The sequence below is a fragment of the Buteo buteo genome, chromosome 1, assembly GCF_964188355.1.
Source record: "Buteo buteo chromosome 1, bButBut1.hap1.1, whole genome shotgun sequence".
Lineage (NCBI taxonomy): Eukaryota > Metazoa > Chordata > Aves > Accipitriformes > Accipitridae > Buteo > Buteo buteo.
Genome location: NC_134171.1, coordinates 31,383,989 through 31,617,512, shown reverse-complemented (window position 1 = coordinate 31,617,512; position 233,524 = coordinate 31,383,989). Strand labels below are relative to the sequence as shown.

Here is a 233,524-nt window from a genome sequence, read left to right as displayed (position 1 = left end):
TTTCCAATCCAAATAGAAATTCTCTGGAGCTTGCCATCTTAAACTGTTTAATTACATTATCTATTTGTGTAAGTATTGGTTCCTTGCATTCAAGAGCTTTCTGGTCTGTCAGCTAGGGATGTTATCAGCGTGAAGAGCTATACAAGGTGCTTGGCAAAGTGGGCTGGCTTCTCCCTGACACTGCTGTAAGGTGGTGGTGGTGGTTGTTTGGGGGTTTTCTTTTTTTCCCTTTTCTTCCTTTTTCTTTATTTTTATTTTTTTTCTACCCTCCCCTCTTGCATCAGACCTTACTTAGTTCTGGCTGAGGGCTACCTGCTGGGGCTGCCCCAGCTCATCCCACCTCTTCCCTAAGCGCATTTATTGGATCTGTTTATTGGGCGTTTCAGCCAATTGTCCCCTGCTGGATGAAACCCCAGTGTTGTGGGAGCTCCTAGCTCCCGTGAAAGACAAGCTGTTCTTTCCCGTGGAAAGCTCCGGCCTTGCACACTTGAACTCCATGCTTGATATTCTCAAGCGTCTGTTGAGCTTTTGGCAGCTTGTTCGCTGTGCTGTTTTTCTATCAAGATATCCTCCTGTTATCAGGAGGAGGGGAGAGAGAGAAAAGCTGTTATAGCTAATTCTTTTACCAAGTTCCATGCAAATACATCTTAATTCCTTCCTCAAGAAGTTTTGAATTTTGCCTTCCATTGGGAGCAACAAATCTTCTGTCTTCTCCAAGTCTAAGATCTTCTTTACACTCTTGAGGAAGTAAGTTCTTCAGAAAGCTCCCAGTCTAGTTGAACTGATATTTCATAGTCATAATCATTTCCATACCAAAGAAAGGCAACAGGATCTGTCTAAGGCCTGCTACAAGACTCCCGAGGCAGAAACCCAAAGCTCTAGAGGCAGCTGCAGCATTGCTGTGCTCCAACCCCTGTTGCAGTTATTTAAGGAAACAAATTGAAGCAGTAGGGGGAAAAAAGGCGAAATTAAGATCTTCCCTTCCTACAGATCTCTGCATGTCTCTGGTGGTTGAAGTAGCAAGGGAGAAATTACGTTTTGTCCCTTTCCCCCAGTAAAGAGGGGATGAGATTGTTTATAACCTGGCTGACTGCTCTAACCCATAGAGCGTGTATTATGTTTTGAGTGAATATTATGCTTTGAGATCCTAGCTGGAGCACTGACTTTGTGTATCCTGATGGGGCTTTGATGAGTAAGAGGCTGTTCTGCCCTGTCAAGATCCAAAATGCTTCTGCAAATGCACAACAGCAGCTGCTTAAATGGCTTTGGGTCCTTCTCACTCAAGTAGCCATGGCACAGCAACTCTGATGAGTTCTGAATGCAGATGCTTAAAATCTGAAATGGAATAGGAGTTTGGGAACTGGAAACCCAATTCCAGAGGTACTTAAGCTCTGCAGGAAATTTGGGGTTTGTGTTTTGGAGTGGGTTTTTTGGTTTGTTTGTTTGTTGTTGTTTTTTTTTAAAATCAACCCTCTATGTAAAGTTCTCCTCTTGTACATACCTTGAAACAAGTCTTGATCGTTCAGGCAACCTTTACACCTTATTTTTGTCTGAGCCCAGAGATCGAGCATTCTTGTGTGTAAGCTTTTGGAAGTTTTGAACAGGGAAGCGTGCTCTGAAAATGCATATGACATGCCTGCTGCAATGTGATCCAAACACAGTGCAACAGGCACTTCTGATTTTATTTTAAAACATGGCTCAAGATTTCTAACACTATTTCACAGTTAAGTTGCATTGCTTAAAGAAATTTACTGGGGCTGTGAGAAAAGGTTCAAATGCCCACTCTAGTGAGGCAACAGTCATCATTTTTATTTGGGTACGAATTACTTTTAATAGCTTTCAAAAAGAAAGGCTTCAAAAACAGGGAGTGCCTTAATGCCACCCCCAAGAAGTCTAGATAGATCACATCCTCTCTGAGGCCTTTAGTTCACTTCTTACAGCTCTCCACAGGCAGAGGATATTAAAACCATACCTTCAGCGTCCTGGATAGGTGCTTTAACCTTTGAACTGTGGATGGAGGATAAATCAGTGGGAGCAATGACTAGTTTTCCCCTCATTTTTACAGAATGGGTTTTTTGAGTTTGAGGTTGGCTTTTTTTGGAAACGATGTTATAAAAGCTGAACGCCAGGTGCCACTCACCTGTACCTGAAGCAGTATAGGATGTAAAACAAGCCCTGCCCTGAGCACTTCCCTCTGCTAAATCTAAACAGCTTCTTGCTGGTATCTTTAAAGAACATAAATTGTTAAGCAGGTAGCTCTGCTAATTAGGACATGATCTAATTCAGGTTCCTATGTTCCACAGCAGGTGCTTAAAAATTAGATTTTCATTACAGGTATTCCAGCTCAATTTAGAAAGTGCAAATAAATTTCAGTAACCTCTCTATGTAGTAGTTTTTGTGAAGATAATAGCACTTTTTAAGAATTTGTTGGGATAGTTTTTAAAATTGGACAAAATAAGCAAGTGCTACAAGAACAATTTCTGGCTGAAAAAATTATCAGGTTATTGCATCAATGTAATGGTTGGAGTGCTGAACCACAGGGAAGTATTTTCATTTCACAGCAAAATCTTTGTGAAGAACTTCCAGCAAAACACCTAAGCAGCCAATATGCAGCACTTCAGCCTTTGCAACAACTATATAAAGTCCTTGCAGATATGATAGACTTTGCAGGTTTTATCTGCTGATCACAGCAACACGCTGTTAATGCTAGCTGCTGTGTCTTAGTACTTCTTTGCAAGGCAACTGCTCAAGCAAGGGTTTGCTTCTGAGTTCAGTACAGACAGCACAAAAAGAACCCCCAAACAACTCGCCCCATCCAAAAGCTGAAGAATGACCATCTCCATGGCAACTAAAGCACTTAGCATGCTCGTGCCCAATGTAAATTGGCACAGTTTTACAAGTGAAGTTAGTATAATCAGGGTGCAAGTAATTTGAGAAAAGTAACTAGAGACAGTACAGAGTATTCTAGGTGTAACACTCGGACCATTGTCTTACTAATTTTTATTGCATGGGTGAAGACTCTACAGAGACAGCAATATAACACAGCTATGCAGGTGGAAAAAGAGGCATAAATGGGTGGCTGCAGTTGTCTGTCTCACCATGGTGCTAGGGTAGTCAGGTGACTAATAAGCTTGTCATGTTGATTACCCATCAGAGCTAACACCAACTGTAGTGTTGGGTAGGGAGGGGAAGAATAGGAAATGACACCTTCACCTCTTGTGTAACTTCACCCTCAGGTTATGCATTGTTATACAGCTGAGCTAGCAGACTGCTGCCACCAGGAGAAATAAGTGCTGCACTCAACAGGCGGTGGCTCTGGTTCTTGTCTGATTACAAGATATGATCTAATTCACTCACCCAAGCAAACAAAGAACATGCACTCATCTCTTTTCACCCATTAATTTTTCCTGCTAGTTGAAGTAAGTTCATACCACTATCCTGTTAGGAGAGCTAGCTGACCACAGGCTTTCAGATGTGCTAGCATTAAGCATGCAAGTGAGTACAACCTTGGTAAATAGCTTGCTTGCTAAAAACCAGCATCTGGAGGATCTTTACTTTTAAGTCAGTGCTTCCACAGAGATGGTATGCCACCAAGGAATTTCAACCTCTTTGTCAGCACTAGCCCTCACTATTATTGATACTTCATGTAGAAATTCGTTAGAAAAGCAACCACCCCCCAGACTAAGTAAAGAGTTCTAGTTATTTTGCTTTAGTGTAAACTTTGACCAATTAAACACCCCCTGCACCTAACTCCACAAGACAGCACTGCTGAGAGCACTGCTTAGAGCTCTTCCATACAACTACACATAAGATGTGGTCCCTTTCTGTGAATGAGAAGGCCAGCAGCAGCATCATTTAATCCAGTTACTCACACTAAGGGGTAAGCCTGACCTACCACACAACCATAAAGCAGAACATTAGAAACAAAACAACACAGCTTCCTTTAACAGTGGGACACTCAATCAAGGAGTAGAGTATCTTCCAGAAGACTGTCACCTAATACTGTTCTATGCAGGCTTTAGTGCATAACCTTTTTACAAGATTATTACCTAACTTAAGGTCCTGAAGTTGTGTACCACAGCTGATGGCTAGTTGAGTGTAATTATTCAATAAATCTCCAGGACAAAGCTTTGAATTCAATAGTTTATTTATAATTGTAAAAGCATAAATGTTACATACATTGAGTAGTTGCATATTTGTTAGAATCGTACCTACTTAGAAGATTGGTGTGTGCAAAGACAAGACAGCCATGCTTAGATTTCCCCCCAGTAGTTTGTTGCTTTACTATTTATTCCCCCTTCAGTTCAGTAAAATTTCCATAGAAACAGTGAGGAAATATAGATATATAATAGAGTTATTGAAGTGTATGAAGACAGTTTGACAACATCACACAGGCCCTTTAGAACTACTGAAGGTAGAGATCTGCCTAGTATTTAAAAGACTGGACTAGGCAAGAGTTACAGCAAACAGGCAATGAGCCTAGTTACAGTTCACTCAAACCATTTGTATTTATAGCTTGTTATGAACAAGAAAATTGGTGTCAACTTCTATCACATCATTCCAGAAGATATCAATGGGGTATGTATACACACACATATTTAAAAAAAATACATGTATGTATATACATTTTTTAAATAAGGCAGGTATTTATTTCAGGCTCTTAAGACATTTTTTTCCAGCCCCTTTTCCTATTAATACAGCATATGTTGCCATTTTATTGCTAAAGAAAGCATACCATCATTGCAAGCAGAACAGCATCAGCACTGACTTTAGTTAGCAGTCCAGTTGAATTAATAAGGTTCAAGACATACATCATTACTATGGAAGAATATTACTGTTACAGAAATACAGAAGACTAGTTGAATTCTATTTAGATCACACCAAATCATTCTCTTGACATAGTCTGTAGTTAACAGTATACACTAAAAAGCAGAAGAGCACCATTTTGGAGCAACAGAAAGAGATATCTAAAATACTACTTCCCCATCTTTTACTAAGTATTAAAAAAATACACAAGGGAAGGATGAGGACACAGACCTCATCTGCTGCTCTAATAATGCTTTCTTCTGTAAAAAAGGATGCAGGACTTTTGAACTCATCCAGATGTAAATCCTAATATGAATGAATATGCACGCCATTATCTTTGCATAACTAATAAAAGTTACTTGTTAGTACAATTTACAAGGTGCACTCTCGAAGTTTTTTGTCAGCCTGCTTCAAGGAGATCCAGGTGTTTAACATATTTGATCGCAGTTTGGCCCACACCAAATGGTTGTTTAACCCAAATATCTGGGCAGCAAACTGGGCAGCTCCTTCAGGTGACAGAGTAGTAGGACAGCCAAGACCTGCAGAGAAGAGTGTCACTTACCAAAGCATATTTTAACAGTCAGACAAAACACTGCCTCTGAGGAACAACTTAAGATAATGTTTGTCTCAGCCTCCAGGAACCACATGATCTAGTTTTAGAGCTACTGAAGTGTCATGTGTTCCTCTACTTCTAACATGACTGCTTCATGGCATTTTAAACCCAAAGCCAGCATACCAGATGACTCTCCTTATACAGAGGGAACAGACTTCTGGTTGCCAAGCATCCATTCAAGTCACTAACAAAGTTAAAAATCATACAGGTAGCAGTGCCCTGAAGGAACAGAGTTAAGCTCTTACCTACACCGATTGTGGAGAAAGGTATTTTTTGATCTTTGATCATAAGGAAAATGCAGCTCTATAACTGAACAAAATTCAGTTATTTAAATCCCCAATAATACTGACTCAAATTTCAAACTGGAATGCTTAGCAAGGATAAGCCAAGGTTTCTATTTCTCTAAACATTACTCCTATGTAATCTTTGCTCTGTCTGTTGGGCTTTTTGCCATCGAGAAGTCAAAGACTGTATTCATGATATTTCCAAAGACTTTGTTCAGTACTGAACCAGCTATTTTTCCAGTTTTTTGCCATGTGTGTTTGTACACGTATGTACACTAGAACAACAACAAAAATAGAGCTAGGTCAGAACAAGAGCATAAGTGGAAGATCATCTTACCGCTGGGTAGTCTGAGAGAGGACCACACATCCTGAGTACCCCAGTCAGCTGAGAGTGGAGGACAGTTGACAACTGGGTAAGCAGTGTTACCAGACATCACTGGCCCCAAACCGTTGCTTCTGCCAGCTACTGCAACAAACACTGTTGGGATTCCATCTCCTGGTGGGGAGGAAGACGTGCAGAAATAAGCAATCCACCTTCACCTTGTTCTTTACCACTTGCTTTTGTGGAAACTTTGAGTCCACAATTCTCTTTGCAGTTATTTTGTCAAGTCCATTACATAGCACTTGTGTCCAAATTCCCTCTTTACAGAAATATCTTCTAAATCTTGCAGCCTTAAATCCCAGCTACTGTTTACCACAACTGAAGTTAGCATGTCTTACTCTGCCTCTGAGGAGAAGTCTCAGTATCTGAGGAATAGGTGCTGCTTAGCTTTGTAGAGAACATAACCATTAAACCTCTGGCATTTTTAAGTGTTCCTCTCCTTAAATCTTACACAGTTCACCTCAGAATAAGTGTTTCTCAACTATGGTTACCACATCTGTAGTTTCATTGAGTAGAAAGTATACTCCCACAGAACAAATAGTTCTTATCTCTCCTCTGCTAGGCTATAAGCACTTTTGAAGAGATGTCAAGTTTTCTTGGTAAAGATCAGAATTTAAATGAAGTATCTTTTTCTGCTGGCATCTAAAATAACAAGCAAGAATGTTTTTATGAAACAGACAGGAAAGCATGATGGGAGCAACATCTTCCTTGTAAATAACACATAAGGATATTCAGAGTCAGCTAGAGAAACTATCATTCCTCCTTGTTTCAGGCAGGCCAGCATCACCAGCAAGATGCTACAATAAATGTATTAACATGATCAAGGCTTGGGCAAAGTAGTTCTGGTACTGGAATAAAAGCAGAGGTTAGACTTTTAGAAGTTGTGGCTGGGCAGTAGGACAATACATTACTCTGTTTAGTGCAGTCTATAACCTGTCATTATGTAATTAGCAAGTGTAGAACAGCTTGGTGTTCTGTTTAACAAAAAAAAAACGGAAGAATCCCACACAAATCCTTAAGTTGCCAAGTCATTCTTGAACATGATACTGTTTGAATTCAAATCGGTAGTTCTTTGTAATTTACCTTCATATTCTGCTTTGATCCTCAGGGTTTCATCTGGCCCTTTGTGAGCAGAGGTCACTCTTAACTCACAAGGAATTCCAAAGGTCGCACATGCCTTTTTTATTTTTTCACAGTGACTGAGGTCAGAAGGAGATCCCATCAACACCACAACTCTACCTTGGCTCTTTGTTTTCAGAAGCAACTAGGGAAAAGAGTGAAGGGGGGGGGGGCAAGGGAAAGAAAAGCAGTCAACAGGACTGAAGATATGCAGTTATTGAAGTCTAGATAAGTTGTTCATAAAAACAGATACCTCCACTCTTTCTGCAACCCATTCGAAGTTTCTCTTAACCATTTGCAGTGCTTCAGGAGTCACTTCTTTCAGGTCCCGGTAGGACTGAAAAGAGTAAAAAAATAAATACTGAAGTTACTGTGTTTTGGGTACCCAAAGCACTCGTTTTGCTACCATAATTGGTAAGAATATCCCAACTGAAGTATTTATGCAGTTTCTAGCAATTCCACAGGAAGGAGACCAGACATTGGTACAGCTATAGGAAAGAGTGGATATGGAAGCAAGGAAGGGCTATTTAATGAAGAACCATCTCAGTAGGTGTAAACAACCTTCTCCATTATAGTTCATGGCCATTTGCAACATGAAAGGCTTTTAGCCACGTGGCTATCAAGGTTGTGGAGGCTCCCCAAAGGGAAAATTTGGGAAAGACATAAAACTTCTTTAAAATTGGATTTGTAATGATGTGATTGCCTGCAGTAGCACTGCACTAGCCAACCTAGGTTCTGCATGATGTTATCACATACCTTATTTTAAGATGAGCAAAAGCACTGTCAGAGCAATTCACTCAAGCATGCTACTACATAATTCAGGTAAAGTAAGCAGTAGAGCAGTTGTGCTTCCTAATTTAAAAGTAATACCCACCCACCCCACCCCCACCCCCCTTTGAAATCTTCCCCTGTGGCTTACAGCCACTTTCTCTCACAGGGTCTCCATTACTAGTCTCAACAACTGTCACAGAAGCTCCATGACAGCAGTATTCCCAAACTAGTTCTTTCATAACTATTCATCTGGTAATTCAGAGATATTTGACAAGCGTAATTGCTACAAGTTTAAATATAGGACAAGTTTTATTTCAAACTTATGTTTGCAGCCCTCATATGTGGGCACAGTATGTTAGTAACACTTGGAGACAACTGAACACTGAATTCAAGCTTAACCAAAATAAGTAATGAAGGAAAGCGTCCTCCCTGCAGATCCCTCTTATGTATCACCAGACCTCTGCCAGTAGAGAATACCACTGAACAAACAGAGAAACCTGGGAGGCAGACTTGGGAACCAAAGCTTCTATTGTTCCCACTGATTTGTTGTCCAACTATTTTATTATCTGCACAACAAGTCAGAAATTCTTATTACCCCTGGAAGCTCCACACTTCATTATAATAGCTCCAATCAATAGTGCTGTTGGGCTTTCCTACTGAAGATACACAGGCAGAGGATTTTTTTTCTACCATAAACCAGATACTCAACTATTTAATGAGAACAGGATTGGACATTAGGTAACCTATCAGCTACTCTGTAACAAGATAAGACTATCTGGAAAAAGCCACTTCAAAAGCAGATGTTTAACTGTAGGGTGTACTTTTTTCATTCCCCTTCCCAACTGACTTAGAAGGTAAAGACTGAAACACTACCTGTTTGTCCTTCTGTTGGCTTCTGTCTCCTGATGGCCACAGTCTCCATGAATCATTATCAATAACATCGGCAAGAACAATTTCCTTTGTCAGAATATTAACACCAAATTCAATCTAAAAAGACAATAAGAACCCTATCTTAGGAACTATACAGTGGTGTATTTCCTGTCAGAACCAGGATCGTGAGAAATCAGGTTCTTATACCTTCAGGTCTACCAGAGTGCAGTTTTGGGGCTGCCATGATTTTTCCAGGATCTCAAAGATAGCTTGAGTAGAACGAGCCATAATATCCACTTCAGTCTGGCCAATAGTAAGCCCAGCAAAGCAGAATTTTGCTTCAATTAGCTGCTCCTCAGACCACTGTGGATCATTATTAGCATCATCCTGTTGAGAAAACCAAAACATATACACATCATGTAATTTAAGCTTGCTATAAGAGAATAGCCATCAGAAGATAATACTAGGTTTTGTTTGCTTGTTTTTCAAAAAACCAAATACAGGCTTCAAACTAGTATTTTATGATTAGCACTAAAAAAAATGCAACAGCATCACTGAGAACACTTGCTGTAACACCTGAACATCTTTAAAAGCACCTCAAGTTTGGACAGTGCCACAAGAGTGACAGGGTACACTACAAACAACACTTTAGGTCACAGTTCACAAGACACTTCTTTCAGGATACATTCCCAGAGAAGTTCAGAATCCTAAACAACTAGCTAGCTGCTTACCCTTACCATGCAAGTACTGTTTAATTTCTTCAAATATATCAACATATCCATTTCAACTGATATGTTAGGCTTATATGTAAAAAGTCCTTATGCCTTATAGCTAAAACATTTTTCTATTTTATGTATAGTTTGGCTTGTTACTCTTTGATGGCCCTGTAAGCCAGTGTTACATTATATGCACTTTAGACAAAACAGCTGTTGGACAAGAATGCAAGAAAACATTAGGATGGCAAAAACTGCCAATCCTAAGAGGACTGGTCAGCCACTAGCACTACTTGCTTTATTTCTCAGCATTTTAAAGGAGATAATACAGAGTTCTAGCTCTGTTTAAGTTTGATTATCATCACAGGAAAGGAAAGGAAACTTACCTTGTAAAACATCTCAATTTTGGGTGGGTAAAACTTATATCCTTCTTTGACACCAGGGTTTCTTTTGAGGAAGGAGCCAGTAGCAATTCTTCTGCACACCCATTCAATTGGGATCATTTCACAGTGAGCTGCTATGAATGCTGTGTCACTCTGTTTCCTGACAAAAGCTGTTTTGATTCCTAAATATAAAGATGGCAGCTTAGTTCCATTATTAGGCACAGTCCACAGTTGAAACAATAGTCACAAATGTCTTTAAGTACAACTGAATCTTGTTCTTCTCTGGACTTAAGGGACACACTGAATCTCTTCAGGGTATTGTAAGCCCATTCTAGCCTTGCAAAAGGCAATGAACGTGGTTATCTTCCACAACTTGTTAGTTTTGCCATTTTTCTCATAAAACACTCGTAGCTCACAATCTTATGTTCTGATCAGAAAACCTATTCTTGCAAATAAATTTTTTTCACAGAGCTTTTAAAAAAAAACCTATCCCTCACAACGGGTTGTTTTTAAACAAAAGTTAGCAGCAACCAAATACGCAGCCATGCTCTCTGGTGGAAGATCCATCACATGTGGAACAGTAACTGGAGGCTTTCAAAGGAGTTAGGGAGCACAGTAGTCTTTACTACTTTGTTTAATAAAGGAGAATGGAGCAGCGAACAGAACAACTTAGTCCTCCCTTCCATTACAAACTAACATTTAGGCCACTAGATCTTAGTGATTTGTTAGGCAAAAGACATTAAGACTCAGAGAAGCGCGTGCACAGACACAAGCCTTCTGCTGCAAGTCAACCTTCTCACATAGCTCTAACATGATCCCGTCTTAAACGGGATAGCCAACACATGCAGATAGGCACTGTAAGTGCCAAATGACTCTTTTTTTCAATTTCACTCTTGAGGAAAGTCCCACCTTTCTCCCCCCAGGGTAAGACAACTGCCAAGCCTAATTGGCATCTACCAGAAACAGAAGACAAAGGAGCTGCATCCAGTCAAACCAAGAAGTAGCTCTATTCCATTCCGGTTCCAGAGCCATAAAGGAAAAATTGAAGTCTTAAAATATAGTATTGACATTGACCCTTCAGATTTTGTTGCACTGCCCTTAAGGGCCAAATTATTTAAATAATCAACTGCACATTAAGTCACTTCTAAATGCAGGCATTAAGGCCCCTGCATGGTTTACTACTACATTTTTCATCAGTGCAGATGCGTGCTTTCGAAGGGCTGACATTAGCTCTATTATAAAAGGGAGAGAAACTTTAACAGAACTTTGTAAATCATCACTTTTGAAGAAGTAGGTTAAGAAGAGTTGCGCAAAGCAAACAAACTACTTCTATGATAAGGCATTCGCATTATCTGCGATTTACACCAGGCAAATAAGCAAACTGAAGAAGAACGCTGAAAGTTCTTTTGTTGCTTTAAAACGGAGCTGCAGTTTACTCTGCATATTTTTCCACAGCACCTGAAGTTACTGAGTACAAGCCATTTAAGGATCTTTGAGAGGTCTACAGCATGGCTTCTTCAAACTTAAAGTTCGTATCTGTAGGATATTAAGTATTTTGATTGTTAACTATTGCCATTTAAGAATTAGGCAAAACATCTCATTGAAACTGGTAGTTTTAATCAACTGCAAATATAGGTTTCCCAAGAAAGCCAGTGACTGAGGATTATACTGAATGACTTCATGTATCTTTGTCTCAGCCCATATTTTAAGAACTACTTGCACAAAAATTAAGGTAGATACAACTCTACAGAAACCATTTTCTTCTTCCCCACATGTGAAACATGCTAGGACTCTACTGTTTGACTGTCTGAGAACTATTACTACACCTTGTAACAGATAATACAACTTCCAGAGTAACTCAGCTAGTACTTCAAGCAATCTTTGTGCGAATGCTTCAAAGTGCACTGAGCATGCAGCTGTAAGCGGTCTTAATGAAGTTTACTGGTGCCTGTGTTACAGTACTGTTTGCGGACTCAAGTTAGAAACCCACCAGCACGAATTCCTCTTTGCAACTTGCAAGCTTCTCAGTCGAAGACACTTCAAAATGCTTTCTCAAAGCAAATATACTGGCTCCATTTCTGGAAGTGTGGTGCAAAACTTACTGGAAGTGACTCAAGTTAGTTACGTGCTGCATGAAAGCTCGCTTCTAGCATCAGAAATATTTTGAGTCTTTTAAAATAAACATTAAGTTCCTGATACATTCAATACAGACCAATACATGCATTTGCAATATAGTCCTCATAAGTGTTTAAGTACAAAGCATACAGAAACTTTATATTAATATAGCACACTGAGAGGGGAAAAGAAAAAAAAAGATACTCCAATTTTATCTTTTAACATTTATACACAAATTTCACACAGCTTAGACATAGTCTGGTAGTGCTACTAGCTAGCAGTGTCTTCTCTGCAGGCAGATGTAGTAAGAAAGACGAGATGCATCCAGTCTGGTACTACAGGCAAGTGGGTGTGGCGGTAGGGAAGAACTGACAAAAGTAGAGGGCAGGATCAGAGGTGTGTCCAAATAAGCAGCGTTATCTGCGGTTAGAAGATTACTTCAGGTAGTCTCATGTTCCAAATGAACAAGTCACCCACCCAGCTCTGTAGTACCAGAGAGAAAAGTGTAACTGAAAACTAATAGAAAAGACACTCAAAAACCCCATCAGAGCTTCAAGGCAGGATAAACCAGCGTATACATAAACAATACTGTTTAGTAACAACATCTGTAACACACAGGGATGTATTCTACCTTTGAAATACTTACCAGCTTCCTGAAGCAACTGAAACACACAGCTAGTTGTTGTATTGGAAATGGCAGCCTTCCCTTCCATTCGGTCCTTCCTGGCTGCATTTCCAGCTGTTATTTGGTCTTTTGACTGCATGAGAACACATCCCGGCATATCTGGCAGCTCGTACACTTCTTTTGTTTTACCTTCATTAACTTTTTTACCAAGTTTCAGGTCTAGAGAAATAAATTAAAAAAACCAAAACCACAAAACCACAACAGTTTCAGTTTGAAAGGAATTTTTTACTTCTACATGTAAGCCCACCGGGTTTGCACACTTTATCAGCTGGCGGCCAAGCGAGACCCAGCGGGACCCCACGCTGCAGTCGGTGACCACGAAGAGCAGGCTAATCCCCCAATCTACAGGGTAACTCGGTCAGGTTTCCCCCCGAGCAGCGAGGGCAAAAGCAACCGCTCAAAGCTCCTGCCCACGGCGCTCCGGCCCCAGGAGGGACGGCGCATCCCTCCCCCGTTCAAGGCGGGCGGGCGGCTGCTGGCGGGGAGCGGCGGTGCGCCCGCTGCTTCGGCGACGCTCTCTCCACCCCAGCGCGGGGTTCGGAAGTGCCCTCTGAGGCGGTGCCGGCGGGAGCCGTGCCGATTTCACCCATTCGTTGCTTTTTTTAGTTGTTTAACTTCGGGACAAACCCGAAGCTCAGAGAGCCAAGCGGCAGCCGCCCGGAGCATCCTCCTCCGCCCGCAGCGGGTGAGGCTCGAAGCTTCGGCTCGAAGCGTTCACCTGCCCCTCGCCGCCTCTCCCGCGGGGCGGGGGGGGGGGGGGGGGGCACAGCCGTGCCTGCCCCGGGCTGGAGCGCGGCCACCCCCCACAAAAACCCAACAAAATTAAAAACTTTGCGGGGAACAAAAAAAAGTTCGCTCCCAAGCGCCGACACCCCGAGCCCGGCTGAGCGGGCACCGGCCCCTCGGGAGCGGCGTGTGTCGTCGCCCCCCCCCCGCCCGCCGTTACCGGCTCCCAACGGCCGCGGCGCGCGGGCCGCCCCCTCGCGGCTTGCCCTGCCGGTGGGGGGGGGGGGGGGGGGGTACGCAGGCGGTTACCTGATGCTGCGGGGGCCATGGCTACGGCGGCGGGAGCGGGAGCAGGCACCTAGGGCACAGAAGAGAAGCTTCAGCGCACGCCGCCGGGCCCCGCCGCCGGGGTAAGAAGGGGTCGGCGGAAGGGGCGGGCAGGCGGGGCAGCGGGCAGCGGCGCCGCCCGCCAATCGCCGCCCAACGCGGCGGGGACGGCCCGCGCCCCTCTCCGCCCCGCCAAGCCCCCCCCCCGAGCGAACCCCGGCCGGCCGTCGTCCCTCCCTTCCCCGCCACCCCCCGTGCAAACACGGCCCCGGCCCCACTCCCCGGCCAATGCCGGCGCCGCGCCGCGCCCGGCCCCCCACCCCACGGGCAAACACCACCCCCCTCCCCCCGGGGGGGCGGGGGGCAGCGGGGCCGGGGTCGCGGGCCGGACTGGCAGCGGGCGGGGAGGGGGCGTGTGAGGCGGCGGTGTGGGGGCCGGGGGCGCCCCCCCGTATGTAAATGAGGGAGGCCGCGCCGGCAGGCTACCGGCGGCCCCGCGCGGCGCGGCGCTGTTGGCTGCGCGCGGCGCCGGCAGTGAGCGCGCGGGAGCCGCCACAGCGGGACCGGGGACGGGACCGGGACCGGGACCGGGGCCGCCCGCGCCATGGAGCTGGAGGAGCTGGGCATCCGGGAGGAGTGCGGCGTGTTCGGCTGCATCGCCTCCGGCGTGTGGCCCACGGAGCTGGACGTGCCCCATGTGATCACGCTGGGGCTGGTGGGGCTGCAGCACAGGTAAGGGGGCGGGGGGCACGCCGGTCGGGGTCGGGCTGGACGGGGCCGCCGTCCGAGACCGGACTCTCCGGGCCGCGGCGGCTGCTCCGGCGGTGGTCGCGGCCCTGCGCCGGCACGTGCAGCCGGGAGGTCCCCGGCTCGCCGGCGGAGGCGGAGGGAGGAGCGGGCTGGGAGGGGAGGGGAGGGGAGCGGCACGGCCGGGGCGGGGGGGGGCTGCCCGCTCGGGCGCGTCCCGTCCCTTTCTCCCGCTCCGCGCCGGCGGAGCATCCCGCTGGCGAAACGCAAGGAACGCCCCGCAGCCTCCCGCCCTCCCGGGCCGGTCCCGCCGAAAGAGCAGCGCCCGGACGCGCTGTGCGCCTCGGCTGCATCTCCCTTAAGGCGCGTCCGCCCCCGGCGCCGCCCGCCGCCGGGGTCCGCGCCGCCGACCCCGGCCGTGCGAAGGGCCCCGCGCTGCCCGCCGGCCTCCGTGCGCGGAGCCCGCGGCGCGGCCGCGCAGGCGGGCGTTGGGTATGCGCCCCGCCGCCTCGTCCCGGGCACCCAGCCCCGCCGCCGCGGTGTCAGACGGGCGCTGACCTCCCGCCGGCGTCGCGGCGAGGCCCGGCCGTCATTCTCGGCGTTACTCGAGATGCTGATGTTAAAGGGTAAGGCGCACGCATCGGGACTGCCGAAAAGGAGCGGTCCTGAAGCGGTTTTAGGCTCCTGCTAGGCACGGCCGGTTAGATTCCCCACCACGATGCAGTAAAACTTATTTCCTACCCGACACGCCTACGGCGACGTAGCACGGACTAGATTCTCTGTGAAACATGTGGATGCAGAGCTGCACAATGAAGTTTGGGTTCTGCCTCCGTTTGGTATTCAAAGTCATAATGTTATGCGCTGACGTGCACGAGTCATTTTTTCGGTGGTGCCAGAAAGGTATATCCCCCGTGTGGGAACACACGCACAGCCAAACACGCTAGGCTTCTGTAGTACAAACACCTATATACTGTGCTTAACTTTCCATTTGCGAAAAGTGGGCTAAATAACCACATTCCTGACAGCCTGGGGAGGTGGGCTTCTCTAAGTACACACGCGCTGAACAGATAAAATGGCATGTTCTTTGCGTATTTGAGGTCGCAGACACGTAAAGGTTGCTCTGAAATTCTTTTGGACCAGCAACAGAAAATTGTTTCCGTTGAGACTTTCTGTTTATTACAGCTGAGTTTCACATACTTTTACTGGTAAAATGCTGCACCTCTACATGACTCTCATATACTAATAATTCTCTTTGGTTTGCAGGTGTATCATTCATAAACTATATATATTTGCCAGTGTCCATCAAAAAACGTTTTTATTGGGAGCAACAGAGCTGCAGAATCCAAAGAACAAAGCCATGTAATCAATAGCCTCATTTTAGGTTGCACCATTTTTCTGTGGAGAGGCTGGAAAAAAATCTTACCTCGTTTGTGCTTACATAGTTACACTGGTGGACCTGGAGTTTCTTAGTTGGAAATAAAATGATTGATGTATTTTCATTACTTTGCATCTTATGATCTCAATTTTCACTGCAACCTTATTTTGTGATTTTTCAATACACATATTTTTCTTCTTTTTTTTTCTGATGGGCACTTGACAAGTATATTTGATTTCCATGAGCTCTTTAATATCAAATATCCTCTGTGGAGGACACAACTGTAGACAGTAATACTAACGTTGTGATTGAAACTGTAAGCAATTCACAAACTCTACAGGAGGATACACACCTAGAGGCATACATGCACTACCTCTGATTCTGATCTTCTAACTCAATAATTGTCAAAATTTTTAAGGATGCCTTCTTAGAGACATAAACATTATTGCATCTGTAAAGTGAAACAGTCTGTTCAGTTAGGTATACCTCTGCAAGCACTCAATAAAATTCTATTAAATAGCTGACATGTTAATGTTCCTACTTCCTTCTAACGTTTCTCCCTAACCTCTGCATTGTTCCTACTATGAGGCGTAGGAGAGGGGGCATCCCTATCGGGAAGTAATAGCATAACAGCTATTTTTCTTCCTTCTTTTTGGAATGTCTCTTGAAAACCAGAATTAAGATTTAGCATTAACTGTATCAGTAAATTTCATTAAGCCTGTTCTTTTAAACTTAAAAATGAATAAGTGTCCCTTAACCATATTCCTTTAAGAATAAATAAATCAGAAAGAGAAGTATGGTAAATATTAATGCGTAGTCCTTATCAGGCCTAAGTGACTAACAGAAATTTGATTGGCCACTAGAAAATACAGTCCTTAGACCTCACCTTTAAATTAATAAGGATGTTTAGGTAATAACTACTGGCCTTAGATACTCATAGGCATGGGGTTTTTATGCAGATTAGTCCTGTGCAATAAACCAAATTACCAAATTTGGCCCTTAATTCATCTTAGATTTTAAAAATCAGAATATTCAAGCATGGCATTGTATCAAACTGCATGTTTGAGATGACTGATCCACAAAGGAGAGGCAGCTGTTGGGAACATCTTATCTGTATGCATAAAGATCCAGAGTATTTGTTACATGCCACGAAAACATGCAGCATAAATTCTTTGTGCTTTATGTTCTGATCTAGCTGGTTGCAGCATTGTGATGGACTTTGCTGTTTCTGATAAATAGCCTAAAATGAGTTGATAGTTTGTACTACAGCATTAAAAAGATATTACTGCACTAGAGAGATTTACTTCAGTGAGGATGTTTGTAACTGAAATCTTGAAACTCCGTACATTGGATCAAGCCACCAAAATACTTAAGCATGTATTCAATGGCATGTGTTTGAGTGGTGCTCATTGTTTCACTGAAACTATTCTGCATGGAAAAAAAGGTATGTATTTGTAAGCAAGGTTCTGGAGCAGGCGTACAAGTAGGCACATCATGAAAGATAAAAGATAGACTTGGAATTTCACTATCTTGACATAAGCAACAACTTTAAAAGTTTTGTTTTGTTTTGGCTTTTTTTAATGAAAAAGCAGCTGCTAGATCGTTGAGGCTTAAATTCATGCTCCTTTGTAGCAGAAGTTAGAACATGGCTTTTTATTGGCTTTTACTTTACAATGGCGAGCTGTGAATTGAAATGAAAACCAGTATATTCCTACTCACAGGCTAATCAAGGCCTTCTACACACTAAGAACATTGTACCAATTTAACTTGAGACCACTTTAAAGTGATTTTCATCTGGTTTTAACACATTTTACAGCTATGTTAGCAGTGAATTATGTTTGAAACTTTAAAGCTGCTAAAGCTAATGCTGTTACTCTGGCATCAACATTAACAAGGCTTGAAAGTGGATGTTCTAAATCATCTTTACAATTTGTAAGCCAGGGAACAAAGTCACTGCAAAATCCACTGACAGCATGCCAAAATAAAGTCAGAGGATATTGGTAAGGAGAGGACTTTCTTTAGGGCAGTGAGGTAGGGAGGAGGAGTACTTTGAGTTACAAATCTATTAAACGTCATTTGAGTCCTTGACCAGGACAAATTTGCAAAGTTAATCTTGGAACAAGAGTGATTTCTGTTAACTTTTTGCAAAATTCCCTGGAAAATATTTTTGGCAGTAATACTGTGTACTGAAACCTGAGGGTATCCAGCTTTGTACTGATTTTTAGAAAAGGTCTTTAAAAGGCCTCTTCTGTGCAGGTGGAAGTCCTATTAAGTCAGGGAATACTTCTTGTCCCAACTCAGCTGGGTCTATGTATGGAATTTGTTACGAGAATCAAAGTAAATGGGGACTGCAGGCCTGGCCAGCATGCTTTTTTGATACCTTCCCCGTTACTGTCTACTATTAAAACCCACACAACAGAACCCAAATAATCACCAATTAAGAATTTTTACTTCTCTTTCAGTGTAGTGAAATTACCAGTTGCTTCCTACTAGCCATCCTTCCAAGTATCTACACTCAACATAGCATAATTAAAGTGTTTATCTATGTTTTACATATAACCTCTTGGCTACAAGACGGATATTTTAAAAGGCTATTTAGCAAGCTATTGGTATCCTGTCTTACATCGTGAATCTTTCAAACAAAACGCTTAAAATTGCAATAGTATTTGGATGGGAATTTTCTGGGGAGCATGGATATGCTACAGGTAGTGATCCTGAAAATTTGATATGCAACATATTTACCTCTTCATCTCAAGAACCTATTATGGGTTCAGCAGATCCCCCATCCCCAGATGCAAGAACTGCAGTGTTAAATGTTTTAATTGTCTAAATGCCAAATTTTGTAATGAACCGTATTTCTATGTAAATTTCCTATGCAATATACTGGGTAAGATGTTTGTCTAGCTAGCGATTGAGTCTGTATGCTGTCTTACCAGAACATTCATGCTATATGTGCTGCTAAAACATTCCTGAGTACTTTCAGAGACACTTACTGAATGTGGATATAGTAACAGTTTATCTTTTAGTTCTCTCTTGGTTTACGTTTATAGGCCATTCTGTGCTGCTAGGTGGTGACAGCCCAGTTTCATTACATGCCAAAAAGCTTACTCCTGCAGGAAGAGAGGAGGAGCGAGACCTTTTTGCTGTGGTGAGCTGTTATATCCTCTTGGTTGTTTTAAGTAACTTCCAGCAGGGCTCAGGTTCCTGCATGCTTGCTTTCAGAAAGTGAAGATAAGCCAGATTTCCATTCTAAGCAAGTTCAAATCTCTAAGATGTACATGTCACAAAATGCAATTCGGTCTCAGCTCTTATCTCTGGATGTGGGGTAACCAACTGCAATGAGGTAATGTAGGAAGGAGTGGAAAAAACAGGAGGGAAGTGGTGCCAAAATGTATATACAGGAGGACATCTCAGAGACAGCCATTATGTTTATTGTGGCCAACAGATGTTCCATTACATGAACCTAGCCATAGAGTTGGGGTGAGACTGCTTGCTTTTCTTCATGTTTTCTGTAGCTAAGTCATCCATGCAGGCATGATACAGCTCTCCAGTAATTTTCAGAGGATTGCTCAGTTGGGCTCTTGTCTGCCCATACCTTAAATTTGAGACTAATGCATGGAGGGAGGGTTGTACACAGCATGGGAGGTTCATGCTGGGTAGTTCAGTTCAAATAAACCGTCCTGGCTGCTCTTTCTGCCGTGTCTTACACAACTTTCCTTGACCTTAAAAAAAGCAGGGTTGCTTGGAGGGGCTTTTTATGAGGTTAGTTTTAATTTAAATCAGTTCTGTCAGTTGGTTAACCACTTGGCCACATGAATGCTTGTGCCAACACAAAGGAGACCTTGCTGCAGGAGAAGGAACACATGGTAAGAGTCTGGAAGGAGAGTCTTTTAAGCCAACAGTGATGCTGATAGTGCTTGTGGATCCAACAATGCAAGCATTTCTGCTCCCTGAAGCTCATTCTCCACCCATTTGGCCCAAATATAGTTTGGTCTACCAGGAAATAATCTAAATGGTGCATTCAGAGGACTTTCCAGGGTAACAGCGCTATCAAAGAGGTGTAAAGTGACCCATTCTTCTCAGTGAATGAGCGTGCTTTAGAGAAGAATGGAACTTTTTAATATAGATCAGAGTGGCTATTGCTCCATTTGTCTGCCACACCTCAAAAGTTTCAGTATTGCCATTTGCAAACTGGGGAGAAGACAGATTTGCCCTCACAGTAACCTGAATGGCCTCCTGGTAATAGTGCAGATACTTGAGGAGGGAGATGAGCAAAGATACCTGTTTTTTATAGGATTGCTGCTCTTGCTATCATTACTTAGTGTTGGTTTTAAGCTGGATCATTTTCATGATGTGATTTATATTAAGATTCCCAGGAGCAGTTACTTGGAAACAACTTGGTCTGGCCTTTCTGCTAAAAAAGGAACCATGTTGTGATCTATGTCTAAGAAGGCCTCTCCTCCCAAACCCTTTCAGTCCTATGGTAGTGCTCTCACAAAGACCCATTTAGCATGTGTCAGATGGTCTCCCAAGTTCCATTTAACTCACCCATAAGTGTGCCTAGACTAAATATTGTGTGACTGTAATAAATGTAAAGCAGAAAAACAGCACGAGCTCAAGTGGATATAAAAATACACTGGCAGGATGAGTTGGATTACCTAATGCTATTTTCGAAAGGAATATTTTTTGAGAAATCCTTCACTCCTTCATTCTCTTTACCCTATTGTCACTACCTCTGGAGATGCTGTCAAAAGGAGACAGACCTTATCTCTAGACAACTGGAATTCTAAATGCGACACATTCATGTTATTTTGTCTCTAAGCAAAAAGTGATGTGGAATCATAACTACCACTGCAGTGAACAAAGGTTGTCTCGATGCCACTTTGATTTATCTATCTCGGCATTCTACATATTCAAGTAAATTAATTGTTATCTGTATAAATGGGAATAGCACATAAATATTAGATGATACCAAATGCCCCATGCATTTGACATGTCTTACCATCTTTGGCCAAAAATAAAGGTGAACAGCAGGAAAGAAGGAGTTAGCTTTCTGACAAAATAATTACAAAAAGCAAGCTATGCTTTGCTTCCACAAAGCAGAATAGAAGTGGAACCCCACACAAAGGGAAGCCCACCTTCTTTGGATGTTTGTTTGTCAGGTAAATCCCACTCTCTGGAAAGTTTTCTGAGAAAAAAACCCTTTTACTTGGAAAGCCACTTGTGTTCTTTTTTTTTCCTGTCACTTCTTGCTTCATGTCTACCCTCTAGTGTTGATATGAACAGTTTCCAAGTGGAGACTGCAAGTGTGCTCTGCAATTCTCTGCTCTGACCTACTAAGAATTTAGACAGTCCTTTGCCTCAGTGCTTTTGTGCAGTTCTCACCTGAACAACAGCATTTAAAAACAGATACCTATTTCTTGAAAGATCTGCTTATTTTAATGAATAAAATAAGTATTTTCTATTTTCTGGAAGTGAAAGTTTTTTGGGGGACATTGTACCGAATGACAGCAAAGTTTTTGAAAGATTAGGATTCTTGTGCATCACTCAGAATTTAAGTGCAGTTTGTCTTCTTTGCAGTGCTAACTGCCTCCCTCAGGTTACCCTTTCTTCTGTGAGGGCAGTCACACTGCAACCAAACAACCTTTGAGCGGCTCAAAGTTAGGCCTAGCAAAACTGAGAACTTGCTGGGCTGCTTCAGCTCTCACAGAAAACAATTTACTTTTTTTCTCCCAACTGGGTTAGTCTTGTGTCAGGTTAGTGAGCTGAACTGGTTTATAGGGTATCCAGCAAGCATCAGATTGCTCAGAGCAGCATGGAGAAAAGGGGATCTTCTTGTTGCAATGAGTTATCAAATCAACTTTAGCCTTGCACTCATGGAACAGAGCAGGTAGAGCAGAACATGTATGTGATCCATATTATTTTCAGTACAGTTACTTTAAAAACTTAATCTAAATTGAACTAAACTGTTTAAATGTACTAGAGTGAATTGGGGTTGGTTCATACATTTTTCTGGTTCACGTGGGGAAGGAGTAACCTATGATTTTACTACTGCTAGGAATGGCGAGGTCTTCAGCTGGCTCAGCATGTCCTAAAAGGATACCCAACTGCTGTGATGGCAAGGACAGATCCCTTGTTCTACCAAAGACAGCAGTTCTGTATACAAGTAATATGATGCAAGTTCAAGGATGTGTCTTTGAATGAACTCATTGCAAAGAGAGAAGATTTTTAAACCAACGATGACACTAGTAATACAAGCCAAAGAAGGTTTATACTGCGAAACTAATGTAAAATGTGAAAAGTGGTAGGTAAGCATACACTGGAACAACTGTATGTCCGTGTCACTGTATAAATGAGTATGATCAAAAAAACTATGATTTTCTAGGGATCCTTCTCTGCCTTGAGAATTGTTTTTAAAATGCTAGTCAAATGGCAGATAAAATCTGTCTTGGTGGAAATTATTTTCCTTTCTAGTGTCTCTGATAAAAGAATTAACAAGAAAATAATTAACCGTAGAGCAGGAAACAAAGCATTACATCCAGTAATATTTTTGTGTAAGATTTTGTGAATGGGTGGAATTTAGGCCTCTGTGTATAAAAAAAACCTGGCAGGTGTTGCTGCTGAAGTAAGGACTTGACTATTTGACTTCAGTTGTGCCCTTGTGTGTGCCCAGAACTGACCTAGCTTTGTCAGGGCTGTGTAGGTCTCTGCCTAAACATGACTGAGATCCAGAAATGAGTTGTTCTGCTTGAATACAGTGAAAGGAAAACCCTGGAAATGCATGCCTTGCAGGAGTACAGGCTGTAGAGTACTTAAACAATCACAAAATGAAGCAGTGGCTAGTAGGATTTTGCAGAGTAATAGTTACATTATGGCATGGCACTTGTCACTTTCCATGTCAGTGTTCCCTGCGCTGTTTCTATGTTTTCTGTACTTGATTTGGTTACTGGACAAGGCAGTCCCCTTGCCCAGTACAAAACAGGGACGAGAACCCATGCCTGCCCCTTCCAGGTGGGCATCAACTTTGCATACTTTCTTTCTGGCTCATTGAATTCTCCAGTTCATTGCTGCACAGCACCATACCTTTAGCAGGCAGATGGGGATGGTCCCCCAACTCCAGCATAGGCAGGTGGTGAGGCTAGGAGGAGGGTAAATGGTGGTAAAGAAATTAAGTATTGTGTTTTCCCCACCAGCCTTGCCTAACCAAAAAGAAGTTCTCTTATGGCTTAAACTGTTTGGTTAATTGCAGAGGACTAACTTGCTAGGAAGGTCATAGAGATGGTAACTGGAAATGATGGGATGACATTTTAAGTGTACATGTTTTCTTTGATCAATCAGAGTGTTATTTGCTTTCAATTAAGCCTGTTAACTGTGGCATGTAGGTGAGCCAAGGAATGTAGGCAGAGGTTATATCTTTTATTAGACTAGCTCACGTCACTGCTAAAAGCTCATAGTTAAGGATTATGATGGGAACTCATACCTTGGTTTAGTTTAAATGACTGAAGGTGAATATATTAAAGGGGAGCAAGCATGTACTCACATGGCTGACCTACACTCATAAATAAGTAATTTCTTAGTATCTGAGAGAATTTCTTTGCATGCTAATTTTGTAGAAAGTTCATTAAACCAACCTGTTGTATGGCTGATGGATCAGCATACAGCTGTGTTCTGTTGAGGTCTTGCATTTCTTCCTGCTTACAAAGCCTTTCTAACAGTAACTTTTTGCCTTCTGTTACTGTGTGTACTCTGTCTGTTAATAGTTTTTGGAAGTGGAGTATGGTGTTTTCAGAAGCACTTTTCTTAAGTGGAACAGGTGACACCTCTGTGGACAAAAGCAAAGTATGTAGTTAGAGTGCACAAGTCAATGAACTGCTGACACTGAAGTTTAGCTCATGCCAGATTTTCCTAATGCTGTCCTTCTGTTAAGCTCTTTTGGCAGGCATTGCCTGGTGTTGTGTAGGAGGTCATTGCATAATGGCGAGTGGGAATGAAGCAGAACTTGTAAAAATCATTCATATTTTAAACTGTCAGCTTTGCCTAGCTACTGCCTTCTGCAAGACATACTTATCTAATAGGCAATAAATGGAAGTATATTTAATTACATAGACTTAGTCCTATTAATATAGTTTATGATGGTGAACTGAGCAGGTTGAATTCAGAAATGTTGTGGTGTTTGGATCTGTTTGTGTTCATCTGTCTGTAGACAAGACATCATTTTAGTATTAAAAATATGGGTGGGCCTCCTAAAAACTATGTTTGTCATCCCTCATTGTTGGACTCTTTGATTATTTAGGGCCTGACAACTCTGCCAGAAGAAAAATAAGCTCCTGACCTTTCCTATAGCAGATTGCATGCTGCATATTTCTATCCCTCCCTTCGTTTTTCTCTTTCAGTGCTTCTATACCATATCTTCTCTTCAGAATAGCTGTCTTAACCTGCTTTCTCTTGTACAACATGTTAGACATTAAACGTTAGACACTACATGTTAGACATGATGTGTCTAAACATGTAACCTCTCTTCTCGTTTACTGACACATTATAATAGGAGGAAACCACAACCATGACTGTGATACTGTCCCTATTTTCCTCTGAGCAACACAGGTAATTAAGACATTTTCTTCTTTTTAAAATCTTTATCTTTTCCTTGCACTTGATTCTTATAAATCAAAGAAGTATTTCCTGATGTTTACCTCATACCAGGGATGAGGATTGAAACAAAGAAATTGCAGTTTTCTTTAGGCCGTCATTTTTATCAGGACTGTTCTTTTGCAGATTGTTGAGGGTGAGAGAAAAATGTTGGTTTGGAGCTTGGTGTTAAATTCTAGGATTTTTAACTGTTTGACTACTGGAAACCAGAATCTGGCATCCAATTCAACAGCAGTGTATAGATGTTTTAAAAAGTCAGGGGCTCTTACCATCATTCCATGTTTTTCTCTTGATACTCAAGGATCCTGTGTTTGCTGTAACATCTCCCACTGAAAATTAGAAGAGAAAAGCAAGTTGACTAAGTATTTTGTGGAGATTATCAAAGCGCAGTCAGTCACACACCAAAAAGATTTATATTACAAAAGCAAATGCATTGGGACAAGTGACCTGGAGCAATGAGAATCTTCTAGATAAGCTAGGTGCTGGGTTGGCACACAAAATCAGGGTGGAAACACATTAATGGGCAGATGCCTCAAACAGCTTAATAACTAAAGCTTCTTTTCTGAAAGGTTATTGTTTTACTCTCTCCGGCATCAGCATTCACAGCACAGATTATGCAGTCCTTTTCCAGCATGCTAAAATGTGAAACAGCCAGGTTGGCTGAAATATTCTTGGTGTTGACAAATTCCATTCATGGAGAGTGGAAATGAGCAGTAATACCTTCAGTTTCTGTATTTGGAAGAAAATGTCTGTCTTAAGAATATGATCAAGCAAAAGAATGAGGCAGATGAGAAGCAGTGGTGTCATCCCATCGTTGTGTGGATGTCATTCCAGCCTCAACTGATGGCACTACCGTATGGTGCCCTTGGAACACCACATTAGGGCTCTGATTCATGACTGAGGACAGCTGGCTTAAGGATGGCTCCAGTGGTTTCTGCTCAAGCTGTCCATCGGGCCTCTGCTGCAGAAATGGTTCAACTCCTCAACTAACATTTGCGATGTTGCAAATTATTATCTAACACATTGAGAAAAATCAGAATTAGTTCTGGTTTACCATAACTCACTGAGCTCTAAGCTGCAGTGGTTAAGTTGCTTCTGCAAAAGCATCTGATCCGCCTGGAGCAGGGGCAAGTGCCCCTGAAAGCTGGAGCAGCTGGCCAGTCATGAGAACCCTTACAGCAGACACAAGTTTAGCTGTGTGGTTCCTAGATCAGAGGTCTTTTGATACTAAAATAGAAGCAAGCTCTATTTAGAAAACTGATTCTGCTTTAGCAAAATTAATGTAATAATTATAAGTGCTCAAATAAACATCACTGCCCTGGATTTTTCTCTCTCTTGACTGTGGTGTGAATTGAATTAATGAAGTTTGCTTTTCCGGAGTCCTTGCACTTGGCTTGTTTGTCACAGATTTCCGCAGTTCTAAATAGTATGAGCTTGCAGCTCTCTATCCATAAGACTTTACATGCCTGCTAGATCACCTCTAAAACCTGCCATGTTTTTTAGCACCATTTCACTGTATTTCCCTTAAGCTTCCAAGAGCACAAAGATTCTCCAATAACACTTAACACTTCAGGTGCTTTCACTTTTTGTTAACGTTCCCACTTCTCAGCTCCTCCAAAGACCATTTTTGTCCACTGATTATTCCCTACGGGACCATGCAGATACAGGTTCTGCGGTTATTTTCCCTCCCCATTCTGGCCACGTATTTCACCCTTACAGCATGGCAACTTTTAAGTTTCATTTTAAGCACTTTATCTCATGACTGAAGTTTTTAGTACCTGATAGGAGACTTGAACTTTCACATCCCCAGCTCGAGGGACCCAGAGGCTGCCTTCTTAAGATAGAGTCAACTTCATCATAAAATCTCATTTTTCTCTTGGGATTACCAAGATGCTCATTTTCCTTCTGCAGTGCGCGGTATTCATATTTTAGGTTCTTGTACTTTGTGCGACATTGTTTCCAGTCTCTGTCTATACCACGTTTCATTAACCTTCTGGCAATTTCCTCGAATATCTCTTTATTTCTCGTGGCCCCTTCAAGCATTTGTTGTATCTTTTCATCTGACCATATGTTTATCAGAGCTCTGACTTCATTATCACTCCAGTGTTTTCCTGCTCCAGTATCATTAACTGTAATAACTTTAAAGTGATTTTGTGCTTCTTCCAAGGGAATGTGATTGTCTGAAAATATGAATGAAACAACAACTAAGTATTGCTGAATATACATACATTAAAGTGTAATTGTAGCTAATGATTTGGTAACAAGCTGAAGGATTAATTAACATTTATAATAATATGTTGTTATGAAAATCTTTACAGTGTTAATATCCATACATGATTACATTTCTCTTAAGTATGCAAAATATGTAGCAAGTGAAATCTCTTGTTTCTCCAAGGCATCTAAAATTCCACATTTTGTGAGTGTAATTTTGTTGCTGTTGTTGTCAAATTAAAGACAGATGTATCCAAGTGCTACATGCAGGAAAGCAATAGGCCTTAAGCTTAAAAAGCAACAAGATATCAGCATTGTTAAGAAAATGGCTTTCCAGTATGGTTTCAAATTAGAATGGCAGCAAAGTATAATGCAAATGAAAATGCTACTGGGGATTCAATAGAAGAAAAAAAATCTTACCTACATATTCAGAAGTAGGCAGATACTGCTCATCAGGTAAGTATAGAATGCAAAGCTGAACTACAGCATTAATGCAAGTTTTGCTCATGACAGGGAATAGAGCTATGAAACTAATTTTTAAGTTTAGTGATAAAGCTAGACTGGAGTCAGAAGTAGAAAAGTAGAGCTGTGTTTGCAGTAGAGATCTGGTTGCTCCAGCTTTGGTACTGAAATTGCAATGCATTTTGTTTCAGAATAAATGCATGGAAATTAATATTCACCTGTCCCGACCATCCGTTTTGCTACTGGCGTACAAGATCTGTCTTCTGAGGTAGTGCTTATAGAATCATCATCTATAGAAACACACAGTTTTAAATAAAATAGTTTTGGACTTAGACAAATAAATAGCTAATATTATTGTCATCCTCTGCAGGTAACGCCTATCTTGAACTAAAAAAGCCCTAACCCATTAGTCTAACCCATTAGTTATAACAAGTGTTCTGCCACATGCCTCCCTACATCAAATTATTTATTGGCATTTCTCATAAGCCTTATCTTTCTTTCTGCCCCTGCATTCCCCAAAAGGTAGCTGTGGATGCCACACAGATTTAAAATACTTGATTAAACACATAGGCATACGTGGATGGTTTGTATCTCACATATAACTTGATTTGCATAATATGTTTGTACACATTGAGTAGCACAGGTGTGCTACAGGTGTGCTACAGTTATTTTCCTAGGCGATGTGAGTAGGGCAGGCCTGGTGAGGCTTTGGTGCCATTTGTAAGGGCATTTGTGAGGTCTGCAGATTCACTCGTGCCTAACAGGGTTTGGACTGCAGCCTTTCCCTTTGCTGGGGTCATGCATGCTCCCCCGCTGCTGTCATGAAATGAGCAGGAACTTGGGCCCTAGAAGACCACTGCTGTGCACGTGATTTGGATGCAGTGAGGAGGAGCGAGAGGCACAGGCACCTGCTGGCAGACCTGCATGCAGGGTGATTTTGCATAAGCTGCATTTCATACTGCTGATGGGGCTTTTCTCAGATCTTTGCGAGTTTCCCTGGTACAGCAGAAAGAAACTGCAGAGAGACCTTTGTTCCTTATTCCTACTTGTTCTCCTCTATTCAGGACTCATTTCTACTACACAAAAAAAAAGTGGTTTAGAGTCCCTTGTAGTAAGCTGCCATGGTGGGTTTCACAGCTGGGCTTTGAGGCGTGCCTTTCCCTGATTCTGGGAGGGATGTTAGGCTTTGTGGGGAAGGTTGCATACTTTTGCCTTCCTTTAGGAGACAGCCATGTTTATTTACTTTGGGGTGAAAGGCTAGTCTCTGATACAGAGCTTTTGTGATGGAGATAACATAAGCAGAAGAAAAATTGGAAGACAAACAATTCATTAATGCTTTCGTGGAAATCTTTAGCCTCAGCTTAAATTGCACTTTATGTAGGGATGGCTCTATCCAAAACTATTCTATGTGGCTTAAATGACAAAACAGGGAAGACAGAAGAACTATTTTTTATTCTACCAGCATCTGAGTTCTCTTCAAAATTCCATTATATTATTTTTCTGCATGTCTACATGCCAAGGGTTTTTCCCTCTGCAGAGATGAGGCTATAATAGCTTTGCACTCTTTCACAGCATAAAAACTATTCCCTTCAAAAGTAAAATTCAGGAGCCCTCAGAATTCCTGAAATCATTTATGGACATCAAAACCCAGTGCTCCTGACTCTGAGCTCATTTCCTCATGCTTCGACTTCTCTGAGGCTGAAAGTTCACTTCTGTGTGGAATTACTTTTTGGGTTGGGAGGGAGAGAAAGATTAGTTCTCATTGTTTTGGTAGGGGATGTCATAGACCAATTATCTTCAATACAGTTTTCAGTAAAGGGTAGAAGTAAATATTCCTCGTATGTTTTGAAAAAGTGAGTACCTGGTTTAGATTCTTTTAGAAGTAAGAGATTGTTGGTAAATAAGCAGGTTCATCCGATCTGCTTTCAGTAATGGTACTTGCTAACATATGCACAGAGTAGTACTTGGAATTTATATTTGCTTTATATATAACTTGCTTTCTCTTAAGTGATTTAGCAAATACTTGTTTTTCATAAGCCATATGCAGGAATAAATTTTATACCTATGGAAAACTTAGAATCAGAAATTATACTCTCATAAGCATGTGTGTGTGATTTACTTGATACTAGAAAAAAAGTGTTTTTTCATAAATCGGGTACCCCATAACTCTTAGGAAAATTCTTGCATCTTCCTTTAACACTTGCAGCTATTGGAAATACAGCCTTGGGCCAAAATGGAGCAGTAGGTCTACTCCTGGTCTCTTAAAGTTTTTTGTTTTTTTTTAAACTATGACCAAAAACCCCCATGGCTTTCATTTATGTGCTCATTTTCTCAGCCATACTGGCTCTCTAATCTCTTTCTGACTTTAGCAATGGCACTTGTGTACTGCTGACTTGTGTGATTACTATCCTCAATTGGCTATTATATGACAGCAACAGGGAATTTGTGTGTGTGTAAGGCAGTCAGTTGATTTGCATGACATTTTATTCTGTGTCATTTTTTATGAACTCTTCTCTTTGCATCAGTGTGACCTCACTATGTCTCTGAACTTTCAGGGACACAGCTTTACTTTATCCTCAATGTAACTTCTGTTTCTGTGTGTCATTGCTGCGATGGCATTGCTCTGATGTTGTCCTCAGTGTCATACTCGTTACAGTTGTCATTCATAATCAAGATCAGCCTATGCAAACAGTTGTAAAAGCTGTGTTGGATAGGGTGTCTCAACACCCATACTCCAGATAACATAACTAACTGCTGAGAAGGAAGCTCTCACCTGGATCACAGAAATACTGATGCATACAATAGAAATATTCTTATGGTAGAAACTTTCAGTGTAAAAGGCCAAAGAATTGTCATTCACAGAATCATTATAATGGAATTTTTTATTCTTTCCATTAATTTCTGGGTACGGACAGCACTACCGTAAAGTATATTTTGATCCAGGATGTCAGGTCAATAGATTTCAATGTCATTGTTTTTTCCTCTGATGCCTTTTTTCATGACCTTCCATGGTTTCTATGCTCATTTATTCCAGAAGATTAATATCCCTACTGTATTCTAATGTTAAATTTTAACATTCTTAATAAATCATATCTTCTCCTGAGTACTTGTCATTGAATGTATGACTTCTATATATTGCTGAGGCTCTGATTTCAGTTTTACTTGTAAAATAATTCAGAATATTTATGGCAATTGTTTGATAGTGAATAATCTGAAATTAAATGCACTGTCATGAAGTAGTTTGAAAAGACAGACAAGGTATGAAATGTTCAGTGTTTCTGAGACAACTATTTAGCTCTCCAATTTATCCTCTCTAGCAACCGTGTATGAAGAAGTACGGTATTTATGTCACAATCAAATACAGACTTATCACATCCAGCATAATAAAGAGTATAATGTCTGGGAAAATAAGATCTTGTTATTAATTGGGGGAAGCAGTAATAAGTGTTTACACATTTTTGCACTGTGCAAACAAACAAAAACCACATTTTATCATAACCTAGAAGTAGAATGATGTAACATGCGGGAATAACATATGAACCTTAGAAATCTGCAGTTCCCAGTAAAGTAGCATGTGCTGTTAAAACTATCAAGACACAGTCTTGACCTACCTATGTCAATCGTCTCCTTCTTTATTTGTGTAGCTTCCAGAGCTGCCGGGGTGGAGTTAGCAATGTCCCCCTCATCTTCAGGGATTTCTGTAAAAAAATTTACAGAGTTCTTATTAACTAAACAGGTCTTGAGTTATGTCTCGAGAATCACCAACTTCAGAATGCCATTAATGATTACTATTGTTAAAGATTTAGTCTCTTGATATGTTAAAGCTGCCATTTCTCTGCAGTAGTGGGCTTGGGAGCAGCGTGTATGCACTTATATATTAAAATAAATCCAGAACACCACGTAACAGCTGCATAATATGTTTACGGATTAAATGTGCAAACTCTTAAGTTATTTAAACCTGGATCACAATTTGTAGAATGGTTCACTGATCATAGTTGTAAGATATGTAGTAGCTGGTGAACCCCTACGCAGCGGAACAGGCAAGACAGTGGCTTTCATAAGGGGTGCTTCAATAAGTACTAAAATGACTGAAAGACTCCCAAGTGACTGATGCCAAGAGTCACTGAATTAGCCCCAAAAGGGGCACGGGTCGGTCCTGGCATTGCATCAGGGTGCTCTGCCTGGACGATTGATCTGCAAGGCTGCCTGCCTGCGTGACCAAGACAAAGTCCTAAATGCCTGTCCTGAGAGCATCCCCCGGGCTGCAGCTTGCGAGGGGTTTACATCACACAGCCGGGGCTCCGGGCAGGGTGACAGAGGTGTCCCTGGGCTCCCCTCCACGGGGAGGAGATCTCCCCTCCCCTGCCATTGGCCCTCTGGTGTTGAAGGGAGACCTCCGCCCCTCCGACCGGACCGAGGGCAGGGATGGACAGGCAGGCGGATGATGCAAGTGGTCTTTCCCATCCTCCTCGTTTCCAGGGGAGGACACTGCTGTACAGAGATTGAATGGTGAAGGCCACACCGCCGATCGATGACTGCAGTTTCTGGCTCCCAGCCTGTTCTCAGTCCATTCAAGAATATTGCCCCTAAACATTGAGCAATAAAGCATAATCTAGAGCCATTTGATTAAAAATTACCCCCCAAATCAATACGGCCTTGTGTGCATCAGATGTTCTTTACGATGTGACCAGCATCATGCGCCTTTTAATTTTTTTTTCTTAGCGAGCCATGAAAGTGTCTAGGGAGCCTGGCTTTTTTTTCTAAGCCGCCGTTCAGAGGTTTTGGAAGGCAGGCATGAGGAGAGCAAGGCTGAGCCAAACAGAACAAACCGTCGACAGTTTCTGGCATGGATAAAACACGGTGGCTCCATCTGCATTGTTTAGTGAAGCTATAGACAGCTGCCAGCAAATATGCTTAATCTCTACTTTGTTTTTGAAGCATTGCTCACAAGGCCACCAGAGCAATGCTGTCACAGTCTTTCCTTTTACCCGCTCAGACTGATACAAGCTCTGTTCTCTTCTGGCACTCTGTCACTATCACTCTTTATCCTGTTTTCTGGCTCAGGAGGCAAGATTAGTAATTTGACTCCTAATCCTTACTCTCATGTGTGTCTTGTAGAGTATAAAACGGGAGCGGGAAATGTCAAAGCTAGGGAAAAATTTCAGTGTGTGGCCTATGTTTACTTCCCAACAGCTTGCAAAGTTGCTGCCATCTCTGTCATGCAGATCTATGAGACTGGATACAGACAATTTGGATGCACTGTTAGGAGTTTGTGTCTGCAGGCCAAGTATGCCTTGGGCTAAGCCAATGAATAATCAAGAACTTCCAGGTTTGCACTTCTCTGAAACACTCTACTTCATGCCAGCCTGCGGCACATGTATTAAAACATTTTCTTTTGACTTTATATCTGTATATCATTTTAAAATTCCAAGCACACAGCAGCAAGTGTTCAAGCCAACATAAGTGCCTGAGTATGTACCAACTTAAGATTTTAGCTTTAAACAACAGATTTTTAAAAAGTCCTTGCTTATGAACATATTTTGGCAGTGTCATGACTTATTCCAAATTTGTTCTGAAAGGGACATATAGTAAAGTATGTGGGGCACCAAAAATCCTAAAAAATAATAACAAGAAAAGTAATTTGTTTGAAGCAAAACACTTGCTGTAGGTATTTTTTAAGAACATCAGGCTACTGGCATTCCTTAGAATCTTGTTTTCATCTCCACTGTTGTTCCCTGGCACTTCAGATTTAATCAAACACCTATACACAGTCTGTGGTTGTACTGGAGAGTCTGACACATGCGGAATGTACATGAGCGTGGAGTTTGAATTGACTGACTACTGCCTGTGCAAACTGAAGCAATTGGCTCTTCTGAATAGATTTCTGGAATTAACTGCCCTCAAAAGTGATCCCATAAAATAGAAGACATCACTCAAAATGACTAAATAAGGTTTTATTTCCAGATTGATTTAATGTGGGTATCTTTTACCAGAAAAGAGAAAAAATTACAGTGGGGCCAGCCTTTCCTAGGCTGCTTTTACTAAAAACTAAATGGGTTTGTGATTGCTGTGATACTCTTGCACCCTCTGGTGGCCTGTCTGTTGGGAAAGCCACTCCAGGGCAGTGCTGCCAGAGAAATTTTAGTAAACTCTTACAGTCTGTAGAAGAACATGTAAGGATTTATTTACCTCCACCTTTTCCTTGTCAGGTGGGCATTTGCTGCTCTTTGAGAGGAGAAAAACAATACCATGAAACAACAAATAACTAGGTATTTTCCTGAAACTGGTGTATTTGTCTTTTGACTAATACCATCTTAATTTTTTCCTTACTAGAGTACGGCAAAGCTGATTGGACTGTTTATAAAGACTGGCAGTGGTGGCGATGTTACTGTGGCTAATAACTCGTGAGCAGCACGTGCACTTCTGAGGCAGCTTGTGCACCTCTGTGCATTTACACAGCTGCAGTTGCCAGAAAACAGATGTCTGCCCAGGCTAGCTAGTATATATCGAGGCAAGTGTATGTATAACTCTGACTGCAGAGTACATTAACTCCATGTACTAATTAGGAAGATGCCCTGATACAAGGTTAACAGAATTTCTAAATTCTTATTTGTGTCAAATTGGGGTTTTTTACCAATTTTTTTAAAGGCATATGAGTATATATTAATTACAATTACATGCTTGTTGAGAAACAGTTTTCTACAAAAGTTCTGTTGAATATGGAGTAGTCCTTAAGAAGTCACATCCTAAAGGCTATCGATTGTCAGACATCTACTGATATCAAAGAACCAATGTGACGTATCACTGCCCGATTGCCTTTTTCGCTATTTATCAGCAAGTAAATTTACAAATACAGAGGTATATAAAATCTCTTTACTTACCAGTTTCTCACTTTAAATTTATTTGAACTGTCTAGGAAAGGCATGTACCACAATTAGAGAATAAAGGATTTCCTTGATATTGTAACTTAAAAAGCACGCATCTTTTCTCTGCTTTATGTAATAACTAATGTGACCATTAATAACATTAAAGTCTAGGTGTTTTTTACCACCTGTGATAAAATTATTTGAGTCTGTATTCTTCATTTGGGAATGAGGAAAAGAATTTCGGAAACAGAAACTGCATCTCTTCATGATGAGTTGCTGTGGTTTTGCCTTATTTTCCCCACAGAAGTTTGAACAGTAGTCTTTAGAGTGGATAGGCTGAGCCAGAAACACTTCTGAACCACTTGCTATTTTAATCTTCCCCACAAAATCAGATTGCAATTACAGTTACGCAGAAACAAACAAAATAGGCAGTTAAAATACATATATTTGAGAAGGGAAATGGTAACTAAGGTAAGCTATAGATGTCTTAACACCTACACTTATCCCAAAGGCACGTTAAAGTGTCAGAAATGAGTATTCAGAACTTTACTAGAAGTATTCAGTTAACTTTATCTTAAATAACTCGTTTGGAAGATTGCAGTCCAAAAAGCTACAATATTATGTAGCTGCAGGCAGTTGAAAACTGTGTCAGATGACAGTTTAGTGGCACTGCTGAATCTATGTATTATTACCATGTCTTACTACTGTTCACGTGTATGTAGTAATTTTACTTGTTGATGGGGAGAAATGGAATTTGATGCATTTTACAAGTAGTCTTAAGTGGATCCTACAAAGTACTGTTTATGATTTCTTATATATTTTGTCTCTCTCAAAATGAGGTCCCTATAGGCAATGCACTTTTCGTAACAACCTATTTTTCTACAATGAATGCCTCAAGTGCCCGTGGTTATTTGGTAAAAGGCCAGTTATATATTTCTTTGTAAGTAAATTTAAATTAATAAATGTAATTGTTCTTAAATAGTAAAACAAAAATACTACTGTCCGGTATAGCTCAAACTACCTCTCATGATCAACCACGTCTTTACTTACTTGTCATAGCTGTTTCTTTCGTTATATGCAGAGCTGCCCGATTCTCTGGAGTAGTATTTACAGTAACATCATCTGTCAGAAGATTTTTAATTTGACATTAAAATCTTTCAAGTTCAAGTTAGACCATTTTAAATTCTGTAAGACTACTCCTTAATGCCTAATTTAGACCATATTCTGCCTCATGCTACTGAAAGAGATCATGAGGTCCTGTTGTGGAGAGTCAAGTCTGTCAGTCTTCGAGACTTTCATGTGTCTCTAGCTGAACGTTAAACTCCCGCTTCCCCTGAAAGTTATGCTTTCAGATGTAAGCCATAATATTTCTTTGTAAAGAGCATATGCCTTCATATTCAGTGCTAGTAGTGATACTCTTAAATGAAGTTTTCATCCCCTGACATGAGCATTTACACATTTATATTAAATACCAATCACATTATATTGTGAAAAAGTGAATGCCGTATTAGTTCATGCACAGGAGACTGAACAATTCTAATCCTTGGGAAGACATAGTTTAAGTAAAAGTAAATGCAGTAATACATTGCACTCAACTTGCTTAAACCAATAGTTTCTTCTTCTTGACATCTTGTGTCATGAATCTTTGATAGACTATTTTTATCAAATTCAACAGAGCACTGTAGATGTGCATATATGCCTGTATTGAAAGTATGGTTATCACTATGATGTTATCTTCTGCTTATAAATTTTTTAGGCCTCTTCATTTTCTAACCATAATTACAATGTGGGCTTATTTTAGAAATCCATCTTAATTTAGTAAATTTAGGGATTTATATAAAATAGAAGACTTTTCAGTTTACCTGAGTCAGAAACTTTCTTTATATCTGCAACCTGTAGGTCTTCTGACATATTACTAACAGAGTCCTCTTCACCTGTGTCTCCAGGCATTTCTGTGTAAATAATGCTATGTTAATTAGGGCACCACATTTGTGTACTACATAAGAACAGCTGTGCTGTGTCAAATCAAAAGATCTGTCCAACCTAGGATGCTCTTTATGCCAGCAGACAGTAGTAGATGCATTAGCAAAAAGCCTAGAAACGGCAACTGAAGAGTGAATCTTCCCCCAAAATGTTCTTGTAGTTTTCAGCCAGACACTGTGTTATATTTTTCTTGACTTCTTCCATTATTTTACTAACTTCTAGTCTTACATTTGGCCACTGTAATATCACACTGTCGTGGTTTAACCCCAGCCAGCAACTAAGCACCACGCAGCCGCTCACTCACTCCCCCCCACACCCAGTGGGATGGGGGAGGGAATCCGGAAAAGAAGTAAAACTCGTGGGTTGAGATAAGAACGGTTTAATAGAACAGAAAAGAATAAACTAATAATGATAATGGTAACACTAATAAAATGACAATAATAAAAGGATTGGAATATATGCACAATGCAATTGCTCACCACTCGCCGATCGATGCCCCGTTAGTCCCGAAGTGGCAATCCCCCCGCCTCCACTCCCCGCAGTTCCTATACTAGACGTGACGTCCCATGGTATGGAATACCTCGTTGGCCACTTTGGGTCAGCTGCCTTGGCTGTGTCCCCTCCCAACTTCTTGTGCCCCTCCAGCCTTTCTGCTGGCTGGGCATCACAAGCTGAAAAATCCTTGACTTTAGACTAAACACTACTTAGCAACAACTGAAAACATCAGTGTTATCAACATTCTTCTCATACCTAACTCAAAAACATAGCACTGTACCAGCTACTAGAAGGACAACTCTATCTCAGCTGAAACCAGGACACAAGCCCTGTGCAAGAGTCTTACTGTGTAATAGTGAGTTTTATGTTTAATTCTGTTCTTAAACAACAGGCATGTTTCTGGTTGTACATACAATAAAAATGTTTTAACTCCTGGGTAGTGTAGGTTCATCAGTCTACTCTAATTCTGCATTAATCCATCTATTACCAAGTTATTCATCAATAACCACACAAAAATAAAGGCAAGCTCTGCCAGCATTCTTGGTGCTATTCCTTTTGCTATTTTCACAATAGTTATCCCACTAGTTCAGGAGTCTTGCTCCAAAGGCCAATAAAACTGGGTTACTGGGGACCATAAGAGAAAGGCAGTTTAAATGGTAATTTTTTAACCAATGTCTAAAGTTACAGACTTTTGCTCAATGTTTTCATTTTTCTGGTAACACAGTCTGACCATCTCTCTGATCCAATTTTTTATCTAAGCTGAAAACAGTCTCTTCTGCCATGATTTTTACTGGAATGGTCTCTCTGTATCACTTGTATCTTATCTTACGTCCTCATCATTTTTCCCTCCTTTTGTTTCTCAGTTCTATTAAAAAAAGCTTGGGGTGATCACTCAGTCTGAAAGATTACCTTATAATGTAAGACAAAACTACTAGACAAAACAGTAAATGTCCATTCAGTGGTTTTTTCCCCCCAGCAAATCAGTTAATCTAGCTGGCTGCTTTTTGGGGGGTTCTTTTAAGGTCTCTCTAGTGCTGGGAAACTAAAAGTTTTAAATGATAGATGGGTAGCTGAAGTACTTACCTATGGAGTCCTTTTCTGATTTTGCTTCTGTCCATTCTGGAGGCCTCTCACTTTCATCATTATCTGATTTACTTCCTTGTTCCATGGTGCTGTGCCCCAGAATAGCATCCAGTTCATTAAAAAATTTCATACTTTTACTTGTACTCCCTGAGTCTTGGGCACCTTTTACACTCTTGTATTCATGTTTCAAATTTTTATATTTTGTCCTGCACTGCTTCCAGTCCCTGTCAATTCCAAACTTTTGAAGTCTAGCAGCAACCTGTTCAAATATTCTTTTATTTCTCACTGTGCCCTCCAGTTGTTGCTGGATATTTTTGTCTGACCATATGCGTATCAAAGCTCTGACTTCATTAACAGTCCAGTGTTTTCCTCCTTCATTTGCTACTGTTGGAATAAAAGCCGGTGTTTTGGAAGCCTCTATTGCTGACGTTGGATTACCTGCATCGTGTGGGGTAGGGGAGAGACACAGATACGGGTTACCTGCATTGGGTTGTTGGGGTCGGGAAAGGACAGAGAGAATGAGAATGAAGTATGCTGTTTCCTCACGGCTTGTCTCTCCAGAGAAAGATGGAGCAGAAGTGACATTAAAATCAAACTACTGGTTATTAATTTGTCAGCATTTTTGTTAATTCTGACATCATTTTTGCCTTCTCTTGAAAACCAATATTAAGATAGCGCATGTACAGTTAATTAATCTAAGAAGAACATTTCTTTCTTCTGTGCCCTAATACGCTGAACTTTTACTTGTAACACCTTTGAGAATAACCAATGAGCTGTTTTGTTGTTCAGACATTAGCGAGGAGAAAAGTGCTGTTTGGAAGATACCAAGTGCTGTATTAGCACAATAATAAATTGGGCCCGGAGTCACTGACACTAGCATCAAGACTTAACTTTTTGCATTCATGCCATACTTTTGGTTTTACACACATACAGAGATTTGAACTGGGTAAGGATCTGAAGAATCTGATCCTTAACTCTTAACAAAGCATGCTGGGAGCTGAGGAATGGAGACTTTTTTTTGCCTTCAGTCACACAAGAACATTTGTGTGAAAACAAACCCAGTTCTCATGGTATAGAACCTCCACCTTTCTCAGTGCAGGTCAATCAAAAATATTGGGGTTTTTTTAGTAAAATTAAAGTTTGAGTTATCTTACTCTGCAGAATTAATATATTTTTTAATTTTCTCCACTCTTCAACTTTATTTTTTAGTATTAGGAGGTAAAGGATGCCATGCAATTGCTTAAAACACTGAAATATGTTCTCTTGCAGTTTTTTAAAGTTTCCTTGTTTCTAATTATGAATTTGCTTTAAGACTTCATTTTGATTATCAAATTAGTTTGGAAAGTGGTTTCTCATGCATTTTGTAAATCTTTGCAAAAATAACTAAATCAAAAAAAACCAAAAACAATTCCAGTGCTTCATCAAAGACAGCAAACATGAAAGTGCACAGTAACCGACAGTTTTTTGCAATCATACTGAAGTGATAAATGCCTTTGCCAGTGTCTTATTCTAAAAGGGCAAGCCAGGTTATGGGGGTTGGACACTTGAGTCACTGAGCTTTGTGTCATGGCAAAAATATCAGATCTTTGCTTGTAGATACAGCTTCAGTGGAGCAGACTTGTGTATAATAACCTGTCTGGGGACAAACTTGTCCTAGATAGACGCATTCTTTGCTAGTCTCCGTAATTCATTCTAGTTGTGAAAAAGCTGTACTAACAGATACCAGTTTTTTCCCTATGAATCCTGTGTTATTCGGGACTCTGCAGCAGCCAGCTCACTGATACGTTTTTGAGGAGGGTGGTTTTCAGGTAACATATCAATTATGCTTTCTTCATTTCTTTGTGAGGAAGTGAAAGAAAATGCTTGTTTACAGGTGAATGCAACCATAGGAATTGCCATGATTGGCAACTGCCAACACCAGATAGGCTTGATGTAGTCACTGCTCAGTGTTACTGGGAGTACTTCAAGTATCTGTATTTCCAGAGTGGTTCATTCGTCATTACCAGAGAGTGCCACGGAGAACAGAGAGAAAAGGCACGGGGGAAGAAAAGAGGAAGAAGAATGCAGAAGGTGCTCCCTGCACTTCCCAGTCAAAGCCATAGATTATGGGGCAATCTGGGAGGGATAAGGTTTTTTTAGTCCTTGCGTAGACCAGTATTTCTCACTAGTAAGTTAATTTGCAACTGAGCTCACTTTTGGTTGTGGATGTTAGTTCAAATGAGTTCTAGTGACTCGGTGCATTGCTCATTCTTTCTGCTGTAGGCAGAGTGGAAAAAGATGCCCTTGTTCCTCATTCCCTTTAAAAACATTGTGATTCAAAATATCTTACCCATAAGCACTGCTTTGAAACAAAGTTGTTATGGTCACTGTGAAAATCTTCCTTATGTCTCAAATGTATTTTAGCTCTCATTTGTTTTGAAAAAAAATTAAGACAGTATTGGGTTTGTGTGGCAAGGTTTTGGTAGCAGGGGGGTTACAGGGGTGGCTTCTGTGAGAAGCTGCTAGAAGCTTCCCCCATGTCCTACAGAGCCAGTGTCAGCCAGCTCCAAGACAGACCCGCTGCTGGCCAAGGCCGAGCCCATCAGCGATGGCAATAGTGCCTCTGGGATAACAGATTTAAGAAGGGGGAAAAGTTGTGGGGCAACAAAAACGGCAGCCGGAGAGAGGAGTGAGAACATGTAAGAGAAACAACCCTGCAGACCCCAAGGTCAGTGAAGCAGGAGGGGGAGGAGATGCTCCACGGAGCAGAGATTCCCCTGCAGCCCGTGGTGAAGACCATGGTGAGGCAGGCTGTCCCCCTGCAGCCCAGGGAGGTCCACGGTGGAGTGGGTGGATGCCTGGACGAGGCTGTGACCCCGTGAGAAGCCTGTGCTGGAGCAGGCTCCTGGCAGGACCTGTGGCCCCATGGAGAGAGGAGCCCATGTTGGAGCAGGTCTTCTGGCAGGATTTGTGACCCCACGGGGGACCCACGATGGAGCAGTCTGTGCCTGAAGGACTGCAGCCCATGGAAGGGACCCACGCTGGAGCAGTTCATGAAGAACTGCAGCCTGTGGGAAGGACCCACATTGGAGAATTTTGTGGAGGACTGTCTCCCGTGGGAGGGACCCCACACTGGAGCAGGGGAAGAGTGTGATGAGTCCTGCCCCTGAGGAGGAAGGAGCGGCAGAGACAACGTCTAATGAACTGACCCCAACCCCCATTCCCTGTCCCCCTGCGCTGCTGCAGCGGTTTGGTAGAAAATATGGGAGTGAAGTTGTGCCCGGGAAGGAGGGAGGGGTGGGGGGAAGGTATTTTGAGATTTGGTTTTATTTCTCATTACCCTACTCTGGTTGACTGGCAATAAATTAAGTTAATTTTCCCCAAGTTGAGTCTGTTTTGCCCATGATGGTAATTGGTTGAGTGATCTCTCCCTGTCCTTATCTTGACTCACGAGCCCTTTTGTAATTTCTGTCCCCTGTCCAGCTGAGGAAGGGAGTAGTAGGTGAACCAGCCAGGGTGAACCCACCACAATATACATTATTTTTTTTAGCTGAAAGATGTGTTTATGCCATATTTGATATTTTTCTAAGCTTCCTCAAAATGAGAAATCTGCTGAAATGAAACCAAAGTATTAAGCACTATAGATACAAAGGGCTCAACATTTTTCTTTTAGTGGTGTCTGAAAAAGTGCCTGAAATCTAGACTTAAGAGAGGCACTAGAGAAGACATTTTACTATCAGTACATACTTGAGACCCCATGCAATTGAATTTATTTTGCTGGCTTTGTAGAAAGCAGCTTTCTCAGAATTGAAGATTTTTTAGCAGGCCAAATGAACCTGCTTGGCAGTGTGTTGCAAGAGCACTGAGTAACACAGACATATTCCTGTAAAATTTGATTCAGATACTTTCTGTAAGAAAAGTTTTGTTTAACTATATGTGCATATAATTCCATGTGAGATTCTTGTCTCTTCCTTAATTTCTTGTTATGCCGGGCAAGAGGGGCGTAGTGTGTAACGCAAAAGTTGTAGGTTTAGCTGGGGCCTTGTTTTCTCCCTGAATATGGCACCTTGGAGATTCTGTAGTGAAAGTTGTTGTAACTGGACAGGGATGTATGCTAGGGCCTAGAGGGTATGTAAAAAATGGAGAGAGCACGTAGGAAATTCAGGACAGTGCTGCTGTTCGTCCAGGCAAGGAATCAGCTCATTGGCTGCCTAATTCTGCGTAAAATGTGTTCAGGTTTCTCCCTTCCCTTTAGCAGCCCCTTGAAGGGGCTCACACCTAGGATCTTCTCCCTCTTTCTGGCTTGCCAGATCTGTGCCTTTGCTCTGTAATGACTTTTCTGAGGAAAACTACTATAGTGGGATGGTTTCCAGATGAGTTGTTGTATGGTTGGTTGGACTAAAGTGTTTCTGACTACCCCTTGCTTGGAGAAAGGATACAGTTGCTTTGAAGACCACTGCAAATCTGGATTGCTCAGTGGGACAGGTCTGACCTCTGCCTATCTCTCCTGGCTCAGGCCATCACTCATGCTGCTTTAAGTGGAAATTACAAGAGTTGGAGAAAATCCGCAAGTTGACATGGGTATCACACACTACCATTTGGCATACTTTCCACTAGCATTTAACAAAATTAATGTGGTTAATATGATTAAGTTACAGCATGGGATGTGTTTTGAATGTGAACGGTGGTCATGCAGGAGTTAGTTACATTATATACAGCAGTGAGTATTTAGTGATGCATGAGACTGCTGAGTGCTAAAACTGGGAAGGAGATGGTGCAAAAGTGTGGCTATTTTAAGGATGTATTGATCAGAAACAGAATGACGGCGTATTCAAGCTATCAGAAAGTGCTCTGTCAGCCATGCTGCTTTTTAGGTTTTGATCTCTCTGCACCATCATACTATACCTAGTTGAACTGGTCTGACATGTGACATAAAAAGTAGTGGATCTCCTGGAGCATCCTCATCATCTTCTAAAGAAATTGATATTTCACCTGGGAAGGAAAAAGGTTTTAGATGAAAAATAGGTATGGACTAAATTAGCTTAAATTAGTTTAAGTGAAAACGTCCATACAGAATGAGAAGATTATTAACTTTGTAATCTCTATACTTAATTTGTATTTAAATTAAATTTAAAATTCATTTGGCCTGTCCCCATAAGGGCACACAAGTTTTAGGAGGCAAATTAAATTATTTTACACCTTGCATATGAAGCCTGTTTGAAATGTATTTTAAAATTCTTGTGGAAACTGACTTGATTCTAGTGATTTGTATGCTTTTCTGACTCTCAGTGTTTGGGGTGGGCAGCACATTAAAAGTACAGTTTGAAAGTAGATAATGAAAATATGGGACATACAAATAAAAGTGGACTTTGCACACGGATTCAGATTACCACAAATCCATTTATATAACAAAAAAAGAAATTCCAAGAAGAGTATTTAGAGAAGAGTCTGAAGAAAACAAGAGTGTTCTGCAAAGAGTCCTGGAAATCAATGGAATTCATTAATGGCACAGGGAAGGCGGGAAGATGTTGTGACTAGAGAACAGAGGTATTTGTAGCCAAAAGGGCTCAGTCTAGCTTTTTACAGTATAGCATTCCTACATTTGCTTAAAAAGCAACACTATAGCAATTGCTATGTGAGTTTGGAAAGCAGCATATGTAAGTCAGGTTCTGAGCCAGCTTAATTTTCACAGAGGACAGACTTCTCAGTTGTTCTATGGTAATATGCTGCTGTATTCAACCTGGGATGTTGACGGTAGGTTTGAAATGTTGATTCACTGTATGGGGAGCTTAGCTACTGTCAGCTCCAGCCAGGCAGGTCACGCAGATCAAAGCTACCTGTTCAAAGGTACTGCGGTAGGTAGTTCGTCACAAGGAACAGTAACGAGGTGCGGTTAGGATGCAACCTGGTATCCCTGACGCAAGTGAAACTGAAAACTGCATTTGGATTAATTTGGAAACATTATCCTAAATCCTCCTGACTTTCAGCAAGGCTCAGAGTGACTCATAGATGCAGTGGCCTGATCTCCGACTGCTCCCAGCTGTCCGCCTTGCTTCTCTGGCAGGAGCTGCTACCCCTGCGGCCGGGCTGAGGGAAGGAGAGGTGCGCTCATGCCTCCACCTCTAGCACCAGGACTGGCGTTTTATCTGCTTAAAGAGCTGCAAAGCGAACTACAGGGAGGGGAAATAAATTCTCTCTTGGAAGGCTGCTGGGTGTGCCATGGGTACTAGGGTGAGCAAGTTTAATTACACTGTAGTATTAAAAAGAAGCAATTTATTACGTTAAGTAAACAAGAACAGTTAACACAAAAAGATGTTAGAGTATTTGATGGGGGGAAAAAAGCATCTGATGAGCAAAAAAGTTACTCAATAAGAGTAACTCTCATTAAAAATACATATATATATACACAATACTTGTCAATGACATGTTTAACGTTAAAGTCCAGACATGGAAAACTATGTATGAGTGGCATTTTCAAGTCGGCATTTCCAAAAGATCTTTTTGCATTTCTAGGAGCTGTCTGAGTTTTATACATATGATAATATTCTCATTGCTGATGCATTTCTGCTCAGAGTTGATAATTTTTCTGCGTTTGCTGTGGTAAAGTGAAGGGCAAGGAAAACGGCCAGTGCATTAATATTTAAACAGAGAGAGAAATATAAAAGAGCGCAAGTAACTTAACATGAATTACTAGGTGGGCTTCACTTTTGTAAATCAAGTACTCAATTTATTAATACTTAACTTGAGACAATCAAAACTAGTTAATAAAATGGGAAGGTCATTCATCTGAACTCTGATGAATGATACCATTTTTCATAGTGCACCGTCAATCACTACATGGATTTTCTTGGTTGTTGATTACTGGGATAACATACAAACTAAATTTTAAGAGAAGTGAACATGCTGAGTTGTGTCTTTTTTAATGATAATTTAAGCTATGGCTCTGTGTTTGCCTCTGAAAACTTGTATTTTGGGAGAACAGCATGAACATTGCTGGCTTGCACTGCTGTATGTGCTTATGCAAAAAGTGTCATCTTTCCACAAATGAGCTGGGAATTGGGAGGGGGGTGTTGCTACCAAGTTTGTCCAGACACCTTTCTCTCAGATTTGATTGTGATTTTTCAGTATTCATTTCTTCAATTACGCTTTCAAAAGAAAACTGATTTTACAAGATATGAAAAAACCTCAGGGAAACACCATAGAAATACCATCCAGTCCAATAAAAGCAGGCTCTTTTTTTCTTCCTTTCTGTTCCTCCCCCTCCCCAGCACTCTCCTAGTAGTTGAGATAATCAAGCAAATCAAACACAAAGACATGCTTTGTAGCTTTACGTTAACAATGGGTATGAATATTTAGACTGAGGCTAAGCAGAATGGTAAAAATACAGTAATTTCTTTGGGAGCATGCCCTGTCCCTCACCACATATTTTAAACAAAACAAATTAGTATAGCTGCTAGGTTCTTAAGATAAAGTAAGACGTGCATGGTGGACAGTATTATTTGGGACAGGTTTTAGTTTGCTGATAGCATTTTGTCTTTGCTACCCAAGTCACAAGCCTAGACATCCTTCGTTCCTCCAGCTCGGTCAAAATAAGGCTTCTCGGCCTCTTTCTAAAGAGGGCAGGGACCATTTTCCCCTCTTCTCCTGTTACGCTCTGGGTTGAAAGGGAGAAGCCCAGGAGGTGACCTGCAGGGACGCAAATGTACTCTGGCCAGTTTATTTTACGGAGGACGATACCCCATTAAAGCAGTGCCCTTCTCCCGATACCCCATTAAAGCAGTCCCCTTCCTTCTCCCGCAGGCCACCAGTCAGGTTCACTGCTGGGGCCGGGGCAGCAGCCTGCCTTCTCCTCTGCGGCGGGGGGGAGAATCGCATCTCCTTCTCTGCCCCCACAAAACAAACTTGGGAGCATCAGCTGCAGAGCCACAGATGCCATTTACACCTTACAAGCGCACTTGAAAGTACTGAGCTGGGCAGACGTGGCAACTCTGACAGCAGTCGGAAAAGGACTGGGCCTCTAGTACAGCATTACTTGCTTGACTTGTATTCTTAAGTGACAAAAGTTGATGTTCTCACAGCTGTTCTCTCTGCCCCTTGTTAAGGATGTATGCATTCTGCGTAGCTGCAGGACACACTTCTATCTCAGTGTGTTTTCTTTGTGGCTGAATTGTGGCTGTTGTGAAAATCTTCACATTTAAATCCTTACCACTAGTGTTGCATTATTACAGTTAGTTGCATTTAATTTTTGTTTATCCATAAAAATGGTCTGTTTGTTTGTTTTTAAGGGACTAACAGAAATGCTTGTGCATTTAAGCGATACATTTCTCACCTTTAAAACCAGATTGTCCTCCTGCTTCAAAATGAGGTGTGTCTCACGCAGGGGTAGTTTTTAAAATATACATTCTAGTTCAGGATTCACAACCGAAATTAACGTTTTCTGATTTAAACTTGCTAGAGGTGTAAGGCAGATGAGAACTAGGATTAACAGTGCAAACTACATCAAAACACAGAGGGCAATCTAAGGGCGGATCCTCAGATGAAGGACACTGTCTTAGTTTCATGTGGTCCTCAGAAGTGTAACAGCTTGTTATTAGCTTCAGTTCTGCAAGTTTAAAAATAAAAATGGATTGCAATACACAGTGCAGAGAGCACATGTTAAAATATTATAAAATTGCCATTTTAATTTAAAGGGACTTTGACAGATTAGAGGCTTTCTGTTAGGGATGACAAATTAAGGTCAAGCTTTTCGTTAAGGTACACAGTGACAAGAAAAATGGCTATTTCTTTTCCTCAGACCTGTAAAACAGCATTGTAGAGGGAGACGTGGAAGGGTACAAGAGCAAGCTAGATGCCCAGCTCCTTTCTGTGCCTTTGGCAATCTCCTCTGATACTAATGTCGAGTTTTTTGTTTTCTTAAGAAAGATTCACAATCGTAATTAATGTAAATTGACACATACTGTGGGAACAAACGGCTAAACTTTGCATTTCTTTTTTTAGCCACCTCGTTTTGGTACTTGTAACTATTACTGGGGCTTATGCTTCAGTGACATTTAGGATGTGACAAGGAGATTTGAGTGATGTCAAATAGCAGATTGACCCTAATGAAATGTTAAGCACAGCTTAAATGCAGATGTAGAGAGGGCTGAATAAAACAAGAGATGCAAATAATTTGGTAAAAAACCCTCCAGAATAAAAGCAGTTGTATTCATTTCGTTTGCCTCAAAATAGTCTGGTAAACATGCTGATTTTTACTTTCCTCAATATATTACAATTTTTAATGAGAAGTTATTAAATATTTGAGATGTTTAAGTTGAATCACTTACAAAATAACTTCATTTACCTTTAGCCATCATGCCCAAATTTTCAGTTGCAGAGAAATAAGAATACAAATCCTAAAATGCACTTGTATCACAACTAACGACTTTTTAAAAATCATGACCGTTTCAACCTTTACCTTCCTCTTCCTTTAAGTTTACATCTGAATTGGAGCTCTACAAAACCTCCTTCCAAAGTACTGCATATGAATGTCAAAGGGAAAGAAAACAGCTTTTCTCAATTTAACATTTCAACCCTGCACCAGGAGCCTTGACACCAGCCAGTACTCACCGAGGCTGCAATACAAGCCGTTAGCATAATTTTGCTAGAATTACGCTGTATTTACAGACTTCGACACTGGTGGGTGCTAACATTTTATTCCCCTGCGCGAGGAGTGCATCAAGTCAGTTCTAACAGTGCTGTTGGGGCTGTGCAACCTCCGCTTCGGCTCGAGCAAACTCAGGCTTCGGTTTTGTCCGCTTTGGGTTTTAAGCAAAGAGAGAAGAATAGAAGCAAAAACAGGTTTTTACCTTGCGTGCTGTCTGTTGTGGGGCTTGTGTTCAGCTGCGTCTCAGTCGCAGAACACCTGCCGTTCTCTTCTGCCGCTAATTGTGTGACCGGTTCATATCGCAATATGGCATCCAGATCATGGAAAAACTTCATGGTTTTAGTGACATCCCCAGAGTTGTGGGCATATTTAACCGTTCTGTATTCGTACTTCAGATTTTTATACTTTGCACGGCACTGTTTCCAGTCCCTGCAAACTCCTAACTCCTGCAACCTCTTAGCAATGTAGATAAATATTCCTTTATTCCTCAGGGTGCCGTGGAGTTGCTTTCTGATATTTTTTTCCGACCAGACGCTTAACAAGGCTTTAACCTCCTCCTCAGTCCAATGCTTCCCTGCTCCACTCTCCATGTTGAAAGTGACCTGGAAATGATTCACTATTTCTAGCCAAGATTTTGTTTCCTAGGAAACCAGACGGCTGGTTGTCAGTAAGCTCCGCCGAGTTGAAAGGATCTAGTTTTACTGGCTCAAGCTGCCTGAGGGGAGTAACTTGAGAAACTGCCAAATAAGCAGGCTCCGTATTAGAGGCCGGCGAATAAAGCAGCTGGGGCGGGGGGGGGGGGGGAATGGGTTGGCTTTAACCCTTCTTGGCAAGGAGGGCGTCGGTACCAGCACTGCGGGGTAAGGAGAGGGGAAAACAAGAGTCTCGCACCATCTCGTTGCTTTAAAAAAAAACCAAACCACAAAACAACACCACTCCTCCCCCCCCCCCCCCCCCCAAAAAAAAACCAACAACAACCCACCGCAACCTTGGGGCAGCTCCTGCCTGCCGTGGGGGTCCCAGCCGGGAGCCCTGGGGCTGAGCCTCCCCAGCAAGTTGCAAGTCGGCAGGGGTCGGTGCGACAGGAAGGCGCACAGGATCATCCTGCTGTACAGTTGCTCGTCCCTGTAGCGTTTCGGTTTGAACTGATGGTCGCCTGTACGCATTTTTAACGCTAATACTCATTGGTTATTGGTGATGTTTTGATAAAAAGCTTGCATCCTTAAAAACGTGACTAAATTCGTAACGTGTAAGCTTTGGGGTCGTGAAATCGAGCTTCCTTTTCTTTCATTAGTGCTACAGGAAAGATGGAATCCAACGGCTTGACAAGGGCCTTGCGTTCAGGTTGTGGGCTTCCCGCTTTCTCGCTATTGATGATGTTTAAAGGGAGAGTGTCAGTGTTTCAATGGAAATTGCCTGTAATATTAGCATGGGAATTAAAAGTTGCTGAATGCACTGTATCAACCCTTAAGTTTTACTACCAGGCTTTGTGTTTATAGGTGGGACATCTTACTGAGTTAAAATAAATGTGTTTAAGAATGTCCTCATCTCTGATTTTTCTCTTTAAGATCTGTGTCAATAACAGGTTAAATTCATTCAGGTATGGGTGAAGTTTGTCTGGTTTCATTTTCTGTAAGCAAATGTTCTTGAAAATTTTGCTTTACGTACAACTGGGGCTAGTGACCAATAAAGGGATTTTAGGAACTGGAGAAAATTTGTAATGAGCATGGGCGGTTGTAGTTTAGAATCCATTCTGTAGATTTTTTTGTGCCCAATTTTATTGTTGCTTATACTAAATAATTCCAGTGACTTCAGTTGAGTTAAGCCAGCGTAATCACCCTAGCATCTTCATCTAATATTCTAAAACTATTCTAAATGTTTCCTTTATTAAGAAGAAAATTTTGCTTTTCAGTCATTATTATATATGAGAGTGGAACAGGAGCTAACCAGTCCACCAAAGTCCCTATGAGTGTTTCAGGCATGGTGGGCATATGGCAGCAGGTTTTTTAGAGGTAACACTCTGCCTTATTCCAGGAAGCCTTTTAAAGGAAGATCAAGCAGCCTGCACTATTACCCACAAAAAAATCCAGTCTGCAAAACATACCTTTTCAATGGATAAGGACTGAATTACAAACCTTGGGCAGCTGTGCAGTATTCTGCCCGCGTTGCCTGCCCGTGGGCTGGACGTGCACCCAGGGACCGAGCCTGGGGGGTCCACCCGGCTGGGTAGAGCAGGGAGCAGGCTAGGGAAAACTCCGTCATTTCAGCTGATACAGCTCTTCTGCTCCACAAAGCACAACTGCCAGCCTGAGGCTCATCTGCTGTAAGAGAAGTATTTCCATTTGCAGTGACGCTGTACACCAGGCTTGTTTTGCTTGAGTTCAGAAGCTGTGATGCCTGATACTAGTTTTATGTGCTCAAACACTTTTATCAGAGGGCCCATATACCTTTTAGAGGTGTAAATGCTAGCCTGACTGCTTAAGTGCAAGAATGGAAAAGCTTCCGCATAGGTGATCAGTGGAAGAGACAAGGTATTCATTCCCTTAAGCAAAACCATCAGTTTCTTAACAGTCCTCCCCAAACCAAAGCAGAAATAGAATTGTGCTATAGAGCCTACTACTCGAGCCTAGTCTATCACTGCAAAGTGGCTTTTCAGATTAAGCATCTGCTGTTATTTTATGCCCACACTGAAATAGGACTGAGCCAGTGCTTATTAGTGGAAAGATTCCCACTGAATTCAGTGGGCTTAGGCACAAACCTTATGTGACTGTTTTGAAATAAAGCATAACATGGGCAAGAAGCCAGTTTTGATTACAAGCCTGTAAAATAAAACAACAAATAACCTTACATTAAAATTTCATGTTGTAAAGAACAGATGAAAAACCACCAATCCATTGTATGTTAAAGCATTTCATTCCAAGCATTTCAGTGCTTTATGTTCATTATATTTTGTCCATAGGGGCCAGGAGAGTGCTGGAATTGTGACAAGTGATGGAGAGTCATCCCAGGCATTCAAAGTGCACAAGGTAAAATGTAAATGAATGTTTCGTAGATGCCTAACTGAGATGCATGAAAGTTTGTTTCAGCTAGGAAACAGAATAATGAGAGAGAAAGTAATACGTTTTGGTGGACTGTTTTGGTTTTGTCAGTGATAGCATCTAATTCTGTCATTTGTGCAATTTCTGTCTTAAGTGCATGTTTAAAACAAATACACCAATGTTACCCTGCTGGGTGTATCCATGCTCACAGTGGCAGACACACAGAAGTATCCAGATCAGGCTATTGATGTCACAAAAACTACTTACCAAAGTCAGCCCTCACCTAAGGTGTTAACTCTGGAGTACCCATGCAACTTGAGATCAAAAGAAAAGAAACACAGTTACAGGCTATGCACAAGCAAATGGATGACTAATTATTGCATTAGTGAGACTCAAGGAAGTGGCAGCTGCTTTACCCATAGGTAAAAATAAACAGAATAAAAGATTGAATGGAGGCCTGAGAAGGTCACACAGTCTTTCTCGAGCTCAGAGAATCCCAGGGGATGTTAAAAGACATAAAATGGCCATAGCCTCGGAAGTATTATGCCAGGAGAATACCTGCACGCTTTGGGGATGTTTCTGCTCATTCTGTATTGAATAGTGATCAGGAAAAAAATAATCATCAGCCTATTCCATCCTGGAAGAGCAGAAAAATGAAGAAGAGCAGGAAGGAAGGAAATAAGGAAGGACAGAAAATAAAACTACATCAGCAAAATAACAATGGGGCAATTCTTGATGTGTGTTCTCTGACTGCAATCAGAAAGCAGTTTGTCTTCATGTTCAGAGGTCTCTGAGGAAGATTAATTAAACTGTTCAAATGAGTCCAAGAGCAAGAACTGCTTTGCTGCAGCAGCATGTATATCTATGCATGACTGCTCAATGCCTCATGCAAAATCTCATCTCATCAAGCATCATGTTTGTCACTTCTTCAGGCATTTCCCCCCTCCTATGTGATTCTCACACACACACACACACACACACACACATAGACACACTCTTAAAAGCAGCTTTTCTCAACTTCAGCACAGTGTTACCTGTTCTTCATTCCTGCTCCTACTCGGGTTTCAGCTTTCCTTAAAGTTTATAGGAATTCCAGCTTCCTTTAAAGTGGGCTGCTGTAAATATCCCATAGTAAAAAGAGTTTCTCAGAATGAACTTCCAGGAGCTGATATCATAATTTGCAGTGTTTCCATGTTACTGAGCTGCAATACTTAGCTGTCATGCTAAGAATTTAATTGGCCATCTCATCATACCAGCTTTGATATTTTAAGAGTTGCAGAGCATGTGATGGTTTCTTTTATCCTTGGAATATGTTTCTCAGCTACAGCATTTTTAAAATCTGTAATAACCACAGTGTAATAAAGAGCCTGTGGAGTACAGTTTAAATGTCTTGTTTAATCTTGGAAGTGGTGCTAATGTAACAAACATTTGGGTCTGTTACACTTGTGAAAATATATTTAGGACTCTGACTGGTAAACTAGTCCATAAAAATGTCAGCAGCTAAGATGCTACTGATTCCATTTGTCCTCCAAACTGACTCTTCTTCATAGCAGAGACAACAGGATGGAAAAGGTGCCCATTCTCACCACATTGCTTTACTACCCAATGCTTCCGTGCAAACTCACTTTTGTCAACAGTTTAAGGCAATACATATATTAAGAGTACAAACTGGAACACCTAATGCATGGGTATGTGTTCCCTTCTGATTGTTGCCAGCCTTTGACCATGGATTAATAGCCCTTGACAAAGGCTATTAATCCTTTGTTTTAAACTCTCCTAGAAAGACTTGGTCCAGATTGGTCTGTCCAGATTGGTCTGTCAGAGCCTTTCAGCTAGATTTGTATAACAAAACATTACTGTCGTAGCTCTAATAACTCAGGATGTGGAAAAACTTACATCTGTTGTATAGACATAGCGATAGCAGTAGCAGAAAGACTTTGCTGATTGTTTCACACCTGGATATGCAGAAAAATATATTAAAGTAGCTATTCATCAGACCCATGTTCTGGCATGTACCAGGCCTTGTATAATATAGACATAAGATTGTCTTCATTGGGAACTTTTCATACTGATGTAATTCACATTTGCCCCCCCATACCAGCACAATCTAAATCAGAGGAATATTTCAAACTGCAATTAAAATATTAGGTACTTGCGTAACCAAATCTGGTTTAAAACAACATTGCTTGTTTGAGCTATTGCAAGGCTTAACGTGGCCACATCCATTAATACTGGACCTGTGAACTGCCCAATCTCCTGTTAGGATAAAGATGGCCTAAGTAAAGTAAGAGTGCATGGTTACATTTCTGTACATATATGAGCACATGACATAGACTCTAGACCACCTTTATGCCATCTGTGAGACAATAGATGATAATTATCTGGCATAAAGTTTGCTAAACAATTAAAGCAAACTTATACCAGTTTGAGGCAGTAACTTCTTAACATGATAGTAAGTATCCTAAAACCACATGTGCAACCACAGCCTCTTGGTGTTCTGACTCCATAGCAGTCACAGCAGGACATACCCTAAAGCTGAGCTTTCTTTAAGCTCTTTTAGTTGAGCTCTGAAAACAGTTCACCCAATTTCCATCCTTCCTGTCGCATCCCACTCTCTTGTTGTACCTACAGCACAGGTTATGAACCATTCACAGCTTCAGACCTCTCCTGTGTATCTTTGAAGGTGCTAAAGGAGTGTTATCATGTGTGCTATCATGTATATCACAATTACCACGTGTGATAGGGAAACATTGCAGAGAAGGATGTAAATATTTTCCACAGGCAGCAGCAGAAGCAGGAGTTTGTAGGAGGGCCTGGAATACAGTCTTAATTTCTACTCTCTGTGCAGTTTTTTCAGGCTATTCTTGCTGCTCAAGTGTCTCCACATAGTACTTGTTGCCAAAAGAAGCGCCTGAGAGCTGACTAAAAAGTTTTGATGCATTTCTGCTTTAGACAGAAGGCAACCTGGCTATGTGAAAAGTTTGATTTAAGTAAACAATGAAACCTCTTGGAAAAAAGCTTTGCTTCTGACATTGGCAAGAATGACAATCAAATCTAATAAATATTAACATGGACCCAGTATAAAAGTAAATCCAATATACTGCTAACTTGTAAAAGGTATTCTCTACGTAGAATTTTCTTCTCACAACGTTTTTCTTCTTTGCCTCTCTTCTGGCAGTCTTTTTTCTGGTGTTTTTAAACAACACAACAGTGCAGTAGTGTTTTTCAGAAGATATATTTTTAGTCAGGGAATAGATTGTTCCATGAAGATCCTCAGCACAGAAATGTATATTGCTTTATTTAAAAACAGGAGTAATGGGATCTGATATATCACTGTGACACCTATTCAGATTCTTTCTTTCCCATGTCTTTCAGGTACTTGCCTTTCTCTTTTAAAGTAGCTTGTATTAATGCTGTACCAAAAACAAACACAAGGAGAAATGAGGAAGTTGCCAGGAAAACAAAACCAAACAGAACTTTTTTTCTTTTTCTCCCAAAGGGAATGGGTCTTATAAATCACGTCTTCAATGCAGACAGCCTGAAGAAGCTGTACGTTTCAAACCTCGGTATTGGGCACACGAGGTACTCCACGTCGGGAATTTCTGAGCTGCAGAACTGCCAGCCTTTTGTCGTAGAGACTCTTCATGGGAAGATCGCTGTGGCACACAATGGAGAGCTAACAAATGCTGTACGACTCAGGAGGAAGGTTAGCATCTCCTTTGGGAGGCTCTGGCATTGTTTCCGAGTATGAGACAGCAATGAGCAATAAGTTTGCTGTGACTTTTCCTTAATACCAAACTGCTCAGGGTAGCAAAAGAGCCCCCAAATCAAAATAGATCATTTGGGGGGAAAAAAATCCCGGGGAGGGGAGGCATTTGTAACTGTCACAGGGGATAATTCACCAATCCTCTAGAATGGAAAGCCGCTGCCCGAGCATTCACACAGCAATCAAGGAGTGGCCCACACGCCACCTTGGACGTGAACTGCTGGGAGCAGAGTCCCTTCGCAGCAGGCGGGTGCCCTTCCGACTCCTCACACACACTCACCCTCGGGCCCTGCTTCTTCCCGCAGGCTCGACCCCAGGTGCCCTGAAGCAGAATCCCTAATCAAGGCCTTCAACATAAAAAGCGTCATTTATTCTACCTATGGTGCACAAATTTAGACAGTTTGAGCTGGGTGCCTCCGAAGAGGGACCCCAAACACTAAAATCCCTGGGCAATTATACCCTTACAATCTAAGTTCCTGCCCCTCACACCATAGTCTTGTCCAACAGTAATATTTGGGTCTGGGGTTGTCTTCTCTCTCGTTGGGGCCTTTTTCTCATCTCTAGGCGGGTTCTTTCTCTTTCCTGCTTTTTAGACTAGTTGTTACTGTCACCTTTTCCTGGCTCAAACTGGCTCTGGGGCTTTGCGAACCTTCTTTCTCCTCCCATCAGAGAAGAGGTCATTGTTAAGCAGAAGCATTATACAAGCTACAAGTTCTGCTTTATCATGAACAACTACTTTTAAGCAGCTAAACAAAGTCCTTAAAGCCCTCCAAAACACATTAACAGCCTCTATAATTTGTATACATTCCTGTGCCATTATAGCCTCACAAACTTCTCCCACTATTGCCATGTGCTCTTCACCTCTCCTTCAGGCGTGGTCCGCATGCTCATGTAGCTCAGCTTTGCCACCTTCCACAACAGATGGTCACATTCCTGTTAATCAAGTGAGACCATAACAAAAGACAACTTGGCTTGAAGCTCTGCTTCTTTGTGGGTGCTGATAGAAGGAGCAAATCATAATGCTTAGAGTTAGGAGAGGCATAATAAGGTGAGGTAATTGTAATATGAAATGTCTAGTTTGGAATATTATCTTTATTTGTATTTCTGGCTTGCAAAATTAATCAGGAGCACTGTCAGGACATAAACCAACAAATGCCAGATTTTATAGTGTGTTTGGCTAGAAGGGTATGTGTTAAAGAACCAAATTAAATTTCAGCAGATGTTTCATTGTGAAATCTCTTCTATGATATGTTCCATCTAAAAGCAAGACTATATAATCTTGCATTGAAGCGAGGCAAGTGTATGGCATGCCCAAAGGAACCTAGCCCGTCTTTAATCAGAGCCACAAGTGTATGAATGGATGGGAGAAAAGAACAGTGGTGAGGAAATGTAGATGGAGAGTGGAGAATCAGAGTTACATGAGATCTAAAATTATTTCTAAAGATAAAAATTAGGAACTGTAATGCATACAGTGTTGAATGAGTTGTAACAGTTGGCTAGATACCCTGCAGATTCTCTGTTCCCTTACAAGCATAAATACACCAAGACAGAACAATTTGACTGACTGGGTCTAACAAACTTTTAAGTTGTGGGATTTCAGTTTTTTAATCCCACTCTGCTTCCCTTCACACCTCTTTTTTTTTTTCTGTTCTTGCTTTGTGCCCAAACCACCATTCTGCCTTGATATCTCTTTCTGTATCTACTATAGGTAATTTCATATTTTTCCTTCTATATTTTGCGTGTCTTCCCAGAGCAAGCAGAAGCACAAAGCTGATTAAATGGCCCAGATATGAATTTATGCCCTGAATATTGGTCATATTAATTTTGGTTGCATGTGGAGCAAAGGAATGAGATGCAAAGGGAGAAATGTAGTACCAGGCATAGATGATTGTACCAGCTCTTTCTATGTAGTTGGTTTGTTGGAAGAAATTCGACATTCTTATGATCTGATCACCTGAAGGACTGATATGTTTTAAAACATTTGTTCATTGCACAAAGGTGTTGTTAGATTAAAATCTAAGCAGTGTTATGTGGGATTTTTTTTTAATGTTGGTAACACTTTTGTTTTGTGTCCTAAAAGCTTATGCGGCATGGTGTAGGACTGTCGACCAGTTCTGACAGTGAACTGATCACCCAGCTGCTGGCTTTCACACCTCCTCTAGAAAATGACGATACAGCTGACTGGGTAGCAAGGTAAGGAGGATGGGTTTCAGAATCAAGAACAGCAATCTAATCTCAGCATGATATGCAGCTGTAAATGCACACAGCTGTTTGTGTGACACACGATTATGTTCACCTATGTCTCATTTCAGAATAAAAAATTTAATGAATGAAACTCCAACTTCATATTCATTGCTAATTATGCATAAAGACATAATCTATGCAGTACGTGATCCATATGGGAATCGCCCACTCTGCATTGGTCGCCTTATTCCAGTAGGGGACATGAATGGAAAAGGTAAACCATATATATATATTCATATACATATACATATATATATATGCATATATATAGCTTGTGCCTGAAATCACTGATATAAGTAATTAAAGCTACACTTATTGAGGTGTAAGTAGGAATATGTGATGCAAAAGTCAGTTTTGAAAATTAGAAACAAAAAAAAATGTTGGTAAGGAAAAAATAATTTGTAGGAAGTCTGCAAGCATCTTTTCTGTTCTCAGCAAAAGGGAATCCTAGTGACCTGATGACAGTGTCAGAATTAGGCAGCCCAACTGTAATAGAATATTTGTGAAAATGTAATTAACATCTCATCACCTAAACAGGAAAGCAGGGATGAACAGAATCACAGAATGGTTGAGGTTGGAAGGGACCTTTGGAGATCATCTGGTCCAAATTGCCTGGTCAAGCAGGGCCACCTAGAGCTGGTTGTTCAGGACTATATCCAGTCCAGAAACAAGTCTGGTTTCTTCCTTTCACCAGTAGTAAGGTGGCCGAAAAGTGCTGGATTACTGACAAAGTATTCCTAAATTCCAAGCACTCCCAGTCACACGTAGTATAGTAATAGAATATTATACAGTCAATTTATGGGAAAAATTCATTCTGTTCCTGTTTAGCCTGCATTTTCCTTGAAGTGAGATTAAAATCTGTTCATTCATATAAAAATAAAATAATTCAAAGGCAAAGTAGTAAATGTTTCCGTATCTTCACAAGACTTGGTAATTTTAACCACAAGAAAAATTATCAAGATTTTTTTAAAGCATACAAATTTTCCTACCTTATGTTACACAACTTGCTCCTTCCTGTGCCCGTCTCTGAAAACTCTCCTTACTGGAGCGCAATCCAGCATCCATTGTAATCAAAAGGATCTATCTATCCACATTTAACATAGGGAAAGTAAGGAGTTTCTTGTGTGAACAAAAGTAATTATGTATATCTAAAGTCAATGTACTAGAATTGGAAAAGTTTGAAAGAGTGCTGAGATAACAAAGGTAGTTATCTGAATTGTCTGTCTTCGTGAACTGTTACTTCCGCTTCTGCCTAGAACATGTTTATGATGTTTAAGTTTGTTGTTGTTGTTGTTGGTTTTAAATAATGTTACAAAACTTTGGAATGCTATACCTTTTAGTTAGAAATTACAACAGTCTTTCATTGTGCACTTGGCAACCTAAACCATAGCAAGCCAGATACTGCAGTAGAAATGCAATTGTGTGGGGGGGTAATGGTAACACGAATTGTGGACTCTAACTGAAATCTTTCATTTCAGGAAAAGATAACAGTGAAACAGAAGGATGGGTAGTCTCTTCTGAATCCTGTAGCTTTTTGTCTATCGGTGCAGAGTAAGTGCCCCAATTCTCACTTCATCTGAAAGCTCTCCTCAGGCAGCGATTAAATATTAAACCTCAAATTGCCAAATATCATAACATATAACAACGTGAAAGACACCAAGGATTAGTTTGTTGGGCTGTTGGGGGGTGGGGGGGAGTGCCAGTCCTGTTTTTTGCCAGTTTATTTTCTTGAACAGGTTAATGTAAAAGAATTATATGTTCAGAAAGTAGAAGTAAAGACAACTTTACTATTGTAAAGTAAATGCCTCTTACTTGTTGCATTAAACCTGGTTATCCATATAACTTTTTAATTTTAGCCTTCTTTGCAGCAGAATCGTTGTATTAAAAAAATAATTCTTGAACTACAGAAAGGTTACACTGGTAGCTCACAGGCTGGACTAACCTGAGCTGTAGCATATGCTCTGACAAGCCAGCGTCCTTGTTGGAAAAAAATTATGGGCTCCTGAAACGATTTCCATGCGTGCAAACACCCATCAGAGCCAAAATATGAGATGACATTCATGTTACCTCTCTAGCTAAGATAGTCTGAAAAGGAAGGTGTGATACTTTCTCTGGACAAAAAGAGAAGGGCAAGAAGCTTTTCAGGAGACTGCAAATTGATCTTTAGAAGTTTGGAGTGGAAGGCAATTGTGAACTAGAACATATTTAAAGTAAGAAAGATTATGAGGAAGCATATTTAATTTCCTAATCAGACATTATAAAAATGTGCATTTGGGGACTAGACTAATAAGTAAAGTTGGATCCTCTTCAAATAAAAAACTGTGAAAAATTGCATTAAGAACACAACTACCGAATAAAAAGAAATGTAAAGCAAAATCAGGAAGCAACATGACTGTACTTCAGAGGTCTTTTATTCCATTCTGCAATGTTTTGTTGTAGGTGTGGTGTTTTCTGTTATTTTGCTGTAACTTCTGCCCTGTCTCCATAGGAACTATTAGCTGTTGGTAACAGGGTTTTTCTTGAGACAATTTATTACACATATGCATAAGAATAACTGTTTTCTGTAACTTCAAAATCTCTGTTAAGAGAAGCTTACCTTGTAGAACCATCAGCTGAAGCCTGTGGGTTTTTAAAAAGGCAATTTTGTCTAAACTTCTGCTGTAGCCAGTGCTGCTGCCTGCTAATGCTAGTATCTGACCAGTGAATAATCAGATTTGCTCACCTCTGATTTATATCTCCAGATTATTTCAATATTTTTTGATAGATTTAGATTGGAATTGTTAGAATAGCCACCTGAGGACTCATTAAAGGATCTAGAAAAATGTTTAATAAGGTTAAATATTGTCACATAATAAACCTAATACTATTCCATATTTCTTCAGGTATGAGAATTGGAATGTACATTTCCAGTCAGCTTTATGCCATTCAGGGGTGGCTGCCTGTCACCACTAGACAGATAGTTCTCTAGATACTGGCTTGCAGGGCAGGATTTTTTTGGCTACCATCTTTATTCTTGATTATGTTTTTTATATTGCATTATAATGTTTATTAGCTTTCATAGAAAAGTCCTCTAGTATTGATCCAGGACTAAATTATTAAAATACATTTAATCTCAATTAAGGCTGTACTAGACTGAGTACTGTACATCTCACATATAGAAAGAATACCATAATTCTCTGGTACTGAATATTAATTTACTGCTTTTGGGTATTAATTCAGACTGTTTTAGTAAGGGTCACTTGTCTTAGTATGTTGGTCTTAAAACATTGCAGGTCAAATCCTAAGATAGAAGCAAACTGTCGTGTTAGGATGTTCAAAAGCATTTTTTCCTGTCAGTTGAACCTTGTTTGTATTTCAAAATTATCATCCAGGTTCAGGACATTTCTAAATGCTATGTATTTTTCTTTCAAGGTACTATCGTGAGGTCCTTCCTGGAGAAATTGTGAAAATATCCAGATATGATGTCCAGACACTGGATGTTGTACCAAGACCTGAAGGAGATCCGTCAGCATTCTGCATCTTTGAATATGTTTATTTTGCAAGACCAGACAGTATTTTTGAAGGTAAGATGACGTAACGTACAAAGCTCTTCCCTAAATAGTGGGAGACGTTATCCTCGAGAACAATGACTCTGGAGAGGATCTGGGATCATAATAGGGTACCACTGAATGTGAGCTTGCAGAGCAGGGCTGGGACAGAATGGGTTGGCACAGTTCTTGAGGAGATAAAACTCATCAGGAGGAGCATGTAATATCACCTTCCTGTTCCTGGCTGTGCATATGGCCTCAGTCAGGCTGCCTGCGTACTCCTATGGATGGGATGAAAAGAGCCACAAACATAATTAAGGTAGAGGAAATATCCCTTAAACATGAGAGACTTAAGAAAGGAACTTTACTGGTTCTTGGAAAACTTTCTAAAAATTAGTCTTACGAAATAGGATCTGCAAAACAACTTCATTGCGGTGTTTTCTTTGCAAGAAAGGGTTATTTCAGGAAGCTACCTTTAATATAACTTGTAAATCTATGCATTATCTAAGTACTTGGGGTTGTCAGTCTAATGCTTTTATTGCTATTTCAGTAGAAGCCCTCAAAAATTGCCTCAATGACAAGATATTAGCCAGAACTCTCATATATAACAAACAAGCTCTTCTTTGTTTTCTATGGCCATGCCATCTGTTGATCCTATACAGTTCCCCACCTTTATAAAGCCAGTTTTACCCCACATCCCTTTTTTTCATGATCCTCTTACCCTTCAATATCCTCACTTCTTGCATTCCTTAGTACTGCTGCTGTACCCTTTGCTGTGCTTCATCTCATCACGATACCTTCAGTTCCCTCCCATGTTGCAAATTTTTTAGGACCTTAAAAGCTTCTGGGGCCCCTTATCCCCTTACTAAATTTGGGGTCAATTTTGCCAACTGATTCAAAGTTAATAAGCGGGCAGAGGCAGACAGACTGAAGGATTGCACAAACTTTGCTGGAGAAACGACCCTAAAAATAGAATATGCACATTATGAACAGGCAGGCATAATTTCTACTTCTTTCCTCCTGTAAATAGATTTTGTAACATACAGAGGACCTTTAGTTACCTGATTAGGGCAAACTGGATTTTAATTCTCTGTGTAGTGACATGAATGTGAATATTAAAATAGGACATTATGGAAGGAAATAAAAAATCACCTTATGTGAGTGACTTTATTAGTTCTAGAGCTTTTCTCACTGACTTCTATGCCTGCAACTTGCCACAGAAATTTGTACAGCAAACTGAGAGGAAATCTGTATTATGTATACCAGGAAAAACACTTCTTGCTGTTCTTAGGTCAGATGGTGTATTCAGTCAGGAGAAGATGCGGGCAGCAGCTTGCTATTGAAGCACCCGTGGAAGCAGACCTAGTCAGCACTGTTCCAGAGTCTGCAACCCCAGCAGCTCTTGGTTATGCTCAAAAGGTATATGTTAACTTGCCTTTTTTTTCTCCCAAGCATATTTACATATATCTCTTTTTCTAGTGGAGTATAATGGTATGGGCCGTTAGAGTTTTGTTTTGATAAAGCTTTATATCTTGAGTACGCTGGGAACTCCTGTTGGTCATCTGTACTTGTTTTTTCTGTCATTATTCCACTACATTAAGGTATTTCAAAGTTTTTTTGGTTACTGTGAAGTCATACTAAATCCCAAGGTTGCTTTAAAAAAACAGTAACTGAGGAAAAACCAGTTCTTTAGATGCTAATTCTGTTTAACTGTCTCCTGTTTACAGTGCGGACTACCATATGTTGAAGTACTCTGTAAAAACCGATACGTAGGAAGAACATTTATCCAGCCAAATATGAGGTTACGGCAACTTGGTGTTGCAAAGAAGTTTGGCGTTCTGTCTGATAATTTTAAAGGCAAGCGAGTTGTTATCATTGATGATTCAATTGTGAGGGGCAATACCATTTCACCCATAATAAAACTACTGAGAGAATCAGGAGCCAAAGAGGTAAGTTAATTTTCAATCAGTACAATTGTGATGGGTTGACCCTGGCTGGATGCCAGGTGCCTACCAAAGCCATTCTATCACTCCTCCTCCTCAGCTGGACAGGGGAGAGAAAATATAACAAAGAGCTTGTGGGTCGAGATAAGGACAGGAGAGATCACTCACCAATTACCATCATGGGCAAAACAGACTCAGCTTGGGGAAAATTAACTCAATTTATTACCAGTCAACTAGGGTAGGGTAATGAGAAATAAAACCAAATCTCAGAATACCTTCCCTCCACCCCTCCCTTCTTCCCGGGCACAACTTCACTCCCATATTCTCTACCAAACCCCCCAGTGGCACAGGGGGACAGGGATGGTGTTTACGGTCATTTCATCACACGTTATTTTCTGCTGCTTCATCATCTTCAGGGGCAGGACTCATCACACTCTTCCCCTGCTCCAGTGTGGGGTCCCTCCCACGGGAGACAGTCCTCCATGAACTTCTCCAATGTGGGTCCTTCCCACGGGCTGCAGTTCTTCACGAACTGCTCCAGCGTGGGTCCCTTCCACGGGCTGCAGTCCTTCAGGAGCACACTGCTCCAGCGTGGGTTTCCCACAGGGTCACAAGTCCTGCCAGAAAACCTGCTCCAGCGTGGGCCCCTCTCTCCACAGATCCACAGGTCCTGCCAGGAGCCTGCTCCAGCGTGGGCTTCCCACGGGATCACAGCCTCCTTCGGGAACCCACCTGCCCTGGCGTTGGGTCCTCCACGGGCTGCAGGTGGAGATCTGCTCCACCGTGAACCCCCATGGGCTGCAGGGGGACAGCCTGCCTCACCATGGTCTTCACCACGGGCTGCAGGGGAATCTCTGCTCCAGTGCCTGGAGCATCTCCTCCCCTCCTTCTTCACTGACCTGGGGGTCTGCAGGGTTGTTTCTCTTACATGTTCTCACTCCTCTCTCCAGCTGCCGTTTCTGTCTGTCCCAACTTTTTTTTCCTTCTTAAAAATGTTATCCCAGAGGCGTTACCACTGTCGCCGATTGGCTCGGTCTTGGCCGGCGGTGGATCAGTCTTAGAGCCAGCTGGTATGGGCTCTCTCTCGAACACAGGGGAAGCTTCCAGCAGCTTCTTACAGAAGCCACCCCTGTAACCGCCCTGCTACCAAAACCTTGCCACACAAACCCAGTACAACAATACAGATGTAAATAGAAGATTGATGGGAGGGTAAAGCACAGGGTTTGTCTTCATTTGTACTACACTTTTTTTCCTTATTTAAAAGAGCAAATGCGCAAAAAAACAATGGCTAGTGCATGTTTATCGTGAAGATAGGTTGAAAAGTTTCTTTTGTATGACTGTGATTTTGGGGACGTTAAGGGAGGAGGAACAGGTCTCCGTTTATAAAGCACTATCTGGCAAGTAGAGAATGGAAAACAGATTAGGTAAGATCAGAAAATCAAGTATTTTGGTGTAGTATTCCTGACCTATGGGTGACTTGTGTTACTGCATTAAGTACAACCACATACTCAGGAAACAGGCATGTGCCTTAAGTCACCAGAGCACAAAATTTTTAATTGATTAAGATTTTTCAATTGAAACAGAATGTGCAAGTCTGTCACTGGAGAAAAAATGTTCTGTAGAATATTTGACTTTGTAACTGAAATGTGCATCAAGGATTGAACACCACAGAAGAAAAGCAAAATCAGGATGGATTAATAATAATAAATAATAAAATAATGTTATTGTTTTTAATAACATTAGGAAATACTGTAAAAATAAATTCTAAAACTGTCTTTCTCCTGATGTGTTGGCATCTGAAAAAAACTTTATCTTACTTTTAACCCTTTCATGACTTCTCTGTAGTGCTGTGTTCTGCTCTTCATAATTATTTTACAGAACTAGAACTTTGCTATTGTGTTATGATCTGCTGACCTTTACCTTATAGTTGTCTGTTTTGAAACTGTATTTTTATTCAGGTGCACATCCGTGTGGCTTCACCTCCCATAAGATTTCCTTGTTACATGGGAATAAACATTCCAACTAAAGAAGAACTCATTGCCAACAGACCTGAATTTCATGACCTTGCAAACTATATAGGTAAATGCTACTTTTTCTTTTTTTTCTTTTTTTTTTTTGAGAGAGATTTTACCTGTAGATGTTTTATTGTCTACATCAAAATAAAGGACAACACATTAAGGCAACAGTGGCAAAACTGACTAAAAAATCATAAGGTTGATACACTAAATATCTGCATTGTGAGTACCCTACCGATCAAGCCAATTTAGTTACATACTTTTTTTTAACACAGTTAGTGGATTATATTTCTTCAAACAATAGAAGGCATTAGAATAATTGCATAATCATAAGTTACAAATAAGGTGTGACAACACAACTTTCCAATACTTAGAGCTTCTTCTGGGAAAGTGCGGTGGGTTGACCCTGGCTGGATGCCAGGTGCCCACTAAAGCTGCTCTATCGCTCCCCCTTAGCTGGACAGGGGAGAGAAATAACAAAAGGGCTCATGGGTCGATAAGGACAGGGAGAGATCACTCAACCAATTACCATCATGGGCAAAACAGACTCAGCTTGGGGAAAATTAACTTAATTTATTGCCAGTCAACCAGAGTAGGGTAATGAGAAATAAAACCAAATCTCAAAATACCTTCCCCCCACCCCTCCCTCCTTCCCAGGCACTACTTCACTCCCATATTCTCTACCTAACCCCTGCAGCAGCGCAGGGGGACAGGGAATGGGGGTTGCGGTCAGTTCATCACACCTTGTCTCTGCCACTCCTTCCTCCTCAGGGGCAGGACTCATCATGCTCTTCCCCTGCTCCAGTGTGGGGTCCCTCCCACGGGAGACAGTCCTCCACAAAATTCTCCAATGTGGGTCCTTCCCACAGGCTGCAGTTCTTCATGAACTGCTCCAGCGTGGGTCCCTTCCATGGGCTGCAGTCCTTCAGGCACAGACTGCTCCATCGTGGGTCCCCCGTGGGGTCACAAATCCTGCCAGAAGACCTGCTCCAACATGGGCTCCTCTCTCCATGGGGCCACAGGTCCTGCCAGGAGCCTGCTCCAGCGCAGGCTTCTCACGGGGTCACAGCCTCCTCCAGGCATCCACCCACTCCACTGTGGACCTCCCTGGGCTGCAGGGGGACAGCCTGCCTCACCACGGTCTTCACCACGGGCTGCAGGGGAATCTCTGCTCCGGCCCCTGGAGCATCTCCTCCCCTCCTTCTTCACTGACCTTGGGGTCTGCAGGGTTGTTTCTCTTACATGTTCTCACTCCTCTCTCCAGCTGCTGTTTCTGTGTGTCCTGCAACTTTTTTTCCTTCTTAAATCTGTTATCCCAGAGGCACTACCGCCATCGCTGATGGGCTCAGCCTTGGCCGGCCGGCGGGTCTGTCTTGGAACCAGCTGGCATTGGCTCTGTTGGACATAGGGGAAGCTTCCAGCAGCTTCTTACAGAAGCCACCCCTGTAATTCCCCCGCTACCAAAACCTTGCCACGCAAACCAATTACAGAAAGTCTTTACAACAATGAACAACTTTAGGCAAAATACCAGGAAGAAAATATGCAGTGAAAATCTGACCTCTAATGAAAAGCTAATGTAGTTTCACTTTCATGAGGTATTCATAAAAATATGTTCGGAATTTGTAAACACCCACTGATTTTTCCACAAATTTAAATTTATGTAAATAATTTTAACTGCATTCTATATTTCACTTTGAAAGACATGACATTTGAAACTAATCAAAGAATGTTAAATACATCCTCAAATCTCTAGAATGAGTCATGTTTGCAGCAGAACAAAAAAACCAACAGCTTATGTTGATTGTGATGTGGTAAATAACGTGCTTTTCACAGGGTTATCAGCAAGAGTCATGTGAAGGCTTGTGAGTGAGGAGATCTACATATACGGCCTATTGTGCTGCAAAATATTTTAAAAAATGGTTTAAGAACATAGCTGTGGTTACAGTTAGGAAACTGTAAACTTGGATTTCCTGTGTTTAAATACTTACTCTCACTGTCTAATATTGCAATTAATTCTTTTCCCCAAAATTATTGTGAAGTCATGTTGAAATATTTCAAGTTTGTAGGATCTCATTTTTAAGTATTACTCAGAAAATGATGAGTGCAAATGATAGAAAACTAATGATGTGAAAAGGCTATCAAACTCCTACTGCTAGAACGTCTGCATGAACTGCATACTGAATTTTTTTTTAACATGATGGTCTTCCCCTCCTTCAAGTCCCAGTAAGGGTTTGTAGTCCTAAGTGCTCAGTTTGGGAAGCACCAGCCACGCACACATCTGCTTCCAGACACAAACTACAGGGTAACTCTGGGAAACTATAGGGAGTCTTAATACACACTCTGGACTTTGCTTCTATTTTTGCAGTCTGTGTGACATACTGGTTCCCAACTTAGAACCTTCTGTCTAGATTTCAGTGAGTCTGCTCCCTGCACAAAGAATTTGAGAAGGGCAAGGCTTATTATGGTCTGATAATTTCTTATATTCATTCTACTTAGGTAAGGTGATCCACCTGGCATCATAATCCTTACAATAATGCGACTGCATTTCTGAAGAGTATTGCATTTGGTACAATACTGCAGCTTTAACTGATGAATTCTGTATTTCCTCTAGGAGCAGACAGTGTTGTCTATCTTTCTGTGGAAGGGCTGGTATCGTCCGTGCAAGAAAGCATCAAAGCAATAAAAGAGAATGAGAACAGCCTTAAAACCCAGAAATCACGTGTTGGAAAGATTGGTCACTGCACAGCGTGTCTCACTGGAGAGTACCCCGTAGAGCTAGAATGGTGAATTTTTAGTGGATGGACATCAGTTCATCTGTTGTTGAATGTACCTTTTTAAAAGATGCTGTCTTGCTAATCGTCTTCTTACATTTAGGTAATACAGGAAGCTTATTACAGCCAACTAATTACGGTTACTAAAACACATCTTTACAGTAAAGACTTACAGAAAGTCTGACGTGCTGATGGAAACAATGTAAGCAGATTAAAATACAAAATCGTATAGTTTTGATGCACAGTTGTGCCTTCTATATTCTCATAAAATATTATAAAAACCAAAGTTTTTTTAATTATGTAGCAGCCCCAGAGTTTTTTGTTTCCATCTCGCCCCAAAAGATATCTCACAAATCATGAATTGTGTGGTGTAATTTCAAATTATCAAAGTCTTAATGCAAAAATACGTTAAGTTTGCTTTTCTCCTTAGGAAAAATACCAGATTCTGAAGAATCAAATTGCTTACTCGGCAGTTCTTGCTTAGACTTTTAAGACTAGAAGTACCTAACTTTTTCATATATAGCTAAACAGCCTTTATTAATCAAGGCCTTTGTAACAGATTCTATGAACATAATGTCTAGCATATGATTTTAAATAATGAAGACTCAGGGAAACGCTCAGCCAAAAGCTCTCTAGTTTTATAACTTTAAAATTCTTTTTTTGAAGTCCAGTGTAATTATATTATCTTCGTGTGCTTTTATCAGTTCCAAATAGGATATGGAAGGAGAAAAATACTTGGCACTGCCATTTTTTTCTGTTTTACATCTTGTTTTCTCCAGGATAAGTCCTGACAATTTCTGAAGTCTGAGCTAATGCTCAGTGTGCTCTTCATATGTCAACATCCAAAGTAAACAGAAAAATAAAGTCACTTTTCATTTTTAACAGTAAAAACGATATATCAACTGGAGATTGAGTTGTTTTGGGTATAGTCTTATTTTACTACATTACTGCTGTTACAATAAATGTAATGTTTTAAAAAAAAAAAGTTCTGAAGAACCATTAGCTATTGAATGCATTGTATTTTTTAATTGGTCACAATTACATGGTTACTTGTATACATGAAGATCACTTGGACAATGAACCACTAGCTGAAAATGCAAAAGCACCTTTTGAAAACTATTGCAAATTTACGCACAATTGTAAAAGTATTTTGTATACCTCAGTTTTTTTCACTGAATACCAGTAGCTTAATTTTAGATTTTCTATTTAATATTGTGTATTTTGGCCTTATAATTGTTTGTGACACTGTTTAAAAAAAAAAAAGGAAAGAAAAGTTTAAGAGCTTCTTCCTTCCCCATCATCTTCCATATAGTTGAGAATTACAACACTGGTGATTAAATTCAGAAGGGAGGTTTCTTACATGGGATTTGTAGCAATTGTACCCAATAGACAATCACAACACTAAAGTCCCAATTCAAGAAAGCATGTAAATACATATAATGAGGTCAAGACTGTGCCTTGTGTAGTGGAATCAGAACCTACCTGCAGTCAAGCCTATGGGAGAATTTAGATTTTCATGAGCATCGGGCTCTTACTGTGTGTTCTTCACCAAAGCCCAGATCTGCATATTGGAGGGTGTATGTGGATCTCTTCTGTCTAATTAGCAAGTTTGGTTTTTTTAACAGAACTGTAACAGTTCATCTGGACAGTAAATTGAGCAAAAAAAGAACAGGATGGAGTCACTCTGACCACCCCCTCTTCCAGATTAACCAGGGAGTAGTGTGAGAAAAGACAAAAACTGTCATTAATGTTTTTCACCTTTCTTCTTTCCTGCCCTCAAAAGAGCAATCATTTTTAAAAGAAGGGATGAGTCGAGCTCTTAGTTTATAGATATTGTGGTGAGCCCTTTCTACTTGAGATAAAAACTTTGGTGCACAGTTTTATAACAAGGTTGCAAGCAGAAGTCTATTGATTTATCTGAAATTGTCTATAGAACAGACTGTAAATGAAGCTTGTGCAATAACATGTTTTCAACAAAACTGGTGTTTCTGAAGTCTGGTTAATAATCGCTTAAATGTGATTTGAGCATTAAGTGGCATTAATTCTCATTTCAATAAAGTGAGACCTAATGCCTTTTTTCCTTTCTGTTATGCACGTGAAATTACAAGGTCTGCTACTGTAAGCACTATTAATTTTTAGATACACTACATGCCTCATCTTTAGTACGTATTTTTCAAAACCTTAAGTTAAAGGGGAGCTACCTTTCAAATGTCATTTTATTCTCCAACAGCTGGATTTCTGCTTCAGGTTAGCAGGCCTTTTTTAACCCGTACAGCAGACACACGCAATGAGTACATTGAGGGAGAAAACTCCTCTGGTTTTAGGTGTCGCTATTTGTATTATTTTAATGTTTTACTGTGAAACCGTTTCTGCTGTATCACCAATGTGCAATTGCGCCAAATTATCATTTAAAAAATGTGACAAAACGGTAGAAAAGCTGCTCACTTCTCCCATGCGTAACATTAAATATGGTTATGAACTGGTCTTCTCGTTCTCTCTCCCTTCATTCCGCTCGCCGCCAGTACACATCGAAGCTTTCTTTCTCTGTCATGAAGTCACCCCGAAAGCCCCTCGAAGCTGCAGCAAATCACGTCGCGCCTGACATCACATCACATCACATCACCCTCTCTCCCTCACGCAGCCCGCGCTGCCTTACTGCTGCCCCCCGCCTGCCCGCCCGCCCGCTCCCCGCTGGCGCCCCCACAGCCCAGCGCCGGGGGAAGTTCCCCACACCGGGAGCCGGCCGAGGCTGCCCCATTCCCTGCTCCCCGCCGCCGCAGCTCGGCCGAGGAGCGAAGCACTATCGCCCGCCGCCACGCGTCCACCCCGGAAATGGCGTCCTTGTCCCGGCCTGACGGCGAGAGCACCGGCCGGAAGGCCCGTACCACCTCCTGGGGGGGGACGGGGACGGGACACGGGGACAGACGAGTGAACTGTGAGTGTGACCTTGCCCTTCACCTCGGCCCCTGCGTTTGTTTTTGCCTCCTTCTCATGCCTGAAGCAGAGCTGCCGGGTAGCTGGGGAGGGCTGGGACGGCTCTGGCGCACTGCCTGTTCCTCTCACCCTCAGGGAAATAATGGCGCCGCCCCACGCAGGCCGCCGGCGGACCGGGCGCAGCTTGTGGATGCCCAAAGCCCGCGACGGCCGTCGGCCAATGAGAGCATCGCGTTACTGCCGAGTCGGGCAGGACTGACGCTGTCCCGCCAATCAGAAGCGCCGACCTTCCGTTGCTATGTGGCGACGGAGGGCAGGAGGGCGCCGGCGGGTGCTGCTGGGCGCTCCGTCAGGTGGGGACGGGCGCGGCGCGGTTGTTGCCTCGATCCCCTTGGGGCCGGCGGCGATGGCGTCTGTCCCGGAGCGGTCCCGCGATGCCTGTGGGGCAGCCACCCGCCCCGGCCGTCTGTGGAAACGGGGGGCTTTGAGCGTGGCCGGGGTGTGGAGGAGCCGCCTGTCCTCGCTCGGGACCGCTGCGGAGTCCTCGCCCTGGCGGGGCGGAGCGGAGCGGAGAGGGGGGGGCCTTAGCCCGGAGCCTTCGGGTCCGTGGCTTGGCCACCCGGTGCGGTGGTACCCGGTGCGGTGGCGGGGAGGGCCCGCGGGTTAGAGGCGTGCAGCAGTACCCTAAAGGCCTTGGCCATCGACGCGTTGGGCTTTCTGCTTGCAAAGGCAAGATTCGTATTTCACAGTTCCGTTAAAGAGAAAATTACGAATTAAGTTGGGTGAATGAAGTTATTAATTCAGTTGTGCCTAGCTTTAAAAATAAAGGTGTAACGGTGAGGGACAAACTACCTCTGTGCAATGAAATCTTGGTGAATTACTGTATCCTGGGCCTTAGGATAAGACCCATGGGAAATGATAAGAGTATTAAGCTTCACGCTTGTGCAATATAAGGTGTGGCGAAACTGCGTTTTCTGCCAAGGATCTTTTTTCGTTCTTGGTAGCGTTCTGTGTGCTTATATAATTTGACCACAGTATTAAAAGTTAGGAGGTGACAATGCAGTCTGGTTTGTTAATCTTTCAGGGGGATTGAAGAGATGCGGCTGAGATGACTCTTCAGGAACTGGTGAATCGTGCAGCTAGCCTGTACTCTGATAGAAAAGCGGTTTGGTTTGATGAATGCAATGTCAAACCTCCAACATTCTACACGTATGCGACAGTGGTTAAGCTTGCCATGGAATTAACAGCGTTCCTTCAAAAGCACTGTGATCCACAAGGAAAATGTGAAATAGGCCTTTATTGCTATCCAGGAATAAACTTACCGTCTTGGATCTTAGGGTAATGGTTTGAATGCTTGCAATCTGTGTTGTTTTTTTTAAGGGTCATCTCTACTAAAGCAAATTTTCAGTTTGTTTATATTTTTAATAACAACAAAAATGCAGTAATACCATAGTAATACAGTCAAGAGGCACTGGAGTCTTGCATTCTTTAAGACTAAAGATGGCAGTATTACAATCTTTTGAGAAGCCACTGCTAAAGTTTTTTCGAATCTTAAGTTCATTGATCTAAAGTGCATGTAACTATCTTTTTTTTTTTTTAAAGTGATTAAGCATATTTCTAGAAATATAAAAAAAATGACTAGCGTCTTTGTTGTGCTTGTTGAGAAATGGAGGTAATCTAAGAGAATAAATATACGTACAAAAGAAGGATGCAGAGTTTTTAATGTATTCTTGTCTTGCTAGCAAAAAAAAGATGCATTGAAAACAAATTTCATGCTTTAAGCTAAATGAGTATACATTTAAAGGTCCGTTAAAAATATTGTAGAAAAAAGTAGTGAGCAATGCAGCACTAAAGTCACATTGATTACTTAATGGCTAGGAAATTGAAATGTTTGTGATCTCAACACTCATGTTAATTCAGCAATTTTTAAAATCCTACTTCTGCTGATGAATTCTAATGCTTATATCCTTTATATATGTAACTTTTATATCCATTGCGTTTATGATGTAGTAGGGAATCGCATCACAAGGATATTTTCTTCAGCTGATGTATACACCAGCAGTTGTGCTTTCTAGGAGGATGATGTGTGTCATTATTTTCCTGTTGTCACACTGCACGTAAAATACACAGTAGCGCAAGAAGATGTATCATAGTTGAGTATAAAGATTTCAGTGAAGTGAGAGAACGAGTGCTGTAATCATAAACCTCCCAGAAGTAGTGAGGAACTTTCTCGGTGTTCGGGAAACACTCTTCCCCCAGTCCAGCAGTGGAGCAGGTGCCCAGAGGTGTTGTGCTGGCACCATCCCTGGAGGTTTTCAAGACCTGACTGAATCAAGTTCTGAACAACCTGGTCTGGTGTCACAGCTGGCCCTGCTTGAGCAGGCGGTTGGACTAGGCATCCTGAGGTCCGTTGCAACCTGATTTATGCTATATCCCAGTCAACTGAGTAGCAACACAGGTTTCTTTTGCGGTGTGACTGGGAACTGCTGGGGCGTTTTGATTCTTACAGCTATCGTTGCTGAGTAGTTAACTGTCGTGTATGATGCAAGGCAGGCTTAGTTGCTTACTGGTACCAGCGGCTATTGGGAGTACAGAGTGCTGTGGTTTCTAAGTCTTTGTTCTGGATCTTGTCATTACTGCAGTGATAAATCACTTGCACAAAGAGGAAGTATAACTCATTGTATGTGGGAACCCAGCCCTGGAAGAAATGTGAAGATTTATGGGAACCATTCATATTTTAGTCGCCACTTACTCATATTTGGCTTTTTGTGGCGTTAATTCAAGTGCCTGTCTTTATCAAATGGAGCCACTAGAGGGAGGGATTGTAGTGAGCAACTGTTGAGGAAGCACTACAACGTGAAGGGCAGCGAATGACAACAGAATGATACTTGGTGTTCCTCTGCTTCTTTATTAAGGAAGAAATTCCAGTAGGTGCTCAGATTTTCTTATGCTGGATTCTTTAGACTAGTGAGAAGAGAAAGTGTTTTCGGTGTGCAGACTTTTTTGTGTTTTTTTTTTTAAATATGTTTATATATGTTGCATATGTATAAATGAAAAGCTTATATTTCTGCTCTTATTCAATAGCAGAAGCTTTTAAAATGTGGTGCTGTTGATGTCAGTGATACCTTTGTCATCACCAACCTGCTTGGCCAGAAATAATGTTGAATGTTTTCATCTAGCTTTAATCTTTTTCCTTGCTGTAAGATACCAAAAGGCAACACTGATTATTCTTCCTACTTTATTTCCAACAAAATCTTTAAGTCATGTTATGACTATGTTTTCTAGCGCTGGGAACTATAAAAGAAACATTTGAGAAATCTAAGAGGGTTTTCTTAATTCTTTTAAAATAAGTTTAAAACATTTGTGTCTTGTTAGAATCCTTCAAGTTCCAGCTGCCTATTCTCCTATTGATCCAGATGCACCACCAGTGTTATCTTCTTACTTCATGAAGAAAAGCAATCTTCAGTATATTCTCGTTGAGAATGACAAAATAAATGTAAGTGTTCAGGCTTCTACAGGAAGCATTAAAGGGCAATTTGGAAATGTAGCTATTCAGATTGTGTTCTTTTTTAATAAGCTTGGGTGGACTTGTTTTGTTTTTTCATGTCAAGAGGTCTTTCTCATTCAGAAAAGAACATCTTTAAAATTAGAAGTACAAAGTGCTTCTCGTCTTCAAAAAAATTGCCTACTTTCCTATTAGAGTGTTGTCTGGACAAGCTTGTTGGGCACTGGCATTGGAAGACTTTTCCAGACTTGCGTCTCCATATGTAAAGGTTGAAAGTTGGAAATCTTTGCAATAGTTGAAAAAAAAAAAAAACTCCTGCGTTTAATTCTTTGCTTTTCTTTTGTCCAACTCCTCCCAAATCGTATACCCTCACTCATTGCAAAGGGAATAGACAAGATTGCACTATCTAGTTATAATTCAGAGTTCTTTGTCTTCTGCAGAATTCTTTTGTATATTTTCCCTTTCTTTTCCTTATTTGCTTAGGGAATTGTTTATTTCGCATTTATAAAGTCTGTGTTCACTCGTATTTAATACATAAAAATCCATGAGCTTAAAACTGACGTGTATCCTCCAAAAGTAGAGGCATGAAAAATCACAGCTTATTTGTATGAAATGCTGTTTCATATTTCATTGCGTATATTAGAACAGTAAGAGTGCGTCCTGAGTTCTGCTGCTTCAATTGTTTATTTTCTCTTACAGAAATTCCGGATGTCCCATGTTGATTATTTTTACCACGATTCTTCCACAATCGAACATATTGGTTTAACTCTCTTCCAAATGAGCTCGAGCAATGCTGATTTAAATTCACAAGTAGACAATGTGAAAAGTAAATATGAACCTTTCAAAGCTATGGGTAACTTGCAGCCAGGATCTACTGTTTGCCCAGATCAAACCAAAGTAAAAACATCAGAAGGAGGGTACATGGACATTGGCCAGAAATACTCTTTAGCATATGTCTTGCATACATCAGGAACTACAGGGATCCCGAAAATAGTCAGAGTGCCTCATAAATGTATAGTGCCAAATATTCAGCATCTTAAGTAAGTGTGTTTTCCGGTTTTCCTTTTAAATGCTTTTACAGATTTGACACTTAGGGACTCTTTTTTTTTTTTTTCCTAATACTTCAGAGAAGTGTAGATGGGGTTTTTGCTAACAATACTTCACTTCATCTTCTTTCCCTGCCGTATCAGATTTATTTGTGTTTGTTTCTTTTGTTTCTAAATAGTATCATATAAAACTTTTTTTCTCTAACTGGTATTTTTAATGTTTAAATGGTGCTTTACCTGAATTTTCAACGGGTGTACTTCAAATAATATGCTGTTGCTGTAACTACTGTATTCTGGCTTGCAACTTAAAAGAGGTAGATAATTAAATTAATTATTTGTTCACAGTTGTATTTGCTGTTTTCTGTAGGTTTTAAGTCCTAATTCCTTTTTAGGCTGCCTAGGTTTCTTTCTGCTTCATTTAATACCTTCTAAAAAAATCTACTCTGGAAAATAGCATATTTTTTCTTTTTTCTTTTTTTTAATGAGCATCAATTAGTTGAAATATGCCCTTCAACGTACTGTATTGGTGTGTAATGTGGTGGATATCTTTGTAAAGGACCTCATTAGCTTAATCAATAGTTACAGTCTTGATGCAGGAGCTCTTGCTCAAATTGTCTGGTCTGCATATACCTATATATTCAGAGCAGCCCTTAAGACCTTAGCTTTGCTAAAGCGCATTTCTTTCATGCTGCTCTTCTAGTTTGGAAACGTTTTTTAACAACATGCATCGGATTTGTAATTCGTAGCTTTCTTATTTTAGATCCATATTTGAGATCACACAGGATGATGTGCTGTTCCTGGCTTCTCCTCTAACATTTGACCCATCTGTGGTTGAATTGTTTGTTGCTCTGACAAGCGGAGCCTCTATTCTTGTAGTACCAAACACTATTAAAATGATGCCTGTGGAGCTGTCTGCTGCCCTATTTCACCACCACCATGTAACAGTGTTGCAGGTAGGCAACGCCTAAAATGAGTGTCTTCAGTGTCTTGCTTCTTACCTTTGCTAATGTGTACTGCTTTTTCATCAGTCTAGACACTGATGATAATAGAACAGGAGGGTTCTACCTTGAAGGCGCAGCTCATGCTATCCTTTTTTGCTGTAGAGTGTTAGCTGTTTAAAATATTACCATTTGATGGAAGCCTCAAACATTTTGTGACAGAAAACAATTAACTAAAGATAAAACCAACATTCATGTTAAGAAACCATTAGTTCTTAAGAATTAATTAAATTATTCCGTTAGTTAAGCAGTTAGTTCCAAAGAATCTGGTAATGGAGTAACCTGTTACAGACATTTTTAGCAGTTTTTAATGGGCTTGATCTTAGAGTCTTTCCTCATAAACAACTTTTAATTTTTAATGATAGTCTCTATGCTAAAAATACAACTAAACCAGTGCCATTTATAGGGTGATAAAATGTTTGTCATTTTTTACAATAATGAGAGCAAGAGAATAATTGATTCCACAGCAACACTAACTGTTTTCAGGTTACATGTTTATATGAGGCTTCATGTGCCCCTTATGCCTTGGAATAGATCATCTCCTATATGATCTCAATTTTAATAGTTTTAAAGTTCAGTTTTGGAAAATTTGCTTGAAGTTATGAGCATCCAGCATGACTGAATAAGCCTAGTCCTTGCCTTGTAGTGTAACAAGGTATTTTGTAAAACTATTAATTGAGTATAGAAACTTAAAGGGTGTGGGGGCAAGAGTCGCTAGAAAGGGTTCTCACTTGTAACCGACTTTGAACAAAATGAGCATGGTCTGGTTAGTCTATTAATTGTGATAAATCAACCCCTAAGCCTTGCTTGTCATTAATGTTGTAATTCTGAAGTATTTGCACTGCTAGAAATGCTAAGGTTTCCTTTTCTTTTGGAGGAATGGTGGTAGTTGAGATTGTAGCAGAAAAAATCCACCACGATCCACAAAATCTAAATTTTGTAACTTTATTCCTTGCTGTAAATCTCAGTGGCGTAGATTTTGCTGTCACATATAAGTTTCTTGATCAGTTTAGCTCGCTTGCCTTTAGGAAAAAAAAAAAAAAAATCCCACTATTAGCAATATTTTTTAACTTATTTTTTAAGACCTTTTAAGATATTTTTTTTAAAGATGTTAAGCATTAACAGAGAAAGGTAGAATTTGATGCAGTGAAGATATTTGAAATGTCTTCCTAAGGAAAGTTTGATTTTGTGATTTTTGTTTTTTTATTTTTTTTTTGTTATCATTGTCTTAATCAGTGAAGGAAGGGCTTCTTAGCTGAATTGATGACAAAAATGTTCTCCTTATAGCTTAACTGATGATGAATAATTTTGTGATGTTTCTTAAATTATAGCAAGGCATTACATCCCCCTCTTGACTTGCTCAAGGAGACTTGAGAAATCTGAAAAGTGATTATGAGGGAGGGGAAGAGTAATTTTTACCCCTTTTTTTCTTCACTATAATTTACTAAAGTTAAAATGATCAGTTGAAAAGTGATGGTCGTCATCCATTACTGGAAGAAAATAACTTGGTAAGAAATAATTAAATTAATTTTCCAGTCCTCTTACTAGAAAAAATGGTTAAGAATAAGAGTGAAGTGTGAGTGTTAAAATGATGTGCTGTTTTTCCCCTTAGTGAAAGGGCTCTACATCACTGGTAGCTTTACAGAAGTAGCTGTATTTAAGGAAGCTGTTTTGTTTGGATTCTACTCTCCCACCCCCCACCCCCTTTTTTTTTCCTCTGCTCATTTTAGAGAGTGAGGTGAAAGCTTTCAGAAAGACTAATCTTTGTAAATTGGTATATTTACAGAAATCAGTAACAACCCAAAGTCTGGCATCCTACAAATTTTTAGTGTTATGGAAAGGTCTTTAAATTTTCTATAAGAAGGTTAATCAGATGTATAGGTTATATTTTTAGCAGTAACATGCTGGAATGAAGCGAGAAAAAGCGCAAACGGTAACATCAAGAGAAGACTGTGTTTGCTGCTTTCTATTTCAAAGTAATTAACCAAAGAACTAATGTGCACACACTTTAGATAATAGCTGAGGTACAACATGGAACCCATAACATCCAAATAAACTAGAAACTCTGCAGAAGAACCTAGATTGGTGCTGATAGTGCTTATTAAGGGATAAACAAAATCTTGGAAAAAACAGCACAATCTGTATTGGTATCTGATGGTTGATGCCATCTACTATATGTAGATGATTAAGTACATCCACAATATAGCTGTGCAGTGGATATGATAAAGCAGGAAGAGGTTTACACATACACTGAAAAAATGTAACAGGTTTTACTCTTTTTTTCAATTTTTTTTTTCTTTAATATGTATCATTCAGGCAACACCAACACTTCTCAGAAGGTTTGGAGCTCACATTATTAAATCAACAGTGTTGTCTGCAAATACTTCACTCCGTGTGTTAGCCCTTGGTGGTGAAGCATTTCCTGTACTGAATCTCTTGAAAAGTTGGAAGCACAAGGAGAACAAAACAAGTATTTTTAATCTGTATGGTATTACTGAAGTGTCAAGCTGGGCCACTTGCTACAAGATTCCTGAAGAGGTTTTTAGTTCTGATTTTAGGTAGGAAATTTCACTGTTTTCACGGCTTGGCATGTGAACGATGAAAATCACTAGAAATAGAATGTTGGTCTCCTGTTTCCAGGACTACTAAGTCCTTATGAGTGTTTATGCTGGTAGAAGTTACTTTTTTTTTATTATGTACAAATAGACTAATCCATCCTCTCGTGCTCTAACACAGCCCCCTCAAGTAAAAGTTCTTGATGAGTGATTCTTGAACCACAGAACTGCAGTCTGTAATCCTGTGTACTTGTAGACCTGTTAAGTTTCACATAATGCATCATGATGGTCTCTGTTTTAGTCATCTCTGTATCTAGACCTCTTCCTCATTCCAGCCTGTGATTCCACATGCTGAACCTGAACTAGCCTAGTCTAGGGTGTGCTGTCTCTGACTGTGTCGCAGTATTGAATCAGCGTTGCACTTCTGCAGGCAAATGGCTCCTACCCAATTTGCTAGTAACTTCAGTTAGCCATACTGTTGCTCATCATTAGGCTTTTCCATTGAGATCTTGCATGTTCAAAGAGAAGATGCCCAACACAGTTCTCAGTGAGAGTAAAGAACTGGGGCTCTGTAACTCTTAATCATAGCCTCGGAACAAAGATATACTCATAGCTTCGCTCTATCAAGTTCAGAATGTTACTTCTGAGATTTACTTATTTTAAGCAAAAATGCTTAAAGGTTACTTTCAAATGTAATTAGTAGATATATGTGTATATCTTACTGCTACCAGGCTTTTGCCTACAGTTTTTAAAACTCCACAAATAATCGATTAAGTGGAGACTAGGTACTGTGTTTTTTCTAATATTGGATAATACACTATTCAGCAAATGATCCCACCGATGTTACTTGAGTAGTATGGATGACAGAAATTTGTCCAAAGTGGCTCACACAAGGTCTCACAGTAATTTTACTTGGACTTGCAGAAGTACTTTCTTCTCATCATTTAGCACTCTGCCATTTTCACTCAATTACTGCCTTTTTTTTTTTTTTTTGTTCATTGTATTTTATAAAGAGAGTTGCAGGAGTGTCAGGGTCATGAAAGGTACTTCCAGTTATCTCAGTGTTTCATTTGCTCTCTGAAATCTCTAATTATTCCCTGGCATGATAATCATACATGTGACTTGAGTTAGACTTGTTTTGTGAAATGGGATGTTTTGGACAAATGATGTGATATATTAACCTGGTACTTAAACCATTGAAGACTGAAAATGGTGGATTGTCATAAAGTGTTACTAAACTATCATGCAAAACTCATATTCATTCTGGTTTCTCTGACTTCAAACATTACCTTCTCCTCAGTGAAACTGTTTTTTCTACTCAAAGTTTCTGTGCTCCAGAGGTAATGTGTTGTTCTTCAGTCCTAACTGATGTGCAGTTAGAATGATGGAAGTTTCTATAGTCTCTGACTGTTGTTTCCCACCCTTCACCTTCACAGCCAGTTCCCTCTAAGCGTCATTGCAAAGAGAATTAGCGTTCCTTTGCAGTAAGCAGATCCAGATACAAGAAAACCAGGACAGACCATTTTATGTCTTCTTCATTTCTTAGTATTGGTAGGACAGTTGGAGTATAGTGGGCTTTTATTTTTGCTAGCTGAATGATGACAGCTGCACAGTTTCTAGGGAACACTAGAAAATGAAAAAAAATCAGCACAAAATTAGTGCCTTAGTGGTCTGCATCCCTCAGTTTTTTAGATAAGTTTGGCAAAATTAAATGTCTAATCCCAAGTCTCTTGATAATAATGGCCAAATGAGGTGGTGTTTGTCTTTTATTTTTGCTATTCTATGGTATATGTAGGAATCTTGACATTTTGTTTGGCGAATTTAAATTCTACTCTTCTTTGTGTTGGGACTTCCCTATGGTACGGGGCAGACACATTGAATATCTGGGATGCTTTCTCATACCTGTTTGTCAAGTAGTTATATTTTGAAGCTGACCAGAGAAAGGAAAAGGAAGAGAAGATTCTCACTTGGCAGAAACACACATTTTAGAAAATTTGACTGCTTTTTCATCAACTTGAGATAAATAATTCATTGACTGATCAGAGAAAAGGAGAAACTTCAACAGCCTAAATAACAGGAGTTGAACAAGAACTGTTAGGTTAAAATATGAGACTTTATGATAGAAGTTGAACTGGAACCCATGCCTAACTTCATATATTACCAAAGTTATTTAAAGTTACTTTGCTTTTTAAATTTTCCTTTACTGAAGAAAATGTATTATTCTCTACTCCCACTCAGAAATAGTGTCTGTATTCAATAAATGAGGTTCTGCAAGTGCTTGAGGAGGCTAGAGAATGAAGAGAAAGGACGGAGTTGGTCTGCAGCTCAACAGAAGTCTGTAATAGATACATGACATTGAAATTACAGTTTCTTTTATTTCAGTCTTTTCTGAAAGAGTCAATTGTACTGTTGCCACAACACCAGTAGTAGAATAAAAGCTCAAACTAGGTAGGACAGGGAAAGAATAAATTAGAAAGCAGTTACATGTGTTTAAATTGGTTGACTTGATGGAATTTTCAACCTGGGGGACTTAAAAACTGGCTGAAATTCTCGGGGTACTCTCAGGGTATTTCAGGGTCCATTCAAGCCTTATTTTCTATTATTCTGTGTTTTTCATGTATAATGAAACCTATGCACACTGATGAGGTTTTTAATTTTGAACAAATTGAGATGTTTTTAAAGAAGAAACATTTTAGTAGAAAGAAGCCCCAAGCATCTACTTTTGCTCTAATACCAACCCTTTAAGAGACTGTATGCTAACTCATTTCTAGAACAGTTGTTTTGTGTTCAGAAGGGAAAGATTTTTGCTATTTCTCTCTTTAATATATTTAGAACTGATTTCCCTATACCCTTGGGATCACCACTCCTTGGAACAAAAGTTGAGGTCAGAGATACCAACGGCTCTGCTGTTCTAGAAGGCGAGGGACAAATATTTATAGGTTATTTTATATTTATTACTCTTCTAAGATTCTAAGATACTTTTCTTAATTAATTGAGTTTTAATAATACATTGATTGTTTTACTTGGTGTCTGCCTCTGATGTACAGATTAATACAGCATTTTAAGTTCCCATTGGGCTGGGAACCTTCTGATGGTATTTTGGGTTGTTGGAATGATGAACAGGAAATTACCATAATTTTATCTGCAGTCTGTGCTTTCATTATATTGACTTTTTCCTGCTTGCATTTTGACATTCTCAGTTGAAGTAGTTTCTCTGAATTAACTGCTTAGCCCAGTTTGTACATTGCAGAAGTTTAGACACCAATACTAATCTTTCAGTACTTGCTTATAGTGCTTGTTATAGTTTAGGAGAATTTGATAAAATACTTTTTATAATTTTCATTTACAGTTAGTCATTTGATATATGTGACCACGATCTGTTCTTGTGTAGGTGGTGAAGAACGAATCTGCTTCCTTGATGATGAAATAACTGTACCCCTGGGCACAATGAGAGAAACAGGGGATTTTGTAAGGGTGCAGAACGCAAAGTTGTTCTTCTTGGGTCGGAAGGACAATCAGATTAAACGTCACGGCAAACGTTTTAATATTGAATGTTTGCAGCAGGTAATAAAACATCTAGTAAGTAGAGTATGCCATTATAAGAACAGGAATAAGGAACAGATAATTATCATCAGAAATGTGGATTTACTCATCTTCAGATGACTTTTAGGAGTCTTAAAGAAATTGGGAGGGTGTATTATCAAAAATCTAGTCACAATTTAGGGAGGAGTTTGGTGAGGAGTTCTTGGAAATCTGTTTCATTGTATGGTTTCTGCCAGCAGAATTGAGAACTGTATAAACACCTGAAAAATACTGAGCATTGCACTCTTATATAGTGATTGTTCTATAAGACTGAATGTCAGACTCAGGGATTGTATCTCATTCATAGCATTTAGGCAAATAATGCATCTATGAGTTTGTTCTTCTGTGAAGTAGTACAAACTTTTGCTACAAGAGAAGGTATTTCATATGACGTTATGTAGGAATGCGAGACAAATACAAATATTGAATGTGTACTTTTTAAAATTGTGGGTTTTACTCCTTTTACTCTATTGATGAACTGCCTTTCAAAGCAAGACTAATACTTTTTAATTACAGGCTGCTGAAGATCTTTGTCAGGTAGAAGCTTGTGCAGTGACCTGGTATCAGCAGGAAAAACTTATCCTGTTTGTTGTACCCAAAGATGATTTAGAAAAGAGAGAAACACTTAAAGAACTCCAGAAACGTCTACCAGCTCATGCAGTCCCTGATGAGCTTGTACTGATTAAAGCTTTGCCTTTAACATCACATGGTAAATGAAACTGTTAAGTACCCTTGCCACTTATTTTAATGGTCTCTATTCCTTTTTTTTTTTTAAATTGATCAAAATCCAGTACCTGATTTGTGCTTTTTAAATACCTAGATTAGATAACTAACTCCTAGTAAGAAATGATGACCATGTATTATATTTTCTTGATAATGTTTGTTTGAGAGTCAAATCAATTTAGTAAAATCAGTTTGATATTAACACTGCACATTTCTTTGCTGTTGTTCCTGTTGCTGTCTGCAACAGAACCCTGACTCCAGCTGGGGAAAGGCCCTGAAGGTGGGATTATGTGGGAGGCTAGGGTAAATTTTCCAAAGCCTTGTTGTGTTCTGTTAAGTGTAGTTGATTGACTGGGTAAAAAAAAAATACAGGTGCAGCTGACTATGAATAAGGAAATGTGTACAAGAATAGAGTGACTATTTGGGCAGAGCAGGTTTTGGAAGTGTAAATGCTAAAAGAGCAATGAAAAAAATTGTACTTTATTTTCTACAAAGGCAAAGTTGATATATCTGAACTGAACAAGATTTACCAGAACCATCTAAACTCCAGAAGGCGTGACAGTAAGCTGAGTGGCGCAGAGGAATTGTGGGAAAGATTGCAGTATTTATGGAAGGTAGTATTTTGAGCTGCCTTTTTATCTTTGCAAGTGGATCATTATACATGTGTCAGGAATTAAACAGTTTTAAGAAGTATGACTAATGCAACCAGAACATTCTAGCTGCCTATAGATTGAAGCAGTACAGCTCTTTCTGTTCAGTTAATACTTAAATATAGTCACTCTGCAGTGGCCAAGAGGGAGTCATTTATATTTCTCTTATCAGATAAAGCTGCAGGCTCTGAGGTATAAGCAATTAGCATAGGAAGGACATAACCTGTCAGTAGCTTTTTGAATACTGCTTTACATGCCAAAGAAGGTATCCCTAAGGGAAACAAGGAACTGGGACATGGAAACTTTGTACAAAATAGCTACTGTGTTAGTAGAGTTTCTTATTTCTCAAGATAATTATGAATTGAAGAGTCTTTTTAAAACAGATGGCACAGTCGTGTAATTGTCTCTTGGACTGTCTGTATTGTTTCTAAATTTCTGTGCTGAAGACTTGTTTTTCAAAGTATTGAAATGTGATATCAAACAGTATTACTTTTTTTTTTTTTTTTTTTTTTTTTTTTCTTGCAAATGTAGTCTTCCAAGTTTCACCTGAAAGTGGGATTTGCTGTGGCTAGGACTTGAACAAGTAAACGTAGTGAAATTAGTAACACAATTTGCCTGTGCTGATACTTGCTATATTGGTCGCTATAAAAATGATAACCCAAAGGGATAGGATGTGCCCTAGACCCATTATGGACAGCAGAAGGTGGCTTCCAAAACCAGAGGATTTGGACTTCACATCCAGACTTAACAAGCAGGGAGCACAGTGAGAGGAGACATAGTAATTGCTGTTTGTTGTAGTTACAATGCCAAATCCAAAATCTTTCATGAATTGAAGGGGTTATAGCTTCAAAAGTGGGTAGATAAGTAGGTTACTTAAATAATTCTAAAGTAAAAGATAGAAGTTTATATAAGTTTTATTAATAAAATAAAGCATGTAAACCCATTTTATCAAAAGGCATCAATGTTTTATCTGCAAAGTTGTCATTGAGAAATGGTATCGAGATTGAAAATGGCCAACAAAAATGCAGCACAATTTGCTTTAATTTCTTAGACTGCAGAATTGGAATTGAGCAAAATATTTTGTAGTACAGAATTAGTATCTCCCTGTTTCTCTGTTCCTCCCCAACTCTTGTTCCATCACTACCTCTATTGGCACTAGTATGTTTCATGTGATTTTCTGCAGAGTAGTAAGTTTCCTCAGTTGTTGATTTAGTGGGACTTCTGGGTATTCAGGTGGATTTTACGCAACTTGAGTTTTTATGTGTGCGACATAGTATAACACCTATGGACTGTTACCTCTTTCCTTCTTCTTTTCTCTAGTCTGTTCTGGGTCTCCTAGGTGATTCCACTGGAATTTCTAAAGATGCGGTGTTTCTGTACAGTGGTGGAGACTCCTTAAAGGCTCTACGATTTTACGATGAAATTGAGATGCTAGTAGGCAAAGCTGTGCCTGGACTCCTTGAAGTTATTCTCAGCCGCTCAATTGAAGAAGTTTATAGACATATTCTTAAAATTCTGTTTTCAGATGAAGACCAATTAATGAATTATGACAATGTTGTGAAAAGAAAATTAAGTGGGAACAGTGGAGAGGAACTCCATGGAAAGTACATTAAACTGAAATCTGAAAGAGGTCTTGAGGTTGCTTCAGGGTTAACTTCATTTATTGCACTAAGCAGAGGAAATAAATTTTTTCCTATGAATTTCACCAAGTCTTTTATGCAACCCACTAATACAGTACAGGTAGGAGTGGAACTGCTACAGCAGCCATCTTTTCAGCATTTAGTCACTCCAAGTATCATGAAAAGCCATGCACAAGGGTATGAAATGGAGAACAGAATTTTAACAGTTACGAACAAGGCAAATAAAACTGACTGTTGCTCTGTACAGCAAATCCCTGCAGAATGTAGTCATGTAACAACAGCAGAGTTGGCATTATGCATAAGATGGAAGTCAAATACAAGAAAATGTGTTGATGCATCACCACTGGTTGTAATACCATCTAAAGAAGTATCTGCATCTGTATATGTTGGCTCTCACTCTCACGCAATGCAGGCGATTGATCTAGATTTGGGAGAAATAAAATGGGAGAAGAACCTTGGAGATCGTATTGAATCTTCTGCCTGCATATCCAAATGTGGAAATTTCATTGTTGTTGGTATGTCTTCTGTTTTAGCCTTCATTATAAATTATTTTTTGTGCTAAATATGAGATGAATGACAGAGAATCTTATTTTTTACCTCTGAATGTCCTCTATCTACCCTTACCCATAAAATTCCATATCTGCTTCAGAACTATTTACTGTAAAATAGAAACAGAAGGAAGAAGTAATTTAAGTTTCATGATAACCAGTGATGGAGCTTATCTAACATATACACTTATGGTTTATTATATGCCAATTTATTAATAAGGCCTTATTAAGGAATAGTCAATGGGTATGGTTTCTTTTTAGTGGTTGATTAAGGTATGACCTTTAAACTGTTTTTTTAAAAAAGTATAGAAAGGTGATACAGTCTTTAAATGTCTTTTAAAAATTGATAGAGGTAGAAATTAGTACATGGTGCCTCAGATTATTTTTCACAGAGTTTAATTATCTCATTTGACTCTTCTTTTTGGAAATGTAAAGAACATGTTAGGATAGTTTTTTGGTTTTGTCATATCCATTGTCAATGGAGTTGCTGTTATTCATCTTAGTTTTATCTTTTTTAGCTAATATGTTCACTGGTTAGCACAGATGTCCAGGTGGTGAGGTTTTTTATACAAAGCTAATGTTACCATCTTTTTCCTAGTATTTTGATTGCTATTTACTCTGATAACAAAATTGAATATTTCATTAAAACTGAAGGAGTTTCTAGAAATACAGTTCAGTTTTCATTATAAAACATACAGACTTTATTCTTTCAGTATCCTTGTTTTTAGAAAGGAAAATTAGGGAGAGAGATAATTAAAAAACATTCTCCCTTTTCAGCAACTCTGCATGTCTTCTAGTATTATTACTGTAAGATCTGATAGAAAAGCAGTGAAATAAGTGTATTCTAAATGTAACCTGGAAAGAACACACAGAACAATCAACTCTGAATGTGTGAACTATCATCAAAGACTTTGAGCTAAAAGAAGAGGAGGAGCTTTGGAAAATGTTTTGAAACTGTGCCTCATGAGTCATCTTCTTTCCAGCAGTGATGCAGCTAGCAGCATAAATCACACCATAAATACAAGTAATCATTATTGTTTTTTCCCCTGTTGTGTTTTATTTCACACAGGTTGTTATGATGGCTTGGTGTATGTGCTTCAAAGCAGTGATGGAGAAATACACTGGACTTTTGTCACAGAAGATACTGTGAAAAGCTCTGCAGTTGTAGACCCTTCCAGTGGACTAGTCTACATAGGATCACATGACCAACATGTGTATACTTTGGATATTTACGTAAGACCACCCACTAACTTTTATGTATAGAAGAATAAATATCCATCTTAGACTCTATTAGACTCTATCTGTACGCCAGATGAAGCTCCACTGGTTTTAGTATTCTCAGGAGTCCACAACTACACTTCTGAAATAGTTGGGCCTGCTTGAAGTGGGGTTAGGATTATGTGTTAGTAAATAGTTTTAGTGCTGTTCTCAGCTGTAGTTCTTGTGCTAGTAGTCCTGGTTGAAACTAAATCTTAAGCTTCTTCGTTATTAAATTCTCTGTGGGTGTTTCAGCTGGGTGCCCAGCTAGAAATAAAACTGTGGCTTAATGGTGGAGACAGAATCTTACATTCTAAAAGAGTAGATGAATGGAGATGGAGAACAGGAGGGGCAGATACTGCCTCTTCATTAGCTGAATTTCTTTTGTTTAGTGGAAGAGAAAGTAGCCAACGGCATATGTGTTGCTATAATAGCATGTAGATTATATCTTCTCTTCTTAACTAGTGTTTGCTGAGTAAATGCGGTGTGTGATAGCCTTGACATTCAAAGGTCTTTGTAAACATGAGCTTTAACTCCAGTTGAAAATTTTTTTGTTTATCTTTCTTGTGCTTACAGAAAAAGGCATGTATATGGAAGTTACATTGCAAAGGTGGAGCTGTGTTTTCATCTCCTTGTCTAAGTTCTTCTCCACATCATCTTTATGTTGCTACACTAGGAGGACTATTGTTGGCTGTAAACCCAGTATGTACTTTGCTTACTTCTCCTCGATCCCAATCTCAAATTTAAATGAAACCAAAATGCATTTCTGAAGTTAAGATTGCTTTTCTGATGAAAGGAACTAGATGATCGTGTTGCCATAAGATATTTTTCACTCGAGGGCCTTATTATTATTATACACAAGGTTACCGTAATAATTCCTGTATTTCAGAAAGCTATCTGGTGATAAGAGAACTGAAGTGACTTGCTTGAATTTACATGCTGACTATAGGCCAAAGCTGGAATCAGTGTCTTCTCATTCTCATATACTATCTTATCAGTTAAAATAGTGAGTGAGAGCATGTCTGTAGATTCTTTTTTCCCTCCTTCCCTTTAACAGTAGGATTAGAAAAAAAAATACACAGAACTTACTGAAATCAGAACAGAGAAAGATGCCCCTTTGTTCCTCTTACTGTTCCCCTCGCTGTAGTCATTTAAAGAGCTGTGCCCCTTAATCTTGGACTGCTATTCTGTTCTCTGCACTAGGGAAATGGCATTCTTGATAGATGTGGAGCAATTTCATGGTTTTCTGAGGCATTGTTGGCTTACAGCTGGTCCTGACTGATAAAAGGAACAGTCCCTTGGAGCAGCTGTTCATGTTTTTGTACTCACGCAACCCAGAGCATCAATCCTAACAATCTTTACCTCCCACCCACTACAAGTTTCCTCAGTAATACCCAACCTAGTGTTAGAAAACCAGCGTATGATTTTGCGGCTCTAGTGGGTTGTGGTTAAGAAAAAACAGGTTTGGGGTTTTTTTTTCCATAATCCTGAGTAACAGGTAGTTAAGAAACTCAGTGGTAACTCCAAGTGATTATTTATAAAAATAGGAATGTGCAGGCTATGTTAGGAGCTTATTGTGACAATTGTAGGTTGTGGGTTGCAGCATTTCCTACAGTATTTACAGTTTAGGACATAATCACTATGACTTGCTTTCAAGATAGCCTCTCCTTCATTGGTCCTCATAACATACTGAGGAGCTGGGAATGGAATAAAAAATGAATCTGTCATTTATTAGAACTACTACGCTACACTGTTATCATTTTGCCTAGGGGGAGGGAAGAGAAGGGTGAAACGGGGGTATTGAGTGTCCCATGGAAACCACTAAACATTTTGTTGGAATGAGATTTGAAGAGTAGTTTTGCTTCTGGTATGCATTCTGGATGGGAGAAGCCTGCTTTTCTTTGTGCCTCCCCCTTGCCAATTCTTAAGGGCTGGGTCAAGCTGCGAAGGAAGGGTTGTTTTGTGGAGCTTCTTACCGTTGTGTTAAGCATCAGGTATTCCATGCTGCCATTTACAGGTGACGGGGAATAAGATTTGGAAAAGTTTCCTGGGAAAACCACTCTTCTCCTCTCCCCACTGCAATGAGAAGTACGTTTATGTTGGGTGTGTGGATGGAAACTTATATTGTTACACTCATTCTGGAGAAAAGGTAAAAGTGGTGTTGCTGGGTTTTTCATGTTCATCACAAAACCCTGAATAAGATGCTTTATTAATATTGTTTCCTGAGGTTTAATGATTAACATATACCTTTTTGTGAACCAGATAGAAGTGTCTATTGTTACAGAGAGGAGAAAGTAGAAAAACTGCTTGCCTGCGGTCATCCATGCAGTTCATGGGAAAACCACAAACTCTTAAGTTGGTTGATGCGGTAACAGAATTCTAGTTCAGAGCTTACACCCAAAGTCCAGAGTAGTGCTAGCAAATTAAATGGTATAGGTTTGGTTTTGGACTTTTTCAAGCATGTTTAAAGCCATCTATTCTGTAAGATGGTGGCTATTTGGAAGTAAAGGTTTCTTAGAATGTTTATGCATTTATCAAAAAATGCCAGATCATAATTCTGGCAAAATATGTGTCAGCCTTCACATTGAATTAAATGAGAATATTTTTTTAGTTCCTCAGAGATGAATGTGGTTTCTATCTGGCATTAAAGCAACTGACACTGTTTCTGTTTGTTTGCATGAGATGCAGCATACATGGCAATTCCTAAGCCTTTTCCGATTATAAAATACGTGTTAGCCCATGCCCTGCTCTGTCTGCTTGCAGCAGTGCTGCAGAACTGATACTCTCTTGAGGAGGGATCTGCACATTGTTAGTGTGAGCAGAGGAAATCTATATTACAAAAGGAACATTTGCCTTTTTGGCAAAGAACAGCATGTTAACAGAATTCTCAAAGTTCATTACTAATTATGGTACAACAGCCCAAGAATATTCTTTTACCAAGTTGGCCATCTTTACATGGGCCTCACAGAAGGTAGTAACTCTTGCACATCTATTTTATGAGTCTTTTATCACTTACTCTATGTGTAAAACTTAACTTTAATTTGACAAGTATTTACCAGCCCTCATTGAAATCTAGTATGCTCTTGAAATAAAATGCTCTCCTGTCAACAACTAGTCTATTAAAAAATTACAGTTGCTGTCAAACTGATGTCACCAACCTTTGATAATGGGTGGTTATGTTCTTTCTGTGTGTAGGTTTGGCAGTTTTCCACTAACGGACCAGTGTTTTCATCTCCATGCATCTCAAGTTTAACTAAGCAAGAAATATTTTTTGGCTCCCATGATTGCTTTATCTACTGTTGTAACATGGAGGGTAATTTACTGTGGAAATTTGAAGCCACTTCAAGTGTATATGGAACACCATTTGTTTTCCAAAGTGGTGACTTAAAGAACAAAATTCTTTTGGCAGCAGTATCTACAGATGGCAAAGTGTGGATCCTGAATGCCAAGAGTGGAACAGCAGAAGGAGTAGATAAGCTTCCAGGAGAGGTTTTCTCTTCCCCCGTAGTATGGGAAACAAAGCTTGTTGTTGGCTGTAGAAATGATTACATTTATTGCCTAGATTTGTATATAACAGGGAAAAAAGACAGCTAAGATGTTAGGCTGCTTCCTTTTTATTGTTTACATTTGTAAATTAAGAACTCACAGGTGCCTATTTTACTGTAGGCAAGAGGTGTTCTTTGCAGACTTCTCAGGTACCATTTTGCACCAGGCAGTGTCCAGAGTAGGTAAAGCAATGTTTGCTGTACTGATGGAAGGAGGATGGCTGCTCAGCACGCAGCGAGAAGTTTCAATGTCTCTCCCTCATTTCCTAGCTCCAGTTCATGAAAGAACATGTTTCAGATGGTTTGGATTTGAATGTTGTGCTTTTACCTGTGTGATAGGAAAATCAAAGTCAGTAGTTTGGCTTCAAACACTTGCAGGATTGGGAGAAACTGTGGTAAGGTGCCATACTCTGCAGCTTGGGATAAGATGCTTGTCTCTCTGTGGGAAGAATGTGTTCCTCTCTCTGAGCCCAGCCTAGCCTGTGCCTGGCTCTTCCATGCATCAGACAGGTGTTTGTCTAGTCTGACAAGGTTTCTGTGCTATGTCAACGTAACCCGAGTCCTTTTTTTAATCTAACTTTTAACTTGATTTCTGAAGGCACAGCCTGCATTGCATATACCTGGTAGTAGTGGCCTGTTTACTATAGTTTTTATAAACCGAATAGTTCATATTTGTGAGCCTAGGGCCTCCTTGACTTCAATTCAGTTGAGCATATACTTAAACTCCGTTGAAGTCAGTAGGAGTTAGTTCTATTCTAAAGTGGAGAATATACTTACATGTGTATACTTACTAAATTTCAATGACAGGTACAGTGTGAGTTCCAAGATGAATTGTGCACTGCTCAAATCAGCCATTGTTAAATCATTTTTTAAGAGATTTGAATGAATGCTTTATACAATGTCTTTACAGAGAACTATTAATAAAGGGTGGTGCGAACTGGTTTGGATTGTCTTTAATGCCTTACAAGGAATTACCAGTGGTCTTAGTAATGCCAATCAAGTATTGGCAGTGACAGAAGTACACTTAACTGAGAGCCTCTTCCTGCTTATGAGTCTTCTAAAAGAACTATAGTAGAAACTATTATCTCTCTCTGATGAGCCATCTACTTTGAATTCTAACATCTTGAATTAAAAAGTAAAGTAGAAGTTGCACTGGCTATGTTGCTTCATCACATCTGGTTCCTCTGCTTTATCGTTAGCAGAAACACATAGGCAAGACACTTGTAGCACTGTAAAATGCAAACCTGAACTACACGATTAGCAAAAGGAGACACAGAACACACATCATTGATTAGATAACTTTGACTGGGTTATAGTTTAATAAGAATTAAAATGACATTAGTATAATAAACAATTGCACTTTAAAACATTTGAAAAATTAAAAAAGTACACAACAAATACCCCACAATTATACATCTTATAGTTTTTATACATTACTGTATGAACATAGAGGTTAATCATATATAACCCTTGTCAGAAGAAATGGTATTTTGTGTGTATAAGTTACAAAAAATTGAGACAATATACTACATAGTGGTTTGTTCGGTTCTTAAAACATGTTTGCTGTTTTAAACTCAGTAGTACTGTTTTGGTTTTATTTTTACAGATTTCCAACACTTTATCAGAAATGGTTGCAACAAAGCTAAAGCAAAGTAACACTTCACTTCATTGGTATTTAGTGCAAATTTTTGTTAATTTAACATGAAATGTCACTGTTGAACATGTACGCTTTAGAAATGTTTCCATCAAGTACTGTACATAATACAGTTTCCATTATTACACTAGATACCTTTATGGTTGAAAAAAATCTCTGCTTTGAAGCTTTAGATTAACACCATCCTTAATGAAAGCTCTATTCTATGTGCTATAACTGTTTTGTATTGGAAAATTGCATCCTTACGTCATGCACAATAGCACCTAATTTTGCTATGCGTTTCAGAATACCAGCATCTTTAGTTCTTTAATCCTGATTTACTTCACCTTCTCCATATTTCTGCCTGGCTCCTTCTCCCAAGAAATAATCATAAAGATGGATTTCAGGCAGTTTACTTCTTGTAATTACAAATACATACTGCAGGCTTATAAACTCAGAAAAAGTGTAAATTTAATTTAAGATGCACTAATTCATGGTGCTAGCAGAGCAAAAATAATTATGGGCCCAATTCTTTCTTCAGAAAAGCTTGCAGAGATTTTCTTTGAAGGTGTGAAGTATTTTTTTTTCCCCCAAGCATTTGAGACCAGCATTGCCCCATCTCTGTATAAAACATTTTAAATACTTATATTAAGGGTAAAAAGTTACTTTAGAGATTCTGGTTTTAGATACGAAACTGAGCAAAACTGATAGCTTAAGCGACTCAAGAAAACCCATCTTGCTGCTGCTGCACATCTACTCAATCTAACACATCCATTGTTTTTGTGCTATTGTAACCATGAAACTGAACCGTTGTTTTCTGTTTGGTGGGAAATAGAGTATTCAATAATTACTTTTGCTGACAAGCCCTTTTTGACTCTTGGAATGGGAGGATACGGCAGGTTTCATTCTGTTTTCTGCATAATTAAAGTGCTACTTCTCATGCTGCATACAGCAGTTTGGCTAAAATACTGCCATGAAACATATGTGTTATCATTCTGTAATGCAATTTCTTCTCATGAAAATGTCTCCCTTTATGATTTTGTAGGCTTAAAGGTTACTTTGAGCCTTATGGTTTTAAGAAGGAGACGTTCAAATTTGTTAAAAGACTTCCTTGTAAAACAAACTCAGATGTGTTACAGATTTATTTACTAGGGTGACTTTTTAAAAAGTCACCCTAGGTATTTCTGTAGGATGTTGAGGATAGTAAGATTTTTATTACACTATGGACTTTATCCTTTTTTGTAAGAGGGAGGGGGCCAACATTTCTATTTTAGTTACAAGAAGCAATAAAGTGTTCAATTGCCACAGCAGATACCTGAGATGGGGTAAGTAAACTTCTTTCTGAAGTGTTCTGGGTGTATTGGTCAAGGTACAGGGAGTCATCTGAACTACCTGAAGTTGCACGTGGAGTAAAATCAGGAAGAACGCAGAGTTAAAACTCCCGAGACTCTCACTGACTTAATGTTCAGTTCTCAGTTAATTTCAGTTCTGCAAGTCTTACTCCTGTAGGAACTTACTGAGACAAATTCTACAGCTACATGAGCACAGGAATAGTTTCACTTATTTTAGTTCCAGTTGCTTGATTTAAAGTTGTAATCTGCAATCACTGTCTCTATGCATCTTAAATATGGCCAAGCACAAACAGTGATGCACTTAAACATTTGACTTCCTGGCTTCCTTCTGAAAACTTTCTGATTTTTGTTTAAATAATGGGGTTTTTGTTATGTAGGATGAATTGCATTCTTGCTAGGAGTGAGGGAATATAGACATAGTGTATTAATCCTATGATAAAAGAAATTACCTCAGCATTTGGATGGTACTGTCTTTCTACTTATCATTTGCAGGTAGAACGATATCTCCCAAAGTTCTTCATTAGGGAAGAAGCTTTCAAATAGCAGGTAGAACTGACAGTTCATACAGTTTAACACTTAAAAAAAATTCAGGAATAAGAGAAGGGAACATGCATCTTGCCTTAATTTTCAACAATGGAGTGTTGAAAAAAAATTCTGAGATCTCCACTTAAGTGTAGAGATCTAAAATTCCAGAACCGAATACCCACAGAATGTAAGGAGCTTCTGAACTGAAGTTCTGGCCCTTATTATGATACTCACTAAAATTTACATCCAGTATCTGAGCATTCTTAAATTTTTGAGAGAGTCTGGTTCTGAAATTTTTGCTGTGACCTCCTTTAGCTACTTGTCAAAGCAATGGAATATATGACTTCAGTAGACTTTACAGTGAGCTAGAGCAAAATGGTAATCAGTTCAGTTTTCAGTCCTTCAATACATGCATTTTCAGTTTTGTCATGTGTAAAAAGCTGAATAAATAAAAAGAAAGCAATTAATAGTCAGCAATAGAGATGTAATCTTACAGTTTACTTTATGATCTGTGGACAGTCACTCCAGGCTTTTGCTTTCCTCTTGGCTAATGCAAGCCAGGCTGGTTCTGTTGACACAGGGTTAGCATCAGGCGTAGAGAATCTCTTGGCCACCTCCTTTGCAAGTGGGGTCGACGGAACAGAATCTGAAATTTCCACTGGTTTTGATGGGGTGGGGAGGGGAAGAGAAAAAAACATTAGTTGAACCCTGTGCTTTGTTGCAGGATTCTAGAAATTTTGCTTCTTTTCTGTGAAGATGGTCTGATCTAATTCTTCATATTTATTCCAACCCTTTTAATTAAATCTTACTTTTTATTGTATTTGCAAAAGAAGTTAGGAGGAGCTGAGTTTCCTTTTTCAGAGGTGACGCCAACTAATGTAACTCACAAAATAGGGACAAAATTTTCAGTCTCTGTAAGATCCAAAGAAATCATTTCCAATTTGTCACTCTTCTTTACATAAGCTATTTTAATTACATCTGCAATGTAGCAAACAATGGGAAAACAAGCTGGTTTGGGTTTTTTCTCTTTGGTAATGCAGCCGCTGAACACGTGTAACCCAACTGTATTCAGTAAGATTTAGATTCCCTCTTCAGATTAGAGTTCTTAAATAAGCACAGAGAAGAAAGCAGTCCTATAGTTTTTCTGCCTCAGTTAACCACTCCCATGAGACTATCCTGAAGAAGAAATGAACCAGCTTTCTCCAATAGCTGTTTGTCACATTTTCTTTAATATGGTATATTTAAGGCAAACAGCTGTCTCAGCATGAAAATGTGTTGAATAAGCAAATGATTCCTAACAAGCAGCTTTACAGAGCAGAACTGTAGAAACGTCAGGTGGGAAGACTGTTTAATTCTGAGACAGTGAATGCCGTTGAAGGCATAGAAATGAGTCCTATCTGAAACCTATGGAGTAACTCTAAAAAATCTTAATTACAAAATAACTCCTCACTAATCCCCCTTTACATGTTTTATTTTTTATGAGCCAAAACCCCTTTTTTGTTAAATGTTCAGATACAGTCCAAATTACTTCCTAGTTGCATTTCATTTTCAAGTTTTGAATGTTTTAAAAAGCTTTAAAATTGCATTGATGGCAAAATTTGTTTGGTTTTCTTTTTAGTACATCTTTAATCATATATTTTTAGCTATAAGTAAATGAACAGTAGCAGCAGCTATTGCTGTAGACAGACACTTTGAAAAGCTAATTATTTTAAAGGTTATGGTAATTTTTGCTATTTTAAAGGTTATACCCGCTTATCAGTTCCTGTTGTACAAGACTCAAGTGCAAGTCTGAAGTACACCAACTTCTTCAAGTTTTGGGTGTTTCTTTAATGTCCTTAGCAAAGGACTTGGCAAACTTTTATTTTAAACATGTTCTAGGCTGGTCTTCTGCCTTAAATGCTCTCCTAATTGTGGGATACTCAAATCACTGTCATCATCCATAATAAACCAATACTTGTATACCATATATTTGTGCAATTGCTAATGACTACCTGGCTCCAAACGTAGCCAGTAATCACACAGAAGTCCAGTCACTCTTTCCTTTAGGGTGAACACAGTTCTATGCTTTCACTTTTGGTAATTCAAAATTGGTGATTCCTCCTGAATTTCCTCCTGAAATTTTCATTCTAGTGCAGACAGACCAAGGATACTTGGGTTTTGGCCCTTCTTTGATCTAGTTTGACATCATCTATCGTGCTAGAGATTGACTTCTGCTAGAATTAACTATGTACAGCATAACATGACACTACCGAATCTTTGCCGGTAGGGCTGCAGTAGAGCCCCGTTAACAGGTTGACAGGAATGCCCTAAAGCTGCTCCAGCTGCTTACCTCCAAAGCCAGTTTGGGCACTGGAAGCAGGCTAACAGGGAGCAGGAAAGTTTTGGGCAATCTATGCGAGATCTTAGAATGGTTTGGGTTGGAAGGGACCTTTAAAGATCATCTAGTCCAATCCAAGATTTTGCAAGTAAAACAAGTTCTCAGGGCTATCTGCATTGGCCTGCAGCTGCAGTGTGGACATACGGCTGCTGAACCAACTGAATATAGGCATGCCTACGGGTTGTTCGGCTTGGAACAATCTGTAATGTAGGAGTAGCACTGGTTTAGCCTTTACTATCAGATAAATTAATTACCTCATAGCTTTCAACAGTTGCATTCCATAGTTCTTGGCTTGGAGTGCTACTGAATAGATTCAGCCAATATGTGTATTTACTTTCCAAGAAGCCCATGCTATTTACTGTGCAACTTGTAAAAAGGTTTCTTCAACACCTATCTGTACTCTTCTCCAAAACCTTTTGCCTAGGACTAATGTTGGCTAGAGAAATATTAGGCAAGTCTCTATTTCAACCATCACCACCCCAAATAGTATGCCCTTTGGGGAAATACTTAAACCTGCCTGCTTTTTGAATATGGAATAGTTTCAGCTTAACTGAGGTGACAGATAAAGTAGTAGGTTCTGGTTCCAACCTTCCATACCAAATATGTGACTGGGAAGGAAAAGGCCTAAATTCAAAGTGACAGGCTACCTTCAACTGAATTGATTAGTTTTTACATTTTTGGAATTGCAATTGCAATTCACAGTAAGTCAAATCCCTCTAATGTGTATTAGTCATGTTCCAAAAATACTGTTGGATATAGCCTGAGGAGACAGCTTAATTTTTTAAGCTTGAACTGGGACAATTCTAAGGAAATGCAGTTGTGCAGCCTTAATAACCTGGGGAACCTGATGAAAACCTGTTGAAATTCTATACTTTCAGCATAATGGCCAGCAGGTGAGACCAGGACAAGTTGTGTTGTTCCATGCTGAAAGCAAATGCATTTGTAATTCTAGGGGTAATATATGAGGAAAAAACAAATTCATTCACTTTCTCAAAAACATGCAATACCATTTCTGAAGTGCATTATTCCTCGAGTAAATCTGAATTTCTCACTGTACCTGTCACAGAAGTTGGAAGTGTGTTCGACTTTTTTAGCTGCTCCCTTCTTTCTAGTCTTGACACTGCAGTCTCAATTTTCTTCTCGTCTTCTTGAGTTGTAGATTTCTGCAGTGTGCTTGTTTTGCTGCTGCTACTTTTATTTTCTGACTGATTACTTACAGCAGCCTAGAACAGAGATGGAAAACTGCTGAATGATAAACAGTCTGTCATGTAATGGCTACAAGTAAGAGATGTCACACTTGATGCTTTCATTCATCACCTGTCCTTTCCTTAACCTTCCTTTTTGGCAAAGGATCGAAACACGCTAATACTTCTAAAACTAACAGTTATTAGAGACTGTAAAAAAAGACCCACCAAGCTAAATTTGTCATGTTGTCATTTCAGTCAAAATACCGAACAGTTTGAGCCAGCCCTACCTGTTAAATACAGCACTGAAACACAGCGTGTGCATCTGTGGGCAACTTCACACCCACTGGTGTTTTCTTCCACCAATTATCTACGTCTCTATGCATGTGTCCATCAGAAATTTGGGTCTTGTAACAAACAGCAAAATATACTTAGTTACCCCCATAATCTCCCTTTTTACTGTCTGTGGTATCTATATACAGCATCACTGGTTTTGTAGCATCACGTTGTACTATAAGTAGAAGTGTTTTTCTTACTAACAGAAAACCATGGATAGTAAGTAGCTATTTAAAGAACAGGAAAGAAGTGATACTTGAATTCCGTGCCTGCTTTAGGCATTTGGATGTTCCACATGACAGTTCATTTCTTTCATTCATCTGCACTTTATCCAAATAATACGTTACAATAAAAATAAATTCAAACTTACTAATATTCACCTATATTCACTTATAAATGAGTATTCCAGCTGTTATTCCCCAAGCATTAAGGCTTAACATCAAGCTTTGAAAGAACCATGCTGCATACAATTCTTCTGTTCAATCAACTGTGCAGTGGGCATGCTTATGATCGCCATTAACTACCACCTGATATTAAGGCATCAGAGTTTACACTAAAATTGTCACATTATTGCACAGTATTTTCTCCTGGAGGTCTCAGTTTTGCAAAAAGGGAACTCCAAATTTTCAAACTACTTTTTACTCACTGTCATTTTAGCTTTTATGAAATCTTATAAACCAAACATAAAAAAAAAATCCCTTTCACATAATAAAACTAGCTAACAGTTATAATTATGGCATCAGTATTTCTAATGGGCAGGTTTCTAAAGATTATTTACATTTTCTTTAGCCAGCTTCTCTGCTTGCTTTGCCTCTCTGGCTTGTCTCCTCTCTTCCCTTGTAGCTTGCTGCTCACGAAACCCCTTTTGCTTTTGCAGTGCTAATGTAATCCAAAGTGGTTGTGAAGTTTCAACTTTCTCCATCAATTTAGAGCCATCTAAAGAGTGCCTGCTCTGGAGGACTGGCTTTTCTGAAAGAAAACATGAGAAGAATTGGTTAAGTAATGCACATCTCAAGCAAACCGGTACCATTTCTCTATCTTGTGAAAACTCTGGAGCTCAGCCCATTGAATGCCTTGTCATTCACAGACCTTTGTGGTCTGTATGTCAAATCCTGAAACAGTTTTTATGCCTCAAGAATAAGACCTAATTCAACACACTCATACAGCTGTCCAAATTTATCCTTTTTTTGTGAAAAAGCCTACCCCAGACACTTAGACTTCCAGCCTAATTTACTACAAGTTCTCACACTGCGTGAGATATTTAGGTGAAAGTGATACATACTCACTGATTGTTTATAACTCTAATGAAAGGGATCCAGCCACTATGTACTGCAGTTCCCTGGTTTTCCAGCTGTAATTAAGCAAAGAAAAGTGTCCGAATTTTGGCCAGAAGAAGGGGGCTGAAATGATGTACTCTGTAAATGCAGCCCCTCTTAAAAAAATTTTTTTTTTTCAAATCGTCACTTGAGTATTTGACTTCCTGTAGCATGCATGAAACTGGGGCTAGCACCCAGGATAGAGCCATGAGTGGTTGGGAGCAGCACTAGGGTGCAAAGGTGCTCCTGCAGAGCTCAGTGAGCATGGAAACGCTCAACTGGCCCGGGCCCTGCGCTCCCAGGCCAGCAGCTGTGCCTCTTAACTAGTTCCCATAAATCCTCATTGAAAAACGGGAGTTAAAGGAAAAGGTGTAAAAACTTGTAAAAATAAGCAGCAGTTCCACTGAGATACGGTTTTAGAAGTGTCTTGATGCTTGCAAAATTCAAGAATGGAAAAAATTGGGATTTCCCAATTAAATGCTGAATTCCTGCCTTGCTCTTTTAAGTGTGCTTGCACTCAAAGGGTGATTTTCACTCTTGTACAGAATACTATTTCAAGCCACAGGGGCTTTCAACCTTCCTCTGAAGAGCCACTATTGCTCCTGTAATTGTTTCTATTACTGAAGAATGCCTCTGAAATGCAGACTCCTGCCTCCAGCTATATCGGTTAGATAGATAGAGAATTTGCCACTGGTAGGCACTATAAGGGGACCTAGATCTTAGTACTTTTTAACTTACATAATATTCCCCTAAAAAATAGATACAATGTAATGTAAATTATAAAAATTACTTCCTTTGCTCCAGTGACACCATTACACATGGAACAGAGTCCATCATCTGACTAACTAGGTAATATCTCTGTCAAGGAAAAACCACACACACTTCAGCTACCTCCTTGAAATTAACTTCTGTAAGCAGGTCGCACTGGTCACACTGAGTTTGTGTGTATCTGAATTAAACTGTGGGGATGGGAAGTCCCATTCATTCAGACAACCCAAAGGAAAGTAGTGGTACTCCACAAATAATGTGCCAAGTAAAAATTATATCTTAAGACCAAGTTTCTTCCTCTGGACCTCCAGTATCTCATTTTGAAAATGCAGACAATAACTAAATGACCTTTGAAAAATACATACCTTTCTTTAGCGGCTCAGGCTTTTTGTCATTTTTTTCTCTCCATGGAATACTTATAGATGGGAAAAATGACTTCTTTTCTCTGATTTCTTCCTCTTCATTTTTGTACTCATTGGATGGTGTGGGGTGCACTGCATTTGCTCTGTCTTCTTTTCTCCAGCCACCGTCTGATTCAGCTTTAACCAACCTTTGCCCTAGTATATCAGCTAGGTTTGATCTGTTCATTTTAGAGAGAGGAGACGATGGTGGTGTCTGGCTGGTGGGCTTTGGAGCTAAAGCAGGTTTCTGTGGGACCAGTGACTTGCATGCTGGTTTCTCATGAGGGGGTAAAGTGCTCTGGCCAGTGGCTGGTAGGACCACTGGTGTGCCTGCTGGTTGCGAAATCTCCACCACAGTAATTGAAGAGTCTTTTGAGTCTTTCACATTACCAAGGACGTTCACTCTCCCTATGCCAGAGGATTTACTCTCTTGCGGAGCAAAAACAGCGGATTCTTTCTCACCTTCTGTTGTAACTAGTGGGTCAGGCAAACCATCAAAACTGTCTCCTGCACTGTATCTTTTCTTTTTCCTTTGCTCAGCCTGTTGATCATAATGGAAACGTAAAGAGTAGTTTGTCCTTCGTAACTTTATCCCAAAAGGAGAAACATTTTCTTCTCCGTTTGGTGCTGGTTTATCTGCTTTTTTTGTGCTGTTATTCTGCTGATTTTCCTGAGCACCAGGAAGTTCTGCCTGGGGTAATTCTTTACCTGGAGAATGAGGAAAACTTGGAACAAGGAAAGATGGAAGATCTTTTGCAAATTTACAGCCTTCTGTGTTGTCTGTCATTTCACTATGGGTTTCCATTTTCTCCTTAGCCTTTTCAGCTAAGTTATCCTTAAAAGTGGAAGCCACATCCTCCTTTGAGTCAGCACATGAGCCAGTGATTCTTCCCACTGGTTCATTGCCTTTTGCCACACTTATATTCTCAGCGTCTGAATTGGTTTTTGAAGCTTCTGAAAATTTCTGCCATGCTGGTGTTATTGAGAACTTCGCATTGGCAGAGAGAGTCTTCCTCAAGTTGCCATGTGGAGCACCCCGTCCTCGGGGTGTCCAGTCGTCACTGTGTCTGCAGACACTTACTCGATCTCTCTCATATTTGCTGTTTTCTGCATTCTTCAGGATTCTGGAGCGGATAGAGGCCCACTCAGCTAGTACAGCCTGGTTGTTCGATGTCTCTTGTGTGTATTTCATTTTACTGCTGCCGGGCTTGGGATCCTGGGTTTTTTTCTGGGCTTTCTCTGGTGAAGGAATGTCCACATTTTTTCTCTCTTCTGTTAAGCCAAGTAATGATTTACAAGCCGTGTCCTTTATCTGGTTCAAGTTAACTGCTGTGCCACACAGCTGTGCTCCAGTAACCAAAATAGCTGTATGGGGTACACACACAGATGATGGGAGTGTATGGGAGCCCTTGCTGGCAGTGTGCATCCTGCAGTCTTTGATGGATGGAGAAGAGAGTCCTGCTCCTTTGACGGGCATGACTGGACTCAGATTTACTTTCTGAAATATGATCTGTTTATCTCCAGAAGACACTTGAAATGTGAAGGGTCTGGATGCAGTTTGTCTTTCATCTACCTCTTGCCACCGAAGCTCTTCCCCTATTCGCTTTTGCTCCTGCGCCTCAACTTCTCTCTTCAGTTTCTGGGCTAGGACTTCTTCTGCTGTTTTATTCCCTTTTTCTGGCTGTTTGAGTTTTTGGGATCTTGATCCTTCTTGGAGCTTCTCTACCAGATGCCTATCAGCCCCTCCAGAACACAACTGATCCTTATCCTGTTGCTGTTCCAAGGATTTTTCTTGTTGGTTTTGCTGAAGATTTTGTCCTTCTGTGTCTACCCTCTGCTCTTCCAGCTTGTTCCATTCTTGTTCATTTTGTTCCTTTTGCTGCTTCAGTTCATCTTGTTGCACACTTTCTGTACTTTCCAAGTGCATTTGTTTTGTAAGCTTGTGTTTTCTCTGCTCTTCCCGTTTCTTTTTCTTATCCATTACATGCTGGGGTTGTTCCTTCTCTGTCTTTTCTCCTTTCTCCTTCAAATGCTGCCTTTGTTCCTCCTGTTTTTTCTGTTGTTTGAGGCTCTCAGCTTCTTTCTCCTGCTTCAGTTTTATTTCAGCTTCTTGAAGCTCTTTCTCTTCTAGCTCTTGTCTCTGTTTTTCTTCCTTATTTTTTCCCTTGAGTTCTTTTTGTCCCTCCAGCCAACTTCTTTCTTCTTCCTCTTGACACTGTTTTTCAATCACATGTTGTCTTAATTCTTCCAGCTCTAGCCGCTTCTGCTCCTCCAGCTCTCGTCTCTGTTTCTCCTCAAGCTCCTTGCGCCTCTGCTCTTCCCATTCCTGATGCCTCTGCTCCTCCAACTCCTGACATCTCTGCTCTTCCCATTCCTGGTGTTTCTGCTCCTCCAGCTCTCGTCTCTGTTGCTCCTTCCGTTCCTGGTGCTTTTGTTCCTCCAGCTCTTGTCTCTGTTGCTCCTTCCATTCCTGGTGCTTCTGTTCCTCCAGCTCTTGTCTCTGTTGCTCCTTCCATTCCTGGTGCTTCTGTTCCTCCAGCTCTTGTCTCTGTTGCTCCTTCCATTCCTGGTGCTTCTGTTCCTCCAGCTCTTGTCTCTGTTGCTCCTTCCATTCCTGGTGCTTCTGTTCCTCCAGCTCTTGTCTCTGTTGCTCCTCTTTTTCCTGGCACTTCTGCTCCTCCAGCTCTTGTCCCTGTGGCTCCTCCAACTCCTTCTGTGTCTGCTTCTCCAGTTCCTGCCAACTCTGCTCTTCCAGCTCTTGCCTCTTTTCAGCCTCCAGCAGTCTTCTCTCCTCTTTATGGCATGTTTGCTCTTCTGTTTTCAAAGATGTCTCTCCTTCAAGGAGATACTGCCTCCTCTCTTCTTCACGACACCTTCTCTCCTGCTCCTTCTGCACCTGCTCAAGTTCTTGGCACCTTTGTTCTTCCATTTCTCTTTGTTCTTCCATTTCTCTTTGTTCTTCCATTTCTACAATCTGCCTTATTCTTTCAGCCTCAAAGATCCCCCAGTGATCTTCAATTCTTTTCTCCTCTGCCAGCTGAAGCTGCTTCTGCTCATCTCTGTTCTGGATTAGCTTGTCTGCTATGATGTGTCCATTATAACCTGGGTATCTGTCGCCATACAGCTGAGTTTCTAGGTCCTCTGGCTCAAATTCTGTTATCGTTAAACTTTGTGATCCCTAAAATTGGGAGACAAGTTTGGAGTTACTGAATATTGCCTAATGGCTTGTTATTCTTTACAGTGAACGTCCAATCAGTTGCAAATGAAAAACAACTTTTTTTTTCTTTTTTTTTTTAAACAATGATTTAGATCCAGAGCCAACACACCCATGCCAATTTATGGATCACATCATCATAGATCCCATGCCTCTCACCTATTTGGGTGATAGCCTTTAAAAGAAAGAAAACATCCCAACAGTGATATCAGTATAACGCTAAATATTGAATCACCATTTGGTGTACACGAGCTAATCTAGATTGAGATCTGCCATTTCAAATTTACAGAAACTCAAGGAATAGAGCACAAGTTTCACATGCCTGTTCTACTACTTGGAACTCCATCCTTTAATCCTGAAATAATTAGCACCTACTTAAGGGCATTGTTTTGCCAGTTCTTTCATGGTAAATCTAGCTGTTACTTGCAGAGACAGAAGCTGTTGCCTGCAGAAAAGAGCTCTGCAATGCTAGCTGGGAAAGAACACTGCTCAGGGAAACACAATTTGGTTACTTTTCACAAATTCTGAGCCAGTGTATCTACCTCATTAGCTGTGCTGAGACTCCCGTTCTATTGCAGGAACTGTGGGACCACACATGGACAGAGAACCTAGAGCTCCCCGGCAATACTGTACTGTACTGAGACGTGCTAACTGCTGACTGGTTCTCTGTGCTTGTCCCACAGCCCTGGCATGTGGTGCAATACCTGCAATAAACAAAATGCAGATCTTCACAGCTTACTCGTTGTCTCTGGGGTGACATGGTCTGAAGGTGAGCTGCACCTGAAGAGTGCTTCCCAGCACCTTCCTTGAGGAAAACAGCTCAGCTAATGCCCTGTCTATCTATCATTTGTTAAGCCATCATTTGGCTCCAGTTAAACGTTCTGTATAAACAAGAGGTTTAAATTTAAAATTTCTTCATTGCAAGAGTGATAAATGCAAGTACAATGGTGCGGAAGAAAGGACAGTGGCCTCTCCTGAACCCTGTATTAGTTGAATAGTCTTGTCCCATTTACAAGCACTAGTAAGATGTCAGCATAAAACCCAAAATAGCCATGCAGTTAGTGTACAAAGCTAGGATTTGATAATTCACTCTGTAGCTGTAGCAAAAGCTGCATTACTTAAGTCTTATTCTTTCTTATAAGACAATCATACTATCACTGTCAGAACTCATGCCACTTTCAGAGAATCTAATTTTTTTCCCAGCCAAATTTTGCACTATCTGATTGCCTATACCAGAGCAGCATTAACAGTGGCAGATATCCTTCAGACCTTTATGGCCTAAATTTTCTACTAGAAAAGCTAGACTCAGAAAGCTCTCCCAGTGTAAAATTCTAGTGGAAGTACTTCAGGTGCAAGTATATTTGTCTCAACTGGCTATATTAAAACTTCTTTGCATCTTCTGTCCAGCTAGGGTTTCATCTTTAGGTCTCTATCTTGATTTCAAGACAAAATGAAAGAAGCATGCATTTTGTTTTGCCTTGAAGACATGAGATTTGTTGAAGAAGCTTTCAATACCTGTCTCTAACAGTGTTAATCACATTTTAAGACAGTCCTCCGCCTATAGCTACTTCTGGTGCACTCAGTTACGGTTATTTTGTACCCAGCTTCAAAAGCAACCCCCCTCCTCTCACTGTTTGACCAGTGATTCAATACCTTTGTCAATCTCTTGTGCTTTCTTGACATCCTCTGTTTTTTTGGCTTCACTGACAGCTTGTGTTTAGCTGCACTGTTGTCTAGACGAGCAACAGCCTGGGGAACTGCATCCAAATTGATTGTTTCAATTGTGCCAGAACAGGAAAATTGTCTTTTTGGCCGCGATGATTTGACTGGAGTGACCTGTTTGTGTTACAAACACAAGAAGCTATTATTAAGCTATTTGTTCCATTTAAATAAATAAACAAACAAATATCCCACCCCCAAAGCCTTTTCAGTTTTGAATTCAAAGGAGTTATTAGCAGAAAAGACTTTAAATCCTGTTTTTCCATTATACAAATCATGAAGTTTGGACATGAAAGTTACAGCTGTAATATTTTCCCTATTTCCACTACTACACATTTTTATACTTTTCACTTAAAAACTACTTAGACTATTCTAACTAAGTTTTTTCACAGTTTACCTCCACTCTGAAGTTGTTGGGATTGGGAAGGACAGGGGTGGAGTTTTAAGCAACATCAAACACTGGGACATTTTAATGTTTGCTTACCGTGGAAGAAATATCTACATCTTTAAATAATTTAGATTGTACACTTTAGGCAAGACCAAATCAGATTGACTTATCTAAGCATTATAATAGAACAGCTACAGAGCTGTACTCTCTGCATGGGAGATGGTCACAGTATTGGATCTCAGACTGGCACAGTGCCTGCGGAAAACCTTCCTCCAAAGTCACGTGGAGTTGTCCAAGCTGGCACCAAAGAACAGCAAAAAATAAAATAAGACAATACTGGCTTTGATTGGTGCTTTTTTCTCTTGCGTTTCAAGTCTTTGGGTTCAGAAAGTGCAAATACAAGCAAAGTGATTTAGTGAGACTCCTCTCGTGAATAAATACAGTGGAACTATATGTCTAGACACGTAAGAGTGAGCCTGTCATCAGTCTCTCCTGTAAGTCACTGAGCTATCATCCTGAGACTTGTATTTGGCACAATCCAAGTGGAAAAAGAAGACAGAAAAAAAAAAAAAAAAAGAAAACCAAACAAGGGAGAAAGCATCTTCTGTAAGGGAAGAAAATCACATACATTGTTTTCAAGACAGCTCTATAATCTTCGGAAGGTTAAACATATGCTAATCAGGGAACCAATTACTTAAAAGCTGATGGAACATTTTGCATATGTTTATTGAATTACATGTAAGCATAACAAAGTAGTAGAAGTATTTATGAAAATTATGGCTCTATGATTAATACATCAAATGCAGGAATGCTACAAGACTGGCAGAGAGCGAGTTCTGCTGTCTCCTGCTATCAACTCTTACAGATTTCTCAATCTTAGTTATTGCTTATTTACTAGCCCCAAAACTGTGCAATGTTCACAAAATCGTGGGTGGTGAATGAAACAAGGAAGTATGTGTTAAAGCAAAAACTGACCGTTAGGCTTCTAATAACTAATATTAGAAAGTAACTCAGTGCAAACCAAGTCTAAGTTTTTTTACCTTTTCTTCCACTTCATGTCCTGTTCCAGGCAAATTCATTGTTCTCAACAAATCTGGAGTGTCAGCGGACTAGAAAACAAGAAGATTACCACAGCTAGATATTAAAAAGTAAAGGACCTAATAAATATGGTTCAAAGGACTTGTGAAATCATGCATGTTAGGGAAGATTTTTACCCCATCTCGTGTCACTGCAGGATTGAAGGATAAACAATTCTTGTTCCTAAATGCTATGAGTTTCTCTTTGCTGCTCCTTGAATTACTGCTGTCTATACAGAAGCAGTTGTTGCTACAAGACACTACAAAAGGCAGAACACTCACACTTCCTTAACAAGATAACCAGATTCCAAATCCAAAGAAAGAGCACACCTTTGTAGGATTTCAATCAGCTCTTAATAACTATTTTCTCCTGACCTACACCTAAGGAAAAAAATATAGGAACCTGATCAGGCATTACGTCTGCTGCAAGGAGTTTCAACTCCAGGTTGTTGATGACTCCACTTCCTATAAAGCAAACCAGCCCCCCCCCCAAGCAATCAAAGCCTATCAGTCACTAGGACTCCTTAGCTACTGTTCCTCTCCAAGCCATCTCACGGGAAGGGATTTTGAAGGCACAGGGGTTGAAGTAGCATTCGTGACACCCAGAAACTCTGGTTTTAAGCATTATATCACAGTATTACTTCGTAAGCTAATGAATGTTGGGATCACAAGTGCACGAGGTGCACGCAATTGGTAGTATAAAGCCTAAAAAATCAGCTTTACAAATATAGGTTAAATGAAACCCAGAACTCCTGCCATCAATCCAAGTTAGTCAGGAAAATCAGAAGTCACAAAGCAACACAGGAAACCTGTTTGAAGTAGAGCAGCGCTATGTGGTCCTGGCCACCAGCTCCTGACAGAAGCCACCCCATCACCCCAGGACCCATGCAGATAAACATGCAGAGGAGTTACAAGGCCACCAGCAGAGACAGGAGCAGAAACAAGGCAAGCTGCCGTGCACCAGAAATCTCTGATAAAGCCGGTAACGAGTAGCGCGCAGAAAGAGAAAAGGAAAGTACCAAGTGTTCTGGCTGACCCTATGCATGTAGCATTGGTTTGTTTGTGTCTACAATCTCCTCTGAGTAGGGATGTTTGTTCCTCCAGTATTTGGAAAAAGATTTATGCAAAGGGGCATTCATCTGGTTTACAAAACATAATATTTAAAAGAGTAGGTGGTGAAGACTGAATCTCTCCCTTCTTATTACACAAAGATACTTTAGTGGTGTTTTAGTGCTGGAATTATTTTCCCCTTTGAGCTGGAGGTCTCTAGGTGACACTCAGGTCTCCTGCAGGACAGAGCAAGAAGGCTTTCTGCAGAGAATCTGTGTTGGTCTCAAACACAGAGTCTCGCCTAGTACCAGGGTACAGAGCCAAAACCTGGCCACCGCGCCAGTGCAGTCTTTGTGCCCTGAGGCACGCAGGATGCTCTTGATTCACCTTAACTGATTGCTTCAGAAGGGAGTGTTTGTGAAGCGTAAAAAAATATACCTTACTTTGGCTTCATTTTTATCCTCCCAGCCTGCAGAGGAAGAGGCGTGAGTGTGCGGGTCCTACCGAAACGCCTGGCTCCCTGACAGATCCGACCACAGCCACAAACGAAGTGGTCACAGAGGAGACCCTTGAAGACTGATAAAGACTTTGGGCCACCTCAGCCATAAATCTCCCTTCTGTGTGTTTGGCTGAATATAGGCATAAGCTGCAGAGGACACTTAACTGCCTTTGCCTTTCACGTGAGCGGAGGCTCAGTGTCCCTCCACGATCTTAAGGGCTGCATGTGCATGGTGGGTTGCTGCTTGCCTTCCCCAATGGTTCACAGGCACAAAGTCAGCCTCCCCTGGGCAGGGAAGGATGTCCCTCTGTCCCCCACGGTCCCTGCAGCCATTACAGTGACACACAGAACCAGTCTCGCCTTAGAGGATTTCCAGAGAGCTTCCGTCGCTCACTGTGTTTCTTCACTGTCTGAACGAGACCTTTCTGGACGCTTGAATGCCCACAGTTCCTGGTATCAAAATCTTCATGGATAATTTGAATTATACTGGAGAACTGGATTTAGGGAGAATTCTCAAAATGTTTCTCCCCCTTCTTTGCCTTCGGTTCCCATCCATGAGAAACATGGATATTTACCCCAAGACCCAGGATTTTACAGATTTAAGCTCCAGACCCCTCTCGTTTTGGAATTATTTTCCTTTTTACCATTTGATGCCATGTACAAACTTCCATGCTGGGAAGTCCATATTTCAAGACGTTTTCTGTCTCAGAAATATTCCCTATCTTCTAGCTATACTGCCGAGTGATGTCTGCACTGATGGAAGTTCAGAGCAAATGTTCAAACCAGTAATTCTGTGGGACCTGGCTCAGGATGCCAAGAGCACACGCTTCTCACCAGTCCAAGAAACACAAGCTGAGAGATCCCACCCACACAAAACAGCCCGCTGAGCTCAGCTACGCCTCACTGGAGACATCTGCTATGCCCCAGTGGACTTTACTGTTTTAGTACTGCTATAAATGCCAGGAATATGTCAATTTAAAGTGCTTACTTTATTACCACTGTCTGAGATCACAGTGTCCTGCTGAGTCTCAATCTCCATGGGGCTACCGAGCAACACATCCTCTTCTATACTAGTGTTTGCCTCCCCCATCATCCTCACAGAAATTGTCATTTGTGGAGGCTGCCCAAATTTTATATTCTTGGCCAACTGTTGCTGAAAAACAAGGAAAGAAAATACAAAAAAAAAAAAAAAAAAAAAGGTATTTATATTATCAGCAAAACAAGCCAAGTCTAGCACGTGCCCCTTCTCTACCTGAAAGCTGCACAGAATCATTCAAGGCAACTTCTGACTCTGGACAAAAAAAATCAACTTGAGGCTCACATTGATGCAACATGATGGGCACCCCCTCTTCTTTCTCCCCACAAAGTGACCAAGGTCAGGAATTTACAGCATGATTTCTGATTTTGGATGATCAACTTGAGTTCTTGTCAATGTTGCCAAGTTTTGCAAACTTACTGTGAATTTTGAAACATTCCTTCTCTTTTTTTAATCTATGTCCTAGGTTAAGACTTTGTTTATAAAAACTAATTATGAAGCCTTACTATTGCAAAGAAATAAGATTATGAGCCAAGTGTACACTGAGAAACTAAAACTGCCCCAAAAGGCAACCTTTTTCTTCTCCAGCCCCCAAACCCTGCATCTCATGCATCTGTAGTTCTTAAAGATATCCTTATTGTAATGTTTAGTGACAAGTTTTAAATGTTAAGGGTTTGGCATAACCCTGCCTTAGAGGAGGCAAATTCTCCAAGGAGGAGAAACCCAGCTTCTTTTAGATGCTTGATCTCATAGTAACAATACACAAACTCATGTCTGCTCATGCTCCCATGCTCTACCACATCACTGCTTTTGCACAAAGAAGTTTATGCAGGGGATGTGCAGTAAATGAATGGATAAAAGAGCTTTCCCACCATTTATTTTCCTTGTTGAAGTAGTTTTCTCTCAAGGATTACAAGAAAGTACTCTTGAATTATATTAAGCATAAGAAGAGTAAAATAAGTAGCGTATAATCTGGTAGGGTGAATTAGAGAAATTACAGCCCTGACTACTGCAGAGACACATACCATACAGTCTTTGAAAGTGAACTTTTTGCAAAAGAGTTAGAAGAAATTCTCTAAAAGGAGCAAATGGAGGAAGGAACATTTATTGATAGATTTCCTTCCTGAAATATTTCAGGGAATCATTCTCAGTTAGGAAGGAAAGGACCGTGGAGTTACTTTCCTCCTTTACTCTCTTTCAAGCACAGAAAATTCTCCAAAGGACATCTCCCATTTCTGTCTTGTATTACTATGAACATCTACAGCTCAGCAATACTCGATTTACTGTGCAGCTTCTATTCAGTGGAAATGCGAGGGGTCCATGTATGTACCTGACATGAGTTTGCCACTGAGAACTGCAGAAAATTGGAGTAGATAGCATGCAAAACAAAGACTTTTTTTTTTCCCTCATAGCACAGAATCAGTAGCATGGCTTAGGTGAGCAGTTGGCAAGGGAAGATATGCTTTAGTATGGATGGATTTCTAAAATGATTCAGGTCAGATCAGTCTCACTCACCACCGTTGCCGCGCGGACTAGACTCATATGAAGTTTATCCATATTACCCCAAAACATTACTAGATGTCTGTATTGAACTATTAAGACAAAAGGTACGTCCACAGACTCCTTATAATCAGGTTATTAAATTAGAATAGTTTTTCTCAGTCTCCTCATTTTGGTACGCACTGTTTACGCCCACTTGGATTTTGGCAGAAAGTAATGCAATTCATCTAAGTACATCATTTTGGCATAGTGGGCAGTTCTGAATGGCACAGTTTTATTCCCATCTAGATTACTGGCAGTGCACCCACAGTCTAAAGGCAAGGATTTCACCAAGTCTTCCCAGGCTTTCATGTCAGCAGTGCAACTCTGACTTGAAATCTTTCGTTTCCATTGCGTAAATGGGAGCTGGAGAGAGCAAATGGGTCTGTATTAGATAGTGTGAAGGCTGTAATTCTGCTCTATTCCTGAAGGTCCTCTGATACTAGTAGAAAATAATTTCAGAACAGCTTCCTAACTTGATAACATGTTTTCTAAGTTGAGGCTGCTCCCTTCTTCTTCCTGAAGTCATATTCCTAGACAAATAGTTCTCCCAGGCTGGAACCATCAGCATTACCTGAGCAAACTACCCAAGAAACCAAGAACTTGTACATCTTTTCCATGGTGAGAACATGCATGCACATACATATTGCTTGCAATGTGTTTTGGAGGAAAGGATGGTGTGTTATTCTCTTGATCTTCTGATCAAGTTCTTGATTCTAGTGTGTGTGCAGTGCACAGTGGGAGTTGTGTGGTGATGGAGCTATTGTGGACAATGATATGTGCTTGAAAAAGAATGGCCTTTTTAATTGTCATCAAGGATGCTTGAGGGCTGTGCTGTAAAAATGTATATTTCTGTATATAAAAGTTTAAAAAGTTATTTTCCTGATATTTCCAGGAAATAGACTACCCTCAATATTTATGGACTGTACACAGGTTTGTTGGGTTTAATTACTTCAAAGTTTTAACAGTTTATTTGCTCAGACTTGCATAAATTAGTTTGAAGATTGAAGAAGAAGCTCTAGTAGTCCTCACATTCCTTCCAGGACAGAAGGCTCTTCTCTGTATTATCTATTTATTGGCTTTTTGAAAATAAATTTTGCTTAAAAAAAAGCCTCCACTAATAGTTCTCCACTGGCCAATTTCTTTCAGTGCATTCTAATCTCCAAAGCTGATGCTGAATATCAAATGTCAAAATCTCAAACAGCTTGTTACCACTGACCAAATTTATTCTTATTGCTTTCAAAGAGCAATGTTAAACCTGCTCCTGTCCTTTTTCAAAATGTGCTTATACTGTAACTACAACGCAATTATCTTCTCTCAGAAATATTCATACAGATACATTCTCTACCTGGCCAATCATAAAAACCCTAAAAATGCATCATCCCTGAAAGAAAAGAAAAAACCCACAACTTTTACTTGGAAGAACGTACACAGATAGTCCAACCCAGAAATGGAGAGAGACATCAATTTAAGCTGCAAGGCCATTGAGAAAAGGCCATATTCCTTGAAAAGGAGCATCTTTTTCAGTTAGACATGTATTTCTGAACACAAAACTATAAATCCTCTGTACTTGCGAATTCCCTGTGCTGACAGCATGTGGATGATGGTTGCCTAAGGAGGATTATTTGCAACACCGGTCATTAGAAGTTGCAGGCATGCCATTTTATTCCTCTACCATTGCACAGTCATGTGTTTAAATACCCTTTTGGAAATCCCTATAGATGCGTATCGGTCTCAGTTAAATGACCCTGGTCTCCTTTGGTTTGTGCAAGACGACTTGTAATTTAGCAGCCAGAAATCACCATCCCGCTCTGAAATCTAGCTGTCAGCTAGAAGGAGAAGGAAAGAGATTAATGTCTCCTGCCTGCACCTTCCACTTCCAGTGTTATCAATGCCAATGGGCTTTCCCAGTCCCTCAATTTGGAGCCAGTGGACAGGTATTTCCACTTGCAAACCATTCTCAGCACCAAAACAGCATGGCTACCACATATGACAATGACCATGAAACAGTGGCTGGAGGCACCACCAACACAGGGGAGCTTCAGAATGGGATCATCAAGTTGTGCTCCACATCAGGTTTACCTCATCCCTGAATTTTTTTTTTCTATGAGATTCAAGAGGTGCATGAGAGTTTGTCTATTCACACCCAACCCAGGTGTCTATCAGTGCAGTGCCATTCAGTGTGAGGTGAGGGGCAGGGCTGCACATCTTAATAAAGGCAAAGAAATACTGGGAATTTAGAAGAGAAATTAAAAGCCTGCACTCATCCAATTTTTAAAATCTTCCTCAGTAACTGGACCATGACACAGACCCACTTTTATCTAATGCAAAATAATTTGCTAAAATATGATATTATTTAACGGACATCTTTACACCAGCTTACCATTAATAACTTCAGCAATAAAACTCCTAAGTTAAATTGGTCTGCATTGGTTGGCACCTGCAGCAAATTAAAAAGCTTAGACTTTCAAAGCACTCTTTGTGTTTGCATAGGAAATGCCACAGCACAAACTTTCCATATTAACCGGCAGAGAGCCCAGACTGGGCAGTACATCTCCTCTTTCACTCCAATTTGGCTCCTCTTCTGTGTACATGCCTGCTTGCATGCATGTTGGATTCAGCCCCCTGAAACCATGTCATTCTTATGGCTCTGTGCCTGGAGTGAATCCAAAACTGGATCCACTGAGCTTCTTAGTCTGTTCAGTTAAAAATCATTAAAACAGAGTGTACTATTTCAGCTGATTCCATTCAAACAAGTTTTACAAGAAATGCTGGTCATATTTTGCCTTCAACTCAAATACTTATTTTTCATGTCTGTTTGGAATACCCAGATATATAAATAAATGAAATTATGTTTTCTAGTTATATGTAATTGTGAAATAATGACTTAATAATATTTGTCCTAAGAAGAGCTATACTGTTGAAATTCTACATTGTCCTGTACAGTTTCTCAGAGTGACCCAAAAATCAAATGCCTTGGGAATATATAAGAACAGGGTGAGCCCGTACTGAGATTTTCCCTGTAAATGCTCCAATGATTTGTGGCATCTGAGGACTTTTGGAGTCAATAGTCAGTTGGGAACTTTTCTTTTATGAAATTGTTTCATTGCTTTTTGAACTTTTATAAATATTCCAAGAATAACAGTGCTGTATGACAATAAGTTCTACAGTCCAACTATGCATAAAGAAATATTTGTTTTTGTTTTGGTTTGAAAGTGTTACTAGTTTCAACTGATGCTCATGTGTTCTCATCCCATGAAAGACTGAATAACTCTCCTATATTCATTTTCTCAATTCCACTCATGATTTCATGCATCTCTATCATATTGTCTCTCTTATAATTTCTTTTCTAGGCCGAAAAGACAGTTTACCTAATTGTTCTTTCTGTGGAAGTGAGTACACTTCTTTATCCAAACAGGAAAATCTGCAGCATATCTAAACAAGCAAAACACCTCACATAAGCAAATTATTATTATTTTTTTTTAATCAAAGAGAGAGAATAACCTGGAAAGCATTGTGTGAGAAGTTATACTGGTATAGCTGGAGGCTTTACAAAGTAAACTAGATGTAAAATTAACATGTAAACCTACTGAAAAGGAGGAAAATAAGAAGTATTACCACAGGTGGTTTGGATATAAGATGCAGGGAGGGAACTATTTCACTCTCCATTGCTGGAGCAGCATGTGCTTTGGGGCATTACACCTCAAGAAAGATTTTGGGAGAGTCCAAAATAGAAGAATGGTGAAGAAGCAAACTGTATACGGATCTCTAGAGATACGTATTTGCAGAAAATCCAGATGCAAAATAAAGATTTTGGTATACAGTGGTAATGGACCACTTACAGATGCTCACGTGTTAAGAGCAAGACTTTCTGGAGAAACTTGAAGATACTTACAGGATCTATGGGTTTGTCACCTGAGTCTCTCCTTGCAGAGTACCAAAAGCAAAGCTGATGTGAGTAAGGAAAATGCAATCTCATTTCCAGGGCTTAATATGATTACAGGAAAAAGGGGGTCTGCCCCAGAAATGCTAGAATGACTAAGAATGATAAATTTAGTTTATAAAATGAAAACAATTGTCAAATATGAAGAAAACAATTAGGCTGCAGCGGCACTAGAAAATATTGGCAACAAAGAAATTAATTGTAAGAAATACAAAGCTGGGCAGTCGTGCAGTGAAAATTCACTCCCAATTCTATAAAATGCAGAGCATCAGGTTAAAAGATAATATCTTAGAGGTTTAGCAAACAACTTTGTAGCCTTGTTGAGATCTGGGCAATATCAAACAGAAACAAAAATGGGAATGGCTGGAAGAATACAGATGTGCCACGCACAGTAGGGGAAGCACCAGTTTGATCATTAGCTAAGATACGTTAATGACTAAAAGAAATGGGATCCAAAACTGAACAGTCATTAGGTCTGAAAGGAAGAAAATCATTGGGGACATTCATCATTACAAAGCCAGGGAAATGTGAATTTAAAATTGGTCCTTTAGAGTTTTACCAAGAAGTCTAGATTCCCAAGACACGTTTTATCATAATTAATATCTGTGTAATAAACGGATGTTTTACAAATTTACAGAGCAGAGGGTTTGTTTGTTTTAAACCACGTGGCCGCATAAAACAGAAAAGATGTAGCCCAGTAGTTCCTAAATGCAGTAAGCCATATGCCATAGTATTTAATATTTCTTGCAGCTGACTGCCACAGCCTTATGGATGCCAGATGATGCAAGATACTTTCAGCGCAGGCAAGAGGTGGAGAACAAGCTGTCCTTTTGCCTCCAGAGGCAGCAGCAGTGCCACATCACGGTACTGTCACAAGCAAAAAGGGGATAATGGCTTAGACGCATCAATATACTAATTCTCAAAACAAGTTTCCATTTTACTTGCTACAGTTTTTGTGGGTCTGAAACAAAAAACATCTTCTGTTCATTTGCTGACCATTTCTGGCAAATATAAGTAGTAGGAAGAAGAGTCACGGTGCTAAAATGCAAGGAAATGGATCTAATGCACTCTGATGCAAGACAAAAAAAACCCACTAACCTTTGAAAGGGAAGGATGTAAAAGCAAGCTCCTAGAGTTTCTTTTACATTTGTTCTGACACACTGCTAAATTTAGATTTTAAACATCCCTTTTGTGTCATTCACAGTCCTATATGAGAAGTAAAGCACCAGATCCCAAGAAACTAAATGAGTTCAGCATCAAGAGTACCAGTGCCTGGGTACCACCTCTTTGTGGGAGCAGGTTCAGGCTGGCTTTCTACACTGGATCTTAAAAACTAGGTCATGATAAATCTCAGCAGATCCAAAGGACAAGGAAAAGACTGCTTTTACAACAGCAGGTGGCTTAAGCCAACACAAAATAACTTAAGGATACACAAAGGCTCTTGGAGGTTAACAAGATGTCAGGCTTTTATCAGCCCGACTTCTAGCACACACTAAAACCTTTGAACACGACCAAATGCATTTACAGAAAGCCTGTAAGATGAATGCTGCCAATCTGAAAATCAATAAAAAGAAATGAGAGCTATTCCAGAAAGGTTGTAGTGAGGTGGGTGCTGGTCTCTTCTGTCAGGTGGCTGGAGATAGGACAAGAGGAAATGGCCTCAAGTTGAGGCAAGGGAGATTTAGGTTAGATATTAGGAAAAATTTTTTTACTGAGAGGGTTGTCAAACATTGGAATGGGCTGCCCAGGGAAGTGGTTGAGTAACCACCCCTGGAGATATTCAAAAAGCGAGTGGACAGGGTACTTCAGGTCATGGTTTAGTGGGCATGGTTAATGGTTGGACTCGATGATCTTGAAGGTCTTTTCCAACCTAAATGATTCTATGAACTAATATACCTTGCACACATAATCAGAGAGAAATCCTACAATAAGAAGCTGAACTAGTGCATACGCTGGCCAGCTGCCCAGACTGCTACAGAGTTTTGCACCATTACACAACATTTTTTGTGGGTTCATCAACACTCCAAAGTCAGCAGAAACGCAAGGCAAGAAGGGGGAAATACTCTGGGGGTCAGCAGAATGAGATCCAGCACCATCAGTATTAAATGGCTTGCATTTCTATTCTGATTTCAAAACCCTTTTCACCATGCTATCAGTTGGGCTTGTAAGCATGGTGCCTCTTCCAAAAAAGATTTAAGTTTTCCAGGAATCTTCACTGTACCACCCCCAAAAAAATCCTAGAAAAGGTTACAATCTGCAGAGCTTTTGATCTCCATTTGGAATACAGCGAGTTCAGAGTGAGCACAGGGCACTGAATCCTGGCAACATTTCTTTACTGAGGAGCATCTTGCCAGGCAATTGGAAACTGGAAATGCCGTGCTTCCACTGTGACATACAAGCCTGGGCAAAACCACAGTAATGTTGGTGGCATAGCAATGACTTGGGACCAGGAGTTGGCCACAGAATTGGTTTTAAGGGGTGGAGCGCTCTTCAGAGGAGATGATTGTCTCCTCTTGTTCCACCACTTGAAGAAATACAGACATTTCCAGTTGGAGCAAGCTTGCAGAAAGGGACTTTCAAGTAGATACAAGCTTCTGATAACTGGAGACCGAGTATCAGTGTTTTCTGTGACTACAAAAATCACACAGCAAACACAGTCTGCTTTTAAAATACTAGAGAAGAAAAAAAGGATGGGGTATGGAGTGCATAAAACCTTCACACAGGAATGATAGTCCAAATAACTGGTCAGACCTGGGACTCAACTCTAAGGTCAGCCTAAAAATGTGCAATGGGATTTTGGCATGACCATGTCCTAAACCTCAGGGAACAGTTTCGGGCACGGCTAGGGAAACGGGGACAGTTATGTGCTGGGCAGCAGGTTTTGCAGATTCAAGAGGTGGCCCCTGGGCTTGTTATAAGGAGCCTTTCCATGGGGATATGAAAAAAATTCATGAACATTTAGATTAATATATAACTTCTGTGTAAACATATAAATAGTTAAAAGTGTCATTTACAATCTATTATGCATTTCCTTTCTGATTGAATGAGTTGCTCTGGATACCACCATCTTCAGTAGAGTGGGAAGAAATGAATTAGGGATGTTGTTATAGGCTGGGTTGCAGCTATATTAAAATGATAAAAATGAACTACTGTCCTTCAATTTAAAAAAAAAAAAAAAAAAAGAAAAAAAAAGGTAACCACACAAGCAAGAGCGTTATCACTGGCTATTTATTTCACTTTCAGGGGTGACTATTTTTGCTTTAATTTTCCTGAGTTACTATTTGCTTAGTGAAGATGGTCATTAGCAACTGCAGTAACTGTACTTTTTATCATGTCTCTGAGTTTAGTGAAGGCAATAATTTCCATTGGGAATTTTAAGGTGAGTTTAGAAATGGAAGCCACTCCTACAAAGTGAAAAGTTATTCTGAGAAAAGCTAGCGTACTGAAGCCAAGACAACAGATCCAACAGATAGGGAGGGCATAGTTCCCTGCAGAAGTCAGTGGGCTTTTTATCCAAAGGACATTCAAGCATTCTGCAAGACAGGTCCCACTACCTTGCGACTTTGCCCAGAGTCAGCAGTCATTTAAAATATAATGGTTTATAGCCTGGAAAGTAGCATGCATTGAATCTACCTGACCCAGGGAAATTTAAGTTGAAAAACCAGCACAGAGAAATTGGAGCTGTCCTAGTGTGGTTTCTACTTCAAAATTCACCCGCAGTCAGCACAGCCAACGCTGTTCAGGTGCTTTGTCTGCTGGCAGCACTGAGCAGGAAGAACGAACAATTTCATCCTGAAGGTCGGATCTGTCTACTGTGCGTGATCTCTTACTCACCAGAAAAGATGGATAGTGGCTAGACTTTGGAGGTAAAAGAAACCAGTGGTATTTTACTAGTCAGCTACAGGGTAATGGCATTTGCACAGCATTAGAAATTTATGAGCATTCTGACAGGACTTGTCAGCATCCTGAGCAATAAACTGAAATGTGCTTCTGAAGGACAGCTTCTTCAAGGTCTAAAAAGGCATAGAGCTGGGAATCTTACAGATGTACGAGAAGTAAAACAAAAAATTAGAGCACTAGTAGGACAGAGTTCTGGAAAAGAAAGAAAAGCAGGTCATGTAAAGCTCTTTAGAAGCAAATACCCAAATGTGTTGTTTATGTAGTTACTTATGTGCTGTTTGCTTTGGAGAGATAAACGTGCCCACCTTTCATGAGAACCATTGAAAGGACAGGGAGAAAAAGAAGGAGAAAAAAAATGCAATACATAGGATAATTAAATCAGCTTTGCAAAGAAGTCTCACTCTGTATGCCATTCCCTGCCACCAACACCACCCTCATTTTTTCACTCAGTACCACATCTGTAGGTCTCAGGCATACAGATCAGGACACGCCAAAATCATGAGTTCAATTCAAGTGAGTTCCACAAGATACAGACATTTCTGCAGGTTTGCTTGCAGCATCACTGCCATACCTTTCCCTTTCAAGACCAAAACCTAGGTCAGGTTATCTGAATTATTTACATGGCTTTTGGCTAGACAACTCACATGGCCGAGAAACTGCCCCAAGTATATTGAAAAAGCAACCCACCTTCCACCACATTTAGCACACTCTGGAGACCATTTTCCACCACATTTTAAATATTTTTCCCACTTATGATTTCTTACCTGAAGAGTTTTGACTTTTCCTAAAACGTTCTCCTGTGACATTGCTTGGATGGCCTGTTCACTCTCTGTTCTCCCATCAGGTATAAAAATACTGTCATGGGAAAAAGCTCGACTGCCCATAGAATAATGGGAGGACCTGGAAAAAAGCAGTTAAAAAGTAAATAAGCACAGCAATTAATTTATGAGAGTGACCCTTCATATCATAGCTGCCCTGCTGTATAGATTTTCCTTCCCTCTTGCCTTCTACATAAAAGCTTTGAATATTCTTAGAAGAGTGGTATCCAAACATGTTCTGTTATCAAAAGTTTAACAGAGGTATACGATTCCCTCACACACAGTTTTCCTTCTTGGAAGGACATAGAGTGGGATGGTTTTCACAGGCATGTTGAGAAGTTCAATCAATTTTCCTTAGAAATCTCAAATCTAAATGTTACTTTTAGGATACGGAGTAGATGATGATGGCGCATACATTACAGACTGCATATTTAAGAAAGCCTGCATTCGTGCTTAGTCCCAATGCTTGGGACCTGCTGCCATTCTTAGCCAAAGACAGACAGCAGCTCCCAAGCAAAGGTAGCTCTATGACACAAAGAGAAATCATACACTCTAGTAGCCTACTTATAAAGAGTTGCCTCATTTAGCTGATTACTTAGCTGTTCCTATCACCACAAGTATGACCACACTGACAATAAAATGTTATCATCAACCCCCTGAACTGCTAAGAAGCCTATTACACCAACCTGTGTGGGTTTGATTAGCAACAAAGAGCGAGAGATGCCCGTGTGTTACCGTTAAACTAGATTACCGACGCCAAGGAGGAGTGCGTCATGAACGACCTAGTTATATGGCTCTGCTCTAAATCCACGGGTAAAGGGATTAAACAAAAAGTGGTTTCAGTTACCAGAAATTTTAAAGAGTCATCAAGAAAACTGAGAATAAAAAAAGGTTTGTGGGTTGTTACTTTGGGGTTTTGGGTGCATTCTGGGGGAAAAAAGTTTGAGTTTGAAAGCCATGTTTTGTCTCGCCTAGAATATTCCATGGTGAGCGGAAAGCCAGTAAAATACAAACTTGATAAAAGCCACAGTAGAAGAAAACGGAGAGGTGTTAGATCTCTCCTCTTAATAACTATTGGCAACCTATGGAACCCATTTATAGCTTCAGTAAACAAACAATCTGGAGAAAAAAATTAGATACTTTTTATACCAATCTAACAAACACAACCTTCTACGTGTGAGAAAAACATTATAAACAAATACTTCAGCAGAAGCAAGGAAGATGATACTTCCAGAGAGAGGAGTAAGTAAAACAAGAAAAATTAAAGCCTCACGTATTTAAGAAAATCAGTGTATTATCTTTTTGTCCCCTTTAAAATATGCTAATTGTTTATAAAGTGTTCAAGATACTTCTGTTCATACTTTGCGGGAAAAAAAAGTTTGGAATGTATTTATTACATTTTCATCTCATTTTTTGCTCGGGTATGAACACAATCTTTTTAAGTAAAAACAGTAACATTTTCTTACCAAGGATGAATGTTATATAGGGTTACATTAACCTTTTATAACTGATTAAATGATAGGCTATTCTTGACTTTTATAACAAAATTTCTTACAGGTAACCTGAAAATAGTAGGAAAATAGCCCCCCACAACCTCTCCATCTCTCTAGTTTATATATAAAATACACGTGCACTCACAAAATAATCAATCCAAGCTTTTGGGGAGAACACACACAGCTCTCTGTACATTTCACTCTCCCTGCAATCATAGACTAGCTGAAAAACTATTTTTTATCCAGAATTAGTATTTGAACAACATGCTTCATTTGAAATAAACCAGCACACAATCAAGCAAAGAGCTGGTCAGTATTTCACAGCATTTTTAGCCATGAAAGAGGAGGAACGTTTAACTGAAGCTATATCCTATTTTAGAATATTTTTTTTTAAATAAAAACCACAACTTGATTGCCTTTGGCTGCTAAAGGTAATACACCTTCTTTTAGAAACCTTTTATTAGAGAAACCATAAAAGTATATTTTTAAACCCTCTTCTAAAAAGGTTTCTATACCAAAGTGTCATGACTCAGCCTGTACACAGAGCTGTGGTAAAATTATGTGGTGCTGGAATATATCTACCATCCTTGGCTGTCCAGGAGTCAGCCCAGGAGCCACAGTTTTGAGAAATGCCCCTTAAACAGAGACAAATTCCTAGCAGGCCTGGCTTGCAAAATGAGTGGTTTGACATGAAGCTGAGTGAAAGTTGGTTGTTTTCATATAACCATGTAGGTCTGTTTGAACTGAAAGCTCCAGCATTGCATTCAACAAGGCAGGGGAAAAAAGTCTGTATTCACAACCAAAACTGAGGGGAACATGCAAAATTTGACAAACCAGCCCACGCCAACCTGTCCTGCATTCACATGGTTCAATATGTGAAACTGCTGCAGGTGCAGAAGGCAAGGCCAGTGGGAACTTATCATTTCCTATTTACCTTTGAGCTGAGAGATCTGCTGAGGATGCATAATCCAGGTAATACTGTGTTCCAGAGAGGATCCTCTCAAAGATTTTTCCAGCAATACTGTGGCTCTGTCTCACAGCTATTCACCATGCATATGACACCATCCTCCCCTTTTACTGTCCAGTGGGTTGGCGTTCTTATACTTAAAATTAGACAGCTCATGTTTATTCCTATAGTTTGTTACAACTAATTAGTAGGCGAGGGTTGCAATTCAGGCACCAAAGAGTTCAGTGACTTGTTTGCAAGTCATTCTTGACCTTACTAATGAATCTGTTAATATTCGAGTGGGGAACAGCCAACCTGCAGCTTTTGAACTGAACAGCGTTTGGTAGCACTTCAAATCCCAAAACTTCAGCTGACCAGCAGCAGGGATGCTCTGGCAGTAGGAACTGCCTGTTAATCCGAGTCCCTGAAATGGAAGAAAAGATCAACTGCTGAGGTCAGTGCTGGTGGACTGCCTAGGACATGGCTGCAGATGAAGAAATTTCCCATCCTGCTACAGAGCTGAAGATACCTTCAGTGACCTAGTCTCACCTCCGGCCTGTGAACTAACCCAATGAATCTCGTGACTGTTTGAGATACACAGTACACCAGCTTTTGGCTATGTGCAGATCTGGGTTTACGGCTAGTGTGATCAGACTTGTTAAAACGTCATTTAAAGCTTCCGTTGGGACACTGGGTCATATGAAACAGCTTGGAAGCTTCACGTAACCTGCAATCGTAAGTACATCACCACTGAAAGTCCAACCCTATCTATCTTTGACAAGTGCCCACAACAGTACTGCTGGCAGGTTAGGACCATGACAAGCACATACAGCACCTCTCTCTGACATTCTCCCATACGCCAACTGCTTTCAGTTAGGCACTTCCTCATTACATGGCATCACACATTTTTCTTTCATAGAGCTGAGGCTAAACGTATTTGAAAGCTTTTGCCTGTTTTTGTTTTCTTATTCACTTGCTACCAAAACAAACATACTCCAAATTGTCAGAACACATGAAACATTCACAAGAAACCCCACAGTGAATTAACCCAAGACTTCTCTCTACTGTATCCCTTCAAAATGCTTTGCAGATATACTGGATATTTCAGAACTGTGTGACTGAGCAATTTTGCTAGCCACACATCCAATAACTGGTAAAAATGTCTTGAGAATTTTGCTTAAATGTCTATGTAGGTTAAAGTACATTGGAAAAAACATATTCACACATTGTAGTAACCTACTTTCTTTTACAAGTGAGTTTAAATAGCATTTAAGGTGGCTTCCAGGCTACTTGAACTTTCTGGAAGGTCTCCTATTTTACTCACTTGGAGCCCACAATCCTTTCAAATCTTCCCAGCTGTGAGTTTGACATATTATATCACAAAGGTCCTTTTTCTACCTCTTTTTTCACTCTCCGCATGTTCTACTTTTGGAAAGACTGAATTTCTTTTAAGTCACAATACAGTATGAATAATTGAGTTTCCTTCACTGCTACCACCATTCCCATTACTCAAGTTTTTCTCAGAAGCCTTTATACAATAACATCCTTAAAATCCATATCTACAGACTGTGCTTCTTAGCCTTCCCCTCAATTAAAAGGCATGCTGACATCAGGAATGGCTTTCGATAGATTCATGGTATGTCAGAGACCTGGGCTACAGTCATAGCCATGGTTGAAGGTGTTACAGTTTCAAACTGCCATATCATTTCCAAGAGATGTGGGAAAATAGCGGCATCAGTTTATGAACACTTCTGTTGACAATACCAACGATGACACTTCAGAGGCTGTTTGTGCTGAAAATAATTGAATCATCATCTGACTCACTTCCAGAAACCTGACTAAATTAAATGAATTATGGATGTGCTATACCAAAATACAAAGCACTTTCAGCAAATCCTTAACGCTGTTCTCTCTGAAGATGTGTCGCAACCTAAGTATCATGTTCCAGTTTCAGTTCCAAGACACAGATTTTCAAAATGAGTTTTCTCATACTTGAAGCAAAGTTAAATTCCATTCATTCACAGAGTTTTCTTTGCCACACCTGTGTCCCTCTTCAGAGTCCTGAAGACAGATTGGAATACTTGGTTTCTCAGCAAAATTAAGAAAATACTTTTCACCTTCTTTTATTAGGATGCAATTCTTAAGAACTACTACATTTTTGAGAATGTGTGAGGAGTTCTTTGATACACATAGGTTTTGGCACAAAGAGTGCACCAGGATATGTCTTTATCTTGAGGGTACCCCAAGATCATAAAAGTACAGCAGAGCCAACCATCCCACAGGATTTTTACCAATAATGAAGCTAGCAGTGTCAAATGGGTGGGAAATAGAGCAAGACATGGAGTACAAGGACCACACCACATCTTGACCAAGGATATGACATGGACTCCTAGCCCAGGTTTACTGTATTTAGCTGTAAAAAGAGTTGCCTCAAACACATCTCAACCCTAATTAGCTTTCTTCTGCACAAAATGAACGTTTCTCAGACTCGTTGTTTAACTCGGTGCTGATAAATTCTTTCCCCTGGAAAGGGAGAACACTTTCTGTTGTATTTCAGACTTCTGGAAGGATCCCAGAAAACCTCAGGTAAAACAGATTACATATACACTGGAAGTATAGTTCTAATGTATCTGTGTATGAATTTGGCTTGCAAAAACCTCTGTGCAGTAACTCCTCTTTCCATTATACTCACTCTTGCTGAGGTGTCTGTGTGTGCTAAGAAACTAGGAAATGGGAAACAAATCCCTCATAGCAGAATAGGACCACCCCGAGCCTACAAGAAAAGTCTTACTCCTTTCCCATGAAGGCCAGCAAACAGAGAGATTGCTCTCTGGACCCCCATCAGCCATCTACTGCTATGCATCATTATCTGTTTAGGATGCAATTTTCTCTCAGCTCTAGATACTCCAAGCCAGAACTGGGTGAGGTATCACCCTTTCTCCCTTTATCCTCCTCCCTGCGTGTTCCCATCACCTCTTTTGGGCCTGCTTAGTGCTCATGGTTCACATGAAACAATTCAGAGAGCTGTTCTGATTGAATAACTAACTACAAAAAAACCCCAAACCAAACCAAACCAACCTCAAAACCCCACACAATTTCCTGGTTGGGCTGAGCAAATACTGACACAAGCTTCCATGCTAGCTGCATGTCCAGAGCGCTGCTGGAAACAGCCAGATAACTGCAGTCCGGACTTCAATCAGCATATACTGCTGTGGGACTGCACCCTTAAGTACATCAGAGTATGTACATGGGTAACACTGCACAGAATACAAGGCTAAATTTACCTCGGTACTGGTGGCTATTATGTTTTAGACCCCATTTTTCTCCAGAGCTATTTATCCTCTCAAAGACAAATGTGGGGTCCTTAAAAAAGGGAAGTTTTGCCAGCAGGGAACACTGAGGTCTCAGCTCTTGCATAATCCCATATCGGTGCGTTACTGTAGTACAAAAAGCTTGCACCACCAATTGCTTTTTTAGTGTGTCATAAATGTTCCTCCCACTCTGATATTAAAGAGTTGGAAATAGAAACTGGAAAATAAAGGGAAAGAATGAGCTGTTCTGTTCTTTCATGTTTGTAGAGACTGGCTCAAAAAAAATCCCAGTCTCATGACTTTCTCTCTTTTAGATTTCCATTAGAAACCGATTCTGTAATGATTAGAGACGAGAGCAACTTTTTAACATACAGCCATTTTTAACACTAAAAAAATTCATAAAGCATTCAAAGCAAGAATGAATTTGTTTTAGCCAGGTATTGACCCTTAGTATAATCCCTTCAAAGACATCTGAGGGTCACTTCCAAAATAGTGCCCCAGGGAAATGACAAGTGCAGTGATAGGTTGCCTTTACTTAATGTTTTGTTTTAAAGAAGAAATCTGATTCCAGCTCTTTGCATCTCCCATGAATGTCCCCAGGGCAGCTAGAGATGAAAAACATAAATTGCATTTTCTAGTCATTCCAGAGATGCATTAATACTGTAATAGAGGAAAATGGATTGTAATTCTGAGCTGCATTTTTAGTGTCTTCTCTTTCATCTGTCATGCTGGAATGTGAATTTTGGTTCTAACTCATGCCTGGATAGGGAATATTGTCCATGCTGCAACATAACTCTGAGTTACAACTGTGCTCAGACAGTATGTTGCTTCATTGCATTAACAAACCTGTAAATATAGACCTTACAACCTGAACAAGCAAAAGGGAGATTTTCTTAGCAAGGCAGTTGAAGGACTCTTTTTCATAAAGTCAACTTAGAGATCATTCCTGTGTTCAATTTAAAGATGTATCTGTATCACCTTTAGGAACTGCCAAACTTCAGAGCACTAACTCTGGGAAAACTCCACGGATTCATTGTTATGACCCACCAGAGTCCCACTGATGCCAATGACCTGTTTTGCAGCCTCTGTGTTGGTACCCTGGCTCATTTCAAAGACATCATGCAACATTATCTTATACAAAGCTCCAGTCTGGTGTCATCAGGGGATCTGTAACCTATGAACTTACCATAAATTTATTTTTTTTAAAAGTAGACATCAAGCCTAGCTTTAAGTAGCTTATGGATCTTTAATACATGCTAATAATCTAACTAAAATAATGATAATTAAGAGCATAAAGCGATCATGGGAAGTATCAAGGCCCTGAGTGCACTAATAAGGTTTAACATCCCTGACCAGCCTCATCCGGGACCTCCACCCACACACATGGGTCCAGGAGCTCTATTTAAGATCACAGTTGAGCTGTTGGTTCCTGCTTGAGGTATGCTGGAGGAGTGCTGCTCTCCAGCTCAGCCACAACTCTGCCTGGTGCTGAAGCCCCTTGATCCAGACCTCAATTTGCAGATTGGTTTCCTGGCTTGCCTTCGGCCCTGCCTTCTCAGCTGTGGACCTGTGGCATGATCAATGGATCTGATCCTGCCCTACAGACTGAATTCTTGTCTCAGCCTCAAACCTGCCTTATCATCCCTGTCTTATCATTGCAGTCTGACAAGAAGGTAGCGAGCTGGGACTAGATAGGTCTTGACACATGCATTTTATGTAATTATTCACCAAACTGTCTAATCTCAGAAAGTCTCAGTATGCAGAGCAAAGAAAGGCATCACTCTGGTTTCCAGTAATTCTGCAATCCCTTGAGCACTGTGGACAATTCACCAGTTATCATAGAAATATGCAGAGTAGCGGAAGGAACCAGGCTCTAGATGGCCCAACTTTCACACTTGATCTGGCAATCCATTGCATGTGACACTATTCGATCAAATAGCAGCATATGTTTATGCAAAATTTGCTCTAAAATATGGCAAAACGTACAGAAAAGGAAGTGAAAAGACTAAGTTAGGCTTGGCAGGAGTAAGTGCCGTATAATGATTGCATTTAGCTCAAGGAACGAAAGTAAGAGGAAATAAGACAGTACGTTATACTGCTGGTGACAACTCTGCTTGGTTTGGGAGCCCAGCCCTAGACCTTACCAGCTGCTGAAAAGACAGTTGCCATGCAGAACCTGAAAGAAAATAATGCATATGAAGATTAGGAGGGGGAATGCCATAAAAACATCTGAGAGGGAGGCAAGGGAGAGGACAAGTGGACAGTAAGGCAGCCTAACCTTTCAGGGAGACTAAAGCAAGATAGCGTATGTGATGAAAGAAGTGAAGAACAGAGTAAAAAGAGTTCTGGGATTACTGAGGTGAAAATGAAGCTAGTCATGATCAGGGCTGAGGACAAAAGACAAGTTAAAAAGGAGACACAGAGTGGGACCTGGTATAAAACATGGAGGACTTTTGCAGAGACAAAGCCTACTGAAGAGTTCTCAGGATCATCTACAAACTACAGTGTACATAATGAGGCATCTTTGCACTCAAGTAGCAGCTGAAAAAAAATTAAAATGGCAAGCTGATAGCATTTAGTGCATATTTCTAGTAAGTGATAAAATTGTAAGAAGTGGTGAAAAGTCCTAGCCCACATACCTGAGAAGAAAGCTTCTGGAGCACAAGGACTTAAGTTGGTAATAGGAGGGGGGAAGGCAAGAGCTGAGGTGTTGTATTGGGTCTGCATAGCAAGGTTTTGGTACTGGAGGGGGCTACAAGGGTGGCTTCTGTGAGAAGCTGCTAGAAGCTTCCCCTATGTCAGACAGAGCCAATGCCAAATGGCTCCAAGACGGACCTGCTGCTGGCCAAGGCCAAGCCCATCAGCGACGGTGGTAGTGCCTCTGGGAGAACAGATTTAAGAAGGGGAAAAAGAAACCCTGTGCAATTGCAGCTGGAGAGAGGAGTGAGAATATGTGAGAGAAACAGCCCTGCAGACCCCAAGGTCGGTGAAGAAGGAGGGGGAGGAGATGCTCCAGGCACCGGAGCAGAGATTCCCCTGCAGCCCGTGGGGAAGACCATGGTGAGGCAGGCTGTCCCCCTGCAGCCCAGGGAGGTCCACGGTGGAGCAGATCTCCACCTGCAGCCCGGGGAGGACCCCACGCCAGAGCAGGTGGGTGCCCAAAGGAGGCTGTGACCCCATGGGAAGCCCATGCTGGAGCAGGCTCCTGGCAGGACACGTGGCCCCATGGAGAGAAGAGCCCACGCTGGAGCAGGTTTTCTGGCAGGATTTGTGACCCCGTGGGGGACCCACGCTGGAGCAGTCTGTGCCTGAAAGACTGCAGCCCATGGAAGGGACCCACGCTGGAGCAGTTCGTGAAGAACTGAAGCCTGTGGGAAGGACCCACATTGGAGAATTTTGTGGAGGACTGTCTCCCATGGGAGGGACCCCACGCTGGAGCAGGGGAAGAATGTGAGGAGCCCTGCCCCTGAGGAGGAAGGAGCGGCAGAGACAACGTGTGATGAACTGACCGCAACCCCCATTCCCTGTCCCCCTGCGCTGCTGGGGGGAAGAAGTAGAGAAAATCAGAAGTGGAGTTGAGCCCGGGAAGAAGGGAGGGGTGGGGGGAAGGTGTTTTAAGATCTGGTTTTATTTCTCATTATCCTACTCTGATTTTGATAGGTAATAAGTCAAGTTAATTTTCCCCAAATCGAGTCTGTTTTGCCTGTGATGGCAATTGCTGAGTGATCTCCCTGTCCTTATCTTGACCCCTGAGCCTTTTGTTATATTCTCTCTCCCCCCTGTCCAGCTGAGGAGGGGAGTGATAGAGCAGCTTTGGTGGGCACCTGGCATCCAGCCAGGGTCAACCAGCCACAGGTGTCAAGAAAGGGTAAGATCAACAAAAATGCTGAGCATGATATTAGTCTTGTGTCTTATGTTCTGCCAAGACACCTGGGACCATTTCAGGAATTTCCCCACTCATCTGCCCTGACTACATGCCACTCAGTACTACATCAGAAATGGCCACTCCTAAGGTGGTTGTGGCTCCTACTCCTGTGCTGCTCAGCTGCAATATAAATTACAGAAAAGGTGAAAGAACTCTAATTTCACCAAAACCTGTAATGAATCCTTTAAAAAGATCCATGCAAACGAGGAACTGGAGAGAGCAAAGCTGCTCTTTTCCACAACCTTTTCTGTCCTGGAACACCCTTTTGTTCCCATAATACACCTTGTAACCCAGAAATAAGAAACTTGTTCTACACGGATCCGTGTCAGCTGACACAAGTGAAGAAAATCAAAACATACTTTATTTCTAAAAGCCTTACAATGTCCATATGTTGCTTTGCTCTTCTTGGGCTTGAAGAGCTACTTATTGAAATGAGATTGCTGCTAAGATGAAGTCTCTAGGAGAAGGTGGACACCAAGCACCACTGCACCAAGGCACTCCCACTGGAGCCAGGAAGGCAGTCAAAATGAGGCACTTCCAAAGGAAATTAGGAGACTGACAAAAGCCAATTGCAGAAATCAGGCTAATAAGCAGAAGAAAAAAAAAAATTGCCTAGAGCATGAAAATTGGATGTGACAGAGAGAAGATATCTTGGGAGCTCTCTGAAGCTGCAAGCGGGTAGACAGATCACTTTTTAACTGTTGATCTAGATTGCTTCATACAGAACTGCCCAATGCTTCATCCCCATGGAAATGTGTCAAAGTAGTGGCTGAAATTGTCCAAGAAGGAATCGAGACATTCCCCTAGACCCAAACCACAAAAGCTTGTGATTCTCTAGGTCTGGTTGTTTTCAAGTTTAGCTAGTACCTTTAATTCACAGGGATTTATGAATGTATAAGTATACTACCAGCTAATAAACAAATACATCAAAGTTTTCTTATTCTTCCTATTGTCACAAAGCAGATTCTTGCTAGTTATCATTTATTGGTTGTTGGGTTTCCCTCCTCCCCACTCTAAAATTTAGAAACCAAACAGCTGAACTGTTGATGAATCATTTTCATGCGATCAAATGCTCTAACAGTCACGCAGAAAAAACAATACACAGACCTTAAAAGTTTATACATTAGGCTTACAAGTTTGAGTTGGAGGTAAAAGCAAGACTTCGCTTTATGAAGATTTGAAAATATCATGACCTGCTTTTGGAAATTTTGGGACAGATTGTATGCCAACAACTACCTTGCTATGTCTGCTTTATAAGAGTCCATCTAAATGAGATGCTGAAAATAGACTGTACCTTGGGATCAAGCCCTTAGTGGAATCCCTGAGGTGGCCTGGAGCAGGAACGTGAATCTTCGTGTCCTGCTGCTGATTTTCATCTGTACCAAATCTGATGTTTACAGGTAGTACAGGACAATGCTAAGAAAAGAACATAACATCCATCCCACTCTTTTCACTATCTCCCCCAAAGTAACATGGGAGACACTCTTCACGCGAAGTGCATTACCCATTGAAATGACATGGAAATCTGAGCTGCAAGGTGAACATGCCATCAGAGCAGGGGCTGGGACTGCTCAAGAGGCAATGTGAAGTCCAGAAAGAAAGAGACTGAGCAATTTCTCCTGATAGTTTTTTTTTTGCCTTACTTAATCACCACATATTCTTTCAAGGTACATGTCAGGTAATTACCTGAGCAATAATACAAGAGTCACTTGGGAGCTGAGGAAAATACAATTACATTCATTTTTCAGGCCAGTCTCTATGACAACGACAGTGAATGCCACTGATCAGCAGTTAGTAACCAAGGCCACATTTGACACAGATGAGTTGTCCTCATTCACATGAAATGCAAAATGAAAATTAAATATTCAGAAACTAAAATGGAGATACAAGAGATGAATAATAATGAATAAACTGTATCACCTCCTAGACCCGACTTATATAGTATACTGTTATTGGAGGGGTAGAAGACCACAAATACCTGCAGAAATTCCCAAGCTGAGTGTGCTGTTTAGAAAATCAGATGAATAATTTTGTTTTCCTGAGGTAAATGCTTAGCTGAGAACACTCACCAAAAGAATGGTTGAGCACTGAACAAGCCTCTCCTACCTCTAACTTCTGTTAAACCAACCACAAGAATACAGGTCCCAGTCTGCACCCTCCAGAAAACCCTGCATTTTATTTCGCATATGTATTCTCTCAAAGCTGTGATATTCCTGCTATCCATGTATGCACAAACCCAATATAAACTGCACTCACAGTAACAAAGTTCACACAGGCTAAAAACAGATGTAATGTCAAAAGTACACCTAGTGCTGCTTTTTTCCCCCCCAATTTTTCCCCTTTTTTCATGTGAAGATGAAAGTTAAAAAGGGACTGAAACACTGTGGCTTTCTTGGCATTATTTGTTGCCATCATTCCCTCCATACTTACAGAGGACCAACTCTTCGCTTAGTCCTCCTCCTATCAGTAAACAATTAATAAAATGACTCCCCCTTATCCTTCATACCCCTGTACGATTCATCATTTGTTTCCACTTTCTGTAGGCTTCTTTCTCAAGTTTCAATCCATTAAAGCGACTGTGATTTAGACATGTTGATAGCTATGCTTTCTATCCTTCCTCTGGCTGAAAATTTTTGCCTGTGCCCTTTGTGGCCATTCAGGCCCAGAATTCAAAATTAATGTAAGATTAAAATTTATACTTTACAGGTCAATTATCTCTTAGATAAACAACAACAGCTGTCTGGAATTTATTGCCGATACCACAACTCAACTGACTCATCAAGTCTTGCTCTCATTATTTCCTCTCTAAAAAATACTTTTAGGATGGCCGCTAGCAGCCAAGTATCTACCAAGAAATACGCTGTGCAGGCACCCTTTCCCATGAAAGCCCCATCCATTCATCACCGACGTTCTTTCCACAATTGCCATTGGCCTCTCTTAAGCAGAGAGAAGCCACATTTGCACTATAAAAAGCTGATGGCTGGTTTGAAACCACTGTCTCGTTTCCACCTTCAGACTGTCTGTGGCATTTGGACTCGGGCATAAACCGCCAGTGAGACAGCCCAACCCACCCAGCCTCTGACAAAAATTAACTTTAGCATATTACTAAATGAAGGCCTCTTAAGATGACAATGAAATGCATTTTTTTCCCCTCCCCTGTCCTTATTCTGCTCTTTTCAAATGGAAAGAATCACTCTTGGCACTGGCAGACAGACTGCCTGGAGAAATTCAGGAGACTTCAGTTCTTACCAGGAGACAGTCGCTCACACAATGTGCGGCTCCATACAGATGCATGACCTGACTTGTGCTGCATCTTTGGCACTGCCACCCTGCGGCGTCCCCGCTGGGAACTTGCCGTCACAAGCGATAAAACTCCTGACACAGCTTGGGAACACACCATGCTCCTTGCCCCAGCTTTGGTCCATAAACAGTTTATTGCCTATTTTGCTTATCTATATAGCCTAGTGATGAGAACTGTGCAAAATACTTGCCTTAAACTCACATGAAGCCTGTCTTTGAGTAGACAAATATTGCAAAAAGTACTGAAAGATTTTCCTTCAGCTCTGCATATTGCCAGTTTACATTTCTAGAATTGAAGTTTCCTGGCAAGGTGTCAGGACAATTGTCAAGGAAAGATAATTTTGAAGTTCTGACTTGTCAGAAACCAAACTTCGTATTTGCAAGGGAATGCTTTGGGCTTCCACAATCATGGAAGTGACACAATGCTATTATATGATCTCTCTGAATTATCTGATCAAGTGCAACAAAGGTACAGCTTGAACAGCAAATACCAACTTTGCTTGCCAAAATGAGGCATTTTCAAAGAACTAATATATTTGGAGAAATCACAGTGCTTATGCAGGCGGTCCCCGCAAGCAGAAAAGAAGCTAAATTCATTAGTTGAGTAGTAACTGCTGTACAGTTTAGCACAGCTCTACCAGGCAAAGAGCTGGGTGATTCTCAGTCCAGTCCCAACAGCAATTCATGCTGACAAAGGTTCAGCAAATACTGGGAAAAGTTCTTCACGAGACAGGAAATATCTCACTTTTCTTCTTCCAGTAGGCAGTCTTCCCCAGCATACAGAGACAATTAAGATCTTTAGGTGATTTCTTCGTAATGAGGATGACTTTATGTAGGTGACCTGAGAACAGTTTCACTGGGATTATGCAGAATTTCCTAGGGATTTACAAATAAAGGGGTCCCATTTCATGGACAGGCACATTCAAGAGACTGAAGTTTGCTGAGAGACTTTTCCCTGGAAGATGATCAATGTTGCCACACCTGAGTCTTAAAGACCTGACAGGTCTAATTCCAGGTCCTTTGAAGTATTACATTCAGCCCAAGTAAAGGCACTCTACTGTACTCTCTGTAAGAAAAAATTTAATTCCCTGCTGCCTCTGCACATCAACCCAGAATGACAAACTTTTTGTAGGGCAGCGCACAGGTGCCCTTTCAGGTATGTCCTCACAATGCTTGCTTAGTGCTAACTGTGACAAATAAGACAAATATAAAATCTTATAAAGTGCCAAATAATAGCCTTAGAACAGAAGCTCCACAAACACAACTTATCTTGTAATAAACACTTCTGTCTCCCAGCTCATACAGTTAGGACAGAAAGTTAATGAATACAGTTTTAACTTTGTAAAAGCAAGAAGGGCAATATGAAAGTGGGGAAAAGAATTCCAGTCTTTCACAAGGCAGGGCAAGACAAATTGCAGTCAGAAACCTCCCACTTGGGAACTGCAAAACAACATGGATGAATAAATAGGTTGAAGTGTACATATATCAGGATACCAAGCAAGTTATTTGCATCTGATGAGTCCAGTAAGTATCTGTAAGAAAGGATGGATAGGCAGATCTCTCAGGCTGCTTCCAACTCAGCTAGTCAATCTACACCATATGCAGATTACCTAAATGGCTCCTGGTATGTCTGCATCACCCAGTCAGCACAGTCTCCATTAGAGATTCAGGCATTAGCTCTGAGCAGGCTTGTAAGTCAATACAGCACACAGTGAAATACTAGCTTAGGTCTTGGAAGCAATACAGATGCCTTATTTAGCCTATACTCATTTATTTGCTTGTCTCTGCCTTCCTGAAGCAGCTTCCTCCCTTAATAACTTTTCAGAATAACAACATCCTCTCCCCAAAACAAAACAAAAAGTCCACATGAAATATCTGCAGATAACAAATTAACATACTTAATAGAGCTGTATTTCTTCATCAACCTGTAAAGGGAATGGGAGCATCCTTGAACTTTTGTTGCAAATTTGGAACTTTTATTAAGCTTTTGTAAATATATGGTCATTGCACATTCTTAAAGAGTTTGAAGCAAATGGTTTTATAAAACTGCTCAGGATTTTGGTTATATAAATATACTACTAGTTATTTATATTTGCTCTGGTCTATTTTTATATGAAGAGTGGAAGGTATGGCAATGTATTTGCTGTTAGACAACTTGTAAACAGCTACATATATTATTTTACTTAGATAGCCTATCTCTGCATTCAATTCATAAACATTTGAAATTACATTAAAGGCAAAATATGTAATGGATGGAAGCCACGGTGCTGAAAACAGCAAGGGGTGGCAAAACCGAGCTCCCCAAAGCAATCTAATGCACTCCACTGAACATCTATGCTTGTTGTAAGATGAGTAACGTGGCAAACACTACCTGCAAACTGAAAATTATTATCAAATCCCACCCACATTTGCACCACAAAGCCTGACAGGGAAAACAGTTTTGACTGAGTATTTCTAGCAGGTTAAAATAGAAGAACATCTCACGAATCACAGGCACAGAAAGAAATGTTCCACTTGAGATGAGACATGGAACCCTTCACATTTGCTAATCCCCTGTGATTTAAATTGTGCAGCCTGATTTATTCCACCAGAGGTTTATATTTAATGCCTTTAATTAGAAAAATTAATATGTTTAAAAATGCAAGCATTTAACAGTCTTACAAGGGTTTGCCACACCTTCACTTCACTGTTGAGGAACGGGACAAGTTCCCATATCAGTTTGTTTCAGGGTGCAGCACTGCATTTTCAGTTACACTGGATGTGAAATCCCTAATAATGAGATGATGCCCCTTGTTTTGCTCTTGTTCACTAGTTTGCTCTAGAGGCAAAAGGTACTCTAACTTCCTGTGGTTGCTGGGCATCATGCATACAGGTAATGCAACACAACAGCAGTCAGTGACATCTCCATCTATGATGTGGCTATGCTCAGTCCTGATTTTCAGAAAAGTTGGGACAGGCAAAAGAGGTGTACAAGACTGCACTGTGGAAAACAAAGGGGAAACCTAGAACTTACAGAATTTCACAGAATGGAACAAAAAATCCAGAAGCTTAAAAAAATAAAATTAAAAAAATTACATTTTCACAACTATGATTTTGCACCATTGAAAATACTGTGCAGGGGGATGTTTCTGATACACTTTTCTTTCTTGAGCAGAAGAATTTGGTATGTTTTTTTTATTCTTTCAGAGTTTTTGTTACTTTCAGATACTCACACTGCCAGTGCAAACAGTTCCCTTTCTTCCAAAGAAGCAGGATTTGACCAGGAGTCAACTAACTTCTCTGAGACTTTCAGTTGGAAAAGTGAAATAAGTATTACTGACCCAATTAGTTTGCACATCTGGTCTTGTTTTTTTGTTTTTGTTGGGGTGTGGGGTTTTGTTTTCGTTTGGTTTTTTGTTTGGTTTTGGTTTGGTTTGTGTTTTTTTCCTGTTCTGTTCATAGTTAGAGACTGCTGACTAGTTAACTCTGTGTGGTTTCTTTCTCCCACCATTTCCACAGCAAATTCTCATGCTGTCCTTCTGTCATCCTCTCTTGTCACTGGAATATGATCTGATTTCTAGGTGTCTCTCTCCCCTTTCTTCCTCCTTCTACTCTACATTCAAATTGGATCAGAATAAAAGCAGCCCGTTTGTTGACCCCAATTACAATGCAAAAACTGTATGGGATAGACTGAAAGAGGATGATGTGTCTGTCCTGACCCAGAGATACCACCTTGCAGGGAAAAGTACACAATAAAGTATCTGTAGCAGCCAGTTCATGTTTCCCTTTTCCCCATTTTAAAAACACAGATGCCATTAATACCTCTGCTCAGGTGTTCGCCATGGAGTTCTGTTGAATCACGGAACCGGATTCAAATTCATTTCTGCTTCACCCTGGGATTTCTTTTTTGCAGACTGGCACATCTACCCATTAAGTAACACACGCAAGAAGCAAGACCTCGGAGTCTACAGCAGTGGGCGTCACGTTCAGAGAAGGGACAGAGATGCACATGCTACGTAAAAGCAGTGTACAACTTGCTACCACTCAGCAGAGGCAGAATTTACATTCCATACCATTAAAAGCAGGGAGAACAAGCCCTGCGTTTGCACAGGCTGGCAGCAGACCCAGGCGCGCTTACCTCAGACCGCCGTTTGGCTCTTCATCGGAGGAGAAGGTGCCGTTGCAGACGTTGCCAAAGGAGTGGCTGGGCTTCAGTTTGGCTTCCTCGCAATCTGACGCGGGCTCTCTTTTCTTCCTCTTGCCGAAGAGCTTCTTAAAAGGCTGGAATTTGCCTGCTTTTTTCTTGTCTGCGGATTACAAGACAAACAGGCGCAGGGCTGAGGGACGCAGCTGGCGAGCACGCACCACGGCAGCAGGTTCAAAGGAAGAATGAGGTCAAAGAGCAAGTCACCAGCCCGAAGCAGCCTGGCGCTTGCAATGTAAATGCAGGGCTGCAACTTGCTGTTGACACGTCATATTGACAAAGCAAAGGTAAGAGCATTAAAACGTCTGCTCTTGGGTTTAAGGATCTGCTTGGAGGTGTCAGTGCAGCCAAACGTTTGGATGAAGAGAAAGAATAATTTTGCAGAGCCAGAATATAAGAATGAGGCTCGTTTTTAGGCTTTACACCACACTTTTGACCTTCTCACCAAAAGACAAGCACTGCTTTGGTCACCCCACTTCGGCAGGTGCTGGATCCTCTGCCTTGAATTAAAAACAATTGAGAACAACCAGCTGTATTTTACTTAAGTAGCCTCATAACTAGACAAGTCATTTTAGAAATGAGCAAAGAGAACAGGATAAAGTTCTGTTAGTTTGCTGGTAGGTTACTTCAACAAGCATCCAGCTTTATATCAGCAAAGTCAATACATTTTTCTGACTTTTTTTCCCCAAGTAACTGAGGACAGAATTTGACCAAGCATTTCTTCCTTGAGATGCTTAAATTTTAAAAGCTCCACCAAAAAAAGCACAGCAAAAAGACAAAACAGACATGAAGACAGGAACAAGAAATAAAAAAGTTAACCAGGAGAAAAAAAAAAAGTAACTTTTTTTCCACCAAAGACTGAAGAAAATAAAGGCAGCTTTGAACTACTTTCCCCATATCTATTAAAAAGAATTAGAGTTTCTTGTTAACCATTGACAAGAAAGGGTTAATTTCTCAGGGTTGGGATGCACCAAAGAACTTCTCAAACATCATAACTGCCAAAGAGCTTCCATTTCTTTTCTGCCTCTACTTATTTTTTTGCATTGACTCTACATAAAAACAAGCTAGGTTTTTTTTAAAAAAAAAACAAAAACAACTTTTAACCTCCTATCATAATCCAGTTTGTGAAGCATCATAGTGTATTGGTGACAAATATTTTCATAAGCTATTTAAGTCCTGGTATGTGCTTTTCTCCCAGGCTGCGTGCATATGCACTGCCTCAGCACGCTCTACTCTTCCTATGAGCTGTTGCTCAGCAGAAAGCAGCAGTTTGGTTGCAAAGTACATAGAGGTCCCTGTAGGAACATTTGACTAGGAAACGTGAAAAATGTTCTGTAGTGCAACAGTACTCTTCAATACCACATCAGGTTTTACACTCCACTCTGCTATACCTGTGTATGGCAAAGCCACATCTGAGTTACACCCATTTGTAGTTGCTGGAGGCAAAACTACAGGGTATTTAGAGAGAGAAAATGTGCCCAAGCACATTGTGATCCATCTACTTCCAGTGACAAGTGGTTTCCAAACCAGCATGGTACCAGCAAGCCTGAGTTAAACCTGGGGGTGGGATCAAACTTACACAAAGACCCAGAAAGCTACTCTTTGTGAATCTATCTGTACTTAATAATGGATGAAATAGGAAACCTAGATTGAAATTATAAAGTCAAAGACACAACAGATAGTAATTCTGCATTTCCTTTACAGATACATAAGAAGGTATCATTCTCATTGGGCAGTCAAAGTACACAGCATTTGTGCAACTTCATTAAGACAACAAGGCATCCCAGTAGCAGCATAAAGATAAAAAGCTGAATTATAAGCCTCAAATACAGGCCCAGCATTAGAAAATTTTGATCCAGAATCGCTGACCCACAATGAGCAGATGAGAAAAACAACAATCACTGAAGCAGCAGTTTTACCAGCGTAGAAGAAAAAAGGTACAGAACTTCATTCTCCCTGTCCTCTAGCTCTGCTTTCCATAAGCTGACCAACTTACACCCCCAGCCAGACCAATTGCTTGCTGCTCAATTCCGACTTTAGGGAAATATATTCTTATATGAAACCCCTAACAGACAGGCAGGCAGTCATGCAGAAAAAGAGAGAAATTACTGCTCTAGGCCACAGCTGCCCCAACCCTTCGCATGCTTCAGAGACTGCCTGCAAAAACTCATAAATCAAATGGTAGAGCATACAGGAAAGAAAGCATCAGTACCAGACACAAGACTGGATGAAAGAGCTGGTATTCCACAGTTCCCACCTCGCCTGCTTCCTCAGCCTTCTTTGAAAGGGAAGGCTGTATGATGCCATTTCTGCTGGTTAATGTAATTTACTGCATAAGTCAATTCAACTACAGCATTTTTAAAAAAAGGTTCTCACTGTGTCATTCATCCACATTACCCTTGTCCCCTCCTCTTTCGGAGGTCTAAAGATATAACTGTGAATTACCTCATCAACTCTAAATCTACTGTACTGATTCACCAAATATGAATCTAGGTGTTAAACAAGCAAGACAGGTCAACACAGCTTTCATTTCATCAAAATGGGTGAAAGCCAACATGGTTATCTCCAGCCAAGATCTACTTTTCTCCATGTGATTTAACATGTCCCCTAGCTGTTCCCCCGCACCGTACGCCATCATCACAGCTGTCACATTACTACACGTGAATTCTTTAAATTAGGCTTTGTGACTCATTGCAAAACCAATCAGCACACTTCCCTGCACAGGCTGCACACACTATTCCCCATCTTGCCAGTGCAGAGATAAGGAGCAGCCAGCCCTTCCAGGTTTCTAAGGAGGCAATGCCTGACCGCTAAGGCAAAGTCTATTTACGTAAATTTTTCACAAGATCTTATGGAGGATGATGTGGGATGATATCACCTACAGGGTAAAACGCTTTCTATAACAGTGAAACAAGTACAAAAAGGAATCCAAACATTGGCAATGCAACAGACAACACCCTGCCCAAAAGCCTTTTGAGTCTCTAATGCTAGAACTTAAACATGACTCATCCCTCCTGTCTACCTATACTGCTGAAAGAAAAAAAATGCGGTAAGAAAGGCTGAAGGCTGGGACATCCAATGCTGTCAACTTGTGTCAAGGACAATTGCTGAAACAGCCAGGAAACAAGTCTGCTTACACGGGCCATTTGCTTCTCTCCTTAATCACTCGAATGGGAATCCTACAGATCCAGCCCCAGGAGAACATGGGAAATCAGCAATTAAACCTTCTTTCCTGTCTGTTTGACAAGCCTCTCTTGTTCAAATCACTATAAACAGCTAACAGTAAATCAGTTTTGAATCACATTAAAACACGAGGTGTGAAGGCGACAGATAAATAAGGTTGGTTATGCTAGCTAGAATAACACAGCACATATGGTAAACACTCCCTTCTCAGCTTATTCCAGAAGAGTAGCAGAGCAGATTAGAATAATCTTTAACCTGTCATATAATTTGTCAGCTGCCTAAAGACATGCAGTGCCTAACACAGAGCCAGTTAAAGTGGAGAGCATTGGCATCATGAAGGCAGCATGTAGTCCATCCACTCCCAACGACAGAGGGGAGACTGGTAGGAGCAGCTACACCTCTTGCACTCTCTCTTTCACTCTAGGGTGCTCTCCATGAAAGATGAAGGCCAGTGCAATGGGCTTTATAGCCTGTAAATCAGGCACAACCTTTGGACTCCAGATGACAAAGTCTTAGCAATGCAGCAGCTGACAAATCCCCATAAGATAGCTTGTAGTTAAACTGTTCAAATGTCACCCAAATCCATTGGGATTCCTAGGATGTGAAGCCTTTCAAAAACTGCACAGAGCCCTCAACAGAAGCATAGGTCAAATAAAGACTTAACTACCACTCTTACAGAGGGAAGAGACTTAAACGATTGGAAAGAGAGCGAGTGATGTATCCCAAACAACAGGCACAATGCAGGGGTGATGGGACACCACTGGATGGGACAGAGGAGATGTCACCACCACTGGCAACACCTAAAAAATAATTCTCAAGAAAAGCAAGCTTCACATGAGAAGCAGAAAGTCTCATATAATCAGAGAATGTAGCAAGGTGTTGGTTCCTTGTAGCTTTTCCTCCTTGCTGTGGTGCTGAAGGAGCTCACAGTAGCATGGGTGAGAAAACCTGCAGGGAGAGACCTCTCCGAGCAGAGCTGACCAAGCAAATGCATCAACCGGTGGGTAGAAAGACGATCATTGAGGAGAAAAATAAGTAAAAGCAGAATTTATAGTGACTTCATAAAGTTGAAGTTATTGTGACCAAGATTTTTCAAACCTCAGTTTTGCAGTGGGATTTGTGGAGATTTTACAGACATTTGTTCATTATGTGAAATGCAGCACCTGTCTGTAATACCTATCTATAGTATGAGATACTGCACAGGAGCTGTCTCCAAAATAATGTGTTCCTTGTTAGCAAATTTAATGGCCATAAAATATGGTGCAATAGGCTAGATTAATGAATATATGAATTATTAAATTGAATAGGAATTTCTATAAAGAATTTAGAGAATAGAAATCCACACGCATACCGCATTAAGACCTGCACGGCAGGGAGAGGGCAGGTGGGTTACTGGGCTGCGGGCACAATACAGCAGCCGAGGTGAAAAAGGGAACTAAAAAATACTGTTAAGAGGGCAAGTTGACTGACATCTCTAATCACATCTCTACAGCAGAAAAAGGCTGTTATGAAGTACACTGCCAGTATCAGTAATAAAAACCCCCACCTTGATTTTAAGCTAATGGTATACTTATTCATGCTCTTTTTAAAATAACTCTGGATAGCCACTACCACAAGCACTGCCCTGTTGAGCCCTGGGCCGGCCATGCGTCTGCACAGTCTTCTTTGCTTTTCAGGTCCCCACCCAAAAAGGTGCCCTGCCTCCCCCCGGCCCGGTCTATTCTCATAGGGCACAAAGCTTCCCCGTGCAAAACGGCATCGGCACTTGCCTCCAGCTTTCCCACCCACTCCACGTCTCAGTACATCCATTTCTGTGACTCCCCAGAGCTGCTCGTTATTGCTGATACATTTGCATGCAGAGCTGGGGGCAGCGCTCTGTGGAAAGACATCCCCACTCTGGCAGGAAAGGGAAACAAAGTGTTTGGGAGCAAGGAGGAGGAGGGCAGGCTCTGCTCTGCTTAGCCATGTTCCCATGTTTTAAAATAGGTGTGGGCTCCTGTACCTACTGTAGTTCGTCAGATTTCACAGGGCAAGTTGGATTCTGGACATACTCTGCCTCCGTGACCTGCCCTCAGTCCATTGCCCTCTCTTCCATAGGTAGCTAAAAAGAAAGCTGGGGTTGATAAATGGACACGGTCCAGATATACAAAGCACACACAAACACAAAAGAGCCTGAGGAAACATTTAAGATAACACAAAGGGAATAAAGATTGACATAAAAAAAGACTGACGCTCAGAGCCAGTAACGTCACTTCCCGGCAATGAGTTCAACTCTGTGAGACGTTAGCACATAACGCTCGTAAAGGGGACAGTATGCAATAGTCCCATGCTGACAGGGATAAGATGAGATAATATGACCAGAGATTAAATCAACACCTGAGAAACATTAAATGAAAACAAGATTGAGAGGGATCAAAGGTGACAAATTGGGGCAACCACAACAGTCTCATGGAACACCTAGGCAAAGCAAAGGAAGAATATCGTGCTAATGCTTGCCTGTTTTTCAAGAGTATCAAGTGATCTTATAAGAGATACTATTTCTTGCAAACCTTGTCCCACAGAGAAGATCAGGTATTCTTGGATTACCTGATATAAACTAGTAATACTACCTAAAGTATCCATAACACAGCAAGAACCAATCTTACTTTCTGGATCCAGAAATGTCTGTTTTCCCTTGCCACCTGCAGAAGCAAAAACATTTCTATAAACAGCCCATTTTATGATTTTTCTTCCTCCCAAACACTGTATCTTCCAAGGAAAGCACATGTAGCTGAGATTGTCAGCTGTTAGTAAACACGTATGAATCAGCATAATAGAGTCTATTAATGTTCAAACACCATATAATATACTTTATCATCCACAGCAAGGAAAGAGCTATTTCAACACTTTTCTTGACACAATGAGGAAGTAACAGGGAAAGTAAAATCTTATTTTACTCACTTCAAGGCAAAAGGATTTAACCTCTGCTGCATGAGGATTGGCACAGTGGTCTTTAGCGGCAAGGAAGAGATGTTAATGGAGAGGAGGAGTAAAGAGCAGTTTTAAAGCATTCAGGTGACATTAAACAGAAGAACCAGAGCCAAGTAAATACTGCTCCTATCCACTTCTTCAGTCTCATTTACTCCAGCAAGAGTCTCACTTCCCTTTTTAAGCTCCTGTTTTCCTCTCTTTTTCTCATCTATAAATTAAAGCCTTCCCAGCCAGTCTTTGTATTTCTGTGCCTGTTACTTTTAGTGAGTATCACAATGAGTGGTCCTAGAGGTCAGAAAGCCTCATGTTCCCCACCCAACCCTTTGTTTCAACACCCGCATCCCGCCTCCCTAATCCATCCCACTGCCAGCCCTGGGCAACACCTTTAGGATGGGGAAGGCACTGCTCTCTAAAAAACACAGCCAAACCTAAAGCAGGGAGGTCACTTTGGGAATGTGTGGGATAGCCTGGGGATAGGGGGGGACTCTCGGCAGGGAAGGCAGTATAAGAAAGTTGGTACAAACCTCAGCAGCAAACCTTACTGCAGCCAGGGAGTTTCCTCCTTCTTTCCCAGCTGCTGGGGGGAAGCCCCATATAAAGGTTACACAGCAAGTAGTCAGGGGGTTTAAAACAACTTGGGATATGCATCTTGAGCACAGTGACAGCAGCTACTGGAGTTCATACATATCAGGACATTTGCAAAAGGGTTAAGTAAATGCGATAGATCTTACTGAGGTGCTGGGCTGCATTGCAGAACATATGGGATAAGATAAATCCTGCTTATAATAGCTCTGGGCTCAGTGATGCATGTGAGACTTTTAGAAAGGAAGAGACTGCAATAGCTTCTGATTCACCAACAAAACATTCATCCATTATGTAACAGAAGGGAGAAAGTTTTATTTTACTAGGGCAAGACTTATTAACTCAAGTTATTCATGATGGAAGACCCTTTTGGTATGCTGCGTTTTTTCTGAGGTTTCCAGATCTGCATTAAACACTTGAAGGTCAATGCAGTAAAGAGCTGTTGGCTCATTATTTCCTTCTCAGAGGAAAAAATTGTAAAATATGGGATTCCCTCAGCAGATTCGTTTCTTACACGAGACAATCCAATGCAATTGAAAGCATTTAAAACCTGAACTACTGGCCAAGCCGCAGATGGAAGGATAAACCTCCCAAAGGCAAAGCGACTTGCCTGAGGCTCTGCTGCAGAGCGGTCCAAAGTCCAAGGAATACAACCCGAACGGGCCAAACACCTCCCCGCTGCCCCTCCCCGGAGGCTGCAGGTCATTTGTACCTCCTCAAGGCTGGCACAAGCTGCTGACAGATGAGGATCCCACACTCAAATCACTAATACTACGGTCATTCTTGCAGGGGATTGTGCTACACAAACTGCTTTTTCTGCCCCTCCAGCCCCTAGAACAAGTCCTGTATTACAGGACAGGTCAACACTTTCAGATCATACCACTTCCCAGTGTTTCACCAGTGAGCGAAGGAGCATTTCATCCTCACAGAAACTACTGGCTTACCATAGAAAACGTTAATTTTCACAAAGGGAGCATGAAACTCATAGACCAAACCTCTTCTGTGATAAGGCACAAGCACTAACAGCATGCACTGGCATCCGTCAATAAGGCAAAGTTGAGAAGTATCCTGAACTCAGAGGAGAGTCAGAGTGCCATGCCAGGGAGACCGGATCGCTGGAGGACTGGGATAGCAGAAATGAGGGGCAATGTTGAAGTATTATGTACAAACTCATTTGTTTAGGGCATATTGCTGAGACATTCTTCTAATAACTTGGCCTCGATCAGCTAGAAATGGGCAAGAAGACAGACCTGACCACACCAGCCGATCGCAGGATAATTATAAGCCAGCACTGCAGTGCAGCTTCAAAAAAGGAAATGTTATCCTATGGAAAGGGCGTGGAACTGATAGGGGTTACTACCTGAGCAAGGGGGTGGAGAACCAACTGGCTAATAAATCACTAGGTGCTAATAAATCAAGGCTGAAAGCAAGCAGGTACTTCCAATATATTTTGGATTGGGATTTGTAATGTTTTCCATCTTTTATAAAGGAAAGAATGAATTAATACATTGCTGAGGTGTTTTGACACAAAACAAGTTCTTTTCTGAATGTCACATAAGGGCGATCTTATTGGATAAAAATTTCTTATCACGGTGCAAAATCAGATACAGTACTTCTGCTTTTGCTGCCTAACACAAACTGAAACCAGTAAAGACATACTGTGACATACAGCAGCTGCAAGCACCAAAACTAGCAATTTACGGAGCACTTTCAAAGCAGTGTCATTACTCAGAACAGTAATAACCAATTAATGAAGAAAAACAGCAGATAAAAATGGTTTTTTGATTGATTGTGACTGGCAAACGTCAAAGAATGGCTTCAGGTGTTGTTGGGTTTTTTTTTCATTTTTGCACAGTTTCAGTTTAATATACTTTTACAAAGACAAACATATATGTGAATTTTACCCTTACAATTCAGATGAACTGATAAAATATTTTAAATAGGTTGGAGAAAATGAAGAGAATCAAATTTTCATTTTATGAACTTACTTAATCCCCCACTGATAAGGGATGTCTGATTGTTAGGGGTTTTTTCCTGGAAACTATCAATATACCTGTTGAGTTAGAGCAGCTCCATGGATCACAAGGAAAATTACCACATATCTTCTATGAAGTAAATTACATTAAAAAAAGTTCACGCATAGTTCCACATGTAACTCTAATGGGGGGGCAGGGGGTGGGGGGAACAACACACATGACACGACAACGATTACTTTATGCTTGTGTGTTATCTTTCAAAGTTCTGAGAATTATAAAGTGATATAGAAAAGCCAAGAGTAAAGGGGCTTTTCCAAGCAAATTACCAACTGCTGCAATGGAACCATTATTTTAATAAATTTCTTCATTAAATTTGATAAAGGTAAAACTGAACAGGAGGCAATAAATCCATCTCCCCTCCCTAAATTTAGGGACTTGAAGTTTTAGAACCATCTCTAAATTTTGCACTGAGTCACAAAAAACCCCATACTTGAGCGACCTGGAAGCCAAGTCAAATCTGAACTCAGGCTGAATGTGGCTAAAACAACTAAAACACTTGTGACCATCTCTGATTTCACAGAATTAAAATCATGCTGCTGTGGTTTACAGCTGGGTAGCAAAGTAAAGAAAATAAACTATTTCTTCTTAAGAAAAGAGCTATGTGAACCATGGCATTCAGAAATTCTCCAGCCATTTTAGTAAAAAAGCAAAGACCAAAGTGAATGCTTGCATAGTGAAAGCCACAGTGAAGAGAAGTAGGGAGCTGGGAAGGTTTTTTTTTTGTTTAGGTTTTTTTCCCCTGAAGAAAGCCAAACCTCAACCACCTTATTCTGTTGGGCAAGGTGGTCAGAAGGAATCGTGGCACTCATTTCCCAGACTGGCGTATCACCAGAACATCATGGGAAATAACATTAGTCAGCAGCACAGGGGGTGAAGAACCTGCTCTGTGTTCCCCTTCAAAGCCTGGAAACGCCGTGCTCCTGCAAGGAGCCACCTCTTCTCCTGGACCTCTGCAGAGCCAGGGCAGGAGGACACCTTCACCTCCTCGCTGCTCCTCCTCCACCTTTCTGCTGCACACTCTCCTTTCCCAAGCACTCCTCCAGGCTCACTTACTCCTTCTGATAAACAAATCCTCTTTGCACAAATTGACATTAATTGAGGCCAGATTAAGACTCAGGGCAGCTGGTCTGAGTCTGTGAGTCTGCCTATATATCCAACATCTGTTTTTTCACTGTCTGAGCAGCCTTCACTATGTACACAGGCCCAGATTATGCCCCTCCTCAGGAACAGCAGGCACTACACTGAGACGGTCTCTATTCTGTTCAGGGACAAGATTTGCCTCCTGGCCATGCAAGCAGGAAACTCAGCCACAGATCCTCGGAATATTGAAATATGCCAGACCTGGGTAGATCTTCACTGTAAGTCAGAAAGGCTTTTCCTCTGCTTGTGCACAGCTCCTCCTGCTCCTCTGCATCTTCAGCATCACAGCCTCACCGCCGTGCTGTGCGGAGAACGGTACCGTACTGCGCTTTTACCTCCCCTGCTGACACGCTGTTATTCCAGTCCGCAGTGGATCTCCCTTCTGAGTGCCAAGGATAGATGCCCATTTCCACCTTTTTCCAAAATTGCCAATTTTTGTAACACAGACTTAAGGATTAAATTGGTATCTCCGTATTGACTTGAACACTATCAAGAGAAAAGCTCCATCCAAGCTGGCACTTAACCAACACTGTTGCCGGCAATTTCAGTAACAAGACTTTTAGCGGTTGAAGAGACCATGGAGACAAAAACGCAAAACTGATCATTAGTATTAATCACTAGTTATACTAGTATCATATTTCAAACTTCAAAGCATTTTACAAGCCTAAACTAGTCTCTCCTTATTCATCACCTGTCCCTACATGGCAAGCAGGCAACAGGCAAATCTCAAACAACTTTTTCACAGACCAGAGTCAAAGACAGGACAGAGAACTCATGGCTGCTTTTCCACATCCACACTGGAGCCCTCAGCCTGGGTTGCCTTCACCACCCAGGCCAAGCACTGACACAGGATGTGCATTAAGACATTTTTGTTATGGGAAGAGGACTGTATGTCTTCAGGCTGAAGTTCTGGCAACTTTCTCAAACACTAGATCTGCTTTAGAAAAGGAGCTTAAAATCGACCCAATTCCTCATCTTGTCATCAACATAATAAAATATACAGAATAAGATGCTATTTCCCTGTTGCTGTTTATTAAGAAAGAAAAAGTCAGAACACACACCAAAATGAATACAATTTGTATATTTTCAGTGGAGTACTTGCTATTTAGAAGCAACTGAAGATTTGAGGCACTCATGGTTTGCCTTTGTTTTCCAGAATTAAAACAGAGAAACAGGACATCACTTGAAACACTTACTGACTGGAAAACGCAGAGAAATCTGATGAAATTTTACAGCTTAGACTTCCCTATAAATAGCGAAGAAATAAAAACCTCTTGAATATTTTTCTTCTGTTCTTTGCAAAACTAACAATATTCACTTCATAAAATACTTAAATAGAGGTATTTTGTCACCCAATTTATTTGGCTAACACTGAGTATATTTATTAACATAAAACACTAATACGTAGAAGTAGTGTTATTTTAAATGTCAACCAAGTAAGATATCTGCATGAACCCTACAAATAGAAATACAAGAAAGGGTTCCTTATAAGATCTGTACCATAAAAACGGAAAAATCCAAGCTACTACTGTGATGCTAAGTGAAATCTGCCCCTATCCATTCGGTTTTATGATGAGAGAAGAAAATTAATTACTCATGAAGAGGCAAATTTAAAGAGAAGGGAAGCAGCCATAAAGAGATGACACTCAAGAATTTATAAAACTAAACATTTTAAAAATATCTAAAATAATTCAAATATAAAAAGGCCTTTGCACAAATGAACAACTCTTTCTATCCCTGAACTAGGACAACCAGAAATTTCCTTTTAAAACATCTTTGTTCACACTGCCTAAAGGAAAGAAGAGGGAAAAAAAAAGATTTCCTATTTTCATGCTGTTTCAGTTCCAGACAAGGATTTGCAGGCCAGGGTGTGACTGATCGCACTAATCACACACCATCTCACTGTGCTGAGATTACAAAGCATTATTGCCACTAAACTGGTGAAATACATCAAATTTAGCCACACAAGTTGGACACGATTAAACTTCACTGAGAAAGGAGATGGTGCTCTCTCCAACATCGCCTGCCCACACTGGCATTTATTTATCATTTACTATGTCCCAGATAGAAACAGAACGGAGAGGACTCAGGTGGCCAGGCAAAGCACAAGATTTCCTGCGCTAGTGAGGATGGTTAAACATAACTACCACCAAGGGAAATTAATGCATCGTAGATTCTAGGATATGACATCAACATGGACCCTAGAATGAGAAACATTCAAGTGTGCAGTTTCTAAGCCTTGGAAGGACATTGGGAGCGCAGGTTGTATCTGTCGTACTCTGAAGGTCTAGAGCAGCCATAAAAGCCCAGGGGACCAGGCAAGCGCAACGTCTCCTGATGCAGCATCATTCCAGAAAAAGTCGCTTGTACAGGGTGCCTTCTGGCAGGTCAGGTACCCTCCAGCTGTTGCAGTACAGTGACAAGAGCAAGCAAGAAACAGAAATTCTGCTCCCAGTACTGATTAATGCCAGGGTCTGACTGTCAAGCACAGATGGAAGCGGGAGTCCATTTCAGCAGCTCTGAACACTTGTTTCCCACGTGCTGAAGCATATTTTGGATCCCTGCAAGCAGCCTGGTACAGGAACTGGTACCCTGCCTGTCCAGCTAAGGGAAGTTCACAGTGAGATTCAGGGGAAGCCCATGCTGACCACACGGCATTTAGCTCCCTTCCCTAACTGTTTCTCTGACACACCGTAGGTTTCCTGCCACCCTGCATAAAACACACTTTCACCTGATACCTCTGCTCCACTTGTAAAACTCAAGGCTCAAGAACAATCACTGTAAAAGAAACTGCAAGGAGCAAATGTGGGAAAAGGGTGGGGGCAGAGGAGAGAGGCAAGTAGTCATCTAGTTCTAACCTTTTTTACTTGACTCGTACCTATTCTTAATTCATCTAGGCTACAAGCGTTCAGTAGCTGAAACGGTATTTTTCCAGCTCTGCAAAGCACCACCCAGGGTTACAGCAGCACATGCAAGTCTGAAAGAATTGTAACAGTACACAAATAATAAGCTGAAAGAAGAGGTTTATAAAAATAATCAGTTTCCATTATGTGACCAACTAGCCTCAAGAGATGCCCACATCTCTCTCCTTGATGCATTTTTAAGCTGAGATACTGCAAAGCATCTCAAAGCAAATCCAGGTTGCACTTCTTGAAGCCTTCCTCACATGATTGTTTCCGAGAGATTTGTCAAGAGCGAGTATGGAAACAACAGTAGTTGTTGCTTTATGTTGTGGGCAGTCTTTTAATCATGGCATACAGAAAGGGAAAACTAACATTTACAGCCAAAAGTCCTACGTGAAGAGAATAGTTATTTCAGTGCTCTGTGTTAGCCCTCTGTCAGATCCCCATACCAGGTTTCCTACTGCATTTTCAGAAAAATCCTGTTGCTCTAAATGACTGTGCTAATCTTGATACTTCTTTAAACAGCAGAGCTAAAGCCCAAAAGCCATATGCGCAGTAACACCCACCCAGGACAGTCAGAAGAAAGAACCATTTAATTTAGGTATATGAAATGACAGAACTGTCAGTTATACGAAGGTAACTTTGCACAATGTGCAAGTTAAGCTTAGACGTCTCCCACTCCTTCGTCCCCTCTTCTTCACTTTTTAAGACTGAGTCTTACATATTACATGGAAGAAAGAAAAATGCCACTCATCAGTTGCGGGACAGGAATACATTGCAATGCCAATGCAGAGCAACATTTTCTCCAGGTTTTTTCCACGAGAGGGTATGTCTCAATTGCAAGAGAAACACCACTCCCTCCTTTTCCTTTTCCTGCTGTAAATTATCTGGAGCCAAACCATAAAATGCACAACCGCACTGCATCAGAACAAAATAGGAGACTCCCCACATCTTCTGGTTTTAAGCCTGGCTTGATTTATCAGGTATGTCTCTACCTGATGGTAGAGAGATGACATATATGCCAGGATATAGATTGTTCATAATTTGTTTGCAGAAAATATTACTCTGAGCAAACGCAATTTATCTGTTTCGGTCACAGTTAATGCTACATATATCTGTTCTCTGGCTGACTGACTCGCACAAATAGGTTTAAGTATTTCAGACTGTAAACTGAAAATTAACTAATGATAACTAATCTGCTGTACTGCCGGAGAATTCACTGTTTTATTAACATTCCAACAAATGCTAAATGAAGGTAAGCGTAGACACTTACGTTTCTCTACATGAAATTTATCATGTACTTGCATATTGCAGATCACTGACAAATCTAGGAGAAAAAAAAAAACTGGAAAGAATACATACAGCTACCTGGCATTATATAACCATATTCATTAATTGGAGGGCAGCTGCTACTTACTTCAAAGGTGCCAGTTTGGAAACGACAGCCAAACATTTGACTAAAAGGTGTTCAAATACATGTATTTGATTTTGGTAAACAGAGTCCCATAAGGGCATCACCCACATTGTATTCTAAAGCTCCAGTAATGGTAAGGCAATGCAGATAGCGTCTGGATAACCACTTAAACAATAGCAAAACAAGAGTGCAGTGAGATTTCACTACTTTGTAGCAAAAATTATTTTAACAGCTTTTAAAAATACAATACTATTTTTACTAAGTTCTTCCAAAAGCAGAGGGAAGTCTTTTTCCCAATTTTGCTTAAGTAAAGCATTCAGAATGAAGTGGAAGGGCACACTGGATAGAAGCTGAAACAGGTTATCTACCTGAAACTGTTCCTCTTCAAGATGCCTTGTCAATGTGTACATCCATGCAACTGGTACCTAACTGCAAGTCTTGCTGGCTGGCAAGTGTTGCAGCATGGCAGCACTTATGGCAGCCCACTGCTGCATGGACACCACATGCACTGCACATCGCTATAAAGGAGGCCAAAAACCTTTAACCAAAGGATCCGAAATTTAACCAGCACCAAGGAAGAGGGCAGAAAGGATGGCTGTGAAAACGCATGCAAGACCTCACATCTCAGAGAAGGATAAGAAGTAGGCAAATCACATTACTTCCTTGTAACATCAAATGTTCATTTACTTACACCGTCTGCCACATACACTGCCCATCAAAGAGTCTTCAGAAGCCCCAGTGAAACAAACTCTCCCAAAGACAGCATCACCCTTTGCAGCCGCAGTGGAAACACAGTGCTTACTCACAGCATGACGGGAACCCAAGCAGCAGCTCTGGAGACCTCAGTCCTGGGTAATTTATGCAGTCATCACCACCATTACTTGGCCTCTAGCAGAAGCAGCCCAAATTGAAGGGGGAAGGGGGTTTATTTTGCTTTGTTTTGTTTTTTTTTTACTGGAAACATCTTAATTTTTGTTCCAAGATCCACAGTGGGGGAAAGCAAGGTGGCTATAAGTGCCTCAAGGTGCTGATGGGCAAGGGCACAGCCACCGAGGCAGCCTTGTGGGACTCTGCTCTCTTCTGCAGGAATAGGCTCCATGCCAGAGCTGGTAACTTTTGAGTCTGACCTCACTGTGAATAGCTGTGCTTCTCTGCCCTGCCCAGCTGGACCATGCCATCAGACTGGTAAGGTTTGCTCATACCTGTTCTTCAGGATACCCCAAGCACCCTTCTGCAGAGTCAGCCTCTTATTATCCTCCAGCACCTGAGTAGTCAGCTGGGGCAAACACAGAGCAGCTGGTCATCCCTGCTTTAGGCTATATTGTGAAATGGGACAAGTGCTCTGCTCTATAGGCTAAAGAGGACACATCATTTAGGGAAACAGCATTCCAGAATAAGAATTAAATGTAGTCTGCCAAGGGAGAAGAAGAACATGAAGAGATTACATCTTTGGAGTAAGGAGACAAGATTCTAATCTCACTATTTAATAAGAAACCAGTAAACTAGAGGACAGAAGTCTTCCAACTACACTGGGTTGAGATCTCTAATTAGTTCATGAAGCATTTTACTGAAGCATAATTTTATATGTGTAGCAAAGCAAAAGGTACTGATTAATTGCAACTCATTAAGTGTAAGTTGTTTAGTAATTAGGAAAAATAAATGCAGGCATGTCAAGGTTGGTGCAGACAAGAATTCCACCTCGCTGAGTGTCGCATTTCCAATAGCAGCCAGTCTGCTCAACCAGCAGAGGAGTAATTTGAAATTCAGTCCTGACCCATGGGACAGGCAGCCAGACCACACATTCCAACTTTCTTGAAAGAAATCTTATAAAACAAAGATAATGAATGCCTTCGCTACAAATGACCGGGTTAGACAGTTAGTGGCTGTCTCCACCCATGAGCTATTAAAACTTCATGTACCATGTATAAAAAGCTTTGCTATCCTATCTAGAGTACTTGTGGATGTATATATCACCTATGTTCATGTTACCATTTTTTAGCGTTGTGCGAATACTTATGCAGAAGTAAGGTAAGTAAGTCATACTTATCTCTTACATAAATTGTACACTTAAGGAATCAGAAACAAACAAATATCTCAAGGAAGGTATTACCAACAAGATTTTAATAGCGTAATATTTTAAAAATTTGTCTTTACCCATTTGGGGAGAGAAAGTTTGCTGTGGATGAGAAAGTTCAGAAACCATTGCACATACTAGGATAGAAAAGGGACTGAAAACAAAGCCAAAATAAATCCCTAGAACAGAAGCATGTTCTGTGAACAAGACCACCAAGGCATGCAAAATTGTCATCACTCACCTCAGCTAGAAGGCTGGCAAACTGTAGATATTCTCTACCTTTCTACTTTTAATCCTATCCATGAAACACAAGTACCCTCAGAGAAACCAAATATATTTTAGCCACTCCTTTTTCTATTAAAGGAGGTAGTGGCCATGGACACAGGTTTCCTAGAACAGCAACTTTCAGAGAAGACTCACATGACATTGAATCACACTCATTTCCCACAGCTGGTTGCCAGGGATTTTTAAGTCTTCAGAGTAGTACTATACAGTGATCAACCACAAACCCAAGTATAAGACAAGACAGTGATGCACCATTTTATTTGGTGGTAATTGTAGAGCAAACGGTTTTCTACAAAAGCAGGCACCAAATTCTGGGAAAGTCTGGGTCTGGAATTTGCAGCTCAGTTATGACTTGACTAATAATAGCTAACGCAAGTGTCAAAGCCACATGAGAAGCAGAGTTTCCTTCCCACAATGCCACTGGTGAAGTTGCCTACAAAAAGAAAACTAAAAAAGTCTGAAAACTTCACACAAGTAAATTCTTTTCTTTGTCCTGAATAGACACGCTGTACTCCCACTCCTTCACAAAGGAAGTTAAGAGCTTCTTTATATTTCAAGCCTACTCTGTTTTCCTCAACAAAATACAAATGAAAGGGCCGTGTGAATTATTAACAGATGACAACAGAGAGCTAGCCAGGTATTTCAAACACTTGTGTCTCTTCTTCCTACATGAATTCCTCAATAGTGCATGCAAAGTAAGTCTTCTTACACTTCCATCCTTTAAATCCATAATTAGAGCCAATTAAATAATTTGTTGAGAAGTAAAGGCTTTTTCACAGTCCTTCCTCTCTCCTTTTTTTCCCCGAGAGCACATTTGACCTGACCGTCAGTGACAGGGAGACTCCACACCTTGTTCTGAAGGGCAGTTAGTTAATCAAGTGAGAGCCTTTTCCCCTCTTAATACCTTTTCAGTAGCGCAAGCTCATGTGGAACACCATGCAGTCCAGTGGAAACAGAGATACTATTTACTTCTGAACTGGAATAGACATATAATCAGGAAGCCTGAAAACAGACTAAAGCTTCTGTCATGTTAAGATGTTAACCACCATCTCATGTTGAAAGCAAGTCCTGTTTATTATAAACACTTTCACCAACCCCTCCTCCCCCATCCCCATGCCCCCCCAAAACCACACCAACAAAGAGGTGAACAGAAGGACACCACATGAATCCAGCGCCACTGCTTGATAGCATGCTTGGTATTTACACATAGGGACAAGCTTAATACTGCTTCGGTCCATTCACATCATTTAACTCAAATAAATTCTGAATTTGTCAAATAATCTCTGCAAATCCAATGCAAGAAATAAAAATGAAATAAGTTAGCATCAGTGCAACTGAGAGATAATATTTGACAACTAACATAGGAAAACCTATTGAAATTAGAACTACAGTAGTAAGCTTTAAAAATAGCAAACTTTTTGACAACTTTGAAAAATAATCCAGATGATCCTAAACGAGCATATACTTTTCTATTTACTTCAAAATTTAAATCCATAAATTCTATACTGTCATCTCTTAAAAGGACCATTTCAAAAGGTACAGCAAAGCACAGCATCTGATGTAACACAAACTGGGGGAGATGAGTTTCCCACAGTGCTGCAGATAGCTCCCAGTGATGCCACAGGGAATTACCTACAAAAACATAAACCACAATAACCTCTTTGGTTTGGATTTGACTCGGCTTCAAACATAACGCTGTTTATTATGACTGCCATAAAAATGGACAAAAGCAGCACATACATTAGCAGCAGCTCCTGCTTAAAAACAATAAGCACAGCACATTCCCCCCTCAGCCAGCTCCCCACTGACAGTATTCCAGACTAAGCCACAAAAACTCAACAGTGAGCTTTCAAATGACAGGACATCATGTGCTCCATAATCTACAGAATCAGTCAAATACTTACAAGGTTTCTTAAACAAATTGATCATGCCTACAATTTCAGACGAAGTCAGAGAAACTCCAGACTTGATCTTCTCTGAGGAAGAAACAAAAGCCATGAAATCACCAAAGAGAAGGATTTGTTTGGCTTTTTTTGTTGTTGTTTTTAAGAGAACTCTGAAGGACATACTGTAACATGATAGGAAGCTTGTAGGAACAGCCTCAAAAATCAAGCTAGGCATGTATTTCAGCACTCTGTTTTTATTTAGCACTCCCCCTGTGGAAAATGCTAAGGGAGATTTTAACTAGCAAGAGCCAAGGTGATTTCAGATTGATAGCTAAGACCTTCTGACTGATCTTTCATGCGATATTCATTTGGTACATTAGTTTATGTAACTGCTTTTTGCCCAGTATTCCCCAGCTACAAAGCCAAAAATAGCTTACCTTTTCCACAAGGGCAATAAGGTATACCTGGAATACTAGGGAACTCTTTGTAGGTGCTATGAATAACAGCAGTGGTTTTTAAAAAGTCAGAAAAATCCTGTCATTATATTATCATCCATGTTTTTACCTTTACAAGAACAGTTTAATGTCAATAACTACCATGAAATCTGGAGGCTGCATTTTCCAAGAAAAGTTGTGCCAGGCACTAATATTTTCTGAAGCATCCTATAGTACCATGAAATGGAGACAAGCATTAAGCAGTCTGTATTATCGTCATAAAAGAAGCAACAATGATGCAAATCCCTCTTAGAAAGCAATAATGTTTTGAATATAAAACCTAAAAAAGACTTCATTATGCAGTCCTCAGTCAACATAGGCTGAGCCAAAGCCTACTACAGTACTTCCCTGTGCTCTGAATAAAACTTCCCATGGCTCCAGTAGCTCCTTTCGCAGAGGTGCCAGCCTTCCACGAATGGATCTTTGCAGCCAGGATTTAAGGGAAAATATACCCAGTAAAGCTAGGCTCCCAGATCTGTAGTTTGGCATACAAATATGTGGTCTAATTTTCAAGTCTCCCAGGAACCAGGTAGCTTACAGTGCAGTAAAATCCTCTACAGGAAATTCATGTTTTAATGCTGTCTTTTCAATTCCTGCACTATGTTTGTTCAAAATCATGTCTTAGAAGTTTGACCCAAAGTCCAGCAACAAGTGGCTAAGCTTAGGCCTTCGCCTCCCAAAGGTGTTTAGACCAAAAAGTGCTTCTCATAAAACTCAAGATCTAGAGAAAGATTGTACTTTCTTAATGTGAAACCAAAGAATTTTATGGTTATCATCTGGTTTAAACAGAGGTCCTTAGCACTTGCATATCAATCACAGAGACTTTTGAAATCAGTAAGTTAAAGCCTTTAACAGAAGAAAGTTTTAATTAATCTATTGTATATAGTGCATTCAATAATATCTGATTTCTTAAATCTCACTCTGTCAAGTCAATTAAAAACACAGTTTATTTGGAGAAACACTGACGAATTGCAGGCTGCTTAGAGGCCTCATTTTCCTAAGCACTGGAAATACAGACATACAGAATCATTTCCCCAAAATATAAGCAAATGGGATCGAACCGAAAATGACAGAAGATAAAATAAAAAGCTTGAGAGTAATATCCTCCTGTCGCTCTCTCCTCTGAGGTATCTTACACTGATTTCTTTGGTAGATACATCAAGACTTATGTGTAATTATGACTTTAGCAACTTCTTTCTTTAGGGACACATTTTATTTCATTAATGAAACATTCTCAGGAGCCAAGAGAATGACTTTCACCCAATTTCATTTTTAATTAAAAAGAGCTAAAAAAAAAAAAAAGAATAGAAGAATAGAAAGATGAAACTACTCTGGTCTGACAAAATGCATAGCTTTTTGACCCATCTGAAAGTACTGCTTCCTCCACTCCAGCAGCTCACAGACCAAGATTCCCTGCAGCAAATAAATCACTTCACCCAGCCCCCTCAAGCCTTCCTCCCACAGCACTACACTAGATCTAGCACCCCTCCTAATAGCCAGCAAGCCAGGATTAATTCAGACCATGAGAGCTTACAATAGGGCTCAGGACCATCAGAAAGGCTGCACAGCTACCCGAGCAAACGCTCTGCAGATCACAGCTGTGGTCACTCTCTTGGGCACTTTCTGCAGCTATTCAAGTCCTTTGCAGTTTTATCACTTCAAACCCCATGACGGAGATTCACCTTGGAGACCAACAGATGAACATTACAACATTGAAAAGCATCGGTGTCAAGAGGTAACTCTTAGAGGGACTACCTAATCTAGCATCAAAGTTGGAGATGTATGAATGACCCAGAAACAATCTCCTACCCAAGGACAATTAGCAGTGTTTAATCACCACACAAGGTTATCAGAGGACTTTTTGTAACAGCAGCTGAGGAACAGCATCACTCAGACAACAGGCATGAAGACAACTGGTGGACAATCCTGTGATGAAGAGGTAGAAACCACTCTCCCTATAACTTCCTAATACCAGCTTTATCTCAGTCATACCCAAACTGCCTGCCACCAGTGCCACAGCCTTTCACTGTTTAAGCAGGGATGAAAATTGAAACACAAGCTTTTCTTACACATCAAAACAATAAGTGAAAGAGGATTAAAAGGTGAAGTGACAAAACTAAATGTGCAAAGTTTAAAAAGAAAAATAAAGGTTGTGATTTACATGAAAATAGGTTTTGATAGTTGAAGAGTGTAATGCAGTAGACATTTAAAAGGCTCTAGTTATTCCCCAGACAACTCCAGTTCATGTAAAATCAAAAAAATATTTAGGTACATGGCGTGTTTTGCTTTTACATTTTCTTCAGCAGAGTAATTAAATAATTCACATCACTGAATTGGCAGTGATGCCATCCACTGATGCCAAACTGAAATTTTTGCCCCCTCTTGCCAGCTTAGCTGACTTCATATTTCATCTTGACCTATTTTGGATGCGACAGGAAATCGAGACAGTGGGATTGCTAAAACCTTGTCATATGTAATTGTAGATATTTGAGGTTATTGTAGATATTGAAGCACTAGACCTTTAACTCAGGAAACATGCTTGGTCAGAAAACTTACCTGCTGGTTAAAAACCCCCAACTCACACAAGTGCTCCAAGCTACAGGCAACCAGTGGAGAATATTGAAGCTAGTAAGAGAAATCAAGTAAAAGAGAGTGGCAGACAATGAACCAGGCAAAAACCACTTCACTGGAAGCCAGGAAGTTTCTGAAGGGTGGTTAATGATACAAAAGATGAGATGCATTATTTAGACAAAACACATCTCACGGGAACTACTCGGGAGGCAATAAAGACAGCTCTCAAGCAACATAGTTGGACTCTTGTGTCTCATTTGTCTCTTAAATCCTGGAGGTCCAAATTGAAAAACTCTCAAGTTAGCACAAGAAATTTGACAATATATGGCATTTGCAATGGTATATACAGTCATCCACTTCTAACCTGCTTCTTCAAACTCTACTTGGTAATGACCAGCAAGGCTGCCCAGTGCCCACTGGGTCAACTTTGAGAAATAATTTTTTCATTTCCTTGTGAGTGGACAGGTGCCCCATTTCCAGATAAACAGTCCCAACAGCACGGTCCTCAATAGCAGCAAAAACACAAAGGGTCGAATGGAGCAGTGTCTCCCCAGAGCACCTCTGTCCTGGAGTGAGCACTGATTGCAGAGTGCCTACCAGCGCTCCCCACGACATGCTCTTCTGAAGGCAGGCGGGGAACACCAATTTACCAGAGTTTTCAACACAACACCTCTCTGAAGCCCTGACTTTGTGCAAGCAAAGACAAAATGATGACTTTTTTTCATACCTTTACCAGAGCTCTTGGTTGGAAAGAAGCATCTCTTGTATTAATCAACATCCTTGCACTGAAGTAAAACCTGGCAAGTGTTGCTTATTATTAAGCCACAAACCCTGCTTAATCTTGCTCTGTTATTGTCTTACCTATGAGCAGCTAAATTTCTACCAGGTTGGCTCAACTAACCAACTTATGTTGCTGTGGTTTTGACATTTCAAAAAAATTCTGTTACACAACCAGAGCAGAAATAAAAACACTCAAGCAGCTGAAAGATTAGAGCTGAATAAGAAGTGCTACAAAACAGGAACAGATTTAGGAATAATGAGGTCACCTCACACCTCAACACACATGAAGTTATTCTGTTCACTCAAATAACTTCACGTTCAGTAGTAGTCACAGCACAAAATACCACACCGTTTTAAAGAGACAGAAGCATTTTCAACACTTTGCTTGGAAAAAATGAACACAGAACAACACCATCATGTGTTACCCTTCCAGCTTTCTCCTGGCTTTACAGATGAAGAGAGAATTAAGGAGGGAGAAAAATGTTCCCTCCTTCCTCACTCCCTTCAAGTGAGAGACACCTAATCTGTGTGGGTAGTTGCAGCTCCAGAGCATGGAGCAATTGTGGCATTTATGGTGCTTCAGAGGCATCTTGCACCTGCTTGAGCACTCAGGTGCTGCTGTGGTAACAGCACAGAAGATCTCCTTCTCGCCAGGTATTTTGGCTTTTCAGCCTTTCTTATTCCAGATACATACAGCCTCTTCTTTATTTAGCAAGGGAGAGATATGGTATTAGCTTCCCACCAAACTGTCAAGTCACACAAAAGCAAAATTCAGTGCCACATGGTCTGGCAGTGCCGGTGTTAGGGGTTCCCTGGGAGCGTGGAGGAGGAGAGGACTGGTTGGAGGCAGGAAGGCAAAGAGATAGATGTTCAGCTGACTGGAGATGCATGAACAATTGATGAGTGGACAAGAAAGGAAAGTGAGGGATCAACACAAGATTAAACCAGTCCGAATCTTCATCACATTGCTAATATCTGTGCAGCCAAGAGCTGGGGTTTTTGTTCGGGGTTTTTGTTTTTAAAAGACCCCAGAGACCATGCTTTTCTGAAAAAGAGAGGAGTGCAGCAGTCAGTATCTAATAAAAGAAAGTTCTAGATGTCAAAATCGCTCAAAAAGCATGACTGCCTACTGAGGTGAAGCATGATACTGCTATCCCTAAAAGGGAGTTGGTATCTAAGCAGATACAGATTGGAATCACTGACTCATCCACCCTGGGCCTTTAAAGCAAACTGATGGAGAATAAAGGGCTGACAGCAGGAAAAGAGGGGGGAGGAAAATAAGGAGGCAGAGGGGATTTAAACAAGATCAGCTACATGTGAATCCTAAATAAAGATTAAAATCACTGCCTTGTAGATTTTGGGATTTCTGAAGTCAAGGCCATGAAATTAGCAGAAAACTGGCAGTTCATGAGCTTGAATTATGACTTTTCAGGGGACAACTTTCAGCAGTATTTTAACTCTTAAGAGTTACCATTGCACAGTTCTTCCAAGCTTGTTAAAACTGTAAGGAGAAATTGGCATTTAGTGCAGGCATTTAAAAATCCCCATTCCCATTCCATAATTAGCTCAACCATCCATTTTAATACAAGCAACAAAGTCTTTCCCCAAAAAGTCTTTCTACTTTTTATACACCCTGCTGCCACCAACAGTCAAGCACTTATAAGAAAGATGAATAGCCTGGGTCTGTTCTGTTGCACTAATATGATAAACACTATTGCTGGAATGATCTTGGATGATCTTGCTCATCTAGCTTTTAGTTAGTTGATACAGATTACAAATCTTTAAAGCCAGAGAAAGCACTGTTAACTTCTGCTTCTGTAATTAGTGCTCAACATAGGTCAGATTTCTTTGCAGGTTAAGAGGCATTTCAGTCTTAGGAAATGTTTTATGCTTTTCAGAATTAAGATTTCCGTAAGAGTATCTCCTCATTCATACATATTCATACTCTCTTTCCACTGACTGAATTGTAGGCTTGTCCATTTACAACTTTGTATAGACATCACAAAGGCTATATAAATTTCCCTTATGTACTTAATATGAATTACAAGTTATTAAGCTATAGGTGAGGATGAGTGCCTTTCATTTTCATGTGGCAGTCTTTTAAAATGTATTATCTGGTCTGTTAATTCTCAAATTGTTGGGCCAGTTTCCTTGGAAGGGTGCTAGTTTCCATGAGAGCAGCTGGGAATATGACTAGGGGAAATAAGTAAGATGTCTTCAGCCTATTTAACAACACTTCAACAGAAGTAAAATATACAGATGGTATTGTTTTCACTAATGCTGTATGCAACTAAGACACCAAAACCCCAACTGAGGAATTTAGTTTAATTTATCCTCAAGCAACTTCCTGAACTGGAACCTAAAAGAATTGTTTTCTTTATGATCTAGTTTTCCGTAATTCCTTCCTATGTTTCCATCACTTGAGATTTCCTTATGGCAGCTTTCTTTTTACAGCTTAAGAGAGGAAATACCATAAGTTTGGGAATAGAAAAGATTATATTTTGAATCCTTGAAGATAGTTTCATCTTTCAGCACTAAACTTTGATTTTTGCTGTGAGACTATCAAAGAATGAAAGGAGTAGGATTGTTTAGGAGTGTTTTCTAGGACAAAATGTTGCCAGAGAAAGTTTAGATTCAGTATCAGGAAAAGCTTCTCAACAAAGTATATTAAACAGCTGGACACATACAGGAAGTGCAAGAACATTCACCTTGATAAGGTACTCAGAAATATAATGAAATTAACAGTCCTACACTTAGAAGAGGAAAGACAAAATAAACTGAATACAGTATTGCTTCCTAGAGCCAGTTTCTAGGATTCTTTTGCTCACAGAATGCTAGAATTAAGCTGAACATTGCTACAGCTTGAAATAATGGGGAAAAAGAAGAAAAGAAAGGGAAGCAAGGAAGAAAATACTAAATCAAATCCTGCTGTAAAAACGTGTAACCTAGAGTCCCTATACAAATACTTGGATCTTGCTAGCCCAAGCAATCAAATATACTCCAGACCATGTAAGAAAGACACTGGGAGACCCATCTGCAGTAAGAAGGAACTGCAAGACCAGCCTGGTCAACTCTACAGTTTTCAGACACAGGCATAAGCAGATTCCTTGCAGTAACTTATGAGGAAGGAAGAAGCTTCCTCTAGAAATAAAATGAAAATGTGTTCTGTCTCTTTAATTTACAACCAAAAAACCAGTTTATTTTTACAGTACCTGAATCATCAGTACCCAGTACCTCAGAGTGAACATTTTGGTTAGTATCCCTTTCAGCTGCAGCCATGTTTTTTTGTGGGTGTTTTTGTTTTGGGGTTTTTTTTTCAAATGTTACTGAAACAAGAAGTATAGCACAACACTTTTATATAACCACTGAGATTTTGAAATCAAACATGAGGTTAAGCTTCCCTTATTTTTAAATCATCTTTCATGCAGTAAAATGTCTTACATTTTAGGCTGCTTTGGAACTATGCAGTAGCAGTATTGTGAGGGTCATTACATTATGAAATCCTTAATATGTGAAAATTATAGCTGTGCTTCATAACAAAATACAGCAGCACCAATAAATCACCCCTGCAAGGAATCACAGAGCCCTGTAAGAAGAAGGTCATATTGTGCAGAGCATGTTTTCCATCTTACTGTCTGTATTCCTTCCTCTGATCACTAATGGAAACAACTAATACTATTATATATTTATATAATAAATACTTTAAATGATATTTGCAGTATTTCTATTTAACACAATAAGCAAATAGTGCCATACATGAACGCTATATTAAACAGTTTAATAGTGTTAAACAGTATTATGGTATAAAGCATTGTATTAGCTACCTGAATGCTGTAGAATTACAAGGAAATCTTTTTAAAGAAAGTTATTTTCTTCAAATTACATTATCTAGTTGCATGATTTCCATACTTTAAGTTTCACCAAGGAGTAAACAACTACATTAACGGGCTCAATAAAAGATACTTTTACTGCCTATGTTACATAGGAGTATTATAATGGCACATTATATCTTCCAGATCTAAAAAGATGATAGCCATTAAAAATTACAGCACTTGTGCTTCTGCAAAACACGTAGTCAGATTAAAATAACAGTTTAAAAGGCCTTGAAGAGTTTTTCTAGTAAAACTTGCCTGTGGGTTATAAATCTTTCATATTCTTGCTTCATCACCAGAACCTTTTTTTTTTTTTTGAGAAATCTTACTTTTACACAATAACATATGCAATATGGAAAAAGAGTAAGGTACAAAACAGCACTGTTGACATTGTTTTATCCTGAGTTATATCAACAAAAATTACCAACCTCAGCAGGACCCTGCAGTGGGAAACAATATCCAACCATGACAGAAGAGTTCAGCTTCCCTTTCTACTTAATGATAAAGATGATGGAGCTGAAGAAGGACCTTGTCTGGAAGACACCTCTGCCTACTGCCAGTTCAGGACATCACAGATCCCCCAGAAGATCAAGCAGTGTGGTGAACCATGAAATAAAAATAAGAAAGTACGCACAGGCAGCATTTTAAAAGCTGCCTGGGTCTCCGAGCTGCACTTCAGCTGAGAGATTCATTCAGATGGAGGGGAAGAAGGCCATAGGGCATTTTAGATCTCTGAATACAGACCAGATAGTCAGTCCATTGCCAGTACTGAATTTAACATGCTGTATCATAATTAGGTCTGATATCTACATGGGTGTCTTTTTCTTTTAGAACTTCCCAAAGAGCTTTACCTTTCTCCATCCTAGTCAGCCACTAAAGCCCAGAGCTATAGTGAGCTTTCAGCTAAGGAAGCACTAAATCATGTTAAAATTAACCATGTGATTCTCTTTTCCTGAGTTAAGGCTTCTAAGATTATTTAGCCACTGCTGGACACTTAAGGCAGGACATCACAAACACAAATACCGCTTCAGCAAAGTCAAATCAGGATTTGTGTCAGTTTTTGACTGTCCCAAACCTACAAACCTGAATTTCTGAGTACTCTTAATATCCAGATTTGAACTTTAAAACTCTAATGTAGGGGCAGCCAAACAAAAAATAACCATAGGGAATCCTTTAATTGACTGAGTTCTAAAAGTACTAGAGGAAGCATAAATCACCTATTGCCCTCAGATAATTTTGCCTACAGTACTCTTCACTGATACTCTCTCAGAACTCAGCATAGAAGAAATCAAAAGAACATAACCTACAGATTAACTAAACCTGGATTAACTGCATAAGCTCCTGTCATCAGCAGGACCACAAAAATAAAAATCCAAACAGAAACTGATCTAGATTTTGCAAACATGGCTCCTGGCCTTGTGAAAAAATTGACTTGACACAAGAAATTTTGAACACATTGAAAAAACTCAGCAACCAGTCAAGCTTCACAGTTTGGGCCCCATTTTGAGATATAAGCTGCTCCAAAATACTTCTGGTGAGCATGGAAATCTTGCTTGGAACTACTGAATCTAACTAGGAACAAAGCCCACAATTCCACTTACAACTTGGTAATTAAAATAAAGAAACAGATTTAATTAGAACAAAGCAATACTATGGCAATCAAATAATTTCACAAAAATTAGCTCTGCCTTAGAAGCTATTATATTCATGTTTCTAAAATTCTTGCTTTATAGAGAACACAAAGACTCAAAACCGCATAGGCATCTAGAGGCTGAATATAAACACTGCTCTGATATTAACATAGATATACCATCCATCTTATCCGAGGGAAGTAAAAACAGAAAAAAATATTCTTGCAAAATTATCAAGACAAGTTTTTGCATACTGGGTAGCTTCCTGGGGAAACAGAGCAGATGCAAAAGTTAACTAGTTAAGTTATATATCAAGAGGTTTAAGGAACATGAAAAATGTGACATGGCAACTTCTTTTGTTCATTTGTTGTTTTATTTACACTTGTCTTACAATTATTTCAAAGCAAGTTGATCAAGAATAACACTGTTCTTCAGCATGATAGTATTACCTTTCAGAGGAAATTTCTGAAGAGAAGCTTGTGCCATTTGCTTGGAGCCACTCTCTCCAGGCTCTCTTGGAGATCCCAAAATTGTCAGGTGTAGCTTCCACATTACAACAGATCTCCCTACTGCCCTCAACTTCCCTGCCAGAAATAATTAAAAAACTCCAACCCTCTCAACTTCCAAAAGCTTACATGTTGCCAGCTTGGTAAATATTAGGTACAGATCTCACAACTCTTAGAAAGAGAAGGACTAAATACCTAGGCTCAGAAGCTGGTAGCCTCCAATTCCCTATAAGTTGGCCACATAGAGAAATACATACAACTAGGAGATTCCTCAAATGATATATGAAACAAGTACTTGATATTTACAGCATAGTTTTCAGATCATCAAAATCTTTAGAATTTTTACTGTAATTATTGCGCTACAACAAACAGCAGATGGATTTAATTATCCGAGTTTTCAACTCCTGCTGCAAAGTTCTGTGTGGTTCTGCAGACAGTGTGATATTCTGAACTAATTAGTTAGTTGCGTATCAGAAAAAACTTTCCATGGAACTGTGAACATCATTTCAGATTGCTGCAACTCTCAGGTCATCTTCTTGGCTGTTCTTCAGTCATGGAGGAGACAAAGAAGTTGGTTCTTTCTGAGTAGGACACTCATTGGAGAGAGCCGCACAGTGGGCAGATGTGGGTGTAGTAAGCACAGATGAGTTTTTTAGAGTTTTCCACATGGTGCAAGCATGGGGCTACCCAGCTGAGCTCTACAGCTCACCACCCCAGGTCCCAGACCCGCATGGCCAGAGGCACCAGGTGGGCAAACCACGGATTAAATGAGCTGCTTTCTCTGGTGCGTGGGGTCACTCCTGCACTGGGCTAGAATGAGGACATGACGTTGTTCGGCACGAAAGCAAGCTAAGGCTGAATTGCAGAAGAGCATGAAATCAGAGTCTGTTTACAATGAAAGACTTCCTGGCTGGTTTTGTGATATTAAATTTGAGAAGACAACCAATTCATTCACATTAAGAATATGTAGAGGGTTCACAAATCAAGGGACTTTTCACATTAAGGTTTATTCTAATTATCACTAAAATTCATTGGAAGTGTAACACAAAAAAAAGTCTAGGATTCTCGAAGATCAATCATGAACAAATGCTACAACAAAATGCTGACTAAACCAAGGTCTCTGTCTTCTTGACATGACCTCTTCTTCATTAAAATAAGGAAACAGATTATTTGCATAGCTAGTTATTGCACAGTGACTCATTTAATAAAACCCTTGTTGTCTGTACTTTCTCTAAAGTGACTGAAAGAACACAATCAAATGTATCCATAGTCATCAGTTACTGTAAGAAAGAAATCTGAATTGGGTAAACATATAGAACAAGAGAGGCAAAAGAAGGAGAATAAGAAATTAACGGAATAAAGGGGGGAAAACCAGCTTTGGATGATACAAATGACATCAGTAATAGAACATAGAAGAACAGAGGCTTTCCTATTGTTCCACTTTTTTTGAAGAATGAAAACAAAAAGTGTGCCTTAAAGGAAAACTGAAGCCTCTGGAGAAGCAGGATAGGGTCACCAATAAATATGAGTCTGAAGCTGTAAGCATTTTAACCTAGAAAATGTGAAATGGCAGAATGAGCTAGAAAAAAATGTATGTATTAAAAAAAAAAAAATTAGACTTCAGTAAACTTGTTCAAAAATTGACTAACACAACATTTACAATGATTTACAACAAAGAGAATCTTATGAATAAAGCAAAAATCTCTACTCATAGTACAAGTTATTTCCTGTTAAAGTTTTGGTCCTGTTTTCTGCAGTAAAAGCAGAATATTATAACAAAGATATGGGTGTGGGTTACAAAAGAACACTGGGTACAGTCAGAAAAAAACCCTAGCTTTAATTCTCTAAGAAAAAAAATTATATGCAAATTCTATACAGAAATATATGTCTGGCATGCTTTATTTATGTAATTCGTTTTAGCCAAGCTGGAGATTATAATGCAACTGACCACTCTCATAGACTGCTCTTTGAATATTTGTGTTTTAAGCCAATGGGTATTGTATTTTACTTGGCAAACTATAAAATGCGCTATTTGAAAACTGCCCTTTTGCTTGCAAAAATGAAATCTATTAAAAGGAAACAGAAGATAGCTCAGAATCTGTAACCCTTACACACATGTGGCATGGAAATAGGAGGTTACAGAGAGCAGGTAGAAAGCATCCTGCATGCACAGGGCACTTTCCATTGATGGTGGCACACTTCGTATCTTCCTGCTTTGAAAAAATAAGAACACATCCTACCCATAATACAGTAACAGACAACATCTCACAAACTGGTATTTCAAAAACACCTGTGTACCTTCAGCTGAGGTGTAGTAAGTTTTTATGGTAGAAAAATGTCCTTATGACTATGAGCATCTCAAGAAAACAGAATCTTTTTTCTTAACAAGCCAGTGTATTCCAGCTGATCATTTCAGAAGAGTTGTCAATGATACCTGCTTATCATTCATTCTCTTGCCACATAACACACCAGTCAAACATACATTTTGGCAAGACAGTCACAAGTAAGGCAGGACTTCTAGTTAACTAATAGTCTTTGTTAATTTACAGGGTGTTACTGGTTAATCAGGACAGATTCTCCAAACCACATAAATAACTTTGAATAACAGAACCATAATGTTTTGTGCAAAAGCAAAGTCAGTATTTTTACATTAGATAGACACTGAACCCAGTTTTATAGAAATGCAGTGTAAAGTAGGGTGTTCGCAGATGAAGTCATTGATGAGCACATTTGCCCTGGCACCACATTCTAGAATGGCTGCTCTAGAAAGAAATTATAACCTATAATTCACAATTCCAATGTTCTTCACAGGCCAAAAAAGAAAGAGAGAAAAATACCCCAACAGTATGTTTTAACTGTTTTCAGCTTCTTCCAACACTTTTTAGAACTGAAGCGTCTAAGGAAGTAGAGTTGTAAATATTTTACAAATAACCAATCAATCCAAAACCTGGCAGAAAGGAAAACAGTGCAGATCTGTTCAGATAAAAGCCTAAATGGTGGACTATTACTTAGCTCTAATTCCCAGCATCAGCATTCTACAAACACACTGTATATCTGTCTTGGCAAAATAAGAGTTGCTTGGTAGACCAGAGACTACATGAATCTTTGTATGTCTAAGAATAACTTCAGTGGTTGAAATGAAAGAAAGTATTGACTGTTGTGGGCAATACTTGTTTTCTTTTTTTCCAAAATATACAAAATAGCTATGCAAAAAATAGTTTTAAGTACAGTAACACATGCATTACAGTCTTCCTTTAATATGAAAAAGCTCTTTTTTCTAAGTTTCTGTTTATAACATGCAGGTTAAAATAAGTACTTCAGTATTCAATTACTATCTAAATTTTCACTTCTGCCTTCAACTTAATGAAATGTTAAATGAAGACATCGCTTACAGTGTTAAAGGATCAGCAGAAAAACATTTCCTTACCTTTTTTTAAAATGGGTTGTGGTATTCTCTACTTTCACGCAGTCTTGCACTCCCTCTGAAATGGGGATTTTTCTTTAATATAAGTGATCAGAAATCAGGATACACTGCTAGGGACCAGTGGTTAACATTCTTCTCCCAGACTGCCTAGGCATAAGGGAAAAAGAATTTTAGTTCACCTTTTCTAGGCTAGCCTAAGAGCATTTTTTTGTTTTCCCTCTTTTGAGGCGTGCTTATAAGTCAAGCAATTCCTGTCTGCCACACCTCTTGTAAATGGTTTGAGACGTTTGCAGTATAAAAAAAAAAAAAGAAAGAAAAAAAAAAGTTAATGCAACCCGAGAAATTTTCATTAGCTTCGGATTTCCCTCTGAGACTTTCATACAAAATGGTCTTTCTTTACTCTTTCTAACTAGTCAAATAGCAACACTTTCTTATTTTTCCTTCCAAACAGTCACATCCTGCAGTTCTAAATCAATTATATCTCAAGAAAAATGTCACTGTTTTTACTGTAGTTTTTGCTGAAATAAAAATGCAGTATTTGACTCTAGTTTCTCAAGAGGAAACACTAATAACTTCCAAAAATTAAAATGAGAGCTTATCATAACTTTGATTTTCCTTCTACTAGAGTACATAAAAATGAGTTTCAATTATTTTTCTATCAAAAAGCATGAAATGCCTTTTTTTAATAGAAAAATTGTCTTATTACAAAAAACTCTAAATATAGTAATCAATTTGAATACACTGCAAAATAGAAAAAATTTAAGCAGCTGGAAACAACTTGTAAAATTGCACAGAGCAACTGAGCTACTTCTTTAACAGATATTTTCCTTCTGGTTTCATTAGTTTTTAGTTTTACATTGAAAAATTTGAAACCAATTTTGCAATTTTGAACAAAAGCAGGATGTAAAATTTTCCTCAAAAGTTTTTGACCCTTATTAGGGATTGTTAATTTTACATATAACTAAAGGTAAGTATCAGGTAGGGATTTTGTAGCAACTGTCCTATTCCCACACTCTTAACAGTAGTATTTCCTATATTTGTTCATCCTTATATCCTCAGGCAGCTACAAATAAAAGTATTCTGTCAGAACAATGTAATTAGGGTATCAGCTAAATCATGTTCCATTTGACAAGACAAGGATAAGTGCATTGGCAATCAAACAGAACAGCTTGCAGGCATTAAATTGTGGGGTTATTAGCCCCAATATTCAACTACTGCTGAAGTTCATGGGCTAAGTGTTGGTTGGCGCTCTCAGGCTGCCAGGACAGATTACCTGGATCCATGCTGATCCCAGCAAAGGCATCTGGAATAAGGTAAAGTTCATTTAAGCTGAGAAATGAGAAATTAGCACCTTGTTGACTCTGCACTACTCATAACATTCAGGATGTCTTCCAAGGTGTGAATGAGATCTCAAAAAGCAATATGAAAGCATCCTGAGTTTGTCAGGCCAAATTTAAAAATAAAAGAAAAAAAAAAAAGAAAAAAAAAGAAAAAAAAAAGAAAGGTACTTCTAAGGCATATGACAAACTGTGAAGGTTTCGAACAACTGGTACTTGTGTGTAACTGGGAACTCCAGTTGTTAAAAATCTTGTATACACACATCAACCTCAAATCTAATTTTCACATGTAGACTCAGCACTACCCTCTTGTTTATGGGCACAAGATGCAGTACTGAAAATAGCATGTGCAATGGGCTGAGCATGGAAAGATTGTGGCAACAGGGTATCAGGTCAATGTTGTTCTAGCAGAACAGGCAGGTATGTATTTGCTTTTTCGCAAAAAGCCCTCCCAGTAATCATTTGTCAGTGCAAAGATTTCTATTAGTTCATAGCTGTAAATCTTGCATGCAACCGACTAAGACACGGGTTGTTTTACTAACAAGTTATAGTACACTTTGATACCATGGTTTAGTTTTTAAATTAAAACCAAAACCAAAAGAACCCTCATGCACTTCTTTGGTGGCCACTGAAACATTCATTTCTCTGTACCAGACACTGAGATGGTTCTGTGGTGCACATCGTACAATTCCGTTACTTCGCATTATCCTCTCTGACAATTCCAGCACAACCTCTCTGACAGCCCCTACCCGGCAGACGTTGTGTTGTTAACTGGCAGAGCAGAGAACATCTCTCAGTGGGACTGTCTGCTCATTTCACATGTTTCCCTGCCCTTCCTGCACCTGACTGACTTATGCTAATGGTTGTGGCACAGCAGACGCTGGGAGTTCAGTGCACCTGCAATAAAGAGCCTGCTGTAACTGAGACTTCAGGTCTATCACCTTGTGTGCATCCCAAGGGGAGCAGTAAATCTACCGGTGGCTGACATTATGGAGTGTCAGTTTTCATGCTGGTGGTTAAGGTTTTGAAGCATGCGAGCAATGGACCAACCTCTGAATTAGTTCATTGTTCTTGAAAATCAGAATCTAAAGGACTTTGAACTCCTAGGTATAATACAGACGCCCGTTGTTCAAGGCGCAAGAAAAAGAAAGCACAGCCAGTGTTGAAGACTAACCTCAAGAAGCGCACAAGGAGATGCTTTGGCAGTAATAAACAAAAAAGGTCTTCCTTCTATTTAATAACACTTTTTCTTCTCAGGTGAAGAAGGGGAGACAGGTGGATAGGGAAACATTTTAAAGAAAAGGAAATTCTTGCAGACAGGCCAGCATGGAAGATTCGGACCTTCAAAGATTATTTCAGGAAACTATTCTACATTGTCCCTTTCCAATGCAGCCATAAAATTCTATGCAGAGTTAGAAATATATATTTCCAGCATAGAAAGCTAAGCAGACGCATACTCTGCATACACTTAGGGAAAATTACTATATTCTACAGTAATAAGTAGCAGGCAGAAGCAATGATACCAGGCCCCAGAGCCCATGAAAATCCAACCAGAGTGGAAATCAGGAAATAAAAAGTTGCTTCAGTTTCTCAAGATTTTGTTGGAGGACACAGAGCTCTCTATTCTGCATTTTACCTTTCTACAATCTACGCTTTACCTCAAGACATAATAATAGTACAAAACTTTAGAACAGAAAAAGGCCATTATAAAAGCAGGTCCCTGAAAATACCTACCCTAATGCTAGAGTTACAAGCGGTAAATTGATCAACTGGTCTATTTTCAGCGTTTCAGCTGTTTCAGAACAACAATAGTTGTTCTTGTACGTAGTCCACATGGTTGTTATTTCACAACACAAGACTAGTAGGCAATTAAGCATGGCAAACCATCAAATATTTGTCCACTAAAGGACCCTGCTATTTCTTTTCCCGCTGTCTGTTAAGTCCCTGTTTTTCTAAGAGCATGTTTCAACTTCTCAGGATAGCTGAGTAACACTCCAAAAGGAAAATATTATGTTCAGTATCCCACAGGTAAATATAACCAACATTACTCACAGAATAATTTTTTTCATATGCAAAGAAAACTTCTGATTTAAAGAAAAAAAATAAAATTCTCATCAGGCAGAGAAAGCCAGCATCAACAACTCCTGAAAGAGCAATAGTGTAGAGATATCTTTCAGTTAAAATACTGAAAGCTGTGACTCAGTGTTTCGTATCATAAGCAAGAAGATGATCCCTCTACGAATTGCATGATTTCTTTAGAACCTGGTAGATCATTCTGCACTAGAAACAGTGTTAGCACATCTAAAAAACGTGATACTCAAATTAATTTTAATAACACCTCTAATTTAAAGTATTTGGTACACATATAGGGAATAGCAATAAAGATGACCTTCTTTTCCCAGACTACTTACTGATAAAAATTTGCAATGAGTTGTTAGCTATGAAAAGTAGTACAATTCAGAAAAACACTTTTGGCATTATCAGGCTTAGGAAACAAATTAGTACTAAGACGCAAGTTGTTTTACTAACAAGTTATAGTACATTTTGATACCAAGGTTTAGTTTTTAACCAAAACCAAAAGAACCCTCATGCGCTTCTTTGGTGGCCACTGAAACATTCATTTCTCTGTACTAAACACTGAGGTGGTTCTGTGTTGCACATGGTACAATTCCATTACTTTGGATTATCCTCTCTGACAATGTATCACTTAGTGTCCACAACTGCTTGAAGCTAAGAAAATAAACAATCTCCAGAGATCATACTAGATCATATCAACATTATATCATGGCGCCAAACTTGAGTTTGACTCTCTAGCCCCTGCAGGGAGCACAAACATGCACGTGTGTGTAAGTGCACGCGCATGTGTGCACACACACACAGAGCCATGGAATGGCAGGTTAAGTTTATCTAACACTACTTACTTCCCAAAGTCAGACATTTGGACTGTTCAAGGGGAATGAATCCCCTCACTGCAATTACCAGGACTCATTAAGAGAAAAAGAATATGCCAGCAGACATGATCTGACCTGCCCTTTCCTAGGTTTCTGCAAGTTACAGTTTTTAACAGAATGTGTAGGAAAAGTATGAGACAGAATTTTATTTCAAAAGGGGCTACCACCATACTAGCAAGTGCACCTCTCCTATCCATCCAAATACAGTGAGCAAATCATGTTCTTGCTCCATATGCAGAAAATAATACCCAAAGGTGGTGGGCAAAGTGTGTTCTCAGTCCTCAGCCAAAATTAAATCCTTTATATGCTTTCCTGAGAGACAAATAAGAAGCTAAACATTCAGTATTAGTAATTAAAAGAACTACAAATAACAGAAAATGTAAAAATCACTGTTAATAAATAATATCTCAAAAAGGAGTGCATGAATCCTGGGATAAGAAAAGTTTTGGTAACTTAGCTCATCTATTATCATTGACATGTATTGTGTCCTGGAACTCTAGGATATCACAAAAAGTCATTTCATTCATACAGCTCCTTCGTGCTTGAGGGAAAAACAAGCAATAAAAATGTTCAGCCCTCAGTTTTCAATAGTGGTAGAGGTAGGAGTGGAGACTTCTCCCAGAACTCTTTACACTGTTATTTTCAGCCATGCCTTGCAAGGAATCCTCTTCTGAGGTGCAAACCCAAGTAAGAAAATTAGGACAAAAAAAAGACCAAAAAACCCAAAAAAGATCTGAGCTGACTATCAGCAGTATTCCACGAGCCTGTACTTCTGAATGATACCTGCAAGGGCAAGTAACAAGCTAGAAAGATGGAAGGTGTGTAAAGAGGACCGCACCAAGCTCTTCCCAGTGATATCCTGTGCCAGGACAAGGAGCAATGGGTGCAAACTGAAACACAGGAGGTTCCCTCTGAACATCAGGAAGCACTTTTTTTACTGTGAGGGTAACCGAGCACTGGCACAGGTTGTCCAGTGAGGTTGTGGAGTCTCCATCCTTGGAGATATTCAAAACCCAACTGGACAGAGTCCTGGGCAAACAGCTCTAGACGACCCTGCTTGAGCAGGGGGGTTGGATCAGATGACTTCCAGCAGTGTCTCCCAACCTCAGCCAGTCTGTGATTCTGTGAAAATGGAAGAGAAGAAACCAGGAAAGCAATTTCCATATGTAGGGAACAAAAATAGGAAAACTTTGGTATTTTTTTAAAAAGTACAACCCTATTTATCACAAGCCAAACAATGACATAAGTAAATAGGATAAAATTGGATTAACCTTGTCAGACCTGCAGAACAATTGCTGTTGACACTGTAATTTTCCTGGGTCAGGCTAACACCATTAAAAAGTCATCTCTCCAGTCAAGGTTGTATAGATAAAGTTCAAATGCATGCAAAAGACTGAGTAAGAAAGAAGCTTTGATCTCCCAAACTGAAAGGCAGAAACAGTCTTCTGAGAAAAGCCTGCCAGGTCTTCATATAAAAAACATAGATTTTGCAGGGTCAACCACTCCCCTGCATGCACACACGCATTACAGCTCTGTGCCCTGCTCACCTCTGCAGTCCCTCACTCCCCCCCAGCACAGCTAGGGGCAGTGAAGGTTAATTATATTTGCAGAGGTGAGCAGCAAAGCTGCACCAAAAGACACTGGGGGACATACAGATGGGTAAATGAGACTGACCTGCAGAATATTATTGCTGATGAGGTATGGAGAAGGGAAAACTCACCTGGGCTTAGGGAAGCTTGATGGCATTGCAGTAGGAAAATGGGTGCATTTTTGCAATGCACTAACACACAGCAATACTGTAGCATAGCCAGAGCATGCTGTAGTTTTACCTTCACTGATGTTGAACAGCAATTAAATCAAAATAACACTTTACTTTTCCCTGTGTTGTAGGGTGTTAGAGAGAACTTCACTATCAGACTACCCGATCATGCTTGGCTAACCTCAACCTGCCCTAGCCACAGGGAGCTTGCTCAAGTGTGAATCAAAGTACACTTTATTGCAGTGTTTAGTTATACTTACACTGGCAGAATTTAAGTGTAAAGTGGCAAGGAATAAATGAGAACCCAACCTCTCCCTGGGCTTAGGCTTCTCTTCTGCACAGTTTATATGTAGCAGTGCCTTCAGAAGAGGTAAGGGTTTTTTTCTTTTAAAACAATATATCATGTTCTTTCTCAGGGACCACAAGCATCTTCAATTAGAAATGCTTCTAATACAGTCTGAAAGAGAAAAATGTGAAATATTACCATTTCTTGATGTCACTGCCAAGATCTAAATTTTTGCTTCTCTGTTTACTGTGCCAATTATAACGTCTAATGCCCAGAAAAAAATAGGTTACTGCTTCCCTGGCAGTACCTTAAATGATAAGGCAGGTCATCAACTGTTGCAAGATTCTTTTATGATGGTAAAAATCCTCCAGTTATTTTCTGTCCATTTAAAGTGCAATTAAAACCACTGTTCTATGGTTACAAGTGTCATTCCTGACTATATACCCCCACTATTTCCAAACACAGCTAGAAAAATTATTTGCAGTATTATGTGACCAGCTTCCATTCCCTTTATTTGATCTAAATTGAATTCTGTGCTACAAGCTGACTTAAATGAGGCTGCAAAGTTGCTTGTGGAGTAGGATCCTGCTCTTCAAAGAGTAAAAGTAAAAAAACTGTCAAAAGAACCTGTAAGAAAAAGGAAAAAGGGACAGAAAAGCCTGAGAAATTCCTTCTTGAGGAATGTCATATCACAAAGTGCACAGACAGCACAAGCCTCATGGAGTAATGATGCCTAACCCTAGTGTATATCCAAGAATAGAGGGGAAAGGGAGTTTCTTGTAACTATCTCCTTAGTCTATGAAGAAATCACTAACAATTTGCTTCAGTTACTTGCTCATGAAGAAATAAATTTGCCCACTGCCTTGGAAGCTGTCTGAAGAAAAGCACTATATAAACATAAATCATAAATGAACCAAGCGACTTCATCCTTGGGTAACTAGAGAAGCATAAAAACAAGATGCTGTATAGGTAGAAAGTCTTCTAGTCAGCAGTGTCACGCACCAGCAGGCAGCAAACACAAAAGCATCCATCCTGATGGCATAGCAGATTCCTTTTGACAGGCTTCGTGTTTTTATCTCAGCCACCACAGGTCATTAGTGGCAAAAAGCAGAAGCTTCTGAGGACAAACGAGAGCACAGTTCAATAATTAAGAGGGGGATCCCTGTCTCATCTCTTGGTTTCACCCAAGGCTTGCCCGAAGTGAAGCATTTGACAGAAGTAAGATACATTTTGCTACTTTTAAGAACACAAAAATAGTCATTGTAGGCCAATGACTGGTAAATGATGCAAAGCTGTTAACACAGCCCACCATGGTCCAATCTGTGGCTTGCAGCAACATCCTGGGGACGATGGGGACCAAATGTACAAACAGACACTCCGCTTAAGTAACCAGCTCCTCCAGCCTCACAGAGTGACGTGAACTACCCCCACATGCAATGCAGCGGGAGCAGTCCAGCTTTTGGGGGCTCTGTCCTTGCTTTTCAGCCCCACTCCCTCACCTCTCAACGCCTACGGCTGCAGCTGCTCCAGCCCAACTGGCTCCCTGGCCCATTCACATGGTGGCAGCACGAAAGACACAGGAGGCAAAGGCTGCCACGAAAAGGCAGGAGAGAGGGCAGCTGCTAGCACAAAGCCAGACGAGGAAAATGCCTCTTGCACAGGGGTAAAGCTGCTGCTACGTGGAATAACAAGTGATCGTAGGTCCAAAGTACCCTGATCCAGGTCTGTGAGTTCAAGGTGGTGGCGTTAGACAGACACTTTTGCAGTCCCTAGTACAAAAAATTCTTTTACTCCGAATTGTCCTGATAATTACAGGTTTCTTAATGGCATCATGAGGACAGCAGTTCTTTAAAGGGAATGTAAATGAGACAGAATGGTGACTTTGCAAGACCTTCCAATGAGGTTGTTCAACACCCAAGCATCATCACTGAGGGAAAACAAAGGCAATGATTTCGGGGGGGGGGGGGGACGAAAAAAAAGAGAGAGAGGTTTGTCTGGCTGGCTCCTCTGGCAAAGCAGAAGAGATGCTGTCTGCAGTAAAATTAGTCAAACAAGCCAATGCTTCACTGGACCATTCTTTGGGGCCACCAGCCCTGTGATTGACAGGCTGGGTTTTTTTCTTCTCTGTAGAGAGAAGTGACAGAGGGAGCACTTCACTGGCAGTCTTCATCCTGCTAACACGGGGAGGAAACTCGGCTGAGCCATGCCAGCTGCACGCACTGATTTTAGCTGACAACTGGTCTAAGCTGCCTTTGCTGTACATGTAAGAACTTGTTTTTCAACTAGGTATACAAGCAACTTAAACATTGTATTTTTCCGGCTTGTTCCAGACCGTTTTTCAGCCTGTTCTAATATGGCAATTTAACCTTGAAACTGTGGTCGATAGTTACTGGCAGCCCAGTATCTTCATCCCGATAGGTGTTTTTGCTTGCTGTCACATTGCGCTTTACATCTACCTCTCTCATACTGATGTGTATCATTGCTTAGGTGGTAGCAAACGGCACAGAAAGGTTTGTGGTTTTTCCCTCTCTTGTACTTCTGTTATCTGGAAATTAAGAAGTAGGATTGCACAGAGACTTGGCACTCTTTCCCTGCAAGAAATCTATATGCAAAAAGCTACGTTGTCCAGACACGATTAATATTACTTAGTGATAATCAACAGTTCCATCCCTGAAGAGTCTGTAACCTTCTAATTTTTCTCTCTCACATGTAAAAAGAGAGAAGGCATAAAATGGAGTGGTGAGGGACAATAGTTTCCCTAATTGCTTCTGGTTATCCTAAGGATATAAAGTATAAGATGTGCAAACCTCAAGAGATAGGAAAGGGTGAGGGAAGGAAATAATTTGCTGTACAAAGATTTGACAGTATTCTATTGAATACAAGGATATATTGTTTCTTGCTTAGGACTTTCAATGTTTGTTGTGTTTATTTAATAAAGCGCCACATGCAGTGAAAGACAGAAATTGCATGAGTGTTTATGAAAAAACAGTTCTGTAAAACTATAATAAAATCAAAAGGCTCAAAGGAAGTAAGAAAAATCACTTAAAAGGACTTGAGACCATTAATTGTATTAAAGCTCTTATTTTTGCATATCATGACTCTCTAGTTTACCCTCCTCTTGAAATGACCCACACCGCGTACCATGGAACAATTTTTCTTTCAATTCCATGACACTTCCACGAACAAAATACAGAACTTTTCCAGAAAGCACATTAGTATCTGTCCATTTCACAGGTAGAACTACCCCTCACCAGCAGCAAAGCTCCCGAGCCTTTTACCAGTGGTGATAAGTAATGCCGAATGTAAAATATATATATATATATATGTGCATAAAAATATATGTATATATATACACCTACTCAGGCACACACACATAATCAGTCTTCAAGTTTTTTTGCAACACATTAAAGAAACCTTCAAAATTCAAAGAATTTTTACTTGCCTTTCACAACTTGATCTAATGTGAAAATAAATACAAAGTCCTCAGCATGAACCAGCAGAATTAAATAAAACAGTTAATAAGGCAAGAGACCCTTTACACAGCTTAAAACAAATTAATATCTATTTAAATATTAAATCATGACCTAAAGCAATAACAGCTCTGTTAGAAATTCTGTCTTTTTTCCCCCTTCATCTAAGTAGGGGGCATATCTTGGAATATACTTGGAAAATGCCAATTTGTCATTCGTGGTTTTGTTGAATTAAACAACAGAATAAACAAAAAATAATTTAAAAAGCTTCTTCTCCCTCCCCCCCAAACTGTAAGGCCTTCCTGCTAGGTCTTTTTTCATCTGAAGGAAACATATGCTGAATTTTATATAGTTATTGAAAAAGTCATTTTTTGATAATTGTAGTGGGCTACAGCTCCAGTTCCTAGAAAAGATGAATGTGTGCTGCTTATTATTCAGTGTCGTGCTTTTTCTTCACTTAAATAGCTCTGTCTCGCAGCAAAGTGAAGCAATAGATGAATATCTTTACTGTGTTTATTTTTCAAATTGGAAAATGCATCTTCTGCAGAAGCTATTCTTACAAAAAGAAATATATATTAGATGTAAAAGCCCTTTAAAAAAGCAACTAGTAAAATGAGTTATTCTTTATTTTAATAGGAATTTATTAATAGAATCTATATCGTAGCATTTAATGGGTTCTTATTGGATGCTTTTTCTAATCATAAATTATCAGAAAAAATCCTCTGGATGAAGGTTGTTGCGAACACCACACATTCTATCAAGTCAGTGACATTTTAAAGCAGTTCAGATACTCCTTTTCAGGTATGGCTGGTTGTGCAACCCATCACCATCTGCAGTGTGACAGACAGAAAATATATGTAGAGTGAAAGAAATGTAGCTGTGAAAGTAGACCATAGCAACAGCAGTACATATTTGTCTTTGCTTTTTGCATTTTGGTACACTGAATAAGTTTTCACCCTGGCAGTTATTTTTGCTCACCTGAAAACGTTCATGTTTTCTCTCTCCACATGAAAAGAAGTATGGATTAGGAAGTCTTTCGATGTCATTTTTTAATTTCCTAGGCTATGATCACTCTAATTATATGGCTTGCATGTTCTTCTGGATAAGCATAAAGTCTTTTTGTAAGTTTGAGAAGCATCTGGCATGTTTTTGGAACTGCTGCTATCCCAGCAATAAGAAGTTGTGACAATCCTATTGATCAGTGCCATATTTCTCATACTTTTCCACAACAACCTTAAAAGGCCAATGAGACAGTAGAAGGTAAATAAGTCAACTGTAGCAGAGACACTTCAATCTCTCACTGAGAGAAAGTGTGATATTTCCATGAACACTTGTGCCCCACCTGGCACTTCCAGCAACACAACAAACCAAGACCGCAGCTCCTCTGGAGGAGCAGGTTCTCCTGGTAGAGCTTAGAGACCTCAGTAAAACCCAGCATCAGCTCAGTCAAAGGCTCCACTGTTACAAAGCCAGGTCACATCTTGTGGAGTGTGATGTATAACACAAAGCAGGATGCTTTTTTAACAGTTGGGCCCTCATTTAGTTGTTGTATCAGGATGCTTTTCCTGTAATTAAGCAGCAAGATAAATTTGTGCCTAACAACCAAAATCTTGAGAGTTCTCAAATGTTTATTGGATGTCTGTGTATTGGATGATCCTGGGAAGAAGGGGCTGGGAGGAAGGTGGTTTAGTTTTTGTCTTTTTTTCTCACCACCCAACTTTATTTTTAATTGGCAATAAATTAAATCCCCAAGTCAAGACTATTTTGCTTGTGACAGTAATTGGTAGGGGATCTCTCTGTCTTTATTTTGACCCACAAGTGCTTTTTTCACCTTATTTTCTCCCCCTGTCCTATTGAGGAGGGGGAGTAAGAGAGTGGCTGGGTGGGCAGCTGGCCAAGGTGAACCCACCGCAGTTTGTTATTGAAGGGCAAAAGGTTCTTCACTGCCAAGGAAGTATTCCTAGCATAGATTCATTTTTAGTTGTGTCCTTTTAAACCCAGAGATGCCAACTCTCTCTCATAATACTGTCAGTGCACTGATCTAGTATTAGTATTTGGTTGTATCTTGGTTTTCCCCCTTTTCTGAGAGCAACACAGGGATTATTCAGTGCTATCTTTTCTCTAGGTAAGTATAGCAAAATGAAAGTGATATGGGGCACCAAAAAGGACACAATTATAAAGAATTTTTCCAGATGTTTAGAAAAAGTTCAACAGTTTGGTATTTGTGATACTGGTATGTTGTCACATGAAAAAATAAAAATTATTGCAATTACTTCCTGCATTATTTCACTTAAGTATTTCAGTATATTGCCTAATGGTAAAAAAATCATTTCTTGGTGGTGTTGGAATGACCTAATGTTCATTATGCTACTAGGAATTAAGAAATCCAGCTGATGTAAGTAGCTAGATTTGAGGGAACTCCATAGGAAATGAAATGTTAGAGTTGTTCAAACGAATGAGCAGGGAGGCAAAACTAAAGAGACCTGAATGCCAGCTACAGAAGCTGCATGTATATACACCAACAACAGGAAACACGGGGGGTCTGCTACGGAAACAAAAGCAGGTGAGCAAATAGAGTACCAGTGCTGACTGATACCCCACTGCAAGCAGATGAATCATTTGGCTAAAATTGGGAATGTTCTTTTCAACATCTATTTTTAAATAAAATGTCTAAGAAGCTTTCACAAGATTTTTGTATTCTCTATTTCAGTTTCCAAAAAGTACCAAAATACTACCAGAAATTTTGGTCCCAGAATATTGCTGTCAGGATCTCAGAATAGAATTCCCCAAAAATTTTACATGAAAACATAGAGTGAGTGTTTCCAGCTTGTTCCATCTTTGTTGTAGGTTCAATGAGCCTAAATAACCAGTCTAGCATGCATGCCTAAGGCAAATGCAACTTCAAATCTTTGGTAAGTCCATCTGCCCTTGATACTAAAAAAAAATTATTCCCTACACTGCAAAGAATGAATGTTGGAAAATACTCAAAATGTCATCAAATGACAGGTTCAGAGGGAGAAAAATTAATTTGTTTTAAACAAAAGAACCCATCTGAGAACTCCTAAATTTCAATAGCAACACAGTTTAAAGAAAATATATCCTGACAAATGAAAAAAATATGGTCTTCCCTAACTGTCAGTGTTGCTGTTTTCCACTTAGAAGTAAAAGCCTAAGAACTTGTCCACAGCTTACTGTACACTAAACCAGATGATATTGTTTGACAGAACAGGAAAAAACCAGTCAAATTCTTAGTTTACGTAAGAAGCTCTATATATTCCTATTGACAAATGCTACAGCCTGTGTCATACTAAAAAAAGGTTATAGAATTGCATACATCCAGCCTAATTTACTACATTAATTTTCTTTGGAGTCATATTACATCACATTAAATTGTGTTGCATGGTGTAAAATTGCAGTAACATTTCCATGTTTGGTTTGAATGGAACCAGTGGACTTGCTCTGCAGTAGTCATGGGCAGGAAAGGCACACTTTGCTTGCTTGGTCTAACCGAAGTAATCACCCAACATGACAGTACTAATCTTCATTTTTTACCATTCTGCCCTGGCATAATTTTTTCCCCATATTATTAGGGACTTGCTGTTCAGTCAGTGATGCCAGTATTTGTGATTAGTGGGCATAAAAATTACGGATCTAGAAGGCTGAAAGTCTTCCTCCCCCCCCAAAATGGACATGACACAGGTGGCAGCAGGACCCGCCCGACACTTAAGACATCTGGGACTTCTCCGCTTATTATAGCAATTAATTTCACAGTTCTTCTGTAACCTTCCTTCCTTCTGGACACTCTTGTGAGGAGTGCTGACTCCACACTGTAAAGAATGATATGCCAACGCTTGTCTTCCAAGATCTGAACAAAACCAACAAATCATGTCACACTGACTGAATATACTATTGTATCAATAACACTGGGATACAACTCCTCCAGGTAAGTGCCAGTGTATTCCCTGTAGAGTTCTTAGACTTTTCTCTTGCACTTTAATAAGTAATCTTCTAGAAAATAAGCAATTGGAGACGGTGCCAGACTCTCTTAAATTTAACAGGTCTTAAGAGTACCTTGTACAGAAGCTTAATACATTTCTACAGCACTCTGTTTCATGCTATTAAATTAATAGATTTTTTCCTAGAAAAGGAGGATACTTCACTCAATCACATTTTGATCAGGAAAACAAGAGATTTCTCAGTTATGTTACAAAGGCAAAACGTTTTTGCCAGGTTTCCACTTGTATCTACAAGAAAGATTCTCTGCTGATTTTATGAGTGAAATTTCTTCCTACAGAGGTCAAGCATTTCATTTTAGTCAAAGCCAATCAGCACTGAATGACCACACTGCTCTAAATTCTTCTTTAGTGCTTGATTAAGGTGTTAATTTCCTCACAGACAGCAAGCCTGGCATGCTTTAAGTATACCTGTGAAAACAGAGATTTATTCATAGAATACAAAGGTGAAAACCAACAAATGTATGTGGAACATGGAGCATGTTAAGAGGTCTGATTTGAAGAAAAACGGTAAAATGGCATGAGTTCTAGGGACAAACACATCCTCAGGTGACAAATCCCAACCTCTGCCCTGCAACACTGAGAGCTGGGATTCAATGGCTAGACCTTCAGCCTTGATTGCTAATTATAATGGGACAAAAAAAAAAATCCCCTCTGATATGCATAGGGTCTATACACAAGTTACAAGGCTTTAGGATTTTTCACTAATAACTCGACCAGAATCAAAAGAGAAGGGGAAGAAATGCAAGGATGCACGCACCGGTGCTAATATGCTCATAGAGTTCTGGTAGTGGCTGGATTGAGCAAGTCCATTGCAGTAGTCTGATTTGGAGCTAATTATGTGAAAGCATATGTTTATGCCTTAATAGCGTGAGTGCTCAGTTTTAGCCTTTCGTTGGTTAAAAAAAAAACTAAAAAAAATCCCTTGTGCTTTCTGAAATTGATATAAAAGAGAAAGCATTCAAAGTGTTCATGTATGTAAGGTACACAGCTGCACCTTTTAACTGAATGAGAAGTTACTCCCTGAGGTGTCTTTAATATATAAATTGTGCCCTCCTGGTTGTATGGAATATCTTCTCTTGGCATGAAGTTATTAATGGAGACAGAACTTTGAAGAAGTGCATTAGAAAGCTTCCTTGCCCTGGGAGACTGGTCCCAAGGGATTACACCAATCAAATGCATTAAGGAAGCAGTCAAGTACTCTCCAAATGTAACCTGCATCTTTCTGAAGAATTTAGCTGCAGCCAGATTATTTTAGCTTGAGTTCCTTGTGCCAGAAAAGCTTCGTCTCCTTGTCAGAATTAGCCACCTAATTTTGGAAAGTTCACCACAAAAACAAAGGAAACGTGTGAAACTGCAAAGGAGGTGTTATCACCTCTATTCAACAATAACAGGCTGTGATAGATCCTTCCTTGCCAAATTATTGTAGCTTCGCGCAGAATTTTAATTTGGAAGCAGCTATTTGGATCCTATGGGCAAGTAGGATTTAGAATTGTAAATCCATGAAACTCTGAACAAGTCTCAAATGTTAGCAGGCTACAAGGAAACAACTTCTCTTTGCTAAGGCTGGTCTTGTTAGACATTTTTTACTGTTTTATCTTGTTAAAATACAAATTATAGATGCCTTTTAGAGGGCCATGAAATAATTCTGAACAAGGCTAGTAATACAAGAGCAAATAGTTTCAACTTCCAAATCTAGGTTGTTACAATGTAGGTCAATTATTACCTATTTTGACAAATATAGAATCCACTCTGGTAAGAACTACTCATTTTTCCAGATTCACTCATTCTGCATATTTGCTTGCCTGCAGTGCTGTCCTCACAAAAAAAATTATTCTTGAGCAGTTAACATGAGAATGACTTTTTAACTATGGCCTTGGTAATAGAACACCATTCAAATATTTTCTATATCGACTACAGTCTGAAAAAGAGAAGGAGAAAAAAGGTCTGGAAGATGTAGGAAATGCACTTGAAGGCCAGAGCATAAAGCCATATTGGGAGAAAGCCCTGCTGAGACCTCTCTGCTCCAGTGTAGCCCATGCACAGCTCCACTTGCACATCATGAGATATTTGAGAAACCAGCCGTGGATGTTCTTTCTGCCGACTGTCACAAGCACTATCTAGTAAATCCTCACTGAATGTGCACAAACTGTGATCTCCAGATTTGGAGAGCCTCTTGCTAGGTTTTTTGTGAAGGCAGTAGAAAAAGCCTCAACACTACATCAGGCCTCTTCCTACGTTTGAAATCCTGACTCCAGAGCGTGCAAGCTTTCCAAATCTTCAGCTTAAATCATGAAGCATTTAAAGCATTTTAAAAATGGAGAAACTCCCTTCTTCCCCCTCCAATTTAATTCCCCAAAAGTGAAAAGTCAATTTCTTCTGAAAGATTTCAAAAATTTCAGAATAATCCTCAGGACTGAACAGGTTGGGTGGAAACAAACAAAATTGTGTGAAACTTTCTTGTCATGACAGTTGATGCAAAATCAACTGCGTACCTGTCAGGACAGAAACAGCCAGAATATTTCAGACTTCCAGGAGAAAAGAAACCTGTTTGAGACTTGCACCTGATGTTCAGACATAGTTTGGTTATATTAACTAAGTTCTGCAGTGATCCCTCTGGATTTTGAAATGGAGAAGAGCCAACATTAGGATAGGTTTTTATTCTGTATGCTTTTTTTGAAAACACGCAAAATTAGATCTATATTCCATTTTACTTAACCCTTGGAGACTGGTGAGAAAGGAAGGTCAAGGGGAAGGAAGAGGACACTAGAGGTAAAAATTTCTGTATCTGCCCATATTAGATGAACCTTTCTCTGCTTTCTGAGCCAAATCTTTTCCCAAACATTTACTGTTGCTAAAATACTTACCACTCAACTATTTTCCTAAGTGCTTTAAGTTTTAATTTTTTTCAGTTCTGAGTAATTAAATTTTTCATACCAAGCATTTCCCAGGAGTTTCCACTGCCTTCAGCTCCAGAGGTTACAAGCTCACCTTGGCAAGCAGGAGATATTATCAATGGTCCTTATTTAGGCCAGTAGCAAGGTACTTCCGTCACCTCATCTTGAATTAATTTTAGCAATTGTGATAGCAGTGCCTGGAAACAGCTCTCCAGGCAGAAATCCCCAAATGTACTCACAATGGTAAGGACTTAGCACAAGCACATTAATCTTCTTTACTGGAAACGTAATAGGAACTGCAGCACTTAAAGACAATATGTAAGGGTATTTAAACAAGAATAGCTCCTGAGTGCAATAAATACTTCATGTTCACATGAGCTGCGTGCCTACAAATCAGATGTGGCCCACTGAACCATCTGCTTTCACAACAGCTTCCAGTCTGTCTTTCTCACTGTGGTGCAGTGTGGGTTGCGCTGTTCCCCAAAAGGATTTGGATTGAGCCAGATCAGATAAAGAGAGCCCTTAGCGGCTGGTGCATTTAAAAGCGTTTCTAAACTTTGTGTCAAATACTTGTCAAATTACTGTGTCCTGTAATTGAAATTACCTAAGTGGAAAATATATGAAGTAAAAGGTTAAGATAGTATTTGCAGGCTCCTCTAAAGATTACTTCTGATGAGAAAGTCAGTTCTTCCTGCAACTGAAATAAATTGTCCTCCTATCTTCATTCCTGACGTGATCTTGCACAACTCAGACAAGAACAGGGCTTTTATTCTATCACCTCGGAGATGACACTGCAGGAAATGTGACACAGAAACATCTTTGTGCTGAGATGACTCCTGTGCTGTCAGATGTAGGGAGCATCCAGCTGCCTTCAGCTTCCACGGAGCCTAGCAGAGGGTTAACGAAACTTCGTGACGCTACTTGTATGCTTTCCCTAAGCGGGTCATGGCCAAGAATTGTCCCCAAATCCCAAGCTGTGACATTGGCAACTGCTGCAAAAGGCTGTTTAAAAGGTGATGACATCACCTGGAAAGTTGTCTGCGAGAAGAGAGCCTAACCTTACACACCTCTGAGCAGCTCTGCTGGATGAGAGGTTCATCACTCTGGTGTAACACGGCTAGTATGAGATGCTGAATGGTAACGGCAGGGTATCAAGGACCAGAGAGGACCAGGGTATGTATTGTGACAGAGGCAGGAAGGCAGGACAGCAGTCACAGCAGCACAAAAAGCAAACCATGGGGATAATAGTCTTCTAGTTCCCAATATTCAGCTAAGTATTATGAGGACTTAGGTACTGTCCCAAAACTTCCTTGAGGTCAGAAAACTTGTGGAAATTTGTCTCAAGTGAGCTTATCTGAATGTCTAAATAATATCTAAAATATCACAAATAACTGTTCAAACCTAATTGCAACTCAGATATAATTACAAGCTAGGTATTGGCCTCCACTAGATGCTGAGCTACCTTGTAGTAAAGTTGCTGGACTTCTGACGGGTATAAGACTTCAGCCTGCTACCTCTCCTCTCAATACTCCAGACACCCTCTGGTGTCTGAAAGATCTGTTAACAAGACAGAATTAGAAAGACCAATTTTGACCCTTTAACATTAAATATTAAAAGGGTACTAGAATGTCACCTTAGATGCCTTCAGTGCTATAAATAGATTAATAATTATTTTGTGCAAGAAAGCCTAGACATTGCAGCAATAAACCATTTCTAGAGGCATCTATATTTTCTTCTGCCATATTAACTATCACTGAAGATTCAGGACATCCTCCTAGGTGAAATCAAATCCCTTATATGAGTCAGCAAGCAGCAATTCTACAAGAGCATGATACAAATAAAACTAGAACAGGTACCATTAATGGCCCCATTACAGTGCATAAAAGAGAAAATAATATTTTTCATCTAGGTGCTGCATTTTGGATTACGTCTATGCTACGAAGTTTGCCAGTTCTAAGAAAAAAGAATAACATCTACGACCCAAGGCTGTAAAACCATACAGCTAAAGCCTTGCCTCGCTGTAGTATTGCCATTAATTTTTGAGGGGGAGGACAACAAAAACCGTATTTACCCATAGTTTCACCCAGTATTTTCCAACCGCCTACATATAGTTTGATGTTAGGAAAAGAAATGCAAAAGGTCCGTTACTCTTAAGGAGGACTGTTAACTACCCTGGTGGCTAGCAACATGAAAACAGGCAATTTGAAGATCAGGAAAATAAGATTTCAAAATGGGAAGGTCTTTTCAGAATACTGAACAGGTTCTTAACCACTTACTCAAAAGACATCAAAAGAAACTTTACACCCAGATCTCCACATCTTAGAATGATGATCAGGTTTTCTGCTTTTTGGCAACCAATTTGGTTGACTCATCAAATTTGAAAACTAGCACACCATCTTCTGCCAACGGTAAGAAGAATACTACATTTTAGGTGTCAAAAATTTTTTTATACATTACACTGCTTATTTACCAACACCTAACAAATGTCTGTACTCACATACATATTTTAAGTCACTTATTAATATCTCCTTTTTTAAGATAGAACAGTGTTCCCAAACTGTGGTCCCTGAGCAATAGCCTTCTGATGGTGTCAGTGGCCAAAGAAAGTTGTCAACAGCAAGTAAAGGAATGTAAAGCATGTTTAGCAATACTGAGCTGCTTTGCTCACAAGCCAGTGAACTGCAGAGGCTTTTTGTCTGTGTCAGCACTTCAGACTTTCAACCAAACAGTTTTTGTTTGACAATATTATGAATTTTCCCCTGCACAAACAATTTGAAAAGCAAAATGCCCCAAACTGTCCTGCTTACATGCCTCATCACAGCCTGCTGGACACAAGGACATATTACTTAGCGTTCAGTGACAGTACCTTAAAATACAGCAGCTCTGTCATTTTCTAAAATTCTTTAAAAAAAATTTTCAATAGTATTTCTGAGTATAACAGCATGTAACTCTGATGTGACAGATCTGTGGTTTTCTCCATAAAGCAATCTAGTTATGTTGCTGAGAAAAAGCTAATCAGACTTTTCTGGGCTACCCAAGCCTTTTGAGATCTGAGGGTTTGCTATACCACAGTTGGGCAAATGGCAATAGGGGAAATTGAAATTCAGAAAAAAAACCTAAGTAACTTTTCAAGCAGAGAGATGGTTATGCAGGAGGTCTATTTGTTTGTCATGCATCCAATTCCATTCTCCTTTGCTCTCTTGAGCAAATAGATTTTGCACATTCCCTGTGATATGTGTAAAGTCTCTGAGCAAATGAAGCTGAACAGATGTCTGGTACAATGAACAACTCTTCACAAGAATAATGCATTTTCATATAATCTTGGGATTCTAAATAGTGTGAGGTTAGAGTATCTTAAGTATTTCTACTGCCCAAATGAATGAACTCCAGGAAATTTCCAGCTATTCAGCTACACCTATTACAGGCAGAGGCTGAACACCCCAGGCTGGGGGAGGCTTGAGAGTCTGGGATTTGCTCATTAGAGGCATCAAAGACTGTGATCCAGAAATTGGGGATGAACCAAAACCTTGGATCAAACTTCACCTCTCTCTTAAGCGGGCCCCCCCAGTTGAGAGAGTTTCATTTGCTAATTTGTGTTGAAACAGCCATTGACAGGGCACCTTCACAAGTGGCAGACTCTATATTTTAAAAGAGAAAGAAGAAAAAAACATACGCTAGAGGAACAGATTCCTAGCTGAGTGGGTGGCAGCACACATGCAGCACAAGCCTCTGCTTTGGAACAGAACAGAGTGATCTTGTGGTAGCTAAAGATGTTCTGCTTATATACATTGTCTTGAGTAGCGAGAACACATAGGATTTGATCTGCAAATTTTGGTGCTGCTTGCCTATACGTGAGCTTTAACTGCTGTGTGCTCCCAGCTCTAAGCACCACTTAGTGCATAACCCAGGATAGCGGCAGCCCAGAGTCAGTTATGAAACTCCAATCTGGCCACACCACTAATCCTTAAATTGCAGGGAAGGATTACTAACCACGATGTATCTAAGCATTTAAAAGGTGATGTAGCAAGAAAGGAAGCAAACCTAATCCTCATATTAGCAGCCTAATTATTTTCAGGAGAAGACATCCTCACCCCGCTGCTGTGCCTCCTGCGTGGAGACACCACCTCACATCCTAGAAGAAGTGAAGTTACATTAGCATGACCATATGCTTTGAGGAAGGCTTGTCAGCTGAGGCACAGAACTGCTGCTTTGGGTTCTGGAGCAGGATAACTCTGTGGCAGCCAAAATCTTTGTGTATGTGTCTGTTCTGCACCACACAGTGGGACAACAGCACCGAAACCCCAGATTCTGTAGTGCAGTAAAGCTAAAGCAAAATAGGGAAGGGTGGGGAGGTTATCTAGAAATGCATCAGAGAGGTAAATGCCATAAGGGAAAAGTTAATTTAAGATAATGGCCAGCTTGAATGAGAACCACTACATATCCGGATCATGGGGGAAAAAACCCCACATAACTTCCCCCCTCCTCCCTCCAACATACAAAACTGTAAGAATCTGGAAAAAATCCACAGTATCTGGAAGCAAAAAACTTGTGATCAGTTTTAAAGATGGAGTGGGATAAATTCATGAAAGCAATGCGTGGCATAATTGCCCATCACGGGAATGGACTACAATTCAAAGGCTAAGGAAAGCAAAATGCCACATATATTGAAACGCAAATTATTTCTACATCGTACCATCCAAGTTGTGTATTGAAAACATATGAAAATTGAAACCAAAACCCAACAAACCAACCAGAAAATATGAAAACATTCTTTAGCAAAAGTTGGAATTTGAGCAGCCTCCTAAAGGAACCACTGGTAATCCCAATTATATTGAATAAACACATGCCATTTTCTTGGCAAACACTCCAAGACTGGCAAAGCGGTGGCTCATGATGCCAATACTATAGTAAGGCAAAAGGCTGAAACTTCTCTGTATGTGGCAGCCAAACGCCTTCCTGAGCGGCAAGAGAAACCCTTCTGCAGTTGACTACTCTGCCTTTATACTTTTACCATTAATTGCCTAACACTAAACCAATTGATATTCTGCATGTACTTACTGCATTGTAGAATATTTAAGGCTTAATCTTGCTCGACACTTATTCTGGGCCTCAAAGTAACTTAAGACAGTTTTTCTGTTCTTCTGTTACCAACTAGGTTAAGCAGCAAGTGTCTTGGCTCCTCCTGTAGAACCTGCTCAGGCAAAAGGAGACTCTTCCCATCTCCTGGGGCTCTGTATCAAGCCAGTGTACCATTCCCTATAACATTCTGTTATTTGGTGTAATAACACAAAAGAGAGCAAATACATGCAGGGGAAAAAATTTCAGAGCATAGTCATCATGCACAAATTCTGTATTCTTCTCTATTTGTTTGAAGGCTAGAAAGTCAAGCTATTTTAGAGTGATAATTGACTTCTATTTCAGCACCATAAAGAAAAGAAATGTCATCCACTGTGGGTAATTAATTGCATTACATATTCACACACACCCACATTCATTTGGAGCAGGAAAATACAACTCTCTAACAGCTACACTCTCCTAAAAAATAAAAACCCAACAGATATATTTAGAGATTCCAGATTTTCCAAAAGAAACCAGATCCTAATTTTATGTTACTGTGTAGTGCTGGAGGCAATAACCTTTAACTAACAGTTTTCTTTATGGAAATCTGTTGATGGGCACAAACCAGTTTTTGTTTCCTCAATTCATAGAGGTCAGCCCTTCAATGTCATTGAGGTCCCTGCACTTCAAGAAGAATATGGCCTGTTCTCTGTTTTGGGGGTTTGCTCTCTCCAGTTCATTTGAAAGAACTGCTCAGGAGCAGAATAAAACAGAATTTTTCACATCCAGAGTGAAGCAGCTTAGAAAAGAAAGCTTGGAAATAGAAATGTCAGTTAAAACATAAGCAAATAAACAATGGTGTCAACTGTTGTTACAAAGCTAAATCATCATGCCATGTCTGCTTCATCTTTCTTATTTTTTTGGAAGGGGGTCAGATTTGTTTGGTATGCAAATTTTAAGAGAGCAGAATTGGTAAGGTACCTGCAGCTTAGATTTCTTACAAGACTTTCTGTATTATTGTACTAGACTCTGAGACTCCTGGCATTAACCTCCATTCTCATTAACACTAATATTAACCATGGTTCTCCCCCGTCCCTGCAACAGCTACCACAGAAGTGAGTTAACTCCAGCTGCAAATGAAGAGCAGAGGCCCTGCCTGCTCCCTCTGCAATCTCTCCAGACTCAGCGTAACTTTCTGCAATCTCCTCGGCACACTGAGCTACTGTCCCGTCATGCACTGGCTAAACCTGTGTCTGTAGAGCCAACACTCTGAACAGCATCTTAGCTGCTAAGGGGCAAGGAGTTTTAATACTATTAGTTTATCATTAAAATTAAGGCAAAACATAATGACACCAAGTTCCACTTTTTAACAGCACAGATGGTTGCTTATTTTTAAAATTCTCAGCCTTCATCAGTTCTCCCTACCTGCAAAGACACTGGTGCATAAAGGTCAACCCTTACCTCTGCTAAGGAGCAGATGTTACCGGCAGGAGCACCTTTTCCCAGGCCCTTAATTTACTAAGTCCAACTACTTCCTTTTGAACCATGAGACATTTAGAAAGACACCCTGTCTAAACAATAACATTTAAAGGGCCAGTAACTTTATCACATCGAATTATAAGTAAAAATCTGGTTCTTGAGGCAGCCCAAGGAAAATACATGATCTTGCACAGCTTTTTCTATCCTGCCTTTGCTACATGATGCTATCCAGTGGAGTCAGCTCCAAAGGGGAGGACTTGGAAAGGCCACAGTCCTGGAAGCAGGCACACGTGGCAGTCCCTGTCCTCCTCGTTGCTTCCCACTCCCTTCAAGAGCCTCAGGTTCCTGGAAGTGCAAGGAGAAGCTAATCTGGCTATTGCATAGTAGGAGAGAAAAGGGCATTAAAGTCTCGAGCTTGCTTCTCTCCACTTTGTGCACAGACACAGTCCAAGCGTTCTCTTCTTTCTGTGGAGTCAACAGCAAACAGCTGCAGGTTCTCCCTGGCCACCGTTGTAGGCACCCAAAGCATGCTGTAAGATTTATATGGACAAGTGGTAGCATCCAAACCTTCCTAACACTACTTCTTTAGAATTCTTTCTTTCTATAAATCAAGAAAGTGTGGGGGTTTTTTATTTGAAGGAAAACACTAAAGCCAAAAATCATGCTAAAATTTCATACAACAAATCAATCTTCCCTTCAAGGAAAGCCATCTAGTCTTTAATCTCATCACTACTGCAGCCAGACCTCAGAGGGCATCACGGATCCAGACGGCACTCTTCAGCACGGCAGAGCCGGACAACGTTCTGGGCGATACCAACACATACATCACTGTTTGCTGCCCAACTTCTTTTTCACTGAAGCTCTGTGCTGCGCTTCCCAAGTCTGTTACAGCACAGATCACGCTTTGTTTGCCTGCCTAAAGAAACCTTTCATGCCCGCTGACATATACAGAGCCTCTTCTCTAATTCCTGGAAGCACATTTGATGAGAATGAAGTGGAACGTTAAGGATAAGAAAGGCAGCAAAATCCAGTGTCCTAATAGGAGGATGAGGCCCACAGAATTACGTTCCCAAATAAGACATGCAGATCTATTCTGCTGCTCAGAGAGATCAGTGTTTTGGGGAAAATCATAACACACTGAAGAGGCTCAGTGTTCAACATAGGGAATACTGTTTGGAACAACTACCTCGAGAAGCTGGAAAGCAACCTGTCACCAAGATAGATGAATTTATAAAATGCATCTCGGGAGACAGATTCATGTAGATTGAAAGTGTCAGATTTGAATCAGAAGTGTCAGACCTGAACAGAAGCCCAACAGAAGAGTTAAAGGGATACTTGTTCACTCACCTATTTATTATTTTATATTTGTTGCTACTGAAATTAATTGCAGAGCTTCCACGAGAGCAGAACTGGGTGAAAGCTCAAAGGCAGTTTAAGACATAGTAACCAGGATCAAAGCATCACATTTAGAGAGATGTAATGATTGTGGCTTGCCTAAAACCATCTGTGGGTGTAGCCTTGTGAGCAAATGAACACTGGCCAGGAAAGCAGAGGGGAAATGGAGAATGTTTAGGATTCATTTAGTTGCTGGCCACGATTGGTTTACAACGACTTTTATATAAGTCCAGGAATTTTAAGGACACAGCTACAGGAAGGCATAATCTTTGTCTATTTCTGTATTTAAGAAAAAGAGCCCTACATTTCATACCTATTTAAATACCCACTTAATTATTGCTACACAATGTCCCTAGCCAAATGCACCCCTATTTAGATGACTTTTTTTGTTCGTAATGTTCCATTTAAGCAGCAGTCATTTCCATTCAGTCTCAGTCTAAACAGTTTCTCTGGAAGATAGCCCAATTAAACAGATTTTCTTATTAAGCATGCCTCAGTTAAGTGATGTACATTACTATCAGCTCAGTTTCTATGTGATTTTTATACACTAGGCAGAGTACAGGGAACATTTTACATTGTTTTTAAGCTGGACGGTCCTTGCACAAAGAAAGCACATTTTTACATTAATTTTAACAAAACAACATCAAAGGTATGAAATATAACCTAAATAGGAAGACTTCTACTGTAGTCCTCTGTGGAGTTTTGATAAGGAAACACCCAATCTTCCTTTTAAGCATTTTATTGAAGCAAGTCTCCAAAGAAACTGACTTCTGGCATCCCAGCACTCTCAGCAGTGCATCTCCATGGAGGCGGGGGCTCTGCTTTCCCTAGGCAACTGGAAATCAAGTTTACAACTCACTCTGTACTCTAGTACTACATAATACTTCTTTATATTAAATTTAATTAATCTTAATTAAATTTAATTAATTCATTCATTTTTTTCCTGTGGGGAAAAGAGATTCAACGACAGCCCCATAGTAATTTCTTAAGGCTAAATTTCTGGCACTTGGCAAGGAATCTGAAACAAGTATTGGATATGTGTCTTATTTTTACAAGATGATTACACTTAAAATCAACAACCCTTGTGCATTTTATTAGATTAAATACTAGTTCATCTGCGGTAATAAAATTAAAAATAAGTGCTGAAAAGATAAATTAATTAAAAGCTGTCACATGCGTTAAAGAGTGTTTAGGTGTGTGCTGAACATTACTCAATACTGACGTTAAGCCCTTACATGTTGTTTCAGTACCAAACATTACTTTCTAAATCCACTGCAGTCAAACAACTGGCATCATTTTGCAATCCATGTATTTTATTTTTTAAAAAACAGATATTGGAAATGCTAAATCAGTTTCCCCATAAAACAATCTTCTGACCTGATTTTTCTGTCAACTGCAAGTAACGTGGTGCTGGGGAGGAAACCTGACTCTCACTGTGAATTGTCATTGTTTTCTGAAGTGGATAATAGTTTCCAATTTAACATCATTATGTTGCTATATTAGTCCACTTTTTCCCATTTTCTTTTAATAGTTCAAGCCTTAACTCCAAATATTATTTCCCAGTTTGAAAAGACGCAGGCCTTGTGCCAAAAAGTTAAATCAATTACTTTTGTACCATCAGAGGTTGAAACACAACCATCTGGTCCACCAAAATTGCTCCGAATATTTCAGTATTCTTTAAACGGCACATGCTGAGAAAAATCGGGGTCCAACTGAAGTAAGTGGCACAACTCCCACTAATTTATATGAAGCCAAGGTTTCATCCAACATGTCCTAGTGAGAACATTTTGCACTTCTGGACTATGCACAGATTTTGTACTGGCTGTAACTGCGTTGGTTGGGCAAAAGGTATTTTTCTTTCTATAGAAACAAGAAAATCAGCATTACAATTTGTGAAGAAATATTCAAGGTGGACAGAAGCAAACATTGGCAAGCAGCATGCTTTTTTACTGGTATTTGCATAGCAGGAGATGGAGAATTATTCCCTGAAGGTGAAAGGAATACACATTTTTTAATTTTGTCAAGTCCAAAGTATTGACAAAACACTGAGAAAAATCTTTTCTTGGTGTAATATAATATCTCATTGACTGTCAGCAATGAATGGACTTCTGGTTTCCTGAACTGGACAACTAGTATACCACCCTTCTGGTAATATATTTCTTCTAAAATGTACACACAGACACCCACATGTCACTGAAGGATCACAGTCTATGAAAGCAAATTAAATATTCTAGAGTAAAACAGTGAAAATTTCACAAGAAATACTCTGATAAAGACTAATGCTTGCAGTTGTTTCAGGTAATTTAATTTGGCTTTACTTTTTATTTACAGAGAAAATACTCTAGCTCAGATATCAAAAAGGTTACATGAGCAATGGTTTCACATGCAGTGCTACCATTTGCAGAGACTTTATCCTGTGCTTCACAGTGAGGTAACAAAGTCAGGCAGCCAAGCTGGCACAAAATTCTTTTTGTGGTATCACAATAAACAGATGAAGACAGAAACCTGTGCATTCCAAGGTCAGTTGTGGTTTATTGGCTAAATATATAGGCTATTTAAAGATTATTTATTTTACTGTTTGTACTAGAAATAAGGTAGCAGCTGCTTAAATGTATATAAGCATGCTCACATGTATTTAAAAGTGTATTTACACTGGTGTGATTGCTTTGTAAATAAGGTTACTCTGAATATTTTTAGATGCAAATCAATTCTACTTTCCAGTCTACTGGTAGGATTAAATTTCTGACATTGGTGAAATCCAAAGACAACAAGTTTAACTTGGTGATTCAAGAATGATTCATAATGAAACCCCTCTTTTTCATAGCAGTGGGATGCCACCTATTTTGTTCTGTTTTATTCTGAAGATAGACATTAGCGTGCACCCATGATGAGTGGTAATAACCATCAGGTTTTACTAAGCCTACCAGATAATGATGCTTCAACTATGCTCTGGGGGAGGTGGAGAGGCTAAAACTTGTGGCCACAGAATTCCACATCTATTGCAGAAGTACAATGTGAAAAAAGCTTATTTTTACACGTGTACCTTTTTGACATTGCCAGTTTCTATAGGAAGAGATCAGTGAATTTTTCAGAGAAGGGGAAAATAAATATCAGTTTTTTATACATCAAAGAACTAATGAGTAATAATTTCCCTCAAGGAAAAGAAAAATGTATATGCTGAGTTTTGAGGAGTAACCTGACTTTTTTTCACAGTATTTTTTTTTTTAAATAAAGATTTCTAGTTCCTGTTGTAGGTCAAAAATTCTAAACATGCATTCAACATAGTGTTATGGGTCCATAGCCATTGGTGGAGTGCCTTGTAATGAATATGCCTACTGTTGCCTAGCAAGTATAAAAATGTGGAACATCTGTATGTCATCAAGAAACACATAAAGCTGTTAATTATATTAATTTTCAGTTATCACATTTTAATATTTTTTATTTAGGGCTTTTATACACTAGGATTAAACATTTATTGAAATTTTTACTTCTTTGCTAAAGATTAAAAACATGAATTTTCCTCAACAAGCCAGCTAAAGCTTGGTTCAAGCTGTTTTCCTTGAGGGAAAAAGTTAAAACCAAGTTAAACAGAAATACTTCCGTAAACTTGTTTAACTAAAATAGCCAACAGTTATTTTTCCTGCTAGTTTTACATTTTAGCAGCATCATATTTCTCTGCAATTAGTTGTCTTCACATAGCTTAGGTGATGTTTATGGTACCAGAAAATTCAGCACATAATCATGGAAACTAAGGGTTTCCAGTCTTGCCCCCCTCAATAATTCCTTCACGTAAATAAACTTTATATTTATTTAAAACATATATAAAAATGTGTATATATATGATTATATATATCTCACCACACTCCTTTTTTAGGATCTGAAGTTCTACAAATTAATGCATACTATATTAGACCAGTTTCCTTAATCAAGATACACAAGAATATCTTCTCATGTAAAATATATGGCAGTCCTGAATAATTTAAAAAGGCTCAAATACTCTGCTCTCTTTGATATCTAGGTATTCCCTGTCAGAGGAAAATACAAAGAATGCCTCTTTTCCTCTTTGAAATAAAAAAAAATAAAAAATTGTGGAACCTGAATTTTATTTAGACCACGTACAAGCAATTTGAGGGGGAGAGGAAAGGGGGAACCGTTCAGGCACGTTGTGATTATTCCCAAAGCAAACATTGCGTTTCCAGAATTCTAAAATAGGAGAGACCTTTAGTAATGGTCCAGCCACATTAGGACAAAGATAGAGACAACTCTACCCTGAAATGACACAGTAACAGGAAAATTAAGATGTATTTAAATTACTGCTTGATTTAAAAGAGTATGTATTTTCCTTTTTACAGTATTCTATCCATTTCACGGTTTCACTTAAATCTCAATTTCTAGATTTTCTTCCATCTACTGCTACAATTCTTTGTAACTGAAGATTATTAGTATTTTAAAGGATTTCATCATTTGGGATGTGTGTATTACACTTATAAGAATAATTTGCAAAATCATTTATGGTTTATTGAAAGTTAATAACCCATCATCCTCCCACACAAAAAACTTCAGACTCTAAAGAGACAAGAACAATTTTAAGGAAGGGATTTAAGCAATTTTGTAATACTGTTGCCTTCAAGCCCATTTTCCTCTCTTAACTCTTCATTTTATTTGCAAATTAAAATGGCAAAACAAGATTGAAGCCAATTTGGTTCCACTTAGTTCTTTACCAATATGAAGCAAAGGGAATCTAGTCAAGAGTCATTACGAGCCCGAAACAGAAGTGGAAGTGGTCAGCGCTGTTGTGCCATGAGATGCCACATACTGTTTCATTTGAGTTTTTTCATGTAGATGGTGAACTCTTTGAAGCATTATGCCAACAAGATCAATGAATTTGTACTCTTTAAAAGTAATGTTTCTGAGGCACCAGTGTAACAGAATCATCTGTATTATTCATTTTTCTAACTGGGAGATTGTTTTTAGTAATTCAATATTTATATCAGTCTCTTGCCCTTCATACACTGTTCTAAAAAGAGCTGCAATGGCCATATAACATTCAGAAATGTTAGATAATAAACTAGAATAAGCATGAATAAATGGCTGTTAAATTAAACTTTTAATTACAGCTTAAAAGGGCAGAAGACAAAAATATTGTTACTGGCTTAAAAAAAAAAAAAAAGCCAGATTTGTTCTTAGAAGTACTGACAGAGTACTTTGAATTGTGGGTGTTTTGTTTTGAAACAGAAACTCTTAGAAGAATCAGGATCTGACATCAAAGCAACATTAAAATTCAGTTTAAGAACAAGAAACTGGGTAAGCATTGGTTGGTGACAAGGCAGGTCCAGAAAACCTTCAAAACCAATTACAGTGTTATCTGCATAAGCCTTTACGTCACTGAATCATAGTATCTCTTGGAGAAAAAAAGCAACAAAACCCTTCATACACATCTGTTGACAGTCAATGGAGACTTAAGGAAAAGGAAACATTCAGAAAAGGAGAAACACACAGAAAGGAAAAATCACACACACCCCATAGGTCTGAATCTTCCTGCAACACACTCTAGTGTTGGTAGGCTGTCCACATCCATTTCATTGTGAGTTTTAGGACTGGAGGGTACCTGAAAACCAGAACGTTTCTACTTCATTACAATAAATCTCTACGAGGGAGTCTGGTGCCATGCAAGTCAGAACCGTACCCAGCATCAACAGCATCTGTACGTAATGGTAACATCAGTGGTAAAGGGACACACGCATCTTGTCCATTCAGGTCACTAACAGAACTGGCCAAAGTCAGAGCTGCTGTTCCAACAGCCGTTCCAGAATTGCAAGAAAAATCCTATGGACAAGCAGAAGCAAAGGTCATTTATTTGTAAGTATTTCCAAGCTAAATATTTTTAAGCCTTTCAGCACTAAATATGCCCAAGCAAACACAGCCTGGATTACCACATCATTTAAATCTTGTCTCTGAGTGGCAGTCTTACACATCCTGCTGATCTCAGAGCTCCTTTCCCACCTTCCCCACTGTCAGCCAGCTGATGGAGTGCAGGCGGGCAGCTGGGCCCTATCATAGGGGTTCCCACTGACTCCAAGCTCTGCAGGCACTGATCCCATCATCCAGCAAGGCAGAAGTCAAAATTTCCCAAGAACAGGGATAATAATCCAAGGGGAGCCGTAAGGGGTAGCACCTCCTGGGCTAGCCTGCTCCAACTGGGTTAGCTCTCAACAGGTTCCCACAGGCTTTTGGAAAATTGCCCTTTCTCCTGGAAAAAAATGAGGGTGTTAATTCTTAAAAACCCTACAAGATGCTGTCCCACCTAGAGGGAGCACCACTGTCCTCCTCTCTGCCTTCCAGGCAAAACAGAAGAACTTGCTATAAAGACACATCCTGTATTTCTAGTAGAGTTTGTAAAAGTTTTAAGAATATCCTGAGAAACAGATGTGGTAAGGATTCCACAAGTGGTTTAAATTAAAACATACTGAGATCCTAAAAGATTAGAAAAGCCTTTGCTGGAGGGAAAAATATTAAATAAATGCTTCCTACATCTTAACTGTTACCATGTGCAAATACTAACTTGTTATCTATTAAATTATGTTAAGCAGATGTAATTGGAGAGGGAACCTGCAGCATTAAAAGATAAACCTTCTATCATTAATGCAGTAATTATTTCACATTTATTGCCTAGAAGCCAGATGCATTCTCATGTTTATTGCAAATTCCAGTCAAAAAGATCTTATTTAGCTAGTTGAGTTGGTTACATTTGCCTGTTCCAAGCTTTAATAAAATTTATCAGTCCTGCTGAAAATCCAAGACCAAAACTTTGTCAGTTCTGTGCAAGTAATAAAGAAGTAAATTTAAAACATATCTGACTCCAGTCTCTCATTTTCACCTTCCAGCTCTATCCAATGCCAAATCTATTACCTGCATGGCTGCACTCTCAGGGAACAGGACCTAGGTATTTTTTCCCCACATTTCATTTGGTTCTAACTTTTTTTTTACAAAAACCACAAAACCTCCACAGTTGTTTATGTCTGAAAGACATGGTTTTAAGTAAGTCAAAAATCTTACTAACCATTCTGCCTGGCACAGTGGAGCCGGAACTTCATTGACTTCAACTGCTAATACCCTTCATGCATAGTCTTAACAGAAATTAATTCCATGTCCAGTTCAAGTCTGTTTGGACACTTTCAATTTATCTGCCGTATTCTTCAAAACTTACACAGCCTTTTATTTAAGAGTCAATCTTAGGAACATCCTAAAAACTTATAAAATTTGCAATTTTGCAAAGTAAGTCCTTAATGGTCTGTCTTATTCTCCCATAATGGCATGGCAGACAGACACTCTCTCCACAGATGCTCAAAGGTATGACAGGTCTCTGATGCAATCCTCCAACATAAGAAATCTTCCCTCAAAAAACCTATGGCTGGGGAAGTCCAGGAGAGGCGATACCCATGGTATACCACCTCCTGGTATAGTCTTCCAGCTTTTAATGACCAAGGATTTACTGAACCAGAGACAGTGTCTTTGTATTTAAGAGCTCGTGACAAATTTATCCTCCACAAGTTTGTCTAACTAGTGGTTGAAACTATAGAAAATCTTAACATTTTTTCATATTCTGTGTAGCAAGCAAACCATCACACAGGAAGCAGGTAGAATTGCAATAGTTCAGTGGCATACTAACAGCAAGGTGGATTATAGGAGTTGACACAATATAGTCACCTTCTTCTGAAAGCCAGTACCCATCTAAAACCCTCTCTAGTAATTCTGAGTATGTAAGACAAAACTGTAATTGGAGCCAGACATAGTATTTCAGACTTAATGCAGTGCGTAAGTTTAAAAATGTGTTAATGCCAAAATAAAGTCCACGTATATAACTTCAACAGTTTTGTGCTGCCCTCAGAAATACAGCCATTTCCAAAGCGGCCTGGAGTTTGTGTGCCTGGTGAAGAATGCCACAAACCTAGGTTGGGGTCTACACCCATATTGTACGCTGGCTATCATGTGTTTCTCTAAAACAATATTCAGTGTTTGTATTGGGTCTGGCTGAGGGGGTTAATTTTCCCCATAGCAGCCCTCATAGTGCTGTGCTCTGCATTGGTAGCTAGGAAGGTACTGATAACACACCAGTGTTTTGGCTACTGCTGAGCAGTGCTGGCACAGCATCAAGGCTGTCTCTCCAACATTGCCCCCTCATCAGTAGGCTGGGGGTGGGCAAGATCTTGGGAGGGAACATAGCCAGGACAGCTGACCCAAACTGACCAAAGGGATATTTCATACCATATGATGTCTTCTCAGCAATAAAAGCTAAGAGAAGTGTGTGGGGGGCATTCGTTATGATGACATTTGTCTTCTGGAGCAACCGCCATGCATACTGAAGCCCTGCTTCCCGAGAAGTGGCTGGACATCACCTGCTGATGGGAAGTAGAGAATAAATCTTTAGTTTTCCTTTGCTTCTGCGCACGGCCTTTGCTTTTGCTTTATTAAACTGCTTTTATCTTGACTCACGAGTTTTTTTCCATCTTATTTTCTCCCCCACACCGGTCCTGCTGAGGAGGGGAGTAATAAAGAGGCTTGGTGGGTACCTGATGTCCAGCCAAGGTCAACCCATGGCAGCCTTTTTTGGTGCCCACCGTGGGGTATGAGGAATTTGAGATAAGGATACTAATTAGGAGAGGTAATGGGCAAAACATGGACTGAACACAGCCAGAGAGTGAAAAGTGGAATGATCATGGGGAATTTCTGTTGTTGTAATTGTGGTGAAGGGACGAGGGGTGGATTGTGTGTAAATTGTCCACCTTCATTTAGTGTTGTGATGATGCTATCTTGATTTTGGTATGGGGAATACTTTTTTGTTGATGTGAGTGAAGTTTGTGAAGACTGTGAAGATTGTGTGATAAATGGGGATTTTAATGATAATTCTTAAATATGTGATTCACAGAGGAGAAGGGTGGAATGTATAGGGTTTGTGTGGCAAGGTTTTGGTAGCGGGGGGGTTACAGGGGTGGCTTCTGTGAGAAGCTGCTAGAAGCTTCCCCTATGTCAGACAGAGCCAATGCCAGCCGGCTCCAAGACAGACCCGCCACTGGCCAAGGCTGAGCCCATCAGTGATAGTGGTAGTGCCTCTGGGAGAACAGATTTAAGAAGGGAAACCTTGCAGCAGGGGAGGAGATTGGAATGTGAGAGGAACACCTCTGCAGATACTGAGGTCAGTGAAGAAGGAGGGGGAGCAGATGCTCCAGGCGCCAGAGCAGAGATTCCCCTGCAGCCCGTGAGGAAGACCATGGTGAGGCAGGCTGTCCCCCTGCAGCCCAGGGAGGTCCACGGTGGAGCAGATCTCCACCTGCAGCCCGGGGAGGACCCCACGCCAGAGCAGGTGGATGCCTGAAGGAGGCTGTGACCCCATGGGAAGCCCATGCTGGAGCAGGATCCTGACAGGACCTGCGGATCTGTGGAGAGAGGAGCCCATGGAGCAGGTTTTCTGGCAGGACTTGTGACCCCGTGGGGGACCCACGCTGGAACAGTCTGTGCCTGAAGGACTGCAGCCCATGGAAGGGACCCACGCTGGAGCAGTTCGTGAAGAACTGAAGCCTGTAGGAAGGACTCATGTTGGAGAATTTCGTGGAGGACTGTCTCCTGTGAGAGGGACCCCGCACTTGAGCAGGGGAAGAGTATGAGGAGCCCTCCCCCTGAGGAGGAAGGAGCAGCAGAGACAAGGTGTGATGAACTGACAGCAACTCCCATTTCCCATCCCCCTGTGCTGCTGGTGAGGAGGAGGTAGAGAAAACTGGGAGTGGAGTTGAGCCCAGGAAGAAGGGTGGGGTGGGGGGAACGTGTTTTTAAGATTTAGTTTTTGCTTTCTCATTATCCTACTCTGATTTTGATTGGTAATAAATGAAACTAATTTCCCCAAGTCAGGTCTGTTTTGCTGTGATGGTAATTGATGAGTGATCTCCCTGTCCTTATCTCAACCCATGAGCCTTTTGTTGTATTTTCTCTCCCCTGTCCACCTGAGGAACGGAGTGATAGAGCAGCTCAGCCAGGGTCAGCCCACCACAGGAGAAGCAATGGAGAAGCGGGGAGCCCTGTGTTCAGTGAAAGCACAACAAAAATAATGGCTGCCTCTACAGCTCTGACTGCTAATGACATCCAGAAAGGTGCAGGCAGAACAAAAGTACGGAGAATTGTCTAACTAATGTTTAAACAGGACCCCAGGAGCTATACAGGAATTGGGGGGAAAAGTCTTAGTCCCTCAGAGCAAACATTACAGCAGTTGCAGCACATCTGAACCACTGAGCTAAGGAAGAGGGTGTTCATTCCTGCAGCACTGGTAACATGGCATTCAGCTCTAAAAGAGCACACGGCAGGCATTTTACACTGAAGGTGAGGTACAACTCTTGGCAGGGAAGTTCAGTGGGGAAAAAAACCCGCTTTTTTGCTTGCTTTTTTTGATTGGTATTCCAAACAGAATACATGCTTTGTGCAAGAGCCATGGAGGGTTGTGAAGGCACCTGGACATAGAATAGACTCTTGCACTTGGATGGAAAATCTGCTTCAATTTATAGGACAGGATTGGATGATCCAAGCCTCATGTTTTTCGTGAAGAGCTAAATTCTCAGCGTGCTGCTCCCAATGCAGTGTCCCAGAATGCAAGGCAGTACACCAAGCTGAGAAACCGTGAAACAGAATACAGCAGTCTGCCCTGGAAATACAGTGATTAGAAAGGCAACCTGCAGATATTAATGGTACATTTTGCTGTCTGTTAGCCATGCCCAGCTGCAGGTCAAAATCAACAAGGATGAGCATTTGACAGCTCACTTTGTCCAGAGCCAAGGGTAAATGCAAAATGGATCTACCACTTTGGCCTGTGTTCTGGAAGCCAAATGGCTGCCAGGAAAGAGGAGGCCTTCACATATTAAATATGACAGATATCTAACAGCGAAAACCAGTCACATTAAGCCTGACATTATGATCCCAAGATGGGGGACATTGTCAGCTCTCTCAGTGACAGAACCCCCCCACCAGGGACAGGTTTGTCATGGCAGAGTGCATAAAAAGTTGCTGCTTCCAACAGGAAGATGCTTTCTAGAAGTGACAGCTATTCAAGCTATAATGAATAAAGTATTCTATATATATTACAAAAAGGCTAGTCTAGTAGATGGGGGGAGGGGGGAATACATTGATAGAATAATAAAATTTGACCAAAGCTAACTCAATGAGAGCCAGACAAACTCATTGAAGGGTCTATGTGGAATGTCAGATCTAAAGAAAAATCCAGAGTGGGTTTACTGTCCCCTGACACACAGCAAGTAAATGCAACCACACCAGTTTGTTCCGCTCTGCAGGATTCCAGCAAAGGATTTCCCCCTTGCTTGTCAGAGCAATCGCTAAGGCAAGCATTGCATTTTGCCTCTGCATTTTCAAGTTACTGAGATCTTAAGACTTTTTCCTTTCACGAAGCGTTCCAAACCAGCAGACAAATTGCTGAAACCAGAGCCTGTTCACCCTACCAACAAAGAGACTGGGAGACCACATAGTACAGAAATCTTAAAACCTGTGAGATCTTGTCATCGCCAGAGCACAGACATTCCTGGGATTGGACTGTCAGTAGGTGTTGGAACCGCTAACTCCAAATAAAACCCACTGAAGGTCTCCAGTCTCCAGAGCACACCCTGGCAACTGGCTGGCTATAAGGAGCTCAGTCCTCCAGAGCTGTGTTTGCAGACTTGTGAAGGACCTAGTGGCTTACAACTGCGGTGTTAGCCAGCTCTTCCAGTAGTGGGAGAGCTTATGGGCTGGACCTATCCCTCCCTAGTTGCAATAAGAGCCAGGGGCAGGTGGGGTTTCATACTGCTCCGGGATGGGCAAGGAAAAAAGAGGAACATGGAAAGAATAGCACCCTGGGCACAACTTTCCAGAGAAGTTTGTAACTTGGATCCTGCAAGTGGGAGTACGAGACCATTCAAAGACTGTCACCAAGTAGGATCTGCAGATGGGCTTTGCTAGGGCCTCCAGTTAGTCTCCCAACAACTTATCGTAATTAGATTATAAAAGATGCTAACTTAGATAGCCCGACTGCACAACTTGCTTGGCTACATGAACTGCATCTCCCTTTTGAGTCATCATTCTTTAACTGAAGAAGACATTTGGGGGAAAGAAAAAGCAATGTTAAGTGTTCGTGAGCATATAAATGACCTTCAAATCAGGACTTTGGAATATGGTCCAATAGACTGTTTTGTTTACATTCTGCATTTTCTACAAATAAAGGGTAGTTTCTTTAAGCTGAACAGATTTCTGGGCAGCTAACAGATCTTCCTGTAATCATTACTGTTAGAAGTTTCTGCTTTCAGAAAAGGGAACAACATAGCAACTCTAAAGTGTTTCAAAGTATAAACAGATAGATTCCCATGCATTCAGTCTAATAGCACTTCTGAATTGCTTAACCTGTGAACTTCCAGATTTGTTCTGTATCCTACACAGTGTAGACATAAATGATGACTGCTGTTGCAGGTAATTGAAACTAACAGCATGATACCACCGGGTAGCATAGCACCCTGTATATATTTATTATCTTGGTGAGGACCCATCACTAATAAATACATTTCACATTTGGGTAGAAAATCAGATATGACTTCAGACAAGATGACAATGACTTCATAAATCTTCCAAAGACAAACTCCCCCAGTGAATAGAAAATAATCTGCTTTTTCTAACCCAAAAGACAAAAATACACCACAGCACTTGTTTAAATAAAGGATTTCCTACTTGGGACTGTTTGTGTGCACAAGGATGTAGTGCAATAATCAAAGGCAAAGAAGAGGCAAGAAGAATGATCAGCAGAGAACAAGACACAAACTACATAATTCTGCTGCATGTTTGTATTCTTTAAGCAGGTTTTAAAGCTTTCATAAATTTTCAGTAGTTTATTATGCTGGAAGAGCATCATTCTGGCACTTTCATTAACAAAAGAATAAAAAAAAATACTCCTTTAAGGATTTGTTGTGGTTGTTTTATCATGCATTCAAAAAGGCTTCTATATGCACAGATGGTGTTACCTGGAGTTAGTACATCCTAGCATCCTTCAAGCATAAGAAAAAGCAAGAAGTTGTTTCAAGAACAGTTCCAGGTTTGGAACTAGGCATAATCTAAGTGCTGACATTGTCTCTTAATTATTAAACTTACTAAGCACTTCATTGAAGTCTCTCCCACAGCAGACATGTGAACTCTGATGAAAACAACTCACTGCTTATGGAAAGGGAAGCACAGCAACGTGCAGCAATATTCAGCAAGATGATCTGAAAGTATATGAAGCCTGTGGTCTGGAAAAGGACTTTCATGTCCCAATTGTACCAGTGACTGCCTAAGGACATTAGGCAAGTCTTATTTTTTTGTTATTCCCTCTCATTTTTACTGATGATTATGTGGATAAAAGTATTTGTGATGAAATACTCCTACCCACGATAATATACTAAGGATGTATTACTTATCACTTATATAACACCAGGATTATTTTTTTTAAAGAGGATTGTGTAATATAAAGGATTAACATTCTTCAAAACAGAAAGTATATGCAGCACAACAGCAGTTAGAGGCAGACTGGTGGACTGATCAAACGCTTCTTCTGGCTAAAGTGCCATTATAAATCACTTCAACACAGTCAGCACTGAGTAAGCTGGGACTAAAGGGATATGCACAAGGCGATTGCTATGAAGAATTGAAAATCCACTTGCACTGCTAAAATAAATGTTTAAATAATAACAATAATAACGATAATAATAAATCGATGAAACATTTAAACTGGTTTTTCTGAACTGCCACTCATGCCACTAAATATTCTGCTGTGGAAACGGGGTTTGGTTAATAAAACATAATAAACTGACTTCTCCCCTTACGTTGTGTGTGGTTATTTCAACATCCTTCCTCTCTGCTGGGGCAGCTGGCAGCCCTGTGCCTGGGCCTTGCTGGAACTTCAGGAATTTCAGCTGACAGAAAGCATTATAATGAACAAGGCTTTATAACCTCTCTGAATTTTTCCACTTTCTAGCAAAAGCTTTGCACTCGCCCACCTTTATTTTTGTTGCCGTTGCTAGGATGCCTTGGTCACAGATGCTAGAAATACCTATGAATTGGAGACAAAGCTGGAGGCAGGTGTAATGCATGCCAGCCGAAAAGGCGGGCAGGAGGCTCGTGCCACCGATCTCTGCACCAGTGCAGATCCCTTGCAGCGGCACAAGTGCTACCCAGGATAGAGCAAATCTGCTTGCTGCCAGCTCAGCCTCTTTGTGTCTTACCTGCTTCCTCAGCTGCACACAAAGAACAGATCTCAGCCTTCCACCACTGGGGAGGGAGGAAAAGTGCCTCTCTTAATTTGGGCACCCACCACAGCCATGTGTGAGGAACACTGGATCTGCCCCGTAGTGAATTCCTCTCCTCACTGGGGGTCAGTGTACCGAACCAATAAAAATGGATACTACACCTTTACTGCTCAGGACTGTGCTTGCTTCCACTGCAAAATCTGCCTCCTGCACAGGCTGTTGCGACCAGACACCACAAGTCTTTACAGAGGAGCAGAGGTGGCCAGAATCGGCCTCCAAACACCAGAGTGGTGCTTCCTTGGTGAAGCTCATGCAGATGCTGGCAGAGACTGTGCTAGAAACAAAGCACACACCATGTATGCGCTTGTTTAAAAAGCACATACAAAGAGGGCTTTTTCTTTTAAATGTTGCTCATAGACTTCCACATTTTAAAAGGCAATCACAGCACGGCAACTATTTAGAATAAAATATTTTTCAGGGTGATAAATTAAAATAGTTTCATTAAGTATTAAACATCTGTTCTGAAGGAACTGCCCCTTATTTACATAAAATCTGTGTGTCATTCTACAAAATGAATGCTTTCTGTGCTAACAGTGTTGTGGAGGAAGAGCTTTGTCACATCGGATTCATACAAACAACCTTACTTGCCTTACTTTCCTACTGAAAAAGTTTCATTGCCAGACTGACTGTAGTAGGAAAATTACAATGTAGTGCTACACCATAGTTAAAAATCCTTTTGGTCTCTGATGTTTGATGGAAAAATTGTTCTGAGCATAAAAGAACAGATGCTGACAGCCATCGCAATTCTCAGTGTTCATGCCAGTGAGCCATATTTACTTGAAAAGGCTATTCATAATATGAATAGTGCTTCATCTGAAGAGAACTCTATTATACAAACCGGTATATATTTGCAGCAAAAGGGACCCCCACACACACCCCCATTGATTTTTTTTTCCTTTATCCAGCTTTACTTGTTTTACAACCTCTTTTTGTTACATTAGCTGCTTCACTGCTCTGAACACTTCTTGTTTACACGTTGCCTAGAACAACAAACACTAAGCAATTCTTAATATAAATGGGGAAATGTATTAGCAGGCTAGTATAATTTTTAGAAGATAAAATTCTAAGAAATCTGATCTGTGTATCTTTTTAGATCTAGTTTTCTCCCTAAAAGCACCCACAGTTGGCTGTCCCTCCGTGCCCAGCAACAGGAGCATCAGTTGTAGAACTAGTGTAAACAGACCACTGGAGCCTCGACACAGAGTTTTCAGTCATGGTGTTCAGCTAGACTAGACAGCAATGACAAAAATATCAGGTTTGCCCACTCTACAAAGAAAAACATTTCCAATTACTTCTCATTAGACAGTGTATCCTGCATGCCGTGCGAAGTAGGACCTTATTCTATTACCAAGCTATGTCAGCCGCATCTTAAGCCACAGAAAGCATTCCTCCTGCCCATGTCTGTGCTGTCTGTGCTCCTGGCAGAAGGAGCAGTCATTCAAAACTTCTGGCACCATCCAGTCCCTGACAACAGCATGGTACAGATCAGAGACTGCACAGGTAGCAGTCCAGCAGAGTTCCCCACCTGGGCAGCAGCAGAAGGTTCACCCCCTCACTGAAAGGAAGAGGGAACATCCCTGTTACATTAACAGTGAAAATGTCCTGCAACCCTATATTCCCATCAGCTGGAAATCTGCATAGGTGGCCATGGAGCAAACCAGCTGGGCTTGGTCATCATTGCCATGCACACAATGGTTTATAGAACTTCCAGTGGTTTAGGAGGGTAGCTCCAAGCCTTGTCTGCTCCAGCATCCCTTCCCCAGTCAAAGCAGAAGGAACCTCCTTGTTTCCCATGGTCAAACAGCAGAGCAAAAGGTCCCTTTTTCCTGTGCAGCCCTTGGAGCTGCATCTGCAAGCTTCTACTCATGAGTGAGAGTGCTGCACAAGACTCACGGCTAAAATAATTGCTGAAAAAGGGCTCCTGGGTGGAAAGTACAAGCAACTTCATAAGGGCTGACTAATGACAGCTGAGACAGGATTAAAATGCATATTTAAAAGAAAGCGGTGTCATGTTAAGGTGTCATTTTCAAAGAGAATCACATATATGAACTGAGCTGAAATGATATAATACTAAAAATTCACACATAGTCTTCCTCTCTTTTATCTTCTCCAGTAACTCTACATTTCCTTCTTTACTTCCACATGTAACTTTTATTAGCAGTTGCTACAAACCTTTTGACATGTATAACATAAATTATAGAATTAGATTTTATGTCACAGTATACAGAAAAGAAAAAAACTCATCTTTAAAATTAAAGTTTAGAACTTATGTTCTAAATAACTATCAGTTAACAGGCTCCTGAATTAACTAAAAGTGGATTCCCAGGCTGGGTTCAGTTCTTCTGCTTCCTATGTTTAAGAATCATCACAAAATCTGAAATGCACAGAATAACCTAATTAAATCTTTGTTTCTCTGCACCTGTTGAAGATTTCTATCCCACTTCTTACGTAAGTACACAGGAAGACTTATTAGATATTTTCTTGCATTTTTATGTCTGTTTCACTGCATGCAAAAGGTGCAACATCAATGTTTTGGTTTTAAGAAGATTAGGTTAGAAATTGGTCTTAAAATTTGACTAATAGCAACATGTCACTGGTCTAGTCCATTCCATCACATGTGTAACAGTATGATGAAAGAAGGAACTAAGAGGTGGATTACAATATCAGCCCTAAAATACTGCCATAACACTATGCGGCTCTATTAGACAACTTCTAAATAGCTAGGAACTTCCACATGTGCTGAAGCGTGTTACTGCTAGAATAATACTTAACAGATATTTGATTTGCAATATAGGTATTGCTTTACTGTGTCCCTACTGAGGATTGGTAGCTTGCCAATTAAGGACACAAAAGCAATTTTCTTTTCCTACTCCCATCCTCATCCTACTCTTAAAAAGTAAGTACCATTACTCAAACTAACCATACTGCAATCGAGGCTGAAAAAAGCCCAGTTAGATTTATCTGTGAAGTACCTGGCTCATGATAACTTACTTCAGTTACATACATAGTGAAAATTATGCAAATATCAACCCTAACATGAGGACATTCCCTTTTCTCTATCACATAAGCATGCATTTTCAACTGCACTCTGAGATACCATATCCACTGCAAAACAGACAGCATGCTTCCTTTTTTGAAAGTTCTTTTATGGAAGAATAGCCATTTCAGCCTATTAATCTGCACCTGCATGTAATATTTTAAAAAGAGGTGATGAAAATTGTCTCGCATTTATCTGGATAGAAAACTGATGACATTGGTAAATGGTCAAGTAAGGCTGAACTCCTTTTAAAAAGCTTAGACAAATGCAAGATTTAAACAACCTAATTGCCCACCAAGAGCAAAACAATCATTTTTATATTGTACCTGTTTCATGCCTGTACTGATATCCTACTCAAGTCTGCAGTCTGTATAAATGGCATAGTGACTTTTTCCTTGGGATGACAGAATACATTTATTTAGATTCCAGCTTGTCATACAGCGCAGAATCTCGTGCCCCAGAGTGACTTGACTTATTCTGTTGTCTAGCGTACCACAATAGCTGCTTTCAACACCGACACTGGTTTCTGACATTATATATTGTCAACTCCATTTGCAAACAGCCAACTTCAAACTATCACTGTGGATGGAAAGCAAACACAGCAAACTGGAGCTGCTTGACAGCAAGCCTACCTTTGAGACCTGGGTCACACATTCACTGCCAAATTTTGTAGTTTGTCACATCTAATCTGTAATATGCATAGCAAATCACTTAAGCACAAAAAATGTCATATAAAACCAGTAATGGCTTACATTGCAAATTACAAAGTCTGCCGATGCTCCCCACCATTTTGAAAGCTCTTCATTTGCAACGGGCAGCTGAGCTTCTGTGACTCTGCTTGTTTGTTGTCTTGCACCATTTTCTTTTCATACCTTTGTCTTATTCATTACATACATTAGATGGTTGTCTCAGGCATTAAAAAGCAAAAAAGGAATGTTTCACTAGCCCAGCAATGCTAGATGCATCATACCTATGAAAAGATTCTCTTTATACTAGACAGCAACGCTGCTCCACTGAAGTCCTGGGGAGCATTGCAAACCATTTCAGAGCAGAAAGAGGTCTTCAGAGATCAAGCTAAAGCACAAATGTTTCAATTAATCTTCCAATGACTGGAAATTCTTGAGCTAAAAATAAATAAATCACTGTTATTACTGTTAAGAATCCATGGCAAAGACTCACTGACCCTTAAAGTATGACAGAACATTGTATAGGCAGGAAAATATATCAGGCTTGTTATGAAGATAGGAAGAGGGGATGCCTGTTCCCGCACAGAAATTAGTAAATGAGCTAGGGATTAGTTTTCACAAATTCTAATGCTCTTCTGAGTTTAAGGCCCAAAGCCGGTGCACCAAGTTTTCTGACTTAATCTAGATTTGTTTACTCAGCTCATGAATCCTTCAGCAGGACAAGACAATAGCTTCTACTGACTTGGCTCTTTTTCTGTTTCCTCTTCATAGAAAGTCAGCTTGAGGTCAGCATAACTATAACTGTCTTCTTGCTCCCAGGCATATTGCTGTGACCTCTTATTTATTTTGGACAGTAAATTTAACATCTATTTTGGACTGTCATAACTAAGTCATCGCTTCTTGCAAGTCCTAGCAAGGATCAGATCCCCGTTCAGCTACAAACCCAGAATTCTTATCTGAGTCAAGCCTTGTTATCTTCCATACTGAGCAGAGAAACCTTTGTCTTCCTAGCCTAGCACAATGTGGTTCCAGCCTCATTGCTATTAGTGACTGTGCTAGTAGTTTTGGACATTACCAGAACAAGTTTGTCATGCATATTAAACATGTGCAGGCACAGGCATATACAAACGTAGAACGCAAGATGCAAGAACATCTTCAGAATCCTCCCTGCTTTTACATGTGTCTTCACAAGAAATTTATTCCTGTGGACTCCAGTTATATACCACCAACATATCGCGTTGTTTGGTCTAGAAGCACAAAGGCATTAAACAACCTAATCAAACTGTTGAGTTACCAGATGAAGTAGTACAGATGTTGCTGCATCTATTTTCACAGATAATCAAGCAGAAGAACACAGTGGTTAACTGCTTAGCCTGAAGTTACACAAGTGTGTGAAAGCCAAAACCACAAAAAAGGCACTTGACTCTAACCCACAGTTCTGCATTTGTCAGTCTTTGGTCATGACCAATCTGGTATTCCTCATTTGTCAATTTAATGTCTCGAGTCATTTGCCATCCTCCACTGGGCATTAAGTCATTTACATTGCTTTTCTTGAATCTACATGTAGATAAGTTTTGTCTGCATGAAAAGGAAAAATGTAATGAACACTGTATGGACTTTAATTTTGGTGTAACCTAGATCAGTTACAAAACAACTTCAATAAGTTGAGCTAAAACAGAAATAAAAAAAAAAATCATGGTACCTTTCAATTAAATCAGCTTTAAAAGACCTTCTCAGATCAAACTGTCACTGACTTCTGAAAGCCTTCTTCTAAAGCAGGAGAAGATAGATCTGGGTGAGTATTATTCTTCAGGGTGCTTCACCGACTAGTAGTTGCAGAAAAAAATACAACCCTTGCCTGAGACAGCAGACCTATTTCATGCAATAACCATTTCACTTTTCCATTTCTTTTAGCTTTTTCAAGAAGCCCACAGCTATTAGGAGATCTACATCTCACTATTAAAAACCTAAATATTCTTCCTGGTTATGTTAATAATAAGAAAGAAAAAGGGTAATGTTTAGAAAACAGCTCTTTATGCACACACACAAGCATAGAAGGACTCCCAGTCTTCTGTTAATAGTACATAATAGAATTTTATACCATTTTGTACTTTCTAATGCACTGCAAAATTCTCTCCTTGACTCCAGATGTCAACAACCTCCACGATTACTCTTCCTTACTCCAGTACCTGAATCACCAGCTCTTGCCAACGGGAGATCTGCCAGTTCAGCGAGAGCTGAGTACTGCCTTACAAATGTGCAACCTGAAGAAGCAGCGGCATATGCTTTTCAGTAATGATGTACGCTGTAGTTCAGGCACACAGCGTGACCAGATCCCCTGTGCCAATGAAATGCAGACTTTCAGTCCCGAGGAGGTTAGTTACAAAAAGGACGTATGTGCTTATGCGCCTGAAAGTAAATGGCTGCTCCTGGGGTAAACCTTCCACACAAGGGGAAAGACTGCCATTTTTGCAATGGCTATCAGCCTGCATACAAACGTCAAAGCCACCTCCAGTGCCTCAGAGAGGATGTGCAAAGGAGAGAGAGATTGTGACCAGGAGGCTGGAGAGCCTGGCCGCGGGGCACGTGGCATCCTTCATACTGCCTCAGCTGACCTGCCCAGCCATCAGATAAGCAAAGAAAGGTTCTCTTTTTCGGCTAGATCAGGACAGCCCATTGTATTTGCTGTATTTGCTCTGCAGAACAAAGGTCTTTGATCAAAAGTGTTTTAATCAGGAAGTGTGTGAATGACACAGGTCCAAATTCCTCCACCTCCAGATGTAATTTTTAAATTGATCCAAAACTTCAGACAATTACCAGAGCGCTACCCCAAAAATGTCTACATAGCCTTTAAGATCAGTCACCCGTAATCGGGGATGGCACAGTGCCAGCCAGCTGTGAACAGAGAAATGCATACCCCCCCTTACCACAGCACCCGCAGCCTGAAGCTGTAAGCCCAGACCCTCAGGAAAACTCTACAACAGTCACACAATTTTTGGACTGGAGCTTCTTTTTGGTGTCCTGCCAAGCTGGAGACCAGCTAGAGTTCACATTTACCTACAGGAAACTGCAAATAATCTGAAAGGTTTAATTACCATCTCCCCTTCACTAGCAATGAAAACATAGTTTATATTGCTGGGGAAAATATTCCTGTATTGTTTCTTATTTTGCATGATGACAATAACTGACATGACACTAATGCTGTATTTAACTATTCAAAGTTAAAAACGGACACAGACTTAGGAAGAATAAGCACAGAGCAAAAAAAACATTTGTTACTTTTGGGAAATAGGGGGGAGAATCTGTATAGGCACAGTCTAGTTGATTTTTGAATGAAGCGTATGAACCTTGGCAGAAAAGGTACATACATTACAGAAGAAAAAAGCTTTGACAAACAGAAGCACCTAAACAGATGTAAATATACATTTATTTATTTATTTATTTATTTATTTAATAAGACACAGTAGTATTTTAGGTGATCAGGAAACTATTCACAGAAAGCCATGCTGCCTAGTGCCTTTGGTGGACAGATCTATTATACATTATCCTGACAATTATCTGAGACTACTAAAGCCAGGCCTGTGTCTTAGCCTATGCTGGCCAGAGAATACCCCTCATGTCCTTCAGATATGAAAACAGTGTGTCAAGGACTCATTGTAAATGGCTTTATGAATAGGAGATCTGTCACACTACGTGAAATATTAAAATGTAAAGTTAGTATCCCCTTAACAGACATTAGAATTTATAGAGAAAAATTATTTTTCCTAAAGCAGAATAGTCTTCTCTACTAAACTGTTATCTGATACAATGCACTATAGTTAGAAACATCAAATCACTGTAGCATGTATTAACCTACAAACCATTTCTTGTTATAATATTTAAAAGCCATGGTACCAGTGTATTAAGTATAGTATTAATGCATTAAGTAATAGTTGAGCAAAAATACAGGCACTAGACAGATAATCAATGAGAGTTAGATTTGCCTTAGGCATTAAATATACTGTATTACACCGTCTTCCAGTGTTTTCATATGAAGAAAAAGAACAAATAACATATATAGTGAAAACATTTCACTTCATATCACAAACCAGTTTTGCATTTCCCCTTTAGATGTGTTTTATGCAAAAAAGAAAGAAAAAGTATCCACTTTGTAAGCAGATCTGTATTTTTATTGGCCTTGATCCTTGCTGTGAAGTCTGCTGTGGGCACAGTGCTTATTTACACTCTAAAGCACTGGAAATAACCTGAATTTCCCAGAGTCAGTCCCAGTGTTTCTTCCATTAGAAAAATGATTTGGTTTTAAATCAACCCATCTCCCTAGGCATAGGACAGATGTACATATCGACAATACAAAATACTAATGAACAAGTTTGTATGGCAGAATTAATGACTGTTGCTGAACATTAGTTCTTTAAATATTTAGAAAATAAAGAATATTTTCCAAGGCAAATGAGGGACTGTTATTTGTCTGTTGCTAAATAAAAAAATATTAATAATGTTGAACATTATGACACTGGAATCCCAGGGAAGATGCAAAGTATTAGTGCCGCTTGTAGAAGATAAAATAAAAACATAAATACCAATTATTTTCTGAGAAAACTCCATGCCAAATAAGGTTAGATTGTATGAAATCTGAAAGAATGAGACAGTATGTATTGCACATTAGCAAAATCGTAGTCATTCTCTCATCAGAACAAGGGGAAAAAAGGAAATTAGGCACAAGTTACAAGAATAGCAGCAAATCAGAGAAAGAACAAAAGTACCACAGTCAGCCAGGTGGAGACAACATATGTGGCTGACATGAAAGCAAATATATGTGCAGCACAGTGCTGCTTCTCCTTTCAATCTTTCATAAACTTAACAGAGCATTTTACAGGGAGGATAAAACACGCTGACCGGTGGAGCCGTCCCAGCAGTGACATTCCCTTCACGCTTGGCAGGGTTTTATTGCCTTTTTATCAGAGAGCGTATCGGGCAACTGGGCCAGCAGCTGCCTGTGCCAGGACCAGGGGATCGACGCAAGGACAGAAATGTATCCCATACTTTATATTTACATCAGAATTTTTGCCATTTAAGTGAGAAAGTTACCATGTCATTTATTGCTAACTGAATGCATTTTGCTCGTGTGTAAAATAAAGATACATTTATCAGGGGGATCCAGGTTCAGCAGCACAGACTGAGAGGTTACCTTGAGAACCACCTGAAGTGGCAAACTGCTATTTTAAAAGCCCAGTCTCTGTGCCTGCACACTGCTTTCTCCCCAGCCTGACAATACACACCAAATTCACATGGCTATCAACTGCTCGAGAAGCCCACATACTTCCACCTCCATGGGAGGGATGAAGGAGCAGACAGAATATCCAGAATTTATAGCCTCTTTCTTGTACATCACCATGCGCAGTGAGGTTGTCCTCCCTGTTTTTTAAACCTACTAACCAGCTGCAAGTCCATTTATTTACTTTTGGCATTACTTGAACGCAACTGACCGAGCAGACTTCCAGATCTTGGTGAAGGATAAAAAAGCCCAACAAAAAATACCTAGGAGCCAGACCTCTACCCAAATGCAAAATGCCTCTCCAACCAGGTTCATGAGGCACCTGCCAAGGAGTTAAACTAAAGGTCACAGTTGCTGCCACCACCACCCATGTCTAGGATCCGTACATGCAAGCTGTCATACTTGACACCAGTATCAGCTCTGATAGGTCATTTATGCAAAAGTAACTAAGAAATAACAAAACACTAGCAGAAGTAATTACAGGGAAAACAATCATTGCAGAGCTTATGAGACATTCAATCTTCATTAGAAAAGGATGAAAGGGTTAAAATGGAAGCTGGAAAGTGATGCTAAAATAAGTAAGGAACTGGCTAGTCTGAGTCTTCTTGTATTCTTAAATTTAGCCGTATTCTGCAAAATTCATATGACTTGAACATCCTTCCTGCCTATGTCCCTGACAGTGTGTGACAGTAGTGTTTTGCTTTTCTGAAGCTCAAAGTTGCCATAAGACATTACTTCCCCTACTAAAATCCAAAACCTCACAAAGCCAGAAAATGCAGCCACATAACCTATGGATTCACCACATAGCTATTTCAGTGTATTGGTGAGACTCTGTTACAGATGCAGGACTAACCAAATCCAACAGGTGTTAAAACTCAGATTTATTCTTCAGTAAAAGTTAGTTAGAAGTCCAGTAACATTTTATAAAACCATTCTTGCTCTGAAAACCTTCATCAGAACTCAAGAGCAGACTACTAGATACCTGCAGTTGTTTGTAGCCATCTGTATCTGCTCCCCACTTCACAGGGGATCTCTGGTGGCATTTAACAGAAATATCAAAGGTAAACATCGCTGGAATATTTTTGGAGGGCAACCTTTGAACAGTAAAAGAAGAAGAGAGCTCACTTTCTTCAGTTACCCTCTCCAGAAGATTACAAGTTGCCAGCACACAGTGTAATCAGTCTGTATTTTTCTGATTCACATCACCCAATGAAAAGCCTGAAAATAGCCATTGAGCTTTTTATTCCTCATTTTTTATTGAAACAGAAGACTGCTTCCCATTCCCATATACTGAGAGGTTAAAAAATAAAATATATTGATATAAGTTTCTCAAAGAAACAAATATCTTCAGCTTCTTACCTTCCTAGGAAAAGTCTGACATCAGTTATTTGCTTACCCATCTCATGTTAACCACTACATAATACTAATCGATGCAGCTTATCACGTGCCATACAACACCACTAACTACTTGTTATAATATTATTAATATTATAAATTATTGGAATTTCATACCTTAATTATTGACATTTGATAGCTTATCATTAAAAAAAGGAGTTTTTTCTGCAACTTTAGAAGATGGTTTGGAAAAAAAGCCCAAGCTGCCTCTTTTCTGCTGACCAAGACCAACAATGCACGGTCCTACAAATATAATTAACGGGCCTTAAAAAAATCACACTTGCAGTCAGGAAAGGGCATAAAACGGAAATCCAGGTGGCCTCTTTGTTCGGCAGACCGACAGGTTAACAAAAACTTCTGGGCTTAAAATGACAGGAGAGAGGTGAAACTCTTAAGTGATAAGAGAACAATGGGTAATTGCAATTAATTGCTGAGAAGTGCAAAGCTGGCACCGCAGTCCCCGAAGGCGTGAAGAGCGGAGGCAGAATTCAGCACGAGCTCCATCCATAGAGCACTGAGACCAAAAGCAAACATGCACAAAGCAGCACACATGAAGGTCACCAGATAACAGTTCGCATGATTAAACACTGCTAGAGACCTTCCCTGCACCAGTCCCGAAGCACACTTGGCTTGCCACCATTTGCAGGTCTACTTGTGATGGTACAGCTATGTATTCTTTAAATTCGGGCACCAGCAACCTTCCCCACTGGACCAAACCTCTCAGATGTGAGGCTGTTGACACTCTTCAAGAAGCAGCAATGAAAACATACGTAGAAAAGTAACTCATGGCTGCCCAGGTGCTGAGCTGATCCCCCCACCTCCCAGCAGACCTCACTTTCGAAGTATGTAATAGAAACATATCGTCCTTTTGCCTCTTTCCTCAAGCAAATCTGGCACAGCTCCTGCAAGCACCAATGACCCTGTAGCAAAACCTTGCGTGTGCTGCCTCTGCTCCCACACCAGTGCGTAACTCTCCCTGCCAAAATCCCCTCTCCCAGCGCTAGCAGTTTGGGATGGCAGTGCAGTGAGGTGGCTTTTTAAGTGGGTGCTGTAAGGCTGATATTTGCACAGGAAATGCAGAACTAAGATTAGGCAGGCTAGTGCTGGTCCATGAAATCGTGGTCCACGAAGCGATCTCCCTAACATGTTATTCGGGATAATCATTAATTATATTATTTATTACATTATATTTAACAATACACTTGTGTATTTATATATACACGCACCTTTACTGTGTTGTAGTATTTTAATAAATCATTATTATATAATTTAATAGGTCCTAATAATTAGAACCACAGATGTAGACTCCAGATTTGGAAAAATACTATGAGTGCTAGAATTCTTTCTGTATTTGTATCTTTGTTGAAGATAAAAAGAACAAAAGGGAAAAAAAAGAGAAAAAAGGCAGGATTCTTTGGGGAGTTTGGGTTTGTTCATTTGGAAGAGAGGATAGAAAGGAATTAAACTGATTTTCTAAATGACAAAAGTCAAAGCCAAGCCAAAGAGTTTCCTAGGGTGTTTCCCCTATTATTCTCATTTTCCTTCTGTTTCACCGTGGATGAAGCAACTTCATAGTCTGAAAGTGCTGAACTTACAATGTTCTAAAGCTTTAAATTATGAACTCAGTATTGTATCCTAAACCATACAGCACTGCCAAGCTGGAGTGAATATTAAACCCAGCCTTGTCAATAGTTTTCTTGGCATTTTTTTTTCTTTGCCTACTAGAAAACAAGGCTGAGATTTGGGGGTTGTTTTAAGAAAAACTTTTTCTTTAGGAATCTAGTCCAATTTCCTTCAAATTCAGTTAGGGCTATCTAATTTTTTTAGAAAAGGTTTTTCTAAAATGAAGTTTTCAAAAAATCCTAAACATGTCAATTTAGGTATTTAGAACATTCGGTGTCTCTCAAAAATAAAAACATTCATATTTTGGCTAACTCATTCTGAGGTTTGAGGCCTTCATGGCCCAAGTAAAGAAAATGCATAAGATGAAGGGTAAAGTGAATTATAGACAGCAGCTATAAAGAACAGGAGACATCTACTTGACAGCCTCAGACTGACCAAGAAAAGCAAAACACTGCACAAATTTAGCCAACAATACACAAACACACATGATATTGCACCCAAAACATTACTTAAAATCATTATTATTCATGAGATAAGTACTAACAGGTTAGAGAACAGAAAAACTGAAGCTGACTTAATGGGCAGTTAGGCAACATTTTTCTTCTTGTTTAGAAACAAAGGCTTGATTTGCCACACAGTAGTCATGCTCTGCTCTGAAGACCAAATGATTCATTTCCTCACAAACCTTTCCAGTGCAGTCAGTATTGTATCATCAGTATGCTTCATGTAGGGTCTAGCCCTGCAGATATAGATGCAGACCTACAGTATGTAAATATTCATAATTTACAGAACATATCTTTATATAGAAAATACATAAAATTATGTTATTAAAATTATTATAGCTGTGCAACTGAAGTTGGGGCAAGCTTAAGAATGATACCTTCTAGCAGCGACGTAACATGAAAAGACTTAACAGTACTACTCATGTGCGGAACTTGCATTATGGCAAAAGTAATGAATTGACATTTCTAAGAGCTACACAATAAAAGACTATAATCAAAAGCAGAGTCCATGATACAATCTATAAAGAACTGATTGCATATACGTAACAAAGAGTCATTGCTTGGGCTTTTGTGAGTTTACTGCTGGACACTTGGACTGCATTGTGCATTACAGGATACTGTTAGGCTTGGCACATGCAATAAAGTTCTGCAAAAAGAAATGTTAATGATAAATTCAATATGCAACTCAGTTGTGTGGCTGGGCGAAACTGAGTGAGTCTGGTCCCTGGGAGAAGTGGCATTAGACACCCGCAGTCAGTCGTGCCCTGTGCCACAAATGAGTCGCAACACCAAAGTATGAACCTCAGAGTGCCAAAAGTTCCCAAAGATCAAAAGTGGCCAGTGAGACAGACTGGTCACTGGGACAAACAAATCTTGATGAGAAAAGCCAACACTGCAGAACACCCTGGAAGCAAGAAGGATGTTTTCATCCTATTTGGCAGAAGTAGAGCCACACATGAAATTACGGTAAAAACATAGTCACTAATTTTGCGTGTCCAACTTAAAATATCTATGCTTGCTTTTTTGAGGCTACTTAATGCTATGTGGTTATTGACACTTGTAAAACACAACTGTCAACTGCAGTCAGTTATGATGTTAAGCAATTCTCTTAATTGGATTTAATTAAAATTAACTAAAAATGAGTTAAAACTCCTAACTGAGGCACCTGCAAACTGAAGAACACAGAATTTAGGACCCCATGTGAACAGGTTAGTTTAAGCAATGTAGAGGTACACAGAAAATCCATGGAGATGCAAAGTCACTTACCAACAAGTGGAGTTTCTTCTATATGCACACTCACATGCTCAGCATACATATGTAAACGAACCCTTCAGTAAAAAAACCCCTGTGACTCCAGCATTACCCATGGGCAGCACACTCTTTATCCCTCTGTGTCTCCATGGAAAACAAGACTGATTTTAAAATCTCAGTTCCAAAAATCAGTTCTTAAAATGCTGTCCTACTCATGGTCCATTGGCTTGCAGTGATTCAGATCATCTGCTGGACCACGCAGGGCCTGTGAGACAAAAATTATTGTTTGATGATCTGGTGTTGGGTGAACAGATAGAAAGTCTCAATAATTTCTTGACAAAAGGAGAGATGAGGGTGAGGGATAAAGAGGCATTCCCACCAAAATATTGGATGGGACTTCCCATAATCAAAAAAGAGTTCAAATTTGACCACGAAATTGTGATCAGCCTGCTGCCAGGAGACTTTCTGAGTCAGGACAGTACAAAGTCAAATATAACACTTGCAGATTTGTGTATATCGCAAGGTTCACCTCAGTGTGCAGTCATGCTCACATAAGCATAGATTCCTGTCTTGTCCAGTGCTGACAAAACATGAAGTGTAAGCAGAGTATGTCCTCCAGTCCTCAGCGGACCTATCTCCAGGTCAGCTACCAATCATCAAATCTAGAACAACACTTCAAAGCCCAGTTTGCAGCGCGCCATTAGATCAGATGTTTCTTATGTTCAGTGTGGCAGCCAAACAACCAAAGCTACAGAGAGCGAGCTGCAGAAGCTCTATTCCTGCCCAGAAGAACTGCCCTTCACTAATCTGTCACTGCTGTGAGAGCAACCCCACGCACCTGAAAATGGATGACCGTTGTCACAAATACCCTGGAAGAGACTCTGAGAGCCACCTAGAGCTAAAATGGCCTTACCCTGTGCTGGTTTTGGATCCAGACTGCAGCAAATTGAAGGTTATTTCTCAGAAGAGTTGAGCTGCAATTTCTAAATAAGCACATTGTAGATAAAACGGTGCCAAATGTAGTCTAGCAGCTAAAGCCACTGTCACCATTCTGTCTGACAAACAAAAGCACTCAGTCCTGTCAGAGTCATAAATGGGTCTTCATCTTCTCTTTTGCTCTGACAATGTAGAATAAATAGTTCCACAAAAACACCTGGGCTGAGAAAAAATTACCTCAGTGACCCTTTTGGCTTACAGAGCAGCTGCTCTTATTGACGCAGCCTCTGGTTGAAAGGTGGTTTGGGTTTGTGTGGTGGGGTTTTGGCAGTGGGGGAGGGACTGCAGGGGTGGCTCCTGTGAGAAGCTGCTGGAAGCTTCCCCGGCTCCAGGTCGGGCCCACCTCTGGGCCAGGCCAAGCCCGTCAGCGACGGCAGTAGCACTTCTGGGAGAACAGAGTTAAGAAGGGGAACTGGTAGTGAGTGGGGGGATCGGAATGTGAGAGGAACCCCTCTGCACACACCGAGGTCAGTGAGGAAGTCCCCCAGCCCGTGGAGGGGAGCGGGGGAGCGGAGGCCCCCAAGATGGCTGTGACTCCATGGGAAAGCCCACACTGGAGCAGGCTGTGACTGAGAGGACCCACTCCAGGGAAGTTTGTGAGGAACTGCAGCCTGTGGAAGGGACCCACGCTGGAGCAGTTCGTGAAGGACTGTGTCCTGTGGGAGGGACCCCCCGGGGGATCAGGGGCCGAGTGAGGAGTCCTCCTGCCCCTGAGGAGGAAGGAGCGGCAGAGACAAGGTGTGGGGAGCTGACCCCAACCCCCACCCCCTGTCCCCCTGCGCCCCGGGGGGAGGAGGGAGAGAGAACCGGGAGTGGGGCTGAAGGAGGGAGGGGTGGGGGGAAGGTGTTCTGAGGTTTGGGCTTACTTCCTAATATCCCTGTTTTGATTTGATTGGTAGTAAAATAGATTGATTTTGTTTCTTCCCCAAGTTGAGCCTGTCTTTTGCTCGTGACCATAACTGGTGAGTGATCCCTCCCAGTCCTTGTCTCGACCAACGAGCTTTTCTTTATATTTTCTCCTTATCCCACCATGGCTGGGGGACGGGAGTGAGTGAGCAAGCGGCTGCATGGTGCTTTGTTACCAGCTGGGCTGCAACCATGACAGACAGGCTCCTGCAGAGTGCCTGGGAAGGTGAGCTTTAAGGCAGCAGGAATCCATCCTTCAACTGCTGGAAATGGGTGTTCCACCAGGCAGGTGTCCAAGGGGATTTAATCACAGGCCAAACGGAGCCTTTGCTTCACATCTGAAGAAACGTCTGTGTGCTCCAAAGCTTACCTACTTTTTTCTTTCCCATCATACCTGAAGGAACACAATCATCTGAAGCATGCAGTTTGTCAAATTTCAGGTGTTGGTATGAGGATACCAGACCCCAGTAACTCATGACAGTGTTCAGCAGGCTGTGGGGGTGGTTGAAAGATTAATCTACTTGCCAGAAAAAACATAGCAGTGTTGTTTAGTACAACCCACCCTTGTGCTGTCAACAGGGGATGTTGGAACAGAGTGGTTGGGAAGAACATCAACACCCACGTGTATGAGCTGAGGGTGCCTGTCCTTCCTCCAAGCACGAGCAGCGGATGAAGCAATGACTGCCAAAGCTTCTGGGCTGAGAGCAGTACGGCACCGTTCATCATTAAAGCCCCCAGATGGGCCAGCGTAGGCTACTGCAAAATATCTACCAAGCTTGGAACAGGATTCTGAAAGAACAAGAAGAATCAGCCTCATTTTTTTTCTTAGCAGCTTATGTACTCTGACAGCTCTGTGAAGTCCAAGTACAAGATTTCTCCTCAAGAAAGGTATGAAAAAGTGCCTTATTATGAAAAAGTTCCGTATTTGCCACTAGAGGTAGAAATGGGAAGCAAAAGCTCTTATCTTTTGACCTTGCTATAAGAGGCAGCTCCTTTTCATGGCATTTGCAAGGGTTGGGGAGGTACTAATGCTTCACACTGGGCTAGGTGGGAACTAGGACCTGATCTTTTATGTACATCACTATTACCCAGTGAAGCAAAAAACCAAATATTTCAAAAAGTCAGAATTGCAGTAGCAAGCCTTAATTAGTTTTTTGGTGCCTTTAGCTAAGCTTTTCATTTGAGTGAGTGAAAAATTTTTTTAATTAAGCTACCTTCTGCCTCAATTTCTCCAGATATCTTCCTGCTTCCATGAAAAATACCACAGATGCCAGAGACCACAGCTTCCTTCAGTACACAGCTGTGATTCACACTGAGGGCAAATCCACTCTGTGCACTCAGGAAAGCTTGGGTTATGTGAGCAAAAGAAAATTCAGTAATATCATTAAAGGTTGAATTAAAAGAAATATATGCAAAGAGGCTAAATCCTTAAAAGGGAACTTTAGTTCTGGCACTTCATTTCTTTCACTTGCAAACGTGGCAATCCCCTTTGTCAAAAAAAAGAAAAAAAAAAAGAAAAATGTTTCTTTTGCATCTTTTATTTTGCACACCCAACCAGAAGCAGTACGGTGCAGTATGGCCTTTACATCCCTTGCGCTGATCTCTGTTATCTGAGGTAACAGAACAGCTAATTGCAGTAACAGGTGGTCATTCTCCACTTGAAAAGACCAAGAAGTCACTTATGATGGGTCTCCCAAAGCGCAAATGCTGACACAACTGTGGGCTCTCCATTAAGGTTTAGAAGACTGTGTAATCTTCAGAAGAAAGACTCTTTGCCATTTTCCTCCAACCTTTAATTACTTCTGTCCCATAGTCTCCAACGTGACTTTCCCAGTTGTGTGATTTCATCTCCCTTGGCTGTTTGTCACCTCCTTACTTTTGCAATCCCAGTTTGCACTTATCAAGGCTTCTGGTATATTGGGAGTCTCTGCCAGCAACCTGACTTTCTGCCTACTAGCTCGCTTTATATCCTGATCCTTACCAAGTCCCAGTCATCTGCCCCAAAGTCTTAGCTTCCCTTCACATTCTTTGTGTACTGTGTTCATGTACTATCCTACTCATCACATAGTTCAGTTTCTTGTGAAATCTGTACCCATGATCTCCAGTCCTCCTCTTCCTTATGTCACTTGGATCTCAGGTTCCTCCCAAAACCACCTGGCCCTTCGATCCCTGACACTTGCTGCACAAGCACCAGTAGACAAACTACTATGAAAGAAGAGAGGAGTGGATGTCAGATTTGATCCTAAACAAAAGATTACAGGGCAAGTTCGGAACCTCTTCGCTCACACACCTCTTCACTTTGGAGACGTCACATACAGGCAATCCTGCTAGCCACAGCATTTGTGAGTGGACAAGGTACAATCTTGTCAACACCAGGGAGCATAGGTGTTGAGGATTCATAAGGCTAGAAGAGACCTCAAAGAGCAATCTGTTCCACCATGCTGCTCCAGAAAGAATTCAACTATATTTATGCTGTTCCTGACTAATATTCAAACAACTTTTGATGATGTTAAAATCCTGAAAATCCCAATTCAATTATCTGTTCCATTGCTTCAGTTTCATTAATGCCAAACCCATTATGTACCATGTGGTTGAGCAAAGGCATGGAGCATGTTGCTTCACAACACCTTTGTGACATTCGAAAGTTACCATGTCTTGTTCACCCTGCCACTCTTCTTTCACTGGAGCTGAAACAACTCCAGACCTTTCAACCCTCCTTTATAGGCCATATTTTCTAAATCTTTAATTATTTTCATTCCTCTCCTCTGGATTCCCTCCAATTTGTCTACACCTTTCTTGAAGCATGCACCCCAACTGGATGTGGTGGTAGAGCTGAGGAGGACTATTGCATGGAGTGGAAGTATCACTTCTTGTGTCTTCCATGCTGGTGTCCTATCTATATATCACAATACGATGTTTGTCTTTATTGCAGCAACTCCTCAAGTAATCTACCATAAACAAGAGCTCTTCTAAAGAATTACCACCCAATCCCTTCCTTATACAGTTGATAGCTACAATATCTTTGTCCTGTTGAATAACTTAATTCTGTCTCCAGTATAGTCACAGTCCATCTCCGATTAGATGTCAACTGCAGATGTAGCAAGCACCACTGAGGTCACTGTTGAAAACACTCTGTAGTGCTGGGCATTGAATAAACATGTAATCTCTCATTTTATTTGCTAAAGTTTTCACAGGTGAATGTGTAAAAACTACAATATTCTGAAGACATAAGACAGAAAATTTGGGCAGGCTTTCATGAAGACATTAAAAATGCAGGTCTCTGACAACAGGACACTGCTTTAGCAGGATCTGGAGCCTAGATACAAATCAGAATGGCAATACCATGTTTCCAAAGGGTCTTAGGATTTTTATTGGGTTTTTTTTTGTTTGGGTTTTTGTTTTTTTTTTTACAAGGCAAAAGAATTAGTCTAATTCTCAATTAATCATTTGGCTGAATTAAAACAAAAATTAGCTTGAGTCATAAGGACATGTGATGAACTACAGCCCACATGGTTAAAACTTGGCAAAGTTATAAGCAACAGAAAAGAGGTTTTACAACGGGGAAGACAGTTCAATTTTGTTGGCAGATGGTACCACTCCACCCAACTATATCATGTGTGTGCCAACAGATACCCACAGATACTACAGATTCACATGGGTTTCTATCACTGTTTTTCTCTTCTGGGCCAAACTGTTCCACAGACCACTGTAATTGTACTTTTTTTTTTTTTTCTGTGCTAAAGACTTTCAAACATGACTTTATTAAAGGCCACAGAGAGCACGTTACTTTGAAGAAAATCAACTTTCTTTGAAGAGCAACATGAAAGTCAGTATCTTGTATGGTTCAGTTCACTTTAATTCTTTTCATCACACTCTCTCCACATTTCAACTTAGCAATAAATGTAATCTCTTATGTGCAGCATCCTCCTACAGAAGCCTCACCACAAATCACTAGATTGAGCTGCTTTATGAAGCTGCCCAAATCTGACTGCTGACTTTCAAAACATGCTGAGTAATGAAAGAGATGTTCAAGCAGGTCAGCATCGTGCACAGCATTTTGCACACCCGAACATTAAAGTGTGAGGAAAGCTTTTACTTATTTGGATCATTGTCACATCGTTTTTCTTAAGGCAATAAACACAAAGAAAATAAAGCTTGCCTATGTATTATCATTGAAATTATAAGCTCAACCATTTCAAAGCTTCGTTGGGATCTGAAGTATTTGACTTAACTGATTTGACTATATGTGTTGGTTATCACAAATGAAGGTAATCAACAGAAAAGTCATAACTACCTTTACTTAGCTACATCGATCAGTCCCACGAACTAAGATCAGCTGAATATGACAGTATTTTCTTAAATGGCCTTGTTAGGGGCATGAAACTTGTATTTCTGTAATTCGGCATACAGCATGCATATACAGAGGAGAAAGTGAACTATGTTTAAGAATGTATTGATGTACTTCATACATTTATAGGAGCATCTGAATCATCTTCACTTAATGTGTTGCGCAACTGCAGCATAAGCCACTTACCCAGGATAACACGGAGCAAGATCTTTACATTTTTCTCCCCACCAAACTTAATCACTGTGATTCATCCCTTTTGACACACTGGCTCTTGAACAAATAAAAATTATTTGTTACGAGTCGATTTTATTTCTTTGTAAGACTTCATTGGTGTAAGTGTAAATGCTGAATGTAAAGTAAGGGTAAATGCTGTATGCTTCTGACAAAATATATTTTAAACAAGGAAATCGTGTGATATGCAATGCAGAGAATCAAAAGGAGTGGAAGTCCCTTCAGGAAGTGATGGGAAACAATAAGCGTAAGAGCTACACAACAACTCATTGTCTCCTAAAGACAGAACTCAGAGTCTCCATGGAAACAAACACACTTTTTATCCATCACTAATTGATTTAAATACTAGATAAAAAAATTGAATTTGGCCCCTCCAGTGGAAGTACGAATGTAATTAAAGTTAACACTGTAACTTTAGGTTGCCTTCTATCACATGATTCAAACCCAATGAATTCTACTCTAATGTGCACTTCATACAACTTTATTAAATCTTATTCGAATACATGGGATCAATGACAATATATAGGTGTTTAGAACATCTCAACATCAAGCTGATAGAAGCTATTATGCAGCTACATTGCCCTGAGTCTGTTGACTCTGAAGAAATCAACTGTACTTTTCTAACATGCCAGTTTATCCATATCTGCTATAATTCTCTTATCTGGGCCTTTACGAAATAAAGACTGTGCATTGGTTTTGTGGAAGCGGGGGGGGGAGGGAACCAACCTCCTAACAATCAGTCAGTGATTTGCAAATATGAATAATTCAGAATATGAAAAAAAAAAAAAAAATCTTCTCTTGGCTTGTGAGGGGAAAAAGTCAAAACACAGTCATTTAAGCTTATGCTGTCTATATAAAAATTCTGTTTATGCTAGACTTCATTGTAAAACAACAACCAAATATATTCATATTCATAAACTCATCATCACATTTCAGACAATACTTATTATGCCATGTATTTCTTATTTAAAAACTGCTTACCTGACACATCTACAGTAGGAATATATTGAAGTAACCCTAAGCTGCATTACTCACACAGATATATCAATCTTCAGTGACTGACATACCTGGCAAAATAGTATTCAGAGTGACTAAGAGGCAAAGCAGAAGAAACCGCAGAAGTTATTGCTATAATCAGAACTGTGAACCTAAAAAGGCTGCTTTTTAGTATCTGCAGTTAAAATGAAATATTATCGCCAAAGTAACAGTTCCTTTTAAAAGTAAATATATTTCCTTTAAGTTTTCAGGAGCTGGTTGTTATAAAAAAAGATTTTACCTAATGTATTACCATTTCACCACTGCAACTACCTGCATAACCTCACAAGACAACAGACCAAAATAAGACCTATAAGGAACAAACTTGGACAAAAAAGAAAGAAAAAAGTCAATGTCTTAGCACAGAACACAGCAAGACATTCATACTTTACACCAACTGTGTTTGCTACCAGTGCACTTTTAAAAATCCCATTATACAGCATATAGGAAAAAATAATCATTGCTCCTAAGGGTGAAGCAAGTCTCTCTAAAATGCAGGACTGCCCAAATGGATATTTGGAAAGGGTCCTTCATTTTAGCACAGGATGCTCTGAGATACATTTTCCTATTGGAGAAAAAAGACCCAATAACAACCAGTAGCAATCTCTTTGCTGTGTGCCATATTTATTAATAAAGATTTCAAGGTAATTCTTGTATTTCTCATCAAACTGGGACATAAATAAATATACAAATCACTTTCATATAAAGTTTCGATACGCTTCACAGTGCTAAATTCAAGCTCATTGTTGCAATGAAGTATTCAAAACCAAACACAACCTCTAATCTGATAAATTGATAGCACCCAAGGAAGACTTGGATTTGTCAATTTGATGAATTCCTGACGTGGATTCAAACCAAGTGAAGTAAGTTATATGCAGAACTGCTAACTACTGCCTATATTAAAAAATATCAATGGCTTTGTTGAAGAAACTCACAGTACCATTTATGCCCATCGATTAACATTTTGATATAGTTAAAAGACTTCATTGTCTATGCAAGGTGCGATCAGAATTATTTCAGTGATGGGAGCTTCCTGAGCATGCATTACTAAATACCAAATAAAAGTCAGTTCTGACTCCAATTTATCACCTTTAATCTGTTAAAATATAGGACCTGCTACATGTTACTGCTGTCGGGTAGCTTCAATAGCTCGGATTCTAAGAAAAGAGCTCTTCTCATAACAATTGCCATATGCCGTTTAAGGTACGTACAGGAAATCTGTTTGGGAATATAACGAATTATATTATCCATATATCTATTATCGACAGAGTATCTGTTATTAGGCCTGTGGTTGCAAATTAGTCTTTCCTTTCTCCGTGTCCCCATCCCCCATCCACCCAACAGCAGATCACTTTCAGTGCCATTATTGTCAGGCGTATTAAATTTTCAGGACGCCCAGTTGTGGTTTCCAGGTCTCTATTTACCCCTTGAACCGTGTTTTTAACGGGGCATTTTTACACTTAAAAGGACAGAGCGGAGGCATACCGTTGTCTTGCTTACTACAACTAGAGAGAAGCAGATGTGTAACTGACTCATGGCCATACCAGCAAAATTAATTAAACAACCCCAAGCCCTCATTCATTAGGAATCGCTGAATGACACAGAAAAGATCCGCGTTGCGCACGTTTCTGTGTCCAAAATCGACATTTTCTAACTGAAGAGATTGTGCAAGACAACAGTTCCCCGCGGCAGATAACATCACCTCTAGCTTACCTGCTCCGCTTCTTAAGGCAAGGGGCGAGAAACAGAACCGATGTGCCTGCCGCTGCCTTTCAGCCGTGAAAAGCAGCGGATTTCATAGCTCATTAAAACGTGATGGCCGTGACACGATAAACGGCTTACGGGCGCTCGAACAAAGCGATGCCGCTCTGGAGAAGCATCGTGTGAAACAAAGTCATCTCTCTGACAGCTCCTGCTTTCCAGCCGAGCCGCAGGAACGCCGGACTCGCTGGGAAACCGCTAACAAAGGAAAACCCGAAGGAACGCGAAGGAACCAGCCCAGCCGCCGAATTCCCCGGCGGCACTCGAGAAGCACCTTCCCTTGGACGAGCCACCCGCACGCCTCCTTCCACCTTCGGCCGAACAAAGGCAGCCGACCACCCGCCGGTAGGTAACTACTTACGGGGGGGGTTCGGGGCCGCCCGCCCCGCGTCCCGCACCGCCGCCGCCACCGCTCGCCGCCGCCGCCGCTAGCAAGCGGAACGCCCCACGCAGCCACAAACCGGCTCGGACGGGCGACACAAAGCGGCGGGGACGCGGGCGCACGCCCACGCCCCCACGCCCACCCGCGCCTTCAGCACAATGGCAGGCGGCCCCGCGCGGCCAACGCTCCCGCGGCGCGGAGCGAAGGCAAAGCGCTGCTGCCGGGCTGCCCAGCGCCGCGGGGGGGTGGGTGGGTGGGGGCCGCGGCCCCCCCGGGCTGCGGCGGGGCTCCCTCCCGCTGCCGGCACCGCCACGGCGGGGCCGGCAGGGTCCCTCCTACCTGCTCTCCCTCTCCGCGCTGCCAGAAGGGAAGAGCCGGCGGCTCCTGCCGCAGCCCGTCGGATGCCCGCCCCACGGCAGGGCGGCCGCCGCCGCCGCCGCTCACGGGCGCCCCGCAGCGCCCCGGCCCCGGCCCCGGCCCCGGCCCCTGCCTTCGCCCTCGAGCGAGTCGCGGTCGGCTCCTCGGGGTGGGAAGGAAGGGGGCGAGGCCGGGTTCATCCCGCTTCGGCGGGGTCCCGCTGGGGTCGGCACCGTTCCGCGCCCCCGCCGCCCACTGCGCTGCCCCGGCAGGAGAGAGCCGCGGCTCCGGCTGCGCCCCGGCTCTGAACCCCGATTTGTTCCCATCTCACCGCGGGACCGAAGTCTCACTCTAGTGCTACAGCCAGACAAATATTTATCCCCTTCATTCACTAAAAAAAACGGGAGGCACTACGAGAAACAAGCCAAACATCAGCTCTTCCCCAGCACAGCAGTGCAGGAAACGGCCTCCCCTCTTTCCCACGTCCTTAAATCTGGTATTTGCAATTCAGCTGTCTACGCCAAGATATTACCGGGGCTGGACACCAGTCTCCCAAGTTTCCCAAGGAGAACACAGTAAAACCAGATGCTGCGCTTAGTTCCATCCAGACTCTGCCACTTCGTGAACCAAAATTGATAATGTGATTCGCGATCTGCCACCGCTGAGAAAGAAGATGTGTTTTGCTAGCCAGCTCTCCAGATTCAGATGCTCCCTGGACAAAAAGGCCATACAGCTTTGGATCCTGCCTGCTCCCTGACTTTTTGGCCCAGTGGTCCTTCTGATATTTTTAAAAGGAACTGGGTCTTACAGAAAAATAACACCCGTGCTGGGTTGGACCAAAGAGCCACCTCACACATGTTTTTGTCTCTGACTGTGCCCCAAACTGGATATTTTAAAGGAAGAATGTAAGTTTAGGCAAGCATTTACCGATACTCTCCCACTCCTTAGTGATTTGCAGCTCAGTGAATTCCTGAGCCAGAGGTGGTATTTGTGCAAAAAAGCCTAGCTATATGACTCTGGAATAAATATTAATTGCTAGAAATCACTTTTTCACCTGCAGTTTTCTAGAGACGACCAGTTGTACAAGCCACGAGAGGTGCAGTCCGTTCCCTTTTAAGTCCCCTCCCGACTAAAGCCATAGTATACAGGGCACAGATAACTTGGAGATGAAGCTCATGCACCAGATCCAGTACTTAGGTGGCTGTTAAGTCCATTCACTGCTATCTTTACATTAGCAATTACATATATTTGTATCCAAAATACGTGGATACAAACCACCTCAATTACCAGAGCTGAATTTTGCAGCACTCCTTTGAAAGATTAACAGGGTTTTGCTGTGTTTTGCTTTGCTGCTATCGCAGCACTGAACACGTTTTTAGGCAGTAGAATTGGGTGGTACAGGTAGAAAACTTCAAAAGTAGCCACCAGGAAAGAGGTGAATCTAGCCATTGCCAATTCCTTCAGATCGGTCAAATCGCTCAATTACATCAGACCTTTCTTGAAAAAGGTCAATCTTTTCACTTTCCTGGAGGAGAAAATAAGCTAAAATGAGTTGGGTGGGTTGTTTTTTTTTTCCTTAAGAACCGACAATTTCTGGCAAGTGATGCAGTCACAAACCTCAGTAGCAAAGTGATGGATGGGCTTCAGGAACACGTGGCTCTATCAGCAATTCTTTCACTGAGTTTATTAGATGTATCTAGAATTTCCCTGGAGAAACCCGAACCTGCCAGGTACGTGCCATGATCGCTAGAAAAGACGTGGGTCCACTAGGTGGCACAAATACACCGCTTAAAGGCAAGGAGCAATACCTCCTATGCAACGTTTTATTTATGCATTGATGCAAAGCAAACGGGTACAGGTAAAGCTTGCACACACAGCTATAGTCCAGTAACCCACACGTCGCTTATCAAGTAAAACCAAGCTCAGATGTCAACGTGCTCCTTTGGACTTAGAGGCTTAATGAAAAATCTCCCCGAAGAGCAGTATCTGCTCCTGCAGACCTTGACTTCCAGCTGACTAACCATGCTGCAACTCATTTCTGTGTTTGCATTCAGGAAAATACGGATGTCCCTACTCAGCAGTATTAAAACTGAGAAGAAGCCGCTGACATTCTCATTTTTCCCACTTTCTTCCATTTGCTATCGTGCTGTTCTAGTTTGTTTAAGCAAATGGTCTAATTCCTGCACCATCACCTTAAAATGGTAAAGGACACACCACTGACAAACCTGGTAGAGCAATTCTGCTCAGATGATGCTGAGCGAGCAGCACACACAGGTGGGACAGGCAACTATCATGTGATAAATGCCAAAACTCACCATCTACCTGAGCTCTAATGTAGATAAATCTAATATTGAGACAAAACAATAGCAATACAATTATTTTTATACTCATTTTTTAAAAATCAAAGATCGTAATATAGGTAATAAGGGACAATTTCACTGCAGCTGGATAGGCACTTAAACGAATCACGCTGCTGTTTGGAAAAATTCCCAGTGTTACAGAATTTTTGCCCCTCTGGTGGCCTTCTAGTCCAAGCTGCTGCTCAAAGCAGGGTCACGTACAGCAGGCTGTCCAGGACTGTGTTCCATTGAGTTTCGACTAGCTCTGTGGATAGGGACTCTGCAACCTCTCTGGACCACCCTCAAGGGGGAAAAAAAAAAAGGCATTTTTCTTATATTTAAATGGAATTCCCTGTATTTCAATTTGTGCCTGTTGTCTGTTGCACCTTCCCTGGATACCACTGAGAAGGGACTGTCTCAATCCTTTTACTCCCGCCCATCAGGTATTTATGTACATGGAGATGTTCCCCCCCGCCCTACCAACCCTTCTCTTCTCAAGGCTGAACACCCCCAGCTCGCCCCTCTTCCCCTCATGTGAGAGACGCTCCAATCCCTTAATCATCTTTGAGGTCGTTTGCTGGACTTGCCAAGAATGTCCATGTTGTACTGGGAGCGTTACAGAAGACATTGTGTCTGGGGAGTTAGTTGTCTTGGGCAAACGGTGTCTGCTCTACAGGGCACGAGCAGCCCATAGGTGGGCAGAGGCAGCCACCACACAGGGCAGCTGTGGGAGTGCCTGGTGCCGGTGGGTGCTGGTGGATGTCGCGACAGAGAGAACGTTGCAGCCTGCCAGAAGACACATGGGGTTTTTGCCTTTGTGGCTGGAACAGTGCTGACAAC

General features: G+C 40.5%; 4 protein-coding genes across 19 annotated transcripts; 2 read left to right on the top strand and 2 right to left on the bottom strand.

Annotated features, from left to right (window-relative positions):
• Window positions 1-3,969: 3,969 nt before the first annotated feature.
• On the bottom strand, window positions 3,970-47,899 carry PAICS (phosphoribosylaminoimidazole carboxylase and phosphoribosylaminoimidazolesuccinocarboxamide synthase). Of its 5 annotated transcripts, XM_075026367.1 has the most exons (20): window positions 47,487-47,899; window positions 42,547-42,633; window positions 37,663-38,100; window positions 36,564-36,755; window positions 35,964-36,053; window positions 35,152-35,223; window positions 30,847-30,933; window positions 27,454-27,525; window positions 26,341-26,742; window positions 24,832-24,891; window positions 23,548-23,738; window positions 13,777-13,825; window positions 12,703-12,900; window positions 9,945-10,123; window positions 9,053-9,232; window positions 8,849-8,962; window positions 7,458-7,541; window positions 7,169-7,349; window positions 6,041-6,199; window positions 3,970-5,345 (listed from the first exon to the last, which is right to left on the bottom strand). In XM_075026367.1, the coding sequence occupies exons 1-20, from the start codon at window positions 47,872-47,874 to the stop codon at window positions 5,179-5,181; spliced, it is 3,390 nt and encodes a 1,129-aa protein (XP_074882468.1). In that variant the 5' UTR covers window positions 47,875-47,899; the 3' UTR covers window positions 3,970-5,178. The 5 variants fall into 5 exon arrangements, with proteins under 5 accessions (XP_074882468.1, XP_074882476.1, XP_074882485.1 ...); XM_075026375.1 differs by lacking the exon at window positions 42,547-42,633 and having other exon boundaries at window positions 3,971-5,345; XM_075026384.1 differs by lacking the exon at window positions 36,564-36,755 and having other exon boundaries at window positions 3,972-5,345; window positions 47,487-47,898.
• Window positions 14,268-69,072, top strand: PPAT (phosphoribosyl pyrophosphate amidotransferase). Its single transcript, XM_075026502.1, has 11 exons — window positions 14,268-14,526; window positions 50,244-50,310; window positions 53,822-54,028; window positions 56,169-56,281; window positions 56,401-56,546; window positions 57,811-57,883; window positions 59,744-59,895; window positions 61,151-61,278; window positions 61,587-61,808; window positions 63,761-63,881; window positions 66,429-69,072. Exons 1-11 carry the CDS (start codon window positions 14,399-14,401, stop codon window positions 66,602-66,604), a joined length of 1,533 nt encoding a protein of 510 aa, XP_074882603.1. The 5' UTR covers window positions 14,268-14,398; the 3' UTR covers window positions 66,605-69,072.
• Window positions 69,073-69,356: 284 nt separating this feature from the next.
• On the top strand, window positions 69,357-90,512 carry AASDH (aminoadipate-semialdehyde dehydrogenase). Of its 9 annotated transcripts, none has more exons than XM_075026449.1 (15): window positions 69,357-69,523; window positions 70,607-70,860; window positions 72,898-73,018; window positions 73,727-74,067; window positions 74,834-75,026; window positions 77,388-77,629; window positions 80,459-80,565; window positions 81,018-81,190; window positions 81,725-81,917; window positions 82,427-82,545; window positions 83,902-84,736; window positions 85,839-86,002; window positions 86,603-86,728; window positions 88,044-88,175; window positions 89,222-90,512. In XM_075026449.1, exons 2-15 carry the CDS (start codon window positions 70,631-70,633, stop codon window positions 89,618-89,620), a joined length of 3,375 nt encoding a protein of 1,124 aa, XP_074882550.1. In that variant the 5' UTR covers window positions 69,357-69,523; window positions 70,607-70,630; the 3' UTR covers window positions 89,621-90,512. The 9 variants fall into 9 exon arrangements, with proteins under 9 accessions (XP_074882550.1, XP_074882522.1, XP_074882559.1 ...); XM_075026421.1 differs by lacking the exon at window positions 69,357-69,523 and adding an exon at window positions 69,805-69,875; XM_075026468.1 differs by lacking the exon at window positions 69,357-69,523 and adding an exon at window positions 69,847-69,875 and having other exon boundaries at window positions 70,607-70,648.
• Window positions 90,513-90,663: 151 nt separating this feature from the next.
• CRACD (capping protein inhibiting regulator of actin dynamics) lies at window positions 90,664-229,729 on the bottom strand. Of its 4 annotated transcripts, XM_075026308.1 has the most exons (11): window positions 229,559-229,729; window positions 167,558-167,701; window positions 135,738-135,906; window positions 118,592-118,727; window positions 108,398-108,562; window positions 105,825-105,893; window positions 104,331-104,513; window positions 99,428-102,641; window positions 97,757-97,947; window positions 96,516-96,681; window positions 90,664-93,739 (listed from the first exon to the last, which is right to left on the bottom strand). In XM_075026308.1, the coding sequence occupies exons 4-11, from the start codon at window positions 118,709-118,711 to the stop codon at window positions 93,579-93,581; spliced, it is 4,269 nt and encodes a 1,422-aa protein (XP_074882409.1). In that variant the 5' UTR covers window positions 118,712-118,727; window positions 135,738-135,906; window positions 167,558-167,701; window positions 229,559-229,729; the 3' UTR covers window positions 90,664-93,578. The 4 variants fall into 4 exon arrangements, with proteins under 4 accessions (XP_074882409.1, XP_074882418.1, XP_074882394.1 ...); XM_075026317.1 differs by lacking the exons at window positions 167,558-167,701; window positions 229,559-229,729 and adding an exon at window positions 150,838-151,127; XM_075026293.1 differs by lacking the exons at window positions 167,558-167,701; window positions 229,559-229,729 and adding an exon at window positions 150,723-150,837.
• Window positions 229,730-233,524: the final 3,795 nt, after the last annotated feature.

Excerpts from the sequence above, each read along its gene's own strand:
- PPAT (XM_075026502.1), top strand. The coding sequence starts at position 14,399 with ATGGAGCTGGAGGAGCTGGGCATCCGGGAGGAGTGCGGCGTGTTCGGC. Across the intron at positions 56,547-57,810 it reads AGGGGACATGAATGGAAAAG|GAAAAGATAACAGTGAAACA; the intron begins GTAAACCATATA and ends CTTTCATTTCAG. Across the intron at positions 61,279-61,586 it reads CTCTTGGTTATGCTCAAAAG|TGCGGACTACCATATGTTGA; the intron begins GTATATGTTAAC and ends TCCTGTTTACAG.
- PAICS (XM_075026367.1), bottom strand. The coding sequence starts at position 47,874 with ATGGAGAGTGGAGCAGGGAAGCATTGGACTGAGGAGGAGGTTAAAGCC. Across the intron at positions 36,054-36,563 it reads GGGGCATCGATCGGCGAGTG|AAATGCCTGGAGACACAGGT; the intron begins GTGAGCAATTGC and ends TTATTTACACAG. Across the intron at positions 27,526-30,846 it reads GAAGGAGACGATTGACATAG|ATGATGATTCTATAAGCACT; the intron begins GTAGGTCAAGAC and ends GTGTTTCTATAG.
- AASDH (XM_075026449.1), top strand. The coding sequence starts at position 70,631 with ATGACTCTTCAGGAACTGGTGAATCGTGCAGCTAGCCTGTACTCTGAT. Across the intron at positions 73,019-73,726 it reads TTGAGAATGACAAAATAAAT|AAATTCCGGATGTCCCATGT; the intron begins GTAAGTGTTCAG and ends TTTCTCTTACAG. Across the intron at positions 77,630-80,458 it reads GTTTTTAGTTCTGATTTTAG|AACTGATTTCCCTATACCCT; the intron begins GTAGGAAATTTC and ends TAATATATTTAG.
- CRACD (XM_075026293.1), bottom strand. The coding sequence starts at position 150,747 with ATGGGCAGTGTATGTGGCAGACGGT. Across the intron at positions 118,728-135,737 it reads GAGCCAAACGGCGGTCTGAG|GTCCTCCCATTATTCTATGG; the intron begins GTAAGCGCGCCT and ends GCTTTTTTCCAG. Across the intron at positions 93,740-96,515 it reads ACTTCCAACTTCTGTGACAG|TGGAAATTTCAGATTCTGTT; the intron begins GTACAGTGAGAA and ends CATCAAAACCAG.